A 288,358-nucleotide genomic window follows, 5' to 3' on the forward strand; every position below is an offset into this window, starting at 1 on the left:
CTGTGCTCGAGCATCATGATGCCCCACAGACACTCAGTACTATCTGCTGAGGGAATGTGCTGGGAGCACGCTAGCACTGCGAGGCAGCTGGTAGATGTAGATTTGGGGAGAAGCAGGTTGGTCCTTTTATGACCTTCCAGAAGAAGTGCCTTTCAGAAGTAATCTCTTGTGTATGATCTCCATTCTAAGCATTTATGTGCTGTTGTACTGACAGTTTTAGGGGGGCTGTCATAAATAAGCAGATTTGTCTATTCAAACTGCCTGTGTCTTTATTTGTGGACATAAATCATGAGTTTAAATTTCTGAAAGCCTCTTAGTCATTTTGACTTTGGCTGAGAAATAGACTTCAAAACCTGGCAGCTTTAGCAATGACTGAAGCATCTGAAGTGGAGAGATGATCTGCAAAATGACCTGTGTGATACTGAGATGGTTAATTTAGATTTTTCACATAAATTCAGTTTGAACCTTTCTGCCTTACGAAACCTCCTCTTGTATTGGCACTAATAACCACTGCCAGAGCAGTGGTGTTTTCTGTCTGCATTGTGACCACACCTGGGCCCTGCTCGAAAACTTTAATGGCTGACTTGCATCCTTGGTAATCTGATCCTGAAAAGGTGTGGAATGGTCATGGGCCTAAAAAAGCATGTTGACCATGCTGTCTGATCTGTAAACACAATTCCAGGTTGTTCCTCTCTGGCTCAGTATGCACAAGGGAGGTGCTGCGATCCCCAAAACGCAGCTCCGCAAGCTTGAGGGGTTGGGGTGGGGATGCAGCCAGGGCAGCCTTCCTCTTCTGGCTTTGTCCAAGGGCAGGGCTGTGAAGTTGTGAAGCATCACAAGACACTTGCACTCCGTGCTGATTTGTGCATTGAGATGTAAAGCATTGATTGTAAAATATCCCCCAGTGACTTGTGGTTTTGTTGGAGCAAAGTTTACTGGCACAGATGTTTTTAAGAAAAACTTGCTGGTATGCATTTAAATTTATTTAAGAAAGTTTATTTAACTTAAGACATCATCTTGAGTATTTTGTGCTGTGTAGCGGGCTGAATCTTCATCTCCTCAAGCTCCTGGGTGCATCACACTTGTTTAGAGCACTTCCACTCTTGCATGCTTTTCGGAACTGTCCTTGTTGGATTTTGGTGTGCCCCATCCATCTTTCTTGCCACTCTGCCTCTCGAGAGCCTCCCTGCATTATGGCAGGATAGCAGCAGTGTGAAATTTAGGCTTGCTTTTGAGTTTTGAGGTTGTCTCCAGGTCTTCTGGACAGGAATGCTTTTGCTCTGAAGCAGCACAGCGAGGTACAACATCAGTACTGGGAGCATTTCTGTAGCTCATTGCTTCACATATGCTTGCTTGTGTTTGGAAGGTTCTCTCTGTAGTCATAACCTTTGTTTTCTTTTTTTCTGACAGGGAAGATTAGGTTCTGCAGAACCAGATGACACTCAGGAAGGTTTCCTACTTGCTAGGTGTGGGCAGATGTGTGGATTTTTCACATCTTGTGTTCAAAAGAGATTTTTTTTTTTTAAATTATTATTGTTTCCTCTTTCCCCTTAGTCAAAATGAAACTTAACATTCAGATTTGTGGGGAAGGAAATAATAAACCCAACCTTTTCTACCTGGGAGCAGGCTGCTACTTCTGCCAGCTGGCCTCTTCGAGAGAGCCAGCAAAGTCATCAAGCCCGTCTTTTTTCGTCCACTGACACAGTGCACTGAGGCAGCTGGAGTTGCAGGCACACAGAAAAGCTGGTCTGAACTTCACGTGTGTGTGGTTTGGTGTGAGGCTGCTGTGATGCCGTTGTTGAATGGATCAGGTCACCGTGGGTAGGTGAAATGGTGACCTTCGGGAGCTGCAGGCAGAATCCTCGAGTTAAACAATAATATGGACGTTTTATGACCAAGTAAAGGTCAGAAATGCGAATGCTGCTGCTATTAGCTGACTCAGTCCTGCAAGAGGTGATGAGGAAAGTGGTACTATTAATACCAGAAGTAGGACACACATCATTTATAATTTATTAGTATATAGGAAAACACATTTAATGTCCTGCTGTGCAATAAATGTATCCACTACAGCATCACCAAAGAGCGATAAGATGCTCTGCTGTTTTTTAATTCACCTTTCATCTAGTTAAAGAAGTTGCTCTTGTTCTTTATTGTTTACTTAATCAAAAGCTTTATCTTGTGTGCTTGTATCTGCAGGGTTAGAAGAGTGAATAACGTGTAGGAGCCTGCTTTGAGGATTACTTATTTGCTGCCACAGCATATTTAAAGGTGCACCATGAACTTCATATGAGAAATTAGTGAAAACCGTTATTTCTGAAGCGTGAAAATACTACCTGTGGGCTGTCTGCAGCCTGAAGGAGCATGCTGGCAACCTTTGGGCTGGCTTGGTGGAGAGGCAGGGATGTTTTGGAGGTGGGCGTGGGAGCACTATGTCACCGCGATGTGTGGTTAATGTAACCAGACAGAGTTGTGGCATGATGGTGTTCGGGGGTCACGATGGTGAAAGATGCCATAATTCAACCTGATGTAACAGGGCAGCCTTGGCAGGAAGCCACTGTGTTTATAAGAAGTGAGGTAACCACAGCTGCCGGCAGCCCTGAGAGATTCCACCGTGGCTTTCGTTATGAATAGCAGGCACGGCTGCTGAAAACTCAGGTTTTAAAAAAAAGAAAAAAATTAAATTCCAGCGGGAGACACCGTGTGAAGGAGACTTGAGTTCTGTCTCCTAATAACAACAAAAGTTTCTGGTTGTACATCTCTCGCAGTTGTTGTAAGACAAAAAAAGGATCAAAGATCAAACAATTCCAAGCCATCAAATTTATTTATTTTTTAATATGAAGTTGATATAGAAGGGAAGTGTGGAAAGAAGAAGGCCACTTTTTTCTTCTGTTTCAGTAGAAGTTGAGACGAAGGGCTCCTTGCAGTCTTCTGCTTGCTTTGCTGGGTTAAAAGGTTTCTCCAATCAGTGATTTTGTTCTGTTGCAGAAATCAAATGGTTTTGTTTATGTTTCAAAATGCTTTCTGAAAATGATAGGCTGCATTTGCCTGACTCTGTTGAAATAATGACTCGTCTTAATCATTTCAGTGCTGCACAAATACATCTCACTTGCAGCCTGACATGGAGTTAAGATTGAAACTGGTAAAGTAACTCCCAAGTTTTGCATTAATTTTTATTTTGTGCAAGGAATGCATTTTTCTGTGTAAGGGAAATCCCTGGAAGTTACACACCTCAGTCAAGGTTGAGTCTATCCCAATGTGATGTGTTATTTTCTAGTTTAGGTAGATTCTATTTATGCATAAAGTCATAAGTGAAGTTCCCAGTCTTTGGCTATGATAACAAATGGGGCATATGAGCCAGGTTTTTTGGCTGGCTTGTTATTGTGAAATGAAGTGTCAGTCAGTTCTGCCTTCTCAACATTACTTATGTGAAAATGCTTTAAATTGCTAAAGATAAATTAAGAATTTTCAGCCAAGTTTTTCCACTGCAAATCTGTTTCTCTGCCCTAAAGGAGGCATGGATTTCACTTTTAACCTGCTATATTATTCCATGTATGAGGTGGTATTAATCAACTGTGAAAATAAGTTTTGTTTTCTTTATTGGCTTTTCATTCTGCAACCTGTTAATCTCTTTACTCTTTTTAGTTTCAGGTACCTTTATCTGGCGTATTACTGTGAATGCCTAAAAGGGTGCTGAACCTTTTTGGTACCAGGCTCAGTCCTGCTTGTCGTTTCTTCTGTGTAAATACCGACTTTTACAAGGTCTCTGCCATTTTGTAGCTCTGGGTCGGGTTTGCCTTGATCCTTGTGGGGCTGGGTACCAGGCTGCCAAAGCTCAGTGCCCTATGCTGCTTCTGCTTTGCTTGGGGCATTGCTCCTGGCTCTGCTTGCCTGTCTCGGGGAGTCAGAAAAAGGGCAGCGTGTCCGTGCTGCCCTTTGCCAACCTGCCGCGAGCTCAGCTGATGAATTGCATAAGCGCTGTGCATGAAATGAGGGCAGAAAATGAAAGGACGGGGGTGGGGGAGAGTGTGGGGTGAGTCGCTGCATGTTTGTAGTTTGGTTCTGACTTGGTGCTTCTTGGCATCCCCTGTGGGAGGGAAATTTGACCAAACTCAGCAGACAGTTAATTCTGAACTTGACTGATGTTATCTGCTTCCTCAGAGGTCAGGAAAGTGCAGACTTGAGCTTGTTTTGGTCACCGCTGGGGTTGAATTACAGGCATGGCATGTGGGTTAGGCAGATGATGGACTCCCCAGCTGGGGAGGGAGGAACAAAGAGCTTGAGTTGGGCTGATCTGCACCTCGGTTTGTGACTAACTATATTAGCTGCTTTTTATGACATAACTTGCGCAGCGTCTATGCATAATGCGGTTACGGGTGGTCTGGTTTCATGTTGACTTGGTTAAATGTTGCTTTCATACAATGTCTTGACGGGTTATGGAGGTGATGATGATAGTCCCCCCTCTTTTTATGTCTTTGTAGAGAATGCAGAATTCCCTTACATACTTTTTTTTTTTTTTTTTAACGTGGCTTTGTTTGGCATGTCGGGTAATAAATCTCTTGGGATCAACATGTTTAAGAACCCCTTTCTCTTCCTCTTTGATACCTTTGCTGTTGCCGTGAGAAAAATTACTTGAGCTGGAGTCCTTGTTACATTAAAAGACAGTTATTAGAGTTCTTAGCAATGTGATTTCATGGGGAGCTTTGGACTTTGGACTTTCTGAATTTGCCCAGACCTCTGTTTACTGTGGCGCACAGTACAAAGCCTTCGTGCCCAGCCATCTGATGAACTGAGTATTGTAATTTGTGTGCTAAGAAATGAATTTTGCAGCTGGATTGATTTGTCTCTTTTGCAGAGTTCAGTGAACAGTTTCTGGTTGCCTTCTTGTGTCTGTAAATTTACCAAACAGGAGAAGTGCCTAAAAACTGTGTGTGTGGTTTTTGTTGTGGTTTTTTTCCTTTCTTTTTTCTTTCCCCTCCCCTGTGATACAGATCTGAGGCTGCTGGGTTGGAAAACTTCAATATTGCAGAGCGATGCAAATATGTAGGGGGTTGTGATACCATTAAATCTATTACAACAAATTAGTCTCGTAATGTCTGTATGGAAGAATTAAAGTTCACAGTGCTGTTTTGCATTGACACCCACGCCTCCTAAAAGCCACAAGAGTCTTTTAGGTTTCTCGATTATGTGCTTCCCAGCCTTAAAGATGAGCTTTGAGAGAGCAATAGCACACGTAAAACGTAAAGGCTTTAAGACATCTCAAGTTGAATGCTTAACTTCTGAGAAGCCCAGCTGCCTCTGAAAATCCTGGCTGATGGTACAGGCTCTCTGATTATCTTGGTGGCCTCCTCTGGACCCCCTCCAACAGGTCCATGTCTTTCCTGTACTGAGGGCTGCAGAGACTCCAGCAGCTGGCAGAGTTGAGCCCAGAGGATTTGCAGTGGCCTGAGAGAGCCCTGTGAGGGAGATGGGGGTGCATTGGGGATTGGACCTCCTTTACCTTCCGTGCCTGTGTCTAACCCCCAGCACTAGGGCTTCGGTGGAGCATCTCCTCTGGGTGAAGAAGCCTGGGTTTGCCCTCTTGTTGCTGTAGCACAAGTCAAGCAAAGTTGAGTGCAAAGACCTGATGATGTTTGCTTGGATCAGCGGAGATGAGAAATGAACAGGCCTGGAGGACGAATTCATTTGAGAGACAAGGAGTGAGAAACAGGTGGTGGGGAGGGACAGGCAATGCCACGTGTCACAACGGTCTTGCACCCTGTCATGACTCTAGATGTCATATGTCAGGAAGGAAGAGGTTTGCAGGCCCTGTGTGCTGCTGCCCCGACCAAAGCAGGCGACAGCTTCATGTGAGAGCACCAAACAGCAGTTTTCAGAAGTAGCAGACACCCATGAGAGGTTTTTCTTTCCTCCTGAGCAAAATTTGTCAGGTTCCCTGATTAAACTTCTCTTTTCGCTGTTCCCACCTGCCTTCCCAGAGCTTCCTGTTTTATTATTTAGCTTCAAAAGGCATTTCGGGACTGTTTGAGTTTGGGCTCAGAGATCCAGAAATAAGAACAGACTGATAGACTAGAACAGGACTTGGTTTTTGGAAGACCGAAGTGACTTTTCCCACCTGCCCTGCTTCTGAAGAGCCCACATAGGGGCAAGAAAGGTACGATCCATTTGCCAAATCCAAGAGCAAGTGGTGGAAAGACAGACAGTAATACTCTGTAAAAGCTCTGGGATGTGAATGTAGTAATATGAGAAAGTTTTCCAGTGCAGATAACTGCATGAAATGTGATTTTTAGGGGGGGAAAGGTCTTTGAGGGCTTTTTGCTGGTTATGGTAGTGATGGAGAAAAGGAATTCAGTTCTGGACACAGTTTGCTTTTGGCCTCTTCCTGTGCTTCAAAATGGGGCAGAACGCTCTAATCTTCATCTTTTCCAAACCAAAAGCTGCTTCTCAGGCACAGCCCAAGCATGGAAAATCTGATGCTGAATGGCAGGAGCTTCCTTCTGCAAGCGACCGTGCGAGCATTGGTGTGGCAATGTTTGTGTGACCCCATGGTTAATACTGCCTGATTTAACACCCTGTCATGAATCATCTTTCCCACTTTTCCTTTTCGAGTGTCTTCTGCTCTGAAGGCAGGGAGATTAAACTTCATATTACTTGTTGACCACAAATATCTCCTTTCTAAGAGTTTGTATCTGTAGTAGGGTAACCAATTAACAGTTGTGTTATTTTTATATTACCTACATTGCCCAGAAGATGAAAAGCTGCCTAAATGACCCCCTCAGGCAGTGCTCGTGGTTGTTGTCAAACACGCTGTGGTTGTGTTTTCCTGTTTGGGGCTGGTTCCTGCTTCAATGTGTCAGGGTTTGCAGCAAGGGATGCCTCCAACCTTTTTGTTGCTTCACAGATCCCAAAGAGTGGGAATTTCAGACTCCTTCAGGAATGGCAAGAACAAGGGACAGGGGCAGAGCATTTGTTGTATAACGTGTTAAAAAAAAAAAAAGTTTAGAAGCTCTTAGCTATGCTTCCAGATGCTTGGGTTTTGATTGTCGTAAAATGCTAATGAAAAAATGGGGGGAACTGCTTTTATGGTGGGAGTTGCAATGAAAGTAGCATGTTCAGGACATTGCACCTTACAACCTTTAGAAAAGCATTGGAAAAGTTGGATGTCCAAGAGTACATTCGTTTTTCCTAACCTTTTAGAAAACTGAGGAGAATGCTCATAGTGTGTGGTGTGTTTATTTTCATACAGCAAGACATCTTCGATAAGATGGGCTTCATCTCCTCTTTTCTCCTCCTCCTCTTTGATTTTTTTCCTCAGTTTTTTGCTGCAGACCATCTAGTTTCTTAATGATGCTCAGACTTTTCTAGATCTTGCTCCTCCATTCCTTTTTCCTGAGGGCATTCTCAAATCATCATTGTTCTCATGACTAAGGATAAACAAATGTGCAGATGCATGTGGGGGACAAGAAGAAGAATGAAATAACCCCACATCCCCCAAACACTGCAGTGCACGTGTGGTTTTTCCCAGAAAGGATTTGAGAGAGACTAAGCTAGAGATGACAGATGTTAGTTATAACTGTTTCTTTACATCCTTTTGGAAGATGCTCAGATACTACTGAGCAAAGGACCTGAATTAATTCATTTTGTTTGAATATCCTCATACCTTTTACATTTTGCTTTCTTTATGGTTGGTGGACTTGACATTGTTTTATAACTGTGTGATGTTTTTCTTGCCTGGAGCAAACAATTTAAATATAAGTCATGTAAACCTTTTTGAGACTCATATTTTTTTTCTTGTCTAAGAATACACATGCAATAAAAAAAAAAGCACCACGATGCTCTGAGAGAGGCTCACACTGGTCTCTGCAGTTGTGAAACTCATTACAAAGTAATCGCCTAAAGTGTCTCTGCCCAAGATTTGGCTTCGTAGTGCCAAAGCATTTGCTGAATTTAGTTGGTACCTACTCTTTGTCAAGATAGTGGCATGTGTTTTGATTTCAAAGCAGGTCACCTTTCATCTGGAAGAAGTATGAAGCTGTATGTTTGATGCAGGACAAGAAGCTGGAAGGCTAGCAGTGTGTTCTTCCTTCTGTGGCAGTTTTTCTATAGGAAGCTACTGAGTCACTCGGCTCTTCTGCGCTTCACTGTGTGCTTTAGTCATTTGAAATGTTAATGCTCTGAAAATTGTTGGTTTGAAAATTAATTAAATTTGGAGATCATTGTGTGAAGGTGGTCTCATGCAGACTTTGTTTTTTATATATTAAAATATATAATATTATCTATAAATAATATACATCTTTAATGTCTTATATTTCTAAAAACTGTCTTAGCAATGAAGGGTACTATCCAGAAAAGAAGGATTTTTGATTTTTATAATTAAAAGACAACCTTATGAGAGCAGCTTATGACTTGCCCTTGTTATGTTTTACGTCTTGGCTTTTGAAATTCAACATATGTTAGTTGCAGTTCTTATTCTCAGCCATTATTGAGGGACACAATACAAATTTTAGGGCAGGGAGGTGATGAATACGAGCTATTCAGGCAGGAACAAGTCTGAAGTCTTGTTTTTAAAGCTTCTTGTGAATTATAAGTAATTTTAGTCAGAAGGTTACAAATGCTCTGTTTTGCTCTGTCTGTTGGACAAAATAAAACAAGTTAAAGAGCATCTTCAGACCATCAAGTTATAAGTTTCTGTAGGTAAGTTCATAAATCAATAACAAGAAAAAGTTTGCATTTAACAATAAATATTTGAGGTACATTCTGTGTATTGCTCCATGTATATTCCAGATATGTAGTGGAGGAGGTGAATGGAAAATAAAAAAGGAAATGCTTTAAAGATAGATGAGGAATAAAAGGAATATAGGATGTTGTCCTTTCAAGTAAGGTGATTTAATTGATAAATCTATAGGAAACCAGCGTATATCCGTGCTACAGCCATAAAGCAAATACTGTTATTTAAGTATTAATCTTGTAAGAGGGAAAAGTATCTTACATAGTGTAATCCGGTAATGTTTGTAGTACTATTTGATGCTTGTGCAAGGGCCACCTACCTGCAGTGACCTGACCTGGACTTTTCCTTTTGGGACAAATTCTTTTACCAAGCACACCTGCAGGATTGCCGTGAGATTTATGCTTGGTTCTAGAAGCCTCTTTGACACCTGGAAGGTGACTTAATTTCCTTCTTTAATTTTCCTACAGCCTACAAGCTGCACGCGTTGCCTTGTAGCGAATCCTGAACAGGTGATTACAGTTTTAGGTGTGTTTTATAATTTGTGCATCTGTTGATTCTGTCACAATCACTTGGTCTCCTTTTGCCAGTCTTATAAATGAGCTGTAGAATTGCATAATTGTGGGCTTACACCATAACGTGTGTGTTATTTGTGCCTATGGACCAAAGGGCCAGGGAAATACAACAAAAACAGTCATGAAGGGCTTAAAATAATTTGACTTAAGTCAAACTCCGAACAGTTAATGCTCGAAGGATACTGGAATAGGAATATATTATAGGTTTTCAAATGCATAAGCTTGTAACATGACTAGTTACCTTAAAATTCAGTTGCCTGTTACATGCAGATTACAATTATTTTTTGTGCTACATGTGGGGTTTTTTTTTCAGTGCAGAAGAGATTAATTGCCAAAGTGGATTAATGCTTTTCACATCTGCAAGTCTTAGTTCAGATAAAAAGTGAAATAAGCCAAATGTGTTCAGAGCGGACACGTGTGCACATCACAAATAGTGCCGCACAGGCCGGCCTGGTTTGGGAATTAAGAGCTCCTTTTTTTCATGGGAGAGATTCAGTGCTAAAATATTAGTATTTCACAAGCAGTGCAGATTTAGCTTAATTTTTAAAAAATTATTCAGATTAATCCCTGAATCATTTTTATTGGAAAACTTTCAGTCAAACTTAAAGAAAAAAAAATACAAAAATAATACTATGTTACAGTTTTCAAGTTTTATAGCTGTGGGGTTTGAAGGACTGGAGTCATCTGGCATTTTTCCAGCTGGTCCAGCTGTCTTTGGAGGAACTGAGTAGGTTGGCAAAGCGTGCTGTGGGCTCCTTTGTTAAATCCGTCACTGAGGGAGCGAGAGAAAGGGGCAGCAGCCGTGGTGAGGGCTTCTTTGTGTGAGGACTTTCCACCTTTTCATCCTGACCTCCCAAAAGTTTCTCTTCTTCCAGGGTTTTCCCTTTTTTTGTGCCAGGTTTTCTGAGGGCATTCAGGTGTGGCAAACCCTGGAGCTGTTACTCTGCTGCTTTCTCAGGAGCTGCCAGGGACCATGAGCTCCTGCCACATCTTCCTCGGATGTTGGTGCTGCTCTGAGATGGCCTTTTGCCAAAATGTGTGACATGGGCTTTGTCCTGAGGGCCTCAGGCTACCCGAGAGGCCTCTGAGCATCCTTTGGGAAGGCAAGAGCAGCCTCCTCATCATAGCATGGGAGAGAGAGGATTTCTGAGACTCAACCACCGGTGAGTGTGGGACAGCGGCTCCCAGGTGCTTATTTGATGTGGCTTAGTTGGAGGTATGGGTGAACAAATACAAAGATTAAAGCAAGCAGTGAGCTGCAGATGTGGACACTTCAGCAAACAACAGGCGAGAAAAATCAATTTTTCACAAATGAAAGAGGAGGAAAAAAATCAATAGGGAAAGGACTGTTATTTTCAATTTAAAGCCGGAGGAGTTGGGGTTTGATCTTTGAGTTCATGCTTTCCTGTTCTCATTCACATGTTGCATGGCACTGTTATTGGAGAACTGTGGACTGTGTCGTACAGAGATCATTAAATATAAATGGCTGAAAGAATGTGAAACGCTCCCCATCTGTATTTATTTATTTACTTGTCTTGTCTGCTTGCAGATACTTCTCCCTCTGTAGTTGACTCCTGTGAATGCTATTTCCCTGTATGGGAGTATTGGAGCACATCGAGCTTTCGCGGTGAAGTCCACCAGCCTTTTCCGTGTGCATGTTTTGACAATATTTAAAGCACAGGAATCAGACTGTAGTTATTGATCTGTGTTTGTTTCTTTTCGACAGACTGTGATTCCATCTGGCTACCTGATGGTGAGAGTGCCCCACAAAAACATGACCAATATTGTAAATAGGAATACGGAATTTGACTTTGCAGTACTGTATCTGCATGGGGTCTGGTAAATACGGTGTGGGGAGACCCAGGTGGCATACACAGGAACCTCTCGTCTTGGTGCAGCTTGCTGTAGTGGCAGGGCAGAGTGCCAGTTTTTCTTGCTAAAAATGAAAACAAAAGAGCCTTTTTGGCTGATTCCTGTTGCTAGATTCCACGTTGCCAAATACATGTCTACTAGCGTTAACTGTGTAAGAGCTGTGCCGCCTTGCAAATCTATTTGTGAGGAGACTAAGCCTCGTAGGTCGTGGATAAAACCGTGGATGCAAAGACTTTCCATATTAAACCTCTGCAGAAACGGGGAGCTTGCTTGCAAACAGGCACTTGCCAGGTCTTGGCTCTGTTGGCATCTCGGGAGAGCAAGTGGAAGTGATCATAAGAAAGGTACTGCCAAGTTCATGAGTGATCTACAAACCCACATGTCTTTATCGCTCTCTTCAATCTACAGTAACTACTCTTTTTTTTTTCAGTGTACTAGCTGAATTGGATGAACTTTTCTGCTGTGTTTGACTCCAGCTATGCCAGTACAAAAATTATGTTGGGAGATGCGCCTACACCCACTAAAGGCTGAGAAGTTCTGTGAAAGTGGATGGGAAGAAGTAGTAGTCTGTCCTGACTTGAATCAGTCATTATACCTCTTCCCATGCATAGAGTCCCCATCAAGGGCTTCGGGGTGCAGGAGATTGAGGACCAGATGCCTGCGAGGTTGGAGCTGCAGTGGGGGATGTGTGGGTACTGCCTTGTACTGAATCTGAGCTTCAGCTCCATTCGTAGGTGCCAGGTAACTCTCAGCTTCCACAAACTGAGCAGCTGTCCCTTCTAAACATTGGGAGATACGATGACTTTTTGGTTTTGGTTCTGATATTAGAAGGGTGTTGGGGTTATAAATAGGTAGTGGTGAAAAATCACTGGGATAGTCAGAAGCAAGCAGTTTGATCTGTAGTTTAAAGGATACTTCATTGCAAGAAGCTTTTTTTTTTTCTTTAAAAAAAAAGCTTTTAAATGAAAGCTGAGATAAGCAGTATCAGTGAAAGGACCTTAAAAAGGTTGCAGCAAGCAGTCATAAAGATAGGATGTGTATGGAAGTGATTGTAGATAATGTTTTACCTTGAACTGTCCATTTCTTTTTATATTCTTACAGTAAGGGCTTTTGATAACATTAAGTAGCTGAAAACCTATATTTCTTTTACCATCTCTACTTAAATATGTTCCTGTTTCCACTGGAAATCCATATCTTCAGAGGCTGCTAATTCTCAGCTGTAAAAACGTACTCTGAGCAGAAACTTAGCAGAGGGTATCTCAGCAAAAATAAGATCAAAGTCACTTCAGGTATAGATTAGCTGCTACATGTAGAAGACCAGTTAACAGGACTGCAGAAGTTACACTTTACTGTAAAGAAGTCTGCTATATAACAGAAATGGCATATTAGTTGGAAAAGAAGGCTAATGATCTATATATAACTAGAATTAAGGTGTTGCCCAGTAATAGTGGTGGCTTTGAATTACTTGGGAGGGACCATTTTTCTGAAATAAAGTGTCATCTTTAGAAACTGTGCCACAGTATTCCTAAATGGAGGTAGGAATGTGTGCTCCATTGGCTTAGCAACTGGGTCCAGGATGCTTCTCTCTTTTACTGGACCTGCAAGCAAATGTTGGAGGCTTCATTGTAATTTTATTTTCTTTTTGCCCCTATAAACAACACATAATATATCTTTTGTACTGCTTGACATGAGACACTGTGCAGTTAAAGATTCAAACACGGTCACTCCTGTGGAAGCAAAGTACTGAAGGTCATGACAGTGTGTCCTACCTCTTGTCTCTGACTGTCTGGTCTTTGTTAAAGTGCCCATTGGCATCACACCTGACAGTTAAATAGCACTCACGGGTTAATTTAATTTTCTTTTGAAGCATGTCTGTGATGTAAAGAGAAAGTATTGAGAAATAAAAATGCTCCTGTGGACTCTTTATCTCCTTTTTATGGAGAGTTTTCTTTATGTTTCGCTCACTGTTTCGGGAGTGTAATTACATTAAGGATTGATCCCACTGAAGTTTAATGAGAAAACGTATAGCTCTGTCAACAGTAGACGAGTCTTGAGACGATTCAGGAATTACAGGAAAAATGAAATGATTACAAGGCCATGGAACATGATCCTGCCAGCTCTTGCTGATGAATTCCTGACATCTCTCTATTTGATACATCAATCAAAAGTGTAAGTGTTGTCTTATGTTATTTAAAAATTCTGTGTTAAATTCATGCTGTTATTGAAGTGGAAAAGCTGGAAAGTGTTTCAGTTCTGCAGGAACAGTCAGCAGGTGGCATGTTGTCACGTTTGTCCACCAGATACAGTTTTGTGGAGGGAGCCTCAGGAAAACACTGCACCTTGCTGTGCCAGTAGCAATGGTCTCCATCTCTCCTCCTCCTTCCATTTATATTCCCTTCCGTATGCTGGTTCCAGTGCTGATTTGTCCTCTGGGCAAGCAGATCCAGTTCACTAATGTGGCTGAAAATTAATTGTTGTTAAAAGTAAATTGTAGTTTATGTCCATTTGGTGACCTTAGTTCTCCAAAGGTTTGAGGCAAACATTAGAAATAGAGATGCTGAACCTCCTATGAACCAAGAGTCAATGAGGTGAAGCCAGAGTGGGGAGGAAAGGGCTGTTGGCACCACACTTTTAGATGGGTTTGTCTGTTTTAGTTAACCACCGAGAAACGTGACTGTCTTCTCCTGGTAGAGTTGTTGTTCTGCTTTGCAGTTCAGGAAGCTGTGGCTGGGGTATGCAAAGGGTTTCCTAGGTGAAAAACATGAGTACAGTTGGGGAATGCTTGCACTGGGTCTGGATTATTCCTTAGAAGGACATTGCATTCCTGGATGTGCTTTGATTTTTAACTAGATAAAAAGAAATAGAGCATTAAGCGTGAATTAAGGAATGCAAGAAGAAAAGTAAATAATTAAACTTAATCTATATTTTTCTAAAGTACAGCTTTTATCTGTTAGGTACATCTCAGTCTATGTCACAATGTACAAACTCTTACTGTCACAATCACAAGCTATTTCTGGGTAAACTGCATGACAGCAGTGATTTTTAATATGGGACGTGATGCTTGGAGACAGTGAGTTAACCTGTGTTGGGCTCTGAAAGAACCCGTGCTCCCCACTTAAATGAGTGTCCCAGGCACCTTGCACAGTCGAGTCACATATTTGTGCGCGGAAAAAGTAAACACTAGGGTCTGTAGCAGTGCTAATATATTATTGTGAAGGATTAGCTACAAATTCACGGTATTAAAGATTTGAGCTAGACCGATGTGGTTTTTCCTGCCTCAGGATATCGTTGTACAGTGTAGTTGTAATCAAAAGTGTCATAAATTTGTGGGTTTTTCCTCTTGTTGTCAGTGAAAGCTAACACATAAAATTGTGCTTGCCGTACTTCTCTTAATAATTTTATGACTTGCCAGTATAATAATTAACATAAATCTTTTGTGTTTCCCACTTCAAAATCCATGAGGGTGAAACTGGCTTTGTATTTTACCAACAGTGTAACAGTGAATCTGGCTTGTTAGGCCTTCTTAGGCAACACGTATTTATCCTCCCTCCTCCCCTCCCTCCTCTGGAGAATGTGGGTTAAAAGTTAAAACATCTTACATTCTGTGACTTTTGAGAAAGGGGATGTTCTGTGTTTGTGGTTGGGAGGGTTCTTTTCCTCCCTCTTTTCCTCCCTCTTTTCCTCCCTCTTTTCCTCCCTCTTTTCCTCCCTCTTTTCCTCCCTCTTTTCCTCCCTCTTTTCCTCCCTCTTTTCCTCCCTCTTTTCCTCCCGAGCTGTTTATTCTCTTTAGCATGTGACTTTTTAATTTAAAAAAATAATACAGTTACCGTGCAAGGATGGTAATGGGACAGAGAGCTAGTTATCTGGTGTGAACTGTTGTTGTTCACTGTAGTTGTGGTGTGGTGGTTTGGTTTTTTGGGGTTTTGGTTGTTTTTTAATCCTGTGAGTACCCCTGCCAGTTGCTGGGCTGTTACTTGCTTTTCACAAAAACATTGAATGCGGAGTATCCCTGGTGTGATACAACACAGGAAGGAAGGTACGGGCGCTAACCCTTGGGCTTCTGCTGTGGGCACCTGGTGTAGCCCATGGAGGGCCGTGCTGGTGGCTCCCTCCACATATTTCCCAAGGGTAGATATGTCCTACAGCCCTAAACCAAGCATGGCCTTCATGATTTGTGGTTCAAATGCAGGCAGAATTTTCCACGTCTGCTTTGTGTTCCTTCCCTCTGCTGTTCTGTGAAGTCAGTTACACCACTGTGAAAAGATTATTACAGGTGTTGCTGAAAACCACTGTTTATAGTGTGGCGTTATTAAGTATTTTGGAACTGATACACAACCTGGACACTGTGTTATTTTTCTAGAAAGGAGAAACAATATGATCTGAGGTTGTAGCAGTTTTGAAGAGAAAAGGGAACTGAATGTGTCCTCTAAGTCCTCAATACTGAATGCAGTCTAACTTTAGCATCGAAGTATAATAATAATTGTGGATTCCATATGCAATTCTGCTGATGCAATCTGTGGAGTCCTGGGTGATTAATATCACGTATGCGTTCTGGTGCTTTATTCACAGATGATAGGAAACTACAGAAATCTGTTCCTCCTTCTGTTTCATCATGTGATTCACTTTCTTAGTTTGCACATAAAAATCTGAAACTTGACATTTCCTTTTGGGAATTATTTTATATCTCAGATGGATTGCAATGTGCTTACATAAACATACCATGTGTGCTTAGAAAAAAACCAAACCAATAAGCCTACAACAAAAAACAACCGAAAAAACAAGAACTGGTGGAATTATTACTTTGCGTTTCACTTTTTGGAAGTTTATGAAGTCTTTCTCAGAGCAGTTGATCCAAGCTACTGAAGTCCCCTAGTTGTAGCCTAATAATATGTGCTAGTGATGGCACTTGATTTGGTACTCAAGCAATGTGGGGCTTTCTGTTCAACCAAAAGCATATTGTCACTTCTCTGGTGTCTGTGTAAGCTGTGACTTAAGCTCTTGTTACACTAGTGGGTATCACATTGAAAGAATAGGATACTCATGACACAGGAACTGTGTTTTTAAAATAGTTTGTATTATGGGAAGGCTGGAATGTCCCTGAACAGTGACCATTAACAATGTGAACTATATCTTTGTGGTGTAGTGCTTAAGTATGAATCTGTTGAGTTTTTTAATATCTTCAAAATGCTGTGAACAAATGGGAGGTTTCAAGATGTGTTAACAAATACATAGAAATGCACAATATGTATTTTTACATACCTATATCATGTATGCATGTTCATGATTATGAGTTATGAAGAAAAATTGCATTTATTTTTGAACAGCTTAAAAGGAAAATAGGCTTTGGAGTTTTTTTTCCTTTCCATTTGTAAGAATGCTACAACTTATGTGAAGCTCTCTAGTTCAGATTTTTTTCCCTGAATTCTGGTCCATAAAATCTTGTGTCACTGGAGTGGGATCTTCCTATAGTCTCAAGGAACTGGGTTGCCCAAGTCTTAATGGCTGGAGAAACCAAATATACACAGGAGAATACTCAGAATGGTAGGCTGACATAGGGTGGAGAGGATCTCTGGAGATCATTCATTTGGTCCAGTTCCTGCTTAAACCAGGGCCAAATTCAAAGTCGATTCCAACTTCAAAGTTTGGTTGAGGTTGCTCCAAAGCTTGTGTGATCAAGTTTTGAACATGTCCGAGGATGGAGATTCTGTGACCTTTGTAGGCACTCTGTTGCAGTGTTTGCTCTTTATCATAAAAACCTTTTCCTCTTCTGATTTCCTTAATAGGAATTTCACTTGCTGCAGTTGTGTTGTTTGCCTTGTGCTGTTTCTGCACACCCCTAAGAGGAGTTGGGCTCTGTTGTCTTTGCGTCATATTTGGTGGTTGCAGGCAGCAGTAAGTTCCACCCCTGAAACCATCTCTTCTCCAGGCTGAACAGCCTCAGCACCCACAGCCTGTCCACAAGCACCATGTGCTCCAGCTCCTGACTGGCTTGGTGGCCTGTCCTGGACTCCCTGTGATGTGTTCCTGTCTGTCTTGTGCTGGGAAGCCCAGCACTGGACTTTGTACTCCAGATGTCTCACCAGTGCTGAGCAGACAGAAAGGACCCTCAGTTCAAGAAGGACAGGGAACTGCTGGAGAGAGTCCAGTGCAGGACAACAAAGATGATTAAGGGAGTGGAGCATCTCCCTTATGAGGAAAAGCTGAGGGAGCTGGGTCTCTTTAGCTTGGAGAAGAGGATACTGAGGGGTGACCTTATTAATGTTTACAGATATACAAAGGGTGAGCATCACAAGGATGGAGCCAGGATCTTCTCGGTGACAACCACTGGCAGGAAAAGGGGCAATGGGTACAAACTGGAACATAAGAGGTTCCACTTAAATATGAGAAGAAACTTCTTCTCAGTGGAGGTGACAGAGCACTGGAACAGGCTGCCCAGGGAGATTGTGGAGTCTTCTTCTCTGGAGACATTCAGAACCTTCCTGGACACATTCCTGTGTAACCTCATCTAGGTGTTCCTGCTCCAGCATGGGGATTGGACTAGATGATCTTTCGAGGTCCTTTCCAATCCCTAATATTCTGTGATTCTGTGACCGACCACCTCCTTCATCCTGCTGGTGATCTTCTTTCCTATCACAGCCCAGGATGCTGTTGGACTTCTTTGCCAGGAGGGACCATTTCTAGCTCATGGTCAACTTTTTGTCCACCGGGACCCCAGCTCCTTCTTTGCTTTCCAGCTGGTTGGTTCCCAGCATGTACTGGCACATGGAGTTATTCCTCCCCAAGTGCGGGACCTGCTGTTTGATTTTGCTGAATTTCATTATGTCCCTGCTGAACCATTTCTCCAACTTGCTGAGATCCCTCTGAATTGCAGCACTGCCCTTCAGTGCACTTGCTGCTTCCCCAAATTTTCTTACTTGCAAACCTGGGGAAGGTGCACTCTGTCCCACCATACTGGTTTTAATGAAACTGTAGTATTATATTGATACCTAGAAGCTGGCTACCAGTAGGACTTTGAGTAGCTGGTGAATGTATTTTGAGGCCAGTGGTCCAGCTGGTTTTCCACTTACTTTGTAGTCCAAAAGTTGGAGGTGAAGGACAATTTATCTGGTGTACATAATACATCATAGGGCTTTCATAGTAGTGATATTTCTGTCTTGTAAATCTTCCAGATTATTTTTTCAGCTATAGCCAGAAGAATGATTTCATTCTGGCACCCTTTGATTCCGTTGGTCTTAAGGGTTTTTCTTCAATCACTCTGTTTCGGTCAACCATCTGCAAGGTGTTCCCTTCAGCTCGTATTTTCCTAACTCCCCACAGACCTCCTTCCTCTGTATTTCACATACAGAATATCTGCATGTGGGCTGGTTATGAGGCGGTCCTTGCTTTTGAAGGTTGTGGTATTTTGCTTCCTTTTACCGATGCTTTGTCCTGTTCTCCTCTTGTTCAACCGTATTCTGAAACCTCTGTTTTGCCATTATCTCCTCTTCACTTTACTCTAGATAGCAATTTTAACCCTTTTTCTTCTAGACCTTGTATCTACTATCTTCTTTTCCTGCTTTTCTTTCTAAATACAAATAAGAATGAGAATTTCTGTCTTTGTCATGCCATCTCCTTGCACGTCTCCCCGGTGCACCGGTTGTGACTTTGGTGGCAGGGGCTTCCTGTCGGCGTGTGAAAGAAAAGCCGACGCTTGAGCTCGTTCACACAGGAAGGAATCGCTAAAAACATCAAAGCTGGGGCACTGGAGCATGTGTGAGCAAGCAAAAACTCACAGGTACACCTGTTTTAAAGCCAATAGAAGGGCACAGTCTCAAAATAGTTGTCAATTGCTGGACTCATCTGCTACTTCCCTGGAAAGAATCTGGTTAAAAAATATGAGACTTACATAGAGAAATTAAGAGAGCAAAATAAATGTAAAGGATAGTTTTCCGTTTGCTGTATTTTACAGAGTTGTTTATTCTTTTTAAAAAGACATACAGTGTATAACCCTACTTGTACTCTACTCTAGGGCTTGGTGATTTCAGTAAGCTAGATGGTCTTCACTATCATTAATACTCCTTCTTTTACATTTCTGAGAAGCAGAGAAAATGCAAATTTAGTAGGGTGAGTTGCAGTAAACATGTATTCATTTCCCTTCTCTACTTTTCAGTCTTTTTCAGTCTTGAAGCTTTTTTCTTCTGGTTCCCTTCCTGCTATTTCATTTGTGTTCCTGTTACTCTGCCCTTGTCTTTCACAAGTGAATATTGATGTTTTCCTATTGTGACTGTAGCGTATAAGGGAAGATAATTATAAATTACCAAATTGCTCCATATAGATGAATGCTTATGATAATGGTTTTATTAATATATTTTTAAATATCTTTTTTCAGACGGCGCATCTCCATGGCACAGTACAGGAGTGAAGCATTCTGTCTGACCATTATCACTTAGTGTGTATACAATAACCAGGATATTTATAGCTAAAACTATATTAACATTGTGTAATCATATCCTTATATATGTATGCATATGTAGTAGTAGTTTGCAAGGGTTTTTGTATGCAATTGAAAAAAATCCTGGTATTATCTGTGGTGATTCCTGGGTGTAACTAATCGGATGTAACCATATCCCAAGAGATCAGAAATACTTAGAAGTGTCTTAGAAGTGTCTGTATGAAGTACTAATACATTTTCTTTCTATGTGGTTGCCTTGAGGGTGTCTACATTTCCAAGTGTCCTTTTACTGTACTAAAAAGGTGGTTTTTTTAGTGATGAGAATAGTGCTACTTTGAGTGCGTTCCCTACTGTTCTTTATTAATATATAGTCTGTTTGATGAGGCAGATTTACATTTCGTCTTTACATACCTTGAGCTGAGATGCACTGAAATAAAAAATAAAATATGTGGACAAAATACTAACTTCTGTATTTCACTAGGGATCACAATCAATTAGATCAGCAGCTCCAGGGACCTTTGTAATGACCTAGATGTGCCAGCATTACAGAGTTCAGTGGTATCTGGAAACTTCATCTGACCAGGGTTAGCAACAGCCATGCAGCTTTCAGAAGCTGTGTTTTTACCCAGGGTAACGCAGACTTCTGCATGAAGAGACTGCCTTTGCCACTCATGTTTTTGCTTTCATGGACACAGATCATAAAGCTTGTGTACAAAATGAGTGTTTAAGAAATGAAGGATGTATTACTATTGTGTAGGTACCTTTTCTTTTGGCCATTTTAAAGACTAATGTATTATTTCATATCGTACGGAGGAATGAAAATGTATTTTTCTTAATGTTCCCTCGTGTTCTTGAAAGCTGAAACTTTGTGATAATAATTCCTATTGCTTTTAATCTTTAAAACATTTTGCAGATATCATCAGTGGTAGTTGATCTGCAAAATGTCCTTAAAAGGCATAGAATTTATTGGAATTAGTTGTGTTTTGTGGGAGGTTTAATCCTAATTTTCTACTGAAAAATGTGTATTTTATAGTAAATTAGAATTAATTTTAAAACTGCTACAGGCAGTTTTTCTTTGCAGGTCTAGTGATTCCGTTCTTAAAGCTTGTCTATAATGGATATAATGAAGACGTAACGATTTTTGAGGTAATCACAGTGGTGTGAATAGCTGGGAAGACTCTAGGTGAACTCTTGAGGTTTCCTCTATCCTGGTTTCTACAATTTATGTGAATTCTCTATTGATGGCTCTTCACATAGCAACAGAGAAAATGAAGCTGTGAAAGTAGGGGAGGGCCAGGCGGTGAGAATCTGAACTGGCACACCTCTAGCAGGAGTGAAGGAGAAGCACTGATGCTATCCTAGCTACGCCGCCACCTCCTCGCTAAGTTCTGTCGGTTTGGGAACAGCTTAGAAGATGCCATGGTTTGCTGGACCTCACTTCCAGGGTGATTGTAGCATTAGTTCAAGCTAATGATTGTTGGCTGCTTGAAGCTTATCTTATTTCAGTTTAGTGTAAATACGTCTCTTGTAGAGGAGATGTTTGTCTTGGTCTGTCTTGGAGGGCAGGAGGGGAGCATGATGTGAGCAAAGCAAGAGCGGAGGATGATGTGAACAGGAAGCCGAGTCCTGAAGAGGCAGCATGTCAGTGATCTCCTGCTGAGGTCCGTAGCAAGCCTTCTCCAGCACAGGGCCCTATCTTGCTTTTCAAGGACTACAGGAGACTTTTATGATCCCCTGTATGGAGGTTTGTGTTGCTTTGTCCTTACCACCTACCACTCCAACTCTGTAACAGAACTTAAGACAGCTACTTCTTATCTTCATTGCCTTTCTCAAGAGGAGAGGAGAGCATATTATGACTGTTATGTCTTTTATCTTGAAGACCTATTATTGAAGATTTAAAATGTGGCTACAAGGAAGATGAAGACTCCCTTTTTACAAGGAGTCACCTGGAAAAGATGAGGGGTAAATGGGTACAAGTTGCTCCTGGGGAGATCCCGATTGGACACAAGAGGGAAATTGTTCATGATGAGAACAATCAGCCATTGAAATAATCTCCCCTGGCAAGTGCTGGATTCTCCAACATTGGACACTTTTAAGATTTGGCTGGACAGGGTGCTGGGACATCTTGTCTAGACCATGCTTTTGGTTAGACCAGATGATCCTTGAGGTCCATTCCAACCTGGTGTTCTACAATTCTACTTTTCTGAACCCAGAAACATTACTTCTCTGAGAGCTCTGAGTACAAAACTGGCACTGCTGTTGCCATCACTGGCACAAGAGCAGCTTCTGTGAAACTCGTATATCCCTGATACAGCCTAGAGATGTTTATGTGTTTTGAATGCATTTACAGAATAGTAACAGCATGTTTGTGAGCATCATTCCTGGATATTAGTATAAACATGCTTTTGTATTTAGATAACAGCCATATTTCCTTATGGACTCTCTTCAAACCCTGATAAGGAATATAACATGGAAAAAACCTAACATTATTTCTTTCAGTATATGTTAAAAGGCATGTACTTTGTATTTGCAGGTTAAGCTGTTTCCAGTTAAGCTTGTGGCTTTTTAGTGAATTTGCTTGTTAGGAAGCCAGACCTCGCTGCTTTTTCATTTTGAAATGATGCTGGCTTGTTCTAATCCTTCTCCGCATGTCAAAGCCCTTTAAACCGCTGGCCGTGGTCCATGAGATTTTTCCGTACAAGAGGATAACTTACCATATTTGATACCCTGAAGATTAGGGGCATATCGAGATTTCCTGACTGCTTGACACTTGTACAGTAGCGTGCCTGCTGTGAGCAACAGGACATGAAAGTGGACGGGCGGATGAATCACTGGACCAATCTTGCATTATTGTCACTCGGTCAGTTGATCAGAGAACGAGAGATGAGGAAAGTGGGCATCCTCCATATGTTAGATTGCAGAATGCAGCTGGAAAAGCAAAATAATCTGTCTGTGATATATCAGCGAGACTAAGAGTAGAAGTGATGCAACTGGTGAAAATGGCCCTTCAGTGCAAGAAACCTTCCCCTGCTTTCCCTCCCCAGCTCTAAGCCTTCAGTTGGGTACCAAGACCTAATGGGCCATGGAGGAGTGATGATAGGCCTGTGCAATATAGCCCTGATTGGAGCAGGTTGGATTTTAATCCTTTAATATGCTTTATTTTTTTTTAATTTTTATTTTTAAAGTAACTCATGAAGGATCTAGAAGAGCCTGACCCAGTACATAGATATCATTCTCGCTCCATGGTTTTTTCTAGGACTAACCTCAAGACTGTAACACTTTTACCTTTTTTTTTTTTTTTTTTTAACTGTAAATGCACACTTCTGGGGGTTTTATTTTCAGTGGTTTGCTTATTATTGTCTATAAAACTTGGTCTATGTAAGCAAAATTTGATGCTTATTTTTATTGACTTATTGTGCTTTCTCCTGTGTGTATTAAAATTGGATTGGTTTCCTCCTTTCCCTCAAGAGACTGGCATTTGTTTTGTTTTCTAATCCTTAATTCATTGTCTTATAAGAATCAGCAAGCTATAACCTGCTTCATATTACAAGACTGAATTACAGTTAATTAAAAATAGATATTTATAATGGGCATTTTAACAGAATCTTAATTGTGATAACTCAACAGGGTGCAGCTCTGTAGGGGTTATCATTAGGATGATGACATTTGCCACTTGTGGGAGCGTTAGTTGTTTGCAGTATTCCTTACATTGATTACAAAGACTATTGCAGCTACCTCTGCTTTTAATGAAACCATTCTCAGAACAACTTAATATTGCAACATACAGTGATATTAGCTGCTTGCCTCTGGACTGCTGACAGTACTTTGTGTGTGATGGTGTTGTTAACTGGAGTTTGTTCCTGTAGTGATGCTTTTATAATTGCTTCGTCTTTGGTGACAAAACCTTTCCAATAGAAGAGCACCGTGTGAGATAGGTTCTGTTTTGGTGGCATCTTGGAGTAGGTTGCCCCAGCCACTGGTACTGCTTGCTGTGAACTCAGAATACTGAAAGCTCAATATATGGAGAACAGAGAATCATAGAATCATGAGAGTATTTGTATCTAGTCTATAAGTATCTGAAAGGAGGTTGTACCGTGGAGGGCGTTGGTCTCTTCTCCCAAGTAGCAAGTGACGGGACAAGAGGAAATGGCCTCAAGTTGTGCCAGTGGAGGCTGAGATTGGATATTAGTAAAACATTCTTCATGGAAAGGGTTGTCAGGCATTGGAACAGGCTGCCCAGGGAAAGTGGTGAAGTCACCATCCCTGGAGGTGTTTAGACAAGGTTCTTAGGGACATGGATTAGTGCTGGAGTTAGGTTAGGTTATGATTGGACTTGATGATCCTGAGGATCTCTTCTAACCAGAATGGTTCCATGAATAATAAGGGCAACAACTTAGAATATAGAATAAATAATTCTTTACATAAAAATAACCCCTTTGGAATGTTTCATAGGTAGTGGGGGATTGGACAGCAGGATGGAGTAAGAATCCATCTTTTTAACGGGAAGTAAGTGTCTCAGTGAAACTGAGAGGGTTGTTGATGGAACAGCACTGGTGGATGAGCTAAGGGAAGAGGATGAAACAAGAGCTGTGGTAAGAGGAGTGATGAGGTAGGTGGGCCAAGTCACAGAGGGGCGTTGGGTTCATGAACCCTTCATCACCTTATTTCAGGTTACAATTTTAAACTGTTTTGAAACAACTGAATGTAAGGCAGTGCAGCTTGAGACTGCTTGCTCCATGGGGTGAGAACAGGGTGGTCTGGTTAACAACCCGGCAGCCTTGAAGTTTGTGGCTGGAGTGCTTGGGTGCACACCAGTGACAACCGTGTTATGATGCTGACTCTCCTGCCAGAGGCCCACCTTGACAGCAAAGGAGATGGAAAGGGACATCCAGCTGTGGAGGGGGAGGATTTCCCTGCTTGGGTCAGGTGTCAGTGGGAGCAGGGTCTGGTGGCGGCTGTGTCTCAAAGGTGACCATAGAGATGGTGAACTGGAGAGAGGTGGGAGGACACTTGAGACCTGGACAAGTGCAACGTTTCCGTGTTGGGTAATATGGAGAGAAGAAGCGGTGTAACCTAAGTCAGGAGAAAGGGCTGTGGAAAACTCTGTGACACTGATGGTAGATGAGAGACAATTGCTTGAAATCGGTGTAATTTTAACAGCAAGAGCTGTGCTCACGCTCTTTTATTTAATCAGATTACAGGAATATTTTTCAATAGTTAATGCAGTTTAGGACCTTCCTCATAATTTCAAAATACCAGGTAGGTGTATTCCTGGCTTTAAACAGAGGATGGGTGTAGCCCGAGGTGCATCTTCAGCTAAGGCATTTCTGCTGCTGCCGCCAGTTGGCTTAACCACTTCTTTAAGCAGTCTAAGTCATGTAATGTGTCAGATCTTACGTGCAAATCAAAAGAGTAATTAAGGGAATAGAAAGAAAATAAATAAAAAAAGCTTTGATTGTCAAGGAGTTGCTGAACATGATCCTCAGGGAAGTAGTGAGTGTAGTTGTTCATGTCATTCATGTTCTTCTGAGTCAGGGTGGTTTGTAGGGATTACAGATGGTGGTGGTTGGCCAGGAATCGTTTCAGGTGTGTCTGAGGTAGAAGTCTTTGATCCTTGCCAGAGGCATACTTCATTCAAAATAGCATCAATACTGTCACATCTATGTTGTTTTTTTCTGTTACACCTGGAATATTCCCAAAAATATATGGTTCTCCTCAGTGGTAATCTCCTTTGGTATATTTGTCTTCTGTTGTTATTAAATTGTTTATTAATGCTGTTTATTGGTTCATTTGTTGTACTCTCCTCCCTGAAAGACAGGTACATACGATCAGCTGACTTGTAATGGGAATGGAGGGATTATGAATTGGGTTTGATTGGTTTTGCTGGGGTGACAGGGAGTATGGGACTAGCCAGCCTGGCCAAGCTGCAGGGGCTCCAGGGTGAAAATCCTTGGTCTTGGAAATGGTGTTTTCCTCCATGCAATACGGGTTTTTTTTCTTTGGAACATTTTCCTCTTAGTTTTAATAAACTAAGCAATGTGACTTCCTTGCCATCCTTAGTTTCTGATTTTTGTAATAATTTATTTTAATGGTGGTATCTGCGTAATGCATGGGGAGTGTACTTGTATTAATTTCTGTGTATCACTTTGGTACGCGGGGAGCTTAGTGTGGGTGGTTTTACCAATTCCTGCTTGACAGTAGTATTTAACCATCTCGGGTTACTTCTTTTTCTTTTTTCTCCAAGCTCTTTTAAAAATGAGTTGCCTTTTCAAGTCTGCCTAGCTCTATTGAAAACGACAGCTTTAAAAATCAAGAGATTTTGATCAGGAAAACAAAGCAATCCCCAAGACTTGTTTAAAAGACCAAAGCTCTTAAAACTTGGAGTACCCTTCACTTTGCAGGCAACTAAGTACCATTTTATTTAAAATACTTTTGGTATTTTGAATAAAAAGTTAAATAAAAAATAAAATGGTAAATAGATTAAATAAAAAAATTACTAAAGTGACTGCAGTGACTGTGACTCGGACCCTTGTGCTACCCTGACCTTAGTAGGGGACTGGAAAGTACAAACTACCTTTGGAAATCAGGTTTTTGCACTTAAATACGTAGACAGATTTGCAGGTGAATTCTTCCTTGGACTACTGAAAGAAATAGTATATTGAATTGCTCCCGAGCACCTCTCTACCCAAAAAAAGTCTAAGTGATGGGGGAAATACCAGATAGGAGAGAAGCAAATATATTTGTGTAAGTAATGATGGAAAAATAACCAGAGCAGCTATGTCTCCTGTCAAAAATATGAGAGTTATTAGAACAAGGAGAGAACCGACGAGGGCTAGAGAGGCTCATGGAATGTGACCAAGTGTGTATCAGGTAGATCTCCGAACATATGCGCCTTTTTCTAGGGTTAATCATGGCTTGTGCTGAGCATTACAGTGTGTGTGTAAGTTTGAAATTTTAGGAATGGAGAGTTTCCAGTGAAATTCTTCAAGTACAGCACTGGGGTAAATTTTACTCTTCTTGCTCATCCCAAAGACATCAAGAACATGGCTGTGTGTGCTCCAGTGACATGCTCTGCATTTCAAATTATTATTAAAAGATTTGTAGATACTGAATCTGGTAGTGGAGTCATTTTTTGCTGGCCAATGCACGATAGGAATATTGTATACAGGATTTTTCCCTGTTCTGAGATTTTCACCTACATTATGCTGAGAGATAATTATTAATAATAATGCTAGTCTGCACTTTCAAGAAGAGGCAGGCTAGGAGAAAAGACATTTAAAAATGATTAATGGAAGCACTCATGGTCAATTGATCAATTTTAGAGAGTATACCTTCCTATTAAAATAGACACTCATCACCCACAGTTGTAGGATGCCAGCCAAATAAACTCCTTAAACTGATTAATAGCATCACTGCTGTCATATAGTGGCCCCAATTTAGAGCCTAAATATGTACCCGTACCTCCACATATATAGATACCATGCTCTTTTCTTGAAAAAAGCATTTTATTGGTACATTTCTAATGGAAAGTGAAAGAAGGGGCCCAAATTATAATTAATGCAGTGATGAAATTTCTTGTGGGTTAAGCAAAAGCAGGAGTAGGAACTGAATATAACTATCTGCTGTATAGCATGGCACATTCAGCTGTTGGCTTTCTTTTTTCTTGGAAGCACAACTTTGAGCCTCGAAATGAGGATGTTTGTTTGTTTGGTGTATCTCGCACCTTTGGACTATGTTTGCTTGGACTATGTTTTCTTGGTCACAGAGCCTATTCTCCCTTAGTTGCTGCGGTAGTGCTAGCTAAAGGGGTAAATGTCATCTCATGCTTATTGCCACCTCTGTTTTGGAGGTGGCAAAGTAGGTTTATTTGAGTAGGTTTTGTGTGTGGTGGGTTGGTTTGTTTGTTTTTGGTTGTTTTTTTTCCTAACCTGTGCTGATGGCTGTGGTGAGGTGGGACTCCTCACACATTACTCAGCAAGTGCTTCTGAGGAGGTGACCATCTCCAGGCCGGGGCCTACGTCAGCCGTGGAGGCATCAACACCGCTTTTGCAACCCCTTCGGGCGATGTATAAAGCTTTCTCTGCTGCTTGTGGGAATTTTGTTCCTTCTTTTCAGACAAGTTTAGTGGGCACGGCTTATTCTGGTTTTGCTTATTCTTTAAGTGGTTTTGCTGTGAAACTTGGCACAGCCCTCTTGACACTGTGGTGAGGGGAAAGCTGTGTGGTATTTCGGCCGCAGTGGGATGATGGTTAGTGCCATTCTTTAATTTATTTACAACATCTTGCGTGGTGTAAAAGGAAAAAGACATGCCAGGGTTTATATAAGCTAGTACATATAAACAGTGTTACATTTTTTTCTTCCTGCTCTGATTTTTCCATTGTCCTGGTGTTCCCTCTGAGGGCAACTACAAGGAGACTATGAAATTTGGAAGCACGTATGAGTAATATTTGCTATTCAAGGCAGGATTCATCTGTTTCAGATGTTTGCGTTTCAGACTTTCTTGCAGGTTAAATCTCAGATATGCATGCTCTGTTACCAAGTAGTGAAGTACTCACTACAGCTGACTTGACTGAGAGCAGATTTTGGCACGAGTCTGCAGCAAATTTGTGCTCGTTCCTTTGGACTTGCAGCAAAAAGAGCCTTAGAGGTTCAGCCACCCTCCCTTGGATTAGGTGGTTGATTACCATCACCATGAGAAACATCAAATATATGAGCCACCTGGAAACTGATGTTCCACTGAGTGTCCTAAGGAAACTGGTGGCCTTGTCCATAAGCTCTGCCTGTTTCATTTATAGCTGTGTACAAGTGCAAGGATTCTTGGTTCTTCTGATGGTCTCTGGGGTTCAGCAGCCTCTTAACGGGAAATGAAGAAAATGCTTGTTCTACTTTTGAATGGATGAGAGTAGAAATGAAGATTATTTTGCAGCTTTGAAAGGAGAGTGTTAAGTACTGCTGCCCATACCGCCAGTAGAGTCGTCTTGATTCTGGACCCGTCATAAACCTAGTTTAAGTAAAGGTGTTAAACCAGAAGAAGTGGGGTGGGTTGATAGCATTTGGTGGTGCTAGTGCTTATTAGCAGGACAAAGGACGGACATGAAACCTGTGCAATTAGGTCTTTTTCTGTGCAGTCTTTATAGTCAGTCCAGTCCCTTGATGAAAGATCTGCTGGAGAGCTTGGTGTTTATCCCTTTCCCCATTGTGATGATGTGGAAGAATCACTGGCAAGTCTCTTCTCTCTTATCCTACTTGAGGCAAGAGCAGTTTTCATGTGGGATACCTTCCTTTTGGATTTCACACTTTGACTTCATTTTTAGTACACTTAATTACATTTGTTTTGTCTGAAGTGCAAACAAAATATAGAAGCACAACATAGATTATTCCAACCTAAAATGAGGAGTGACTAGTTTTTAAATATTACTGTTCTATAATTTCTTTCAGATGCTCATAAGCCCTTATGAGTAGAAATCTTGGGTTGTCATTATCTGGAGAGTAACAGCTACTGTTTTGCTAAACAAGGTCTGAAAATAAGGGGAAAAAGTCTGAAGATAAGGAGAAAAGATCACTTTTTTAAAATTCCAGTTCTTTATGTGTTCAGAAACGTATTTCACAACTTGGCTGAAAATCCTGTGTTGTTTTGATAATATATTAGAAAATATGGTTTCATCAGATTCTTTAAGGCATTTATTTACACAAAATATTTAACCAGTTCACCAGAAATTTGTGGCTGTGTGTATGTATGTTTTCATATTCATATATGTGTAGATATGGTGTTGTGTGTGTGTGTATATATATGTGTGTGTGTGTGTATAAAACTGTAGTTCTTGTAACAAGAAAAGGCCCACTAAGTCCTTTGACTTTGTGCACAGGCTGGTAGATAGAATTTTAACTCTAATGTGGAATTTGAGCTGTGTGTGAGGATAAGTTGGTGAACTACAGAGACTTTGCGCTGAGTGTGTGCACTGAGTAGCACGAACATTTCCTTCTGTCAGAGAAGCTGTCCAAAGTGATGTGTGACTGTGTTTATCAAAATTTTATTTTATTTATATCTAATGAAAAACAGTGTCATTCTATTTAAGCTAGAGTTGCGAAGGGAGTATCAAGGTTTCAGAGCTATCCATTCAAACAACTGAGACCATCAAAGGTAACCACTACTTTTAGAATAAAAAATCAAGGGGATGTAGTATTTTGCTGCGTTTTTCTCTGCTCCTTGGAATTTGTTGCGCTCTTCTTCGATTGTCCACTGATTATTACCTAAAACCAGACATTTGAAGACTCTGTTAGTTCTCCAGATTTTGACTACTAAACATTTTTTTACTTTACAATATAACAACATGTACACACGCTTCATAATTTCATTTGTCATACCAAAATTCTTTGTATACAGTGATACATTTGCAGTTGTTTGTTTGTTTGTTTGTTTTAAATGTGACTTAAAGACATCATCCTTCATAGAGTAATAATTATCAGAAATTATAAAATGTAGCCTATTTATTTATAATTATTTTTGTCAAACCATACCCTTAAGTTCTAGGGAAAATGAAAAGTTCTTGAAATTAAGTCCCAGGAGGTCTGGGACTTATCCTTGAAGCTGTTCTATTCAAAATAATTCATTAATGTCAAATAAAATAACTTGTAAAGTATATTGTTTATTCCTCTAAGCCTCTTCTGCAAGACTGTGTAATCACTCTTTAAAAGTTTAGTCTTTGAATAAAGCTTTTAAAGGGTTCAGGAGAGAGGCACGTGGCACACAGACTTCTTGCAAAGGTTGTATGTTCGGTTAATGTAATGAATCATTCGTCCACATCTGACTAGCTGCATGCTTGTTTTCTGTGGAAACCTGTTATCAGAGTATAATGATTTTGGGAAGAAACCCCAAACAACAGAGAAACAACACAACTTTGCTGTCAGGTGAACAAAATATGTACTTCCTCGTGTTGCCAAGAGCCCAATGGCATTGAGATCGTTCTGGTTCGGTGTAAAATTCTTGGAGGCACGGACCTGTGGGGCTCAGCTTGAAATCAGGGTAGATGTTTGGGGTGAGCTGCATCACCCACCCCCATCTCTGACTGCAGCCTCCTCAGCTCAGATACTCCAGGGACTGAGCTGGTGTCAGAGCTGCTGCCTCATACCTTGAATCACAATGTACTTCAGTGGGTACCTGCGTCTCTTCTTTCTCCATGCTAGATGTCATTCTTCGTGGGAGTCTGGATAAATATTTCAGTCTGTAGGAGTTCAGGAGAGCTAGGTATTGCCTAGCAACAGGCATCCCACTCTCTGCCTCCTGCTTCTCTTTACCTTTATTAAAATACCAGTGAAAGCCAGAAGTTGAAGAATTAAGTTAATTTTTGAAAATATTTTGAGCAGCTTAAGATACTTTTGTTATGACACTGCATCAGAGCAACAAAGATGTTTGGGGGGGGGGCTGGTGTCTTAAAGCAAGCAACTTGTGCTTGCCTTGTTTGAACAGAAATCACTATCAAAGACTAGCAAAAACTTTACTTGAGAACAGAATAAGCCTTCTGATCACAGGTGTTTAGTGAGTGAGAGAATGTGTAGCAAGTGCTCCTTTGGTCCTGAGGTCTATAAAATGTATAGCATAAACTAAATGCATGTGAAGTTGTATTACCCAGCTCATCGTATAGCTTGTGATGGCTGCTGATGGGACAGGTGCTTATGTTGGAATTTGGAGTGTTTTAACTTTTTACAGACTGCTTTGTGGCAAAGCGTTTTAGCTAGTTGCAGTCACAGTGGCACAGAACTCAGTTTACAATGATCCTTGGCACTAGGCCTGAGATGAGAAAGGTAGGCATCAAAGCACATTTTAGGAAGATTTTTCAGGCACACTTGGTGCGGAGCAATGCTGCACTGAATTTCAGCATTTCTTATCCCTTTTCTAAATGTTGAGGATTATTGCAAATCTTTAGCTTGTAGCTAAAGTCTGTTTTGTCTGTAGCTTCTGTGGAACATCTCCTTTGTCGAGTTGATGGATTTCTGTGTGGGAATCAGAAACACAGGAAAAAAAGGGCAAGTATGTGGCTACTATTAACATGAAGGTAGTCATCCTCGACACTGGCTTGTGGATAACCTGTGTTCTTTCAGCTCTGAACACTGCTGGAACCATGTTTTCAGTGTTGCCACCTTACCTGATCTTCAGAATGGCCTTCATGAGTTTGGGAGAATTTGCATTCCATCTTCAGGGAAGTCTGGTACGGCTGAGGGCCTTTGAAAGAGATTACAGAAGTGCAGATTTAATGGCTTCCAAGAAGAAAAGTGTATACTTTGACAGTACAATCAATGATGCAAGAAGGTGATTCAGAAATAGACTTATGCCCAAAGATGGGGAGTTCAGTTTATAGAGGAAAGTGTTAATAAATCTTGATTCAGCAAATTATTTAACTTTGTAACTGAGTTGGTCTTTTCCAAATGTGTGTTACTGTATCTATTCAAGTTTGAAAAGGGGGAAAATAGCATGAGGAATAATTTATATTAACAAGAATTCAATTTAAATTTTAGGAGTATGTAAAAGTGATACCAGTATGAACTTGTTTTTAATTAATTAACGTGGGTGTCTGTGTTCAAAAATATTCTATTTGTAGAGACATGGGCACCTCTACATATATAGAGGCCTCTGTTTGTCTAGAAACATTCTCACCATGATTGTCGCAAAACTCTTCTCATGTTCCTTACTCATGTCCATGATTCCTGCTCAGTTCCACCAGTGGCTGGGAATGCTGGCCAGGGTGGGTCAACCAGCACATTTATTCCGATTGAGTCAGGTTTTCAAAATGGACTAGGTGTTATAATTTCTGTTTGGTTCTGTCTTCCTGTAGTAGAAGGAATCTAATGTTTGGTGGCGTTCATAAGTTTTATAAACTCCTGGGGTCTGAAAGCACAGTTTCAAGATGATGATTAGTCTTTGGTTAGAAATGGACATAATTCTGTGTTTGCTGCTTAGATTTTTTCTTTTGGTTGAAACTGATAGTTTGTTAGGTGCTTCGCTCTATGAGAACCCTTTAGACATAGAGGTTTCAAACTGGGAATATTGTAGAGTTGACTCGTTGGGTAGATTTTCTTCTGGTATAAAAACCACTTGATAAAAATGGAAGATGCTTCTGTGTGGACTTCCATGTGTGCTTTCATATGTCTGACAGTAGAAACTGAGATTTTACAGTAAGCTGCTGAAAACCAAAGTCTAGAGCAGGTTTCACAGTGGTGGCACATGACAGAAGGGGTGCACTAGATCTGTAAGGACGGACGGTTCTATTTTACACATGCATTTCAAAGTCACTTCATCTGAAGCCGAAGCTTTTCAATTCTTCTGAAAATCAGGAAACACATTTGTGGAGTTACTAGTTAAACGCTGTTTTCAGATGAATGGTTTGCTCTTCATCTTCTTCCCAAAAGCAGCTGAAGATAGTCGCAATGAAGAGATGTGCAGCCTGTATGGGTGGCATTTTTGGCAAGTGTGTGTTGGCCATCAAAGTCGATGCTCTTAGTCACCCTTGCTGGCAGTTGGTGCTAGGGGATACCCCCTGTCCTACCCCTCAAACCACATGTATGTCAGTGAAGAGACCTTGTGGGACAGTGACACTGCCAGAGCTTGTGGTGTTGCCGCTTGTGCTTGGTGAAGAGGAGGACAAGTGGAAACCTTTCCATGGAGGAGAGCATTTCAGTCCTGCAAGGACATAGGTGATTCAGTGCTTGACAAATTGTGCAGACCTGAAGAGAATTAATGAGGCCCAACTATTTATTGTCAATAATGAAGTAGCTTTCTCATGAGGAGGACCGATGTATATGATTTAATGATGCAAAACCAGCTGCGGCTATGGCTGGTTGGGCAGTGGCCTGTTAGCATTTGTGAAACACAAACCCGTGTTTGATCTGTCACCATGGCCACGGTAACTTAATCGGCACCTCAGCATTCGTCTGTAACTTGAGGTTAAGTTGCATTGTAGGAGTATGTGTGTCTGTCTGCATGTAGGAAGGAGTAATGATGAGAGAACCTGGAGAACTGGAAACAATTACAGGTCAAACTGTCTTCTGACAGAGACCCCATGAAGCTTTGGAATACGTTATATTTAATTCTAAAGAACTTGATGACTAAGTTATTTCCTACTCAGGTTAGATAACCACGTATTGTAAATTCAGGATCTAAGAAAACCTTGTCTATTTGTCCCATTTTTGGACGTTAGTGTGGAGAAAGAGCAGCTGGAAACTCAAAGCTGATTCTTCAAGTGTGCAATCAAAACTAACAAAAAACCCCAACCAACCAAAAACACAAAACCAACCAACTAAGCAAACCACAAACAAACACACACCCCCCAAAAAAACAACCACGCAAACAATAAAACCTCCAAAACTGTTTCATATGAGACAGAAATTTTGAGATTAAACAACAGAAAGTAAAGAGAGTCTGCAAGATACATTAGAGATGAGGCAAACAGTCTACAGTAAGTAGCATGTTCTAAGTCTATGGTATTTAATGACACTTAGCGAAGTCAGTGCTTGTGATGATTTTTGCAACCTTCTATGATTCATATGAATATTTGGAGCTTACTTGTATTTCTAAGAAAATATGAAGGTTAATATAAAAAATAAGTGTGTGGTATTTAATCAGTATGGTAGTAGCACAGTATATTAATATTTACTAATTTTACATGCTTAAGGGAGCTTCATGTCTTGTTTTCAGTGTAGAAGTTCGCTTAGTGTTTGAGAGCCTGTTAGCCACCTTTTTGTATATGCAGCAGTGAAGAAATAGTGGGTTGTGGTTTAAAAGTGGGCAGGTGATGCTCTACTGCTATTTGAAGGATGACCTTAGTTTGAATGACATAAAAATAACAACAGATTGTTTATAACAGCTCTGACAGCAGATTCCAATTCTTGACTTCACACCATTTCTGTTATTAAGATAGACATATGTAAGTAGCATTTGTTTCCAGATATATGCACATATTCTGGCAAGAGGTTTAAGACATGCTGTCTGTTATTTAAATTTTGGACATCTGAAGATTTTTTCCCCAAGGCATTAAAAAAGTTAGACTACTGGATTTGTATATTAAATCTGAAGGAACCTCCCAAAAGTATAATACAGTATTTAAGTATCTAGATGCATTTTTCTTTTATGGATTCACATGGAAGCATAACTGAAATAATCACGTATCTGTAAGAATCTTTTCAATAAATACATATTCAAATTTTATAATGGTCTTGTGCCGTTATTTCCTGTGGCTGGAGTATTGACTGAGTTCACTAATTAATGTATTTTTGCTTTTAATGCATTATTGTTCAGATCTCACACAGTATTTCTGGGAAACACATTTTGAAGTACCAGTAAAGAATATTCACACTGTAACTGCTGGAAAGCTTACCTGTACAGCTGCAGGGTGCTGATATATAATGGGCCCTGAAGACTAATTAAAGCAGTTGGGATTTAGTGCACTCAAGTAGCAGCTCAGAAATTAAAGACACTGAGACTATTGACTAAAATCATTAGTTAGAGGAAACATAATGCTTTCCCCAATATACCGTTTGTTGTACTTAGCTAGTTTTATTTAAAGTGCTTACAAAACTTACTGTTCTTCTGACCTCTGTTTTACTATGGAGCAGAGATCTGTGGTTAGGTTTTTTATTTACGTATACAATAATATTTGAGAAATTAATGAACCTCTAAAAATACATCAATTAAATTATTTTCTCTTTTCTTTTTCAGGATTGAAGTGGATCTAGGGACGAATGGATGACTGAATATTCATATGAAGAGGAAAGCCATAAAAGTTGGTTGACATTTTTACAGCCATATGCATTACACATATTACTGCTATTATCAAAAATTTATATTGTGTTACAAAACATAATAGGTGAAATAACTAGTCTGAGCTTCATATTGTCTTTCAGGCAGGGGAATACAGGGTGTTTCAAAAAGCTGGACCAAATTTGAAGTGCTTAATGCTTTGAAATTGGGTCCAGCTTTTTGGAACACCCTGTACTACAGCCTAACACAGCTGTAGCTTAATGCAGCTGTTTCTGACCAAACGTGAATATTCAAAGGAAAAACTAGTAGTATGTTAAGGAAATAGTTAATTCCTTTCAAGCCAGGTGTTTGAATGGGCTGATGCATGGTGGTGTTCAGTATTCTTACGTGCAAGGATGAAGAGAGAATGAGAGAGGTGTTGTCTTCCATGACAGCTGCTGGCTGTGAAGCTTAATACATTGATGAGTGGAACTCAGATGCCACATTGACAAAGAAGTCAAATAGGATATGGTGTCTTTGAAAGTATCTTGGTGCTTTGTTTTCGTGTCATAGAGAGATGACTGTCTTGCAGCATGCATTTTCTGCACCAGTTAAAAAGGAAGAAGCTGTTAGTGGGCCTCTGTGCTTTACTGACTACTGTTATGCTTTCTAAGGTGATAAAATTCAGTAGGCCTTGACATCTGTCAGTCTGACGTGTTGGTAACTGTGAACTGTATGCTTTGGCTGGAGTGCTTTGTTAACCAGTTCCTATCAAGGATGTTTAAACAAAGCTGACTGTGCCTGTGGGTTTGCACTGGAGCAAATGAACTATAACGACAGGTTCAGAGTGTGATCCAGCGGGATGCTGTGCAGCAGCTCAGTCACATAAGGCATTCTGGCAACTCTGCTGGTTAAGGAGGGATATGTTATGTTGGAAAATCTCTTTCCTAGAGAGCATTCTTTAACCCTTGAATCCCAGGTAGGGGTGGGAACAATTGAAAAAACAGCAAAACCCTCAATTTTTTTCAAAACCACAGTGTCAGTTCAATACAAGACATGAGAGCCTGTAGCTCTGTTAATGTGAGCAAAGTAGTTCGGGATGACAAGGATTCTTATTTATCTCAGTGATAATTTGTTTTTTTCAGTCTTTCAGTGGTTCAGTAGTTTTACAGTTTATCAATAACTGACTTGGATACGGAAGAGTTTAGTGTCTTCGTGTGTGGTTTTGTTTGTTTGTTTGTTTTGTTTTTAATGTTTGCAACAGGTAGGAGACATGCTGATCTGTGTCCTTGCGTCTGGTCTACTAAAATAACAGCCAGTGAAATAATCTTAACTTCAGAAGCATCTGTAGAACATCTGCTTTATATACCGCAGGTCCCAGAAAACACCTCCAGCCTCCAGGAGCCAAATTTAAACCTTAATAGAGACACTGAGTGGTATTAGTGTCTCTGCAATAATGTACATAATTTCTCTATGGGATCAGCGTCTCATATGCCTAGATATGAACCAGCAGTTGTTGCCTGCTAAAACCAGCACACAGGGTCTTAAAGGAATTTCTCTTTGGTTTGATTGCTGACGTGTCAGTGGCTGCTGTCCATAGCGACGTCTGATAGCTCAGGATGGGCTCACATCATGGGCTCCAACCTCCTGGCTATGAATAGCAGAGTGAAAAACTGATACTTTGCATCTTCCAGAACTGCAGAGATAAAATCCTGTGTGTATGAACTTAGGGAGGCTCTTTACTGGCAGAAAGTGTGAGAGGGTGCGAAGACCAACCTAATTATCTGTAAGCTGTCTCTGGGTATCATTATGTTACAGTGGACTCCTCATACTATCTAGAAGACAACACAGAGCAGTACTACCATAGTGTGGTAATGCTTTGTTTTGAATTGAGGAGAACCTGGGCCAGACTAGAAGAACATCCTAAGTATTTGGCTTGGGAAGTGACACTAGGGCAGAAAATATTAAGCATTTGTCAGATCCTTGAGAGGGGCTGTTGTAACCAGAGCCTGTGCAGAAGAGGGAGGGCTTCCAGATCAGGCAAGCACAGAAGACTTGTGGCCTTGTTCCCAAGTTTCTTGGGAAAGACTTTAGTCATATGAGAGACACAGCACTGCTAGTTCTGTATCGCTGTTCATCTCTCTGCTTGTGCCGTTCTGGTTCAACGAAGAGTGATGGCAGAAGGAAGGAAGAAAAGGAGAAGAGGGTGACCTCTTGTCAAGCGTAGTTCCATTCTCTCACGCCCTTCAAATGACATCCCAGAGTACTTATGGGGAAGCCATGCAAGATGTGTGCAGATAAGGAAGGGGCCGCTGAATTATTTCATTACATGTTTTCGGTTTGGCAGTCTTTGCAAACACAGGGCTCTGAATCCAGCTCTTAATCTTTTATATTAGGAAAGTACCATGAGTAAATCATACTGCTGGACAAGAAAAAAATGTGGTTATGTGGAAGAATTCAAAGTCTGAGGCTAAAAATTCCTTTTCTGGGAAGACTGATTCCAGAAAGCTTGAGCAATAGAGGTGGAGAGGGCTCTTCTGTGCTTACTGCTGAGATTGGTTGATAAAGTTCTGGCTCCTATAGGAAAGAGATTGGATTTCACCCAGCGCCCTGCCTCAGCTGTTCACTTCATTGCTGCTTTGCTAACTAAGTTTTGAAAGCTTTATATTGCTAATGTAAGTGTGTTGGTATATCAGTGGGGGTGTAAACAACTTGGGTTGCAACATAAGTATGTTATATTGGTATGTTTTAGGTCTTTGGTCTGCCACAGACCATATAATAATATGTGTAAATGTGGTTTTCTATAAGTCACAGACATCTAAGCGTATATGCAACTAATCGAGGAGATATGGCCATAAATTTTTCTATCTCATAAAATGAGGTCAGGTGAATCTTTCCCAGAGTAATGAGAAATATGCAAATAAAACTGGTGGCACACATGTATATTGAATGCATGCAGCTTACGATGCTTCTCTGTTTTCCATAATAATGGCAACTGAATTCAGAGGTTTCAGTTCTCTGTTGAATCTGACATTTAAAGTTTACATTTTTCAGTCTGCCGTGATTGAATGCAGATGTCTGCAGAGAAGGGGTAGGAGCTGTTAAGGAAATTGGTAACTGACCGGGAGGAACTATAGCTCAAAAAGTCCTACGCAAAATAGAATACGCGGAGTACTTCAGTTGGAAGGGACCTACAATGATCATTTAGTCCAACTGCCTGACTAATTCAGGGCTGACCAAAAGTTAAAGCACATTATTAAGGGCATTGTGCAAATGCCTCTTAAAGACTGACAGGCTTGGAGCATCGACCACCTCTCTAGGAAGCCTGTTCCAATGTTTGACCACCCTCTTGGTAGGGAATTGGTTCCTGACATCCAGTATAAACCCCCCTGGTGCAGTTTTGAACCATTCCCATGCGCCTTAGCACTGGATACTAGGGTGAAGAGATCAAGACTTTAAACCAAAAGGAAGTGGGCTGAAAAGAGGTCAGAGACCAAAATTAAATGGGAGAAAGAAGAGACTGCTCAGATGGCAAAGAAGGTCTGGCGTGTACTTAACAAGCAGTCTTGGGTGCAGTCTCCCACTCACAAGGTAGCTTCACACACAGAAGTACTACCAGGCAGTTCATATGATCAGGCTTAATGATGTTCCAAGTTATTTAATGCTCAAAAAAAATGATAACACAGAGTTGTATTGAATTCATTGGTGGTAGGAGACGACTGCTTGTTTTCTAAAGAGGTCTATGTGGTGAGCCTGAGACATATAGCTGTCTCACAAATGTGGCCTGTGTGTCATCTCTTCAAAAAAAAATCTAAGAGCAAACTTTTTTCATTATTTTTAAGTCTGATCATCATATTCATGGTTTTTTTTTTTTAATGTGTGTTTGAGGGTTTCGAGGAAGTTTTATGGTTTTATTTGCATAGTCAGAATATTAGTTAGCATTGTGGTGAAATGTTTGGTTTTTGTTGTTAGCTGTCTCCTCTGTATCTCTTACAAACAAATGCAATTTTCCTAGAAAGAAAATGACTGCTCTTAAGTGATCTTTCACATCTAACATCATTCAGTGGATTCTTGCAGTATAATTATAACTAGAAATATCAACAGGATAAAATATATTAATCTCAAGGGACTTACTTTGCACTGGCCATCAATCCATCCTTTCTGTCATGTGCTTTTCAGTTTAGATTACTCTCAGGCAAAGAGGCTGTAGTTTGGTGTTTTGTCTCAATTCATTATGATTATAAATATCTTGAATAAAACAACGTAACATATAATTACTTAAAATGACTGATGGCCCCATTCAGCAAGGCAGGGAGACTGTGAAGTTCTTTTGGTTTCGTCTGTTGTCTAGCATTTATCAAGATGTGTCCCTTAACAGTCGATTGGTAGTTGATATTTAATGAATATTTCACAGTGTAAATAGATAACAGGCAGTTTGTTGTCTGGAGCCTAGTCATATTCATAGGATAGATCTGCTTTTACTCACTGTCACTGAAAAATGGGAAACTTATGCTGAAACTTGTAGAGTGAGAGGAGAACTTTTCCCTAAACTTTACATTAATAGAATCATAGAATAGTTTGAGTTGGAAGGGACTTTCAAAGGTCATCTGGTCCAACCCCCTGCCATGAGCAGGGACATCTTCAACTAGATGAGGTTGCTCAGAGCCCCATCCAGCCTGGCTGGGAATGTCTCCAGGGATGAGGCATCTACCACCTCTCTGGGCAACCTGGGCCAGTGTTTCACCACCCTCAGTGTAAAAAATTTCCTCCTCTTGTCTAGTCTGAATCTCTTCTCTTTTAGTTTAAAACCCTTACCCCTTGTCCTGTCACAACAGGCCCTGATAAAAAGTTTGTCCCGATATTTCTAGAGGTCCTTTTCTGAAAGGCTACAGTACTGAAAAGGCTACAGTAAGGTCTCTTCTCCCCTTTTTTTTTTTTTTTTTTTCCAGGAAAAGGAGGAGCAGCAGAGGTTTTCTTTCTATTTCTTGCAAAGATGGGCTGCTGTGTGTTGTGCTGTCTTGTGCTCCTGTCCTCTCTCATTGGATGTGGGCACGGCTGATGGGCTGGAGGGCTGTGCCTGGCCAGCAATGTCGCCCCACAGCATCGCCCCCCAGCATCGCTCACCACTGGCTCAGCCTTGATGAGAGCGGGGTGAAGTGGACTTAGAAGCAATCCCTGTAGCTTAAAAATTGCTAGAGGCATTTGCAACACTGATCTTTTCCAAGGAGAAAAAAGCATTTAAGGTGCCTGCAATGAATCCCTTCATCCTGTCATGTTTGCATTACGTAGGAGCTCATTCTTCTTCCCTTTGCCTTTGTTAAAATAATGTATGATTTCTGGGAAGACCTCGGCATTCCTATTAGGCTTTTCTTATGAACAGCAGTATGAAATTTGTTCTACACCACTTCTTTCTTCATTTCTGCTGGCCAGTTACTTTCATAGCCTACATGGCTTCTTGTTTATGGGTCCTGGGTCCTGGCTTCATTCCATTCATTTCCCAACTATTTTGGTATGTTTACACAGTCCCCATCAGCATCTGGCTTGGGGCGGGTCTCCAAAGCACACACATGTTTACACATACACAGAAAATCAGTTCATTTGGGTTGGGGACAAATCATATTTAGTGCTTGACTTGTGATCTGATTTGGTTTAAATCATGTTGGATTATGATTTTGAGGGTTTTGTCCTTTTATTTTCTTCCTGCCATTGTGGTTCAGAGGGTGGCATATATAGAGGATTGTAACCATTGCTTTTAAGTTTCATATATCAAAAATACAATATGTTTTAGAAGTGTTACTTTAGTGGTTGAAGATAGCTATGGTCTTCATGGACGTAGGCACAAGAGTAGGTTACACTTTCCCTGTCAAAGCTTCATCTGCTGCAAAAGCCTCAAGCTTTGCTTTAAAATCAATAAATAAAGAAACCTTTATATATAATAAATAAGGTTGTATTTTCAAGTAGCCAGCGCAGAGCTGCCTGAGAGGCTTTACTCAGAATTGGGAGAAATGTATCTGGCCCAGCAGCTGCTCAGCAACAGTGTGCAGGGTTTTCATCCTGGTGGCTGCACAGATTTCTGCTCTGCTTGGAGCTGCTGTGGGGTGTCTCAGGTGCATTGATTTTGCAGTAGTTCTTGAATGGAAATCCTATTTATTAACAGTCTTTTGGAACAGGAAGAATGGAGAATTACATATAAAAGGATGGCAGCAACCTTCATGTGAGGTTGTGTGTGGGGGAGTAAGGCGGCCCACGTTGCAGTGCAGCTCAAAGGAAAGTAATTAGTCTAGAACTGACAAAATGTGACAAAAATGTGGAATAATTAAAATACTGCAATTTTTTTCACAGTTCACATCATCAAAATTACTAAATATCATAGTAAGGCAAAGGTAGATCTTGGTGGTGTTGCCTGTGTTGCTCTTCCATGAAGTGATAGCTGGTAATGATGAGTCTGTGGTTAATAAATTGTGCAAGTAAAAGAAAGCTGTGTTTAAGAGCCTGCTTCAGCACCTAATGATATAACTCGGTGCAGTAGGGTGCCTGTTAAGCTACTTCTGAAAGTTAATGGATATCCCCTTAGAATTCTAATTAGTAAATGTGTTGGCATCTATCATTGCCCAGTGAGGCTGTGGATGCCCCGTCTCTGGAAGTGTTCAAGGGTAGGTTGAGTGGGGCTTTGAACAGCTTGGTCTAGTGGAAAGTGTCCTTGCCTGTGGCAGGGGGGTTGGAACTAGATGATCTTTAAGGTCCCTTCCAACCCATATCATTCTATGATTTGTATTACTGCTGTTGGTTGTAAGGCTTGGTGTGCAATTACATAATTTTAAAAATTATTTTAAGTCATACAGAACTTAAACTCTTATGATTAAAGTATTCCTGTGATTGTTGCTTTGGTTTTTGAGGGTGTGTGTTTCAAAATCCATTTGGGAGCAAAACCAAAAAGCTTCACCTTGGAAAGATTAGCCAGAGCTGAAAACAAAGTTAGCAAAAACTAGCCTGTGAGCATAAAACGACAAATTACTTGATAATGCAGGCACAGCCACCCTTAATTCCCATTTCTGGTGTTTTTTGAATGAGTGCCTGAGTCAGTGTTCCCATGGTGAGAGGGTGAGGAGATGTGCTGCCAGCAGATACCCCACTTCTCGGGAGTAATGCAAGCAGATGCTGGTACCTCTTGTAGTCTCCGACATGCATTAATTAAAATTATGGAATCAGTCTGAAGACCTAGGTCAGAAATTTTGACACAAGCATGTCCTCATTTCTGGCTGCAGCTGCATTTGCTAAATGCTCAGGACAGCCAAGCCTAAATGCAGGACCTGCCCCATCTGCCTCACTGAGTACCATCCACTTCAGGGAGCAAACTGTGGCCATGGTGCCAGCGATGCTGGGTCCCTGCCTGCCCACCAGCCAGGGTTTGCTCCCTCCATATCACACTGTGCTGGTTTTGTTAAAAACAAGTTTCTCTTTTAGTGAATTTGCCTGTCAGCTAAAGCCTCCATATTAGCTGCATTTTCCTGGAAAACCAGATACATGTTTTGGTAAACATAGCAATGGAATGTGAAGTTATTGATAAGAATGGATGGACATCTCGTGAGAGGGGCAGTGAGAAGCAGGTGACCAGGAAACTGACCAGCGAAGTATAACATCTCATTCACGTGAATACTTCATATAAAAGTGGGAGATCACGAGGATCTCATCCCTTTTCCTTATGTCCGACATTAGGAGAGGACCTTGTGAGTTGTCCCTGCGAGCTGAGGCCTAGTGACAGACTGAATCCAGCTCCGATTGACTGCAGAGTCCAATCCAGGACTTCGGGTGCCGGCTCTGCAGTTGCTGAGACTTTCAAGATTGGTTTTGTATATTTTGTATTATTTTCTCTGTTCTTATTGGTAGCATTAGTAAAACATTTTTAATTTTTCCAACTCTCTTCTCTCTGTCCTTCTTTCCCTCCTGGTTGCCTGTCTTTAGTAGGAAGGGGAGAAAGGAAGGAGCTGAAGGGGGAAGGTGGGGGGAGAGGAGGTTAACAATGCATCTGCCAGGGTTTTATTGTCACCCTGCAATCAAAAACCATGACACATACTTGCTGCAGGTGTGCTGCCGCCTTTTGGGGTTTGTGTGTCCTCCTGTACCTTTGCGATGCTCCTGTTCCTTGTTGTCAGAGATAATTGGACACCTGTCAATGTGGTGTTTCCATGACATGGAAATACCTGTTGCATGTTGTGGGCTCTGGCATGAGGCCATGAGCAGCGAACTGAAGGGACAAGCTTGGAGAGCTCAGTAGGACCAGTCTTAAGTGGTAGAAGTTTTTCCACACTATAACTAGAAAAGCCTGGAATGATCAGTCCCCCAAACCACAGGCTGGTTTGGTATTTTTTGGGAAGCTGTCTGGAGTGGACCAGACCACAGCGGGAAAGTGAGCTGAATCTGCTGCTGGTTCAGCTTAGATCAGGAAATGCTTCCGTGAATGTGCTGGCTTAGTGTGCTTCGGTTCACCGTGTAGTGTGGCCTCGGTCTGCACAAACTAGGTGGCTTTCGGAAGAACCCAAACCAGGTGGTGTTCTCCAAGAGCTTACCTAACATGCTTTGATTTCTCATGGGCTGTTGAAAGACATAGGCTGTGGTCATTTTCAGAAAAACTGAGAATATCCTTCCCTGTTGCACAGCACAGCTTGCTGAGGGAGACAGACTCGTGGTTCTGCTGGGTGAACGCTCAGGGACCTCCCAGTTGAGATCACATAATCTCCCACTTTGTTCAGTGGTGTTTTTGAGCCAGCTCCTTTGGTTCATCTTTCAGCTTTGATCCCCCTGGTGAAGACTAGTCATAACTGACAGGACAGAGTCCACAGGGAGCCAGATCTCAAAGGCCTGGATCTGTTCTTTTCAACTTCAGTCATTTTGCTGAAGGCTTCTTGTCTTCCATGAGTCAACAGACAGCACTTGGCATCTCCAAAGGGCAGTTCTTGCCGTGGGATTTCTGTATCTTCCGTGGAAGAACAGACATCTCCTCTGCCTGTAAACTACAGTGGTGCAGACCATCTCTGCTTTGCTGGACTCAATCTCCAGTCCCTAGGTTTTCAAATTATCCCTTGAGCATCCCTGCACTTGCAGCCCAACTTCTCTGCTCTGACATGTTCCTGTGGGAATGAAAGAGTAGTCACCAAGCTCATTTCAACTTGTATTCCTAGAGCACTTATAGAACAATTATACTAATTCTAATAATGACTAAATTTATACTACTGCAGAGGGGGAAGCACAAGGCATTTAATTTCAAAGCCGTTTGACAAGAACATTTTGATGTGTGTATTTCCAGAAGTACAACACAAGTTTCCAAAGTACCTAATGGGTAGAGAAATGTTTATATTCATACTCTCAGGTTTTTGGTTTTCAAGAAGCTGAATACTGTTCAGTTCTGCTGGGCATGACCCATCAAATAAGTTTAAACCACAGATTTACAGGGCTTACTACTTCTTATTTCTTAATGACCTGTTTCTGGTCATTAGTTATCAAGATCTGTTTGCATGGAAAAAAGTATATTTCTGCTGTGGGAGGTGTTAATTCTTAGTATCGTGAAGCAGCACAGTTTAACTGCATTTTAGAGTTAGTCTTTACTTCTCAATGAGAATGGAAAAAGCCGTGGTTCTTGGTCTGCGCGGCAGTGCTGATTAAGATACATTGAACCAGAAACTGAAATACTACATATGCTTTCCTGTTTTCCTACATGTCTGACAGTAAACATTTAGTGCTAGAAATAAATGCATTTGGAATTTAGTATTTTTGACATGCCGTGGAGAGAATAATGTCGAACTATGGCAATTTGTCACTTCTCATACGAAGGCGTAGAAGAACGTGTTAGAATTCAGCAGCTAGCACGTAAAGAGAAGGCAGTTATTTTAATGCTGATAGCCACCACTAACAGACTTGAATAATGATTCCGCTGAATACGGTATTTCATATATCCAAGGACATGTATCTAAAAGAGAAAATAAGCTCCTGGTATTAATGTAAACCTTGACCCGCTCTTACGCTTCCCACATGGTGCTTCATGTGTACTTAGTCATGGTGATTCATTCAGCTTTTCTTGTGCAGAGGTTTGGTGATGAGTCAGGAAAGGGCAAGATTTCTGCTTCGAGGCTGTCACCTTCGCTTGAACTTCGCTATTTACTTAGGGCTTTTTTGTTGTTTCAGTTCAGCTTGGTAGCAGTGATTGCTGCAGTCAGCTGTGATGGACATGTGGACATAGCTCAAGTGAAAACAAAAGCTTTGGCTTTCAAATATTAGAGGCAAACACATACTGAGTTTCCATGCTAATTTCTAAGTAATAGAGAAGTGCTCCAGTATTTGTATTAGCAAAAAAACCCTCAACCAGCCAACCAACCAAACAAAAAACGCCCCCTAAAAAACACAACAAAAAAGATGTTCTAGAAATAGTGAGATTCAAAACATTATTTTTTCCTTAGCTTTAATTTCCTGGTTTTGGAGGAGGTGATGCAACCCCCAAAACACAAACATTTTGAGTTAAGTCTGAGTTTTGTATGTGCTTGGGCTTTGGTGGTTATGAAGAGAGATGACAGTGAGAAAATCTCGTGCAAATTAAGTAGTAAGGAGTTTCCTTTTGTCTTAAGAAGATGAAAATTAACTTAGATGTGTAGCTCATCTTATTAAGTGCAGTGGAACTGAGATGATGTTTGCTGAACTACTCTTTGGAGATTTACATAATGGATGAGATACAGGAGCTCCAGGCGGCATGACAGTGGAGTTTATTTTATCGCAGAATGTAAAACAAGTGAATTGCCTTAATAATCTCTGCAGAAAGCAAGGATAATCTTTTTTTATATGCAGAAAGAGAGCCAGAGAGTTCGTAATACCCTGGCTATTTGTGCACAAGAAGCCAAACCTTTCTTTTGAATAATCTGGTTCCCTTTAGCTATCATACTGTCTTTTTCAGGACTTTCAAAGCTCTTCAGGAATGGCAAGCAACGTGCATCTCTCTGTGAAAGTATGGCTTTTATGCAGTAAAAATATACTATCTTCGGATAATTCATGGCTTGATAAAAGAGGCTCATAAGAGGCTGGGTAATTATCCTAACTGCTACATATTTAAATATATGGAAAGCATTTATAAACCAAGCTCACCTGCTATTTATTTCCATAGTGGTAATAATAGTAATTTCAGAAGTTTTAGAACCTTCATAATTTCAAAGTGGGTGTATGCTGGAAAGAAGTTTTAATATTAACACTAAGAGGTTTCAGGCTTTAATTTACTCAAAACCAGTACGCCCAGTTTAGTAGGAGTGGGTGTTTTTTTCTGCCTCATCTGATGTTATCTTTTCAGCATGGAAAACGGACAAAGAAACAATGGAAAAGTAGAATAGTTAAATGTAGATGGTAATAACAACACCTAACTCCTATAGTGTGCTTCTCCACTGTGTGTTTGGCTTCAAGCAGGAGTTTGACTATTACTTTACTCTGAATATAAATGTGCCATTACTCTTTGATCTGTAGCAACAGTTTGTTATGATCAAGGCTACTTACCACTTTTGCCTGAAGGAAAAGATTTACTGTTGGGCATAGCAGGTTTCCAAAAGAGTGAATGATGACCTTAGTTTCAGGTTTCCGTGAGCTATGTGCAGCTTAAGAATCCTTTTGTATTAACCTGATGTCAATTGCTACTTCTTTTAGAAAAGTCTGGCCAAGTAATTCATCATACAGTGGTGCACAGAAACATAGGCATTTATTTGCCTAATATGAAACCAGGTTATTGGAAGAAAGAGGTAATTAAAAGAATGTAGCATTCCATGAGCAGGGTTAGTTTCTGCTTTTGCTCATGAAAAAAAATTAAAATATTTCCAGTGACTTAGTAGTGATGGACAATATCTAGTCAATCTGCTAAATATACTGTCTTCCACTCTTAATTCTAGGATGCAGGCTGGGCTTAGCTCTACCTGATTTACTCTGGATACTGGGTAGTGATTATTATTTATCAGTTGATGTACAAAGTTAGATACTTCTTTTTACCAGTTTATTTTTCTGTCTGGGTTTCTAGTAAACCAGTTATTTTTGCCTGGTCATAAGTCAATGGCAGTAACAGTTACTGCAGTATGCAAGGGAGGACACCAAAGGAGTAACCTGCTTGCTTATATTTGCTGGGGTCGGGCTGCATTGCGGCCTGGTGGGATCAGAGACTGAGGAATGTTTTCTGAGGACAAACAGTTGTTTTCATCAGAAAGTGTTTTAAAACGCTGAAATTCTTCCACCGCAGTGGCTCAGAACTCTCCCATGTGGGAAACTTTAGAGTAAATAAATAAAAGATCACACCAGGCAAACATGATTTAAAGTGTCTGTAACTGTTCCCCAAACAGTGCTAAAATCCTAAATAAGATAAGAGCAAGGCAAGCGAGGGGAAAAGTTCACTTCAACTTCCAGACTTTCTAATGCACTATGTAGTGACGTAGCACCAGACCCCACGGACACAGAAGAAGATGCTGAAGAGTTGTGCTGTTCAAAGGAGCCCCCTAGTTAGGACAGTCCCTCATAGCCCGCTTCTCCACAGCTTACCCTACATTTGTCTTGGAGAGAAGTTCTTCATTTCTGATGCGAGCATAAGTGACCTCAAAGTGTTTGCCTATGTGCATATCTAGTAAGTCAGAAAAAAAGAAAAGGTGCTTTTCCATGTGTTGTTGAGATAACGTTGCATTTGCGAAGGAATATAAGTACTGGTTAGCATGGCAGTGGTTGTTTTGTTGAACTCTTGTTCATTTAATTGAAAATCCTGAAGCTTTCAGTTGGAAAATTTTACGAGTTATAGAAATATTAGGGGGAGAAAAGAGCAAGGCGTCTACTGCTTGCTGTGTTGCCGCAGTACCGACTTGTCTGCCTCCTCCACTTCTGAGATGGCAGCTTGAGCATCCTTGTTACAATTAAGCTGATGATCCCATATTCCTGCTAGTGAGGAGTGAGGCTGGGCATTTCCATCTTATATCAGCTTGGAAGATTGGAGCGCTGGGGGATGTTCCAGGTCCCATGTTCGAGCCAGCCAACATTTTACCCTGCATGGTCGCTTGTTACTCACCTCTTTGTAGGCCGTTCAACGTGATGAGCACCTGAAGAACCTAACTAGTGTGCACCTTGCAAAATTTCCACAAAAATCATCCAATCTAGGCATAAACTCTTACATCTGACCCTAGAACAGTTGTATCACAGCTGATGATGGTAAAAATGTGAAGGATTATTTGGTAATCTATTTTAAAAGGCGTGTGTTGCCTGAGTAGGGTTCTACAGGGCTTGGTAATTAGAGTCATAACAGTATTAACAGTGATCTCTTGAATTTAGTAGTTCCTCACAGTTGGTCAGCGGTATGACTTCTCTTTTTTTCTTCCCAGTTTTAATGTATTTGGGTTAATAATTCATTTTGTGTTTTGAAGTAATAAACAATCCATTGATCTTATTGAATATTCTTTCAGATTGAAAATAAATTCAGAGCTCTGCTGTTTTCCAGGCGAATGGCCGCTCACAGAGCCAAACAAAACCAAACCCCAAACCAAAACCCCCCACATGACTGTTTGAGACTATTTTTAATTTGGGAATAAATGATGATAGACTTTCACAGTTTTCACTTGAGTGGATAATTTATTATTCCTGGCATCAAACAGGTGATAGAATTAGTGCCTTTTTTCCTATAATACTTGGAATGGAGAGTTTATTAGTGTTTTTAGATGATATGAAGTAAACTTCCACGTTCATAAGGCATATACATGCACACAAAAGTCAGATGGAGGCTCTGTGTTGATTGTACTGAGCCAGGGGATAGACATCTGGAGAAATGGCACCAACAATGACATAGCCTGAGTGCATTTTATCACAAAACATGAATTGGGTACCTGACACAGATTATTTAAGATGAAGTCCTGTGAGGAGTGACTGTTAAAAAAAAGGTATATTTTCCTGAAAGAATTCTTGGACTCCCTTTTATTTCACATGTGAACTGGTCACTTGGCATGAGCTTTCAATGGGAAAAGCATTCTTGGGGATCATCTACACTAACTGAGGGAATTACTGCCCAGATTTGTGTCCAGCATCATTCAGTGTCTGAAAAGAGCTGCTCTTGAAACCCACTGTGACTGTGATTTTAGTAGTTAGAATATTTTAGTAATGATTATTGAATTTCAGCATCCAGGATGATGATGGAGGTAGTTTGTCACTTTATTAATGTTAGTGGTCCAGATCTCTTCAGAAAGATGCAGTACACATAACACGCTATGCCTGTGCAGAAATTGTTGCTTAAAAATGAGCAGCTTAACCCATCCAGTTCTTGTGGTGCAAAGTAAATCTAATAAAAGCATTTTATTCTATGTGAGGCATAGCTCGTGTGGACAGGAAATCGTTTTCATCATTTTACACAGTGTAACTAAGCCACGTGTTGGGAATAAATATGTGATTTATACAGGCACAATTTCTTATTATGTCCTAATGAGAAACATTAAATATATTAATATGACTTGGGGCTTGACACGCACTATAAAGGCTACGGATGATGCCAAACAGCCAATTATCTCAGTGCATTATTTCTTGAAAGCCTCGACATGGGTAAGGTCACTATACACTTTTAATGGGAGCTTGATGCTAGGTTATAAAAAGATAAAACAAATAACAATACTTTGTTAGATCTTCCTGCTGCGCAATGTATAATCAGGTGCGGTGACTTAAACAACACTAATGAGGATTTAAAGACCCTACAGGGGCACGTTTAGCAGTCACACACAGCTCTGTCAAACGCGTTTGCATAGGGCACCTCTGATGCAAGGTAGAGTTCAACAGCAGGTAGGAATGTATCGTTTTATTCTATAGCTTGGTGTAATATTTCTGTATATTTTAGTGAGAATAACAATGATTTGGGATATTCTGGTGCTTTGCCAGGCACTATCATTTGGCCGTGATTTCTACCATTCGTTAAATCAGCCAGGAGTAGTGGTTCACGTGAACAGAATGTATTGCCGCATCTTCAGCGATCGAGTAATGACTGAGGGAAACAAAGGAAGAGGGCTCTAAAGGTGTTGTTTGAAGTCCATGCTAAGCTACAATTGCCGTGTGCTGACCGTCTCATTTACCTCTGGAATAAATCCCAGGGAGTGAAATGCTGCAGAAGAATATGACAGTGGCCCACCTAGCTTAAGGTCCCTTTCTGGCAGTGATCCATACCAGGTACTCAGCAGAAGGATGTCAATTAATTCCTGAGTGTGAGTCTTGAAACTGGAATCCCATGGTTTAGAGATGATCTAACTTTCATGTTTTTGGCACGTATTATACTTAAAGAAAAGGCATAGAAAACAACCGTGTTTATATTCCTGTCAGAGCAAAGGACCATCTACCTTGTATGCCTTCTCTAACAACAGTCAATAACCGATGGATGTGTAGGGAAAGGTTGTAGCAAGGTTGTGTGTGAGCGATGGTATTGCCCTGGTACATCTTCCAAGTTTGCAAAAAATCTAGGGCACAAATACTTCCACAGCCAGAGGCTATATCTGTATTTTTGTGCTTGTTAGCTCTTGAGAAACAAATCTGTAGAAAAGTCCAATTCTTTTTGAACCAGTTTCCAAGTCATCAGACAAATGGACTTGTCTGGAGACCAGCCCTCTCTTAAGTGGAGAAGACATCGCTTCCAGTGCCAAACCCATAGATTCCAGTACAGAAAGGCAGCATATAGGAGGTGGAAGCAAAGGCAGGAAGACAGGCTGCAGAGGGTGAACACAGAAATACCGAGCAGGAGTACAGGGATGGTGTCAGGAAAGCCAAAGCTCAGCTGGGGTTCAGACTTGCAGGAAGTATCAAAGACAACAAGAGCTTCTATCACTGCCTTAGCAGTAAAAGGCTGGACAAGGAAAATGTGGGTCTGTGGCTGAATGGGGCCGGTGATTTATTGACGGTGAGCACGGGTAAGGCTGAGGGACTCACAGACTTACAGACAAGGTTCAGGAAGCGAAACCATCAGTCATGAATGAACAAAGATCAAAACCCAGACAAGCCCATGGGACCCACCTCCTTGCATGCACAGATGTTGGGACAGCTGGCTGATGTCCTTGTGGCACCCTTCTCTACCGTGCTTGAAAGGTGCTGGAGACCATGGGAGATCCCTGATGACTAGAAGAAAGCAAATGGTGCACTCTTCCTCAGATAAATCCAAAAGAGGGTGATCTGGGGCACTACAGACCACCAGTCAGCCTCCCTTTGGTCCATAGAAAAAAAATCATAGAGTGGGTCCTCTGGGAACAGACTTCTGGGCACCATGAAGGAGGAGAAGGTGACTGTGAACTGTCAGCATGCATGCCTGACCCATGTGGTTGCCATCTGCAGTGTAAAGTGGCTTGAATAGTAGGTGAGGGGAGAAAAGTGAACGCTGTTCACCTCAGCTTCTGCGAGGCTTTCAATCAGTGTCTCCAACAGTGTTCTTGTGTTTGAGCTCCACTTATTGTAGCCTGGTTGGTGCACAAAGACTGGCATGTGACTGGCACAAAGACTCAGGGCCTCTTGGTGAGTTTGTAGCCATGTGTGGTGGGAGAAGGAGAGACAATTCATTGAAAACAAAGAGAGATTGAGGCTGGGTGTCAGAAAACCATTTTTTACCCCCCCATGAAGGCTGTCTCCCAGCTAAATAGGTTGCCCAGAGAAGTTGTGCCATCTCTATCCTCGAGGTCGTTAAGACCTGACTGGACGTAACCCTGAGCCAACGTGGTCTGACCTCTGAGCTGCACCTGCTTTGAGGAGGAGGATGGACTGAAGACCACCTGAGGCACCTTCCCACCTGAATTATCCTGGGATCCTAAGAAAAAAAAACATTGGCTAGAGCATTCGTTGTTCCCTGAATTTTTCCAGGGTTATGTGGTGTTTCTTGCTGTAAAATGATATGTTATAAACAAATTACTCATTTTTCTTTCCCCTAGACACATACTCATATATTTCATTTATAATTGTAAATTTCATATATTTGCCCAGTTTGATTTGCTGTATGTAGCAAATTTGATATCTCTCAATTTTATAGACACTATAATGAAAGCTGAAACCATCTGTTAATGTAGTGCTATATGTGCTAGTCATATATCTCTTTTCCTGATGTTTCTCTGTCATATTTATGGCTATACTTATAGTTAGTTAAAATACACTTTACTATTGAAGTTATGCTTATTTTAATTATTGGCAGCAATTTTGTTCATGTGCACTACACTTGTTTTTCTAATGTGCTTGAGGAATTGCAGCTTCTCAGAATCTGTGGAAAATGTGTGTTGGCGACAATTTGAAACTTGTTAATTAGAAATTCTTAGCACTTAATTAGAGTTGCCTTTAAAGTGGACTCTAGTTCCACAGTAATTTATTGCTTGTAGAATCTAATTTGACAGTTTTGTACATAAGCATTTTGGTCATCCTGTCTTGGGTACCTCATGTGAGCAATCAGGTATTGGCTTCTATCTCAAAGTTGATGTGGGCACTCTGGGAGCAGTATGTTAGTTTAGACATTTTTTCTGCATATTTAGTGGATAGTTACAAGCTCTTATTTGTGGATAGAGGTGCTTTATAATTCACTCACTAAGTGAACAGAACTCAGAGTTCTCCCTTTTTCTGAAATGTACTGAGTGCTACTCGCCAGCTTTAATATTAATATTTTCTCAGGAGTTTGCAATGGAGCCTGTGGGGAACGGGAAACCTCAAATTGATGTTAAATAGAACAGAGACTGGGTTGCGACACGATGTTAAACATTTGCAGTTTTGGAGTTTCATCAGAGCACACACCCTTTCTTTTGAAATGTCAGAGTAAGCAGTTTGTTTGCTCCATGGCGAGAAGTGTATAAAGCCCCTAAGGTGCTGTGCAGAAGGGGCAGGGAAAGGTGATGGAGTAATGTTTAGCTTCTGGCAAACAGTCTGACTTCTTCATCTCAGCGTGCAATTGTTCAGCTTTATTTAATTATCGCTTTGTGATTTTGGCATGTGCATGAATCGAACGCTCTTTACAGGTAGATTTGCAATCACGGGCACTGGCAGGGCTGCTCTGATAGAGCTGCTGGGGTGAAGGTTGTGGTTCCACCTCTTCTGAGCAGCTGCAGTAGGGCCATTGAAAGAACATTTTTGGTTTCATCACTTATTGCCTATTGCATCTGTGACTCTGGATGTGAACTGTGGCAGATGGTTTTTGAGGTCCTGTGAGAACCGGCTCTGCTCCTTGCAGGTGCATCCTACCGTATCTGCTGTTGGAGGGTGCAGCTGCACACAAGCATCTTCTCCTTGTCCTCTCAAGGCTGTAGTAAATTTGCTCAGTCCCTGTGTCTGCCAGCGCAACAAGCTGAGCTGGAAAAAAGCAACTGACATCTGGGAACAGCGTATTCTCTTATGGGTGTCGCATACTGCTCTGTCTTCAGTAGTATATTAAAAAAGTTATTAAAATTGCTTGTGAACAAATTCAGACTGAAATAAAAATAAAGCTTTACTGAATTTCCTGAGTTTTAACATTTATATTTTTAACCTAAAATGGGAAAGCTGGCTTATCCTGGTTTTCTTTTAGTTCAGCTGTATCCATTTGAGCCTTCAGGTAAGTAAGAAACATTTCTGCTGCCTAAGAGCAATATCAGCTGTTGAACATTTCTGTGGCCCCGCTGTTAGGAGGAAGCTAGGCATGTTTAATGTCAGCATTACCTTATATTGCTCTTACTCAGAGGATGCATTTTGCAGTGTCTGTGATTTACAAGAAGTCAGTTTCTGATGATGACAATCGGTTTATCACTATATTTTACCCTAGAGGGGGGAACACAGAACCCAGAGGAGCAATGGTTGTGTCCCTGATTGAAGGGTTGGGGATGATCCTCTGGCCAGTTGTGCTCCAGCAGGATGTATAGTGGTGTCATAGCATGTTTGCTTTCTTTGAAACCCAGGATGGAAAGGGCCAGTATAATTTACAGAGGAAGTGGTTAAGTCCAGGCCCACAGAAGCTCTTGTGCAGTTGTTTCACCTCTGCATATGGGACTTCGTGGTGACAGAGCTGAAGGTGCCATCACCTTGTGGTGATGGTCTGTTTGGTCTGCAGGGAGTGACAGAGCCAAACAGACCCTATGAGGGTCTATGCCCTATGAGGACAGGCTGAGAGAGTTGGGGTTGTTCAGCCTGGAGAAGAGAGGGCTTCGGGGAGACATTATTGTGTCCTTTAAGTACCTAAAAGGAGATAAGAAAGATGGGGGCAGACTTTTTAGCAGGGCTGTTATGACAGGACAAAGGGTAATGGTTTTAACTAAAGTATGGGAGATTCAGGCTAGACATGAGGAAGAAATTTTTTACAGTGAGGGTGGTGAAACACTGGCCCAAGTTGCCCAGAGAGGTGGTAGATGGCCCATCCCTGGAGACATTCCAGGCCAGGCTGGATGGGGCTCTGAGCAACCTGATCTAGTTGAAGATGTCCCTGCTCATTGCAGGGGAGTTGGACTAGATGACCTTTGAAGGTCCCTTCCAACCCAGACTATTGTATGAGTTTACAATTCTATGACCCCATGTACTGTATCACGTCTCCTTGGAAAAGAACAGCTATGTTAGGCCATTTGGCTTGCCATGTGGCATCTCAGACAAAAATTTTGGACTAAACTGTGGCTGCTGCTACATGCTAAACGCTCCCTTTATTCTCCAGCATGCAGGACCCATGTTGTATTTGTCTTCATGGAAGCAGACTTTGCACATTGACAGGTGGGGGGAAAATGTGCCAACCAGCTCCCCGTGGTTTTAGCAGCTCATATTCCTACCAGATTAGGTAAGGGCAGAATTCAGAGTGAAATTTTGGTCACTGTGTGTTGGCTGGTAAGCTCCTGGGCAGTGCTTTTCAGTGCTTATTTGCTCTGCAAATGCAAACTAGTCACAATTTAGAAAATAGCAGATGCAGGAAAATTTTGTCATATGGCAGGATTATTCCCCTGACACTCTGTTGATGTCTTATACTCCTCCTAGCATTAGAAGTTACTTAAAAACATGTTGTGACCTGAGACTGACTTTTTGATTATATAAACTTTGATTTTGGTTTTTTGTAAGGTCAAAAGACAGGGGACCTCTTTGAATGAAAACCTGACCTGAAACTGTTCTCACTAGCTGTTGATGTATTTTATTCTTCTCAAGTTTGATAGTTAAGGTAACAACCCACCCAATAGTAAAGGTAACCTTTATGTAGTATATGCTTTAGTAAATTTGATCAATATAATATTTGTAGGACTATGAAAATTCTTTTATATTTCCCATTCCTTTTTTTTAGGGGGTGGGGAAGGGCAGATAGTGGTGTTTGTTTTTAATTTTAAGACTCATATTCTTCAAACACTTCTCCAGGCTGGATGACAGTTGACATAAGACAGCAGAAAACTACCTTGGAAATTGAGTAGTAGTTTTTTAAAACTATTTGATTTGTAACTGGTCAAACAAAAGTGTCAATCTAGGTCAATGACTAGGGGATTTTGAGAAAAAGTAAGGAATTTTCACTTGATGGCAGTCTTCACTACTTGTCTGTACTTTACAAACCCAAAGGAATCTATCAGGAGTTTATTTTACTATTATGCATTATGAAGTGTTATGGAAAGTTTTTTTAATTCTGGTGGAAAGAAAAATGCAGTGCAGTATGTGTCTCTCCTGAATGATGACTCTTTTTCAGTTTGGTTATTTTTTGGAGTGGGAGTGGTTTGTTAAGCTGGACTTCGTAAGATAAAGAAAATCCGCAAATGCTTAATGAATCCATTGGTGTTCACAAAAATCTTATCAAATATTCTGTGATTGTTCTATTAGAAGGAAAACAATGAAGCCATTAATGTTGGTCGAAATTAAATATATGCTCTGGTTTAATTAATGTTACTTGTAATGTTGCGTCTGAATTATATACTACAGGACTGATCAGTAATTCTTCGTGGAGACAGATGAAAGTGGCAGGAGAGCAGAGCTGATGTGAAGGGATTTTAAACAGTCTAAGCTGACAGTGTTGCCTGCTGAGTCTGACAAATAGCAAATTGGCCTCTGGTTGCCGATGTGCTTGACGCTCCTCTGTCACCTGGAAGCTGACCGCGTCTCTTTGGTTCTATTTATATTTGCTAAAACAAAATTAAACCCAAACAAACCAAAAAGGCTTTAGAAGTGAAACATGAGATCTTGGTTCTCTTCACTGAATATTGTCTGGACTTGAACTTCTTCCCTGGAGACAGATTTGTAAAAAATACATAGAAAATTAAAACATAGCTGCATCCTTAGGGACTTTGCTACTTAACAGCATTTGGAAACCTGCTGTCTGCAAAATTAGTATATTTTGTTTTCTAAGGGATCTAAGTACCAGAAAAGCAATTCAAGAAGCTTGTGTTGCGCGTGTATTGGTACCAGTGAGGTACAGCTGGACATGATCTGGTACATCAGATGAGGATCTCAGCAGGACAACAGGAGCTGAAGACCAACCATTGCACGTGCTCTGGCATCAACAGCATTGAGTCACAGTTGTTGGTGAGGTCTGGGCTGTGCCTGACATGTGCAGTTGTAGTAAGAAACCGCACTCACTGGCCTTCCTGGAAAGCTTAGAGCTTTGGGGACAGACTTTTTAGCAAGGTCTGTTAGGACAGGACAAGGGTAATGGTTTTAAACTAAAGGAGGGAAGATTCAGGCTAGGCCTGAGGAAGACATTTTTTACAATAAAGGTGGTGAAACAGTGGTTGCCTAGAGAGGTGGTAGATGCCCCATCCCTGGAGACATTCCAGGCCAGGCTGGACGGGGCTCTGAGCAACCTGATCTAGTTGAAGGTGTCCCTGCTCATTGCAGGGGGTTGGACTAGATGGCCTTTGAAGGTCCCTTCCAACACAAACTATTCTGTCATCCTGTGATTCTGTGATGCCTTTGTGATCACTGGATGCCATGCAGATGCATGTCCATGATATCTGTACTTAGACTGCCTTCCTCTCATGGCCTCCTATGACAGAAGGTGATAGATGGAATTTCATGAACTGCATTTGGGACCACCCTGAGCTCTGTTCAGGGCTAACAAACAGACCAGAGAGAGGTATGTAGAACAGCAAGAGATAACCATGTTGCTAACTTTAATTATTATGTGCTGAGCTGCTGTCCTAGCATATTTCTACAAGTCCATTTCTGTGGTGTTTTAAACTTTTGTGTTTTAGATAAGACATAAACCACAGTTTGTATTGTTTACATGGCCTACTGCAAACTCTATGTTCTCTTCTCACTAAAGGGATTTCCTTTTGAGTTGGAATGAACTTAAGTCAACCCTACCCAGTTTCACGTGAAAACAGTACGACATTTAAGGCTTCACTTTGTCTTTTTTCTTAAGAAATTGTTTCGATTTTCCTTGAAGCATCAATACATACAAATGATCATTTTATTTTCTGGTGAATTTGACTGGAAGTTCAAGTTCAGAGTAAAGTGCAGAACTACCAGAGTCTGCTTTCATTATGAACATTTCACACAGCTATATAGACATAATTACATGTGATGAAGATCTTATGGCAAGATATGGGCTGTTAACCCCGATTCTCTGGCAGAACTCCCAGTTGAGTGATGATCTTCTAGCCACATAAATTTACTTTTATTTTCTATCAGATAGTTGTTTCCTTCACTTTTTGAAATGAACTGCTCTTATATGTACTGTGGCAATATTAACTGGTATGCTTCACCCTAGAGATAACAACGCTTAAGTGACTAACAAATCTCATTGTATGCTATATAAAGGACTTATTTGGAAGTGAAGGTCTTCAGGAGGCCGAGGTAGTAGGCAATTGTGTAATTCTTTCCTGTGAGAATTTAGAAGACATTCTATCTCTGGAGATAGTTATGTTTGAGAAGGGATGGTAATGTTTGATTCGTCTGTTATCCCTTGAAACAAAGAGGGGAAAAAACATTTTCAAACTTTGGAAATCTTACCTAGTCATATTCTTAAAAGGATTTGTTGTATTTTCAAAAGCTTCGCTCTGAGTGGATTGCTTCAGATTTTTAGCCCTGAGGTATTATGCTGTCTGTTCCTCTGACTGATGAATAACTTCTCCGTAGTAATGTAAGTAATGAGAATACATTAAGGTATTCATGTTCAGAAAAATCAACAAGGTAATCTTATTGCTAGAGCATGTAAGTGATGCAGGCTACTTTGTGTTTAGTTCAGTGATGTTTTTAAGATACCAATATAAAAAACCAAACCTTTAAAAAAATGACATATTTCACTTTTTGTGTTTCTTAGCTATCAAGACTATTATTTTCACAAAAATTACTCAGAATCTTGGAACTATAAAATGAGAATATAATGAATTTAGAAATTGCTGCATGTACAGAAAAGTGTAAAATGACAAGAAGATGAAGCAAGGCAAAGCTGTAAGTCATGGCTTTGAGACAGGAAGACTGCGTAAGGGCTGTCTCAGCTCTTAGCTGTTCAAAAGTACTCTCCTTAAACCTGAAACTTTTTATGGAACTATAATGGTGAATTTGAGACTGCTTTTCCCCCAGCTGATGCTTTGTTTCTGAAAAAAAAAAAAAGTGTATCATGTTAGAAGCTGAGTTTGTGCCTTATAAATGATCTCCCAGTTTTTATCTTGACCCATGAGCTTTTCCATCTTATTTTCTTTCCCATCCTGTTGAGGAGGAGGAGTATGAGAGCGGCTGTGTGGGCAGCTGGCCAAGATCAAACTACCTGAGTTAGGAAGCACTGAAATGTCAGCTGAGCGTTTTTGGTGTCTCATGGAAAAGTTCAGAACCATCAGTGGCTTTGTCTTGCCAACGTGCAGCTCTTCATCGTTACTAAGTAAGCCTGTTGACTTTGTTAGTGACAGCAGTAACTAGCATCATGCTTCTTGCTTCTGTACATCTCTTGTGTTCGTGAGATGAACAAGAGAAGGAGACTGTCTTCCACAGGAATGTAAATGTTGATCAGTGCAGGAGATGTGAGATGGGGGTTCTGGGGGCTCTGATGCCTCAGCTCACAACTTTCTTCCTGGGGAAGCACGGAGTTGTTCTCGTCACTGTCTGGCCAAGTTTGGGACAGCATCATTTCATTTCTGATGCTTTAGTACTGAGCAGCTGGATGTGAAAATCTTGGACAATGGGAGACAACTGTGGTATGGGATAGGGATGTGCAGTTTCTGTCATCTTGTGCTTAGAAGAAATTATGGAGGGGGGTTATGAGTATCTTTAATGATGTCTCAGGACAGGAGGTTGGCTGTGGTAACAGCTCCGCTGTTGTTGTTAAAAGTTTGCAGCGTGATTCTTAGATGTATAGCTTGGCCAAATTAAAAACTTGGCTATAAAACCACAGCCTTTCTCATGGGCGGAGCCAAATTTCATAATAGTGTGGTTCATAATTAAACAAGCACTACAGGATGCTGTGAGGTTTTGTACCAGGATAAGATAGGAGTTTTTGTTTTATTTTCTCTTCCTTTACAGTATCCAAATATAATTTGATTAAACTTGCTGCAGAAAGTCGTCTGCATGAAGAAAGTGCCAGTTGTAGCGGTGCTGTACTGATAATGGAGGCCTTTTAGGAGGGGAGAGATTCCTTTTACTAGACTGATTGTCATAGTTTCTCAGAAGAGGAGCTTGTAACCCTGAAACCTTATCTATCTTCTCTACCAACTGCTTTAATAGCAGTTGCCCATATGGACCCAGGTATGATTTGTGTTTTTAATTAATCTTTCAAGGGAATAAATGTCCAAAAGTGATTAGTGAAAGGCTCCAATGGATGGCACCGAGGAAGAGAGGTTGATCTCTTTTAGGATGAGCTAGTTTATTGGTCCAGGAGAACAGATGTTTTAGTAAGGTTATGTAGTGTTTGGCTTGATTATATGCCCAGTTTAGGACACACATCTGCTATGTGTTTGACCTGGGTGGGTGACTGGAGGGAGTGGGTTGGGGTGGGAGGCAGAGAAATAGAGAAGGAAGGTCTGTCACACGAATTCAGGTCACCTTCAGCTGGGCAATGTTGGGAGCTGTAAGTTAGCTGCCACAGCCGATGAAGGTAGTTGAGCGAGCCGGGAGGGAACTGCGGCCTGAAAAACACATTAACTCAATCCATCATATCAGGAATCTCTGCTGGTGGGTCTCCTGAGGGTCATCAGTTAACGCAGGGCAGTGGAGCAGCCTGGCCTCGCTCAGGTGTGGATGCTCCATCTGCCTGGCCGACTGGAGAGGCTCCTGGGGGAACTCGATTCACATTCCCAGCCCCCGTGGGGATGAGTCAAGCCCCTTTGCCTTAGATGACTGCCCACCGTATGCAAACCTTGGCAGTTATGTCCCATTTGCTGGATGGCTTTGAACACACTGTAGTGCAAACGCTGGTTATTGCAGGAGAGCACAGTGTGGAAAAATAAGATTTCTGGGTGAATACTGGGCTAAACATGTCATCCATATGTATAGCATGCAGACTGGATCTATTCAGCTACTGCTAGTCAGTGGCCCCCCCAGGATGTGTCACACAGTGTCCTTCCAGTTACAAACACAGAGGAGATCAAATAGTTTGGAAAGAATCTACTTCTGTGATTATTACTGCTCTGAATTATAAATGACCCAACAGCCAGATCTATTCACTGCATGTACTCTTCAAGACCAACGCTCAAAAGGCAGAGCGCTGCTTTTAAGAAATATGATTTTAGAGAACAAAAAGGGAAGCGAGTACTATGAAAATTTAGTTAAATGTAAATGTGTTAAATGGTACATGAACTAGTCAGGTTTTCATGATTTATCAGTTTTAAACTTCAAAGGCTCTGGTTAGCTTGCATTTTTAAAACTAATGAGTTTATCGCAGCCAGTGGGGAAAAATGGTTCAAGTATATCAGCTGTAAATTGGTACAAAGCACTAAAAGGGACATTAGCCTCTAATCAGATTCTAACAGTTCATTAAACCTGCCGTTCCTCGGTGGCACTTTGTCTTCCCCCCTCCTCCTGCGCAAGCCAGCCTTGTCCCTTCGTTCAGGCGGGTAAGACCTCCTTGGGGACATGCAGCAATATCAGCTCATCCTTCTTTGTCTACAAGCTGAACAGCCTAAGGGATGCTTGGCGATGGTATATTCCTGATCTTGCTGTAAAACTCAACCGTGCCGCGTATAAATCAAGAAGGGAGAGGCACCTCTCTGCTTGCAGAACAGGAACTGGGGGGAGCAGGGATCGCAGAATCACAGAATGTCAGGGATTGGAAGTGACCTCAAAGATCATCTAGTCCAGTCCCCCTGCCAGAACAGGAACACCTAGATGAGGTTACACAGGAATGTGTCCAGGCAGGTTTTGAATGTCTCCAGAGAAGGAGACTCCACAACCCCCTGGGCAGCCTGTTCCAGTGTTCTGTTACCCTCACTGAGAAGAAGTCTCTTCTCATATTTAAGTGGAACTTCTTGTGTTCCAGCTTGTACCCATTCCCCCTTGCGCTACCATTGGCTGTCACCGAGAAGAGCCTGGCTCCATCCTCGTGACACTCACCCTTTGCATATTTCTAAACATGAATGAGGTCACCCCTCAGTCTCCTCTTTTCCAAGATAAAAAGACCCAGCTCCCTCAGCCTTTCCTCTTAAGGGAGATGCTCCACTCCCTTAATCATCTTTGTTGCCCTACGCTGGACCCTCTCCAGCAGTTCCCTGTCCTTCTGGAACTGAGGGGCCCAGAACTGGACACAATATTCCAGATGTGGTCTCACCAGGGCAGAGTAGAGGGGAAGGAGAACCTCTCTGGACCTACTAACCACCTCCCTTCTAATACACCCCAGGATGCCATTGGCCGTCCTGGCCACAAGGGCACAGTGCTGGCTCATGGTCATCCTGCTGTCCACCAGGACCCCCAGGTCCCTTTCCCCTACACTGCTCTCTAATAGGTCATTCCCCAACTTACACTGGAACCTGGGGTTGTTCCTGCCCAGGCTGGCTCCTTTTCTTGCTCCACCTCAAACCACATCCCAACCCCTGGAGCTCAGTGACATCTGGGGTCCAATTCTGATCAGTAAGCAGTGCACTGCCCTCGCTGGGAAGAGGGACGTAAAGCCTGAAATGGTTTCAGCCAGCTGTGTTGTGCTGTCAGAGCCCCTCCTGCTTTTTCCCCACTTCAAACACTGAATAAAGACTAAGGTGCACGAATAAATAAATTGCTGAGAAGATGAGAAGACATAGGAAGAGCTTTTTTTTTTTGTCTTTTTTTTTTTTTTTTTATTCTTCCTGTTGTGTCAAGCTTAAAATACAGTCGATACACAGCGATAGCATAGCATAGTGTCTCAACAGGTTGACTCGTCTTCCTTCACACGCGTTAATGTGGAAGCATTCTGCTCAAAATTACTTGTTTGATCTGAAATTTTGTAATTCAAGCATTTAGAGCTTTTTAGGAACTACCTGAATCTACTTTTTAAGGAAAAAAATAGAGATTGCATTTGCCGTTGTGTTTGCTTATCTGCTTTAACATCGAATTCTTGCCTGCCCTGTAATATCAAACAGCAGCTGTGTGTACAGTAACACAGGGGGTTCAAAGTGAGAGTGATGGGGATTTTAAGGAGGTCATTTGCTCTGCCTGTGGCATGGCCTTGGAGCATGGGTGTATCAGTTGCCTTTTTAGTGTAATTTATTTGAATTACAATAAAGTAAAGGAGTATGCAAAAATCAACAGTAGCTGTAACACTTAAATCCTTGAAAATGAGAGATGAGGTGCATTAGTTGGAAAAAATAAAAAGCTTGAAGTAGTTTAAGGTTTTAAAACATATTTTGGAAGCTCCATTAGGGCAGATCATTTTTCTTAAAATTTGCCTGAAGCAACTATGATAAGAAACAGGGTTATGAGCATATTCCTTGTGACTAACAGCACCACACAGCACTGAACACATCTGCTGCCTGTGAAACACAGGGAAAGCATTTTTTCCATTACAGTGCTGTTATTGAGGACTGTGAGGGAATGGTTAGAGCAGAGGTGAGTTTCAAATGTTGCCTTCCAGACGCAGCTGCAGATAAGTTGGTGGTTGTCAATGAGCCACTTATAAGTGATCCATGCTCTAGTTTTGCTATTTTAAAAACAGCTGCGGTGTCTTTGTATTTCTGTACCCGCTGACCAAGGTGTCTGGATTCGTAAGGTCAGATTCTATCTTGAGGGATAAAATGTCTTTTATTCTCTCCGTGTAGTCCAAATAACCAGCAGCTGAAGGGGCTGGCTTTCCAACACCAGCCTTGGGCCTTGGCTGGAATAGAAAATTGACTTGGGTTGCGGTCGTGTTGGAACTGAAGGCACAAGAGGTTGTTTCGCGTCTCCATCCCCCAGCAGCGGGATGAGACGTTCATAGCGAGGATGTTGATTCAGGGAAGCACAGTTCTGCAAATCTCTCTTCAGGTTGAAGCTCTCGGCATATACTGCCCATTACTACAAGGACATTTCATGTTTTTAACGTGCTTTTTTATTTCTTTTGTCTCAGGGGTGAGTACCTGGAGGTTTTTATTGACCAATGCTGATAACTTTACAGGATAATGAATGATATGAAGTCTGTGCAGTTGTTGTGTGTTAATTTATGGGGGAGGTGTGTGTACAGGCCTTCACTATAACTGCTCTGAATTCAAGCGTATGCTTTCTATAGGTAATACAGAAGTACAGATGTTTTGATTGAAATCAAATATGCCTAAGTATACTGCCAAAAATTTGAAGCTATTTGACATCACTGCTTTCCTTTCCAGTTCTAAAGCAAAGTATTTATATATGTGCACCTGCGTGTTTAATTTAAAATTAAAAAACAGTAATTGGGGATCATTTTTCCCTTGTTGCTTACAAAGATTTAGTTTGCTTTTAAGGATAACTGAAAGTATAACTTACTATTTTAAGAGAAGTAGCTGTTTAACTTGGTAGCTACTACTTGAAGTTGATATTACGTCTTCATTAACTTCATTTCCACTAGAAGAAACTTCAATATTATAGAACTAAATCAGTGAATGAAAGCAAGTGTTTCTCATTATTATTTTTTTTTATTAACCTTGTCCTTTTTTTTGCCTTAGGACATCAGCGCCTTTGAGAACAGAATGTTAATGCTTGATGGGATGCCGGCAGTCAGAGTCAAAACAGAGCTGCTGGAATCCGAGCAAGGGGTAAGCAGAGGTTTCTGTGCGGCCTCACTGCAGCATGCTGGTGGCCCTTCCCAAGCTCCACTGTGGTTTGCCGTCCCTCCTGTTCTATCAGCATTTTCTTTTTTACTTTTTTCTTCATTTCTACTGGTTTTGGAGCCTATTTTCTTGGGAGATGTACCAGTGAGCGTTTAGTCTCATCTGCTGGAAGCACGAAGCAAAACTCTGCAGAGGACTCATTGAAATTATCTGGGATAGCTGAGATAGTTGGTGTGACTTTGCGATTATAAAAGAAGGTGCAGTTTAAAAAACCAGGAAAGAATACTGGTTTATGGTAAAAAAAGCCCATGCTTGTTCTATTCCATTTCCTGTTTGTGCAAAACTGCTTACTTTCTGATGGAATATACTTGTTTATCATTATAATAAGAGGGCTGGAAGCTTCGGGTGGTTAAAGCTGCTATCAGGTCAACTGCTGAATACAGGACAGAGATCATGAGCAGGATTTTGAATTTTTTGCAGAACAAGTACTTGGCATTGGAGAGGTAGATTTTAGGAAAATGGAAGGCTGCATTTTTGGATACAAATATTTTCTTACATATGTGGTAATAATTACATCAGGGATTGTAGATTACTATGAGGGCATCTGTATTTAATGGATTTTGTGTTACCATGAATCTTTATTTCCCTGTGTGTATCTTCTGTTATCCCAAAGAATCCAAGCTGCCTCACTGCTTGGAAAACAGATGCCTTCAACAAGCAGAGAGCATAATAGAAGCAGCAACGCTGTTGCTGTGTTGGGATGGTTTTTGCCTCCTTCTGTTAATTGACTTTTTTTCTTCCTGCTATTTTCTCAATTATTTAATCGAGAATTTAAATGATATGGAAGAGAGGGAATTAACTTTCAGGATGACTTAATTCAAGAGACTTGCATGAAGATATCAGAATGTTTTTGAGGGTTTAAGTTTGAGAGGGAAAAAAAACTTGACATTTAATGGAGTTCTTGCTCATCTCTTTTCCTTCTTGAGAGCAAGCACCCTCAGAAAATATTCCAATACAGCATAGTTTGAGGTAACACGAAAGCTGGACTATTGTTATGGCCCATAATGATGAAAATACAGATCCATTAGAGGTAATTTTTTGTACCTTGTGGATGCTTTGTATTATGTCTTTGTATGTCATATAAACTTTTCTCTATATTATTCAGAAGACATATTTTATTGGTATTTGCCTTTGTCTAGTTTAAAATAAATTCTATGCATGATGCATATTACTGGGTCCTTTATGAAGAACACTTCTTTAGCGACGTGTGATTTGATTCTGGAAAACGTATTTGGTGTCTTAGGAACTGGGAGGAAATGAACAATTTATATAGTTTTTTAATTTCCTTAGGTGCTTTTTTAATGAAGTTTTACAGACTTCTGTGTAGGCTGAAAATGATGTCATCTCTTTTCCAGTGACTGAGCCATTGGACAAAGATCTCGTCTTGATTTGGGATTTTATACCCTTTGGTACTAATTAAGTGGTGTCTGGTCAGGAGTCTCTGGCACCTTTACGACTCTTCATTAGGGAACAATCAGTAAATACAAAATGAATTCTCCAGTTCACTAACGGAGGAGCTAGCCATTAGGATGGCATTTTTCCAGCAAACAGCTTAAACTCGAAAGAGAAAGGTGGTTGAAACAGATGTTTTAGCATGTGCTTCAGAGACTGTTTTGAATATGTAGATGTTGGTAGATATAACAGGGACAAAGGTTTGAAGGATGTGATTACTGAAGACAGCACATGGAGCTGTTTGGGAAGATGAATATCATAACTGGGAAGAATAGAGTGAGAACTAAAGTGTGATCCAAGTACTATGAATTTGAAATTGTGATGTTTGTTTGTATTATTATGATGCCTAAAGTCCCTAGCGTTGCACCTCCATTGCAACATATGGGTATGCAGGGAGATATGATTTCTGCTTGGAAAATTTGCAAACTCATACAGCATTTTGAGTCCTCTGAACGTAGCTGCCAGAGCCTCCTCACTTAAAATGCTGAACACTAAACAAGACCAGGCAAATTCTTCCAAAACCTGTAGAAAGACAGCTGAGTTTTGTGCTGTTCCTGCTTGGTATCTGCTATTTGGTCTGGGTTTCCTGCAAGGGCAAAAGTGAGACATGGTTTAAGGGTTATGAAAAGAAAGTTTCCTCTGTGTTTAGAGGATCCTGAAGGCTTTGTCAGTTGTGGAAGAATGAAACCACCAGAGTCTGGAGCACTGGTGGCCCTTGACCCAGGGTGGTGAGTGCTGGGCGATCAGAGCAGAGCACTGAGCTGCCATGCCTCACTAACGAGGCTTTGGAGGAGCTGGGATAACATCTGATCTTTTGTCTGAGAAGGGCTACGGGACCACTTTGAATTGTCTCCCATTTAAGTCTGAACCTGTATTTCAAATAAACATCTTACTGATCTTAAAACTGATCATGGTGAAGAGCCTCTCACAGCTATACTAGGAGTTACTTGTTGTGAAAGCGTGCACCTGATTTTTAATCTGAATTTATCTAGCTTAAGTTTCCAGCCCTGTCCAATGACAGCAGGCTCATGAGGAAACTTCCCTTCATGGTGCTGTGTGACGGTTTCATTTAGCCCTTTGGGGGCCAGGCGGTGCAACGGGTGGTGAAGGAAGAGGAGTTGCTTCCCAGGTTGCTGTTGTGGTGCCGAATGCTGCCACATGTGGTAGCTAAGCAGCTCCATCTTGGTGGACCCTCTGTGTTACTGCTGATGGATGTTTACAAGGCAACTGTTGCAAAGCTTTATTGAAATTAAGTTAATTGTGTGTTCCAAGATGTGTGCCTACATCTTTTTGGGCTACTGAATTCTTCCCTGCAGGACACATGAATGTGTCAGCCAGAAAAGGTGTTTTCTCAGTAGTTGTGCCTTGATTAGCTGTTGCTTGTGATGCGTGACCTCTGAGGTGGGATTCTCAGAAAAGACTTTTGCGTGGGGAGCATGGATATTGTTTCGCTTCCCCACTGTCCTGACTTATCAAGTGTTGGCCTGACATGAAAGCAACTGTTAGAGGTGAGTCTGGTTGCTCCCTGGGCAGCTGGAAGGGCAGCAAGCTAACACGGGGGGCAAATCCTGCTTGTGTGCTGGTGTGCCGTGTGGCCTTCGTGTTACCATGGCATCCTTTGTGTTACATGGTGTAGGTGAGGCAAATATGTGGAGATTTTTTCAGTAGTTGCTTGGTGCTAGCACTGAATTAGTAGCAAAGAGCAGGAGCTGGAAGGTACCTCTGTGATTCTGGGTTTGGCTCAAAGGCCACAAGAACCACAGAATCATAGAATACCAGGTTAGAAGGGACCTCAGAGATTATCAGCAAAAGCACGGTATAGATGAGATGGCCCAGCACCCTGTCTAGCCAAATCTTAAAACTGTCCAGTGTTGTGGAATCCACCACTTCCCTGGGGAGATTATTCCAATGGCTGATTGTTCTCATAGTGTAACGTTTCCCTTGTACCCATTACCCCTCCTCTTTCCCATGTGACTCCCTGTAAAAAGGGAGTCTCCATCTTCGTTGTAGCCACCCTTCAATACTGTAACATGGTGATGAGGTGTCCTCTAAGCCTTCTCTTCTCAAGGCTGAGTAAGGCCTGTTCTTTCCGCTTTTCCTCATGTGGCAGCTTCCCAGTCCTTTGATCTCCTTTATGGCCCTTCTCTGGACCCTCTCCAGCTTGTCCACAACTTTTTTGTACAGCAGGGACCAAAACTTAACACAGGATTACAGGTGTGACCTTACAAGCAGGATAATGAGCATAATGATTCAGCCTTTGCTGGTGATGCCCTTATTGATGCAGCCCAGCATCTTGGTGACCTTCTTTGCCACAGTAACACACTGGTCACTCATATTGAGCTTGTTGTGCACCAGGACCCCCAGGTCCCTTTTCACAGAGCTGCTCCCAGCTGGAGATGGGCTAAATACCTACATCCTTGCTTCAAATGGGAATTGTTGTAGTGTTATGTATACAATGCTGGTGTGGTTGATTACTTCAGCAGATGACATTACTATGTTGTCATGTCCGTTTTTACTCCAGGGTTTTAATTTATTTTGTAATTTGAGGAGTTTAATGATTAAACAGTATGTATTTATCCTGGGACTTTATTAAAAGCCTTTTTTAAAAAAATTCATGTGTCTCTCTACAGTTTGCAAATGAGTTACCCACCAACCTATTGACTCGAGCAGTAGAAAATACCACTGCTTAGTAACCTTAGTAGAATGAACACAGAGAGATCACTGCAGTAACTTGACAACATAGGAATATAAAGCTCAGAAAGAAGTAACTTTCCTCTTCCCTTTGCATCTACTCCACCAAAACAGAAACACAATAGGAAAGAAGAAAAAATACAAACAGCACCAGATTTTAACCCTGAATTGGTTCTTCACTTATCTTTTGTGGCATACGTCTGGTAAAATAGGCACCACCTGGCCACATGCATTTAATTCATCAGAAACTCATATTCTGTGCATTGCTCTGGGTAGCCTGGTCTTCACCTGGTGTTGCCTCTTAACTGCATGTGGTAGTAGTAGTAGAAGTCACTCACGATGTAGATGTAGCAGAGCAAATATTGCACAGAGATGAACATTTTCTGCTGTGTTTGGATACCAAGTCAGGCAATCAATCCATTGTATTCCCGTGTTGCTTTTGGTTTTCCTATTGGAGTCCTCGGTGTTTTTGCAGGAGAGGTTAAGTGGAACATAAGGTTCTTCTCTACCATCTGTGCATGACCTCCATGGTCTTTAACTTTCTTGTTAGGACATGTGGCCCATGCACCAGTTCCTTCCAGCCTGTGGTAATGCAGTAAAGACAAACCTGGGTTTAAAATACATTGAATTCAAGCTAGGTGATTGTGGGAGAATGGGGTATAGGCAGCCCTTAAGGGAGATATGCCTTATGAGATACAGGTTACTGGGCAAATTTGGAGCAAAGAAATATTTACAAGGGAAATGGATTTTCTCGTGGCTTTAGAAAAAGTTAAAACAGTTCTGCATAGTTTTATCATCACCAATTTAGAATAGTTTAATGATTTTTAGAAGGCCATCATCATTAACAAGAACAGATGCTTATTTTTTCCAGTGAACTACTGTCCTTAATTTCTCACAGGAGATTTAATGCAGACTATTGTTTGAGGCTTCAAGAAGACACAGTGCTGCTTTAATGACTTTATCACAAATGAAAAAAAGACATTACATAAAAGATATCGCATTGCCCTTTAACAAGGCTTCGTTATTATCTCCCCTACTGTGGAACAGGAGCTAGCATTGCTAATAAATTGGTAGAATTACTTTAGAATTGTGAATTTGCTTATCATATAATATCCTCCAGTGACCTACAGCTTTAGATCTTCTTGTCTGCAGTAAAAATCTTTGTGTCAGTAACCAGCTTCAGAGAAGGATTTAAAGAAGTCCTTCTCCGTGTAGGTGTACTTCAGCAGGAAAAAAAGTATTCGTTCTTTGGCTGTGCCAAAAGCTGTTTTGAAAAGTAATATTCATCACTGTAGAACTGTACAGAGGCTGGATTAATTTAAATGGTATTATAGACTGGGCGGTGGATTTGTTAGCTAATGAGTACTTTTAAGAAGTTAGGATGGGTAGTGCTGGGTGACTTCAGTGCGAGGTCTGATAAGTCTTGCTGGTCATGGTGGGATGTGGTCCGGTTTCTGAAAGCCAGTAAATATGTCTGACTTAAACACATGAAGTTACACTTTATGAAGTTTTTACAGAGTCAGGGTACAAGCTTTTTGTTAAAATGAGGTGTGAATGTGAAACTTATGTCCCACAATTAATCTTCAGATATGGAGAATAAGGAACCTCTAATTTTCATCAGTGTTTTTGTTTCCAGATTGGCAGTCTCATCCATTCCTGTGCCTGTATTTTGTCCCCTGAAATAATAATTTGAAGATTATGTATTTGATTCTGAATTCACCTCCTAATTCTGCTTGATTTCTCTCCATTCCCATGCCTTATGATGCCGAATTATGAAAAGAATTACTAAAATGAGAAAACCCTTTAACAAGCTGATATTGTTCTCTTTGTCTTTCAATTCCAACCAAATTATCTTGTCGTCTCATGTCTGAAGAATGTCATCCGTGCTGATGTTACTATATATATATAAATATGTTCTACCTCGGCCTGGGTAACAATGATAGAAATATGCTTTATTTTCAGAGATTTCAAAAAATACCTGTTGAAATTCAGTTGAGAATAGTCTCAGTAGCACAGCTTGCTCCTAGACTATATGGGGAACTGTTTTATGTTGATTCGTTTAGCTTATGTAAATTGTTTGTATTATAAGAAAGAGTACTTGTAGTATTTGCTGTTTCCATTTATGAATCTCTGCTTCGCTCAATTTTTTTTTCTGAATTACTTGATGTTTAGCACGACTGATTTGGGAATACAAACAGAATATGGACAATGCACATGTGTTGATCTCTTCTGCAAAGAAACTAGCCCTTTGTACTTTCTGTTAGCCTATCTTGCAATAGATGATACTTACGGAGTGTTATTGAGGTGTTAAAACACAATTGATACAATTCATGGTTGCTTTACAGTGTCATAAATATATGACATTCTTTAGAAAGAGATTGTTAAGGTTTAAAGCAAGGCAACAATAAACTGTGGTGGATGCTCTCTGTTACCCCTTTGCCGTCCCCCCCCACCCTCTCCTTAGATAGGAAAAACTGCTAAGACTGATAAGGAGGAAGGAAGAGAGGCTTAGACTTGCAAGACTGGAAAAAGTTTTAAAGGCTTTACTAATGCTATTAATAAATACAGAAAATATACAAAATATACAAAACCAGTCTTGAATGCCCGATATGGAGTTGGCGTCACTCCAGCTGCGGCAGAGCTGGGAGCTGGCATGGCTCCAGCAGCTGCAGGGCAGGCACACAGAAGTCATGGGTGGGACTTCACAGCAAACTGGAGACTGAATTCAGGATTGCAGGGTCTCAGGCCTTGAATCACAGGCACAGGTGGCAGGGTCCTCCTTAGATACTGGCCATGGTTGAAGAGAACGAGACCCGCATGATCTCCATCTTATATAGTGTGTATGACATGGATGGGATGGAATACTCGGTTGATTTTAGTTGCCTGTTCTGTCCACCCCTCCTTGCAAACGCGCCCCTTTCATTTACAGGATGTGTGGAATTTTACCAGTCTTCTTGGCTGTCATAGCAATAAATCTAAACATGGAACTTCTTCTGCATTCCATTGGTCGCTCTTACCAGTTTCAGAGCACAATGTTCAACAAACATGTAGCTAAATTCAGGGAAGTGCGGTTACGGAGAAGAACTTAGCTGAAAGGAAAACTCACTAAAAGAGAACTGGTCTTGTTTTTAACAAAACCAAGACAGAGATCAAGATGTGATCCCAAAGATCAGTGAGGACGTAATCTACAGGACATGGCGCAATGCCACGTGAGACGTACCTAAGGAGATAAAGCTTCAGCAGTGCTTGGGGAATGCGCTTGCAACCCAGAAGGGTGCAAAATATCCAAGAAGGGTGCACCAGAGGTGTATCAGTTAGATTAATTAAGCCAAGTGAAGCACTACAAGCTGATAAATAGTCTGGGTGCTGTTTCATGTTGAGTGGAAGCTCGCATGAAGAATACAGGGTAGCCATCTCCTACAGCTTTGCTCTCAGCCTGGCATTCCTTCTGGATCCATTGCCAGTGACTGAACAAGGGAGAGTTGGGTCAACCGATCATTGATTTAAGAAAGCCCAGTCCAACAGAGGAAAAGGGAATGGCTGTGTACATCCTGCAGTCACTCTGGTAGGAAATCATGGATGTCTTCTGCCTGGGAAGGCTGGGAAGAAAATAGTGGGTGCTGCTTTTGGCAAAGGCCTGTGGTTACAGCTGGTTAACTGTACCTGAAACTATATCCTGAGATACCTTTACTGCTTCTGAGACCCAAACTACCTACTTTGGGCATGTCTCTGCACTGCTGCCTTGCCGAATACTGATTATTTACAGCATTGCACATGTTCCTTACTCCCCTTAAAGCCAGCCCTGATACAGAATAGGGAACTAAGAGGTTTTTGCACCATGGTTGTAGGAGTGGTTTATTTATTTGGGATTTTTTTTCCCCAGGGATCAGACAGAAAAGTGCAATAGAAAGGTAAGAGATGTAAGACTAATAGGAAATGATAGCTTAATCAGCCCAGTCAGCACGCTTGCTGTCACACTTGCCAGGCAGTCTGTTTGCCAATTTAACTGAGTTTACGGATAGAAAATGCAGGTGAGGCTGTAAGATGTATGATGCTGTCTGAAATTCTCACTAAGGGAAGGATCCCAGATCCTCTGAGACATAATTTGCTGATGGCTGTCTGCCGTTGCTTTCCTTTTCCAGGCAGTTGTGTTGGCTCTTGTAGAGCATTGCAGGGAAATGTCCTCCTTATTTTGTCTTCCCTTGTCTGTTCTGTGTGAGGTAGGAACAGGAAGATTTTCATTGGTGGGTGAGGTCTTCACTGGGCTAAGCACTATACAAAGATTGGATATTAGGAAAAAATTCTTCATGGAAAGGGTTGTCAGGCATTGGAACAGGCTGCCCAGGGAAGCAGTGGAGTCATTATCCCTGGAGATGTTTAAAAGTTGTTTAGACGAGGTTCTTAGGGACATGGTTTAGTGCTGGAGTTAGGTTATGGTTGGACTCGATGATCTTGAGAGTCTCCCCCAACCAGAATGATTCTGTGATTCTATTATTCTGTTCTGAAGAAATGGTGGTCCCTGGATACCTTGATTTAATTAATCAGAAGTTGTGTTTAGATACTATTTTAGTGGGTATCTTTGGATAATAATGGTCATGCCCATTAGGATGGTAGAAGAAAGTCTAAAAGGAGTGAAGCTGAGAAAGACATTTTATCCACACAGCTTGTGTTTAGCTAACATTGCTGTGCTAGAAAAGGGTTTTCCATATCTGTAATAGTAGAGGTGCAGAGAGAAGTTTATTTGACTTACTAGAAAATTTAGATTATATGAGGATGTATTTGTAGAGGAGAAGGATAATATTTTTATCTGCAAGACTGGAAAGACTTTCAAAGAGAATGTGTGATGTTACCCTGAAATTAGCATAACTTAATATTGTTACAGTTCCATAGTAAAATCATAGTTATGCAATATATCATATGTTAAATACATGACTTGATAACAGCTTTGTGTGCTTTTATAGACTGAAAAAAATAGCATTGGCTTTGGGAGAAGGAAAGTCAACCTTTTGATTTGAGCATAGTACTGAAGTGTGGCATGTGGTTGTAGTTCGGTTGCCTTCTGTCCCCAGTCAATTATTTTGTGAGCTCACCTTGAAGCCAGTCTGCTTTTTTGATAATACATGACCTCTCAACTTGCTCTGCTGCCAGAGCTTATGATGAGAGTCTCGTGGAAGATTTATTCAGCTGAGAAACTCTAGTCATAAAGAAAAACAAGCATGGCACATACAAGCCGCATATCTGTTGGTTACTCCGAATACCTAAATCCACATTTTGGGTTGAAAATTGTTGGTTTATAAGAGATGTGAAAGATCAACGTTTCCTTTACTGCAATAAAAAAATAGTAAAATGTAAAAAATGTTAAAAAAATGTAAAAAAAAAAAAGTAAGAAAAATTTCCAGCCTTCCAGATACCTACACTTATATCATTCCCCTTGATAATTCCAGTTCCAGTGTCTCTGTGTGTGTTCCATGTTATATTTCTTTTGGGAATCCAATATCCACAGCTTAACTGCAATTTTGATCTAGTTTGCAATGCTAATTGGGGAACTATTGAGTTACGGATTTTCGCTCTTTGTGTCCTGCCAGGAAGGTATTAACGTGATAGTCACGGGAGTGCAGAGCTCATACCTCAGCTGGTGTCGAGCACTGTAGTCTAGGGTCCTGTTGCACTTCTTCATTGAAAGTAATAACAGGTCTCCATTGTTCCATGTAGCACTGCAGTGCATTTCTAAGATAAAGGTGAGTTTTGGACTTCATGCAAAACATTTATTGGCATGTAAAAAGCTGTTACTCACCTGATCTGGTCACTTGCCTGGTGGGGCATCTGAATCTTAACACAAGTTCCAGCTGCAGTGGAATTCAGTAGGCTCCAAGTGAACATGGCCTCTCTGTTCCTATGGGGAAACCATTGAAGGTGAGCTGGGTAATCCCGCTTTTATTAACAAGAACGCTACCTTGAATTACCTCACATTCACCTCTGTGTGTAATTGTGTATGTAGCTGGGTGGTACTGACCTGCTTCTGCATGGTTCAGAGTTCCTTATTTATAATAATTTCCATTGAAATGTCGCAGTGAAATAAATGTGAGCCACAAAATCTTTAAATCGTTTTGTTGGGGCAAAAATTAATCATTAAGTTTTATCTTGTTCTATTCACTGGTGAATTTAATTATTTTTTTAAAATGCTAATTAGACACTAGTCACTTTTTTATGATGATGGGTATCTTGATCAACAGGGCACGTTGGTGTGAGAGAAATGGAAGTCTCTGGGCTCTCATTCTTTCTGTTTGTTTTACAGAATCAGAGAGTGGTTGGGGTTGGAAGGGACCTCTGGAGATCATCTAGTCCAACCCACCTGCTAAAGCAGATTCACCCAGAGCAGATCACACAGGAATGTGTCCAGGCAGGTTTTGAATGTCTCCAGAGAAGGAGACTCCACAGTCTCTCTGGGCAGCCTGTTCCAGTGCTCTGGCACCCTCATAGTATAGAAGTTTCTCCTCATGTTTAGGTGGAACCTCCTGTGCTTCAGCTGGTGTCTGTTGCCCCTCATCCTGTCGTTGGGCACCACTGAAAGGAGTCTGGTCCCATCCTCTTGACATCCACCCTTGAGATATTTATAAGCATTGATAAGATCCCCTCTCAGCATTCTCTTCTCCAGGCTGAACACACCCAGCTCTCTCAGTCTCTCTTCATAAGAAAGATCCTCAGGTTGAGGTGAAATCTTTCAATATTCCCAGTTCTCACTTGGATAACCGCTATGCTTGCTTTCTTTAAGGACACTGAGATACTTGAGATGGAGAAGTACTGTGTAAGTGTGCATGGTCATTTTTATTATACACTGGCTACCTTAAGAAAAATAAGCATAAGCCATTATAACTCAATACTTTACAGTATCATAGAACACTTCAGCAGTGTGAGACAAATGCCACTATGTTAGCATAGTACCAAAATTATTTTAATCTTTGTTGTTTGTTATGAGAAGGGATTACTTCTAGTTTTCACTAGTTTGTTGATGTTCTTTTAACTCTTATTTTCTATTTGAGTTTGCCTTATAAATAGTCTTTTTAATGTATATTTTACTCTTGTTCTGTATCCTGCTGGGAAGTACTGAAAGAGCTGTATATTTTTAAGCATTATTGGCTCTTTTCCTTATTTCTCCCTGCGGAGATGAACCCTTACATAAATTACTTTAAGGATCCTATTTTTTTTTTTTTTTATTCTACTTTTTCACCCTTCTCCCCCCACATTTTGTTTCACACTAGGAGAATGAGTATTTAATAAACTGTTAATTGGGGATATCTGCTTTCACAGATGTCCTTTTACATATGTTGTTATTGCTTGATTGCGTCGCTTAAGCACACCAGAAAATCCTAAGAACCACAGGCAAAAAAGCCAACAGCATTGAAAGGTGCTTTTCACCCTCCCCTGCCTGCACAGGTCTCTGCCCATACTTGCTGCTGCCCAAGGATGGAGCCCTGACAGATGAGGACAGTGAGGCCCATGGCAGCTCCACCTGGGCCACCCTTGGGATGGAGCTCCAGCCCATTGGGGTGGGCAGGGAGCGAGGGGTTGGTGGAGGAGCTGGCTCTGGAACCCTCAGAGTAGTTTCTCCTCATGTTTAAATGGAACCTCCTATGCGGGAGAGGCACTGGGGATGCAATGGAGGGAACACAGCAGGTCTTCCCAAGTGAGGCTTGTTCATGGAAACGCAGGTGTCAGATGCCTCCGTTTCCATTGTTCCTTGGGAGGATGTCAGGCACGTGGACGTCACCTGCATCCCATCTCCTTACGCTGCTGCAGTGGTCTGCAGTGCCCCAGACCACCCTTCTGGAATTTTCTGAAGAGGAGTGCACCATTTGCTTTCTTCTAGTCAGCAGGGATCCTCCCATGGTCTCCAGCACCTTTTAAGCACGGTAGAGAAGGGTGCTGCAGGGGCAGTTCACAGTCTCAACATCTGTGCATGCAGGCAGGTGGGTCCGGTCCCATGGGCTTGTTTGAGTCAAGTCTTCTCAGGTAATCCTTGGGATTTGGACCTCATTCATGACTGGTGGTTCTTCACCTTGAGCCCTGTCTCTAAGCATGAAGGCTGTGCTGATGAAAGCTGATGCAAAGAAGGCAATGGAGTACCTTGGCCTTACCAGTGTTCGTTGTCAGTAACTCACCCACCTAATTTGTACACCAAACCACATTTTCCTTGTCTAGCCTGTTGCTGCTGAGATAGTGGTGGAAGCTCTTCTTGTTGCCTTTGATATTCCCTGTAAGTCTGAACTACAGCTAAGCTTTGGTTTTCCTGACACCACCCCTGTGTGCCTGTTTGATATTTCTGCATTCACACTTCATAGCCCATCCCTGCTTGCTCCTTGTGCTATACTGTCTTTTTGCACTTGAGCTCCGTCATGTGTTCCACATTCGCCAAACTGGTCTCCTCATACTTCTTGCTCTTCTGAGTAGAGGGATGCACTTTGTTAGAGTCTTGCACTTTGTTAGCCTTAAAGATCTTACAGTTTTCCTGTGCTCTTTGGCCCTTTTAGAGCTACCTCCCATGGGATCCCACGTGGTTCCCTGAAAACTTCTGCTTTCCTATAGTAGAGGGTCTAGATCAGGGCTTTCAAACTCATATTCACCGGGGGCCACATCAGGTTCACGGTTGCCTTCAAAGGGCTGAATCTAATTTTAGGACTGTGTAAATGTAGGAGTTTGACACCCTTTTTATACATCAGTCTGGACTAGGTCTTTGTTACCATCTTTTTATCCTCACTTTCCTCAGGGTCTCAAAACTCTGTTACTTCAGGGTTATTACACCAAAGCTACCACAGACAACCACAGCTCCAGCCTGTTCTTCCTTTCACAGAATCACAGAATGTTAGGGACTAGAAGGGACCTTGAAAGATGATCTAGTCCAATCCCCCTGCCAGAGCAGGAACACCAAGATGAGGTTACACAGGAGTATGTCCAGAGCGGTTTTGAATGTCTCCAGAGAAGGAGACTCCAACAGTAGTGGTCATTCTGGTTTTGTCCATATGAGACTGTATGAGAACACCAGAGCATCCACCATGGACCAGATAAGAGGTTCTTATTCATACAGTAGCAGCTTGTACCATGTGTCCATGGGAAGTGCAAACAAAAACCAAACATACTACTTCTTGTAGGCTCTCCAGTGCCTGCCAGTGTACAGACTGGGGACCAGGTGAACAGAGACTGACCTTTAGTGTTTTGAGCTTTATGGAGATTTTTCTCCTCATCAGAGGTTGTGATGCTGGTTTTGACCTGTAAAACATTTCACCTGCCTACTGCCATCCTGAGACTACTATAAGAGCTTAAGATTTAATGATATAGATGGCAGTGGCAAAGAAAGCATTTCCTGTGATACGCTCTTGATTTGTTTTCCCTTTAGTCATAGGAGAACAGAGTGGTGGATTTTTAGGGAGTCTGTACGATGAGGTTTCTGGGGAGGGCAGAGTTATGGCCTTGAGCCTGAAGGAATGTCAGGAAGATGTGCCAGGGGAGGTTTAGATTGGACAGTAGGAAAAGGTGAGGTGGTCGCAGCTCCAAGCCTGACAATGTTCAAGAAGAGACTGGACAACACCCTCAGACACAAAGTGTGAACTGTGGGGTTGTCACATGCAGGGACAGGAGTTGGACTCGATGATCCTTGTGGGTCCCTTCCAACTCAGAACATTCTGTGATTCTGTGATCGTGACATGGAAACAATTTTATGTTTGACTATTGGGTATTGTGGAATAATGCTGTCTAATAACTTCATGGGACTATAAACCTTGTGTTTAATAGATTACTTAGGGCTTGTGTGCCAATATGTCGTTGTATTGTTGAATAAAAAACAGATGAAGTACTAATGTCATTAATGTCTTTCAACCAAAAAAAAAAAACCCTGTGGAAGCAGTAGTGGTCTATGCTGTGGTTTTCATGGCAGAACATTGGTTTGGGAAGCTCCTGCCCACTGTTAACTCTTCTGTGGTTGTGCCAGTTCAGACATTTGCAGGGATGTGCTCTAAATCAGAAAAAGAGGGGAAAAAAAATCGAAAACACCTTAAAGAGTTTTTATCTCTAAATTCAGGTTGTTTCACAGATCCAGCTTAGAGTGTCAGTATAAACTGATTTAAGTGTTAGATCTGCAACATGCATGGTTCTGTATGGTCTGCAAGTTAAAACACGCTGTGCAAATGTGGCACAGAAAATATTGTTGATTTCCATGATAGAAAGCTTTGAAAATAGCCCATAGAAACAGAGTAGAAGCCAAAACTATTCTGGTTGGCTTCTGACTTTTATTCGTTTTTACAGAAAAAAAAAAAACAAAACTAAAAAAATACAGAGTAGAAAGGTAAGTATTACTTACCTCTTCTCTTGAAAAACAATTCATAGTATGGCTCACTGAAGCTTAAATTTGTTTCCTTTGTTGCTATATTTGTTAGTTTTCATGAATGGATTTAGACTGAATGAGTTGTCTGGAACATGAAATACACTTAATTTTTTTCCTGAATAACCATTCAGAGTATTGATGGGATAAAGTGGCAATTTAAGACAGCTGTTAGCATAAAATAAATACACATGTTGTTAGTATTGAATATACAAGCATTAATTTATTCCTGGTTTAGAATTCCATAAATGCTTCTAGCCTACCCAAGAGGACTTGAGCTTCATCCCACTTTCACTGCCTAGATTGGGACCTTACTGTTGTCAGAAAAGGATCAAATATTTATGAAAGGCTGAACAATAAAATAGCTGGCTTATCTAGAAATAGGGTAGCTTGACATGGATTATGGAGAAGCACATAAACTGATATTTGCAAGTTCCTATCTGCAAACCCCAAGTTAAAAAGAAACAAACGGTGCTCAAAATAAAGTAAATCCAAGTCACATACTCAAAGTATCTGGTCCACAGCGGGAGGCATGTTGTAGGGTTTTTCTTGAAAGGTATTGAATATTCAGCATCCAGCAGAGAATGTAAATATCTGCTTAATTTTTCAGAACAGAAGGAGTTCTGTTACTTACTCATGGCACCGACTTGGGAGCAGAGTAGCATGCAGGAAACTTAAATATATAAAAACTGCTACAATGATCCTTAGAGTCATTGAGGTGTATAAAAGTCCTTAAAATAAATGGAAGAATTCCATTAAATTTCCTGTCTCTTTAAGGCCAAATAAAATATTACGTGTCTCATCCAACTGAAATGGTTCTATGGTTCTGTGATATTATACTTGTTCTTAATTTTGTTTTAACTCTACTATCAAACTAATACATTTCTAATCCATCCTATAACAAGAGATTAGTTGTGAAAAAGTGAATTTTAGATATTGTTCGTGGGCTAATTTTATTCACATCAAATGGAGGGGTGTTGCAAAATGTGTACGAGACAGTGTGCATTGTTGGTTGTATACCCTGATTTTTTAGTATGTACCTTCATTCTTTTTGAATACTTTATAGAACATAAAATCTCTAAAAAGATAGATGTTTTTTCTTGTGGTCCAGGAGCTATGCTCTGTTGAAAAGTTTTGCATGTAGTATCAGTAGATGGATATGCTTTACTCATTTTGAAAGGGTATATATATATATATATATATATTTTATTTTATTTTTTTTTTTCCTTTTCTTGAACAGTCCTTCTTTTCATGTAAAAGACACATGACATAGGTCAGTAACTTGAGCCTTGTGTGCTCAGGAGTTGCTCTTTCCATCAAGCGTGTGTTCCTGACCAGCAGCTCTGTTCTGCAGAGGGCGTTAGCCAGAGAACAAGATGACTGTGGATGCCAGATACAGTTTAATGAAAAGCCCATGTGAAGGAGCGGGATATGAATGGTGATGGCATGGCGGGGTGAAGATGGACCGGTGATGCTCGTGGTCCTCAGGAGCTGGAAGAAGGCGTAGGATTGGAAACTCAGGGGGGGAATGGGTTGCCATGCCAACCAAGTAATTTCTCTAACAGGAGGAAGCTGGTAACAAATAACTGCTGAGTGGAGGGTTTTAAGAGGAAAAATACGCCCTGTGAAAAATGAGAAGGTTACATTTTTGATAAATCAACCTTCGCCATCCCCATATGAAGTTCTGTGCTGGGCATCTTTGTTGCAGCTTCCTGACTCCCAGTGCCCACCCCCGATCTGGGCAGTGCCGACCCACCCTGTGGTGATGGGGGCCAGTGCCGAGCCCCCAGCCCCAGGCTGACCCCAGCGCCACGCAGGTCATTCCTCAAGCATCTACAAAAGTCAGGTGAGGGTTTCACAAGCCTGTCTTCCTTCATAACTATTTTGAGTCTTCCCTTTAAACCACTGCACGTTTAATTTTGTCTTCCCTATCTCTTTTAACATAATGAGAACTTCTAACACTGGCATTTCTTACAAATATTTATCTCTAAGCCCTCATTAGCCAGGTGTCTGGAAGGTGGACGTGTGCTGTTTGCTGTTGATTGGTAGCTCTGTGGAACTTGACTTTAAAAAGAGAGGGAAAAAATAAAGTCAGTGAAGCTTTATCTGAAATGCTGAATTTTTGTCTTGCTCATGCATTGAGGAGGAATTAGCAGTGCAAGGCGTCGCTTTACCTCCAGTGTTCGACTTGGATCATTAGATGTGTTCAGAGCAGTACTGTTACCCTTGGGGTTTGTGCACTTAGGGTATGAGCTGCCTCCGGGATGTGAAGCAGTTCAATGGTGTTAATCTGGAGGATCCCTGGATAAATCATCCTCTGCTGAGTTCTGTGCTGTTGCATCCAGGCTGCTGCTGGGCCCCAGCATGGCCAGCTCCCATGTTCACCATGCCCATGTCCTTGTCCACATGGCTTGTGCTCCTCCTCTGCCTTCTCCCGACTTCCCTGTTACTTCTCTTGCAGACACACAAACCTCAGGGCAGCAGCGAACAAGAGGCTGTCTGTGCTAACCTGTCTGTACTGATATTTTAAACTAAAAATTCTGCTTTTTCTGGCAGGGTAAGGCATCACTTTAGCAAACCGGCCAAACACAAGAGTGTGGTGGCTTCTCTAGACTTGTGCTACCAGAAGGGCAAGATGAGTGTTCACCAGTCTTAACAAGATCTAACGCTCCTTGTAGTAATAATTTTACCATTAGATGTAGTGGAGGTTAGGTCAGGCTTTGGAAGAGGTTGTCCTGTTCCTTTGCTCTTCTCATCCCCTCCCTTCCCCAACTCCTCAACTGCTGTCCCTGAGATGGTGTTGGTACCTGCGGGATCACTTGGTGAGCTGGTTCAGCTTGACACTCTGGCATAAAAATAACATGGAGGAAAAAAAAAAGGCAATAATTTTGGCTTTCTGAGGAGCCAAGCAAATGCCAAAGCAGATTTGAAGCAAAAGAGGTGTGCATGGAAGTGGAAGACTGGCAATAAATGCTTGATAGGCTAACTCGTGAGTCATGCTTATAGTCATGCCACATGGATGAAACATGGTTTGGGCTTCACCATGCAGCTTGCAGGTGCTAAATGACAGAACAGGGCAGGTGTCTTGACTCCAGCAAAGGACAGCTAAGTGACATTACGTGAAATAGCAGAGCCACACGACAGCACAGCCTGCGCTTGTTAGGATGATACAGAGACTTCCTTGCAACCCTGTTTTTCTCACAGACTCTGCCACTGGGTTCTTTGTTTCTGTTTTTCAAGCTGTTTTTTCTGAGCATGAGGGATTGCACATGCAAAAGAACCTGGAGAACTGTGTCTGAGGGTCACCTTTTATAGACCCTCTGTGTCACCTGTGCTGTTTCTGGGAATAGGGTACATCAACCTTTGAGGCACACAAGGACTTGGCAGGATCAAGGCCGTTCTTTATGAGGGCGATGTATCTACATGTTAGAAATCTTGGGAGCGTGTCATGAAGAAAAAAAAAATCAGCAGTGCCACAGATCTGTTAAGATTTATTGCATCATTACCCTGCATGAAACAGTAAGATTGTCCTGGCATGACTGAGCAAAAGCAATGATGTGAGGGTATCATCATTTATTTTGATGCCCTACTGATTATACCCAGACATATCTGAAAGCCAAGGCATCTTCAGCAGGGAGGTCTGTTGTTTCACATAGTTTTGAAGACAGTAATTTCAATGAGGAAAGCTTGATCTACATAATGTTTCCTTCTTCAGTATATTCTACAGAAGGGATGTGTTAGTTAGTGAGACTCTGTAAGTGGGAATGGTTTTTCCTCCTGGCTTCTATTTACACCTGTAAAACCTGACAGAAAAGCCCCTGAACAAATGACTTGCAAGTTTACACTGAAGAAACATGAAGACCTGTCCCTTTCCTTATAGACCTGGAGGAAAAACAAACTCCACACAATATATTCCTTCTCTTCCAAGTTACTGCTGACTGCAGGAACAACAGGAGACTGCACAGCTCAAGAGATATCCTATGACATAATTGTTTGGTCTACAGGCATAGGATTTTATTATTATTATTATTAATGATTAATAATACAGTATTAGTATGTTCTTAATATGTATCCCAAGAAAGGAAATTGAAATGAAAAAGCTCCCCATTTTTTTATATGAGGAGCTTTGTCATCTGGAAGTGATACACCAAACATGAAATTACGATGTTTTAACTTGGATAGAGCCTGGTGCCAGTGGAGTGGCTTAAAAGTGATGGTCATTGGCTAATATCAAGAGGCGGTTGATCAGATCAGCTTTTAAAAATCAGTGATCAATATAGATAATACAGTTATTGGTTGGACATCGTTACTGTTTCATACTGCATAGAGGCTGTGAAGCATTTGCAGCATCCAGAGTTTTCAGTGTGCATAAGACTGAGACTGTTCCCCTTATGTGCTTCTTATTCTTGGTATTTCGTTTATCTGTAGCATGTTGGTGTGTTTCTATAGACATTTCTTAAAATCCACTTACCAACTTGCTTTAAGCCAGGGTGTCAAACACATTTTAACTGGGGGTCACAGCAGCCTTGCAATTGCCTTCAAAGGGCCGAATGTAATTTTAGGTAGGACTGTATAAATGTAGGAGTAGTTACACTTATACAGTCCTATAATTACATTCGGCCCTTTGAAGGCAAACGTGAGGCTGATGTGGTCCTGGTGAAAATTAGTTTGACATCCCTGCTGTAGACAAAAAGTGTCTAAACTGAAACCTTCAACCCCCCCCCCCCCCCTTCATATGAGATACAGATAAATGTATTCATTATGGTCCAGCCGCAGTTAAAGGCTCGGTCTATTTTTGAATTCAGAGTGTGTCTCCTCCCAGGTAAATCATGTAGTTCACTGCTACCCCCCACTTCAAACCTGACCTTGAAGAAATAAAAGAACTTCTCATCATTCTTATAAGCTCAGAGGGGAAAGAAAAAATAAGGTTGGGCTTTGCTGGACCAAGGAAAGCACTCTAGTCACGAATGCCCCAAACATCTTAATCTGGTCAGTTTTTAGCTGGAGAACCTTATCTCAGTTCAGCTGTCAGGGAAGAATGTATGGAGGAGAGTTTATCTGGGCTAACCAGCCTGTAAGTCAGTAAAGAATTCATAGATGGAAAACAACTGCTTCAGTTGTGCCCTGATAAGAGCAAGAACCTTTTGCAAAATACAGGTATTTGGTTTGTTGCTCTTTTGGGTGAGAGTGAGATGAATGCTGCACTAGATGATATTCAAATGAACTTTGCGTCTCTAATAGGAAAAATTACCATTGTGTGTAATATGTAAGGTCTTGTCTTTACCATGTTATACTGATCCCCATGTCATGTTTCCTCAGTCTTAAAATAAAAACATGCTCAAAATGTAACCATTAACCCTGCATATTTCACTGTGGTTCTTAAATCCAACTACAGTTCTTGTCTCTTAATATTTCAGCCCCAGCATAAATGTGGTGTAGATCTGTCACCCCTGATTGATACCTTGGCTAACTTCATTGGCAGGGTATCGGATAGCCTCATTGGGAGGTGCTGGGACAAGTGGTGAGACTGAGGGAGTACCTTGGTCTCCAAAATTATTCTTGCTGTGTGTACCTGCTGAATCCTCAGCCACTGGAAAAGCTTCACCTTCAGCTTGTGGAAGCTGAGTGGTATGAGCCCTACCCTGGCACTGCAAGAAGCTCAGGGTAACTGGGGAGAGGGTATCTTATTTATGCTTATAAATATCTCAGTGATGGGTGTCAGAAGGATGGGACCAGACTCCTTTCAGTGGTGACCAGTGATGGGATGAGGGACAACGGGCACAGACTGAAGCACAGGAGGTTCCATCTGGATATGAGAAGAAACTTCTTTACTTTGAGGGTGCCAGAGCACTGGAACAGGCTGCCCAGAGAGGCTGCGGAGTCTCCTTTGGACACATTCAAAACCCGCCTGGGCACATTCCTGTATGATCTACATGAACCTGCTTTAGTAGGTGGGTTGGACTAGATGATCTCCAGAGGTCCCTTCCAACCCCAACCATTCTGTGATTCTGTGAAAATACAAACCTCTGTTGAAGGAAGAAACTGTTTCTTCATCTCATACTTCATTTATCAAACTGTCTCTTTCATGGTTTTGTTATTGGGAACATGAAAACGTAGATGCTTCACAACCTATTTATTAGATTTGTATCCAAACGGCATCCGACTGTGTACGTGGCATGGCATTTTGAGCAGTGATAACTACAAGGGACCTAAGCCTGACACTTAACAAAAAAAAACCAAACAAAAAACAAACCAGAAGCTTCATTATGTGAGCATGTGGTGGAACATACTGTGCCTTAAAGCAGTTTATGGTTTTGATCTGGTTGCCTGGAGTGAGGTGGTGGCAGTATCAGGCTGTTTGTTTCAGAACCACTGTACCCACCATGCTGAATCAAGCCAGAAGCCCAGTCGGCCACACACTCCAGCAGCGTCTCCCACAGGTGACGAAAACAGGGAGGATGAAAAAGGTTTGTGTTGTGCGATCCTTCCTTGGACATAATTTCGATCAGTCAGCAGTTTTTAGGTGATTTTAAGCCTGTTGCTATACATGGACCATTGTGCTTGATAGCCACTAATTAACTCTTCCCAATGAAACTGTTTGGTCCGTCTTTAACTCGCTTATGCTTTTGCTCTGCAGAACACCTGTGGCAATGTGTTGGTAACTATAGATGTTACAGGAAAGACTACTTATTTTTATTTTATAACTGTTGGCTGCTGATTGCACTTATGTTGTAAGGAACGTTGTCCATGTCAGTCAGGTTTTTGGTGTTTATCAAAGGACTTCAGTCATAATTTTCCAAAACCAAAGTCTATTATCTGCTTTATCTGTCCTTGAGTGTTCATTTTTTTCATATCATCCTTGTAGCCTTTTTTATATTTTTTTTGCAGTGCTAAGGTAGCGTTTTAAATAACAGATGCAGAATTCTTGTTCAGTCAGGTATTTAAATATTAAATAACAGTGTCTGAGCTAATAATCCATTGTCTCTAGGACAGACAAGACAAAGTATTCTCTGGCCCCCTGTTTTTTTCCCCGCTCAACAGAATGGGTACATGGATGACCAGCACAGGTTAAGGTGTCAAATATGCCTCTGAAGCTAGAGGAGGTGAGGCCCATGGGGGGAACCAGGGCTACGTGGTGCACATTGGATTTGTTCACTTGTGCGGTGGCATTTTCCGTTTTGCTCCCTCCCTGCGTATTCCTCATGTGTGCTAACATGCCCAAACACAGCTGAGCTGATGTTCTCAGGCAAGTGTTCACTGTACCTTCAACATCTCCTGAGACATGCGCTGTCATCCATTATAGATGTAAGGTACAGATTTACAATGGGTTTTCATGTGTTAGGTTGTGGTTAGCTTAAAGCAAAAATGTTACCTAACCTCTGCCCAAAACAGATTATTTAATCAAAGTCCTCTGCGTAAGAGAAGTTAATTCTTGAAAGGCAGGAGGTCTTTACCATGTTGCCCATGACTGTCTTCCGTGCAGCATTTAAAGGAATGTGTTACACATCTTATTCCATCATTTGTCATCTTCTTTAAGGAAATGTCTTGTTTCCCAGGAGAACTACTGTAACATAACCCATTACCACCAGAACAGCCACATTTACATGTGCGACCAGTTTACAGGACATCATTGTGTATGCACAGTAAGGGTTAGTTTTCCCATATGCATTACAAGTTACTACCTTGTCACTCAGCGTTGCAAGTTCGTTCCACAAGTCTTTGTAGACAGAGATCTGATATAATGAAGAATAGTCTTGAAATGTGACTTAAAAAATGGAAGTGCTATATGTTAAGTGTTCTTTAAAGGCTCAAGAATAGCGCATATTAAATAATGTGACCTTTCATGGCAATCTCTTGATTTAATTAGCATCGGTCTTCTCACTTACGCAACTGCTGTATGTCAAGTGGCAAATTGTTTCTCGGCACTGGGCTGCTGAGAGCGAAGCCCTCTTGCCTAGGCAACAGTTCTCTCTGCACATCATGCTTTGGCTGCTACTTACTTCCACTTTTTCATTGATTTGGGTTTTGATTAAATTGAAAGTATATTTAAAAAAAATATATATATTTTCTATGTCTACTTTGAAATGTAAAAAAATCTCAGGAATCACAGGATTATGTGTTTTATATATTGGAAGTGCTAGTGGGATTATTGATTATTTCTTTAAATAGGTATGTGGTTCTTGGCAAATACATTATTTGCAAAGCCAGTTACTCTACCAGAGATCATTTTCTGTCCTGCTAAATGCTGCTAGATTGTTTGTCAGTATCTCATTGTTCTTTATTGGAACCCTGTTGAACTTAGATCTGTAGAGATCTTCATTTTTCTCCTTTAATTAAAGAATAATACTACTTTTTCTGTCCTGCATATTGTGCCTGCTGTTCATCAGGGATCATTTGTATGTAATGAAGCTTAAGTTAAGCCCTGTGATTAACTTCCTGCTTTTATTCAGCTGCTTGTCTTTAACTTCTTCAGCTTCTGAAGTAGAGCGGGGAGGATACTCAGTGCCCATCTCCATTATCCTCCTTTTCTTCAGCCCATAGTCTATCACTAGTGTTATTGCCCCATCTGGTTTGGGTCCCTTCAGCTTGGTGGGTGTGTTTTTCACATCCATGGAGCCTCACCCCTGTGGTACTTTTGTGTGGAGGAGGATTTCTAGAGAGGAAGGTTGACAGGACAAACAGCACGGATCTCCTGCACCCTGCCAGGAGCAGAAGTGGAACTCAAGGAGGCGCAGGGTCCTCTCAGCTTCACCCAGCGCTGGGGCCTGGCTGCTGGATCTGTATGGGGGATTCAGTAAACCTTGAACTTGGATTGTGTCTTCCAGGATATGAATGAGAAAACTCTAATATGACTTAAAGTGGCTGAGCAGCATCTTCCAAATGAAACAGCATCGAGCAATTGTTGGTAACAGTGGAATAGCAAGTACGACTTCTTTTCTCACTTGTTGATGGCCATTTATCACAAGTGCTGCACAAATGGAGAACTTCGCACAAGTGATAGCGTGTGACTGTGTAAAATAAACACATGGGAAAACACCTTATAGGGACAGTGGTGCAACAAGTCATCCATGCATAGTCCTGCTGATCCTGGTGGGATTACTGATAGAAATCTCCACTCAACGCGAGTTAGTTGTACAGGGCTCCGACCACTCGGGCAGATGTCGATGTCCTTACCCCTCTGCATCGCCCTCAGACCCTCGCAAGCTGGGGAGGCAGGATTGATGCATCTTGGTGACACCAAGGTTTGGTGTCAGTTTGCACTAACCTTGGGATAGTTCTGTAGTGCAAATGCTGCCTTAGAATGTCCAACGTGATGAGTCGGTTCCTTACCTGTAGCGCTGCCTGCTTCCTACCGATGGTAGCTGGGCTGCTTGTTGTTATTCTGTGAAGATTTTCATCCTGCACCTGTGTTCTCAAGTATTTCCAATTATATAGTTTGCATAAAGCTATATCCCTATGCTTAATACAAGAGTAATTTTGTAATTTTGTTTCTGTGGGGTTTTTTTTCTGTTTGGTTTTGGTTTTTTGTTTGGTTTTTGTTTGGTTTTTGTTTGGTTTTTGTTTGGTTTTTGTTGTTGTTGGAGCGAGCAACATCAAACAGGAACAAAATAAAGATTGAAAGAAATACGTAAAGAAGAAGAAGGAAAGTTCAGTTTTAGGTGTTTTAAATTGTCAACTAAACTTAAAGTTATTTCTGAGGAATAATCACAGATTTGCTGGGGTCCCTGGGAGGATTTCTGTGGACTTTTGTTTGAGGCAGAAGTGCAAAAATAGATCCTAAATCACTGATCACACTCTGGACAGTCTGATAAAAATATGTGTATATTTTTCCATTTTTCAGTTACAGGGTATTAGAAAAATACTTTTATAGAAAATAATTTTGTTATGATTTGCTTTATCTGAGCAACTCCACTAACAGCCTTTTCACTAGCAGATGCAATTCATACTAGGTAAGCACCAGCAGCCTTAGCTTTATATTTCTTGGCATTCTCTTCATATCTATTTTTTGTGGGTTTCAAATTATGTCATTTGGTTCCTGCTTTAAGACATGGCCTGTACTTCTTTGGACAGCAATCTTAATAATCGTCTTCAAAAGTCTATCATCAAATAGTTGTTGAAAGAATTTAGTGTCGCAATTCAAGCCAGTAGGGAAAACTCTTCTGATTGATTTTCTGTTTAAAAGTTATTGACAGTATGAAATATCATCAGAGTAAGGAACATTTTCAATTATGTCCTATTTAATTTTAGAGAAGCAGTCAAAATGTCATAGTTAATTATGAAAAATCTAATTTTCAAGCTTGGATCCCTCACCCTTCTCAGGACCAATGATTCATATCTTAGCAGAGGCTAATTTTGTTCTTCATCTATATGAAATAAGTAAATTGAATACCACGCACTTGGCTGTGTGGGTGTGTTTTGGATGAGATCTTAAAAACTGAGATCCTGTTTATTCTGTGTGGGTGTTGAAGATCTCACTGTTATGCTCTTTGCTGTTTGCAAGATGCTTAATACCTTCTACCCTTTTAGGTGACTACATTTCAGCAGTGTTATTTGTACATAGTTGCAAATTGTTTTAGGGTCCTTCAAAGCAAAAGGTCCTCTATGTAAGAGCGACTTGTACACATTTGTTGTGCCTGTCATGGCAGCATCCAAGGTCCAAGTCATTCATTGTTGTTGTTTATTGCATTCATGATTATTGCCACATTAATCAGGTAGACTCAAAAAGTAATCATCTATTGAATATTCTGAGCTGGCACAGCCTAAGTTTCATCCGAACTTTTGCAATGATATGATAAAAAATTTAGGTGTGAACTGCGCATTTGCCTTCGAAAAGTGCCGTAGTGGTTGTGGGGCTCGGTTCCTTGCTGGGAACACTGTCCCCCCAGCTGCTGGTGGAAGCTGAAAATATTTAGCACCTTGTGGAATAAAATCCCTGCAACATCAGGCAAATATTCAATTTGTTTGGAAGTCTGGGAATTTACCCCTTACTGTAGCATTTCTGACTCGTTGTTTCAAATCCCTCAAAGTCAGATGTAATATCATTTGTAATAATCCAATTGAGGTGAGTTAGTACATAATTTGTACTAATATCCAAAGAAAAGCATAATAATAGGTTAATATGGAGGTAATGCATGGAGCTCAAGACAGCTTGGCCTGAAGATATTTCCATGGCAACAGAAGAGTCCCTACAGATGTCTTCCTTCTAAACTTGATGCTGTTTTTTAAAGGCTGTCTGTAGTACAATCTGTAATTATCATTAGGTAAAGAAAGGTTGCAAGTGTGGGTGGACGGCTTGGCTGATGCTCTCTGACTGATTTGTTTAGTGCAGCTTTGAAACACAGTTACAAAAGAATGCTAAAAACCTGACATCATTTAGCAGTTTCTCTCTGCAGGTGAGCTGAGACTTAATTTGAGACTGTTGGCTATTAAGAGTGAAGTATCTGAACGACAGTATGGGGCGGGGGGGGGGGGAATAGGGAGAAATGTTTTCAAACTCTTTCAGCATGATGATTATTAAAGATAAAAGAACATCAAAAGCATGCTGGACAAATGAAAAAATGCTGAGCTGCAGATAGTAAGGGAGGTAATGCACAATAAAATAAGGTTTTGTAAATAGCATAAAGCTTCCGTAAGTAGAGGGAGACAAAGGAAATGGTAAGACTGTTACCTAAAGGAGAAGATGAGAAAATAATGGATGACAGAAGAAGCTGGAATACGGATCGACCTTTCTTGCTTCTGTCTTTATGAAGAAGGTTAATTGGGATCAGCCGCTTAGGATGGTTGAAGCTAACAGCCAAGGTATAGGAACACAGAGCAGAAAAAGAAAAGAACAGGTGTGTTCAGGTTTCTAGGCTTAGGATGGAATTTATTCTGGTCCACCCAAGAAACTAATTTAAGTAGCTTAAAATCCATGAGCAGTTACCATCTAAAACCAGTAAAGGGCAGGTGAGATCCCATAGGAGGGCAGGCACAGAGAGCATATGTTCTTAAAATGGAAAAAGAAGGATGATTTTGGAATTGCAGAGTGGCCAACTGAATTTGGTACCATGAAAGAGACTCAGATGCATAACTCATCAAAAGCAAGTGGACGTGAATAAATGAAGGCTGGAAGTTATAAGATAATTTTGCAATAAAACAAATAGATTTTATGTCTCCTAGTTACAGTGCTAAGGACAAAAACAAGTGTAATAATGGAATCTAGTGAGTGTGTGAAATGGATTTTATGAAATGATTGCTTGAGATAGTGACCTGGTGACCCTGAAGCTTAGCTGGGTTTGGACATCAGTCCAAATGTTCCTTCTCGACTTTAGTAAGGCTTTAGTTAGAGCGATATAAGACATTTCAGAAACAATCTGGAGATTTGCAGTGTGTGTATCATTATTAGTACGTGGATGACTTGAAACATACAGAAACGTGCTATATGGATGACTGCAAACACACAGAGTAATTGATGATGGTATGCTGTCTGACAGAGAGATATATCTAGGGGGATTATCAGTCTGTAGATGGTTGGATGCAGCTGGACAGAACCACAGGATCACTGAGTGGCTGAGGCAGGCAGGCACCTCTGGAGACCATCTGGCCCAACCCCCTGGTCAAGTAGGACCACCCAGAGCAGGTTGTTCACAACTCTATCCAGTCTGTGTTTGTGTATCTCAAAGGATGGAGGCTCAGTAACCTCTCTGGGCAACTTGTTCCCGTGTTTGACCATCCTCACAGTACACAAGTTTTGATGTTACGTTTAAATTGTATTTTCTGTATTTCAGCCTGTGCTATTGCTTCTTGCCTGTTCACTGGGTCTGGCTCCATCTTCTCCACTCCTTCCCATCAAGTATTTATTATATACATTGATAAGATCCCCCCGATCCCTCTCTTCTTGTGGTTAAACTAAGCCTGTAGACTTCAAGTTGGACTGCAAGCACTATAGAAGACCGGATTAAAATCAGAAAAGTGGAGGTGAGATATAGAATAAGAAAGAGGAAGATCAATACGGAAAAGTGACAAATAACTTTAGAATGGAAATACAAGTTCATAAATGCATAGCATGAAATAACTATAGAAGCAGCATTGATGGATAAACATTTGCTCAGACTAGAAAGGAGAAAAAAGGCTAGCATTCAAATTTTTATTTATAGGCTGCACAATAAACATTTGTTCTTCGTATTCTCTGAGGCTATGATGAGAAGGTTTAGTTTTCCAAGGAAAAAAATGTGTAACTTTACTGATAGCTAAGCACTCTAACAGGCTGGTTCCCAAGGTTGTAAAACCCTAGTTCTTAAAAGTTTTAACAATAAATTGAACAAACCTTTCTAAATCTGTCTGGTTCAGTTTTTAGGACAACAAAATTAATTAGTTTCTACCTTAATATCATGTGCAGCCTTACATTTCTCTGCCGCTGTGATCTTCTACAAAGGGTTTTTTCTTTGTTGCGGGGGACGGGGCATCCTTTTAATATGTTTTAGAATGCAGTCTGTCATCATTACCACAGGATATGTTTCTTTAATGTTTTGCCTGGTGCTCAGTTAAGAACAGAAGCAAATACGAAAACCTGAATCAGGTGGCAGAATTAGGGTGATCTGTAGCATGTGTGTCGCTGATTAGGAGCCAACTCTTTCATTACCAGAGGAAAAAATTAGCAGCAGTCCATTTTACAGTGTTAATAAATTGTGCTTTCATGAGTTTTGCTCACTTGTTTGCCTGGAACTGACGTTTTAAATTGTAGCTCAGTCAGAAGATGTTAGTTGATATTCATGGTAAGGTTCATGTCTGCATTTGAAATGTAGTTATGTCAGCAGCTAAGTAAACAGCAAGTAAGAAAGGAGGAGAAATGTAGCAAATAGATTTGTGAAATAATTTTTTGATAATATCTTGCATGAATAATATGGTACAGCGCTCTTCTGTTAATATTAGTAGTGAGGGATTTTGCATATTACTGTGTGGTAAATGATTTCAGCTGAAACGGGAATGAGAATATATGGGCCCAATAATAGAAAATCTGGTAAAATGAGAGGGATGTCTCTGTGTACCTCGAGATGACAGTAAATCAACCTTTGATTTATTGCTGTCCTGTCTCTGCAGAACTTTGCCAATCCCTAACCAATGTCTGAAACTTGAAAATATTGAAAAGCAGTGTTCACTCTTTCTACAGTATTTTATGTAATTCAAAATGACACAGAAGAGAGAATCTGCATATAGTTGAGCAAAAAAGCACCATTAAAAAACAAACACACACACACACACACTTTTGCTTGCCCCCCACCCCCACTTTGTTTTTTGGTCATCATTTCAGTGTCTCCTGGAGAAGACCTTTTATTCTTTATAAAGTTAATCCCTAATTGTAACAGGGTTAGTGCCTGTGGGAAGTAGAGGAAGGCAGTGGCCTTACAAACAGTTGAGGATTTTCATTTACTCTTTGAAACCCGAGCATGTTCTTTCACTTGTTTTGTGGGAGCCTTACAACTATTTTGTGCTTACCCATAGCTTGCCATAACTACAGGATTCCTGGTGGATTGGGGGCCTGTTCTATTTGCATTAGACAGTGATGGTTGCTCAGGTCTAGAAGCGAGAAGAGAGAGCCTGAAGTACTTGTTCAAGGCTAGGCAGTCTCCACATTGAATGACAAGCTGAGATACTTAATTTTTAAGCATATCTCATTCTGAATACACTTTTTTAATGCTGTAAGGGCTGAGTCATCTGCTAGTTTTTCACAGAATTAAAAAAAAAAAAAAAAAGCTTATAAATGTATCTGTAAAGCTCTTCATTATAAACTAGATGGAGAAGGAGGGAGGCACCTGCCTTGGTCTCTACGCTTTATAGAGTAAATGACAGATGCTGCTATAATCCCTGGCATGTCTAGGTGAGGTAACGTGTGACCATACAGCCCTACCTCCCTTAGCTGTGTTCACGATGAGAGTTTAGGTTTGTATTATATTGTGATATAGAAAATTCTGTCACAAGCCAGAAACCCATTCTTGTAGGAGCTGGTCCTGTTTCCAACCCACCCTACGCCCTGGAAAAAAAAAAGTCGTTTTTCCTGTAGACTAATCAGTGCAAAACCATGTGAGTATATTAGAACATGTTGGGTTTTGTTTATTTTCCAAGTATTCTTCAGCAGAAGAATGGCTGAATCCATGTTTATTTAAACTCTCGGTACCTTCCCACTGTCAAATGGAGGAGGGTGCAGGAAAGCTTTTCTGAAGGATTGTGATGTCTTGAAGTTGTCCATGACCAAAGCAAGGCATTTGAACATAATACTTGGTTACTCACTTGTACTTCATGGGTGTTAGAGAAACACTTGTGTTTTCATGCCCTGTTGGTAGGTAAGAGGTCTGTCCCAGTCATAATTATAGTCAGAGAAAGGGGCAGTGATATATTTGGTGTGCTTGGTAATGTCGACATGGAGTTTGCATTTTCAGCTCTGTGGGAGTTAGGAACATGTAGCAGTGTTGCTGTTGGAGTTGCGCTGGTGTAAACTGGGGAGCCTGGGACGTGTCTGTGGACACTTAAATATTTTCTTAAATAGTCTTTGGAAACAAAAATACTGTGAAAGGCATCCTGTTTCACCAAACTCTGCTATTGTGTTTTAGATGCTTAAAGCAATGTGGTCACTGCTTGCAACTCAAAAAAAAGTAGGTTTTTTTTTGAAGTGCTGAGTCCTGCCCTTGCTGTTGTGCACCCTGCACTGGCTGTGCATGCACAGAGCGGAGATGCTGCTTGGCATGTGCCTCTTCTCTGGGTCACTTAAGGTAACTGCTGGGCTTCAAGTGTTACAAAGAAAATGAGCTTCACACACTCACATTTAAAAGCTTAGATGATTTCACAGTCCATTGGAGACTAGCCTGATTTTAAGGTATTTTCCTCCAGCAGTCATGGTAATATTTTTCTGAACAGTGTCAAGCTGCAAGATAGCTGTTACCTGAAAGAACTGTGTTTATTACTGCTGGAAAGTAGTAGTGAAAAGGACTTTGAAAGGAAAATACAGGCTTAGTCTGCAAAGGATCAGAGTTGAAAGTGCCTACACAGTGATAGTGTTCTGGAAAAAATGCAATTTTTAAAGAGACGCAGGGAAATAACACATCAGCGGGCTTTGCTGTACTATGTGAGTCTGAGTTGACTATTTAGTTGTTGCAAGGGTCCCGACTTTACAAAGAATGAGGTCCAAGTGTCAAACTCAGATATATCCATTTGCAGGATTGCAGCTGTACTTTTCAGTATTTTCCTAATACCTTCCATTAGGCAGCATTTGTTTTTCACTTACAAAGACCCCTATAAGCTTGCAATGCTATATCAGGGAGGAGAAAAAAAGGTGGGGAGGGAGCCCTGAAAGAACGAATCTGAGGAACACATCATGCCACTGCTTTCTTTTTGAAAGAAACTCTGCTTGCTGCTATATACAGGAAAGATGTCTGATTTGGAGGTGGGGATTTTTGTTTGCTTGGTTTTTAATATACCCTTTTTAAAAAAGGTTTTTTTTTCCAAACTTTTCTATATTCTTGGGCATACTGTTACGGGAACACTTTCCTTCCCCTTTTTCTATACAGTGGCTTTGACACAGAAAAGTTGTGAGACTCGGTTGGATCCTCTCATGAGGACTCAGAGCATATCTGGAGATGTTTGCTGTTGACTCTTCTTCAGCATTTACATGGTATACTTTCTGACTTAAAGATGGAAATTTATAACCTTTGTACTCTGATCATGACTACAGATGAACGTTTGATTATGTATGAAAAAAATCCATCAAGAATGTCCTCCAATTTTTGTAAAGTTTTCTGTTTCGGACTTATAGTTCTTTTTTCCTGGCTGTGACTGTAGCTGAGATCAGAATAAAACCCTGTTGCACACAGAGTGTTGGTAGTGATTAAAAACAGCTCCTAATTTAAAAAATTGGCTTCTCCGTGGCAGAGACATTCCGGTATCAAATTTAATCTCCCTCCTGCTGTTCCAGTGGTCGGGCTAGCATGTCTGGGAAGAAAGTCAAAGTAAGTTTTGGAAAACATTGTATAACAACATAAATCAGTAATTCTGGAACAGAAGGTATTTTTGGGGGTGAAGAGCTGCCGAGAAGAAGATGCTTTTATGATGGTTTTCTTAAGTATGGAGTGCAGATTAAAAGCGTGGAAAGGCTGTGCCCTGTGGTCTCCGTGGGTGGCAGGAGATAATGTTTAGTGTGTGGGAACGGCCTTCAGGGACATGGTCTTTATAATGCTATCTGATTTAAAACTAAAAATAAGACTAGACGCAGCCCTCTAAGATATCTTGTAATACTGTGCCATCAAGTCTACTGTCAGAGCCGCATGATGATGTTTGATAGGAAAGGATTTAGCTGCTCTTGCAACTGGTAATGCCATATCTGTTACTTATCTCAGGTTCTCGTTCTTTGATCTTTGTGTCCCCAAATGCTTTTCTGTGGCATCTCCTGTGAGTGCAGCTCCCAGCCCCCTGTAACTGCAAACCAGAAGAAAATGGCTGTAATTCCTACTGCTTTTACCTGGTTCTGCAATGATGTTCTCTCCAGAAACTTCATTCTATTTCCTCAAAGCAAGTATTTCAGTTACTTCTGGAACTTCTTCACTTGGCTTTTAATACCAAGTTGGATAGCGTAGAAGAAATATTAAGCCAGTAAAAACAGGCTGTGTCAGGAAAGGAGATAAATATATAGATATATATATATCTCAGACCAAGTTCTGTATGAATAATGGAAAATAAAGACCACGCTTCTTTCAGAAGAACTTCTAGATGGTTACATTGAAGTGACTGACGGTTCACTAGAGAGCTGATGGTGGTTGCAGTGCTCCTCAGGCTTTTGCTGAGGGATGTGTCCTGTTGGACAAATACATGTACGTGGGCTGACTCCTAGGAGGAAAAGTATGAACCTGCATTAATTACTGACACAGTCTCTTTGAAGAATACTGGAATACCCAAAGGAGGAAACTGATGTAAAATTCATGCTGGAGTTTTCTTAAAATGGATCCTTTCCTAATAAGACTGTAAATTCAGTGGATTATGGATGTCCTGCATGGGGGAGGCACATGGCTGTCGCACAGAGAGGATACAGCAAAGGTGAGGGGATGTCTGTATCCCTTATAAGCAATTCTATGATTCTGTGAACAGGAATAGTTAATTCATGGTATAAACTGCCCTTGAACCCTTGTCTATGTTTGGTAATTTTTAGGAATGGTTTAGATTTATAGTCTTGAACTTGCACATTGTAAAAAGAATTATTAATGAAATTTGCAAGTATGAAAAGCTTTTGTGAACCTAGTTGCTTTATTTCTAAGAGCTCTTTACCTCTTTAGCTGCAGTGATTTCAATGTCTGTCTGAAGATTAAACTTCTTTACTTTTTCTGGGGGATAAATCAATGGCAGGATCAAAACACTGGAAAGCGGGATCAGGAAATGTTTGACCTGTTTTAAAGATTGGGACTGAACAAAGCTTCTTAGATTTCTTCTGTTTGCATACATTTTTCCCATTCTTTTTTGTGTACCTTTTAATTTTGATCTTTTTCCTTGTTACCGGGCTTTCTTGTGCCTTGAGTACAAACTTATCTCGGCAAGTTGGGAACTCAGATATATAGGACATATACACCTGAATTTTTTCCCTGGAAATGCAAGCAATTGGTAACCTTGGAAGATTTGTCTTAAAGTGGACCTCATTTCAGCACAGGAGCTCTGCAGAAATATGTTATGTTTTGTTTCCAGGTCTTTCAAGCCTTTGAGGAGTCCTGGCAGTGCTGTGCCTTTGAGGTTAGCTGTGTCTGAGATGAGATCATATTTGGGGAAATCTGAAGAATAGGTTTGGTTTGGGGGACAGACTGTTTGAGCCGGCTACAGTTTTTCTGAATTTTAAATGAGCCTTGAATTCTCTCTGGGTCACACCCGTAGGTTCTGGCAAAGGCTGTTTTGCTCAAGTCCGTTTACCCCCAATGCAAAACACATGCAAAAGGTTTCCTGAGAAGTATGTGCCTCTGACTCTTTCGCTACCCAGTAATTTATACTGCAGCAGTTGGGAGACTGGAGCAGAATAACCTTCCCTGGTTAACTGACGGAGAAGAAAGAAATGGAAGGAACCATTATTTTCCTGTCAGCTTTTCCCTGAAACAAAGAGGTGCGGAATTATGCATGCTGAGGAGTGTCTTTGGTCCTTTGATTAACAGCAGAGGCCCAATTTCGCCATCAAAGCGTTGTTAATTATAAACCCTGTTGAAAAGGCTGCCTTGAATGCTGTAGAAATGATATTACAGGGGCATGTCTGTCTTTGCTTAGGTGATCTGCAGGCATTTTGTGGGATCGTTCTATTAAATTCATCAGAAATACACTGATAGGACAGGAGAAAACTGGAAATATCTGGTATTTATTTCAGTTTAACTGCAGGAGAAGGCATTGGATCAGTGAAGAACTCAGATAGCTGGTCGTGGCTTGAGTCTGAGAAAGCTTCTTGCTTTGCCACCTTAGCAAAGCCCGATGTTCTCCCCGTGCAGCTGGTGACATAATGTGTCTCACAAGGTCTTCCTCAAATAAAAGACATCCGTCTTGGTTATTTTATGAGTCTGCTGATTGAAGAGGTTTTATTGTAATTACTATGACTAAAAGGCTACAGCAGAAGATGGAAATGTTAATTTACAATCTGCTTGCTGACCAAGTGTCATGTGATAATGGACTGGGACAGACTGCGGTTTGCAAATGGACCCGGATTTTTGGAGCCGCTAATTTGAAGTGGCAGATAAAGTACCAGAGTGTGTGTTTCAAAAGGGAGGCCCTTGAATCACCAGCTACAGTGTGGCAGTGGTTGTTTGACAGGTTGGTTGAGAAATGATCACCTTTGGTTTTACGTATACGTGGTAAAGGAGGAAAGTAGCAAAAAGATGGACAGAGCTTGAAGATAAATCTGTTTGTAGCAAGCAGATGGTGCTTCAGGCCCACCACAGCACCTAGGTTCCCAATTTCCATTTAAAGGGGATTTAGGTACCTAACTGGATATGTAGAACAGGTCTTTAATTCTATCAGTCTCTTAAGTCACAGAAGCAGTAATTCATTTAAAGAAAAAAAAAAATACATTTCCAGCCATAGCATTGGCCCTGCTCTCTTTTCTGAGGCTTTATATAATTCAGGATGAGAGCTGTCAGGCACCCTCACTCAGAAATGGTGCCAAAGGATTTGAAGGAGTTTTGTAGATGTGCGCTCAGGTGTTTGAAACAATACTAGTGATGGTAGCCTGATAGCATTTCAAAAGGGTTTTAATGTTTTCATGAATATTTTGAAATAAAATATTCCATAGCAGAGGGATAATCCTTTCTGAAATACCCCATCTTGGTCTATCACAAAACAATTTGCAAATTTCGGTGCTTTATGTATCCTACTGAAATCTGCTATAGAGATAAATATATATACAACGCTACTGAGTCTTGTTACAGGCTCCTAATTGATCACTATACAGAAACTTTAATTCTTACTGTCTCGAACTAACAAGTAACAAAGAGAATATTGATTCTTTTAAGTTCTTATTTTGGAAAGTGATATTATGTTACTGAGCATATAGCTTGCTTTGTGGAACATCTGCCTGTATTTGTATTGTGGCTTTGAAGTAAAGATTTTCTATTAGTCGCTCTAGAAACCCTGATGTATCCCATAGCACTACACAGAACTTAGTTTTTTGAAAAATTTACTACTGTTGTGTGTGATCATTGAAAAAAATAAGAACAGAGCTTAAATAAATGTAGATTCATTACAACTGACAAACAGGTTTTTAGGTAGACATCGTTGCTTTACAGGGTGATGTGTTGCTCTGATATCCTCTAAATTGTACATGAATTGCAAATGATCGATTAGAATTGTGCTCCAGAGGTGACAGTGGAAATGAGGAGCAGAAATTGTGTTGTGGCTTTAAGTCTGTTTTATGCACGAAAGGTTTGCAGGTTGGAAGCAACAAGTGTGTGTGCAGTGTATAATGTATTAGGCGTCTGTTTATGGGCAATAGTCACTGCAACATACTGTATATACACTACAAAAATATGAATTGCTGAATGTCATGAGTGGGTATTTAATTTCTAAAGAAGATAAAAAAAATAGGAAGCCAGAGTGGAAGGAGACATTTTAGTACTTGGTCCTAAGGAGCAGATTCATAAGCACTACTTGAGATCTAATGGAATTAGAGCTGATTTCATGAGAATTCGCTCTTTTCTCCTTTGATCTTTGAAGGGATGATATTAGGGTTGTGCTGGTGTAAAACCAAGTGTCATAAGCAGAAATGAGCTGGAAATTATCAAACTAAAATGTTCATTAGAACATTGGGAGGAACCTTAAGAAAAGAAAGAGAAAAAGAGATACTCAAGTGAAGTGAATGTCTTATGCTGATTTTTCAGCTGTTCTGCAGCTGAGTAGAAACTCAGTGCAAAGAATAGCCCCGGTCTCAAAAAATGTATGCCTTTATAAAATCTGCCTTTATATGAATAGATTCACAAACATATACTGTATAACTATATAGATATAGAATTATATATCTGAATATTTTAATTTCCATTTTATACTTTTTCTGTGTATCTGTGTTTAAATAATTATTATGATTCCACTGTTCTTGATGGATTCCAAAATGAATGGATTCGATGTGGCTATTAATATAGACAGATGCATTCTCATTCTTGAGCTTACATAAAAGACTTGTCACTTGTTGATGACAATGTAAAGGCTGAATGAAAAGAAGGGAATAACTTAGTACTGTAGGCAGTGCTAAGACAGGTGTTTGCATTATGAGATGCCTGTTTTGGGCTGGCAAAAGGAAATTTTCTACTAAGTCTGTTGAGGATTCTGAATTCCACTAAAGTTAATACTAAAGCAAAAGCACTGGTCTCACCCTTTCATTGTCCTGAAGAGTGTGCGATGTATTCGTCGACTTTGTCAGATCTCTTCATGTTGAGACAAAATTTCAATGGATTTGTTACCATTTTATTGGGATGTCACTTGCGATAGAGCTGATATGCCACAGAGAGTAGTTGCTGACCTAGATGTAACCATACCATGACCGTGAGTGCAGCTGTGCTGGAAATCTGCATGCAAGAGACGGGGGAAAAGTACCAGAAACTCTATCAGACCTTGAACTAGCCCCAAATTCTGAATGAGAAACAAGGGGAGGAAGGCACATAAATCTTGACAACCCACAGGCACCATTAAAGAGCACTTGCACCGCAGCGCCAAATAAAGCTGCTTCACCTCGCTGTCATCTTGGTGGGCTTTGAAGGTATCTGGGGTGAAATTTCTAGCCCATGACAACATCGGGTGGGTCTCCTGGGCCTGGTCCCAGGTTGCCTGTGGTGTGGCTGCCAAGGGCTTCGTGGAGAGCTGGTTTTCACAGATGTGTTTCAACAGGGTACATCAAAATGTTGTTTGGTCATTTTTTTCTGATTTTTCCAGTTTTTCTGAGTTCATTCAAGATTTTGTCAGAACTTGAATGTGATTGTTGTGGTGTCACATCAGTTTAAAGGCAGCGAGCTGCAAGTGGGTGGCTCCACCTTTCACCCTGGCCACTGTCATTGACACCTTGACTTCACGAATCTTCAGTCTTGCGATTGTTGGAGACTACAGTGGATTCCCTGACAGTCTTGTTTTCACTGTCTCTGAAAGGAAAGGTTGATCTTCATTGACTATGAACAAGCTCTTGGAGATCTCCAGACTAGTAGTTCTGTGTTCCCAGGGCTCAGTGTGTGGCTGGCAAGTGATGGTGAGCAGAGTTGCATGTAGCCACCTTTGACCATCAGGTTTTCTGCTTTGTCCAAAGCAGTCTTCTGACATGGCTCTCCTGAGAGTGCTGTTCGTTGTTCTCCCACCAGCCCCATCCAGAAATGAGCTTTTCTGTGCAGTGAATGTACCAGCACCCTGTGGCTGGGATAAAAGCAGTGATTCATCACCCAAAAATAAGTGCTGTGCTGATTGTAGCTGCCAAATATTCAGTCATCCGTTTCCTCCCCGTTCAGCATTTACCACTTCTCTAACTGTGGTGTGAGCAGATGGTGGGTGGATAGGGTTAACCATTAATGAAGTTAGTCATTGCCGGAGCACAGTGGTGGGTCTTGTAGCTGCTCAAGGCTTTAGGGACACGTGAGGCCAGGTCTGCAGCCCTCACATTAATGCCTGTTCTTATATTGGTAATAATCTTGGTAGTTTAAGCAGGCGAAAAGCTATAGCTCATAGTTCTTGAGCCTCAGTTGAGTTTAGTTTCTGTTAATGGAAAATAAAATTTGGTTTTCACATTTGAAATCTACTCTGTCAGAAACTGTTATTTGATAAGATGAACCTATTTAGTACATCGAACTTGGTCACAGGCACTCATGGCACTTAGTAACCACACAGGTGTTGTGTTTGTTATCTTTCCATTTGTTTTATATGTATAGTAATAGCATCTAAACCACAAATTATATCAAGTTACATTGTGACTTCTGTAATACAAGTTCAGATTAAATGTCTTAATTTTCAGTATTTTTATGATGCACCATAAAACAGCAAAGACAGCAATTCACGTGTGCCGTATTCATTCTTTCTAATCTCCAATGTGTCGTTCATGTTCCTGTTCAAAAATGACTCTGTCACGAACGCAAACAATGAATCTTACTCCATTTAATCGAAGTCATTCATTACTATGTAGATATTTTCATTGTGTTTGTCACTTTAGGATTTTGTGTTGAGCATAAATTGAACTACTTGACTGGTTTCTGGTAATAAATACCCTTAATACCTATGATTGCCTTGGTTGTCCTAAAGATATTAATACCATTCCTGGGAAAACCAAGCTGAAGTTCAAATGCAGTGTTCTGGACATCCTCTACTGCCTCCTAAAAGCCTGAGAATGGTGCCTCATTGAAAGAAAAAGAAGAAGAATATTTCTGGGCCATCCTATAGCTAACTCTCTTTTAGTTTAGATGATTAACTTAATCTTATTTCTGCTCCCTGCTCTGCTCTTTTTATTTTTTTCTTCAGCCATATTCTGACCATGGGTACCTTTGGCCAAAGGTTAATCTGAACAAAGCAAAGAGGATATAGGAAGATCGAGGAAATCAGAGTTTCTGAACAAGACTGTGCCTAGCATTAAGCCAGTTTGCTTCCCTTTTTCGTTACCCATTTTGCAGCTCAGGGCCTACATTTAGGAATTGGAAAGGACTGAGTATACAACTCCCAACCTGAGATCTTGACGTTGTATGTTGTAATTATGGCAAGAGTGGAAAATTCTCCAGTGATGTGTTTTGTCACTTCAGTTGACCTGGAGTCAGAGTGTGTGTGGAGGCTGTAGGTGGGACCTGGTTAATCGGGGGGAAGTTTTCTTACTGGAAGCCTCGGTGGGGCTGATCTTGTCCTTTGGGGTAGAGCAGCCCAGGAGCTCTGTGGCCTCTCTTGGCTCTACTGACCACAGCCAAAGATGAGATTCCTATAGCTCATATAACAATATTTGCATTGTAGACATCCAAATGCAGGAGCAGGGAATGTTATCCATACCTGCAACCTGCTTGTGGCATACCTTTGTGATTGCAGGTCTCAGTGCTTTCTTTATGGTATTCAAAATACTCACTCTTCAAATATTCATAGAGGCCTACTTAAGTCTAACGCATGTTTTGTTGTTATATTTTCATAATAAAAACTTTTTGACAGTTACGCTCCTTTCTGCATCAGTAAATTCTTTGGATTTTATTCTGTGTAGCATATATTGGTTCATTGGCTTCAGCTATAATGTTTTATCTAGTTTATTTGGTGGTTAACTTAAACTGAATTGGAAACCAACTCTCAAGACTCACAGCAAGGTTTCAAGAGGCATGTTGACCCATGGGTACCATAAATAGAATAATATTTGATAACTAAGCAGCTCTCAAATTTCATAAGCTACTCATCTGTTAATGAAGGGAGTTTGTCTAGATTAATTCATCAATAGCAGTAACGTATCAGAAATACCATTTTGCGATATTTTAAACAGATCATATATTCTGGGTTTTAAGCCATTGTGTTCTAGTTTGGGGGAATTTTTATTGCCTTATGTCCTGTTATTTGAGGAAAGAAGGTTCAGTGCTAGATGTTGTTTTGGGATCAACTTGCCCAGTGATATTCTCCCTCTTTATACACGTACACAGTGTACAGGAGAAATGCAAGACACTGGGAATTTAAAGCAGGGGGGCTTGATTTTTCTAATTTTCTTTCTTAGATCGTCTAGTAGTAACTTAGATGAACCAAATGAGTTAATCTATTCAAGTTTCTCTCTGTTTCATATGAATTTTTTTTACTTTTTATTTTCTTCTTCCTTAATTTTTACAGCTGTGTCCTGACCAAAAATGTATGTAAAAGGGAAATGTGTGGTATACTTCTTTCTATGTATATACCAAGGATTTGTCCTTTCTGCCAAACCTGAAAAATTGAAGGCAAGACTCAAAAGCATCTGCTCCCTAGGAGGATTTTACTGCTTTTTTTGAGAAGAGTTGGTCTCGTTCTTTTACTGGATGAAGCTAATCTGTAAGGGGGCTACAATGATGATCGGGGGCCTAGAGCATCTTTCTTCAGAGGGGAGACTGAGGGAGCTGGGTCACTTCAGCCTGGAGAAGAGAAGGCTGAGAGGAGATCTCGTCAATCTTTATAAATATCTCAAGGGTGGGTGACAAGAGGATGGAACCAGACTCCTTTCAGTGGTGCCCAACAATGGGAGGAGGGCAATGGGCACAGACTGAAGCACAGGAGGTTCCATCTGAATATGAAGAAAAACATCACTTTGAGGGTTCCAGAGCGCTGGAACAGGCTGCCCAGAGAGGTTGTGGAGTCTCCTCTGGACACATTCAAAAACCACCTGGACACATTCCTGTGTGATCTGCTCTGGGTGAACCTGCTTTAGCAGGTGGGTTGGACTAGATGATCTCCAGAGGTCCCTTCCAACCCCAACCATCCTGCGATTCTGTGAATACTGGAAAAAAATGCTGTGCATCATTCACAGCCTTTCAAGCAGGAGCGGTTTATTCAACTCAACATGAACTTAACGATGCCTGAAGCAGGGCACGGTCTGCAAATTCTGGCCCAAACAAATGTTCTTTCTCTTTTGAGATGCTGAGTATGAATAAATAACCTGAGATTTCCCTCCACAGATTTTCACATTCAGTCATTTTTTTGACAGCCAGCTGGCACTACTATTTTAATGAACAGCCCTGTTGGGATCTATTTTTAATAGTCCAAGTAGATCAACTGGTAAGCTGGCTCTTGTCGCCATTTGGAAAGCTGTTCCCTCAGAAGACAAGTTATTAGTAGGTTCACCAGCAGCCCTGGTCACTCCAAGGAATGTCTCCATCCCACTGGAGGGACTGGTGTCTGGGCTGATCCAGTGGCTGAGGTTACGCTGAACACATAATACTTCACAAAACGAAATAAGCAAGTTTTAGAGGTTGATACTTCCACAAATAAAACAAAACTAGATTTTAGCAAGAAAATTCTGCTGCCTTTAATTTACAGGTGTATCTTTACTGACTTTATTTTATTCCTCCACACAGCACATCTGCTGAAGTTAGTCTTTGAACTGATACAGCTGCCTTTGTAAAGTCCAAATGATGACCTTTCAGTATGATTATTAACTTACTTTAGATTCAATAAAATTGCAATGTCTGTGACAGGCAGTAAAATGTAACTGTTATTTTTCTTCCATATAAGAACTCCTCAGTTTTTAGAAGGGAGTAAAGGGGGAAAAAATGGTGGTAAAGCTTGTCATTACATTCCAGGATAATAAAGCAATAAAGCTATCAGTTATATCCTATGCAGGCACTAGATTAGTTAGTAGTTGAATATAAATTGCTGTCTAAGCTGTAGAGTCATTTGGTTTGAAGTTAAACAGATTCCTCAGAAATGCTTAGTGCACTTGAGGAATAGGCCCTTGTATATCAAAGTTCTTGTTATTGTATAATATGATGAAGTACCTCATCTGTCTGGGAAGACCACCTGGGTTTATATTAACTGGGAGTCATTCTATTAAAAGCTTGTAGTGGGATTATAAGCAGTCTTTTCACAGTACTATTGTCATGTTAAATGATGTCCGTGTCAGCTAGTCGCTGGGACACCTAGTCATAGGCAAGTGTGAATCTCACTTTTCTCCTGATTCTCTCTACACAGCAAAATAAATGGGCATTTCACCTGATCCGTTCCTGAAATGGAACATCAATAAGGATTTCAGTGCCAGAATTCAAAACTGAAATCCTTTAATCTTCTGCTTGACCACAAAAATTTGAAGGAATGTAATATATATATATTTCAGATTACATATTACATTTCTTAAGGTCTAAAATCTTGTTTATGTGTATGTTGTCCTTTTAAAAGGCAGAGCAGCTCTTGTGGTTTACCAGGTGCAGTTATGAGGCTGTTCTGAGATGGGATCCTTCTGATACGTCTTTTTTGAACTGGTCTTCTTTACAGTTTTTTTGAGATTTACAGGACAGGAGAGAGAGAGAATATTTTGATGGTGGTTTACTTGATAGGCAAATTTTAAACAGTGTTGTTCTCAACTGGATTTTTCTCTTACCGGGATGTGTATTACTGAACAGGTAATTCATGACATCTTGATTCTGTGAGAGACTGATGCTATTAGCATCAAATTCCTGCTTCATGCTACTCGCAGTCTACTGACACGCCACCTTTGACACGCAGGTCAGCAAACAGCTGTGCTAGAGGAAGATGGACTCAAACCATCTTACATACTGCCTACAAAATACCTTTCATTGATTTCATCCAGTGATTATCTGAAGCAACACAGGACTAGAACTCAAAACGCCCTCCTCAATGTCTCCTTGTTGAGGAAGAGTCATACAAAGGTCCGTGTGGGAGTCTGGTCTGCCAGATGCATCCTCCTTGATTTTCAGGAGGGACTTCAGGTCTGTAGAAGGGGACTTCAGTTCTGGAGTCTGGTGGGAGGTGGTGAGGTTGCTGAGGAGCTTAATTCAGCACCAGCAGAACAGGGATGATGTGCTGCTTTGAGGGACCACTTCCCTGCTAGTAAAGTTAGGTATGTTTCTTTTTAGTATGATGGGGATTATTTGTCTGTGGAATTTTTTTTCTTATAAAGTGAATCCAAAGTTCTTAGATCTTTGTTGGTCATGATGGCATAAGAAACCTTCCTTGTCATAAGAATTTTACATAGCTGCTCATTTTCATAGCTGTTTCAAGCTTTCTTTGGAAAACTGGCCTGTTCAGTTGGAGATGGAAGTCATAGGCCTGTTGTTCTTTGCTGGTGTAGCAGTTACTGTGAAGGTTGTTGCTTGGGAAGTACACACAAGCTCTTCGCCCTGGCCGGCATATCTGTGAAGATGAACAGTATCTGGCGAACTTGTTCCTGTGTAATGGATTGCACATTATGGACTAGACAAGCTGTTGAAGCAGCAAAAATGGTATTGCAGAAGGGTGTTAGATACGCCATCAAGAGAGTGATTTTCATTTATATTGTCACCATGAAATGATCTCTGAGCAGAGAACATCTCTGCTATGAGGACAGGCTGAGAGAATTGGGGTTGTTCAGCCTGGAGAAGAGAAGGCTCCAGGATGACCTTATTGCAGCCTTTCAATACCTGAAAAGGGCCTGTAAGAAAGATGGAGAAAGACATTTTACCAAGACTGGTAGTGACAGCCAAGGGGCAGTGGTTTTAAACTGAGAGATGGTAGGTTTTGGTTGGGTATAAATAAGAAGTTCTTTACAATGAGGGTGGTGAGGCACTGAAACAGGTTGCCCAGAAAAGTTGTGGATGCCCCATCACTGAAAGTGTTCAAGGCCAGGTTGGATCAACCTTTGAGCAACCTGGTCTAGTGGAAGGTGTCCCTGCCCATGGCAGGGGGGTTGGAACTAGATGATTTTTTTAAGATCCCTTCCAACCCAAACTGTTTGGTGATCCATTCACGTGTAGAGATGAAAGGCACCAGAAGTGGTGAGTGTGCTGACATTTAGGTGGGGGTACCTGAGCTAATCAGAGCAATTGCAGTGTGACTCTGCCCCAGGTTGCACCACAGAGGATCCATGGTCCTGTCTGCTAGGGTGTTGCTCTGTGTGAGATAGTGTCTTCTGTATTGCTTGACTGCAAAAGTCTTGAATTATTGACGCAAACTTGTGAGATGCCAAACCCTTTATGAAACAGCTGCACTTCACAACTTTCAGTTTTCTCATGTTAGATTTTCATGGCTGTAACATGCAATTACGTATAGATTAAAGCTAGAGATACTCTTCAATTCAGTGGGAAAAAACTCCCTAAACTTAAGTGTGAATTCTCCTATTTAATTTGTAATATATTAAGAGTTGTCAGTACTAATTAGTGCTATAAAATAGCTTAAACATAAGACTCACGTGTCAACAAGAGTAATAGCGTCTGTGTCTCAGGAGAAGCAGAAGCTTGAGTATGTCTTCTTGAAGATTTATTTGGTGTGCTCAATTTCATTTGGTTGTGCACAGTAACAGCATTTGGTTGAGAAACAGAATGATTCCATTACCTCATGCACCCCTCCCCAAATAAATTAGCATCTATGTTTTGTATGTAACTTGAATCTTCTGAATCAGAGCAGCAAAGCAGCACATGTGCAGGGATCAACCCTTGCATCTTAAACTGTGGTGCTCCTTGAACAGAAAGTCTTCTGGAAATGCTCAATAGCTTTGGATCCTCCATGTAAGTTTTCGTTGTTGAATAGAATCATAGAATAGTTTTGGTTGGAAAAGACCTTTAAGATCATCAGGTCCAATGATTAACCTAACTCTGTGAGTACACCTCTAAACCACGTCCCTAAGAAGAGCTAAATACAAGTGTTTCAGCACTCAGCGGGCAGATGTTGTTGGAAGTCAGTTTTGTATTGGAACCTCTCCAATGAGGGACTGTAACTTCTAAAGATGGTTATGTTCAGGAAAAACTTATTTGTGCAACAATTTTAGCATTGCACATTTTAAATAACTACAGGAAATGAGCTACTCCTATGCTCCCACTGTGGACATGGGTTGTACAGCACTTGGTGTTTTTCCTTCATGACTGAGTAGCTGAATTACTGGCCTTAAAGTGAGTAGGGTGAATCCGTGTGTCTGTGTTTGCATGGATAATGGAACAATAAAGTCTCAATCGATGGAGACGTGGACTGGAGGACCCTCTTTTCTTGGATTCTAACAATAATTTTGGTTCAAATGTGGGGAGTGATTTCAGCTGTGGAGTTCTCATATGCAGGGGCAGGAGTTGGGCTCGATGGTCCTTGTGGGTCCCTTCCAACTCAGAACATTCTATGATTCTATTATAATGATATGGTAAAAAAGTCAGCTCCATAACCACTACCAGGTGTCATGTCCTGTCGCATCTGATGTGGTTTTGTGTGACAGTGCTTAACCCAACTGTTGTGATGTTACACAACATCACGCACTGTGTTTATTTTTGTATTAAAAATGAAATAAAGCATTACAGAACCTTTTTGCCAACATAAAGCAAAACAATAACTTTTTTTTCTTCTGCCTCCTGTGCTTGCAGGAGGCGCTTGAGTGCATGTTTTGCTGAGGTTTGCATAGGTGGCAAATTCCACCTCTGCCAGCATTGTCACCTTGTGCCCTCAGAGGTGTGCTGGCGTACCCCAGCCCCTGCCATCGCCACCCCGTGAAGGTGCCAGAGCCTGTCCCCCAGCTCCCTGTCACCTTCTGTACTCTAGGAGGTCTCAGATGCCTGGGTGTCTGAATTGAGCCAAGTCATTTGGGCTGAGTGAAAGAGCCAAGGGTAAATCTTGTACAAAATGTTGTTTTGTTAAAAAGGGAAAGGAGTAGATTGGAGGGAGAGAAAGGGGATTTAGGTCAACCAAAAACTTTTGGGAATTGATGTTGGATTCACTAGGTTGTTATAATCAGTAAAGAAATAACAAAAAGACCAGAAAATAACTGACATTTGACTGCCTTAATATTAAATGGGTCGATGTGCATCTTTAACAGTGGTTCATTTTAACATTTACTACTTTTTCCTTTTTTTTTCCTCGCTCTCTTTTTTTAATCAGAAATTTCTAGAGTTGAAAATAGTTGAAACTATTGAAAATAAAATAAAACTTCAATGTAGTGAAAAATAATTAATGGACCAAAATAAAAGGGTTCCTTTCTCCTTTTCAGCTTCTTGCATTTTTTCTCTGGACAAGTGGGAGACATAGTTTATGCCTTGTTGCCCCTGTAACCATGGGGAGCATATAAGAAGTTTCCATTAAATTAAAATATGTATCTCTTAAGGGGACTCAAGAGAATTGTTTTACCTACAGTTTAGCTTCAGGTGTCTAATCTGCTATTTTATATGTATTACTTGTTGTCAAAACCCAGCAGTTTTGTCTCTAACAGAATTTAATTTTAGGAACTCTCGTATATTCCAAAGTTGATATAAGCTTAGGAAATGAAAAGTTATTAAGCTGCCGTTATGAACACCTTATTTGAAAACTGATGTTTCCTCTCTTTAAAAACAATTAGTTCTCTGGAACAAACTGAAAGTGTTGTCATCCATAACTAATAACAGAGTGATCATATAAGTTTTGGTTTACTCTGTTCTGAGAAAAGCAATTGAATACCCAGTTTCTTGTTCTATGTAATAAAAATGATTGTGATGTTATTATATATTAAAAAAAACAATCAGTTTGAGTTTGTTTTAGTTTGGTTGCTGAGGTAATTTTTTTTTTAAGATTAAATGTTTAAAGAAATAAGAATATGATTGTGTACAATTATCTCAGGTTTCAGATGCGATAAGTTCAAATAATGAGAGTTGTTACAGATACACACTGCAGGCTTTACTTCAGAGCATGAAAATTATTCTGAATAATGATAGATTTTGTTCTATGCTATTTATATTCAGTACCCTTAAAAACTGGGAAAAATAAAATAATATAAATGGAGCTTTGTGGTTAGAATGCATTTAACTTTTTGCTGACAATTATGTTGTTTTAGCTCTGCTGTTGTAACTCTAAACATTGTAGTACTGGAAGAACTCTTGAGATTCTCCCCCTACATTTTACATTGTGTGCAGTGGAAGTAGTCTCTATTATCCCTATCTAAAGGAGATTTCTGATGATTACTCAGTTTACTGTTATTCATAAGTGGTTATTATTGCCTTAGGATAAGAACTGAAACAAGAATGTCTTCTTCACGCTCAACTCCAGAGTGTTGCATTAGATGGTCTGTACCTGAGTGTTTGTCTGCTGGTCCATGTATGGTGCCAGTAGGTTTTCCATCTCGTAATCTGTATCCTATCGTATTTGGCCTTTAATTGTATTTTTTATAATATATATGAAGACTCAGACAAAAGGTGCACAGAGAGGGTTAGGTTTTTATTCTTGGTCTTCTCTTCTGCAGCAGTAAGTACTGTGATATACTAGGTCAGTGGGTTGAATCAAAATCCATTCCAGAGGCATTAAAAACCAATTTTCCAAATACACATATTCATAGTTTATGTAAGACCACATTCACTTTTGGGAAAAACAAGTCAGAAATAACCATCCCAATCCTCCTTTCCCAAAAGCTGTGTAAAAAGAACATTAGTAAGCCTGAAAAATGAAGCAATCTGCCTCTGGGCACTGTTGGGAAGAGGACTGTCTGCGCCAACTGTGATCAGACCCTGTAGTGGGCAACGACTGCAACACGCACTTCGTGTCTCCATTGTTTGTGGACGGGTGTTGCGGAGGGACGGGATGTCTCACCAGCGGGTTTTGGGCATATGTGCTGACAGCAGAGGAATGGTGAACCTCGGCGGCTTCAGGTCCCATGCCAGGCACTGGCAGGACATTTTGATTTATTTGGCACAGACTCTGTTGCCTGGTCACTCTGAACTTGACCTGTCTTCTCTCCTCTGCGCTGGGACACTCCTCCTTGCATCCAGCCTTCCCAGCCTACCCCACCATGCAAGGAGGTGGGCACCATTTCCTTCCCACCCTCATCTTCATCTCATAGTCCTCCCAGTCACACATGAGGTGACATGAGGTGACCTAATGGCTTGCTTAGCATTTAAAATGCCTAATTTCCTTAATTCCCAGACTCACCTTGTGTGACCCCTTGGAGCCCTGGTCTCTTTGTGAATGGTCTCTCAGCCTTCCCAGCAAGGACTCGGTATCAGTTCCCTCTCTCAGACAGTGCCAGACACAATCTCTGCATTTTTTGATCTGTAGGGCCTTTTTTCCAGCCACTGTTACTCTTCTCCTCCCCAGTCTGTCTCTTTTTCCTTCTTTGAGGCCAGCTGATGTCCTCCTTGGTGCTGCCCAGGGGAAGGGTGGCAGTGGGAGCAGGAGGTGCTCAAGGGGGTTAGAGGTGAGATTGTTGCACTCTGTTTAACAAGCCTGGGGTAGAGCCACCCGTGCTCAGAGGATGAGAGGTTTTGGCAATACAGATTCAAGCCATGTGCCCTCAATGCCAGCAAACAGTACAGGACATGTTTGTTTTACTAGAACAGACAGCCAGTTCTGGGATAGGTGTTCCTGGAAGTCTGTTCAAAGAACAGACACTGGAAAGTGCTCTTTTTAGTAAAAATTTACTTATACTTTTTCTCTCTGAAGTGAACTTTTTTTTTTCCCTCCTCCCGGAACTACTGAAAGGCTTAATTTGAGTCAGACATAACTATAGTTAGTTCTACTAGATGTATTTATTTTAGTAAATTGTGTCAAAACTGCAGTGCAATCTCAACTGAGAGACCAGAAGAACAAAATGAACTTAAAACTTCAGCTTGAAAGACAGTAAACAGAAGAAGGAGGTTCTTTTACTAAAATTAATCCTTCTGGTGGCAATTAAGATGTAACAAGACATGTAGAGAGACATAGAAACTCAGTTGCAGTGTGTGGATAGCATCTTAGATGTAGTTTCAGGCGCAGTGTCTTCACCACCACCATCACTCCTGATACATTTATTGAAGACCTGGAGGATTGTTGACACCTCATGTGTAACATTGCAGTAGTTCGTGAGTATCATCTTCATACCACAGAGGACATGTGAGCAAGATTGAGTAATAAGGAAAAATTAAAAATAAATAATTGCCTGATCTTTTATGCCTTTTATGTGTAAACTGTTCTTATGGGGTTTGGAGAGTCCTCTTGCAGTGTCTGGCACTGGTTGCCCAAGAAGGAATGACTTGGAAGTGCACGACCAGTTTGTGAGCGCTGAGCTCTAAGTCTGGTGGGGACATGGCTGAACTTTGCCTGGAGTTGGGCAACAGCTTCTAGACAGTCGAAGTGTATAAATGAAACCTTCATGCGTTATTTGTCATAGTCCTTTTTTTTGCTGATACATTTATGGTTATTCTGTGATGATGTAGGAAATATTTACCAAATCTTTGCATCAGAATTTTAACTTGTGGATCTTTGCCAAATTGTTGGCTACGTGTTCTTCTTCAGGCATTCATTGTTTTTCAGTGCAAGTTGGTTTGTGTGAAAATAGGTAGTTGCGGAAAGTTGCTGATGTATTCCGCCTCAGGCTAAGTGGCTAGTCTAGACTGACAAAACCGAATTCATTAAAAAAATCCCAATGTATGTCTAGTACGATTTTTCTTATTATTTTCTAGTGCAAACATTAGACTTACATTTGCTAACTCAAGTTTTTGAATAAACTAAATGGAAAGAATCTGATTTAAAATTGGACTAGAGAAAACAACTAAGTGAAATAAAAAAAGGGAAACATGAGGGGAAAACTTAGGAGGAGAGCCATTAGGTGGATGCGTGAAATCCTTGTTGTCTAGGATTTTATAAACTAACTTGTTTTAAATCTCCAAAATAATTCTGAATTGGGTGCAAGAAGGTATTTTCTCATGGTATTTTACCTGCTCTTTAACAATTATTTACGGATCTGCCACTAGTTTAGAAATTATTCTCAAATCTAAAATAGATTAATACAAGGAATACAAATATACTACCAGTACTCTGTATGTTTAAGCAAGTAATATTGCAAGCAGTGTCTCACAATGCTGTTGTTCCACACCTTTATCTTGAGTTATGTGATAGCACTGGGTATAAATTAGTTTATTTCAACAGGTTTTTCCTTTGCTAGAGCACTCTAGCAACACTGCTCAAAAATAAATAATACATCTGTTCTGAATGGCTAGTTTTCCGAATGTGTTAACAATTTAGGGATGAAGGGGGTAGGTTTTGTTACTTCTCAAAAAAATCATGGCAGGCCTACATGGAGTTTGAGATGCTGAGTGTTTGGCCTCATGTTCAAGAAATGTAGTAGATAATACAGGGGTTGATTAGTTTATTGGGCTGTAGAAGTCTGTTATCACTTGTTCTTCTGTGCCACTCGAGAATCTCATGGGTAAACCTGTCATTTATGGGACAGGAGAGTTTAATGCCAAATAACCTTAATGATTACTCTGTCTTTGTAAATGTAGTATTTAAAAACAAGTCATTTCACACTAGATTTATTGGCATTCATTGTTAAACATGTTTAAAAAGTAATGCTGTTTGCATAGGGATCTGCTTTCATTTTGAACCTTATATCCCTGGTGCCAGTTTGAGCTGTTGCTAAAGGTTGTAGCACATGGTGGTACTTTGTTGTTGAAGTACTTGTGGAATAACACTGTAGTGTGACTGTTCAGGAGAAGGTAAAAGATAATTTTTACAGCCTTGGAGCTTGAATTTTACTTTTTTATGTATGAAGGTTTAGTTTGAATTTGACCTCCCCAGCTCTTAGTTACTTCTGTTTTATTTTGACACATCTTCTATAAGTTCTGCACGCTGAGAAATATTCTGCTAACAAAGGCCACCTGTGCCTCATAACACGTGCTCAGTTTCTTTTGCCTCTTCAAACTCACAAAGAGAATAGAAATTTTATTTTTAGGCCTTGAGGGTTGGAAACATCCGCTTTGAAATCAAACATCCAAGTGTTATGCAGAGATAATGATACATTAAGTGAATCACGAATACTTTAAAGTGGGTATCTCTCAATCTCTCCTGTTGAATGATTTCCAATTTGTTTAAATGCCTTTTCAATAAACCTCCTTTGTTTTAATAATTCCTGGACTCTACCCTCTGTCTTGCTCGGTGCCAACTGGTGCATTTTAGAAAAGCTTCAGTGGGACTTGTTTTAAGAGAGCCTTACTCAACCTTACCTAGGAGCGCTGCCTCTTGAGCATCTCTCTTCTTCCTTGAAACACAAGTTTAACTCTGACTCTGGAAAACTGATAGTAAGACACTTATTAATTTACACTTCCAGAAAAAAAAAAAAAAAAACACAGCAGAAAGATCCAGCTGTCTTGCATTTTGTTCTCTTCTTCAGCGTGACCTCCTGCATTTGTCCAGTGAGCCTAAGCTGAGCAGTTCTGCCAGGCTGGGAAAACCTGCAGCAGCAGCCTGCAGCAAAGAGGCACAAATGCCTGTTTACTTGGTGCTTTTGCATTTGAAAGCAAATTTTTAAGTATTTTGCTTAGTTTTAGTGTTTGGCTTTCTGCATTTTTACCCTTCTGGTTTTATGCTCCCATCATGAACAGATTAATAATGACAGCCACATCTCAAAGTGAGTATAGTTGTCTTGGATGTGTCTTCAGGAGGATAGCAGCATGTTTGAAGTAGAAGTTGTTTAGTTCACTTTTTTGCAGCTTGTATTACTTCTCTCTTTTCATAGAGTATTTTGTTGCTTTGGTTGAAGTGGAGATTTTCAGGAGGAAGCAGGTGAATGTTGTGCATGTAATTTCTCATGATCAGAAGGTGTATTCAAAAACACCTCTATCTGTAATATTAAAGTAATTTCACTCCTAGATTAGCAAGGTAAGCTAAAAAAAGTCTCTGAGTAAAGGGCTGGGTACTTGGACCAGGGCACTTTTAAGTCCCGAAGCTGCCACTTGGCCACGCTACCCCTGTGCCAACCTTTCATGTTCTGCAAGTGCCTGGTCGGGGAGTGACAGGGCAAAACCCATACAGGCAGATGTGCTTCATGGCGGGCACCTGCAGAATTGCAGTTTTGAGAAGGTGAGCTTTCAACCCTTATCTACAGAACAGATTAGGAAAGTACGCTGCTTTAATTACAAAAACCAAATTGTATACCAAAGATAAACACACCATATCCTAAACTAGATCCACCTGCGCGCCTTTCTAATGGCATTAGTGTTGTGAGCACCTACGTGTACTACGCAGAAGCAAAATCACTTCTGCTAGAGGAAGTCATTTTTGTCATTTCAAACCTAGCATGTGTTTCTTTTACTGTGAAGGGTTAGAAAATCTGTAACCTGCGGAATATTCCTGGTTATTTAGATTCCACCCTCCAAGCGTGATGATCAGAGCTGAAAGATGCTGCAGCTGCACCCAGTTCTGCCCTACCTGCCCAGAAGAGTGATGCCTGCACCATCAAGCCCTCTGTGTTTTGTTGTGATAGTGCCAATGGCATGTTTAAAGTTATGAGTAGCTTGTCAAAAGGAGTATGATTTTTCTCATCTCACTCTCCTTTAACTCTGACAAAACAAAATCATCCTGCCTGAAATTTCTCCTGCTAGAGCAGAATGAGGTGGGCCAGCACGACGACAACCAAGAAGGGGGTTTGTGTGTTTTGACTGGAGAGTTAAAAGTTTAGCAATTTATTTTTTAACTTCCTGTCCTCAAAGCCAGCTTATTTTATAAGTGCTAAATTTAGGCTGTTCGGTTTCCGTCATCAAGGACAGCTCTTTTGGTATGCTTTCTTACAAATTGTTTGACCTTGGGAGAATGCTGCCAGAAAGGAAGAACACTTTAAAAGCTGGCAACTGATTGTTGAAGGCTTGTAAACTGTTGTACAGGAGCAACAAAACTCCACAAAGGCATAAAGACTCATTGAAGCTTAGTACCCTGTGAAGTTGATGAACCTCAAGGCATCAGGTTGAGTTGCTGAAAGCAAAATTTTCTTTCCTTTTTCACTGGTTTTTACCTAAGCTGTGTGGAAACTATGAGCTCTTCACAGCTTGGTTATAGATGGGAGACAATGCTGGTTCACAGAGAAGATTGTCATAAGTAGAATAAGAGAGTGGAAAGGGGCTATTGCAAAATTAACCCCGAAGTAAGTGAAGAGGTGGTGGACCTCAGGAGGCTGGAAGGAAGATGAAGTACAACTGTGTAGGAGAGGACGGCCATCCGGCAGATAACACATCATCAGCCGTAACTTCGCCATGCTCAGGGTCTTGTTGCTGGCTATTTGTTTTTCCACAATGGCTGGGGAAACGGGCAGTAAGGAATGCTTTTTTACACAGCCAAAAAAAGCTTTGTGAATAGGGAAATCACGTGTTACGTTCCTGGAGGCGTTTATTAATGGCAAGCTAATGAAACAGAGCACTGCAGAGAATCCTGGTGTACAGCTTTAAAGGACAGGCACAAAAAACGCGAGCCAAGAACACTGACTAGTTGAGGCTGCAGCTTTATTTAAAAGCCTTTTCTAGCAGGGAGCCATCCCAACCTCCCTTCCAGTTCTGTCTCAGCCTGGATTTGAGCGGACGGTGAACGGCACAAGGGTGTGACGGCGGTGTTGCAGAGAGAGGCGTTGCTGAGGTTCATCTCCGAGTCCCAGCTGGAGACAGGGCTGGAGCTGCGGGCAGGAGCAGTGAGATGCGGGAAGCCGCGTGGGGCTGTACCCCCTCGTGCTGTGTTTCCATGGTCTGGGCTGGCGTCCAAGGCAGCCCGCTGGGTTACAGGGACCTCAGGCTGCTGAACCCTTTCTAACCCACCAAGTGCTCTGGAAGCTGCCAAACCCCCAACAACAGTGTTTAGACCCCAAATGAAGTTTGCAAAACCAGCACAAGGTACTTGAGGAAAACCTGTTTCAGACGCCCAAACTAGCAACCGGCAGAGCCCCCAGCACCACAAGAAGCCCAGTTCACTAGATGAGGATGGATGGGCAGGAATAGAGAGACAGAAGAGAGAAAAAAAAAACACACAGCCATTTGTTTTTCATCCAGTTGACTTTATGAGCTGGCAGAATGGCTGAAGGTACACTTCTCAGTATCCTAGGCATAGTGTTGCAATGAACTCAATTAGAAAAGATGTGGTTCTGTTAAAGAAAACTAACGGCAGTGCCCATTGTCTAGGGAAATAAACAGTTAAATCTCAGTTAAATAATGTTCTGAGGAGATGCTAAGAAATTGCATGCTGAGAATTCAGCCATCCCTTTTGGCTTCATTCCTACTCTTTGTCATGGAGTTCCTAATTCTGGAATTATCGTCATTGGGAAAAGTTTGCTTATACCATCTTTAAAAAAAAAAAATAATGATAATTTAATGTTCAAAGTTTTGATCCAAATGCAGTTCAAATAGAGCTTGGACAGCTTAGATAAAATCTGAGATCTTGGAGAAACATCTGTACCACTTGTAGATAACTGTAGGGGAGTGTGAGTTGTTGGGGTAGATACATTTGTTCACCACCACCAGAACAAAATGTAATGCTTGTTTCCAACTTTTATTTTAAGTACAGGATGTACAAACCTGTTTTGATAAGAATCCTACTGCCTTTGTAATGTCGATTGATATCGGTCACGGCCTGAATTTACCAAAGAAAAGGCATTCTTAGTCTTAGAATTTTGGCAGGGAAGGGAGGTCATCAAAGGACACACCAGTTCTCATCCTGTTTGGAGAAATTAATGAAGGGATTGTAAAGGTTTCAAGTACAGTTTCCTTACTAAAGACTGAAATAGTAATATCAACTGTATTATCATAGTACATCAAGCAGCTCTGGACAAGAAGGTACATACTGAAAGGTATGTGCAATGTAGGGAATGTGCATCAGAAAAGTAAATGCAGAAGATCTGTTAAAAGAGAAAGTGATTTGTATGGTAGACTACAGTTATATGATAGGTTATTCCTTTTTTTTTTCCCCCAAAAAAAATTGGTGTAATTACTGTAGTAAAACAGAGGCCTCTTCTTAGCACAGTCTAGAAAAATCTCAAAGTCTGTAGTGATAAATGACCTACGCACTTTGTCTCAAAGACGATTGCCTCCACAGTAAAAGTACTTTGTGTGGCATCAGAAACATCAGAGTTTGGGGTCCTTCCTTACTCTTCCTGTGAAGGACCTGATGCTGCTTCTTGCAAGGGCAGGTGGGACTTTGGGGCAGACTGCACTCAGTTTGGTGACAAACTGCTTCCAAGGTCCATGTGGATCCCTTGTGTCCAGTCTGAGAATCACGCATTTAAGGTAGAGGACGATGCCTTTGGCCATATGAAGATTTGGGTGTACCCTGTGCAGGGTGTTCCTTGCCACCTTGCCTTCACTCTACCACTGGTCTGCTTACTTAAGCAGAACAAGTCTGTTTGCCCATTGCATATATGACTTGTCAAGATTCTACAGGTGAGCTGTTTGTGCCACATATGTTTATGGTTTTGTCTTTATCATGGCACATATGGTATGCCTAATGAAGAATTTGTTACTGGCAATAGCCAGGATAAGGTGTTTCAGAGGAAGGAAGGTATCAGGAATCAGCACTGGGCAATTACAGGTGGTTTCTCCTCCTTGAAGAAGAAATTTCATAACCCTGTCACTTGTAGCTGGTTATATGCTTTGAAAAGTGACCTGTTATTCACTCCATGTTCTTTTTTAGCAGGAGAACTTTGCATTGTTTTTATAAAGAGATTTTTTGCCTTTTGTTATTTGTATTACAGCAGAACAGCAGGGTCCAGGGGCCGGATGAATTGGAGTCTCTTTGTTTTAAGTTGATTTGTGTGTGAATAGAGGAAGAGACTCACTGTTCCAGAGACCTTCTTGCTTTCAAATGGAGGGAAATGTCAGATCCAAGAACCAGGCTAAATCAGCTGAATAGACGGGGTCTACACCAAGGCGGGGATAATATCCACTTTGGCTGTTATTATTACAATTTTTAATATTAGTGTTTCTATTTTTCTTTTGCAATAGAACTCCATTCTGTGATGAGATTTGGCTCTGACTCAAAACCAGGAGAGTTCTCCATGAAAATATTTAACATAGTTGATTATAAGAATCCCAAAATGCATTCATAGCTTGTTTGTTAACTCATTTGGAGTAGACAAACTAAAGTATTTGCGGCTTAAATATTTCCGACTAAATATTTTTAGATACTTAGTCAATACTATAATCTAGAGATCAACAGAATGCATTTAGAGCTGCTTAGGTGCCATAAAAAGATTGCTTATTAGATCTGTGTATGGAATAATTGCTTTGGGTCAAGTGAGGTTTGAAGTAGCTTGGCAAATGCTTTTTTATCGAGGTTGGTTTTCCGTAGTACAGCACATAAGGGTGTGTATGTGCCGGTAGAGAAGCTCTATTGCGGTGCGGAGCCATGGAGATGCTTAGCTGAGGAGCTGAGAGCTGTGCTTTGTCTTACTGCCAGGTTATCGATGGGCATTTCCTTCCTTGCTCTGCCTATTGAAAATTACTTGAAAAAACATTTTTAAAGAGTGGTTATTAATGAGGCGCTGTCAAAAAGGAAAGATGTATCAAATGAGCTTCTCCAGGGATCTATCTTTTGCCTAGCATTATTCAAAAATTCTATTAACCTCTTTGATGATGGAAATATTAAAATTAAAACAGCAGATGGCACCAGTCTAGAAAAAATTTAAACCAACCAGCTTTGAAAGAGTTGGTCTAAAGCATAAAATCGTTTTGTGATGTCAGGAAAATTGTTCTTAATTAATATGGAAAAAAAATAAAATAACAATGGGAAAGGGTATCTAATGCGCTAATTCAGAATAATGAGTCGCTGTAGCAATTGCTGCCTGTAACAGGACAACTGTACAAACGTGGGGCTCTGCACTGACCCATAAGTTCATTATCAGTAACGACACAAGAACGTACAAAGTCATACACTGAACTGAAGGACTGTTTAGCTTCAGGCATTGCTTTCTGAAAAGTGGTGTGGACAAAACTACAAAGATCTCTGCAAAGGATAAACAAGAGTGCTTGGGCTTCTTTTGAAGGTGACATACGACAGAAAGGAGCAGCAAGGTCTGCCTGGTCTAGAGAAGTGTAGACAAGGAGGGAGAAATTAGTCTTCAAGCCTGCAGAAAGCTGCTTGAAAATTGGTGGGGACCAGTTTTTCTTCAAGTCCATTGGTGATCACACAAGAGAGTAGTGCTGTAGCTTTAGGTTAGATGTTAGGAAGAAATGTCCTGTGACTATAAATAGTGGTTAATTCTGGACATCTTAAAGTTGTTGCCGCTTAAGACTTTGAATCGTGCAAAGAAACCGGGTGGTTTTGTACAGCTAATCTGCCATCTTCAAAGAAATTGAAGTAGAACTATTTTTTAATGGTCTGTTCAAACTGAACATGTCAGAGCTTTCTAGCATGATTTGTCATTTTAGAAACAGGATCAAATCCTGTGGCTTTCAAGACCAAGCTGTGTGATGTGTGTTTTGGCAGCTAGGTGTGCAAGTCATCTTTAGCCACTCATGTAACTATGTCCCTTTGTCCTTCCTCAACAGTCTCCAAACGTCCACAACTACCCAGATATGGAAGCTGTACCCTTGTTACTAAACAACATGAAGGCAGACCCCGTGGAAGACTCATTATCCGCAGACCATTTCCAAACACAGACTGAACCAGTGGACTTGTCAATAAACAAAGCCAGGTCATCCCCTACAGCAGCTTCATCTTCACCGGTTTCCATGACAGCATCAGCCTCCTCCCCTTCTTCTACTTCTACTTCTTCTTCTTCTAGTCGACCAGCTTCATCACCCACAGTAATAACATCGGTATCCTCAGCAGCATCTGTACCATCAGTATTAACTCCAGGTCCTCTTGTGGCCTCTGCATCTGGTGTTGGAGGCCAGCAGTTTTTGCACATTATCCATCCAGTACCACCTTCAAGCCCCATGAACTTACAGTCCAACAAAATGAGTCACGTGCACCGTATCCCCGTGGTGGTACAGTCGGTACCTGTTGTCTACACAGCTGTGAGATCGCCTGGGAATATGAACAACACTATAGTAGTACCACTCCTGGAGGATGGGAGAAGCCACGTCAAAGGTAAGGTGGAACCAGTTTTGTGCATTTTGAGGCATCTCTAAAACTGCTCTTGTATGAGGAAAAATGTAACAAAGTTATAAAACCCTTAGCTTACAATCTTAGAGGGTAATTTGCTGAAAAGACACATAATTTATACTATCTGGAGGAACTTCTAAAAGTCTTATCCCAGGTGCTTTTTAAAATAAATAAATATTTTTAAAATTACTGAGGTCAGCAGTGGTGGTAGATGCTCAGGCAACTCGTGGCCAGTTTTGTCCTGAGAGGAGTAAATCGTCCCCAGAAGCTGAAGAAAAAGGACAAAGGAATAATGACAATACATAAAACATCATAGATGAACATGGAAAACTCAGCAGGTGATACAGATTTGGCAAGAGAAGGAATGTCAGAGGGGTTGTTTCCATTTGAAGCGAAAGCAATCATTGGGCTGTAGGAACGTGAGAAGGAAAGGGTTTTGGACCAAAGAGTGGTAGCAAAAGCAGGAAAGGTTTTATTAAGCTCAAGGGAGTGCCAGTGCAGTACTTTGAATTAGGTTTCTTCTTCCAGATTAAACAGCAGAAGTGAAGGAAGCCACACAGAGTGTGTATGTTGGGAATGAGTTTTGCAGGCACAAGACCCAAGAGGCACACAGAGGTGTGAAGGGAGGAAGAAAGCACGTGCCAGAAAGACAGACTCTTGGAGAGGTGTCCAAAGAACACAGAAAGGAGAGCTGCAGAGAAAGGAAAAATGAGAACATAACAGTTACTGAGGGAGCAAAAAACTTGTTAGAGATGGTGACATGACGGGTGGAGGAAGAAAAGAGAAAACAGATGTGCCCAGATGCTTGGAAAAGTGTAGCTTTACAAAGAAGGCATTAGTGACAGAGATGGGAACGTGAGGAAAGGAATGAGAGAGACTCATTTCAAGGTTCATTGTGTGTGAGTGAATAAAATATGGCTAACTCTCCTCTGAAATTAGGTATTGCTTTAGGTGGGAAGGGAGAGTACTGACAGATAACCATACTTTAGGACTTGTGAGACTACAGGACATTTTGAAACACATCTTATAACATCTCTTGCGTACCTGATTGTATAATCAACAGGTTTCTACAATTAAAAGACCTTTTTTCTTCAACTCTCATGTCTGGTTTCGATATACTGATGACTGTATCCTACAGAACTACTGTGATGGGTCATTCCAATGTTTAGTACCATCCTGTTGTCCATAAATCTTTGGTTCTCCTCCTGTTCCTCAGTACACAAGTGTGGACCATGCCCTCTCAACAGGCTTTGACGTACAAAATGAGCTCACAGCTCATCTGGATTTTGCTTTAAGCCTCAAAATGACTGTTTAAGAAGTTTTATCACACTTTGTACAGTGACTTAATTTTAGGACTTTGTGCTGTTATGTCAAATAACGATGAATGAAAGCAGAACTTTTCACCATGTTGTCTGGGGAAAAAAAGAAAAAGGAAAGTTTTCATCTGTATTTTGATTTTGGAGCTTTGAGCTGCACCTGACCTTGAGCTCATCCAGAATTTTTCGCATTTGTTTTCTTTTCAGAGGTGCTAGTTGGCTCTGGTAGTGGCCTCCTCTATAGGAAGCACCTCTTGATCTTGTAAAACTGGAACTTTGCTACCCCAGTTTCGTCAACAAAATTCCAGAATTTAATGTTCTATTGGGGTTTCAGCCCATGAGCTTGGGGCCTCCTGAGCTGCCTTGACAATATTGCCTTTGTTTTATTATTGGCAGACATCATTAACCAGCCCTGCAGCACCTATTAATGTACAGCTAAAGAAAAAGAAGGGATTAAGCATTCTTTATTTTTTTTTTCACGTCAGTTGGACCCATTTTGCTATCACTAATTCTTTTGTTACAAATGTTCAGGTTAATTTGAATAAATACAGTGAAAGAAGAATGGGCAACAATCCACACTCGATAGTCATCTTTTGTCAGCTTTTGCTGGAGCACGGTTTTCTTTCTTTAGTGTAAAACAATATAAATAATAAAATGCAATGATGTTGCATAAATTAACTTCAGTGCTGAACACAATAAATAACTGTACACAGATGCTAACAGGTCACTGCTGTCAGACTGAATTGGTTGCAGATCCTCTACCAGCTGAAGGAGAAATGCAGGTTTGGAATCATCTGGAGTCACAACTTTAAGCTTTTACATGAATGTTGATCATGTTCAGAAACAAAAAAATACACAGGCTGAAACAAAGTCGATTCACGGATAACATCAACAGTATTTATCCCATAATCTCTGTATTCCTTTCTGATTTTTGCCTAAATCAGAGACCATGTTGGTGATCCAGGTATGTGCTTGGGAAGCACTTAAAGTGATATTTTACATTAGCTTGTATCTAAGTCCTATTCACTCAGAAGAGACTTACGCAATGTCCTGAAACAGAGATACTTTCAATGCTAAAATTAATGAAAATTACATCAGACTTAAGTTCAGACCTCTCCTGTTTTTCTAGGTACAGGTACTTAGGGGAAAAATCCAAGAAAGAGGATCTAGAGAAATATTTTTACGTTTTATTTGCAGTTTTGCTTTCCTCATGCTGAATTTTTCTCTTCTTTCCAGGTTTGACGAGAACCATTCCATTTTTAGTTTTTTTGCAAAACCTTCAAAGGCCACCACCATCCCTCTAATGCTGCCTCTAGGTGTTTCGTTCAGGTGGCTTTCTGCTTCCCCTGGTGCTTCGCAGGATCCATAGAGTCCACTTTCCTTTCTATCAGATAAAACTCTCCTCCTGGCAGCTGTTTTTCTTGGCAGCGCAAGCCAGTACTCCTTTCTTCATGTTCTGTTTGAATTGTGTCTTCCCTCCAGCACAAGAAATCACTAACTCCTCTTCTGTTTCCCCTTATTTTTCTGTTTTTCCATTTTTTCTAGTTCTTCCCATCTTGCTGGCTGTTCCTTGAGTTCCTGTGGCTTTGCTTCATCTCTTCCTCCTTATCTGTTAATATTTCTAACCCGTACTGTCATCTTGTTCTCTGTGGCGTCATTCATCCTGGTTTTCCCCATCACATCTTCCTTCAGGAGAGTTGCAGATCTCCGTTTCTGCCTCCCAATATGCTCATTTCTACTCTCTGTCCTGCCCTCTGTCTCCTATTTTTTTACTTGCAAGGTGTCCCCGTTAAATCAAATCCTTTGTGTAGCATTGAAAACTTGCATTGAAAATTTGCACAGGGTTAATTTTTGTATATTTGAGCTGCCGGCAGCATCCCATCAGGTCCTATACCACGTGCTGCACCACAACGGGGGCAACAGGAGCCAGGGGTATCACAGTACAGAAGCACCGTTCTGTCAGACTGATGCTTTTTGCAGGATAAAAATCCTTCAGTTCACCTAATGTAAATCAAAATCACAATTGAAGCATTTTAAGGGATTTATTAACAACACATAATTAGAAGGTAATCAATGGAGGGTATGTTCTGTACTGGTGATACAAGACTAGCCATTTCACAGAATCACAGAGTGGCTGTGGTTGGAAGGGACCTCTGGAGATCATCTAATCCAACCCACCTGCTAAAGCAGGTTCACCCAGAACAGATCACACAGGAATGTGTCCAGGCAGGTTTTGAATGTCTCCAGAGAAGGAGACTCCACAGTCTCTCTGGGCAGCCTGTTCCAGTGCTCTGGCACTCTCAAAGTAGTTTCTCCTCATGTTTAGATGGAACCTCCTGTGCTTCAGTCTGTGCCTGTTTCCCCTCACCCCATCGTTGGGCACCACTGAAAGTAGTCTGGTCCCATCCTCTCGACATCCGCCCTTGAGATATTTATAAAGATTAATGAGATCTCCTCTCAGCCTTCTCTTCTCCAGGCTGAACAGACCCAGCTCTCTCAGTCTCTCTTCATAAGAAAGGTGCTCTAGGCCCGTGATCATCTCTGTAGCCCACCGCTGGACATCCAGCATTTACAAAAAGTTACCAAATCCCTGTGAATTTCTAACACTGTTCTGCAATCCCACAGCACTCCCATATGTGCACACACACACCCCTCATTACACACAGATTCCCCTGCTGACCGTGGAGATTCTCGTCCTGACATCCCCCTGGTGGACCCGCTGCGGAGGAGGCACCCCAGGGTGACCCCCAAGCCGGGGAGTCTTTGTGTGCTTCACCCACACCACCAGCCCAGCTGTGGAAGTTGCCTCCCACAACCTAATCTTTGCGTTATTTCATATTCACAATGCATAGTAATGTGTGGGGGCACGGAGGGGGCGGGAGCCAGGCACAGGTCCCTGTGGGTCTGGGCTGGCCCCTCTGCCACCTTCTACAATGTGGCAAAGAGACAAAGCTCATGTCCTTCAGTGGTCACCACTGCTGGCTTGTCGTCCAAAGCCTTAAAAAGTGCTTGGAGATTTTCTGCTGCGTGGACTGTGTTCTGAGCACTAGACATTATTATACATTGAAGTATAATATAGCATTATAATCCTATGAAAAACGCTTTCCTTGCCTTTTTCTCCTCCCTATTCAGCAATGGTGAGGATTGCTAAAAGGTGTAATTAGAGGCACAGCAGGTAGCAGCACCTATAGATAAGGTTGCCTGATGATTTTCTTAAAACCCTGCCTTCAGTTGCTTAAAGTCTGTCTACGTGTTAACCATTTAGTGTAACGTTTTCCATGCCTCAAGTCTGCTTCAGGCTACTTCTTTTTTCTTTTTTTTTGATTCCTTTTTGAGTAAAGTTTCAAGAAAAAAAAAATCTATTCCACTCCTCCTGAGTGTGGAGAAAAAAAATGTAGCATTTTTCATGTTGAAAAATTTATTCCAGTTTTTTTTTGGTGAAAAACTCTAGAACCGCTGTGGCTTTGTGCCATGAACCTCAAGTTTGGTTTGGACCATTGTCGTTTTTCTTTTTGTCTTTATAAGTACTTGGGGAAACCAAGCCAAGTTTGCAAATCTGAGTAGAAGTATGAGTCCCCTGAAAGGGTAAAGTAAAAAAATATTGTGTCTAAGAGGGAAAGAAGAGTTTGGAAGGGTCAGGGCAGTGGGGAGAGGGGCAGGATGGAAGGGAGGAAGGGGAAAGGAGAGGTGGTGAGATGGCTATGGAGTGTGAACATGTTCAAGAGGAAAAATGGGAATGAGTTGGAAACAGAGGAAAGAGGAAGAAGCAAAAGAAGGGTAGAAAAGAGATCTAGGCAGGTAGGCAGGATGAAGGGGAACAAGGAGAGGCTCAGACAGACAGGAGTGAAAGGGCCCAACAAGGCACCAACACGTTCCCCCACAAACTCTGGTCCTATTAGCCTGAGTCTTTCCACTGATTTGCTTTTAGAAAATATCCATGAATACTAATGGCAAAGCATGTCTCTCTAGCAGCAGGTTTTGCCAAAATATCCATAAAAATTGTTTTCTGTAGTTCAAAAGAGTTATTCCATTCATTGAAGATTCTTTTAGAAGCTCCCTCATGATGATGATGCACCAAGCACCAACTTTGATATTTATGTTTTTGGGGGGTTCTCACTCTTAAGGGTTTTAAAGTTTTCAGAAGATACAACCAGTTGCCAAATCCAGTGTTCGGAACGCTATAAATTTGCCAGCTGAACTTCATCCACTTCCCTTGTACATAAACATCCGTAATGACACTGAGGTGGACTATTTTTATGTTACCACATCTGTGTATAGACCTAGATTGTGTCCTTTTCACAGTTTACACGTGCCATATTCCTCACCATGGATATATTAACAAGTAGCAAATGCAATACCTTCTGCTACAAATTTTTCTGTGATGTAAAGCAGGTAATACCAGTACATTACATTATCTATTCCCTTTTGTTTTTTGTTGGTTTTTTTTTAAAGTACAGCCTGTTATTTCTGCCCTCCGTAAAGTTTATTCCACAAAAGTAAACACAATTTGTAGTACAAAGTTAGAAATTTAGAGAACCGTTCCATATGTTTAAATGTCAGATTATATGGTCTGTTTGTATAAATCATGCTATGGAAGAGACTCTTAATTAAAACCAGTAGTGTTGCCTTTTTTATTTCATATGAAGTGATTATCCTTTCTACATTTTAGTAGATGGTTATTTTGGATTTGAATTGCATTGAGGTGGAGAGTTCTTACTTCTAGCCCTCATTTTTTTTGTTGTTATACACAAAAATGTTTTTGCAGCTGTACATATTTCAACCTGTCCACCTCCACCCTCCTGCCCCCCAAAACGTGGAATCTCTCTCCTCCTCTTTGCTTGGTCAATCTGGAAGAAGTATTGGCAGTGCTTGGAAAGGAGAAGCAGGTTGGCAATGGGTATCTGGACGCAGGCAAAGGAGATGCTTGTGTTGAGGGTGGGACCCATCTTCCTGGAGATGATGGTGCGTATATTTAAGGACTATAGTAAACAGTAATTCTCACCAGAATAGAGAGTTAAAACACAAGTTACAAGATACGCTGTGGTACTTGGAATTGAGAAGGAAGTTGCTTGAAGGCAAAGCAGCTTGGGTTGACTGTGGGAAGTCCCCATAAACTGGAATCTCCAGAAAAGTTGTATTTCTGGTGACTTCACTAGTGACATGCTTAGGTTTTTACACTGTGGAAGCACATGCTCTTTTAAGATGTGTCAGCAGTGGATTTAACAACATGTATGTTTTTAACTAGGAGCAGGTTTGGGGTTGGGAATGGGGTAAATGTGTATTGCAACTTTATTTGTGACACCCAGCATGAGGAGGATGAGGAAGTCCATTTCCATGTATTCTAAGTCTCTGCACCTTTTGGAAGATGTTAGTTCCTTGTCTTTCATGCCCAAAATGCCTCTGGTCCTTCAGCTCTGTACTCTCACCAGGGCTGAGCTTTAATCTAGTCGCTTTTAGCCCACAATTTTGGATCCAGCAGAAACAGATGCGTAACACTCATCATTTATTTTATCCCCCACCTTGGGTTTTATTGTGCCTTGGACCAACCTGCTGGAAACTTGCTGGTGTCTAAAATCTCTCCAGATTGTTGCAATGTCTAAGTTGCAGTCTGCTGTTGTTTTGTAGTGGCTCTGCCATATTTTAGTTAATATTAAATATATTCTGTCCTTATTGTTTTCCCCATCTACTTTTGTTGATAGAGGATTTGTGTATTGCATGCTTAGGGAGGTCTAAATTTCAGTAGTCTCAGTAGTTTGGTGTATTGGGGTTTTTTGTGTGCGTGTAGATGAGATCTTGTGGCATGCAAAGAGCTAAGAAAGAGAAAAGTCCTTTGCTTACAAAAAAGGTGTTATATGTTTAAGTATACAACCCAATGACAGAGATGCTTAAATATGTGCATATATTACATCCGTGCAATCACTCTCACCTCTGTGTTTCTCCACATAGCTATTTTACAGGTTTATGGCAGATTATTTGACTGGTGAAATGATTTTTAGATATTGCCTTTGATTGGATCATAGCAATTAATATTCTCTGGTAGATTAGTTACAGTGTGCGTTCAGTGCCAGTTCCTGTTCCCTGTGAACCACAGATATGCTGAGGGCAGTTAACTGTTCTAGCCATATAGTCCCATAAAATCTCAATAAAATCTGAAAACTGTGGAGTATGGGTAATCTTGCTATAAATCGTAATAAAAATTACCCCTGTAGACTCTATATTCTGACCATTAGGTTCATGGATTCTGCTCCTTTGTACATAAAGTTTTATGAAATAAATCGACCAATTCTGCTGCCCCGGCCAGACATCAAGCTGTTTTGATTGAAAATCTGATAGATGTTCTCAAGAGTGTTTTCCATTGTGTAAAACACTTATAATGAACTTTAAATAGGAAAAAAATGCTGCATATGCGGTTCATATAGTATGAACCAGCTTAGAAGGAGAAAATAATGAATACCGTCATTGCCGTGTATTTGTTGGGTCAATAAAGCCAGGATTTGGTTTCCTAAAACTCATTAAACAAACCTGAGTATAACTAACACTTAATTTCTGAGGGCATCATTTCAATCAGCTCCTGTACATCTGCACCTGGAAGTGTTGCTTCTACTGTTAGAAACACACAGCAGTGTTTGTGACATTCTCCTTTGACGTTCTCCTGCATAACTGTTGGCAGGTTATTGGTTTTAGTGATGGTGACTGGTTTTAGTGTCTCCCCCTGTGAATTACTTCTCTTCCAGATTTGACCACAGGGTCCATGAGGCCAAAGATCATTTTCTTAAGTGTTGCTACTGGGAACAGAGATGTTTCTTTGGCTTTAAGGGAACCGTGGCAGGTGGGAAGAGAGCGGGAGGACATGGGGTGGTTGTATTTGCAATATAGCTGCCTGAAGACAGGAGGTGAGAGGCTCTTCCCTCTCCTCCCAGTGTCACCCAGCCCCTGATGTCCAGGGCTCTGAGAGGGGAAGGGGGCTGATGGAAATGTAATTCCGTGGGAAATTATTATTATTATTATTATTATTATTATTATTATTATTATTGTTATTGTTGTTGTTGTTGTTGTTGTTGTTGTTGTTGTTGCTATTATGTTCAAACTACTTCTTTTGTGGTGTTTCTGACTCTGGCAGATTAATAGTGCTACAGCATGAGTGCCATATAATTTTCTTAACTATATTTTCCAATGAAGATGATTAAGGGAGTGGAGCATCTCCCTTATGAGGAAAGGTTGAGGGAGCTGGGTCTCTAGCTTGGAGAAGACTGAAGGGTGACCTCATTCATGTTTATGAATATGTAAAGGGTGAGTGTCACAAGGATGGAGCCAGGTTCTTTTCGGTGACAACCAATGATAGGACAAGGGGTAATGGGATCAAACTGGAACACAAGAGGTTCCATTTAAATTTGAGAAATAATTTCTTCTCAGTGAGGGTAACAGAGCACTGGAACAGGCTGCCCAGGGTGGTTGTGGAGTCTCCTACTCTGGACACATTCCTGTGTAACTTCATCTAGGTGTTCCTGCTCTGGCAGAGGGACTGGACTAGATGATCTTTTGAGGCCCCTTCTAATCCCTCACATTCTGTGATTCTTTGTGATTCTGTGATGCCATCCTTCTAGGAGTCTGGCAGCAAATGTTGCCTTGTTACTTCAGTTCTTCCAGCTCTGCAGACACACGGACATGCCTGTGTGTACAGCAGTGCTGATGAGATTCTTGTAAGGGGAGTTTTTGGGGTCTGGGGGGTAGCATTTGGTTTTCCATTCCTAATGGAGGTTAGTGCAAAGTGACTTTTGCTTACAGTTAATATTTTAGCTGCTGTATGCCAGCGTGCACTAGAAGCAGCTGGAAAGGAGTTCCTAAGAAAGACATTTGGCAATAGCAAACATTCTTTTTCTGTCTTATTTGAGGTACCTTACATTTCTGCATCATTTAAACTCACATCGCCATAAAAACCTGTGGCTATGTTTGCAAGAGCAAACACGTCACCCGGGTGTGGATCAGAACTAGCAGGACCAGAGGGGCTTCCCCCATCCAGGCTGATGTCCCACCTCGCACAGGCCCTGGTGTTACGCTCCACGCTGTGGGCTGGTGTCACCCTGCTCGTGGGTGGGTGTTGGGTCCGTTTGGAGACCCCATCATGAGACACCATTTTGATTAGCAGGTTGAATACCTAGTCATCCTTCAGAGAAAGCAGAGTGGGGAGTTTGATGTCCGAAGCAACAGGAAACGGACTCTGAGTATGGAAATCCTTTCTAAAAGCAGAAATAGATTTTTAATTATTTTAAGAGAACAACTAAGCGTACTTCAGGATGTATAATGTTGTGGTATATCAGCAGGCCTACATGTATATATGCTCATGAAGTTATTAGCAGAGAAGTTAACTTAAAGCAGAAAAGGAGGTTTTAAGATAAAATGAGCCAGTAGCTTCAGTTTTGCGGAAAGCTGAAATTTTCTCTGTTTTCATGCCAAGCAGCATCATCTCATAATAAATCATTTCAGCATTACTTAATGCTACATGGCTTAGCTATAAAGAAAGACAAAATTCCTGATGATTACTTAGTTTTCTCCTGCTTTTAAATATTTCGTTCATCTTTAACCCAAGGGGCTCAGATTTGCCTTTAAATCAAAGATAGCATGTAGATGTGAAACTACTTCTACTGGGTCTTCATGAGCCTCCTGGTGGGATGACTTTTCATCCCTTTCACTGGCATGAAATTTGACTGGATTAAAAAAAAAATCAGGTCGTGGTAAGTGGTGACAGCAGTATGTTAGTGTATGGCCTTTTTCACCCATGAGATGGCCCAGGTTCAGGCCACTTACTACAAACATCCAGTTGCAAGATTTTTGGCAGCGCTTGGCCTCACATGATCGGGTCAGAGCGCTTGGGTGGTGTATCCTTAAATAATAGCTGGAAAGAAGGAAAGTGATCAGGACATATTTGTGTGGAGCCCGAATATTAGAGATGTGGGGTAGCATTTACCCAGTAGCCCAGTAACACCGCCACGTGTGTGAGAAGTGAGAGGAGAAATGCCTGGCTCTCGTCTGCCTGTAGAGAATCATAGAATGCCCTGAGTTGGAAGGGACCCACAAGGAGCATGGAGTCCAACTCCTGTCCCTGCATGTGACAACCCCACAGTTCACACCATGTGTCTGAGGGTGTTGTCCAGTCTCTTCTTGAACACTGTCAGGCTTGGGGCCGTGACACCTCCCTGGGGAGCCTGTTCCAGTGCTCCATCACCCTCTGGGAGAAGAACCTTTTCCTAATGTCCAACCTAAACCTCCTGGGCACATCTTCCTGACATTCCCTCGGGTTGGTCACCAGAGAAGAGAGATCAGCACCGGCTCCTCCTCCTCCCCTGGTGAGGAAGCTGTAGCCACCATGAGGTCTCCCTTCAGTCTCCTCTTCTCCAGGCTGAACAGACCAAGTGACTTTACTCTCTCCTCATACGGCTTCCCCTCCAAAGCCTTCACCAACTTCATAGCCCTCTTCTGGACACTCTCCAGTAGTTTTATATCTTTTTTATAGTGTGATGACCAGTGATTTAAAGAGAGACTTAAATCTGCGATCCCCACTTCCCAAGAAATGCCTCAGTACAGACAGGAGCACAAGTTTAGAGACTGGAGAAGGATAAAAATATTCTGACGGCATGGCCCTGTGCTCAGGTTATTCCCATGGGCAGATGGAGGCTGTGTCCTGTCTCAAAGGGTTCGTCTGCCCTTAGCAGCCGGCAGGCTCGGTCATTCCTGGAGATTTTGCTTCCATGGCATGGCTAATCCTGTATCATGTCAAAAATGATGCAGCTGTGTGCCAGAAAGCACAGATTCAATCAGTGCTCATTAAAAAGTTGCTATACAAGTTTAAATCTGTTTCAGCATTTTAGAAGGGGCAGTTGTGCCCTGAGAAACAGGATCAGCTATTGTCTGGCCCTCATAACCAGCATCAGTTTTAAAGCCAAGAAACTGTTCAGTTTGATAGAAATAGCAGCAAGCTTATATCTGATCCAGATCGGATTTTTTCCTACTGGCACTTGACAGCTGGCAGATACAGTATTAATGATGATAGACCACATTCTGGAGTATTTACAGGCTGGTATGTGAGACTCATTTGCACATCTTACCTTAGAACAAGTGCAGAGAGTGAATTCACTTGTGCCACCCAAAGGGATAGTGCTTTTTGGTACAGTTTGGCAAAGGCGCCATTGAGGAATGATTGCATATGTGTACATGCATCAAGAGCAATTCCCTAGACTGTCTTTAGCAAAAAGGATCATTGTTTCTTGAGGCTAACAAAGACAGAAGGCGACATGGCCGCTTGCAGCCTTCAGCACTTGCAGACGTTCTTGAATAACTCCCCTGGCTCACCAGTCTTTTCAGCATGGGGTGCCCACAGCTTGGTTCTGTAGCTCCTGTGCACTCTTTCAGTGACACCTTTCTCCCACTAAAGCAGTTTCTAATTCGTTTCTTTTTGCTTGCTTTGCCTGAGCCTCATTCACACTTCACAAAGCTACCGGATCACTCTGTTGGACAAGTCTTGCCTTTCAAGAGGAGTGGCAAGGGCAAGAAAACCAGCTCATTTTTAAGACCTGAGCTTTATTAATGTAATGTGTCTGCTTGTGATAGGGAAGACTTGTATTCAGTGACCCAGCCGGGTCTCTTCTGGACCATGGTCCTAAGTTCAAGGCAAAGCTTGTTCATCAGAGCAAAGTACAGCACAAAGGGAGGTTAAAATGCACTGGCATGTTCTCTGGGCTCTCCTCCACCTCGCTTGCCAACTGCGTTCCATTACTCATTGTCCTCCACCTTTTTTATCTAAGTTGCTAAATTATCTCTTGACTTCATCTCTTCGTTCTTTCCAGTTTGATGCTCATTAGGCCAATAATTACTCTTAATTCAGTGTTTATGAACTGCTGCTGGTATTTTATAAACCTTAGTGCCAGCAGTTCAACGGTTGTTCTTAGGAGTCCAAGAGAAAGTCAAAGCTGTTGACATAAGTAGGAGTCATAAACTGCAGATGTATAAAAATCCTGTACTGCAGTTTGCACACTGTAGTGAGTGGTGAGGAGGAGATATCTTTTGGGCTTTTGGCCAGTCGGTTATTGACATGGCTCATTTTGGGGGAAGAGAATAGCTTTAAAGGCTGTTTTTCCCTGCAGCAGCTGCAGCCATGCTGGTGAGGAAACAGGGCGGTGTTCACCAGCTGGCAGCGGCCAAGTTCAGCCTCTGGGTTAGTCACCTTGGCTCCCCGACACCTTGGTCTACAAGGTGAGAAGAAGTCACAAATGGAGAGGGTGACAAACAAGGGTGTATATGTGGATCAACTTTAAAAAAGAAAGGAATAAACCCTAGATCATTATCTAATTTAATTCATAGAATGTCCCGAGTAGGAAGGGACCCACAAGGATCATCAAGTCCAGCTTCTGTCCCTGCACGTGACAACCCCACAGTTCACACCGTGTGTCTGCGGGTGTTGTCCAGCCTGTTCTTGAACACTGTCAGGCTTGAGGCCGTGACACCTCCCTGGGGAGCCTGTTCCAGTGCTCCACCACCCTCTGGGTGAAGAACCTTTTCCTAATGTCCAGCCTAAACCTCCCCTGGCACATCTTCCGGCTGTTCCCTCAGTCTCTGTTACCATCTTTAGCTAGTTTCACTGCAAAAAGATGACAAAAATGTCTTTTAATTGCCTCTGAATTTGCCTGCTGATGCATTTCCATTCCTCACCTTTTATTGTCACCCTGCTCAAGCACCGCACGATGTGCTCAAACAGCGTCCGGTGGGGAAGAATGTGCCCAGTGGGCCATATTATCCCTAGGTGCAAAAATACAACCCCATTGGCAACTTCATGGCTGTGTTACAAGTACACAAGAGTAGGATTTACCTCATGGAGCAGAGACAAAAGTTAATTGAAAGTTTTCATCCTAGCACATTCCTCTGGTAATCTGAAAACACCACCAAGTATCACAGGAGTCTCAATAATAACTTAAGAGCTGGCAATCTGCAATAATAATGAAACAGCATGTCTTACAAGGAACAAAAGTACATAAGATTTTTCATATACATTTACACAATCTCTCTGTGTATTCACATTCAAATAATTAAAATCTGTATATAATAACTGTATTACAGATTAAATCATGTAACAACTTTCATGATTTCAAGTTAGGCTTGAGTTTAAACATTAAAAAAGTTTCTGAGCTAGCTACTTCAAACTTTTGCTGTAGTGTAAGTTAGATTAAGCTACCGTTAATACAAAATATTGCATATATATTTTTTTTGTTACAATTTTCATTTTATTTACCAACATCAACTTTCACAAAAGCATCATGTATAGCAGCATTTAAATATTGGGCAGATACATATAACTTCTTGTAATGCGATTCACTTTAAGAAAAACTGAAGAAGTAATAAAAAATAATAATAATCTCATACTTGAAGTTGCTTTTAAGAAGGAACATTAGGAAACAAGACATCCTCAGAAACAGCATTTCTTTCCGAATTGTTTTCTAGGGCTAAATCAGCTAACTAGATGGTTCAGTTGCTCTTAAATCAAATATTAGATTATCGCTAGTGCTCAGGTATGCATTGAATGCCATCATGTGTAAGTTGTGATTTTAAACAGCACAGTCAGAATGGTGCTCATTCTGCCTAAAACAATTAAGAGTTTTAAATGATTTCTGAGTTGCTGTACATTTGTCTCATGCAGGACATTGTTCATTGTCAACAGTCTTTGCTTTGATAAGCAAAAGATGTTTTCTTTACCATACATGAAGAAATAGTAAGCAGTCCAAATGTAGCCAGCATTACTGAGGCACCTAGACCGTGCTAGCAGAAAGTTAATAGAAGTCACACTGTGAATCTGTAAATGCACTGTCCTTCCTGAAGGGGTTGTTGCATCAGCTTACTAAACTTATTTTAATAGTATTTTCATTATGAAGTTCTTTAACATTAAGAAAATGCAGTTGAAAGGGTAGTTATAATCACTCGCTGTTCTTTTACTCAGAGGTGGTTCATAGCTAAGACATAAATTAAAATTTAAGACCAACTTTCCCTCAAGTCATCACTCATTTGGGGAGTGCTTTCTTTTCGAGAGCCCAGCTGTCCATCTGTGCTGCGTTTGTCTGCACAGCTCCGTGGTGTCTGCGGCCCATCCATTCTCCAGTGTAACTTAGTCACTTTTTCTAGAGTCAGATAGCTCAGTAACATGAGAAACATGGAAAAAAGGGAAATGTAACTGTGGGTTTGGGAGCTGCTGTCTAGCTGTAGGCCTGCTGAACTGTTCATGATCTCTAAAGGGAGCCTGTGATGCCTGTTGTCCAGGGCTGTGGGCAGCCAGACCTGAATAGGAATGACAGGTACCTTTCTTGAAAAGCACATTGTGAGACCCAGAAGGTGTCTTGTCCCTGGCACGGTGTTACAGGAGAGCCCAAGCTAACAAACTGCAACGTTTGGCTCTTCAAATAAATAATCTTGGATTCCCCTATTTCACCTGGCCAACCAAAATAAACACATTCTTTAAACAAATCATTTTGCCTGCCTTCTCCCTTCCTGCTCCTCCCTTACAGGGTTGGGCATCTCTCCAGTTTTACTCTCTACTCCAGCTGCTTTCGGTGTCTCTCAGCACTTACTAACCCTACGTGGTATTTCATGGGTGAGGAGGAATGTCTCTTTCTCTACCTCACCTCCCAAGTTTGTGTCTGTCCCCTGACACAAGCAACCCCCAGTTCCCCTCAGAACTATCTCAGCTCACACTTGTGCCTCATAGTCCCCCCGACACCCATCTTGGTTTCCTTCCCTTGCCCACACTCAGGTTGTACTTGCTTCCCTTTGGAAGACAGCAGCCAGGATAAGAGGGAAGGCAGATAGCTTCCTTTCCTTTTTTCCTTTTTCCATTTCCCTCTCTTTTTGACACCAAACGTAACTTGGCCAGATGCCCACCCACCCACTGTCACACTCTTTCTCCTCAGTGGGACAGTGGGGAGAAAATGAGGTGGAAGAGCTCATGGGTCACCAGTTACTGTCATGGGCAAACCAGACTTGACTTGGTGAAACTTAATTTATTGCCAAATAAAAATAGATTAGGTTGGTAAGTACCAACCTCCTGCCCCCTTTTTCCCAAGCTCAACTTCACTCCTTCCTTTAGGGGGATGGGGGCTGGGGTCAGTTCATAACAGCTCCTCTCTTCTGCTCCTTCTTCCTCATATTGTTCCTCTGCTCCACTGTGGTCTCTCCAGGTAAAGGGGAATCTGCTCCACCATGGAGCAGCACCTCCTCCCCTCCTTTTCCTCTCACCTTCATGTCTGCAAGGCTGTTTCTCACACTTTCTTCCTCGCTCTGCCCATGTGGCTTTTTTTTTTACAATTTTTTGAATACATTTTCCCCAAGGGGTTCAGCCATGCCCTGTGGTGGCTGGTTTGGAACTGGCTGTGTCCAGCACGAGGCAGCCAGCACATTGCCATAGAGTATGGACAGTGTAAGCTGTGAATGGACAAAACAATCCTGCAGCTCCTGATCTGCAGCTCTTTGTAAGACCTGAGACCCTGTGACTTTTCAGAAAGTCTGCCTTAAGCCTGCCTGACATCAGTCACCAGAAGGTTAGTTGCCTGTGTGAAGTTAGATGCAGCAGCTTTGCCATGTGTGATGTGGAGGGAAGGCTCCTTCACAGGTTGACACTGGTGTTGAACTGGATCACAAATCAGTACAACTGGGGAGTTTCTGACACCTAACTTTTAGTTAACCGGAGTGACATGGGTCCCAGCCTGACATCTCATGATGGACAGTCAAAATCAAAGCTCACTCCTGAAATTGTGGAGTACTGTTGTCCAGTTCTGGGCTCCCCAGTTTAATAAGGACAAGGAATTACTGGAGTGGGTCCAGCAGCAGGCTACAAAGATGATTAGGGGTCTGGAGCATCTTCCTTATGAGGAGAGACTCAGAGAGCTGGGTCTGTTTAGCCTAGAGAGGATCTTTTCAATGCTTATAAATATCTCAAGGGTGGGTGTCAAGAGGATGGGAGCAGACTCTTTTCAGTGATGCCCAACAATAGGATGAGGGGCAATGGGCACAGACTGAGGCACAGGAGGGTCCATCTAAACATGAGGAGAAACTTCTTTACTCTGAGGGTGCCAGAGCACTGGAACAGGCTGCCCAGAGAGGCTGTGGAGTCTCCTTCTCTGGAGACATTCAAAACCTGCCTGGACACATTCCTGTGTGATCTGCTCTGGATGAACCTGCTTTAGCATGTGGGCTGGACTAGATGATCTCCAGAGGTCCCTTCTAACTCCAACCACTCTGTGATTCTGTGAAATTACTGTAAAATTTACTCTCGAGTGTGTTGCAAAGTGGACATAGCCCTTCCTCTTTGCTTTCTGAAGATAGCCAGGATAAGTAACTTCAGGGTAAACTGATTTTTTGTTGACTATTACATATGCAGTTTTATTTCAGGTGTGCCGAGGGTGCTGGCGTGGCCTGAGTGCGTGGCTGGGAGTGCCTGTGCCGTGCTGTGGCACTACCTGGTGCATCTGTCTATCTGTCACCCGATTTGGGGAACTCAGCACAAGCAGTGCCATCCATCCCGAGCGAGCTGATGTGTTGTGCACCCTGATGTTGTTCTGGGATGAGATTAATTTCAGCACGCTCATATTAATCTATTATATGTCTCTTTCCAGCACAAATGGACCCCCGAGGCCTATCTCCCAGACAAATTAAAAGTGACAGTGATGATGATGACCTGCCAAATGTGACCTTAGATAGCGTTAATGAAACTGGATCTACAGCGCTCTCCATAGCCAGAGCAGTACAAGAGTAAGTATCACGTTCTCAGAGCGGGACGAGTGTTGCCAAGGTGCTTGGGGCTGATGGGGGCACTGGCCCTCGTCTGTACCACAGGGATGACCCCCATCTGCGAGCTGGTGTACCTGCCAGCATCTCTTGTGTGTAGCATTGTTCTCTGTAGGAGGAGATGGCTGTGTATCTCACTCTGCTTCTCTTTCCCTTTCTTTCTTTCCGCCCTCATTATTAGGTAAAGTGTCAAATTGAAATTGTTTCTTCTCCTGTGTTTACTTGTGGAGCTTGCAGAATTTTTTGTATCCTCTCCAAAGGGAGACCAGGTCAGACTTTCACTCAAAAACTATGAAAATTCTTGATGGAAAGCAGCATCAAGAAGTTCATTCTAGTTTCTGGCAAACAGGAGCTGCCTGCATTCCTCCTGAAGGACGTTGTCGTTGAAAGGAAATTAACAAGGGGCTTTCAGCAGTTTTTCCATTGCTATTATTTTTCTGTGTATTTTTACTCACTGGATGCACAAACAAATTCTTGTGAACGGACAAATAAGTTCTTAATTTAATAACTGTACTGCTTGTTTAGAAAAAAAAACAAAAAAAAAACAATTTATCATGAGCATTAGCAATTCTGTAGATGCATGAGCTTGCTCAGTCACTATAGCAGCTGGAAAGGAACCAACTGTGAGGTAAATAAGTATTAATATCCCCATTTTATAGGTGAGGAAAATGAGGTTATGCGTAAAGGTCACCCTGTACATCTGAAGCAGAGCTGGAAATAGAACTAGAGCCTCCAGGCACTGAAGCCTGTGCTACACCCACAAAACACATCTCTGTAGCTGAGAGGTTCAAAATATGGACATTCTGGACATTGTTAAATAGGAAGGAATATAATAAAGGCCGTTAGACGTTGTTATTATATGATTTTTTTATAGATGCATTTTAAGTGTCTTAATGTGCTATCTAACAGTACTTAACGTTTTGCTTTGTTATCCTGACTATCATTAGCCATAAGTGCTGATGTTTCTAAGCCATATTTGGGGAGGAGGTAACTTTTTTGCATTTTCACCAGACATCTGCTAATTCGTCTTATAGTCAAGCACAGTAACTGTCATCCTCAAACCTATATTCCCCTTAAGGAGAGAGGGAGGTCTCTATGAGCAAGGCTGGGAATTGGCTCTGCCTGTAATTAGCATGTTGCCCTTCTTAGAGTGATAAAGGAAGGGAAGTTTTTCTTCACCAGTGACACTATTACTTGATAGGCAGGCCTCACACATATTTTGAATTCACTAGTTAAAGCAACAGGCCCTGAAGTGCTAGATATTTTTTTCTCAGTTTATAGCACACATAATAAGCCAGCAAAATAAAACAACCCATCATGATTTTGCACTAAATAGTTCTGTCTAATTAATGGAAAGAGGAAGCACAGAGTGCTAGAAAATACTTCTAATATATGCCTGATAAGTGGATACTGTTCTCTACAATTGATATTGCTTGAACACTTGCAGAATTGGTCAAACCATGAAAAGCTTTTTTAGCTTTTCCACAATGTGTTCCGCAGTTTGTGAAGGTAAATGTGTTGAATATTACTTGGCTGGCTCTAGAGCTTAAGAATTAAATTAAGAAATTTAATAATATAACATAAACTCATCCTTGTTATGGGTTTTGTTTAAACAGTAATCTGTTAGTTTATTTCAAAAGCCCCATTAGGCGAATCTAATTTGACTGTGATCTGCAATGTGTCTTCTTTATTCATTCTCAGTCACAGACACCACACATACAGCTGCTGAGCTGAAAAGAGACATTAGCACATTATACCAACTCCACTCAATCTATTTCTTTCTTGGTCTATAATATAGTGCCTTAGAGGTGTGCTCTATTCTTCATTTAGCTATGTAACCATGTACCTTAGTATTTAACATTTAGCAAAGCAGTCTACTGATGATAAAAGCCCGCATTCTACGTACCCTTGTTGGAGAGAGGAAAGTGCCTTTGAAGCCTTCCAAAGGGAGACGCTGTGTGCTCAATTTCAGTGTCTAAACTTAGCAGACAGGAATTTCCTCTGAGGATATGGAAAGGCACCTACTGTTCTGGTGAATAACCAGGCAGCGCGGGGGCATGCAGAGAAAGGCTGCTTCAGTAGGCAGTAAAGCGTAGGTCTAAGCTAAGTGCCGAAGTGAGGTAGGCTGGACCTCGGAGTCTAGAAGGCTGTGCCACAGAGTGTGTTCTTTCTTAAGTGAGCTTGTAATCTCTTTCTTGTAAATAGTTAAACAGTTGGCAATAAAAAATAACTTCTTGCTGAGAGAGACTCATCTCTTCTTGCGGAATACTGGCTGGGACCTCCAAAGGGATGGCAGCATCCTTTTCTTCAGTGCCAGACTGCTGTTGTGCATCTTGTCTTTGTTAAATGAAATACCAAGCCTAGTTTGTGGATGCTGGTGTCAGGTGGGAGACAACAGTTGACGATTTTTCTGATTACTTTTCAGACACATTTTAAATTATCCTACATAAGAGTTATAAATACCTATATGTATGTATATATTTGCCTATTGCTGCCTATTCTCCAGGAGCAGAAAGGGATTTCAAATACCCTGTGGTAGCTATTAGCTTTGGGTTGGTCCTGTGCAGCCCCTCATACCATGCGCAGGTCTGTAGGGGATTCCCTTGGTGAGGCTCCTGACTTTCCCTGCGTGTTGTCTGTGGGGCTCTGTCCTGCCTGGTTAGACATCTGCAACATAGGCATCTGCATCCAAGCGAGTTGTCTCACCTCCCTGCATATGGGCTGCATAGCAGCTGGCATGTCCAGGTGGTAATTCTTTTGACCTATTCTAACTGTCTAATTTAGGTAGAGGGCGAGTCAAGCCCACGAACGCCCGTTCCTCTGCATTGACTGCAGGCGGTGCAGACAGCTGCCCAGGACACACGTGTCAGCACTGCAGATCTCTGCTGTGAGGTGAGGCTTCAGCAATCCACAGCACCTGGCTGGGGAGTCAGCGTGCCAGAAGCTGGGAGGGACAGGACAGCACTGAATGCGCCAGCATCTCCCCTTGGGTCTAAATCTGCCAGGTGTGCCCAGGTGGCCAAAAAGGCCAACAGCATCCTGGCTTGTATCAGGAATAGTGTGTGCAGGGCTAGAGGAGTGGTTGCGCCACTGTACTCGGTGCTGGTGAGGCCCCACCTTGAATACTGTGTTCAGTTTTGGGCCCCTCATCATAAGAAGGACATTGAAATACTGGAGAGAGTGCAGAGGAGGCGATGAAGCTGGTGAGGGGCCTGGGGCACAAGTGTAATGAGGAGCTGCTGAGGGAACTGGGGCTGTTTAGCCTGGAGAAAAGGAGGCTGAGGGGAGACTTTATCGCTGTCTACAACTAATGACAAGGTTTTAACCACAAGCTGAAGGAAATCAACTAGTCAGTGACTGAGGAGGAACTGGTGTTTTAATACATCCATTTCTAAACTCATTGTCTTGGAAATTACCCTTTTGTCGCTGGGTCACAGGACAGTTTGAAATGCCTGTACGAAAGCTTTGCTTTTCATGTCCTCTAAGACTAGAAGGCATCTCATTGTGTTGCTGCTTTGTGTCAGGTACATTATAGTCTTAGGAAAAAAACCTCTTACCAGTAAAAATTGTGACAATCAGACAGAGCGAGCCACATGTTTCACATTAGTTCTCATTTATTTAAACAAAATGTAATTTGCTTGCATATTTGTAAAATAACCAAGTATGACTATTTTTTTTCTTAAGGAAATTGGCCTTCTTGCTGCTAGCTGTATATTGGCTGGGCTTCCAGACTTCTCAGTGGTTCTTTGGAATGATGTCATAGTCCTTCTTCAGTTCAGCAAACCCAATCAATAATGTAAAGTTATAGATAAACAAAGTCATTATTTCAAGCAGGGTACTTTGGTGAAACTTCTTTATGTGACAGTTATGCTTTATGGTGGTTACAATACCTTACCAAAATATGGGCTAAGAATAATATATTAATCTCAAATAATATGCTCTGACTGATAATAAATATTGCAGCAATATGTAGATTTCAGTGGGCTTTGCATTGTAAGCAGCATTTCATCCTTTTTGTAGCGTGTTTTACAAACTCATTTTGACATGTAGCTCTGTAGCAAAGAGCAGATTTGCCTCTATGTGCCTGACACCGCTGACGCTTATTACACAGCAAGAACAGCATCATATATCCAGGGTCAAATCTCAGATACGCTCTAGAAATCTTTATGAAGCCAAGGGAAGTGAAGGCATCAGTCAAGCCCTAGAAGGCCAGAAAAACTTTTTAAGGGCCCTTTTTGGAGGCAGGGTGCTGTTTCCTCATCCTGACAGCCCTTCCATCCCTGGGCAGCGCTGCTGCAGCGGGGCTCAAGAGCCATCTCCATTGTACACAGTAATGCAAATCCTGAGCAGGGCATTCACCTCCTCCTTCCCCTGCACACTCGTGCAGTAAAATGCATTATTTTACAGCATGCAGCTCTCTCTCCCTGAACATGCACAATCTAATATCTCCCATGTGCAGAAGCGGGAGAGACAGAGGATGATTTTTAGCACGAACTTCTGATCAGTGTATTGGTAATGATCCAAAGATACAGAAATTCCTCTTTCTTTATCTAGACTTTTTTCACTGTAGAGGTTGTAGGCGGAGGGAATCCCCGTGATCAAAGCATTTTTTCTTTCAAATATTGTCAAGGAAAAGATGGACTGTGCATATGAACTGATGACACTTAAGGTAGCTTCTTATTTTTCTGGGGTAATGAAGAGAGAGAAAATTCTGAGAGGAGGTCCTGAACACTAGTAGTTACAGCTGCAGTTAATTCATAGAAATGTGATTTGTCATTCGGATGTGACTGTGGTGACCTTTAGCGTGAACTCTTCCTGGGGCTGAGCTGGCTGCTGCTGAGTGTTTTTATGAAAATGAGATTAGGGGCTGTGACCCTTCCCCACAATCTCTTTGGCGACCTTATGTGATTGATACATTGATGCTAATGTGGTCATCTTACTTTATTTTTAAATTTTGCTGGGTTTTACTATTGCAATACAGTGGAAGATAGTTTTGGATATTGTACTAGTAAAAAGGAAATTCCACAGCAGAGAGACAGCATAGCCACTATATCAGTGTACTCTTAAATTGATATGTGTTTTTCAAATCTGAATTACATTTCTTTTTTTTCTCCCTGTTCTTCTTTAATATGAATCAACTTCTGTGGTTGATTTCCATCTCTTTTGAGGTGTATAACTGTTCCCATCAGCCATTCTTCTTCTAGACTGATACTGTCTGTTTTCCTGCTTCAGCTGCAGTCGTTACTACCATTGTGATATTCATTATAGGGAACTTTCACCTCAGATTTTTCCTCTAGTTACAGACAAAATAGTTTGTCCTGAAGAAACATAAGCAAAGGATTTTTTGGCAGTACTCATGTGAGCTTTGCATCTCTCTCCTCTGGTACATCCACCCCTCATGAGCAAATGCTCGTTTTAAAACTGGCACACAATTGGATGGTGATTTTACAGATGGAGAACGGACTAGTGCTGGTCCAGAATTTTTCAGTAAAGCATTTTCTTCACTGGAGAATGCTAATTTGTCCAAAGCAAAATCATGGGGATACATCAGTTTCAGTTTTACTCTTCTCATGAAGATTTCCCAAGTCTGGGCTGCATGTTTCCATTGCAGTAGAGCTTTAGAGCAGCAGATCGCACGGTTGCTGCAGCACTCTTGTGGTAAAATTGAACCCCACACTCAGAAAGCAGAACTGTCCTGTTATGTGGTGACACTTCTCCTCAGCCTCCTCCAGAGTCCGTCTGCAAACTGAACTGATTTATTTAACGTTAATAGAGAGGGAGGGGTGAATGCCGATATATAAGTGAAAGACACTGGTGATGTAGAGCCCTGTAAGATGGATGAAAGACACTGGTGATGTAGAGCCCTGTAAGATGGATGATCATCTGTATTATGTTTGATGTCCCCACTGTGTCATTATGTCAGGGGTGTTTCTGTTCTAGTTTTGGTTTGCGTCTTGAGGCAGAAAAGGTTTCTGCAGTGAGAAGTGTTGCTGGGGCGGATGTTGGCTGATGACCCAAGGGCGTCTTTGAGCTGGCAGAGGTTTGTTGTGTCTCACCTGTCTTGGGGAACCTCTGGGCAGCACTGGACTGTCCAGTTTGGACTTATCCTTATAGAAAAGGTTAGTCTCTCACAATTTAATCTATCTAAAAGTTAGGCTCAAGTATTTTGTCTTTCTTCAGTGGAGAGATGTGCGTACTTCTAGGTCCAGTCATCTCATCAGTTGGATCGTCTACCTTTTGGAGATGCCTGCCTTCCCTAATGGTTATAAAGGAGCCTGGATGAATGGCTTAGGAGGATTGATAAACTTAACATTGCTGAAGTTGTACAGGAGGAATCCCCCACTATGTGATTTTTTGTAAAGCCATGCTGGAAGTCTGTGACTCGAGAAGAAACTGAACCAGTACATCAGAACTTTGGACTGCTGCAATGACTAGAGGTGTGATTTCTCCTACCTACATGCAGCTCAGACAACTCACTAAAGAAATACTGACTTCTCCTGCAGTGTATTTATATGGCAGTTGACAAACTTTTTTTCTAGTAGAATTTCAGTTCTCTAAATGCTCTGTATATAAAATGAACGTGCCTAAAGCTGCACTAAGGACTTCTCTTGCAAGAGCTTGAAAGCCCGATATATCTTTGGCAATTGCTCTGTACACACTAACTATGAGCCTTTGCTATCTGTAATCCAAATGGACCTATACTATTCTAAAAGGGTTATTTTTTTTTTAATTATGTGTGCTATTTTACAAAAAAAAAAAAAGTTCAATAACTTGACAGTTGGTCAGTACAATCTAAGGATGCCACTGTGTGTGTACACAGAGATTCCAGGATTTTTGGCGTGGAAATTTGCCAGTATATATCCCAGAGCCTTTTGCCAGGATAACAGATTTGCCATCACCCAGCAGTCATTAGGAATAAGGGCCAGGTGGATGGTAACAGTAAATCAAACAGAGCCTGCTTTGAAAGGACGATATTGCTTAAATGACAGTTTGTTAGGAGATAGGGGTATTGTCAAATTGTTCCCCGAAGAAAGCTAATTTGAAAATAAAAGCGCTTTTAGCTTGGTCTACACAAAATTATGTTTTCCTGTCTCCCCTGTAACGGTAAGTTATCGTGACTGTTGAATCTAGAGCAAGGAAACATTGCCATTAGGGTGTCTGTTCGCTTCTTTTGAATCACTTTGAAGTGCTAGACATTGCTCGTCACTGTGTATTGTACCATACCATTGCTAGGAGTAATATTTTCCTTTTAAGAGAAGTATTTAATTAAGTGCATAATAAGGTGGAAGAACCAAAGAATCCCGGTTCTGTTCATGTCCAGAGGAGTTTTACCATTAACTTCATTGGGTCTAATGATTAACCCTGAAACTGTAACCGAAGTCTGGTTGCTAAAAAGAAGAAAAAAAGTAACTCAACACTTAGGCTCTTTTGGGGGCCATCACAGTACAGCAAGAAAAGTATTTGTAACATGTGTGAGTTCATAGATACACTTCTGTGTGCCTCTTTTGTTACCTTTACAAGCGAAATTTCAAAGATTTTGCCTCCCAGCTTCAGTTCAGTGTCCATATTGAATTGTCTCATATCATTTTCTTCTCAAAAATAGATTAAATCTGTTAATTAATTTAAATTTTAGTCTAAGAAGTGCCAATCATTTCAAGGTAGTTATCAAACTTTGCCATTATTGGGATTTTACATTATTAAACATGTTTACACAAATGTGCTTTGGAATAAAATGCCTCAAAACAATAGAGTATGATTACAATTCATATAGCACTTTTTATCTTTGGAGTGCTTTGCAAACATTAACTAATTAAATCATACAGGTCTCCTGTGTGTTCAAATATTGTAATTATCCACAGGTTAGTGACTTGCTCAAGGCCATGCAGCAAAGCAGAGGGCGAGCTGGGATCAGGAATGTTTGCCTTCTAGTCCTGTGTTTAATCCTCTACAATGTGCTGCTCCAGAGTGAAGCTTTAGTCACCAGTGGTTAGAGATGTGAAATGCATTTTACCGATAGGGAGGCAGGCATCGTGTAATTGCTTGAAGAGCATGACACCGAAGCATGAATTATAAATAGCATTATGCATTACTGCAGTTTGTACACCTATTTGGCATCTGTTTCCCCTGTGATTCGTTATTCAGCTTTTTCTGGTTTTTTTTTTCTTCTCTTTCTAAATCAGCACAGAAAGCAGAGGCAGAGCTGTGTGCATTAAGAAATTCAGAGCTGTAGCAAATACTCATCAGTGCTGATTAGGTAGCAGAAAACCGCCAGAAAAAGCCACAATAAAACTAACTCAGCTAACTGCTACCTTGACTTACTGATAAGAAAAAGAAAGAGCATTGTCCTCTGCTGTCACTTGAGCCAAAATTACTTCTTTTTTCATTATCTTGATCAGATAAGTTTTTATCTTTCTGTTTCCATAAGGCAGTTCCTGTGATTTTGAGACAGACAAACATGCAGCCCAATTAAATCTCAATAGCAGTGCTTATACTGATTTATGGAAAAATGTTTAGATCAATGCATGCAAAAACACACAAACAAAGTTGTTTAGGTCACAGGTATGCAAGCTGCATGCAAAAGAGGGCACTATAAAGAGGGGAACGCTGTTTAGCAAGGCATAATTGACTGAGCATGTGAATACAGGGATCTAAAGAAAAAAAAATACACACTTCTTTTTTCTGCCGTTTTCCTTTTGTCCTGCACAATGGGAAAAGATGGTGCTGGCTTTCCCCCTTTATTAGTTCAGTCCTCTTTGACTAGTAGTGACTCCCCTGCAACCTCATTTCTCACAGCGAGTTCTTTTTAGGCTGGAGATAAATTCCTAGATGGTGGGTTTGGAAGAGCTTTTATTTTGTGCTGTGCCCGTGTGCCAAGGCAGCGTCCTTCTCCATGTGTGTGTGACTGAGGACATGAGTGTTACTATTTTGGACACATCAAGAAAGGGATAATTGGAGCTTAAAGCCACCACATATATGAAGTTACTGTAGCCAAAATGGACTGAAGGCTGAAACAAGGAGTAAAGCAAAGCAATGGCTGAGATAACAGCAGCTAATCCTGAGGTGTGACAACAGTAATGGTAGTCACAGGTTTCAGAGTCGAGCTGAGCACCTTCATCATTATAGCCATGGCAAACAAATATGTGTCAAGAATGAAGGTTTGGATCATGGTTTTGTTTAGTTACCTTTCTGGGTATGTACTAAATCGTGGTTCAGGGAAATATGAAAATGGAGGCAGTCATTTTCATAGCGCAGATAAGGTTCCAGCCCCAGAGGCAAGGCTTGGGCATTTCTCCTCAGAGTTTCTGGATCAGAGCAGCCACAGCTGTTTACCTTTCAGGCCAAAAAGAGAGGAGCATAGTAAGTTTTAGGTGTCTGGGAGGTTGATTGGAGGGTGTCTGGGAGTGTTTCACATCAGTTCCTGGATACTGTAGGTTCTAACCGGAGTTTTAGTCATCTGCTAAATTTCCTGTCACAAAAATTCATCGTGGAAATACTTATCATGCTCACCAAGTGTATTTTGCCTGCCCTGTTGCTTAGTTGTTTTGGAGCGGCCTTTGTGAAAAGAAGTGTACAAAATGTAGAGTCATGACTTCTAGGTAATGTATTGTGTTTTGTGTCAGCTGTAGGAATAAATATGTTTCCAATAAGACACAGAGGTATTTATAAAATAATTCACATAGGAGAGAATAGTCAATGTTGTCGTTTCTTGTTGCCATTTTTCCAGTGCATATTGATTTCAGTTCAGGGCTAATGGGGTAGCAGGGATTTTGTCCCGGTGCCCTTTGTCTGATGCAGCTGTGAAATAAAACCTGTACCTAGTGATACCATGGGACAGGTACCTGAGATATGTTTCTGAAGAAGGAAGAGACTCTACACAGAGAGTGGAAAAAGAAGGTGAAAATAAAGAGTATCAGGCTGTGATAGAGCTAATCACTTAGAAAATTATTTACATCGTTTTGTCACCTTGATAGTAGATTTCTGTCATTATCAGAAATACAACATTTTAACAAATGGCAAAATCAAACAAACAGGAAAGACGACCAATATTTACTGTGTACTTGAAGCAAGGAAATGTGAGAGGTTTGAAAGATGCAGTGCAAAATCTTGGAAGAAATTAGATTATTTACAGATTTCCAAGGACGAATGGCAAGTGTAATTATGTAAATCAAGAGAAGTTGCCTTGAAAATTTCCTTTTCACTTTCAACAATTACAATGCCAAGCTGACCACTTTAATTGAGCATTATAAAGGATCCAAAAAGTTTCCAGTGCAAATGCATTCAGCTGCTGGTGTGCTAGAACATTTTTGTGATTCATATTGTTATTCTAATATTTTTGCTAGTTTCTTGGGCGTTGGTCTCAGACTAATTTCATGGTACATTTGAGACCTAAGCCACAGAGAGAAGGACTGAAGGGGGCTATTCATGGAGTTGGCTTTCTACAGTTGTTTTTTTCTCCTAACATGGTGGAACTGTTTCCAAAAGCCAGCTGTATGATGCTTCTTGTTTGAGCACAGGCAGTAGATCAGAATTCATCTGTGAAAAGGAGCATTCCATGTAGTCCATATCCCAACATAGGAGTTTATACAGCTATTACATCGTATATTTGTGTTGTTCGGTATTCCAAATAATATTCTAGAAGATTATCTGTTTTCCGTGGGGCCTCAGTTTTAAGTAAGAAGTGTTAAAGGTTGGGTTTTTCAGTGATGTATTGGGAATAATATTACTTAAGCGGCAGAATTCTGGGAGCAGAGGCTCACTCCAGCCTCTGTTACCTCTGCGTGCAGTGTCTGCCTGCTCTAGATTCTCGTTAATGTTTTTCCTCTTGGTCACTGATTATTTTTTAATAAGAAAATATGATCCACCATGATCCAAAATTGCCACTAAGTGACACCTGGGCCCTTAAGCTTTGACTCTTCTCCCATGCAAACTAATGGCAGAGCTCCTAATGACTTGCTTAGCATTCGTTGGGACCTCTACAGAGCAATTTCAATTTAAGAAGGAGTTTTAGGCAAATGGGAAAATTCTAAAGTCCCTTCCACACTGAGGCCATGTGCTTACTTTGCAGTAAGTGTTCCTCAAGCTTGTCTAAGTCCCCTGCAATTCTTTGGGGTAACTTAAAATTCCTAATTGTCTGTGTTCAATTTCCAGAGAGAGCATGTGGGGCTGTGCCAGGTCAGCTGTTAACCCTTTTCGTTTTTTCAACTCCAGGTATGAAGCATTTTATTGTGTACTATATAATGTTCTGTTTTATTGACAAAGTCTAGTAGCAGTGCTTTTCGGCTTTCTTTCCCTCTTTATGTCACGTCTGGGGGATATGTGGGGCTGAGTAAAGTCCGAGGTTGATTTTTGCTATTGTTTGTTATATTTGGGGGCTGGGAGGGTGGTGCTGTATATCACAGTGGAGCTGCATTTTTTTTTCCAAATCCCAATGACTAAAATATGAGAACAGAAAGAAAATGACCTCTCTGATGCTTGATAATGCAGTTTAAAATGTTCAACACAGTCTACTGAAATTGAGTAGTAGTGTGAATCAACATAGCTCACATTATAATGGGTCATTGCCAGTTACCGTGAATCAGTTGACAAGCAAAGGTATAAAATGTAGGAAGAGAAGGTCTTTGCAAACGTCTCCTTGCTTTTTCTCCAAACAGGCCAAAATTTTAAAACCTCAGTGTGCGATGTGCCTGGGTGATGCGCGGCTTTAGAGTGTGGAATACCAACAGTGATAGGGTTCCTGTCTTTCTTGGATTCATTACTGTTGTTTTATTGGCTTTTAATACAGTGTGCAATGGAATGTCCACTCTCAGTGTGCTTGTTTGTTTGTTTGTCCTCTTCCCTTCTTTTGTTTGTTTTGTGGGCCCCTAAAAAGGCTCCTCTGGAGTCGTGGTCATCGTGTGACTAGTGTAAACCCATCAGCTCAGTGCTTTATCTGCTCTTAGTAGTCTGTGGGCCCTCTGTCTCTGGACTACAGAAGGAAAAACAACTTCACACATTCAGTATAAGGAAATAAGTTGCAGAATAAATGTAATTCTTCACATTTATAAGCAGAGCTAAGCTTCATAATAAAATTAAGAAGACAGCGTGTTTAAGAGCAATTACACTTTCAAATTGCTAATGAGTAGTCAAATGCAGAAATCGTTCCTCAAATCTACTCCTATCTCCAAATTGCAGTTAATTGCATTACAACCGGTATATTTATATTAAAAATTTGCTGCGTGTTATTACTCAAACATTTTCAAAGTAGCAGCAGCAGCAGCAGCAGCAGCTTCTCAGTTAAAGCCAATACAAAGCTTGTAAGGTTTTCTTGGGTATGAAATCGCGATGATACATTTATTTTTCTAAAATCCTTTGAATTTCCTTTGATCTGATTGAAATTATGAGTGCAACCTCAAAAGAGGTTCTAAAGAGCCTACTAGGCTCCCAAAATGTTGTGTGTCTAAAATAAATTTGTATTTCAGATACCATTTTGAATGCGGGCTCCTTTAGCCAAAATTAGCAATAATATTCTCTATAACCACCAATTATATTAGCTTCTATTCTACAGGAAGCATTTTCAAGAAGGAGGCTTATATTGTCAATTTTTTGCTCTTTTTTGGTGTTGTCAGTATTTTGCTCAAAAAATTACTTATGAGTTTACAAGTAGAGGTTACACATACCATAACAATGAATATGAGATCCTATTAATGAGGTCCCCTGAACAACATGCATAGTGAGGTGGAGATGGCATAAGTAATTTCTTGTACCACTTCTAAACCTCTGAAAGTTTGTTGGCTCTGACTGGAGTGAGGTGAGACTGGAATGTAGTATTTTGGTGAGCCAACTAGCTGCTAATAAAACCAGAAACTTGGAAGAGATATATAGGGTCTTCTCTGTCTTTCTAAAGGACCAAATGGTTCAAGAAAGTCACATCTGTCAAACTTCATTTGGGCTGTGTGGATCTGTAGAGTGAAAGGTGGAAATGAGACCAATGAGATGAGTATTTAAGTCAGCGTATCATTTGAAAGTATGAAGTCTTATGGTGCACTTAAAACTGCTTACGCAGTTAGGAGTGTTCATCACAGCTGGTCTTGCTTCTTGAGAGTATGCAAGTTTAGGAAGAGTAACTGCAGTTTGCAGTTAGGGAGAGTAACTGCTTGTCAGAAGTGGATTCTGCTACGATTAAATACAGCTATGTGAGTGTATGTATTTTACTGGAATGAAATTTCACACATGCCTAGTTTGGGGTTTTTTTTTCAGTTTTGTATTACTAAATGTTATTTTTACACTAACTTCATGAAATTGATTCTTCCTTAAAATTACACTCAAAATTATGGTATACTCATTATGAAAGTACAGAAACATTCTTAGATATTTGATTTGATTGGCAGGGGTACAGAATGGATCACAAAGTCCTGAAGCAGTATCTATTTTTTTGTAGCACTTTCCCCCTTTTTTGGTTTGGTTTGTGGAATCTCTTAAAGGCTGTAAGTTTTGCTCAAAACCGATCCCACATAAATGTTCTGCATCCACTGAGGTCCATGGATGGCCACAGGGTGTTGCTCCAGTTCATACATGTGTAACTGTTCTTTTCCTGTAAATTGCTGAGCATTTTTTCCATACTGCCTTCCTTGATCCAGAAGTGCCCTGATCCACCATTTCACTGGTGACAAGGTGACGTTATGTGGGAGTTCCAGACGTTGGCAGACGCAATGTGCCTCTTCACCTTTGGTGTCTTGTGAACGGTACTGCTTTTGCTCTTGTATAATTTCACAGAATCACAGAATGTTGGAGATTGGAAGGGACCTCAAAAGATCATCTAGTCCAATCCCCCTGCCGGAGCAGGAACACACAGATGAGGTTACACAGGAAGGTGTCCAGGCGGGTTTTGAATGTCTCCAGAGAAGGAGACTCCACAACCCCCCTGGGCAGCCTGTTCCAGTGTTCTGTTACCCTCACTGAGAAGAAGTTTCTTCTCAAATTTAAGTGGAACCTCCTGTGTTCCAGTTTGTACCTACTGCCCCTTGTCCTACCGTTGGTTGTCACCGAGAAGAGCCTGGCTCCATCCTCGTGACACTCACCCTTTACATATTTATAAACATGAATGAGTTCAACCCTCAGTCTCCTCTTCTCCAAGATAAAAAGACCCAGCTCCCTCAGCCTTTCCTCATAAGGGAGATGTTCCACTCCCTTAATCATCTTTGTTGTCCTGCGCTGGACCCTCCAACTTACATTGGAACCTGTGGTTGTTCCTGCCCAGATGCAAGACTCTGCACTTGCCCTTGTTATATTTCATTATAATTTTTCTCCACCCAACTCTCCAGCCTGTCCAGGTCCCGTTCTTCTTTTTAACACCTCATTCCATAGGCTCAGCAAGATGGGAAGTGTTTGGCAGCTGGAAGACCCAGATGCCAAATTCTGGAATATAGCTTTTCTGCATTGGCCTATGGGTTCATGGCTGGCTTCTTGGCTAGCTGGCTGGCTGGCAGCTGTAGCCCTGCCTCTGGGGCTGTGTTGGGGTCAAGCTGCTCTGGAGCAGGATGACTTTCCTGATCTGAATTACCCCACCAGACACCATTTTCATCTGAGTTTGGTTAGACTCTCCGCTGTTCAAAGACAAACATTTGCACCGTTCTGTTTTATTCCCACCATTTGTAAGACCGACTCGAAGCAGTGGTTAGTTCTCATTTGTCGCCAGTTCAAAAAGGAAATAAGCATTGCAGAGTACGTTGTTTCACTTGTTAGGATTCCTGTTCATTCAGTAGGAATGTAGGGCCCACATCTGTACTTGCAATTCATCTCTGGAACCAAATTGTAACTACAGAGCACAGGCTCTAAAAAAGTTGTACTTCTTACATCTAAAATTCGATTGCTTTCACCCATGAATGGATATAGGCACAGTCAAAACAGAAAAATATACACATTTAGGGAGAATATGGATCATTTTTAAAAAAGAAAGATAAAGAATAGTGATGATTATGATAAATAGGACATTACTGCTAATAATTAAGAGCACTGCCAGAAGAAAATGCTTGATCTTCTCTTTGCTTGATTTGGAACGTCCTCATTACATACTTTACTTTTACCTCAGGTTTTTGTTTTGCTTTTCATAAATGAGGTAATGAAAAATTAATGCATCTAGGATAGCCAAAGCATTTGAAGTTATTCCCTAATCTATGCTTTTTTCTCCATGCAGCTCAGTGCATAAACATTATTTTCAGTGGGAAAAACTGCAAAATCAGGAGGTCACTAAGACTTCGGATGCTTACAGTAAAATACAGATTAGTCATACCTACTACGAAATTCTCATTCCCTCACTCAGCTGTAGTGAGAGTATGTTATGCTCCACTGGAGGCAGTGGTATCTTTATTACCCACTCACAAAACTTTTTTAACGCTTGAGCAAATAGCACTTGGACACAAACTTCCACCTGTACGTTAAGGTTAAGCTTTGCTCGGGAATCTGACCTCTGAGGAAAAGCATCTAAATTCCCCATTATATTATAATGACTGGAGGGAGTTGCACATCTCAGGAGCAAGCAAAAAAGAAGACCCTGCCCATCTAGTTTAGGTGTGTGCTCATCTTTGCTGACAGCCTACAGAATGTGCTTCTATGGGAATACAGCCCAGTTACATTAGGTAAGTCATTATGGACTATATAGGGGACTATATAGGTAACCAGTAGCAACTAAAAGCATCTGTTTCACTTCAAGGTAGTCCACATAGCGCTTTCTAGGTTATAACAGAGCAGAGATGATTATTTGGAGAAACAAGCTGGCAGCAGCAACAGCAATATTCCCACTTTTTAGAGAAGAGCTTCATTAAGTAGCTTATCAATGAAGTAGGAGACCTGAGTCTTGGGCTCTCAGCACAAGCATCACAGAGTTGTTCTAGTTGTTGGGATCCTTGGCACAGGCCTAATCACATGAGGTACTTGGGGAACAGTGGGGTCTATCATCTTCTTTCTTGCTGAATGTGGGCTATTGTATACACAGGAGCACAGGAGTCACGGGATGGGAAGGCAAGTGGGTAAGAAGAGCCTGAATCCTGTCTGAGCATGGGCAGGAGCAGGATGTACACTCAGTTTCCTGGAGCAACATTAGGCCAGAAACAGACCTGGATACTGAAACAGAGCTTTCAGCATTCCCCTCTTGGAGCAGAATGTACGGGTTTCTGTTAGGGAGCCAGGATCCCCTTTTCTACCCAGCCTTTCAGCCTCATGGTTCTTGCATTCCTGATGTCAGAGTAGCCTTGCTTCCATGGGTGCTCATGCAGGAGACCCCAAGCTCTTATAGCCAGGTTATTCCTGGGATGAGGGAGACACGGAATCAACCCTTCTGCCTGAGAAGGAGCTGCAACCAAAGTCCCTCCTTCCCAGGGCAGATTACTTGACCATAAAGCTGCAGTACAACAAGCTGCCAGTGCCACCACCATCAGAACTCTGCCTGCCTTTTGTGAACTTCTGCACAACACGTAGGCAAAGTTCAGGGCAGTGCCTGTGGGTGGAAAATGGGCACCTGCCAGAAACAGCGTGTGCGAGCATATTTCTTGTGCTGGGTGCCTGAAGAAGCTCCAAACAGTGAAGGACTGGATGGGTTTAGGGACATGCCGGGTAGGACTCTTCATGGGACAGTAGGTGGGAATACAGTTGTGGACCTGGGAAGGTTTTTGAGTGCCCACCTCCCAAATCAGTGTTTCAGCATGCCAATTTCCACACTTCTCCATGTGTTTCACTTTCCAAACTGTATTTTCTTCTTTCAAATGAACAAGCTTTCAGTGCTTTTTAATGTAGTAGAATTAAAGATGTTATTCCATTATCCAGAGTATTCCTTTTTCCCTGTTTACCTGTTCCCACCCTTCTGCCTATTGAAGGATGGATCTGACCTTAATTTTTACATCCCAGCCACAATTCTTGCTCCACTAAAGGTATTCTTGTCTCTTTCTGTATCCCAGTGGCTTTGGAAATCATATGTAACATAGAACAAAGGTAGAGCAAATTCTCTTTTTTATTTTTTTTGTCTTAAAAAAGCAACTCTGATTGTTGTCCCTTATGAATTCTTTTGAAGCAGAGAAACAATGTGTGCTGTTAAAAAAGGAAAATAAACAATTGCAAATATGTTTTTCCCTTCCCTTGAATCTCCAGTACATTCTGCAACCCAGTTACTGTAATTGTTTTTAAATTCTTTTAAACATGCATACTGTCAAGAGGTTGTGGTACAACAAGTATAAGTATTTCTCACAAGGCCAATGTGACCACAAAGGATGGAAAAAGACAACATAGCAAACAGAAAATCCCATGTCTTGTTTATCATCTTTTTTTTGTCTTAATGGCAAATACTTGGAGAGAGAATCTGTTTACATCAATGAAAGACTAGCTTAGGTTTTGCTGGTTCCCAAGGCAAAAGGAAGGCATAGTTTCCAACTTGCAAGCTATTCACTGTGTGTGTGATGATCTTAAGTCATTTGTGGATATGTATGTTGCATTTTGACGTGATTAAATGTTTTAAGTCTATTGATTTCGTGCTGGGGATTAATGATGCTGAATGAAATAACAGCGAAGAATAAAACATGTTTACATGCCTGATTAAAATACCTTTAAAAAGAGCCTGAGTACCTATTATTGGATAGGAATGAGATAAGAACCGCCTAGGACCACTCATGCATTCTGCATTGAAAGGAAAATGAATTAATTCCTTTAGGCATAGAAAGAAGAAGAGCAAAAATTTGTTAAGGATAGACTGTACCTTTCTGAATGCACAACTCCTGTGTTTGACTCATTATTTTGGAAGAGGAGATTAAAGAGGTTTCATTATCGGTTGCTGCAGATCTGTTTTACTGAATCAATCAAAGCATGATGCTTAGCTGCTTGGGATTAATGAGATGATCTTTTAACTGGAGAACTTAGTGGTGACAGCATGTTAATAAAGGACAAGACCCAAAGATACTCAGTGCAACTGTGGACATGACATACAGTAAAGATGGTGTTTGCTGCTTTGAATTTGCATAATACTTTTAGATCTCTTTGCCCGAGCATATTAACTCAAAAAAATCTTATCTTAAAATGTTCGTTGTGCTAATTGGTTTGTATCTGCTCTCTGCAAATGTCTCTAATGCCTTTCTAGATTCATGGGTCATATCTGGATTTGCAGTTAGGTGCCACGTTCTCCTCGGCAAGATAATAGTAGATGAAGATGGAACAGACCTATTTGGTCATTAAATCCATCTTGTTGAAAGCACGATATAGCCTCTTCCAATAGTATTAAACTGTTAGTACCCTTGATGTTAGCCAGAATGCCAGGGAGAGAATTTATTTGTGTTGTGTCTGTGGAGAGGGATGCTTTAATGATCAAGCTAGCATGTGAAATACTTAATGCACGTGAAATGCTCCCTGTTGAGCTAGGGAGAAGTTTAAACATGCAACCTAATCCAGCTGAGTAAATATCTGAGGAGACCAGCTCGTGCACACATTTGTTTTTTCTCTGCTGATGCTCTGCTCCAGATGAGCGTACGTGAGATGAAATCAGCAGTCTGATACCCGCTACAAGCCGTTTGTCTCAGAAGGGATTGAATGATTATCCTGGGTTTGGGGCAGCGGAGGTGGGGGTTGACAATGTAAGGTTATTTATGGGTTTTTTTCCCCCCACTTCCACCACTTCATACAAGACCTGGAGCCCTTAGTTACAGAACAAAGTGTCTGAGCAGTAACAGAGCTTGTGCAAACCCAAGAGAAGAGTAATGACTGTTCCTCGACAAGCTTCCTGCCTCGGTGCAGGTGCAGGAATCAGGAGGGCCTGAATAATTCATAAGGTGCAAATTAGCCCCAGCTTGCTCTCACTGCTCAAGAATTTTGCTTCTGCTTACCTACCTAGTTGCTAAAAAGAACAGAAATAAAGGAAGCATAGGAAGGCAAGGCAGAGAGCATTATAGCTTGAAGGCCAAAGTCACAGAGACTGCTGAACACTGGTTGTGTTTGAAGGCTCAGTTCTTACTGAGGAGTTGAACTGGGCACTGATTATTCATTAAGTGTTTTCTCAGGAAGAAGTAAACTCTGGTGACCCTTTCCATTGCTCTCAGGGGAAAAAACTTCCTTTTAAGAATTAGGTTTTTCCTGCTTTTATTGTTATTGTTTCTAAAAATTGTTGATTAAAGAAAAACCTTAAAATCTCATTTAAAGCTTATTAAGCTATTTTAGAGAGTGTGCATTTATGGTGTCGCTGGGCTCAAGGGTCCAGAGAAATCTGATGAGAAATTCTGGATGTTAGGTTAGTTACTGCTTTTAGTAAATGTGGGTTCCAAAAGCCTGTATGAGACTGGCCATGTCTGGAAATGTGTTGTGTAATTAGCTTGTATTTTTATAATTTAAAAGGCAGCATTCATGTGTTTTAAATACTGCTAGTGATGGTTACCTTTTCTGTTGGGTTTCTTAGCTGCCTTTCTGCCCAGAATAATGAAATGAGAGGCAAGCAGTGCTGAACCCTTCTGCTGCACAACATTGCAGCTCACCCAAATATCAAGGAAAAGGTTTTGCTGAGCGCAGTTTTAATGGAAAAAGGGAATTCCCAACACAGATCTGCAAACAGCCTGTCTGGCAAAAGCAGGTTGTTTCTGCCACATACCTGAATATCCCTTTGACATCCCCCACGTGGGAGATGGAATCATCTGACATCCCCATCAGGAACAGGAACAAGGTAGGTAGTTCTCCCTATTGGCAGGTGTTCCTATGGAGAAAAATTCTCTTAAATGTTTTCGCTCTGCTGAATATGGAGAAGAATAGTAGGAAAAAAAAAAATAAAAAGATGCTTTTTAGTAGTTTGGTGGGTTTTTTTGTTTGGTTTTTTTAATGTATACCCCTTCTTTGTGCAGCCCCTTCTACCCCACCCCCTCTTGTCTCCCGCGGGCAGCAGCGAGGTCACGTTGCCATCATCTGTTTCTGTATTTCCCTCATTTGGGTGGCTGGAAGAGGAGCTGGCTCTCATTTCTAGCTGATTCTGTCATTTCCGCTAGGCCCCAGGCTTGGGCGAGCGCCAAGACCAACAGGTGATCCTTGTAGCTGCAAAACAGCAGGAAGGAGGCTGTGTGTGGAGGAGACAGTGCACCAGAGGGGCTGCCTGGCCCCGCTCCATCTTTCTGTATAATTAACGCCCCCCCTCTCCCCAACCCCCCATACCGAGCAGAAAATCTGTGCCGAACAGCTCAGCTGGCGCAGCCATCATGGGGAAAATGTGAATAAAGAGTCCTGGAAGGATATGGGCCGTGCGAACGCAGAGGTGTCTTAGAGAGAAACCGTGGTTGGGCCTTTGTAGGAACAGGGGCAAAATTGTATTAGCCGCTGAAAAGTAATGAGCACGCTGTCAACCCTTGCAGGAAAATAAGCATTTCAATGAATTTCAGTGCTATATTCATGGGCTTTCTTGTTCATATAGGAACTAGTTTGGAATGAGGTGATAATTCAGATAAGCTTTTCTCTACAAGAAGTAGCTTGCAAAGTCACGTGGAAATTATTTCGACAGGGGGTTTGTTCTGGTCAGGAAGGGCTGTCTCGAGCCATAGAGCTGGGAGCAGCCAGTTCAGGCTGTGCAGGCTCTGCAGCCCCTGGGTGTGACTTTACAGGGGTAATTTTTAGAACACATGAAAAACTTCCAGGAATCCTCAAGACAGCCTCAAAGATTTTTTTTTCATATTTATTTTTTTTCAGAGGAAACTCCTAAAGGATTTTTCTTTTTTAATGAAAACAAAGTTATATTTAGGAGATGACAGTGGCTTAACAAAACCAATTCCAAAACATATCTCCAAGGCTTAGGTTAACTCCTTGGCATATAGCATAATGCGAGATAATGTGTCCCTGGAAACCCTAACTGCATGTTTGTATTTGTGAGGCAGGCTGATGTTTTAAGATAGGCACTTGGTAGCCTTAATCCTCTAGAAAACAGATGATATCTCAGGTTCTTTCTGCTTGGTACATATGGGAGCCAAATTGCTTCTCCTGCCTGTGGAGTCAGTGCTCAGCAGTTTGAAAACTGAAGGTTGTATATAGACAAGGTATAAATTTTCTGTATACGCTTCTGTAGGGAGCACATCTGCGCAGCAAGGGTAGGCTGCCCACAGGGATGAACTGGGAACCTCGACCAGCTCCGCTGGTGACAATGAGGTATTGCAGCAAGTCTGCACAAAAACCGCTCACACTGCCTGAACGTTCTGCTGTATGCAGACCAGAAACACAAACAGTAGTAAGAGTAAACTCGGTTATGAAACATCAACATATTTATCAATGCTTCTAGCAGCTAGCCCTCTGCAGTCTTTTTTAACTCAGACAGCAATCTAGGATTTTGTTTCTCCGTGCATTGTTCTGCAGTTTGACAACCATCTGAAAGGGGGGGGAAGTGTCCTGGCAGGGACACGTTATATCTCAGGGGTATGTCATGTGTGTAGAAACTGAAAGGCTATCCAAGACCTGAACTGCAGCAGATTGTTGCGAATACACACTTTACTTCCCTTGGACGCGTCACCCCATGCTAAATGGTGCTCAAATGGGCACTATCATCTCAGTGTTTTTTCCCTTGTGCCCCTTCCCTTCTCAGTGCTGGTTTACTGCCTTTGCCCTCTTCCAAAACCTCTGGTGTCTGAGGCTATCAGCAGGGACTGAGGTGTTTCCATTAAAACATTCTGATTTTTTCTCTTTGCTCCTCTGCCTTGAGTGACTGTACTAATCCCTGCATTTGCAGTGTGTCCTGGACAAACATGAATAGCCCCTCTGTCAGGCTTTGCTGTCCCTCTTGTTTCCCCTTGGGTTAAGGGGCTAGTGGGAACAGTTTCTTTCTCAGACACCCACCGCTGGCTCCAGTGACCTCTGTAACCCCCCCAGGCATGGCAGGATGGAGCAGAAGCTTTTGTCTGCAGACTGGTCAGGGTGAGCTCAATGACTCAGTTTCATCAGTAGGCAGCAGCGCCAGCTGAGGAGGCTGAAGAGCAAGCAAGGAAAACCTCCCACCTGCATTTCACTCAGTGCAGCCCAGCCCCAGTAAAAGCCCTCCAAAGAGTACTGCAGGCAGGAGAAAAGCGGCCTTTGGTGGCCCCCGGGAAGTCAAGTTTTCCAGTGCATTTGGCCGGCAGCCTGGAGCAGATCCATTCCTGATGCCAGCCCCGTGGAGCACCGCCCCTCGTGGTTCTCCCTCCCGCTGCAGCACATACCTTACTATTATTAATAGTCAGAGGCGCCAACAGTGTGCTTTGTTCTGGACGGTATGCCGTTGCCCAAGGAGCAGGGAATTGTGTGGCAATTGTTTTTGTGATGGTAGATGAATTTGGTAATGAGAACTCTATTAATAGTTTTTTTTCTGGTCTTTTTTTTCTAATGTACCTTCCTCTCTCCTGCCTCCCCCCCAGGCTGTCCCCAATGCACTCAGCAGGTGAAGGAATCATAGAATTAATCATAGAATGTCCTGAGTTGGAAGGGACGCACAAGGGTCATCGAGTCCAACTCCTGTCCCTGTATATGACAACCCCACAGTTCATACCATGTGTCTGAGGATGTTGTCCAGTCTCTTCTTGAACACTGTCAGGCTTGGGGCTGGGGAGCCTGTTCCAGTGCTCCACCACCCTCTGGGTGAAGAACCTTTTCCTAATGTCCAACCTAAGCCTCCCCTGGCACATCTTCCTGACATTCCCTCAGGTTCTGTCATTGGTCACTAAGGAGAAGAGTTCGCTGCCTGCCCTTTGTCCCCTTGTGAGGAAGCTGTAGCCACCATGAGGTCTCCTCTCAGTCTCCTGACTGTAATCCCTCTGGCAGAGGAGACAGAAGTACTGCTGGGACACGGAGGTACGTGGGAGCAGCAGGTTTATGTGGCATCATAGCACTTCAGTGGGAGCAGATCAGCCAGAGAGACCTAAAATTCATATCAAGAGTGAGAAAGAGAAACAAGTCGGTCGCAAGTTCTCCTTATGTATGCTGCAAGTGTGCAGAGTCCCACGATGCGGTTTGTTGGTGCATGGTGTAAGGAAGAGAGCTGCTCTTGTCCATTTGGCCTGGTGCAACTTGGCCCAAAGTCATAGACTATCATGCCGTCACTGAAAGCTTCAAAATCTGTGGCTGCTGTTTGTTCAACCAAAAATCCTTAATAGTCATATTTACTTTGGAACTGACAAAACTTTCAAATGTACCTGCTTTCAGGTGGCAAAACCTAAACACAAAAAGGTGTAGATTAGCATGTGAGCAAATGGCACTTTTGGAAAAAACAGTGGATTTGGAAAGCGTGCTAACACAATGTCCAGTCTTGGGGATTCTGCTTCACTCAGTGTGGAGTAAGAAGAATAAGCAGCACATACCGAACCTCATGTCTCCCAGATCACTAACTGTTTAATGTTATTCCTGTAACCTGTATACTTCCTCCTGTTACACCACCTCCTCCTGTTATTCCACCCTGTGTAGTTCTACTGTTTCACTGAGTATTAGCTCACCGTGGCACATAGTTTGTCTTTTTAACTACTTTGCAAAGTACGTAGTGCTCTTTTGGGTGCCATAGAAGTAATAATAATAATAATTTGCTAGGTGTACTATGTCAAGTTGTTCTTATATTGTTTGTTGTGCAGACACAAAGTAAGGGTGACTGCTGAATGCTGATAACACAGCTGTAAGGTAAACCTCTAACACAGGAAGGGGAGTGGTCTGGTTTATTGATGAATACACTCAGAAACAATGTCTGCCTTCCAGTCTATCTGTGCTTTTTTAGGAGAGCGCATTTTACTTGGATGCAGCATCACCAAAGGTCAATAATAATCACGTCTAAATTGCTTGCAACGCAAAGGTAATGAAATGCTCTCATTACACCGGTCATTATTTTCATTGTTAATTCAATGTTGTTTAACTTTTCACTGGTTTCTCCGTTACGAATGTGGCAGTGAAACAGCCACATCTGCTGCTGGTGCTTGAAAAGTGCAAAAAGGCACCACAAAGAAAATTGATTGACTGCAGTTGACCATATTAGGGGGAGACCTTGCTTGAACCGGCAGTAACTGGAGGGAAGTGTAAACTGGCCTTAATTCTCCAGCAGACCTCTGAATATTAAGGATGTGCACAGCAGTTGTGAGGAGGCATTCAAAGTCTGGTCATGTTCGGGATTACATCCCCTCGGCTTTCTTGGTTTTGCTGTGGTCGTTTGCAGCCCAGGGGAATTCTCTGGCTTTTGGACTCAATGTTAGATATGTAATTGGGTGGAGAATTAATGTAAACTTAAAATAATTCAGTTTCACAGTCATTATACTCCTTAGCTTTAAATTATTTAGCTTTGTGTCTCTGGTATCTCCCAAAAGCCCTTCCATTACCAGTCGTCTCACTCTCTTTATTAGCTTATATTTTTCCCTAAAAGCAAGGCCTCATGTACAGTGTAATTATCCAGCAGCACCGATTAACTGCATAATTCTCTTTTCTGTAAAACTGCTGTGTAAATTACTTTTCCTTTCACAAAAATGACTCGTCAGGCAATTTTGTGGAAGGTTTTGTGTTGGTTTGGGCTTTATTTTATTTATTTATATTTTTTTTTAGGTTCCACTTTCCCAGCCACCCTCTCCATCACTGTGTCATGGTAATAGCATTAAACACTGTTGTGTGTTGTGATCTTGGTGCAAGGACTAAGCCGTGCAATGATTTCAGTAGAGAAAATTAAAGTGGTTTCCATGGTATTGTTACTTCTACCACCAGACCTGATGAGCAAAGTTGCTAAGATATCCTGCTGTTAGAGTAGGGATGCTTTAAGAGAAAATTGTCTTAAAAACAAGATCAAGGAGACTTATTTGGTTGAGGTAGTTGTTGAAATCTGCTCCATCTCTCAAACAGCCTTTCATACTGCCTGTTGCTGCTTCCAGTCTGCTTCAGTCACCTCAGCACCTTACACATCCTATTATTTTTTGCTGCTTCTCTTTCTCCATTTGCCTTGGCAATGGCTCCTCACCATTCTTCCATTCTCTCACACCAAGACCAAGAAACCCACCCAGCACCTTCCCACGCCCTTAGGTATTTTTCATGCTCCCTACACCTGTATCCTGGGCCAAATGAGACGACTCGATGACATATCCTTGTGGGACTGTAAAATACTCCTGAATAGTAGATGGTACTTCGCTCATTAGCTTGTCATCTGGATTCATCCTGAACAAAACAATGACCAGTGTACAGTGAAGAGCCTTGTTTGACTGATGGAGAGCCTGGATGTTGCAAATCGAACCTTTTCCTTTCTTATGAGGGTAATTCCTTGGGTCTGCCATTTTTAAAGCCATTGTTTGTTACAGGTTCCGTGTATTTGTGAATGCCCCAAGCAACATGCAGTTTGGAGGTCATCTTTGTCCTGCTGGCAAAAGAACCACCCTACTTACTCCTCTGATATGGAGTCCTTCGCTGAAGCTGGCAATTGGTTTCCAAAGGGCATGTTTCTCTTGCCTATGCATAGAAATAAGTGATCCAAGTCTAAAATCATTCCTACTGAGTCAATCCAAGCAGACCCAATAACCTGGCTAGTGTTTACCAAAAGAGCAGAAAAACTAAGTTGGTATAGAGTGATTCTTCCTCTGGAATATCCACATCCCCTCTCTCCACCCATCTTCTACTTTATATGTTTAAAAAGAAACACAGTAGTTTATGCACCTTCAGCTTCTGAGGCTATTTCTTGACCTTAATGTTTAATATCCATATATGGCCCTGCCCTTTATGAACTTGTCTAATCCTCCTTTGAGCCCTTTTATTCTCTTGGCCTCTGCAGTATGCAGTGGCAATGAGTTCCAAGTATGTGTTACATGAAAAAAAAAATGGTTCTTCCCTCTGCTCAGTTTAAGCCTCCAGTTCTTAGAAAAAATAGTGGATAATCACTTCCTATCGTTACATTCTTGGCCATGGAGTGCTGTGCTATCTCCCCTCGGTTATCTCACAAATTTGGCATTCCCAGGGTAATGTGGTTGTGGGCCAGCTGTCAAACATGGGGCTGAAATAATTTTCACAGGGAGAGTTTTCACTCTGTGCTCTATTTTTGAGACCAAATTAATCCTAGATCTGCCATCGTTTGAATCTGTTACTAAGATCAGGCTAAACTAAAGAAACACGCTTTCCGTGAACTATTCTATCACTCTTTACATTCAGAACATTACTACAAATCATTTGTTGTGGCACAAATAGTTGCAAAGCATAAAACTGCTGAAATGCCAGTCATTTAGCTGCTCTCACCATTTGCTTCTAATGAGTCGGTAGCTTGTTCAACCCTCTGTTTTTTAAGTGTGACAAAAATGATGCTTGTTGCTGTTCCGCGGCTTGAGCTGTTGGCATATCCCTCATTTCTGCTGTGCCAGGAAGAACTAGGATTACTGTAACAACCGTTCTAATTACTTCCAAATTTTTCTCTCTAGCTTGTGTATCTGGAGCTAATTTGTTGTCTTTTTGCATTGTTTTATGTTTTTTTTTCATTTAATCCCATGCACCTGTGCTTTTAGATTGTGTGTCCTTTCACTAATGTTCTGTGAGTTACAGCAATGAGCTAATTAAGTATCTTACGATTTAAGAAAAATGATTTAATGTGTCTAAAAATGCAAATGTATATTTTGCATTATGTATTTTCCTGAGTTTTAGACTTTAACCAGTGGTGTTAAAAATGATCTTGATACAGTTATTTCCCTGATTCTTCTGGTCGCAGTGACCTTAACAACCAGTATTTTTGTTGACACATGGCTTGGCAAATAAAGACTGAAATAGTAAATGCACTATCCTCTTTGATGTGTTTCATAACCGTTTTCCATGAGGCATTTGCGATGCTGGTTTTAAATGTTTAATTATACTCAAAGTCATTAGAAATCTATCACATATGTCTGACTTTGAAGGGAGCGAAGTAACCCCTTCAATACACTCCTGTCCCCATCCCCAATTCCACTGCAACATTGTGACTGATAATATTTTCTCCTATTAATTAGTTTTATTATCACAGCGTAGCAATCACTGTCTTCAAATCTCCATAGACCTTTGACTAGAGTGGCTGTCGATACAGAGGATAGATTTTTGTGGGACATTAAGAGACATTATTTTTGCGAACACCATAAACCGTGCGTTTCCCCCTACCGTGTTTCAGCACACCTCTGTATGGCAGAAGGGATTTGCATCAGTCTGTGTACTAAAGAGTTGCTCTACATTAGCAGTCCCTTCCTTACAATTTGGAGAAAAAGACACAAACATGTTGCTTTGCAGAAAGGATCTGCTTAATTGTAACAGAGGTAGGGCTGTAAACCACACTAAGTCATGAAGGTCACGGCTTCTGTGAAAACTTTCTCTATTAATAGTCTATAAGTATTTTGTTTCTGCCAAGCTAGTGCTTAGAACCAAATTAGTCCCTCATTACAAGTCGGATACATTAAAGTCAAGGGTGTATCAGCATGCCCTGTGTTGCCTCCAGACATCCTCTGTGGTCCCTCGCTCAGACTGCATTTTCAGAAATGTACAGATATGGTAAATATGAGTAGACAAATGACTAAGCAGTTTCTTGGGCAATCAAATTATGTGTAAAACAAATGAGCCTTTTTTTCTTTCCTTTTTCTCCACCTCTGAATACATTTTGCAAATCACCGGCTCTTTTATCAGCTGTGTGGAAAACGTAGAATCATAGAATACCAGGTTGGAAAGGACCACAAGGATCATCTGGTCCAACCTTTCTTGGCAACAGCACAGTCTAGACAAGATGGCCCAAAACTCTGTCCAGTCAAATCTTAAAAGTGTCCAATGTTGGGGAATCCAGCACTTCCCTGGGGAGATTATTCCAATGACTGATTGTTCTTACGGTGAAACATTTCCCTCTTGTGTCTAATTGGAATCTCCTCCTCTTTTCCATGTGACTTCTTGTAAAAAGGGAGTCTCCATCTTCTTTGTAGCCACCCCTACAATACTGTAACATGGTGATGAAGTCTCTCCTAAGCCTTCTTTTCTCAAAGCTTAACAAGCCCAGTTCTCTGAGCCTTTCCTTATACAGCAGCTTCCCACTCCTTTGATCGCCTTCATGGCCCTTCTCTGGACCCTCTCCAGCCTGTCCACAACTTTTTTGAAGAACAGTGATCAAAAGTATTACAGGTGTGGCCTGACAAGCGCAAAGTAGAGCAGGATAATGACTTATTTGTCCTTGCTGGTGATGCCCTTGTTGAAATAGCCCAGCATCCCATTGGCCTTCTTTGCCACAGCAACACACTGGTCAGTCATATTGAGCTTATTGTCCACCAGGACCCGCAGGTCCCTTTCCACAGAGCTGCTCCCAGCTGGGTAGATCCCAGCCTGTGCTGCACTCCTGTATTACGTTTTCTCAGGTGCAAGACCTTACACTTGTCCTTGTCAAACTTCACAAGGTTCTTGTTAGCCCACTCATAGAGTCATAGAATCATGGAATGTCCTGAGTTGGAAGGGACCCATAAGGATCATCGAGTCTGATTCCTGTCCCTGCATGTGACAACCCCACAGTTCACAGCGTGTGTCTGAGGGTGTTGTCCAGTCTCTTCTTGAACACTGTCAGGCTTGGGGCCGTGACACCTCCCTGGGGAGCCTGTTCCAGTGCTCCACCACCCTCGGGGGGAAGAACCTTTTCCTAATGTCCAACCTAAGCCTCCCCTGGCACATCTTCCTGACATTCCCTTGGGTTCTGCCATTGGTCACTAAAGAGAAGAGTTGGGCGCGTGCCCCTCCTCCTCCCCTTGTGAGGAAGCTGTAGCCACCATGAGGTCTCCTCTAGGTGGGACAAACCAAGTGACTTTAGCTGCTCCTCATATGGCTTCTCCTTAAAATTCTTAACCAACTTTGTGGCCCTCTTCTGGACACTCTGCAGTAGCTTTATATCCTTTTTATCCTGTGGTGCCCAGAACTGCACACGGTGCTCCAGGTGAGGCTGCACCAGAGCAGAGCGGGACAATCACCTTCCTCTCCTGGCAGGCGACGCTGTGCTTGATGCACCCCAGGACACAGTTGCTAAAGCAGTCAAGCACTAAGAAGGACGCTCATCCAGCTTAAAAAGCTATGTTTCTCAGTGCTACCTGTTGCCTTCAGCGTGACAGCAAAACATATTACCATGGATAAATAAATATATATTCAGTGTTTCTCTTGGTATGACTCCTTTCACCACTAAAGTAGATAGGCAGAGTTTATTCTGTGTTTAATGGAAAGAGGTGGACATCTCCATCCCATTTTTAAACATGTATGTCTAAGATACACAAGGTGAATTATCCCAAGAATTGCCAGTTTCTCTGTGTGTCTGTCGTCATACTGTTTAACTAAGTTAGAACAGATGAAGAGCTTCCTTCTCTGGAGACATTCAAAATCCATCTGGACTCCTTCCTGTGTAGCCTCGTCTGGGTGTTCCTGCTCCGACAGGAGGATTGGACTAGATGATCTTTCAAGGTCCCTTTCAATCCCAACCATTCTGTGATTCTGTGAAGAGTTTTGAAGAGAACACAAAAAACGTAGAGGAGGTGTAGGGTAAAAATACCACCCTGGAGAAAAACCTCCTGTGAAAATTAGTGAGTTCTAATCCTAAATGCAGTAAAGTGAGCATCCAGTGAAAGCCAGGAAAGTGGAGTTCGAAGGACGAGTTATCTGGAATCACATATACTTTTACATACAGTAAGTGTGTGGGACCATGACTCAGGATTTCTTAGTGACCGTATACCAGCCCTGTTATCTTACATTTCTTATGCCCTGACTTTTAAGGATGCCCTAATCACACATCTTTTCCATTCTAGGAAATACCTATTGTAAAAAAAAAAAAATAAAAAGGGGGGGGCAGTTAATTACTCTTTATGTTACTACTTCATCTGAAAGATGGTAGTAACATTGTCCATGAGCCTTACATTTCTTAAAGTGACGATTGTTCGCATGTCATTTCTGCTTCGTAATTGTGTTAGACCCAAATGTAACTATTTGATCCTATTAGTGCAAGTGCACTTATGCAAGCAACCCTTTCCACCTTCAGGGAACATCTTTAATTTCCATGGAGTCCCATGTGGACAGAGGTTCAGCCATCTGGATCCAATTGCAGGATTTAATGTTTAGATCCACCAATTTCAGTTTTTTACCCTAAAGCACACCGCAAAACACAGAACTACGTAAGTCAGTGTTGGGTAGTTGGGTCTTTCTCCTTAAAAAAACATAGGGATAGTGTTAGTGCAGTCTTCTAGAAGACACTTTATGTCTGGGATGTTTCAGCTGTGGTGTGACAATGAAATTAAGTTTTGGTGTGTATGTGGGTGGAAGTTTTTATTTGTTGACTTAGCACGTGAGTCCTTTAGCGTTGACATGACTTGGTGGCATTAGTTGCTTTTCCAAAAGTAGCAGGGATAACTTGATTGCACAGATGAATAGGCAAATTACATGGACAGAGTCCAGTCCCCTTTCCTCGCTATGGGTTTTGGCCACTTCTCCTGTGCAAGTACTGATGTTCAGCCGAGTGTCAGTGAATCATAGCAAGGAGGGCAGTGACACATGTCAGCTGTCTAACGTGCTTCTCCACAGGGTTAGAGGCACTGATGGCTTGGGACGGAGGTGGGAGAAAGCAAAACTGCTGCCTTCATTAGATGCCTGTGGTTACATCATTTCAAGTGTGTGGTAGAACAGCACTGTGAGAAATGTCATGTAATGATAATGTAATTAGTACTGGTCCTCAAGTAAGAGTCTAGTAACAGGCCTGCTCTGTATCCAGACTTCTTAAAGTTGTCTGATCTTGCAGTAGAGTGAGGCAGAGATTAATTCAGAAGTTAAACTTGATATTTGGGGGGTTTTACATGTTTATATGTGTCTACGGTACTTTATGTCAGTCTGCTAGTCTTAAATATTTGTTTCTCAGAGTCCTTGTTTCTCTTGTTTCTGTGCTTCTCACAGAAAAGTGCATTACCTGTCCACAACTGGAGAAGGGTGAGGATGAAGATACCTATTGGAGTTTCATGTGTTTTTAGAGCCTTTATGCCTCACAGGTCCATGCTTCTTAACTTCAGCTTCACCCACCTTAGGGTATTTGGGGCCACAAAATGGGATGTACGGGACTGAACTGTGTGTTTCTCACACAGAAAAAAGAAGTCCATGAGTTGTGAAGATAGCACAAGTACAGCCCTAGGATACAAAGCTAGGATGTTGATGTGCTAAAGCACCTCATTAAGCACCCCTCAGCAGTAACCATTCCAAAAGGCAGTTTCCTGAGTGGTCTCCGATATCCTGATGTGTGCAGTAGAATCAGAGCATGACAACATGTGTGTGTGGGAATCCTCAAAATAATGACAGTAAATGTGAGCTTAAAGTCTAATAGCGTGGTTTTGTAGACACATCTATGAGAAACTGCATAGAAGGGACTGATCCAGATGCACTGGAATTGATTGCCCAAATAAAACTGCTTGTGTGCTTGAGAGCTCACAGAACCAGCCTTGAACTGCAACAGTTTACAGATGTTAAGGAATTATGCATACATGGACTTCTAGAAATCTCTGTGTAAGGTATTTCTGTGCTTCCATTTGATTCATGTGAGTGCCAGAGATGTGATCCTGTAAGAGAGCATGGGAGGACCAGACGCTTTCAGTGGTGCCCAACGATAGGATGAGGGGCAATGGGCACAGACTGAATCACAGGGGGTTCTTTCTAAACATGAGGAGAAATTTCTTTACTCTGAGGGTTCCAGAGCACAGGAACAGGCTGCCCAGAGAGGCTGTGGAGTCTCCTTCTCTGGAGACACTCAGAACCCACCTGCACACATTGCTGTGCCATCTGCTCTGGGTGAACCTGCTTTAGCAGGTGGGTTGGACTAGATGATCTCCAGAGGTCCCTTCCAACCCCAAACACTCGGTGATTCGGTGATTCTGTTTATTCTGTGTGAGTTGGAGGAGGTGCAGTACCCACATAATACCCATTGTGGGGGAAGACACTAGCAACAGAGTGGGGGAAGGACATATATATAGAAAAATACAGAGGCTTGCCAAGGCGGATGTCTGAGTGGCAAAACTAAATGCAAATACTAGAAGAGAAAAAGGAAAGGAGTTCAGACAAGGTGTTTTAGCTTGAGCAGTAGTTTTCTTTATGTGTTAAGTTTTATAACACATAAAGTAGCCCCGGCTCATCTAATCAACTCCACCAGCATAGTGTCAGTATACTATGCCCAAAGAGAGAGATTTGTAAAATTGTTCAGTGCTTTAAAGCCATATTCTTTAGGTAGACTTTTTTCTGGGTTCACAGTCATTTATGAAATGGCACCTTTTTGTTCCGTTTCTTCTGTGTCTCATTCTTTTCTCTGTCCTTTGCCCCCTGCCTTTCAATCAGAGGGGCTGTCGTTAGGCAAAAAGCAGCACTATTTTTCTAACATTTCTCCAGGTGACTGATAGGGGAAGGAGGAGGAGAAAAAAAATCTTCCTTTCTTTTTTTCCCACTTCAGGCCTCAATTATTCCGTACGCTTTGAGCAACCTTGTAGCTTAACTGAAGGAATGGCCTGATTTCTTGTAGCGAAAATGCCTTCCAGTCATCTTCCGCAAACTGTGCAGCTTGGAGCACTCAAGTCTTTATTTTGGGGGAAGACAAGGAAGTATAGAATTATTTAGAGGGTTAAGGAACAAAGACAAGGAAACTAAGGAAGGAGAAAACTGAAAACTGAAGGAGGCTGGTGCCACCTAGAGTCAGGACTTGACATTGGTTGCGTTTTTCAAGAGTGGCTTTCCATTAATGTATATGTGAAAACAATAGTAAAGGAAACCCCCTCAGAGCAATAGAATTGCTTTCTTTTCATTTCAGTGGGAACAATAGGAACTTCTAAAATTCTTTTGGATTTTCAGTAAGTACTTTTTTATGTACAGCTAATCTAGGTATATTAATTCTGATTCAAATTTTCTAATCCCATATAAAAAATCAGAAATAACATAGACAATGCTAAAAGGAAGACAATTTACAAGTAAATACACATTTAGAGGAGGCAACGAGAAGTTGCAACCAAACTGAATACAGATAACTGAGACTGAAAACATTCTCTTCAGTGTTGTACTCAATATGATGCAATTTTCATTTATAACTATGATACTGCTAAAATGTGCTGTAATAATAAGCAGCAAAGTAAGTTTTACTTTTTTCATCTTTTAAAAATTATTGGCTTTATAACATAATGTTGTTAAATTCCAAACTTCACCAGATGATCAACTCATAAAGGGGTTTTGAACTTCCTTCAAAATACTTGGAACACAAGCTGTAACGTGGGGATCAACCTGAAAAAAGTATGTATTTAGAAGCTAAGCAAGCTGGTTAGAAGCTAAGCTTTCTCTCAGGAGAGAAGCAGAGAAAACAGATTACTTAGTTTTCATGAGTTCAAACCCTGGAGAGATTTAGAAGGGCAGCAAACTACTTAGTGAATAAAAATGGTACCTTTCTAAGATAGCTTCCAAACATCAACATGTTAGTCTAACATCCCACTTTGGTTTTAGACTTTACAAAATAATTCCATTTTTGGAGTGACATGGCCTCTCCTTAACTTCTCAACCGGTTTAAAATTTGACCTGAATTTTAAACGCTTCTCTGCCATTTCCTAGCCATATTCCTGCAAGTAGTTGCATTGAAAACAAATTGGATTTAGAAGAGCGTGTGTAAAGATGCTGTCAGTACTGTGGCCTGTATTAGAAAATGTTAACTGACAAGCACCTTTCTGTTTGGTTTTGCTTGATTTTAAAAGTCTGCTTAATATTTTACAAGTTTATTTCATTCTTCCTTGCAAAGGCCTGTGGAGTATCCTGGGAGTACAGATGGAAAAGCAGCTTTTGTGTAGAAGAGCACAGAGGGACTATTCCCACTGCAGTGTCACGGGGCTTTTTTCATCTCCTTCGTCTCCATCTCTCAGATGTTTCTCCTGCTCCAGCCTTGTGTAACACTGTACCAGGAAGTTAGCCCCCAGACCAGGTCATAGCATATGGGGAGGACTGGGAGCAGGGCAGGTGGGTGAAGAAAATCCAGTGCAGAGTTGATTTCAGTAAGGCTGTGACTCTTGACTTACAAAGAACAAATGAGAACTGCTTGTTTGTTTGTTTTACAGTTATTTTCCCCTTCTAATTACGATTAGAAATCGGAATCAGTGACCTCAGTCTGGACAACTTGAGGGTTTGTAGTACCTTGAACTAGGACACTGACAGACACCTTTTGTCCTGTGTCACATTTGGTACCCTCACTTGCCTGGTCCTCCTTTGCTGCTCCCTCTACCCCTGATTGTCCAGTTTCGCAAGGGAAGACCCAGCAATGGGTGCTTCTGGGAGCAGAACTTCTTGCACAAGTCCAGCTTCTTCTCTCCTGGCAAGGCAGCAGCACCGCACTGAAGTCTGACTTTGCAGGAGCAAGAAAACAGTGTTGATGAGAAACCTCCGATCTCCTGGCTCTGGGGCAAGCAGAAGTGCCTGCTCTGGCATTTCCATTAGGACTGCGGAGCCTCTGCGTGAAGCAGCACATCCCATCCAGTTCCTGACGGTGTTAGAAATCCTGTTGCATGTTTGAAGGAGTCAAGTTATGGCAGAAAGGATAACAGACTGTCTCAACTTGAATTTATGCAGATGTCCCATGTATGGCTTGCAGGGTGGTGGAATGGCCTCATTCTCCTCAGTGGGTTGCAAATGGGGGCAGGAAAAGGAGGACAACCATCATAAAATGTCCTGAGTTGGAAAGGACCCACAAGGATCATCAAGTCCAACTCCTGTCCCTGCATGTGACAACCCCACAGTTCACACCCTGTGTCTGAGGGTGTTGTCCAGCCTGTTCTTGAACACTGTCAGGCTTGGGGCTGTGACACCTCCCTGGGGAGCCTGTTCCAGTGCTGCACCACCCTCTGGGTGAAGAACCTTTTCCTAATGTCCAACCTAAGCCTCGCCTGGCACACCTCCCTGACATTCCCATTAGGTGATGTGGAGCAGGACGGGCCTCAACGTGGCATACACAAACTCAAAATATTGTGCCCTAGTATTTGCTGCTGGGTATGCTTTCAGAGTAGATAGTTGTTGCTATTGCAGCATCCTTATGTCGTTTTACCAGTGGCACATCCTACCTCCAGAGCCTTGGTATAACTGCTAATCAGCAAAAACATTTTGAGTAAGTTTATGTGTTGCCATTCTCTATGTAAAAGACTATGTTTCAATTAGCCTTCTTTTCACTTGTGTCACTTGATAGGATTTTATTTTTCAGCTATTCAGATTTTGATCTCTTGTTTTCAGTCAATTAAATATGTAAACATGCTTTGTGTTTGCAAACCTCCTTGTAGCTACATATATAGAGACATCTGTGTCTATATGTGCACCACTCCCTAATGTAAAATTGGAGAGTGCTCTTTGTCCATTTCGTTGGCTCTGGCAGCATTTCTATGACCTCTGAACAGAAAGGAATATGATTCTGTTGTCATGGAAGTTCAGCTTAGGATCAAACATTTCGCACACTTTGATAAGTCTGCTCAGCCACTTTTTAAAAAGAAGGCTGCCAAAAAGCGCTTTATAGTTTTACTATTCCTTTTTGTTCTCAGTTCTTTGAATTATCCTATTCCAAGTCTTGAAAATAACTTCACATTCGTTAGTAGTTTTGTCTTTTTCCATTTGCTCCCAGGATGCTCTTGTCTTGTTATTGCAGGCTAGACACAACTATTAAGAAGACGTTAAATTCACAAAGTACGTGAACTCTTTTTTCCTTCATCTCATTGAACTCCTTGATCTCTGTATTTAATTCTGAGGTCTAAAATGAAACCCTGGCAGCATGTCTTTCTCCCTACCTCGCTCAATTCTCCACAGCTCTGAAAGGAGAATGAGACTTACAGGAGATTACTCATACTATTTTTCTTCATAGTTGCTATGATTAAGAAGATTCGCCAAAAACTTTTTGAGGATTTTGGGGGGAATTAAAATTCTCTGCTTGCTGGCCTAACATGATTACCTCCTCCAGTTCCCTCTTCCCTCTCCTTAACAGAGTTTTAAATTAACACAATATTTCTGTTTACTTTCTTGGTTGGGCATATAAGCATGTCAGAATTTATGAGCAGGATCTGGTTTTTTTTAAAAAAAAATAGTAGATTAGTTCACTTATATTCTCTTGACAGATTTATGGGACTGGGCATTTAGTCATTAATAAATGTATTGTATTTTTAAAGCAGAGTTTCCCATGAAAAAATGTGGAAGGGAAGAATATTCTGCACAGGAGCTGTTTACCTGTTTTTTAGATTTCTACATGCTTGCTTTGTTCTTTATTCTGGCAATTTCATCCACCCTCATTTACAATGGCTTTTGGTATGTGGCATCTGCACAGCATAATGTCACTAGATTAAACATATAGGTCTCATCCTGCAATACTGTTGTCGTGCTGCTTTGCTGAGAACATGGAATTATTTCAGGAACTGTCCTGTGTTCAGTACGTTTACAAGTCCGAACAAGACCTGAGAAGAGCAGCACTGCTTAGATTGCTGGAGGGGATAACTAAGAGGACAGCGTAAAGGAGTTAGATGTGTATGGCTTGGCTAAGCAGCAGTTCAGGAGAGTAGGAGTGTAGCATCGTGTCTTGGAAGTATAGAGAAGATGGAAGAAGAAAGAACCAAATAACACTGTGCATGAAAGTATTAGGAAAAAGCAGCAGCAGATTAATTTCATCTGCTTAACCCTCAGTTTAAAAACTTTCTGCCAGCACCTTTCCTTTGCATCAAAATGCTATCTAAGGGGAAAAAAAAAAAAACAACCCAACCTTTAGAATATTTAAATGAAGAAAAAAAAAAGGCACTAGGATCTTTTATGGCTGGGAACCAGAAGAAAGTATGATAGTGGGCTCTCAGTTTCTTGGGTGTTAAATTCAGGGGAATCTCCCAGTCCTGCTGTAAGGAGTAGTTTGTGTGGCTGCTGCTTCTTCGGATGGTTTATGTTATCCTACCTCCCCCTTTCTGCTGTCAACGTGTCCTGTAGGACCTTTGCTGTTACTGGTGATGTCCCCATGCAGTTGCCTCCAGGAGAGAGGATGAGGTGTCAAGTGAAGCATATGTAATTCAAAATTTTGCTGTGTTGCGATTTGTCTTGTCTGCGCAGGGAAGAAGAGTGTGACCCATGGGGTCTGCATGCCTCCTTGTACTCCCATCATGTTAATCCATATTTCTGTATCAGTTATCATGCTGATAGTCTGGGCAGTGTTGTGGCCCTAAACCCAGGCAGAGCTGCAAAGGAAGTAGGGAGGGATGGGTGAAATCATGGCTCCATGGAAATCAGTAAGAGCTGCCAGCCAGTGTGACCAGAACTTCCCCCAGAGATAGTGGCATGTTAGTGGAGTTATCTTCTTGTAAGTTGGCTCTTCTGCATTTACTCATTTGAGCCATCAGAGATTGTACTCTTTTAAAATAATATTTTTCCCCCAGATATTTACTCAACAACTGTTCACCAAGATGCTCTGTTAGATTTTGGCTAGCTCTAGTAAAAAAATATTTACATTACCGCGTCTCCATTTAAATAGGCACTACTGTCCTTGAAATGTCAAATATAATATGACATGTCAATTACTGTATGTCAAGCACATGATGTATTTTCAGCCCCTGTTGATTTAGATGGGTTTTGACGTGTGCTTGACGTGTTCTAATGGTGCTTCTTCAGTTCAGTGAATGTCTTGAAAACAACGTTGAATGGCACATAAATCACAGCACCACCTTTCGCAGGGAAGTTTGCTGGAACATGAAGGAGCAGCTTCGCTTTCCTGCAAGCGTTTGGTCAATAATGGCTCTCTTGTCCCACAACTGGGAGCCTGCAGTTTCTGGCAGGTCTGCCAGCAGGGCAGGAGCAGTCTGATCGCAAACCTGTTTTACTAAAGGATTTTTTTAATCATTACTTTAGAAAAAGGAAACCTAATATTTTTTCACAAGATCTTTTATAAATCCCATAGCAGTGTTTGGCTCGCATTGTGCATGGTGATGTGTGTGTGATACGGAAACATGCAGCAGGACCATAGGCCTGGTCACCATATAGCATTAGTAGGGATTTCTTCCTAACCATCGTCACCTAAAATACCTACATAGAATAAGGATGAAACACTCACTCCAAACGTTGTTGCAAATAGTAAGTAGCATTTACTGACTGCTAACAGGGTGAGAAATGAGATTATGTTTTACTCTATTATACTATATACTTTCAGAGTCTCTTAGTTCTGTTTAGTACTAATGTTTACTTTTCTGCCTCGAAAATGTACATTTTCATATAAGTGTGGTTCAGCCACTTCCCGAAAAGACAATAACACCTATAAAGGTTGTGAGAGGCAGAAGGACAGAAGGGGGAAGGGTGATACCTCCATACTTTAAAACTGAGAACTAAGTCACACAAAGAATAAGGGATGGGACTGAGAATACCTGGGAAATCAGTTGCAGCACTCTGGAGCCCCAGCCCATTTTATCCTCCTTTCCTGATCTTCACTGCTGTTTGAGTGTAACATATCAGTTTAATGAGAAGCTGTGCATTTAATTAAGGTGCACTTTCAAATGGTATTGTTGAGTACGATGGTCTCTGAAGTAATGTGAGACTTCATAATAGCATCATCTTTCAAAATAGCTTTTAAATCCAGTGCTTTCAGATGGGTAGAGTTGGGCTTCAGCCCTTCAGAAGGTAAAGCTCACCCATGGCACATGTATGTAAACCACGTCTCTGCTCTTTGAACTCCAGAGACTGAAATGAAAGCAGCTTGTCACAAAAATAGATGAATACAGGGCCATTTTTCTGTTGTTGCTCAATTTTTTGTCACAGAAATGAGAAAGATAGTAGGATTTAACACTCTGGTGTTAAATAGAGGGCAGTGCAGTACGTGCTACTGGTTTAGCTGATATTCTGTACTTTCACATACCGTATCTCTGCCTCTTGCAGAAGAGGTTTGTCAGACTCTTAGTATGAAAAGTTGCAAGAGGTCTGCCTGCTGGGCCACCGGCTGCTGAAAAGGTTAAAGATGTTTGGAAAACGACTGTAATTTACTGAACATGAAACACATTGAGATTCTGACTTCTCATTTTTATAGACCATAGCAAGCACAAAAAGTAACTGGCCTGCAAGCGCAGCCTTTCAAGGCTGCCTCACACTGACACAGAATCACAGAATCACAGCATCACAGAATGTCAGGGATTGGAAGGGACCTCGAAAGAGCAGCTTTGCTCTGTGGCTGCTGTGGGGCGAGCAGTGGGTTCGCGTCCCTGCCCCAATCCTCCACCCACATCCTGCGTGTCAGGAGCAGGGCTTGGTCGGGCCACAGGTGGCTTCTACATCACATTTCATTAACGTTTTTACTATTAAAAAATCCATTATGTCAGTAGTCTAGACTTCTCTACCTCCATTTCTGTAACAAGCTGAGTTGTGTTTAAGTGGCCATATGTGTGACTTAAGTGAGAAATGGATTTTGTGGCTGCTGTTGCAGCGAATATGAAACTCAGAATGGACCCAAGCAGGTGTGCTTGGGAATGGGAAATTCCAAAGATGGTTCAGGGATGTAATTGAAGTGAATGGCTTCCTTACAGCAATATTTCTGAAAAAAAAGAAAAAAGGGTATGGGCACACAAGTTGGGTTTTGTGTGTCCAACTTGTGATCCTGTGTCTAATTCGATTTCAGTCTGTGATGACAGTTCTACTCCCTCTGTCCCTCCCGTATGGGATAAAGGAATACAAGAGGGGCAAAGAAACGAGAACAGCGGCGGGAAGGAAGAACCCTCTTCTCCCTTCCCCCACCCTAAAATGTGTTTCCTCACCTCTGGGTGGGTGTCACGAGGTGCCTGGAGCACCGCCCTGCACCTCCCAGGGTGTCTGCCCAAAGCAGTGGTGGTTTCACAGTGCCCATGGGACCCAGGACCTCATTCCCAGGGCAACATGTCTGGCTTGTCTTCTTCAGGGAGTCACTTGCGATGGTCACGGTTGTCTCGTCTGACTTGGTGCCAAATGCCGCTCTGATGTCTCCTTCCAGTTGCCTATCGCTTTTTCTCGTTTGCTGTAGTTACAGCAATACCATTTTGTCATGCTGGGAGTTTTGGGTTTGGATTTTTTTTTCTGTGCCTCTTCCAAATGAACAATTGTGACAGCAAAATGCTTTGGTAATTATCCCTTTTTACTCCATGTGAAGGCTCCAAATGTTTTAGGAAATTATGGGGGGTTTTTTTATCTTTAAAGTTCTGGTATGTTCCATCCCATTTAACAAAACAAAACAACATATGTGCAGGGTTGAGTTTTGCTAGATTTTAACAGACTCTGATTCGTCTAGTAAAAGCTTGAGTGTAAGCACGCCGCTTGTTCTTAATTACTATATTGGCAGTACTAGTTGGTGCTTTATTTGATGACTGATACTGTTTGTAAGATCTCAGATAATAAACAAGCAGAAATTTTAATACATTAGGAAGGGAAAAATATCCAGAAGTGGGCATGGGGATTTTTCAATCTTTTTTTTTTTTTTTTTTCCAGAAAGGAGATTTTAAAAGTAGAACTAAAGAAGTCCTGGTGTGAGTTTAAGTTATTAAGCAAAACATCTTGTTGGTGAAGATTTGGGAGACTGGTGCTTTCAGAAAAGCAATAGAAATTCCAGAGACCAATTAGCTGGATCCTGAGTCAGTACAACTGGCTTTTGGCTGATCCATGCAGGAAACCTGTGGCAGAGCAAGGGGCTGCTGGGTCCTAGACTGATGCTCCTGACGGCACATTTAAGGCCCTTGAAATTCAGAGCACTCTATTCTATCCACTCAGATCTGTTGACCTGCCTTCAGGACTTAAAAACTCTGCTTGGCAGAGCACTAATGAGCAACGTGCATAAATTAGCGAGGAAAATGGAGTGGCCTGTTATTACCATCCCTTGATTCTCAGTGTTGTAGGAGGTGCAGTCAGGAGGGATGCGCCTGCTTCGGAGAGAGCAGCCAGACAGATCCGCTTCACTTCTTTGCAGGGTTTCCTTTGCAATCTGAATGTGCTTCCAAGTGTGAAAATAAATGGTAGTGATGGTAGCGTAAAAAAATAAATACATCAAGTAATAACAAGGCTGTAGAACTTTTCTTTAGCACTAAATAGGACAAGGAGTATCATGCGGATGAAGGAGGTCCAGTATGCGTTTCTAAGGTGTCTGTAAGAACTCCCACTGGTGACTGGGGGATGTTTTTCCGTGGGTGGAAACCAAGTTCCTTCCCCCCTCCCTGAGTAATTTTTGAATAAAAGGAAAAAGTGTGGTAATCTGAAAACAGTGGCTATTTAACCCCCTGTGAAAAAGTGTTCAGTTAACGACAATACTATATGACTATGAATTCTCTTCTTGCTTTCTTTGGCAGCATTGTTTCTAGATACTTATCTAAATAATTCTTGTTGGATGAAGCTAAATAAAATTTACTTCATAAAGCCTGCAAACATGAGGTTTTGTCTGTTGCTAGTCTTTAGGGAAGTGCTGGGTCAAAACTTTTGACAGTTGCTTGTTCAACCTTGTATATTTTTATCCTTCTCTGAGGAAAATGTTTGATGTCTGTTGGAAATAGCAGAATAATTTCTCTCAAATAACTGAATACTTGATGTCCCAAAGGGAGACATACGCCCTTTAGCCACTGGGAAAACATTTCTTATCAGGAGAATGCATTGTGTTGCATTTCAAAAAACCTGAAGAGGCAACTTCATTTAGATCTTGCCCAATTTAAATCCCCACATAAGAACTTTCCTATACATTCACATACAGAGGAATGGTTAATATAACCAACTGATGTTGCCTTAGGGGGCTGGAACAGGCATAGGGTGAAATCTTGACCCTTTGTTTTGGTGGCAAAATGTCCTCAGGATTTTTTGTTCTTGCCTTTCTGAAGAATAATATTGCCATCCTAAAGGGGTGTGTAGTTTTCCCTGACTGGGAAATAACCACACTGAGGTCCGCTGAGTTGATAAGTGGAGGAGCGTGAGGGCAAACCCACCCACCTCAACCCAGTGAAGCTGCTTGGCCACCAGCCTAGTCAATGCCCTTGAAAAAGTGTCATGGGGTACTCTGTGTGCAAGTGGAACAATTTCTAATGTGACGAGCAGATCTGTTAAAGATGTTTTTCATTAGATTTCTTAGTACAAAAGGTACTTTCTGGCTATAGGCAGTCTGCCTACCACAGAAATGTTGCTCTTAGTCAAACCTTGCCCTCCCCATGGCCATCTGAGGTTGTAAATACAGCACTGTCTTGGTGAGAAAGTGTTAAGGGGACCAACCCATGAAAATGACAATACTCTGGTTTCCTCTTTCTGTTGGGAAACCGTATGCCTGACTCCACTGAAGACAATGGCAGTTTTGCTGGACTTTTCTGAGGCCTGCTGCTCGCTGGATATCTTTCTGACCCCTGACCTAGTGCAGCGATAAACAAGGAGTTGCTGAAATTTGCCTATTTGGTGTGTGTGAGAAGTAGGTAGGTGCTTTATTGCCTCATTAATTACAAGTGGAAGGCCTGTGCCTACCCACAGTTACTCAGAGTGCAGACTGAGCATTCCCTGGGTGGAAATCGGATTGATTTGAATGATGGAGAGAAGAAAAGGAATGGTTGCCCACATGGTCCAACCTATCTGTGCAAGGCCAGTAAAAAGATATGGTAACTCTTCCAGGAAGGCAGTCATGGGTTCCTCTTTCTTTGAAATTATATGGCTAGGTGATTTCTACAACTTTTGGGGACACCTTCTCTCCCGGTGTGCAGATGGAGCCACTAGAAATCTTTCAGGTACTAGCAAGCACGGTGAAACTGCAGCCATACATTTCTGCCTGTATAAAATCTCAGTGACAACACCTGGCCCTGTGATGCTCTAGAGTGACAGTTCCCAGCTGGGGAGGAGGCAGCAAGTCTGGGGGAAGACAAGCAAAATAAAGGGCAGGAAGAGAAATTAAACGGCAGTCCTCGGGAAATGAGGCCGAGGAATTGGAGCCAATGAAGCCCAGAAATTTACTTAGTTTTCAGGTGAGGCTATTATATATTATAAACAGGCATGGAAAAGCACCAAGGCAGGGAGAGTTAGTGGGGGTTCTTCATATTACAGTAGTGTATTAGTACTCCGTTCATTGCTTTGAACCACAGTGCGCTTCTCTTGCTTTTCAAGCACAAACCAGCAAATAAGATGTAGCAAGGATCTTGTAATCTAAATGAAGAGGTACCTCATTGGCATGCATGGCTGTAAAGCTGGGTACAAGTTAGCGTATTGAATAAAAAAGCTAGCTTATTGTATAACATAAATACATCAGGATTCCTGATTGTTAACAAAAATGTGTGGTAACACAATCTTTATGGCCTCTGGAGTGTATTAACAATTTTGATTTATAGAGTACTTTCTCATATTCTTTTATAAAAACTTCCTTTCAATGGGAGAGGAAGCTTTGGAAGAGAAACAAACAAGCAAGCAAGCAAGCAAGCAAACAAAAAACCCCATAAATCTCAAACTTCATTGATTAGAAAGGAGTTTTAGAAAAAGAATCCCTGATCCCTGAAGTATCATCTTGTGCTTGGTAATTTTTTTGTCCCTCAGGGAATTAAATTATTTAGCTCTTTTTTTCTTATCCAGATCAAATAGTTACGATACTTATTTTCTCTGCAATATATGTATTCTTTGCAATTTATGTTCTTAGTGACAGAGTCACTATAGAGGTATGTGGGGCATATGAAATTGTTTTTTGAGATGACATTCTGTTGGGGGTGGCTGTTTACATATATAAGCACCAAAGTGTACACTTCAGTGTGGTCAACTATTTAGTAGTTACCAAAATCTGTTTGATGACAGAGTATGACAGATGACTTCCCATAATTACATTACACATAGGTATCCAGGGTAATAAAATATTTAACATATTGATAATAAGCCTTCTGAACAAGAAGGAATAAAAGGTCATTCACATAAGCTTCAGTCCCGGTGGACACAATGTCCTCATTTGATGTCACTGACCTGGCAAGACATTACGTGACCATTTTGTCAGCTGAGGATACAGGAGAGAAAGAGTTTTTAATCAGCACTTTGGTGATCAGTTCCGCATTTGTTAGTGTGACCAACAAGAGGAGGTGGATGCACAGGCGAGAATCTTCATTGTACAGATGTTGGGACTGACTACTGTGCTGTGCAGGTGTGAGAAATCAGAATTAGAGGTGTAAGAAAAAAGTGAAATCTGAAGAGCAAGTTGAAATTGCAGGGAGTCCTGCACTAGAAAGTGGGGCATTTCTACAAGTAACCAGAACAAAAGTGAAAGACATGAATATGTGCATATTCATCTAATTTCCATGCTGGAAAATTCAGCTCAGCCCGTGTCTCCAACAGAGTAGTCTCTATTTCACTTTTTAAATTTTCTCTGCTGAGGAGAGTACCAGTATTGCTGTAGCTTGTTTGTATATGTGTTGCCAGAAAAACATGACATATGAATCAGTAAGGAACAGAAAAGGTAAAAAGCAGGGCCCTGTGCTCTCAAAGCTGAGTTGGAGGTGCTCAGTTACCCAGTTTTCTGCTCTGTGTAGAAAGGCACAAAAAAGAAAGAACAGACTCAGCATTGATGCAGCCTCCGTCTGGAAGGAGTGTTAGGACGGCTGGTGCCTTAGAGATCCCATGAATGATCACGGCTGTTCTGCCAGCTTGGAAAGGAGGGGATGAAATAAGATGCTCTTTCTCTGCCAGACCAGGTTTAGCTCCCAGACTTGAATTCGCATGCATCAAACACGTTTGACACACAGGATTTCAGGAACTATTCCTGCTTCCAGGAGGAGGTACAATGCTTTCTCTTCAGATACAAAGAACAGACCTTTTGCTCATGTGTTTTATTCCACGTGCAAGTTCATTGTGAAGATACATTTTCCCCACTGTCTGAGGTTCCCTTATTTTCATGAATTTCCATTTCAACCCAGAAGAACATTAGGCTAAAGCAAAGTAAGCTGATTTCTTTTTAAAAGAAAGAAATTCAGGCTTGCATTAGCTCATGGTCACTCAGTTATCTTTCATTATAATGTATATTTATAAATACAAACATTTATGTAGGAACTATTTAGAAAAAAAGAGCATCCATTAGAAACTCCCTTTAGAACATGAGTGTGGCTGAGCACTGGAACATGTTGCCGAGAGATATGCGCTTTTTTCTGTCTTTGAGCATTTTCAGACTTTAGTGGGGCAAGGCCATGAACAATCTGATCTATATCCCTGAAGTTAACCCTTCCGAGTAGAAAGGTGATAGGTCCAGCTTAGCTGAGTTTTTGTATTACTCTTTATTCCATGGTAGTGTGGCGTCTTCACCAAAGGAGATGTTAACATGAGCTTCAGCATCCAGAGCAATCTTTGCTCCATGTTCAGCCGTCCTGAGGATCTGGAATTGTCGATGATGCAACCGTGCATCTTCTGTATGCTGCACATGTTAGGAAAAAATATCTCCTGAGCAGATTTAAACAACTACCGTCATTTGTCACCTCAAAATCTATGGCAAAACCCAAGGCCAAGTGTCTCACCTAAGGTGAGTCCATCTATCCAAACCAAGGGAAAGACAGTGATGAAACGGAATCATGTTTAAAATTACTGTAAGTATTTTGTCTATATGTAAAACATTATAGCCTTACTGTCAAATGTTTCTAAAACCTTTAGGGGTAGAAACCATCTCTGTATGTCCTGCCGTGTTAGGAGAAATTTAGAAATTCATCTTCGTTAAGCAGCAGCCCAGTAATTCGGTGGGGGTGTCACTGATCTGGCAGCTGCTGTTGCCCATGCTTGGCTGTAGCTGGATGTAGTTGTGCAGGAGTAAGTTTGTGTCTGCTTAGAGCAGGGGTGTCAAACTCATTTTCACTGGGGGCCACATCAGCTTCGCAGTTGCCTTCAAAGGGCCGAATGTAATTTTGGGACTGTATAAATGTAGGAATAGTTACACTTATACAGTCCTAAAATTACATTCAGCCCTTTGAATGCAACCATGAGGCTGATGTGGCACCCTGTGAAAATGAGTTTGACACCCCTGGCTTAGAGGCTGCCCCAGGGTCTGGTTCTTGCAGCAGGATCTGCAGGTGGTGTACATGGTCATATGGCTGTGAACTTTCCCAAAAGCAGGAGTAAACATTTTGATTATTTAGACAATGCTTATATACAAGTCAGTTAACGTGTAATTCCTTTTCTCTTTCACCCAATAACTCTCTAGGGTACAAATTTTTTAGTTAATGGTAAGGGTAAAATAGATGGAAAGTTTTGGTGTGTTTTTTTGGTTTTTGGGTTTTTTTTAGTGGCATTTTGGAGTTCATCATTGTCTTGATTTATAGGTTTTCTCTATCAGAAGGGTGCTTTGCTTTCCCAGTCCTCCAGTCATCAGATCTCGGGGACATGCTGGTGCAAGTGGTAGATACTTTCTGTCCCAGGTTCCTTTCCTTAGAAATCCAGCACAGAGGAACGGTGTGAAAAAGGAGAACGTGATACGTGCTTGGATCCCAGCCCACTGTGGAGCTGGGATACAGCCCAAGGAGCTGGAAGGTGCTCCCAGATCCCACAGCACAAACATGGATCAGACAACTGTCTTACTCTCATATCTCAGCTTAACACAGCTCATAATGGAGGTGATGGATCATTTTGGTAAGGCATGACATAGTTGACATCAGTGCTTTTCTTAGTAGACACCGAAGTTCTTTCCCTCTGCCAGAAGCTTGTTCCACATGTAGTCGTGCTTTCGATTCCACCACAGCCAGAAGCGGTCACTGAGGACAGGGCATGACAGGGCAAACTTGCTGTGCTCCTTCTCGTGCTGCGCCCAGAGGGATTTCCAGCCACCTCCAGCTCAGGCACCTTCTCAACCAAATATATTCATATCACCTCTTATCTGTGTTTTGTTTACTCATGTGATTTTCCCATTTAAAGTGTACACTGTTTGTGTGTGCTGCCAAATTCCTCCTTTCTTGACAAAAAGTGTAATTTCCAGTATCGCATCACCTATAAGTACACTGATTGAAGTAACTACTGCTAATAACACAGTACATGTTTTCCTTTTATGATCGTCTTAAGTACTGCTTGATATGTCTTAATGTCTAACATTCCTAAGGCAGATGTTTGCCTTTCATGAAACATTAATTAGAATCTAAAAATCAAAGAGGAGAAAAAATACATATGTATATATGCATGTGCATCTGTTTGTCTGTGAACAGGAGATGGTAGAAACTTTGTATTAGAGAAAAGCAGCAAGTAGATATTTGAGGGCAAGTTTTTATCAGGAGGTTAGACTGATATTTAAGCATATTAAAGCAAAAAATCTACTATGTTTTTATATAGTGTGATTTGGGCATCTCACTAGCAGGTGAAGTTTTATAAACCCTAATGAAAAATAATCCGTATCATATTATTTCACAGTTTAATATGTAGTGTTATAAGGATACTTTCACCAATATCCTGAGTGGGAAGGTAACGTTACACAATCTATCAGAAAATTGCGTTATGTGAAAAGCTACTACAAAATAAAGAAATTGAGAGCTGGAAACTGGGAAATGCGATTCAATCTCCCTTTTCAAAAAACATGTGGAATACCCGCAACGTGCCTTTTAGCATCTGAAACTTGAAAGTCTTAGCAGAAAGAGGATAGTTTATCTGCAGTGAGATTAGCTCCCCGAATTAGCACTGTGCACGTGTTCTGTCAGTGCAGAAACATGCCAGAGAAGCCACGCAAAGGTGTTGGCACCGCAGTCATCTCTGCTTCCCACTGTCCTGGCTGGGCAGCAGCTCCCTGGGCTGCCTGCAGTCCCTGCTGCCCTGTGTCACCTGCTCCTGCAGGTGACACAGGACCAACAGAAGGCCATACAGAGGGATCTGAACCAGCTGGATCGCTGGGCCAATTGTATGATGTTCAACAAGGCCGAGTGCCGGGTCCTGCACTTGGGTCACAACAGCCCCAGGCAGCGCTACAGGATCAGGGAAGAGTGTCTGGAAAGCTGCCTGGCAGAGAGGGATCTGGGGGGTGTTGATTGACAGCCGGCTGAACATGAGCCAGCAGTGTGCCCAGGTGGCCAAGAAGGCCAACAGCATCCTGGCTTTTATCAGGAATAGTGTGGCCAGCAGGACTAGAGAAGTGATTGTGCCACTATACTTGGTGCTGGTGAGGCCCCACCTTGGATCCTGTGTTCAGTTTTGGGCCCCTCATCATAAGAAGGACATTGAAATACTGCAGAGAGTGCAGTGGAGCTGACAAAGCTGGCAATGGGTCTGGAGCACAGGTTTTATGAGGAGCAGCTGAGGGAACTGGGGCTGTTCAGCCTTAAAAGGAGGCTGATGGGAGACCTTATCGCTGTCTGCAACTACCTGAAAGGAGATGGTAACAGAGAGGGTGTTGGTATCTTCTCCCAAGTAGCAAGTGATAGGACAAGAGGAAATGGCCCAAAGTTTCACCAGGGGAAGTTTAGATTGGAGATTAGGAAAAAATTCTTCACAGAAAGGGTTGTGAGGCATTGGAACAGGCTGCCCAGGGCAGTGGTGGAGTCACCATCCCTGGAGGTGTTTAAAAGGCATTTAGACGAGGTTCTTAGGGACGTAGTTTAGTGCTGGAGTTACGTTAGGTTGTGGTTGGACCTGAGGATCTCTTCCAACTGAAATGATTCTATGATTCTATGGCACCTGCCTTGGGCTTGCGTGACCCTGCTGCTCTGTGTGCTCAGGGGGTCCTGTCCCACCCATGGATCCAGAGGCCAAGATTTTCAAGACTTGAACTACACCCATAATTACTCACGTGAGAGCTCTAGTTTCTGTAAATGCTAAGCGGCCAAAACCCATCATGTTTCCTTCTGCAGCCCAGGTTCCTTTTGAATGCCAAGCGAATGCTAGCGGTCCAAGGATTTTCATCAACTGCTTATTACCATCTGAATGAAGATATGTTATATTCTTGTTTTCTGCTATTATTTAATTGGCCTGCACTTTTAGTTACTGCAACTGAAAGGCTGCCTAGAAGCTTTGCATGTCTCATAAAGTAATAATTCACATTGCTAAATTTATACACTGCTTGTGTGTTTGAATATTGTATATTTATAACTTTTTTCCTTTAAAAACTGAGGAAAAACTGTTAATATCTGCATGTTCAAAATTGGCCTAAGGTTGAGATATGAATGTCTGTTTGTTGGTTCTGTTCTGTATTACCAAGGCACATTGCCTGAGTATTTTGCATAGTAATAACTCCCAATCTTTTTTCTTGGCCTGTCTGTTTATGTGGTTTTGTGTGTGTTATATGCAAAAGTATCACAAGAAGAAAGTTGCTGGATTTTCCAGTTGTTCCTTGTGTTGATTGCTTCTGTCCATGTTCTGAACCTCTTCATGTAAGTTCTGAATTTCCACAGAAGTTGTAGTATTGGTGGTGATCATAGGCAGTTGCCACTGGAGGTGGTGATGATGGTCCCCTGACCCTTGGCCACGGGTTCCCATCCTCTCCCATGTGTCAGTCCAGGCACTTGGCAAACTCCACTCTTCAGGGAATTCAATCAGTGATAGCAAGCAAGCTGCTCAGGTGTTTTCTTTTCCAGAAATGACTTATTGTTATTGTGGGTCCCTGCACTGGCTTGCCAGAGGAGCAGGCAAGTGCCAGTGCCAACACACGGGAAAGCAACTGGAGCAGGACTGTCCTGGTACGCCAGCTGAGCCAAATCACATCTTTCAACAGCCCAGAGCCTGGGAATCTCAAGAGGACCACGGTTCGCGTTATGCCCATCTTTTGGGGCACGCTCTGACCTGCCAAGCCCCTCATCTGGGCTGACTGCCTGCTGCATGAGGCCAAGCCAGACCTAGTTCTCCTTCTCATGGTGGCCAGAATGGAGGGGACACAGCTGATATGTGGCTGGGTCTCAGCTCAAAGGGAAGCTAGCATTATTTTTTTGGCAGCCATGGACTATTGTTAAGATGCAGTCATAAGTCTTTCATTTAACTACAGGGCCTCTCAATTTGAGGAGAAACTTCTTTACTCTGAGGGTGCCAGAGCACTGGAACAGGCTGCCCAGAGAGGTTGTGGAGTCTCCTTCTCTGGAGACATTCAAAACCCACCTGGACATGTTCCTGTGTGATCTGCTCTGGATGAACCTGCTTTAATAGGTGAGTTGGACTAGACGATCTCCAGAGGTCCCTTCCAACCCCAGCCACTCTGTGATTCTGTAATACAGTCTGAATGCTGTATAGGGGGAAGTTATGGTGGAGTGAGGTTGAAATTTGGGCACAAGCTAGTCTATACCTATTGACTCTGGGTCAGTCAGTGTGTTTTCTGTGAGGTCTTCTGTGAGGCAGGCAAGAGACATCGCCAAAGAGCCTGAGCTCATAGCAGGGGGGACAAGGAAGAGTAAAGGTGACAACCACAAGCATGAAAACGCAACCCTGGGACACTGTTTGGGTGTGTACGGCAAACAGCAAAGTGGCAGCTCACTGCACATCACTGGCTCCGTGCTGGCCCTATCAGCCAGCCCTTGCCCAGCTTGCTTGCCGGGCCATAGGCAGTGCTGGGAAGCTCGTACTTTGGTGGTCGAAGGTGACTGCATATTTGCCATGGGGTGAGATCAGGGGAGTGGGCTGTTTGTGGGGAGCAGCGACTTGTCACCGCGTGGTATCTTGTCGGTGTGCAGCAGCACTGAACACAGCTCACAGCTTTAATAAACATACTGTGGTCCCGTGGCAGGTCTGCTCTGTATCGCTCAGAAAACTGGATCAGTATAAAAAGACCCGGTATGTGTTTTTTTAACAGCGTTACCGCATACGCCAAGGGCCTTTCCCAGTCTGTGTGTAGAATGGAGGCAAAACACCTAGGGGGCCATGGGCAGTGTTCCTAGAAAGGAAAAATAATCCTACATTACCAGAGTTGTTACAGTCTCTGTCTCGTGCAGTGCAGATCATGTTCAACAGAACTTGATGGCCATCTACTGGCAAAGCCCCTATCTGTGTTTTACCTTGCAGACTTTTTTTGCCTCAGAGACAGGAACCTGGCCATGTGTGAGTTGCAGAGATGCACGTTTTCACTTCTAGCTGGAAATAACACAGCTGAAGTTTTGTAAATCATCCTGAAGGTTCCCATTGATTTCATTCATTTCACCCTATGAGCAGTACTGACTGCAGGTGTTGCAGCTGCTTATGGATTCAACCAGCAGTCTCCCAGGATTTCTGCTAGTGTAATAGTTTCTATGCTGCTATAGAGAATACACTGGAAATAAAACAACAAATTAATAAATGTCGAGCTGACAGGTCAGAATCCAGTTTTCTTCTTTGTTAATTTATCTTTCAGACTTAATCTCTCAGCAGTAATTTGATACATCCTGCAGTTTGCCTGGGCTGTTACCTATGGTGTCAGTCCTATTGCTAAACCCTACCTGGAGCTGTAAAGGCTGCCTGACATCTTGGCCATCAACAAGAGATTGTGAGGGGCAGTTGCAGTCAGGAGAGGCTGCTAAGATATGCTGAATTTTTTTAATTTTTGTGGGTTTTAAAAAAATCTATTTTACATGATTTTAAAACACATTGTAAACAAAAAGAGAAAAGCTCAGTTAAAAAACAAAACAAAACAAACCCCAACCAAACAAAAAAAACCCCAAAAAACCCCCAACCTGTGAGTTCCCCTGTCATGTCCATTCTCAAAGTCTTTGTACAATGTGGTGCCATCAAACAGTAGTTTCTGGAGCCCTGTGCTGACCAGAGCCACCTGGTAGAACACCCATGGCCTTTAAAAGGCACAAAACACAGGTTTGAGGACTTTTTTAATGTCTCTCTGTGTGGTTGGTGTGGTATTTTGTAGAATTTGCTTCAAAAAGAGGAGAGTGTCCCTTTACTGCTGCAGGACCAGGGGAAAGAACCAAATCACCTGGAAGTTCCTGGAAGAGGGACTAACCTCAGGAAGTTCAAAAAAGCGCCTTGTGCTCTTTTTAGAGCTTCCTGTGATATCTCCATTTACAAAAATCACACAGCTTTTATAAGGCCGAAATAAGGCTGGTGGTATGAGGTGGGATCTGATCAGAGCAGTTCCCAGCAGTGAGGTCGTTTTCTTGTACGTGACAAACAGCTTTTTACAAGGGGTTGATCCTGCTCAAGGTTTGTTTTATCTCGGGGCTGGAAATTGCGGCAGCACTATAAGCTTGATCCTCCTCTCGTTTAAACGAGCTGTACTATCCAGGATCTGAACATCCTGTTACAAAATAGGCTTGTAAATCACATAGAGCAAAAATGATACACAAATATTTATTTTTAAAAAGATAAAGTTTTCCTGATTTGAGCACTGGATTTTGTACCTTCAGTACTGAACTTTAGGATTTGGTTGCCATATTTGCTTTTTATTTTAGCTAGTGAGATGTTTAAAAAACAACCAAAGGAGTAGCAAGACTGTTGGCGGTGAATCATTTAAGCCAAGATTTTTATTTGCCTTGAGATGCAGATGCTCCAATGCAATTCATAAGCCATTTCTGTGATGGCTAAACATATCCGTATTGCTGTCACATAGTTAAAGTGCTGATGTGTCTTACTCTCCTGGGGACTACTTTTTGCTAGTTAATGTTGATCTTATGGCTTTCTGTCCATTTCTTCCTCTATTTCAGAAATAGCCTGCATGCCCGTTTACACACATTGTATTATAAGCAAAAATAATTAATCTGGAAAATCTCTGCCTGAAGGTGGAATACGAATATATATCAAATGTTAAGAAAAAAAGAGGGCTGTCAGAAAGAGAGTGCTCCATTTTATTTTGTTTTAATGGTACTTTAAATTAGGTTTGAACTGTAAAAATATTTAAACAAAAAGAAAAATGCACAATTGAACAACCATGAATTCAAGGCTGAAAGATTCATAATGCAGTGAATTGGAACATCAGTGAAATCACATGCTAATGGTTCGAGATCCTTTATGCGAAGTTTTAACCTGATATAAATAGTCCTCAGCAAATTCCAGCAATCTCTAAAAGTCAAGTTTGTGCCAGAACAGCCACAGCTGTGACAGCAGGGGCTATTGTAAGAGAAGGCTGGAGATTGGTATTGACACAGGAGCTTCACAGCAGATGCATCAACGTCAGTGCTGCTTTCAAATGCCTTTCTTACTACCTTAGCTTCCCCAAAGGTTCTTGCTTACTACTTTTCCTGATCAGATCCAGTTTCTTTTCCTCCGGTCTATTTTCATTTGACAGTTACAAATTCTTTCAGGAGAACTGGGAACTTGAATTGTAAGCATTTAGAAGAGCTGGCTGACAACTCTCATTTACCTTGAATGTCAGTAAACCCAGGAATGTGGGGGAAGCCCCAGAAACCTGATTAAAGCCAATGTTGTTCCCATACTTAGAGTAGCTAAACCGGCTTCTATAACTGTAGATGAACATGACTGCTGTGCAGTGTAACCATAATGGGTTTGATAAGCAGATCAATTACTAATGATGTATAGCTGAATAAATATAATTAATGGAAGTTGATGAGGGTTTGGATCTTGGCATACCAGGTCGATAATAGTTTATGACCCAGGTTTATCTAACTAAGGCAAGTTGCTTGTTGTAGCAGGCTTTCTTCGAGTATTAGACTTGGTACGCACTGTGTTTAGAAACTAAAGCAACATGACATTTTTGTTTTAATTGCTTAAAATTGGGATAACAGATAGGCCTTAGAACGTTGCTGTAAATTGAGTATCTCTGATGAGCACTCGCGTTTCTGTGGGGATTGTTTGCTGGCCTTGTGCCAATAAACTTTTTATGTATCAGTGGTCTGAAAGGAAATTTATTGACTTGCAGGTGATAAATTGAGAATTGTTAAGTAAGGAATTGGAAAAATTGCTGCTGCCAGGTGTTATGGATCTCTTAGCAATCTGCATGCAAGCAAACAGCGGGTGTTTGGCCGAATGCGAGGATCCATAGTCCAGATCTGGGTACTGGAAACGCTTTTTCATAAAAGGTTTCAGGATTGTTATCTATCTAAATTTGTCAAAGAGAAGCCTATGTATAAAATGGAGTCTATATATAACATTGTTTGGAAAGCAGGGTTCAGTGAGCTTATATCTGAACACATGTGATATAGAGATAAAGCTCAGATGAAGTCAGGCTATTACATTATTGGAGCAGCATTTAAGGATTGTGGTGTTTTCTCTGGCAATAAGCACTTCTGAATCAAGACTTGCATTATTTCATACCACTAAATACGCTGTAGTTCAAGCACAAATTGTTTCAGTGGACTATGTTGTAGAAGAGGAAATATTTAATTAATTTGTTAGGGTAACTTCCGTCACAGTGATATATTACAGCTGATCTTTTGGGGCCCAGAGTATACACCATGATCTTGCTTCATTTTTTTTTGCTTCTGTTCTGTTTTCTAGTTCAATTTCACCATTCAGTATTGAGAGCACAAGGCGTCAGAGAAGGTCCGAGTCTCCAGACTCCAGGAAGCGGCGCATCCATCGGTGCGACTTCGAGGGATGCAACAAGGTGTACACAAAAAGTTCCCACCTGAAGGCTCACCGGAGGACGCACACAGGTAAGACTTTGCTGGCACTGTGTCTACGGTTAAGACAAACACGTTCCTTTCTGCCTGATTTAGGACGTATTGAACTCGTCATCCTACACTAAGAGCTAAAGGCCAACACCTGGATAACAGAAATGTCTACGGGTGCATCAGCATTGGCATCCTGGTGCAGATCAAGAGTGCGCTTTTGAATTGAACTTCCCTGTCATCCCCATTTTGCAGCACAAGAGCAGTGTCAGCACAAACCAGGCTCTTTTCAGATGAAACTAAATGGAAAAGTGGCCTCCATGAACACACCTACTGTGGTTCAATGAGCAATGGGTCATCTTTGCTCGGGACCAACCAGAGCTAGTCCAAAGAAAACCCTCAAGAAGAGCATAAAATGGGGACATGGATCTTCAGCACCATTTTTTTTCGCTCTACAGACCTCCTCCTTTTGAGCTACTACGTGCTTTTACAGGTGTAGCCTTTGAATGCTAGGTGCTGCTAAATGCTTGAAGTTCAAATGCTCAGTGTTTCTTTCTGGAGGCTTTTAAAGGCACCTGCCACGTACTACAGAGGGAAATCAGTCGCTTTATGAGAGCAAGTTACACTAGGTCCCTATAACAGAGGTGCAAGGGAGGTCCCAGTCAGTGATGATAATAGGTAACATTTAATCAACTCCTGGTTTTCTTATTAACTTTACAGGCTATTACTAGTCTACATGACAGGCACATAAGGGTCATTGAAGCAGTCACAGAATCACAGAATGTTAGGGATTGGAAGGGACCTCGAAAGATCATCTAGTCCAATCCTCCTGCTGGAGATGAGGTTTCACAGGAATGTGTCCAGGTGGGTTTTGAATGTCTCCAGAGAAGGAGACTCCACAACCTCCCTGGGCAGCCTGTTCCAGTGCTCTGCCACCCTCACTGAGAAGAAGTTTCCTCTCATATTTAAGTGGAACCTCTTGTGTTCCTGCTTGTACCCATTGCCCCTTGTCCTATCATTGGTTGTCACTGAGAAGAGCCTGGCTCCATCCTCATGACATTCACCCTTTATGTATTTGTAAACATTAATAAGGTCACCCCTCAGTCTCCTCTTCTCCAAGCTAAAGAGACCCAGCTCCCTCAGCCTTTCCTCATACGGGAGATGCTCCACTCCCTTAATCATCTTTGTTGCCCTGCTCTGGACCCTTTCCAGCAGTTCCCTGTCCTTCTGGAACTGAGGGGCCCAGAACTGGACACAATACTCCAGATGTGATCTCACCAGGGCAGAGTAGAGGGGAAGGAGAACGTCTCTCGACCTACTAACCACCCCCCTTGTAATACACCCCAGGATGCCATTGGCCTTCCTGGCCACAAGGGCCCAGTGCTGGCTCATGGTCATCCTGTTGTCCACCAGGACCCCCAGGTCCCTTTCCCCTACGCTGCTCTCTAATAAGTCATTCCCCAATTTATACTGGAACCTGAGGTTGTTCCTGCCCAGATGCAGGACTCTACACTTGCCCTTGTTATATTTCATTACATTTTTCTCTGCCCAACTCTTCAGCCTGTCCAGGTCTCGCTGGATGGCAGCACAGCCTTATGGCATGTCAGCCACTCCTCCCAGCTTCGTCTCATCAGCAAACTTGCTGACAGTGCACTCTATTCCCTCATCCAAGTCGTTGATGAATATATTGAATAGTACAGGTCCCAGTACTGACCCCTGAGGCACTCCACTCGATACAGGCCTCCAACTAGAATCTGCCTCATTGACCGTGACTCTCTGGCTTCTTCCCTTCAGCCGGTTCACAGTCCACCTCACTACCTGATCGTCCAGACCACACTTCCTCAGTTTAGCTGCAAGGATGCTGTGGGAGACTGTGTCACATGCTTTACTGAAATTAAGATAGACCACATCCACCACTTTGCCATCATTCATCCACCTCGTTATGTCCTCATAAAAGGCTACGAGGTTGGTCAAGCATGAATTCCTCTTGGTGAAGCCATGCTGACTGCCTCTAATGGCCCTCTTATCCTTGATATGCCTTGAGATGGCATCAAGGATAAGTTGTTTCCTCACCTTTCCAGGGATGGAGGTGAGGCTGACCAGTCTATAATTACCCGGGCCCTCCTTCTTGCCCTTTTTGAAGACTGGAGTGACATTTGCTTTCCTCCAATCCTCGGGCACTTCTCCCATTTCCCAGGACTTGGCAAAGATGATGGAGAGTGGCCTAGCAATGACTTCAGCCAGCTCCCTCAGCACCTGTGGGTGCATCCCATCTGGACCCATGGATTTATGGATGTCCTAATTGCCTAATTGCTCCCTAACCCAGTCCTCATCAACTGAGGCAAACTCCTCCATTGTCCTGCCTTCCTCTGGGGCCTCAGCAGTACAGGCCTCCCCAGGACAGCTTCCGGCAGAGCAGACAGAGACAAAGGCGGCATTTAGTAACTCTACCTTCTCTGTATCTTCTGCCACCAGGACACCCACCTCATTCATCAGTGGGCCTACATTGCCTCTGGTGTTAGTCTTATCTGCCACATATTTGAACAAGCTCTTTCTGTTGTCCTTGACCCTTCTTGCCAGGTTTAATTTTAAGGAGGCCTTAGCTTTCCTAGTTGCCTCTCTACACCCTCTGACAACAGCCTTATATTCTTCCCAAGTGGCCAGCCCCTCCTTCCGTGATCTATAAACTCTCCTCTTCCACTTGAGCTTGCCCAGCATTTCCCTGTTTAATCCCGCAGGTCTCCTGGCTCCCTTCCTTGACTTCCTACGTGTTAGAATGCTCTGATCTTGAGCTTGATAGAAGCAGTCCCTGAACACTAACCAACTATCTTGGGCCCCTTTACCTTCAAGCAGCCTTGCTCATGGGATTTCTCCTAGCAATTGCTTGAAAAGGCCAAAGTTGGGCCTACTGAAGTCCAGGGTTGTGATTCTGCTTGGTGTTCCTGCCACATGAGATCCTGAACTCCACCATCTCATGGTCGCTGCAACCAAGGCAGCCCTCAACCTTTACCGCTTCAACCAGACCCTCCTTGTTAGTGAGGATGAGATCCAGCAATGCACCTCTTCTAGTCAGCTCCTCTGCCCTCTGCATCAGAAAATTATCGTCAATGCACTGGAGGAAGCTCCTGGACTGTGGCTGTCTGCCTTCCAGCAAGCATCAGGGTAGTTAAAATCCCCCATGACAACCAGGGCCTGTGACTGTGAGGCTGCTCTCAGCTGTCTGTAGAGGCCTCATCAACTTCCTCACCCTGATATTGTGTCCTATAATAGACACCCACAACAGTATCACTATGATGTGTAGTTGTAATTTTATGGTGGATAAACTCAGGAGTGGCAATTTGAAGTCATCAAGAACAATTTAAAAGAGGATTGCTTGGATGGCTAGAAAGGCAGTGGACGGAACGCTCTCAGTTTCAGTACTGTTCCTTACTCTGCTGCTTATTTGCTTAAATTAAATTTATTGATCTCTCTGCTTTTAATGTACTTCAGCATTCTTGTAACTCCTTGGAGAAAAGATGGTGTTTATCCAGCATGTAGCACAATGTTGTTCTTTGCTGAGGATCTGCTGGCACTTTCTGTAGTGTGATGTACTCTAAAGAGTATGAAATATTTTTTAAAAATATTAAGTGATGGCTCCTCTATTTCAAATGAGGCCACGTCTCCATCACTCTTTCCAATATGTCTTTTGGTTGGTTGGACTTTTGTTGACAGGAATACTGAACAAGGCTCCATCCTAGTATCCCCTGCTAAACCAATTTCTGTAAGGTAAGCGTCCCTTCCTTGAACAGCAGAAATGTTCTGGTGATCTGGGAATTTCATTACATTTCCCTCCAGGCCAGGTATTCTAGTTTCTTCATATCTTCCCATTAATGCGTGTGCTTTCTCCTTTGTCTTAATTTATCATGTCTTTTCTTAATTGTTTTTTTCTTCTTCCTTGTTCTTTCCCATCTTCAGTGTAGTCTTTCATCCCTAGCCTTCCAGTATATTTTATATACCATTTCCCTTTCACCTTGTTCTCTGTCATTCATGTTTTGCTTCTTTTGTCCCCATCTAACACTGCTCTGTCCCTTTCCTTCTCCTTTCCATGATTTCTAAGTCGTTTCCCTGTTCTTGCCTGTATCACCCTTTGAGCATTAGCTGTCTGTGGCAGATGAGAAGGCAGAGAGCCCAGCAGAAGCATGAAACCAGCAGACTTTTTGGTTTGAACCCACAATACCACTTACGTGCTTGTGCCACAGAGGTCGCTCTTTTCTAGCCTGCCAGCCCAGGAGTGTAAGCGAGCACTGTGTAAGGAGCTGAGTTACAAAACCAGATGTGAACAACCTCAGAAATGTCACACCCAAGTTAGCTCAGAAATACAGATGGCTCTTCTCTGCTGTGACATTTTAAATCACTAAGCATCACATTTGTCATGAGTCTGTAAATCATTAGTGATCTCATGGCTTGTGGGTAACGCACACAGGTCAGCCTTAGATAGTCTGCACTGCTGAATGTCTCACTGTGCACTTAGGGTGCTCAAACCGGAGCACTGAAGGCATGAAAGGATGTTGGTAATTAGGGCTTTTGCAGCTGTAACTCTCCAGCAGCATGCAGGGAGTTTCTGTACCTGCTGTAATCATAGGATCCATCTCCTCAGCCTCGGTTCCCTGGCAGCTGGGTGTCTGGGCTGCACTATCTGTCTGGGATCTCTGGGTAGTCAGAGAAGAGGGATTGGCACCTCTGGGGCACATTATTCCCTCTCCAGGTAGACACAGGGACTGGCTTGCAAAGGTGCTTCTCTCTTTCACTGCTGACTACAGAGTCAGCCCGGATACCTCCCTGTGAGCTGGCTGAAATGAATCCCCACCCCAAAGGCAGCTGCCTGGAATATTTTGCCGTCATGTTGGATGCTGGTTTATTCCTTCAGGGAGAAAAGAAAGATAATATAAAATCAGAAACCTTCATTAAATGGTCACCTGTTACCTGGTTTATGTTGTCATGTTTTCACAGCTGCTGCAGTGTAAGAAGTGTAGTCTAGAGAGAAGGTGAGCACTGAACTTAGCCAATGGATCCAGTGAGAAAATCTGTATTGTGCTGTTAAAATTAAATGTGTTTTACAGAACTCTTCTCAGGTCTTGGTAAGAAGCTGGTATATAGATGTAGCATTGGCCATGAGCATACTCCATGTAATAATCTCATCTTTCTTACATTTTTTATCTTGGCCTTTACTTTTGCTTCAGGCAAAAGAAGTTAATTATTCACATATGACCCACAGTAATTAGTGTGCTGTGTTGGATAAGTATAAATGAAGTATGACAGCTAGGCACGCAAGGGTGAGCAAGTTTCAGTAGGAAACTTTCTGAGAAAAGATCACAGAAACTCAGCATTGCATAATCTGGGCTTTTTTTTTTTAGACCAGTTGATCTTGCTGACAGTCATTTAGCTAAGCGGGATGTGTTTGAGAGCTATATATATAGTTTTTTCATTGACTATATATGCATAGCCACTAGAACATTCTCAGTTGTTTGGATATAGGAGGAAAAACAATGCGATATATTGACAGGATGAACAACTTAGTTGGTTGGAAGGTATGCTTCTTTTAAATGTAATTAAAAAAGGAAACAAAATATTGCAGACAGTAACAGTTACATTTAATTATCTTTGAGTAGCTCCTAGGTTTTTAAAGTATACTATCATCTAGCTCCCCAGTACTTCTCACCAATATCCTCAAAACTGGATGAACTGGTGTGGGCATGACATCCACTGGAGGGCGAGCTTGAATCACACATCGCCTCTCCAGCCAGAAAAACTGCAGGTGAAACCTGGAATCCTCAGAGCATTTTGTAAATCACAAGCACTGGTATTAAATTTCTCTTTCTAGTATCAGCTGCTTCTTGTTGTTTTGCCAAATTGTCAAATGGAGCTATCAGGAGGTATCGGGTGTGATGGAGAGCCTGCGAGGCTCGCGGGCAATCCCGCAGCTCAGGTTTATCAACTCTTTCCGCAAGGAGAAACTGTGAGAAATTGGCTCACTCGGACTTGTGTTGAGTTAGTTTCTGCTTCAGTGAACTTAAAGAAAATTACTGATGTGTGACTCTACAAATAAATGATCTTTCCAAATAGACAAGCCAGCAGCCCTGGGTTGCATTCTCAACCTGCGTGTGTCTGCGCTGCGCTGGGGGAAGGTGCCCGTGTCAGCCCCGAGAGCGGGGAGAGCTGCAACTCGCCTGCTTCAGTTTGCTGCTTTTACCTTGAAGGTGGAAACAGAAGCAGCGGTCGTGTTATGTTATGTTATGATACTTAATGGCTATTTCAGGCCTTTTAGGTGGTACTAAATTTGCCATCGACACTTCCAGTAGGACAGCTGAACATTGCAGACTAAGTGGTACTTGTTCTTTCCACTGGGTTTTTTTTTCCCCATCAAAATTTCACTCTAAAAGTATTCAAATTTATCATAATGAATTGCTGTTTCCTTTTCTGCTAGCCCTCGTTTGTGAAAGATCTACAGACTGTTCTCTCTGAAGGGAGGTGATGAAAATTTTACGTACTTTATATAAAACAAAGAGTCAAATCATGCCCTCTGTTGGGAAGGTTGATACTGGTTGTGAAAACTAGACTTAAATAACCGGTCAGTGAAGCTGGTGAAACTGGAAATTGTGGGTCTGTGAAAAATGTAAAATGCATTAAATAATTTCATTATTTTGGCATAAAGCAGGCAGATATTTTCATGCCATAAAACTGAGGACATGCATCTTGACCTCCTCTCTGGTTCGCTGGACGTTTCTGAAATGTCAGCGGAAAGCTACAAAGTAATTAAAAATGTTTGCAATTTCCCTGCAAAATTTCCCTTGACTTGTCATTATTTTTCAGTCATCTGTAACTATAATGAAAATAGGTTTGTAAGCTAGATATGGTAAAGGTAGCAGAACAAAGCCTTTTAGTCACGGCGTTTATCAGGTCAAATACAAGGCAATAAACTCTGGGCTGAAATAATACCTTTCATTATAGCCTCAATCAGCATGATAGTTGTGGATAAAGGGTGTGTATGGAAAGATGACAGGACAGGGGAGTCAGTTCTAGGGAGAGAGAAGAGGGAAAACAAGAGCAAACATCCAGGACCCTTTGGGCTACTCGTCGTAACAGTGCAAGAGACATTAGAAAAGGAAAACACCTTTTGGATAGATGACAATGATTGTACGAAAAGCACACGAGCCCTTTTTTGTTCATTCTGGTTTCAGTTGCCTTGTTAATGCGTTAAATAATGAAAAGCAGGATTACCAGAAGATGGCGGGTTGTGGCTGCCCACAGAGACACCGTGGGGCAGTGGCTGCTGGCAGTGGTTGACGTCCCAGGGCACACGTGTCACACGCACCTGGTCACGGACAAATTGTCCCACTGACCAACCGTGGGCCTGAAAACCACTTTCGTTTTTCATCCACAGGCTACTCAGATCCTAGTGTGCAATGTTGTGTTTCAACCTGAACCATGGGCCTGCTGGTACCAAAGCTAACCTTTGCATATCATGACCCAGTTTTCATAGACGTCATCTGTCTCTTCTTAAATAGGGAGAGCATGTAAATTTGAGGCGTTATGTAAATTGAAGAGGCAAATTACGCTGTCTGTTAGGTGGCCTGGTAAAGAAAAAAGAGACTTGAAACATGTATAATGGAGAGAACATGTGGAGGAGATTTAAAGCTCTTCTGTTTTTTCTAAGTATGCAGAGTACACTGGGTGGTGTGAATGTGTCCCAAAGTGGTGACTGGCATGGGGACTGTGACCTGAGAAATCTAACCAACCACATAGTCATTTAAAGGGAGATTTTGTTTGTCTTGGATTTCACATCTAAAATTGCCCGCAGCTAAATCTAGATGTAGCTCATTGTGGCTACCCTCCTACCGTATGGAGAAGCCCAAGGAATTTAAAACATTGTGTGAATCATCCTGAAGAAGTCAATAAAGAAAGAAGATGCTTGCTTAAAGCTTATGTGGGACGTCATTTTACAGCGTCTGATATGGAAGAGATTGCTCTCTCTGACCTCTATAGGGTTTTATTGTAAAAGTAATCAGCATTGTGTATTTCTGTGCGACCTTATTTCAGTCAATAGTTACTGATTCCTGCAGGAACGTGGCAGAGTGACTTTCTGAGGTCAATGTCAGCAGAAACATGGGACTTTCCAGTTGGACTGAAGTGGGAATGGATTTAGTCTGTGAGCAAAGGGCATCGTATAGCCACAGCCGTGGCTTTGCTCCCACCTCCGAGGGGTGGAGGAGGGCAGGGGCTGTAACCAGAACACCTTTGGGGGTGCTCAGATTCTGGGCTGCGGCTGCTGCTTTTCACCTCGGAGCCCCAACCAGCACCGGGTCTGAATTGCCCTTCTCAGTGCTGCTGAGCAGGCTGAATAGCCTCCAGGCCAAATGGATTTTTTTTAGTGTTTGGAGCTTTGTCCTTGATCAACGCCTGTATCATTCCTGAGAGATGAGAGCAAATACCTTTGCCACAGATGTAATCAAGCCTATTTGTCAGTGTCAGGGGGTCTTCAGCGGCGTTACGTGGAGACAGTAAACATCTCAGAAATGTGGTTTTGTACCTGAGAAAATGACAGCATTTCCTCCCCAGGATGTTCCTTTATACCTGGGTTGAGGCACCACCCTAGAAAACAGAGGGCTAGTGAGTACACGGGTGTTTTATGTAGTCTGTACTTTTTCAGACATTGCATTCTTCTCACTCACTGTTGCTCCATATATTATTTTAATATGAAAGGGCCCCTGTCATTAGTCTTTGTTCACATTTTCCTTTGAGCAATTTCATAGCAAGCTTAAGAAGTCAGAGGTACCAAAAAAGTTATTTTTGCTCTGTAGGTTTTAAAAAGCTATTCATTACCTGTTGTTTTCTTAAGGTCTGTTCAATGTCTTTTGCTAGCTATAAGTTCCAGAGAGATATTTACAGGTTTGTAATCCCTTCATTGGACAAACATTGGGAGGAAGCAGCATATTTTAAATAGTCCTTCTGAATTTGACTTGAACTGTGTAGATTTTTGGCCTGCTTTAGAATTAACACCTCTTTGTCACCTGCCCTCCAGATTCGCTCTTCATAAGCCCAGCTTCTTTTTTTCTCATGTCCTATGTGCTCCATAGGCCCTTGTCCCAGAGCTCTCCCTCCTCCATGTAAATCTGACGGGTGTAAAAAGCTGCAACAGCAGGTTCACATGCTGTTCAGAAACTGGGAATTAAGACAAACAACCCCAACTGAAAAATTAATCTGCTTTAAATAAAATAGGAGGTTCTGTTTGTATTGGGTGATGCTTTTATTTTTTAAGAAATAGTTTATTTTAGTGTTTAAAATTTACTGCCAGTTTCAATAAACAGCAGAGCTTTCCAATGTGGAAACCAGTAGATTTCATGGAAGTCTTCACTTCTAGCTTTTCTGCTCTTTATTCATGCAGCTTCTATTTAGAAGATAAACAGATTATTTAATAAATGGGGCTGCTGGAGCCTGAGCCTGTTCCCATTGATGTGACTGGGTTCAGATCCCAGGACAGAAATATATTTAAAAGCAGATGTCTGCTGGTTCAGTGTGTACCAGAGTGTAAAGCTGGACTCACCAATGCCACCGCAACCCAGTCAGGTGATGGGAACCTCTGGATGTTTTGAGATGGTTGTCTGAGTCCAGCTACTTACGGGCAGGTGTCCATACCGCAAGGAGCTTGTACATCCAGTTCTCTTCCAATAGCCGCTCTGTGGAAAGTTAAATGATTTCATTTCTGGCACATTTCGCGAGCTCTGAATTCACCTTACACGCGGGGAGTCGTTCCTCTGCATTGTAGGTCTGATGCTGTGCCGATATGGAAGAGCGCCCACTTGGTTATTCCAAGGCACTTTGATGGGAAAGCAAAGTGTAATTGCCTCTGTGATTGCTCTCAGTCTCTAGGTTATGAAAAATATTTGCAACAGTGCCCCTTGACTTCATAAATATGGGGTGCATATGTGTTTTGTCTGTGTGTGGCACGAGGGAATAATGATGATTTCATTATGCAGAACAAAATTTTCTCTAAGTAAACCATTTAGTACTTAATACTCTACCTCCAAAGAACTGTAGTTCATCTGAGGTCTCAGGCATGATTGTGGTCTACCATGTGTAGCCCTGCAGTGGCATGAAGGCGAAAAAGACCTTTCTACTCCCATTACCCCCCCAGAATGCTTTCCCAGATGTTGCACCCAGACCTGGAGAAATAAATACGCACTCCTGGGTTTCCAAGGATGTTAACTCTTGCAGCCTCCTCCATCCGCAACAGAGGGAACGGGGCAGCAGCTTGCTACTGAAATGTCCATTACCGGGGATAACCCGTGTATTTCAGGAAGCACATCTGGAGTTGCTCATGCCCATCCTGTCCTTTCCAGGGCAGCCTTTGATCAGAAACATGGTTTTTGAGAGCAGAGCATGCTCAAAATTACAAGTAAGTTTCACAAAAGCCTTTTTTTCATGTTATATTCAGGTAGAGGCAGAGCCTGAAAACTAGTATTTTCAGTTTTTATTTTTTGCAAATAAGTACTTAGAAAACTGAGGAAATGTTACAGAACTTCTCGTTTCCTGGGAAAGGAAAACTGTCAGATGGCTCTTATGTAGAACTGGAGCTTACTTTCTGCACTTCAGTGTTTTCTCCACATAGAATATGAAATTTTGTGGTGTCTTGGTCACATTAATGATCTTTTCCCGGTTTCTTTACCCCATCAAGTGTATGTTTGTCAGTTAATATTTTTCTTTAGTACCGTATGTATTTATTCTGTATTTTATGGTGATTAAAAAAAAAAGGTATCTCTTCATTTGGGAAATGTAACTCCATTCACAACTCATTTACTCAAATGGGAGTTGGGTTTTTTACTGCTCTGTTTCTGTGAGCAGCCCAGCCCACCAGGTTCTCGTCCTCTGCTTAAGCCTGACTTCTAGCACAGTGCAAACAGTGTTTGTTTGCTTATTTCTTTGGGGGTTTCTTTGTTGTTTTGTTTTATACAAGTAGTAGAATGTTTAACTTTTATCCTGAGAAACATCAATATTACTCTTGGTAAATGTGGTGGAGCAATCCCTGGAGCATCCAGGAGGAGTGACGGTGGCAGGATCAGAGGCAGATGGAAAGGGAAGTGTCACTTCTTTGACGTTTCTCCTGCAGTTATGGACCACAATGAAGGGAAGGTGTTCTGTTTGGGGAGGCCAGACTGAAACCCAGGCCTGCAGCACCCAGGTAAAGAGAGTTGGTGTGCCCATCTGCTGGCACCCTCTGTGCAGCTGGTTGCTGATGGTAACGCGGATCTGTTACATCACCTTTCCCAAATACTTTTGTGAGACGAGGCTGCCGTAAGAGGAAAAATCTCAGCCTTCCCCATGGCACTGCAAATTCGATAATCCCATATGTTTGCTGTGGCAGGAGGGAAGAAGAAAACTTCATGCCATCTTCTACTGCATATGTAGTCCCATACATTTGCTGTGGCTGCAGGGAAGGAGAAAACTTCATGCCATCTTCTGCCCCATATATATTTTTTAAAATGATATATTAACTGTATATACACTTAACATATACTTAAATATTTATATGTGTACAATGTCATGCAGGAAAAATTTATCAGGAAGGGTGATAAAATATTATTTATCATCTACTCTTGGGATTTTGTCCAGCTTCTGGATTCAGGTGCAGAGGATGAGCCATTTTACATTTCCCAAAATTGTATTTGTTCTGTTTTTACAGGAGTTATATTTATTGTTCTACATCAACAATGCCCTTGGCAATGTACATATCCCAGAGCGTTAATTCATTTGTGTCTCACATAGTACCAGGTTTGTCCCATAGCAAGGCAAAGTCTTTGTGCAGAAGCCCAAAAGAGAAAATGAGGAAGAAAAGTTTCTTTGATTCCCCCTGTTCATTTCCCTCCTGTGTGTGTCATGACATAACACAGCTGAGACGGATGTAATGGATTTGCCTTCTCAAATTACAGAGAATTGAATTTTGTGAGTCTGGTCAAAAAGGCTTTTTTGCTGAGATTTGTGTTAAAATCGCGGTGAGCTGAGGCAGCTGCATACCTGGTGGGGCATGTGGGACAATATGAAAGAGAGCAAAGAGAAAAGGTTGCTGAAGACAACAGTGGTCGCAAGACCGCTGGCTTTGCAGCAGGAGTGGGAGAAAGGTCCGGGATGGCAACCAGGACCCAAGCTCAGCAGTGCAGTGAAATGAGAAGTTAGTTGTGTGTTGCCATGTGGGAAAAGGACTCGTGCCTGAATTATCTGGAAGTGGAGCTTGTAAATAACCGGTTCAAGAAGAGCTGCCCAAAGGGTGATGAAGTTCTGCTTCTTGTTTTAGATTGTAGGTTGTCACTGTATTTTTGAATTGAATAAATGGTTTTGTTCCCAGTTTTCACATTAAGAAACCATGCCCCTGGAATAAAAAACCTGAATTTCAAGACGTGTTACAGTCAGCACAGTATGTTCCTGTTCTGCCTATAGAAATTATTTTCCCAGACTTTCTAAACTGATAAGAAACTTTAATCTCTTCCCAGAAAGATATTTTATTTACGTATTTTAACAGTATTGAAATGCAAAAGTCAAATTCAGTGTGGTCATCAAAGACATATGGTGAATCGGTAACTTGGAAACAGAGATCCCAAATGACCTTCTGAAAGACATCTAAATAATTGAATTGGACTTTCACATCAAAATGACTGAAAATATTTCAAACTTCTAAAGAGATGAAACCAAGATCTTGCAGTTTCATTACAGAGAGGTGTTCCCAATATGTCAGTCATAACATTGCTGTGCATTTTCTCTGCAGTTTTGGGAAGGCTCACTGGATGCTCACTGGGTTGCTTTTCCTACCTGCAGAATGGACACAATATTTGTTCCACAGTGCCATTATGAAGACAGACTTTTAAGAAGTATTGGAAGAAAAAAAAAGAGCTTTATAAGGCACTTGGAAGTTGGAAAGTGCTTTATAAGTACTCTGGTATTTTTTCATTAAAAATTATAAAAATATCACACCAAATCTAAGAGTTATTTTTCACTTTCCCCTGTGTCTAAAAGCGAAGCTGCCCTCTTTCTCTGGGAGTGCCTGAGGCTGCTCATTATCAGATAGTGGTTTTGCTGTAAAAAGATAATTTTCTGCCTGAAGTTGCTTATTTTTAGTAGAAATGCAAAATCTAATTAGCCATCATTTGTGGTTTCCAATTTATGATCCTTTCCAGAGTCCCGTCAGTGTAGGCGCACTGTGACCGTCCCGTATGTTACAGAACAATTCTGGTGTTTACATGGGAGCTGAAACCAGACGACATAAATCTACACCTTGTATGATAATATCCTGTAGCAGAAAGCAAACCGGGAGCCACCAGGAGATGTCCTCAACCCTGCAAAGCTGCAGATCTGTTGACTTTGACTAGAACATTTAACATCATCAGACAGAGGCAGAGGCATGCTTGCTGGATTATTTCTTTTTGTTTTTCAACTTACTATAGGCTAAACCCTTAGGGCCTCACTCTGGTTTTGTGTGGGGAATACTCCTCCAAGAGTAATGGCAATAGAAACTGTGTATAAAGATGTGGCTGTAGATAACAGGGCTGGGCAAGTGCCACCTGTTACACCATAAAAATTTGGCTCAAAACAATTCTATTTCATCAGTGGAGTGAGGGATGGCATCTCCCCTGTGCTCCCACCCTCCCAATTTGGAAACTATAAATGATATTTCATTTCCAAGTGATTTTCTAGCCTTGTCCTTCTCAAAAGTGGAATATCAGCATGTGACTCTTTCCCAGGGTGATGAAAGCTTAAATACAGAAAAATCTGGCCCATACCCCTGAGCAGTCCCTTAATATGTATTTTCTAGTTGATTCTTATTTGGAATAAAAATGTGACCAGTATTTTAAAATGTTGAGCACTGTTGCAGGAAGGGGCCGCAGAGAAGTGATGTAGTAACTCGAATTCATGGTAAGAATTACATGTGCAGAAAAATTAGGAAGACGGGAATCTCTGGAGAGGACACAAATGAGAAGGGACGTAATACCAGGGGAAGAGGTGAGTTTATGTCAGAGAAAGAAATTGGTTTAGAACTTGATCACTGGGATGTTTTCTGTCCAGGTAGGAGATGGTGTTACCTCATCATTACTTAATGACATGGTTGCCAAGAGCCTGCTAAACTCATGAATAAATGAAGCTTAAATAACACACAAATGAAAGGAACTGCAAGTGCGCGGGGAGTACACACACCATCTGCAATTGCCGTAAATAAAGTTTCTTGCCTAGGGAACATTAGCCCGGCTGTTTCCTGGAGCTCCGGAGCAGTTTGCCTGCTGGCAGAATAACCCGTAACTATTTACATGGTGGTTTTGTGGTGCCTGTCTTTGAAGCATCTGGCATCAGATGCCACGATACCAGCTAGTTGATGGGCAGAGGATAACTGGCAAGGGACGTACCATGAGGGAAATTCTGCCCAGGGTAGAACAGACCCCAGTCCCTTCATGTGTTCCATGGCCTGGTCTCCTGCCGGCACACACATAGGGGTTGTTTGGTTTTTTTTAAGGAATATGTGAATGTCATCAGGTAAAAGTTTTGAAAGAGATTTATTTCCTTGGGTGAATAATCTTTTAGATGTTAGAGTGTATGAATAAGGGTACGGGAAGAGAGATGTTGGGCTGTGGGAAGGGTTGGAAAATTTTGGAAGGATTGGCTTGACAGTGGTCATTGTTCAGCATTATTAATTCATTATTTGCTTGAGTTTAAGGAGATTTAATGAGTAGCTGTTGTAACTATGTTCTTAAGTGCTTAAGTGAGAGGACTCATAGTAGGGTAGGAAAAACAGTATGTTAAAAGTAATTAAACTAATTTCGATTGTGCCATCTAGAGTACAAAAGGCAAAGTTTTGGAGGGCTCTTAGAAATAGATGTTTTGTTAATAGAAGATTAAAAAAAATACCAGTTCCATTTGAGATTTGAGTCATACCTCTAAAACTTCATAACTGACTTCTACAAACAATAGAAAATACTAATTTTCTGCAAGGAACTGTCTAGAAGAACTTTTTCATGCTCCAGGGTCCTCCTTTGGTCCGTATAAATGCATGCCATGGCATACTGTTCACTGTTCATACTGTCCATGTATTGTGAGACAGGGCTGTGGAATAGCATCAGAATACAATTTTTCTGTGCTTTAGGATCTTTTTGTCAGTTTTCAGGACAAAACAATAGAGCTCTCAAAGACAAGTGCGAAAGTAGAGGGTCAGCTCCCATGAATACATTCACAGCTTCAGGCATTTACTGTTAAATGGGTAACTTCTGTAAGTCTAAAGCCTTAAAGATTCTGAAAACTGAACTAACGGGGTTTTGTCTTTTTCCAGTTTTCTTCTTCTCCTCATGCAGATTGCTGCAGGTTCTTACTCTCTTTCTGCAGCTCTTTTGACTCCCGTTGTCTAAAAGCCATGCACTGTTTCATCTTCTTATTCATTCCCGTGTTTCCACCATCCTGGGCAAGACTCACCTGCTCTTAGAGCTGAGGGAGAATTCGAGTGTCGGGGTGCGTGACAGTAACTCTGCACCCTTGCTCCCATGGCTGCCGAGCCATCGAAGGAGCTGAAACCTGCCCACGCTTTGAACCTGAGAGTTTCTTAGATACTTAAACTCAAGGGCTCACAAAGAGGCAGAAGTACCTGAGTCAAAATGGTTGAGTATTTGACTTCACTGCAATCCAGTCTTGAAATGGCAATGTATAAATACATATATATATGTATGCACTAGGGCTAGTTTCTTCCAATTAACAAACTAGTTTTGTCCACCTCCTCACTCACCCTTTTCTGGGTTGCTGAGGTCCAGCCGCTCCGTGTTGATTATACCGAGAATTTCACCTGTGAGTGCTCAAGTTGATCAGCCAAAGCTGGTGTGTGCTATCTTGACACCAGATGCCCATCCACTAGCAGTTCTGCTCTGGCTGGTCCTTTCTCCATCCTTTGAACTCCTGCATCTTCTGCCTTTTACAAACTCAGTGGTCAGTCTTCATGTCTGGGATGTTAATAAAAGGTTCAGAGTTAGTATAGTATTGCCTATGAAGAACATTTTTTTCTAGCACTTCTCCATCCACAGATAATGGAGGTGTTTAATAGAAAATTGATATTTTTATTCTTCCCCTAAAAATTAGGTTTGCGTAAAATTTTGTTGATTATTCTTAATGAAAGATCGTGCCTTTCACACTTCACAGTGGCTTTTTTAAGGTGCATATGAGTGAATGTCTTCAGAGTAATGCTGCTTTGCCTGTTTTTTTCCATCTTATGGCTATACACGTGTAATTAATTGAAAATAATGAAAGGTCTTCTTAAATTGAGCTTGTAAGAGCAATTTTTTTTTTCCTTGTAAATAGCTTGAGAGGAATGTGGTTGGTCCTGTCTTGTTCGTGTAGCTCTATAGGGACTGGGTTAGCAGGACTCAGTGAGGAGGGAGTCTGGAAGCAACACCTCGGAGCTCCAGCTGAGTGACCTGCGCTCATGTCCTTCCATCAGCTCACTCGCTTTTTACCCAAAGTGCTACTGTTTAAATGGACGAACAAACTATTTCTGATGTTTCTCTTTCACCAACCATCCCTCCCTGCACTGGTTCTCCATTTGTATTCTGCCAAGGGAAAGAAGATCTGGGATTTGTGTAGCAAAGAGCCCATTGCAGGGGAAGGATATTGGGGCAGAGAGAGACTTTGAATTTCAGATGCTTTTAAATAAGGATCCAGAGCTTAGGAAATACCTCCTCATTTTGCTCTGGAAGTCTCTGTGGTCAAATAAACCGATTGAGGAAGTATCCAGAGTCTAATCAAAAAGAGACTTTTTAAAGTACATTGAGGATGGACAGGGCAAGTGTTCCACTTGGAAACTCCTGATGCGATGTGACGAGACCATTAGGATGGACTTCCCAGGTCGAATGGGGAGGCTGCTGTATTATAGCACCAACTGTTTGTGGCAAGGGCACATGTGTAAGACAGTTTGGTGTTGAATCTGGACACATTTTGTTGCATTTTGTCATTGGCAAGAGCGTACAACCCGCTGCCATGTAGCTCGTGCCCATCCAGCTCACGGCAGCTACTGGATTCCAGGCGCCCAATGCTCTGGCCACCCAGGGGCAATGCACGCTACTTGGTGCTTTGTGCTTGGCTGAGGACTGTAAAATCATCTAGGCTAAGTTGCTGCTGGTGCAGCCGTGGGCTGTGGTCACCTCAGAGCCTGGATTGCTGGGTTCTTCTCACCGCAACTGTTCCCCACCCCGGTCTGACATCAAAACTGCAGCAGAGCCCAGATGGTGCACAGAAGGTACCAACCCAAGGAGCTCAGATGTTGTTGACAGCCCTGCTGACATGCCTGTACAGCATCCCATTTCCTTACGGAGGCACCCGTGGCTGTTTCAGCTGGACTTCTCAGGGCTGTTTGAACTTTGTGATGATATTCTTACTCTGGAATTTTCTTTTGAAACTGAGGGCTCTCAGCAAAGCATTTATTGACTCGCAAAGAGACGCACGGAGGGAGGTGCTGCCTACGACAATGCAAGTGTTGTGTCACTGGTTCGATCAATTGAAATAGCTCCTTGCAAGCTGCCTGTGATTCAGAAGAGATAATAAATAACTCAGGAATGACTGTGCCTGACGAAGGAAATAGTTGTTGCAGGGATGCTCTTGTGTTGTCCTGGTGGTGATTAGCTGTTTTCCAAAGGGGAACATTTTTGACACACCAAAGAGGGATACATACGGACCTCACACAGTTTCCCTCAGTTTGGGGGCATGCTCAACTCTGGGATCAAAGCAACTGCCAAGAGCATTTAACATGTAGATATTGAGGGCGGGTGATAGAAATCACAGTTACCTGTAACCTACAAACATGACAAAAAATGGGGGTTTATAACATTTTGCTTTATGAAAGCACAAAATGCAATTTTGCTGTAATATTCTTTTCCTCTGACGTGATACGACACAGAATGTGGGGCACGCCTCATACTTACCTTTAAATAATAAGCAGAGGGTGGGAAAAATCTGCACTCAAAAATCTGTACTCATCCCCAGTCTGATCTTACTGAAGTAAATGGGTATTTATCAACAGCGTTGTGCAAGTATCGCAGTATCACAGTATGTTTGGGATTGGAAGGGGCCTCAAAGTCTCGTGGCTGCGTACATTTAAAAATTTTACACTGTTCCTGGTAACATCTTAAACGCAAAATTAATTTTACTGAAAGTAAGTGCAATAAATAAAGAGGATTTTTGCAGATGGAATTTTTTATGTTGGATTGGGAAATCGTAGTTCATTTTTACCAGCTTGCTAAGAAATGTCCTGCAGTGTTGTTTACACAAATAATAAGAAACCTTCATAAACTTCATAAAAATTATTGAACGTCTGTGGCAGCCTGTGATAAATTGCCAAAATATTGGCTAATCTGGCCATTTTGGGAGAAAGTGTAGCCTGACAAGATGAGGGTAGCAAACTCATATGGTAATCATGGGAATAATTACACAGCCCTTTGTCCTGATGTTAATCCCCGCATCACCCCTGCGAGGTAGGATCTATATTGTTGCCTTAATCCTGTTGATTTTCTTAGTCATGTGAATGCCACAGGAATGATAAATCTCAAGGCCTTTTCCTTACATTCAGCAGATTCGGCACCTCGTAATTGTGTAATTTGGCCTAAAGCAACCCCTGGGCGGTGGGTGTTGATGGGAAGCGTGCGGGGTGGGGGGGGTTGTGGGGATTAAGAGCAGCAAGGGGAAAATCACCACCTGTTTTTCCTCCTTCCCCCCTCCCCTCTTTCTTTTGTCTCCCCCAGGAGAAAAGCCGTACAAATGTACCTGGGAAGGCTGCACCTGGAAGTTTGCTCGTTCCGACGAACTGACGAGGCATTACCGCAAGCACACGGGAGTGAAGCCGTTCAAGTGTGCAGACTGTGACCGCAGCTTCTCCCGCTCAGATCACTTGGCGCTCCACCGCCGCAGGCACATGCTGGTTTGAGAAACGCTACCTGTTCCAGCCGAATTTAAGAGCTGGGTCTCTTAACTACCTGGAGTGGATTCAGCAGGGCTGAGTCCCCCCCACCCCCTCTACAGTGTTAACAGGCAGGGCTTTCCCTGATGTCCGTAACAAAAAATAATAACAGGAATTTAAAGAAAAGAAAAAGCAGGAAAAGAAGTGCCACTCTTCTCCTCGCCATCTGAAGTTAACCCTGTCTGCCCCTCAGCATGGCTACCCCCTGAAAATGTCACCACAATCACCTGGGAAATAGCAGCCGAAATGCTACAGGAATGGGCATTATTTTACATGCTGCATCCTTTGACAAAAAATGTTTATAGCTTGTATGTTTTCTCAGCTGTCGAACATTTTGTTCCTGAAAAATCACTGCTGATTGGAGGATTAGATACCACAAACCGATGATGATGATGATGATGATGAGAGCAAGACCACTAAACCTTTATTATCCCGTCTTTTCCCCTTGTTTTGAATACCATCTGGCCGGTGTCAGCGTTGTGCCCGAGCTGTGCTACAGACAAGCTGCGTGTGAGTAGGCAAGAAGATTCTGCTGGAGAGGTCCCGCTGTCGGAGCTGAAGGGTCGCTTGAGCAGACTTTTGCAATAACAATAGTGGCATTTTAATATTATACCACAATTTGCCATTATGCCCTAGAGGACACCAGCCATTTAACCTTTTATCTCTTTTTTTTTTCCTTTCTTTTCTTTTATTGTTGTTGTTGAAGTCTGTAAAATAAACAAGGGGCAGCAGCATTTCTGCTGAAAGTACAATATTAAGTATCTGTATTTTACCATGGGCTTATTTAGGACCATTTTCTGATTTATATAGAAACAGCTCATCTAAAAACTACTACCCTATTCTCAACATACAGTTTTCTTTCATGTAGGTATTCTCTTCCCCACAACCATTATTTGAACACAAGGAAACATCTTAAAATCACTGGTACCATGGTTAGTGGTGTAGCCATTCGTGAAATGGAATTCAATGTACCAACAAAACGAAACAGAGAAGAAACGGCTGTATCTCTTGCAGAGAAAAAGCAATAATGAGTAAATTGGCTCTCAAGACAATAGTTTACCCCACGCCAACAGTCAGGAGGGCTATGCAGAGGTAGGCACGTAAGATCATTTAAGTTAATCTTTCTGATGGTTTCACTGACCTGCTAGGTAGCACAATTAAGTACTTTCATTTCCTTCAACATAATACTTATGTCTGGAAAGCAAGGAAGATAAAGGACAGAACTGATCGTTGAGGACTCAGTGGGCGAACCATAAGTTGGAAAGAGAAATGTTTCTGTGGCAGTGCTCTGCAAGACATTAGGTTTCTCCTTGGGAGTTAGGGAATAACAAGATTTTGCCAGCTGTCTAGTATCGTATAAATGGCCCTTTATATGGGTACCAGTGGCTGTCTCTGCTGGGATTTTCAATCCAAGCCTTTTCATATTAAATAAAAGGAAATTCTTGATCATTCCCATACAGCCCTGTAATTGTGAACCAATTTGTATTAATTGAGTTACGTAAGAAAGAGAGAAACTTTTAGTCATCAGTTGTTCATGCAAATGGAATAGCATTTTTCTGTTTTCTTTCCTTACGAGGATCTGCCTATTCAGCTAAATTTGACAAAGAGGAGGCTTGGCAAGATTTTTCAAGTGTTGAGATTTTTATAGCTTAGAGATGAAAGATGTATACATAAAGGTCTTTTGCAATGCATTTAATTATGAGTATTTGGTTCCAGGAATCGCACATATTAAACTTGTGATACCACTTGTTCATTTTTAAATGTTTGACCAGTCTGAATTAATCTCTGATTCCTGAAGTAACCATAGTAATGTTGGGGGATTCTGAAATTTAGGTAATCTTTAAGAAAAAACAGCACAGACTACCCGTACAGATACTGAAAGCAATTACAGTTAATTGAGGATTAGTGTGACTGGGATAACACTTTATAACAGCATTCCAGGCCCTAGACTTTGATTGTCTTTAAAGACATTCTTAATATTCCGCAGTACCAAATATCTTATCAGGTCTCTGAAAGAAGAACTTCAATGCCGGTGAAGCTCAGGCTTCCCTCTGCAGAGAAACCCAAGATTAATCATTTGCAGCCATTGTGGGAAGATGATTGCCTCTATCAATTCGCATTGACCGTGTCGGTAATCAGCTTCCACCAAAATCAGGAATGTTTTGGTACCCAGCTCCAAATCAGGAATGAAGCAGAGGCACCGGGTGTTCGTGAAGAGGCTGCGATGGATCAGGGCTTCTGGACGGGCCATGAGGCACCACAGGGCAGCAGAACTGGGCCTTTCCCAGCAGCGTCGCTGCTGTTGGTTTAAAAAACTGGTTGTCGGTCATGGATTACGTCCCATGTCTGTCTTTTCTGTGCTTCAATATCATCCCCTTAAATGGATCTGTTGTTCTCAGCGTTTAGGGAAAGAAGTCAGGTCAGGTAGAAGTCAATTGATAAAACTATTTTCCTGCCCAAGAACATTTTACCGACTAATTACTTGAATAGCAGTAATTTAGTTGAAGAACCGATGTCATACAGAATTCCTTTCAGACTCTGATGATTTTCTCCCACAGAAAATCAAGCTTGTTTGACCAGAAACTCGCACGGTCATTCTGTTAGCATACAAGAGGAGCAGTGAGAGAGATCATCTCTGATGTTATTCACAAAGGCAGAGTATAACTGGGAGAGACCAGTGTCCTCTTTAGGCTTCCCCTGTAGTCAGTGAAGAGAGAAAAAACTCTGAGAGAAACTGAGAAGCCTTAAATTTCAGCATTCAGCTCTGAACTGCCCTAAGGAGGGGCATGTGTATCAGAGACCCTGGGGAGGCTCATCTCCCGAGGCTGGTCTGTGTGAATCCCTTGTCTTTCAGCTGGTTGCCCACTATTTGATGTGTAGCAAACACTGCAGCAGAAAGAGGGCCTGCTTTTATTCAAGAAACCCCAGAGTGACATAGAATCAAAGCAGCGCTCACGCCAAGGCGCACTGGCACAGAGCATGTCAGTGATAGCAGAATGAAACCAAAAGGTAAAGGGGTGTACACTAAATTTTCTTATTTCACAGGAAGTGTATCCTCAGCCTTTCCAGCATCCATACAAGGGCTTTTTTGTGATGCTGTTACCTCTGGACAACTTACATCTCTAGCAGCAGTCCGCCACTGGTTTTCAAGCTACCCAGTATGGTTCTTGGCGAGTTTCTTATTCATAGAATCGTAGAATGGTTTGGGTTGAAAAGGACTTTAAAGATCACCTAGTTCCAATCCCCTGGGCAGGGACACCTTCCACTAGATCAGGTTGCTCAAAGCCCCATCCAGCCTGGCCTTGAACACTTCCAGGGATGGGGCATCCACAACTTCTCTGGGCAGCCTGTTCCAGTGCCTCAGCACCCTCACTGTGAAGAATTTCTTCCTCATATCTAATCTAAATCTACACTCCTTCAGTTTAAAGCCATTACGCCTTGTCTTATCACTACGTGTCCTTGTCAAAAGTTCCACTCCAGCTGTCTTGTAGGTCCACTTTAGGTACTGGATGGCTGCTAAAAGGTCTTCCTGGAGCCTTCTCCAGGCTGACAATCCCAACTCTCTCAGCCTGTCTTCACAGGAGAGGTGTTCCAGCCCTCTGATCATCCTTGTGGCCTCCTCTGGATTCGCTTCCAACAGGTCCATGTCACTCGTCTGTTGGGGGTTCCAGAGCTGGAAAAAGAACCCCGTGTGGGATCTCACAAGAGTGGAGTAGAGGGGCAGAATCACCTCCCTCGACCTGCTGGTCACGCTCCTTTTTGCACCAGCATTTGCAGGCTTTGACCCAAAATACTCTGTGAGGTTGTTTTCTGGTTTGTTTTCCCCTTCAGAAGTATTTTAAGAGAAGTTACTGTGTGTGAGGGGGGTATTTGGATTTGGAGCTGATGCCCTGCAGATTCTCAGGGTGTCCTTCCCTCAGTGTCTGTGTTTCAAACCCACCAAACTTTTGTGCTTATGCAAAGACCAAGAGCAATTGCTCCAGGGTGGTTTCCTCAAAAATCCTGGTATCCCACCACAGATCTGTGACATTTCCTAACTGTGGCAAGGGTCATATGTAGCATGCAGAAATATCAGATCTCATTCTTGACACGACACAGTAGGTCCATCTTAATTGAGCAATTGGGAGAGGCAAATAGTCAGCATCCCATTCTTTCAGAAAGACAGAGATATTATGCTTCTAAGTGTGAGTAAAGCATGGGTAATATCCACTGTGCCCGTTACAGCTTACAAAGCAAGCTATGCCACAAGGTGTTAGATTTCATGTTTTCAAAAGGATTCAATGGATTTGTCAGGAAATCTCAGTAGCCAGCATTATAGGAAAACATAAAGAGCAAACAGCTTTGATACAGAACTTTTTAAATTGTAAATTGTCATCGTTTTTTGAGCGTTTGTTTTATTCAACACTGTAAAATTGGCTCATTGCAACAGCAGTTTATACTTGGGGATGAAGATGCAGTATTCCTTACTCTCTATCATGCTTACACAATTAATTAAATAGATTTAGACTGACCTGTATATATGATCATTTGCTGAAGTAATGTATAACAAAATTAACAGTGTTGAAAATTACATCAGTGATGTTGACGTCTGGGGTAAACTCGCAGTGCAGAGCATAGATAAATAGCTGGACAACCTTTCTCCCCTCTAATGATGGGAATAACACTGATCATAAGTTTCATTTTCCATTAGCCACATTGAAAATGTATTCTAGTTGCCATTTATAAATTTATCTTCTGATAATAAATGCTGTTTAATGGAACAAATCTCTTTCTCCTTTATTGAAGGTGGGTACCTCTAAATCAGAGTAAGTTTCCCTATTAATATCCTGCTTATTTTTTACTTTGAATTTTGGTTTGGAAAGGTCAGTGTGTGAAACTGCATCTTCCACAGCAGACAAGTCTTGAGATTGTTCGGTAAATCCACGCTGGTCCCGTATGCTCATCCCTACACTCGTGCATATAAACCCCAGCATTTCCATGTTCCTCCACCCATGTGCAGGTAATAAACATGTTTACTTAAAAAAAAATAATAATAAAAGGAAGAATTGAAAATAAACACTGTAAAAGAAAAAGCTACCTTCTTAAGTAACTAGCTCATGTTATTATTCCTTTGTGATCTATAACTGGAGAAGTGCATGAAGAAATTTAAAGATATTGTTATAATTTCACAGTTGTACTGTAGCATAACAGTTGCTGTGTAATGTGTGCTTATGAAGTCACACCCACTGGTACGTTGGAGAGCCTTAAATTCTGATCGGTTTCTGCAGTAAATCAGGTTTTAATACAAAAAATATAAGGATACTGCATCTTTGTAAATCAAAATACCTTGAAAATATTCTACTAATAGCAGTTTAAATATTCTGTAACATACGTAATAGTGGAAAAGTACTTTCAAATTCAAAAGTTTACATGGGGTGTGCATAGGTTCAATGAAGTACATTTTTTAAAATGTACTTTCATCAGGAAAACTGGTAAGATAATGCCTTGCAAAGCTTAAACACAAAACGTAAGAAGAATATGGTTCTGTTTTGTCAGAGCATGTTTTCTCTGCAAAATGGAGTGGCCACTTCTTTCCTGTTTCGCAGATGGCGTGTGATATAGCAAAGTCATACTGAGTCCTTCAGTGTCGAATAAGTCAACACTCAGAATGTCTTTGACTGAATAAAGGAAAAAAAAACAATCGAAATGAAAACCATGTGAAAGGTTTGGGGGTTTTTGTGTGGGTTGGTTCTTTCTTTTCTTTCTGGCATTTTACAGTGAAGTGCAGATACAGTAACAGCAAACTCTCATTTGGTTTTATTTCTCCTTGTATTTCCTTGACCATGATGCATCTTTAATAAAGGTTGCAGAGCTGAAACAGGCAGCTGCTCTTTGCTGATTCCAGGGGAGTTTAGTCTTCTAGGTGCAGTAGCATGGCAGCAAAATCAATTGTAGCAGGACAGTTGTGACATGTAAAATGCACACATACTTCAGCAAGATAGCCTAAAAATTTTTTTAAAAGATGAAACAGAAACTGAAAGTGCCTGTAATTAGAACTGATGGGATGTTCCTATACTTTTACACAGCAATAACTTGCAGAAATCTGTTAACAGTAAGGTGAAAATGAAATTTTACTCGGAGAACAATAATGCAGCACAGAAATAAACACAAAGTGCCATTTGTATTTTCACATGTTGAGATGTTGTGTTAGAGGTTTTAGTTATTTTCTCAGATAACATCTGTCATATACTTGTAAGAAAAAATTGAACCTTAGTTTACAAATTGCTCATATCCATATTGATTCTCAGTAGGTATGAATGGAGCTCATTGTCAAACTGTTTTAGGGCATTTCTTCCTAATTTATGTCTGATGTTCTGATGTATCTAGGGTATTCTCTAGTGAAATAATCCCAAAACCAGCAATAAGCCCAATGGAGCTTTTTTAAGGTATATGGTAGAATGAGGTTTCTCTTAAAAAATCCTCTACATCGAACTCTGGAAACTCAGAGTTCACCTTATGTCTCCTTCCTATTTGTCATGTAATGCTCATAGTATTTAAAATCATCTTAGAACTGGTTGACTTCAGGAGTGGACTAAATATATCACTTACTTTTCTTTCTTTTGGGGACAAATGAGTGAAAAATTGGGGACTGTCAGTCTAGAGAGTATTTGAATAGCAAACGAGAAGTTGATATTCCTAAAATGGAGTAAGGATAATTTTATATTGAGGGGCCTAAATATTTGTATCAATAGACTTAATTGATATTACAAGAAACTGGTCAGCTGTGACTCTTCCACTCTTTTTTTGTTTTCTCAGTTATTTTTTCTTTATTCTGGTAGGTTTCTGAAACAAAACAAAAAAAAATGAACTGCTGCTAATGGATTCTTAAAATAGCAGTGTAATGCCATCCCTCATGCTGCTTCTGTTTCTAAAAAACGAATGTATTTGAGATCAAAATGTAACTGGTTGTCCTAGTACTTTTACCATGGCAGATTGCTTTCCATCCTCTAAATGTGTACCTGTCCTGGATCCAGGCAGAGTTTTGGTTCTTAAAACTTGCACACTTTTGCCAAGACTTGTGCTGCCAGCAGTGGGTGGTTTCTGGAGTGGGAGGATGGGCATTGGGATTTAATGCACTGAGGTAGGATTGGGTGTGCGTGAAGATGCTCATGTACAGAAGAAAGTGCAGGTGCAAAAGAATTTTTAAAAAAGCACATGGATTTGCATGTAAAAACTAGATGTTTATGCACGTCAGTTAATCATGTGGCAAGACTGCTAGTTTAATAAGATCGTATTTTTAAATATTAGCCACTGGTGGAAATAATCCCATCAGAACATGCGTGTACTTGCTCTGTCATACTGAGCTTAATCTCCAGATATTAAGCACATTAAAAAAACACAACTCGTGCTGGGGATTTTAGGAGGGCACCAGGCAACATTTCATCAGAAGGACACAGGAAATATTCGTTCCTTACCTGGCACCTGGGCTGTGGTTGGTGAAGAGGGTTTGGTTCTTTGTTCTACATGGAGGCACCTTTAGAAACCTGCAATGTCGGGAGGATTGGCTGACGCCAGCCACACATCTGTTAGTTCTTTGGTAGGAAAAGGCACCTTGTCTTCACCATGCCAAAAATGCCATGTATGCATCTTATATTTTTCATTTTGAAAAGCCCACAGTTTATTTCTTTCCTCATCATCCTATACATCACTTCCTTGATAGTGTAAGTTCCCTGCTGAACACCCACATAGTGTGTTCTCTTGACCCGCTCGCTGTCTGTCCCTAAAAAGTTGTGTCTCCCATTTGCACTTGCAATAGAAAATACACAGAGGTAGTAACAAATTACTGAAGTTTCATGCACCATCAGCCTTAAGACCTTCAACCCACACACAGAGACACACACATTCATACGCTCAAGTGAAAGAGAGACTTGGACACCGCTATCAACATGTGAGGTCAAAAATAGTATTAAATTGGAAAGTTCTTTCAGCTGTGTTTAGGAAGAAACAACAATGAAAAATACCGTTCTTGGCCAAGTCACTTATGGATGAAGCAAATTCCCCTATGGCATTGGTTGAACAAAATCCTAAGGATGGGGTTGCATTTGGCCCCAAGTCATGCCTTCCTTGTTATCGTTGTATGTACCCATGAGTGTTCATTTGATCCTCCTGTGTAAAAATACAAAAACATCCCTTAGTTTACAAAGTGATTTATTTGGGATTGAAGCTTCACAGCAATGGAATTAGTATGTACGGCACCTCAATCTTTTTCCTAGATAAGATGCAAAAGGGAGGGTCATTATCGGTAACCCCATAGAGATAATAGTGTCAATAGAGGTCCTACAGTTAAAAGGAATAAAAATACCAGTGCTAGCAAGCAAACATATTAGTTTCTTAAGTCTTTCTTTTGCCTTCTTTTCAAAAGCTTTTAAATGCAAAAATTACTTTTCTTCAAAAAAAACAAAAGTAATCATCTGAAGATCTAATTTCCCAATAGTTTCCTCTGCATTTATATACTATGTAGTGCTTAGGCAACACCTATGTTATAAGTTTATTAATATTATGTAAGTGTTGTTCTTGTATTTATGTATAGTGTATGTATTGTAAATATACTCAGAGCTTTTTTTCCTCTTACTGTAAAATGGTGATTTTTGCCCTATGATAATGTAAAGGGAGTCCCCTAATGAAATTCTGTCAGAGGATGATTATTCCAGTCTATTCTCAAAGATTTAAATGAACAAGTGTTATCGTTTTTAATGGTGTCTCAGACATATTTTGTTGGTGCATTGCTTTTCTGTATTCAACTTTCCTATGAATTGAGCTGTGAATTGAAATAGAGTTTAAACCTTTAAATGTATGCATTTGTATAATTATCTGAATGGAGGCATGAAGGTTAAATAAAGCATTTTGTATGGAACAAAACCCCTAATTATTACTGTGGATGACTCAGACCTTCTGGAATACCCAGTTATTAACTTTTTTTAAATTAAACCTTTGTTAAAAAAATCTTTTCTATAAACATATAGTGATTTTTTTAATGGAATGTTTTCTTAAGAAATGGATTTTACTCGCTTTTCTGATTTTTTAAAAGCCATCATACAGAGTAGACATTCTTTCTCCTTTGACAGTGTTTGTGCATCTGTGGCAAAGCTGGAACAAATAAAATAGCGCTCGGCAGTACAAACAGAAATGTCCTGGGATGATATAAAAATATTTTGCGTTACTATATAATCTGAGTTCCCGAAGTACTTTAAAATGGAATTACGTGTCTGTCTGCTTTCTCTCACCTTTCCCTGGGAAAGCTGGCACAGTTAATGTATATCCTGCATAAGGTACCTGTGCGTCCCAGAGGGGCTGTGGCGTAAAGCGAGAGCTGCTGAAGGAGGTGGCGGTGCGCTGGAAGCATCAGCTTCCTACCAGTTTGAAGGGGGTTGGCATTTGTGGTTGTCCCTGGGGACATTCTGAGGCCTGCGGGCTTCTCCATTGTGTCTGACCATTCTGCAGAACATAAAGTTTGAGTAGGTCTAGAGGACAACGGTGGATATTGAGCCAGAGACTTGGAGCTGCACTTTGTCCCTAGTAGTGACATTTCTCCTTAAATGTGAATTTTCCCTTTCTGTTGCATTTCCATCCACTTGCTCTTAACTGATATGATCATTTATCTAACAAAAAACATAGTGTTACATGGTTACAGGCAGAGAAACAAGTAAACAAAGTGATTTGATTTGGGGACCTCTGAGCCTTATCAACCGAGGTGTCTGAACCAAAGCTGTGCTAGGTCAGATCTTGAATCTCTCAAAACTGCTGATGAATTTAAAACTCAAGATAGTTCTACTGGCCCTTCCAAGGCACTTTTGCTTTCCACACAATAAGCCGTTTGTTCTTCCTCAGTGTCCTGCGTATGTTTAATATGATTTTTTTCTCCCAACAGTGCCATAAGTATAAAACACATCACTGCCTGTTTAGTCTGACTTCTCCAGCGAACGCCCACATTGTCCACTGCCCTGACCCATGGCCTGTTCCTGAAAAGTTATTTCTTCCACTTGCACAAACAACAGCTCAGTTGTCATCTAATCCCTCTCCCCACCTTTTTTTTTTTCCCCCTTTGTTACTGAACGGTTTGGAGAGAAAAGTCAGCCTGTGGTGTTCCATACAGGCTACGGGGCACATCTGCCTCTCTGTGAGTGTGACACGGAGCAGCCGCTCGTCACAACCTTCATGCATGTCAAGTTGCTGGGTCAGATAAGCACGGCGCCCTCTCTACGTGCAGGAACAATCGCATTGGCATCGTCCTTGAACCTGGGGATCTCTGGCAGGGCAGACTTTCACCCCTGTGTTTACGGCGCAATTCCACCTCGCCAGCCTGTAATAGGGAAGCACAGCTGTACAGGAGGTTTGGCTGAAAGATCTGCTTGCTGTGCTCCGGCGTGCTGCACCATGACCCCACGGTGTGAGGTTTTGGTTGGGAGTCGAAAGGGCAAGGCTAGGGGAGCCAGATTTTGGTGGTCGCTGAGTGTGTGTCTTTTCCAAAGAAGAACAAGCCCTGTGGTTCAGACTGCTCCTGGACATAATCGATCTCATCAGTAATGCCTGTGGTGCACACTGTGGAAACATGTCCCTTATGAGCCCTCAAATCCTTGCAAATCAGGAAAATTTATACCGTTTTAATAGACAAAGAACCAGAGGCAATCGACCAAAGCTGGAGTGACTCAATAGTTGAGCAAGAAATGACATAATCACAGAACAGTTGCAGTTGGACTGGACCTCTGGAGGTCATCTGTTCTAACTCTCCTTCTCAAGCAGGATCACCTAGGGCCCGTTGTCCAGGACCATGTCCAGATGTTTGTTTTCCAATATCTCCAAGGACGGAGACTCCACAACCTCTCTGGGTAACCTGTGCCAGGGCTCAGTCACCCTCACAGTAAAAAATGTTCCCTGATGTTCAGAACAGTACCTCACCATTTCAGGTCCCTACTCTCTTGCTTTAGCCATTAGGCAGAGTGATCTCCCTTATTAAGGTTTTGACCCAGCCTGTAATTGGCCACGTTTGTTGGGTATTTTTACCCATGGGTATTTTCCCTGAGAGGCCTCGAATAGCAGCAGTAGCCACTACCCTTCCTGTTGAAGCATACTAACGAAGGCATTTACTGCCTCGCATATTTGTCTTAGCAAAAATATATAGCCCATAATAACTAGGGCTGCCACTTAACAGAGGAATGAATAACTAGATTTAGCCAGTAAGCTCAAACATGTCAATATATTTTATCCTTCATGTTTTTATTCATATCTTTGCACAGCCTTGCTCACAGGTGTACTGTGCCCTTTCCTGGTTATCTTTCTCATTCGCTAGGGATATTGTTCTATAAAATCTCCTTGTAAAATATTTCAAATAAATTATTTTTTTTCTTTTTTTTTTCTGGGGTGACTTCTCTATGCCTGTATATTTGGATCCACACAGAATATTAACAGACAGAAACTAACAATAAAGTCCAGAAATGACTACAAAAGCAAACAGTGAAACCAAGTTGCTTGCAAAGCTCTATAAATCTCTGCTGAGCTCAGGTTGCTGTTTAATCTTTATATACAGGTACGTCTCAAGGTTATCTGCTCCTGAGGGGTTCACTGGAGGCTTTTGTGATTTGTCATCTGCCCAGCTCCTTATCAGTCAAAGGTATTTCCCCTTGTAACATTTATTATGGGCTCCCCTCTGCGTTTCTTACTGATACGATGCCATGAAGAGGCTCTGGTATGCAGTCTGAAGGAGTTATTATATTTCACTCTCCTGTGATCAACGGGATCATGAATGTGACACGTGGCATGATGTACGTAGCACCGCTGAAGGCTGGAAGCCGTCACTGGGTACTGAATGAAAAAAAAAAAGGAAACCCGCAGATCTGGAAAGGAGTTTTCTGACTCTGTCCAGCTGTCTCTGTCTGGAAACGGTGTGTAGTTAAATATGTTCATTAAATGTATCATGTATTAGAACTACAAAGATGATCAGGGGCCTAGAGCATCTTTCTTATGAGAAAGACTGAGAGAGCTGGGTCTGTTCAGCCTGGAGAAGAGAAGGCTGAGAGGAGATCTTATCAATGCTTATAAATATCTCAAGGGTGGGTGTCAGGAGGATGGGACCAGGCTCTTTTCAGTGGTTCCCAACAATAGCATGAGGGGCAATGGACACGGACTGAAGCACTGGAGCGTCCACTTAAATATGAGGAGAAACTTCTTTGAGGGTGCCAGAGCACTGGAACAGGCTGCCCAGAGAGACTGTGGAGTCTCCTTCTCTGGAGACATTCAAAACCCACCTGGACACATTCCTGTGTGATCTGCTCTGGGTGACCCTGCTTTAGCAGGTGAGTTGGACTAGATGATCTCCAGAGGTCCCCTGTGATTCTGTGATTCTGTACATAGAAACTACTGCAAATAGCATAAATAAAATATCTGTTGTAGCATCTTCACTAACACTCTGGCTCTGATTTTGAGACCGAAAAATCTCAACCCTTTCCCCTAGCACAAGCGTGGCCACCCTGGCCTGCCGTTTCATTTCAGCAGAAGCTGATCCAGCTCTGGTTGATACGACCACACGTCACCGCGTCTGAGGAACCAGCAGACTCAGGAAAGGAGCACGCCAAAATTGCTTCATCGCCGGGATGGCACGGAGCCCATCTCTGTGTGGCCAAGGCTGGGACGGCAGGGGATTGCCTGGGAATCAGCTTCCTTTAAAGCCTCCAGAGCCTGGTGGAAATGTGTCGGAGACACCAAAAGAGAGGACTGGCTGCTGCGGGAAGCAGGATGCAACTGCTCTCCAGCTATTGCTTTATCCAGCAGATAAAACTGCTTTAATTCCTCATTTATTCTTAAATACCAGCTGTGTCTACATTGACGTCAGAGGTCTGACTGGTAGCACGTATAGGCATGCAAGCACATATCTGTATCTGCTTAGTACATGCATAAGTATATATGGAGAGAGACAAACACATACATGCACTATATGTATATATGGATGTATGTTCTGACTAGCTCCTTCTAAAGGTAGTTGGGGCACCTCCACAAATCCATGCCTGTGGGCACCAGGAGCATTACTAGGAATATCTTAGGAGCCAGGTGTCCATGTAACTATGCAAAAGCTGCTTAGGACTTTTGAAGGTTTTTGTTTTAAGATGTGAGAACTGACAGGCCAAGGGGAGGAAACAAATGCTCGGACTGCTTCTAAGCTTGTCCCTCACACCTGAGCGGGTGCTTCAAGGGGTGCCTCAAAGCCCCATGTGCCCCCCAGACCTGACCTGTTCTCATCTCCCCCACATGAGTTCAGCCCAGGCCTGGACTGCAAAGTGCATCTGGTAGGGAACAGTCTGGTGCCCCCAAAGAGGGGCCCAAGGTCCCCGGGGCAGCCTGGGGTCCTGCTGGGGAAGATGCAGAGCCCCGGGGGACAGCAAGGACACGAAGGAGAGGTTGTAGCCATGGCTGCACCAGGGGACTCGTCTCACGGCCAGGCTGGTAGATGGGTTGCAGGTAAGTGACATGAGTGGGAAACCAGGGGCTGCTCCTCGAGTGGGAGCCTGGCAGCTTTGCCTCCTCGCTCCCCTTGCAAACAGAGGTTTGATACATCCCTGCATCTGTGGGGGAGTCGCATCGTGGGGGAAGGAGCTTTGTGGAACTCGAAAACGTGGAATTAGCTGAAATGAAACTGATCTCTGTACGGACAAATTGGTTACATGGCTGTTTCACTCGGCTGGTAAAGTATGCCATCTGCTTCTGAGGCATTTCACAAAAAATTTAGAAAGGCTGGTAGAGGGTTTTTGCAGAGCTTTAAGGTTTTGATGATTCATTTACTTACAAATAATCATTTATACCATCTGGGGTTTTTCAGTGTAACTGAGAGTAAACTCTGAGCTTCCCAGGACTCTACAAATGTGCCAAGAAGGGAAGACTGCAAAGCTTTTAGAGTAAATAAAACAAAGGCAGAAAAGCAGCCTGTTGCGATGAGGGGGGTGGGGAGGAGAACATGGGGACGGGTCTCTTTTCCTTCCTCAGCCTTGCTTTGTTTCCCGTTTTGTCTTGACATTTACAATCAAAGCCTCAGCACCTTTGCTTTAGTTATAATAACTTTGCTGTAGTTATTATATGAGCCTCCACAGATGCACACACAACCCAAGTTTCTAGCCTCAGGCACTGACCACTCCCCAGACAAGACGCTTGTTCCTCCACCACGGTACGTGTGATTCTGCAAGTTTCATTTATCACAAAGCAGTAGTACAGACACAAGAAAAGTACAGCAGGAGCCAGGGGCTCAAGGCAAGGTTTGGCACAGAGCACATCAGCAGCAGAAAAGGCTTATTCCTTGAGATTTCATCACTAACAACATCTGGGAAGATGAATGTAACTCGGTCACGGTTACTGCAAATGAAAATAAATTAATAACCTGCCAAGTGTGGGACAGAAGTGCTACTTTCATGTTGTTTTTTTTTTTTGTGGCAAAACTAATGTGGCCCTTTGGGACTGTCAGCTTTAGTTTAATTCACATGGATGGCCTGGTATCCATAAACTTTAAGGAGGTTTCAGGGCTCAAAGTGTTTTCCTTGATTATCCTAGCAGGAAGTAGGGATCGCACTGCCAGCAATTTGGAGCTTCAATTCAGCTGCAAGCAGCAGTGAAGAGAAATCAGTTCACTGCCTGTAATTCTTGGGAGGGGTGGTGATACCCCATAGATAGATACAGACACTTAGCAAGGACAGAGTGAAAAGTGCCACCTTGCTGTAGGAGGCAGGAAGGGCTTAATAAATATATAGAATCATAGAATTGTAAAATCACAGGATAGTTTGGGATGAAAGGGACCTTCAAAGGCAATCAAGTCCAACCCCCTGCAATGAGCAGGGACATCTTCAACCAGATCAGGTTGCTCAGAGCCCCGTCCAGCCTGGCCTGGAATGTCTCCAGGGATGGGGCATCTACCACCTCTCTGGGCAACCTGGGCCAGTGTTTTACCACCATATGAAAATGTTTGGTTTTTTGTTAGTTTGTTTGCCTATTTTTTCCTCTTCATTATTTCTTTTATATTTCTAATTTGGTCTGCTGCTGATATATTGAAAGACTGTCTCTGTGGCTGAGTACGGCAGCGCTGGGGTGCAGCCCCTGGTCCCAAAGGCATGGGGTGATGACTGACCCATGTCCACACCTCTTGGTGCCAGCCCCTATTAAAGGCTGGACATGTCCATGCTGCATAACATACAAAGCAATTTTGGGCACTGTATGGGTGTATCCCTGTGCCACAGATTATTTTCTCTATGTTTTTCAGCATTCAGATGGCAGAAATAGTGAGCAAGAGTGGCAGGAGGTAGCACAGACAGAAACCGTAGCACTGTGGCGTGCTCTCAACGTGAATCTTCCCTAAAACGTGGATCACTGATTCCTGTTCCTAGACAACTCCAGGGAGCCCCTGTCACTTGTGTCACTTGTCCCAAATCTGCCTCAAAATCTGATGTTTTTCTTCCAGAGTTAATTTATATAAAGTAGCAGATTTGGAGCCTTTTGGCTCACTTCACAACAAAGCCAAAGACCATCAAACGCATCTTGTTTCCCTCGTGCATCGTGTCTAAGATGTGTCTTATCTTTGGAGTACACGTACTATGCTGACTGCAGTGTCATCTGCGTGGGACACCTGAAGCTTAACTGAAGTTCACGAAGGATGTGGATGTGAAGTATTTAATAATGCTCATATAATCTGTTTAGCAATGATGATAACAATATTGTTAGCTGGAGTCTGAGCTGATGCTTTTGTATGTGGGAGGAGCACAGGATGCAGAACTCTGGGTTTCTCAGCATCCTTTTGCAAACAGCTGCATTACTCACAAAAAGCACCACCAGATGATATGAGTCACCGATTCCTACTTGGGGAGTCAAGTCTCACACCACATTTCTTAGTCCAAATCTACAGGTTTTTTGGCCTTTGTGCAGGTCCTGTGTTACAGAGATATATCTGGATCTATCAGAGTTTGTTGCCTTTAATTCCTACCTAGCAGAGGGTGGTGGGGCTGGAGAGAGAAGAACAAGGTAATGGCAATAAGAAATGGTGTTAAGAAACCTGTAGCATGAACCGAGGACTAAGACAGAAGTGGGATATGAAGTCAGGAGAAGGGATGAAATGACACAGGGCAGCCCTAGGGCTGAGATGAGGGTGAAACATGATTATACAGTGATCCTAGGGGTCAGGGTTAGGGGCAAAGAGGACAGTGTCAGCACTAAGATTTGAAAATAACCTAGGAAACACAGAATCAGATGGTGCCAAACATAACCATTTATACATTCACTACATCCTTATCTGTACATCTTACAAAAAGGTTTTTAGAAATGTCTTTGCAAGCTTTGTAACAGTTTTTGATGCTGGTATATTTCTCCTCTTTTGAAATATCGTTCCCTACCCCCAAGATTAGAATTAACAGTACAGAAAGACGTTTCAAAAACTTGGACAATCTTATCTGAAGTGTTAATTGTATCAGATTTATCCCCAGCTTTATTAAAGACAAGGCATCTTCTATCCCATACGAAAATATAGGTCTTCCCATTCTTCTCTACTATAAAAACAGTATTTCTAATCCTAGTGGGCAACACCGTGAACCATGGACCTAAAATTTTAAATCAACATCAAGTGAAGTGAATGCTTCAGGAGTGATATTTATTTATTTTTATGACCAGTGTTTAAAGTTTCTTAAGAGACTGGAAGTTGAGCTAACTCTTGAAAAGCCTGTGTGAAATAACTTTAGGTCCACAAGGAAAGTTTTCTGATTTAAAATTGTGTTCTACTCCAGTTTTAACTGAAACCATGAATTTTAGACATTTCTAGTGAACTTTAAGGAAGACCCTCTTCATCTTTGAGGAGATACTGAGTTTTTCTTGTTTCCATTGCTAAGAGAAAATGGTGATAGTTGTCAAGAGTGTGTATTCACTAAGGAGCTGCCAGCGATCCATAGGGGCCAAATAATTGATAGCCATTAGGGATGCGAAGAGCTTCGTGGGTGCACTAAGTAGGTATTGGAGTGTCTTGGCTGGGTAAGTGGAGCTCAGCGAACCAGCACATTTTCAAATGAAACTCTCTTGTGGTGAAAAAGGGTTGACCCATACTCATCTTAATATGAACGAATAGATTACACAGTACATGACTGGCAAACTAACAATAATTAGATTCAGCCCAATTGTACCACTTTCTGTTCTTCTCCTGGTCATCCTCTCTGCATAAGGGACAAAGATGCCACAGATTGAACCTGCAAGACTGAGAAGTGTATGTATCATGGATTTATCCTGTGTTTCCTCACAGAGGTACAGCTTCACATTTTAAATGTGCAACATCAACAAAGCTTGCAACAAAAGGAGAAGCGGTGGCCCCAGTGCTTGACTGTAGCACGAGCTTGAACTCTGCTGGACTCACCACGAGTGCTTAACCACAACACCAGTGATATATCAGCAGTTTATGAACTGGAAAACAAAGCCATTAAGTTCTTTTGGGGCTGTGTTTCTCACAACAAAAGAAGGTCTGAAGAAAGGGAGTTAGAAAAATGTGTTTTACACTAGAGTCCCATTAGCTCCATTGGTCAGAGAAACTGCTTTGCACCCTCCACCTGCAGTATTGTGTGTGAGGGATTTATTTTATGCTCTGTTCATCACAACAAACAGACCTCCCGAGTAGCAATGTGCGTTCTTATATAAAAGATAATTTGGGGGCTCTGAAGACTTGAAACTCAAATTTGGTCATAATTATTAGAAGGTCACCTAGGAATTCTGGAGCAGTTTGTTTATCCTGATTCCAGTCTGCTAGTTCCAAGAAAATACACTTAATTCAATCCAGGTGACTGTCCATTAAATATAATCTTGTCTTAATTGGTGCCACCTTGACCTCTACTTGTGAAGTCTGTTTTGTGGTTTACAAGTCTAGCTTTAAGTGCTCAAACACACATTTTTCCATCTGATTCCCCATGATTTCATTATGACAACAACACACTTCATACCAGGCACTCCATGAGCATATGAAATGCAGAGAAGGTTCAGTAAGAAGACTGTGTCCGAGCGGGATGTTGGTTGATCCCTCAGACTGCCGGCTGTGATGGGCTTTCTTACTCATGCTCAGCTTAGTTATTACAACCTTTAAGATGTCCAAGATCAAGAGATCAGTGAGTGATTCAGAGGCACTGCTCCCTGGGGCTGCCAGACCCTGGCTGCTTCTACAGCCCAAGGACAGTAATGTCAACATTAATTAGCCCAGTTAGTCCAACGGGTGCATATGGTGTAACTACTACATGTCATTGAAAAGTCCAGGTTTAGTGGAGAGCAGAAACTGAGCTGACCTTTGCTTATGGGTCTGGAGCATCTTTCTGATGAGGAAAGACTGAGAGAGCTGGATCTGTACAGCCTGGAGTTGAGAAGGCTGAGAGGGCACCTTATTTATGCTTATAAATATCTAAAGGGTGGGTGTCAAGAGGATGGGACCAGACTCTTTTCAGTGGTGCCCAGCGATAAGATGAGGGGCAATGGGCACAGACTGGAGCACAGGAGGTTCCATCTGAACATGAGGAGAAACTTCTTTACTTTGGGGGTGCCAGAGCATTGGAACAGACTGCCCAGAGAGGCTGTGGAGTCTCCTTCTCTGGAGACATTCAAAACCTGCCTGGACACATTCCTGTGCAATCTTTTCTAGATGAACCTGCAGGGAGGTTGGCCTAGATGATCTCCAGAGGTCCCTCCGAACCCAACCACCCTGTGATTCTGTGATTCTGCAATGCTGTGTCTTTAAAGCCACTCACTCTCCCCAACAGAGAGGTTCAAATGTCCAGTTTATGTGACTACTGAGTACTCTCTATGTGCCACATGAGTTTCAGCTTATCGTCCCCATTGGTGTGCTTTCCTCCTTGAGGTAACCCTCTGTGGCAGCCCTATAGCAGGCTTGAATTCACCCCAGCAGGGCTGTTTCAAGAAGGCCTCAGCCTCTGTTAATTATTTGACAGTTTATCACTGCTCTAATGAGAGGAGTAAGAGGAAGGTTGAGGTGGTCCTACAAAGTGGTGGACCAAGGAACATTAAGAACCACAGTTAAAAGCAGTGCATCAGATGCCCTCCTCTTGGCATCAGGGCTTTTAATCTGATCTGGCATTTCAAGATGATGAAAAGATTGTGCTGAATTTCCATTTCTGACAGTGGCAGAGAAACAGAAGCTCCTTTATTTCTCCAGAAGCCGCAGTTTCCATTCTGGGAAGGAATACACAAGTTAAGTAGTCCATATCACAGGCAATAGCCAACAGGGAGCTTGAAACGTTTAATCAGTTGCTGGTGTTAAGGGATTTTCTGTGAAATGTAGTAAAAGAAAAAAAAAAGACTTAACCACTGATGGTATTAAATCTTGTCTCTAATGCTGGCTGCTGCTTCAGAGGGCTTGAAAAGCCAAAGTTCTGAGTTATGTACCAAACGCAGGCCACCAATTCATCTGGCAACATTTACAAATGTCATATCAATGCTTTGCCAGAGAAGAACAAAGTAGAACACTGACAGGTCCCAGTAAGCTGGGAATAGATAGAAATTGGATGGAAATTCACGTAGAGTGCTTAAAACAGGTACAATCTGGATTGAGCTGTAGATCGATGTCTCAGGTACTTTACACAATCAGGAGTTTTGAAAGCTTTCAGGTAAATTAGGTGAAAATCAGTACTATTAATAAAACTGCACCATATGGCATAAGGAAGCCAAGCACTGCTTGACAAAATGCACAAGCATATTCATTGTCAAGATAATGTAAAGTGTACTTTATATGTAGCGTTTGAATAGCATCTCCATTTTGCGCAGCAGAAGGCAGATCTTTTGGCTTTCTTTCAAAGTCATAGTTTCTGGGGTCACATGGCATCATGAGACACGGCTCCCATTTGAGCTGGGGGCAGGAAATGGGGTGTTCTTGGGGCTGCAGTGAGAATTTTTGAATTGAAATGGTTCAAGAACAGAGAGCGCAAATAGAAAGAACAGATTTCTACAGCATTATTTTTTTAAGTCAAGGTCATAGTTTGAAACCTAACATCAAGGTTTTTACAATTATATTGATAACGCTACCTGACACCTTGGACTAACCTGAGTAATTAGTATCCTAATGTACTTCCTTACAGAAAAGATTTTCATATGGTTGCCCAAGAGCAACATGCCACTCTTGAAGCAAAATCTGGGCACTTCATCTCCCAGTTGTGTTGTAGGATTCAGCATGTGCCACTTAAGGTACCTGGGTGGGATCTTATTAGAGCAAAAAGAGACCTGAGTGTCAGGGATGGGTGGGGAGAAACGTGAGACCTGTTACATCTACCTAAACACAGATTAAGAGAGATTGGTCCTGGAACAAAGATCTACTGAGCAACAGTGGTGCAAGGAGGCAGCATAGGGGACCCTTTTTTTTAGGGTATGTTTAAAGGCCAACCAGTGTTTTATGAATGCATGCTGTGACTTAAAGTTCCTTTTGGAAAGCCTAGGCAGGATGAAGGGATGATCAGCAGAGTGAAGGGATGGATCAGCATTGGCATACACCACGTTTAACAAGACATGGCCAAACCTCCTCTGTTGCTTGCAGATTGTGCCAGTCTGGTATTTTGGTGTGCTACACAAAGAGACACCCAGAAACTTATCTGTACCAATGGGTCTCTCTACAAACTAGGCTTCAGTCCTGTCATGGCTTTCTCTGTTGGTTTGGGAGAAATAGGTCACGATTTCACCTGAGAGTGCCCCCAAACTTTGCCCCCAAAGCCCACGTGGACATGCTGACCTCACTGGGTTGCAGCTACGGAGTGTGGCAGCAGTACTCATTCATGATCTGGGGCTGGAAGAGCCCAGGCCTGACTCCCCACTTGGATAAAGGACAGGGATGAAGCTCATACAGGCAACTACTTTCATATGGTCCTATTTTGTGCTGGGTCCAATCCAGTCATGTCCCAGTGCCACGATGATCCCCAAGCTACTCCAGAACTGCTCCACCTAAGCTGAAATAATTAAGAAACTATTGCCAGATACCTCAAATACGTATTTTTTTTTCTTTTTATATTCAGCTGACCATGGTTTTCAAAGCGCATCATAGGCACAGAAAAGCTTTATTATGTAGGTGCATTGTTCCCCGTTCAACAGATGTATTTCCAAAGGAGTTGCAGTTCACCCGGCTGATGTTTTCTTTCACAGTAGCTTTGGCTTCCATGGTACCATGCCAAGAAAGACATCTTTATTCGTGCCCTTAGCTATCAGTGGTGTCAGCAAATTACTGGCAACAGCATGTATTAGTGTCTTCATGTGAGTGAGGATTTATGATGTCACCACTAAATCCATCAGGGACATTACATCCTTATAATTCATAGCTGCCTCTTGAACACATGAAAGGAATGGCGATGTGCCAGCCAACAAAGAATAATTGTGTTACTTACCTCAGCCATGATAATTTGCTTAAATAATAAAAATACGCTGGTGCAACAAGGAAAAATTAATGCGCTGATAAATACAAAGGAGAAAAACAGGGAAGTACTGAGCAGTATATTAAACACCCATCTTTTTGGCAGCAGCACCATTTTCAATTTCTGCTATTTTAAGCTGATTGAAACTTTGATCAATATTTACACTTCATTCAGTCAAGAGGGACATGGCGGTATTATTTAAATTTTATTTCATAACTAGAAGGATGGCAGTACTGTGTGGCAGGAAAGAAATTGTATGGGCAAAAAGTTGAAGTCATTCCATAATTTTTAGTATAAAATTGATGGATTATGCCTGAGAAAGGATATTAAGTGTGTATTCCAGAAGCCTAATTTCATCTGGGAAGGAAGCTGAGCTCACTGATGAAAGGAACTGCTAAAAACAGGCCCCCAGTGTGGATTTCTGGATTCTTCACTGCTCGTGTCAGGCTCATGTTTTCTTGGAGCTTTTTCTCAATGAGAAAAGATTCACAAATATGGAAATAGCAGTGCTGATCAGAAAATGAGGTTACTTTTCCCATGAACATATTATTATCATAATTATTAGTACTATTGTCATCATCCTCATCGCTACTATGAGGACCATTGCAAAAGCAGAGTTTTGTTTCAAAACTGCTCAGTGTTGACTGGAACGTATCATCTTCTCTATGGAAAAGGTATCAAGGTGCCTGGTGGGAACTGGAACCAGAGTGTTTCTGTGAGCTGAACTGGAGAATGTCACTCATGCAGCGCTGTTTCTTTCTTGTCTCATGGGCCTCCTGGTTTTTGCGGATGATGGGAGATGTAGGCCAAGCAACACACTTGGCTCACAGAGGACAATTAGGGAATAAACACATTTCTGTGGGATATTGAAGTAGTCATTTTGAGGTCTACACACTGAGGATTTTTAATTTGGAATTTATCCATTATTGAATCAAAGAGCTTTGCTTTTTAACACACACACACACACACACACCAAAAAAAAAGCCTTTTCCCCTCTTTCTCTACTCTCTACCCTGAAAACTCTTTAAAAAAACCTTTTCATTGAAAGTCATCCTCAACCAAACACTTTCAGTCAATTCAAATGAATGTGTTTTTAGTAAAAGAGACTTTGGTGAAGCAAACTGAAAAGGAGGAGTATGTACCAAAGACATTTGCCATATTAACCTATGCTTAATTTATTAAATGCTAGAAAGGACTCTGTGGTCAAATAGCTTTGCTTTTCAAAACATCACACTTTAACTCAGGGGGACGTGGGAGAGAAGCAGAAAGGAAGGGGAAGCATGGTGTAAGAAATCATCTATACAAGCTACAAAGGCTGCCAGACAAAATATTACTCGTCTGTTAAATTATACAGTGTGATACGGAAACACTGGCATTCTTCTTTAGTTTCTGAAAGGCAACAAAAGAGAAAAATACTGACAAAGAAAATGAACCTCAAAAGCCAAAGTCAGGGATGATGTTCTCCACTCCACAGTAATCCCCGGTTTACACCAGCTCTCAGTTTGGTCCCCAGTGCCAAGGGACGGTAAACTCCAGTGATTTCACCACCGGTACCCCGCAGCCCATGAATCAGAGATATTGTGTTACTGCCAGGAAAGAGGAACCTGTTGAAAGAGATGTGCTCTGTAACTGTGGCAGTCATCAAGAGGGTTGCAAATTCTAACCACATTAGTGAGTAAAGCAAAGCAAAGCAAACTGTCACCATGTAAAGGAGAAAAATCCAGAGGGAGGCAAACTGCTGCAGCGATGATATTTCTGTGATTATGTGAGACTGGAGAACAGTGCGTACCTTGTTACACAACTTATGAAGGCAGTTATAATTTGTGCTCCTTACACTTTGGAAGATGTTTACTGGCGTAGATCATGTCATTAATGGTAAGAAAAGTTGTCTTTACTTACTGTACTAAGGTTAATGTGAAGCTGGCCCAGACTTTTCTAGTTTCTCATCCAAAACTTGTGAAGTGCAGTCTCTCCCACAACTTCTATTAACCAGCCAGAAGTATTGGTACAATTACAATACGCCATGGGTTACCTGGAACACCTGAGTCACTTTGTATTCTACTTAGCTCTAATTCTTTTAGTGTTCAGTCTGAATGTTATCGTGTTACAATGGGATTTATTGCTATAAATATTTTTCTTATGACTCTTTCCCAGTGCTTGTTTGACAGTGATAAAAACCAAACTGACATACGTCCATTGTGTGGTAATGCACTTAATCCATGCCTTGTCTCTTGAGTTTTATAATCTGTAGGCTGCATTGCATAAAGGAATTGCGTTTACAGTACTTCAGTCTTGATAAAGCAAACATTTGTGGATTAAGGGTGCATTTCCACACTGATACACGTTGGCACACCTACTTCTAATTTCCATTGTATAAGCCAAGAGAGAATTCTGCTTGGTAAGAGCATGTAGGTGTATTGATGCAGGTGCACTGCATCTCAAGGTTACCTGAGGCCATCAGAAAGTCAAATCTGCTCTTGACCGGCTGGGAGGCCATAAGGTCGGTGCAATGGGAGACTTTCCTTTGGAGCATTTTAGTAATATATGTGTTCAGGCATGTCCGGTGTGTTCATAAACTGTCATCATGCCATGAGAAGGTGCACATGATGAGGTCAGGCCAGGTAGACCTAGACAGACTTTTTGCAGGTTGCAAATGACCTCAGGTGGACAAGAGGTGGGATTGCGTATTCACAGCTACAGATGCAGCTGTAACATGCCTTGGCCAAAGAATGTTCAACACATGTACATACGTTAACTGGGAGATAGAGGGAGAAAAATTTGTGGCACCTTTGTTTACAAAAAAATGATCTGTAGAATTGAAACTAAATAAGTCTTGCTCTACAAGCATGAGCCTAAAGACACAGAACACATTCACTCAAGCAGCTGAAGAAAATACCATACCAAGGAATCACATCCATTGTGGGCCAGTGCTTTGAAGTGCTGAGGTATGACATATTACTCATTTGACTGACTGTGTCAAAATGTACATGTTTATTAATAACTCTCCCCAAAAATGCGGCTTGTGTCAATCAGTCTGTCCTTAAGATGGTGTCAGATTCAAACCTGTCATGATTCAGATATGGTCAGAAATGTAAATGATTTCTGTATATGAAAGTAAAATCTCTGAAGGCCCATGCATCAACACTGCTGCATCCAACTGAGCTCTCCCATTTGTGTGCACATTGTGAATCTTGAAATAAACACAGCCTACAGCCTCTCCTGTGTCCCAAAGGTAGCACTAATGCACTCTTCAGCTGTGAGGCTTGCAGGAAGCCCCACAATTTATGTATGACATAAAACACATTTATGGTCTTTAAAAGGTCCGCTTAAGCAATAAATTAAAAAAAAACCCCAGCAACTTCCTCATAACCTACTGTGAGTAAAGAGGGTGGAGCCCATTTAAAAGGTGGAGGTGCTTTTGAGAGCCTTTCAGCAACCTGTTCTGGAATCATCCAGAGGCAAGATCAAACCTGTTGATTTACAGGCCGAACGGTTTGTACCTGTGACACGTGTTGCAAGTGGGAGATCATTGCAGCAAAGCAGCTGTGATCTCACGGTTGCTGACTACATGTAGATCTCATCACTGTCATCCTAGTCTTGTATAGATCAAATGGGCTGCCCACTCTGTATGGGGCTATGAGTCAAGGGGACTGAAAAGCTTCTGTGTAAAATCGGGTGATGAGAGAATGTCACACTTCATCTCTAGAAGAATTATCATGTGGTGGCCACCACATGAGCCAGGTACTACACCATGAGGACTGTCTTCTCCGTGACTCCAATGCTCTTTGAGAGAGCTGCAGTGACAGGGATAGAAAAAAGTCTGGGTGTGGTGTTGTAGAGGACAGATAATTGCTACTTAAGTAGTTTTTCCTGCTGTCAGAAATGCACCTAAACCTGAGCTTCCCCATGTTCCGCAAGGGACTGAAGACCCACCTTTTTGTTCAGGTTTTTAGCCAACTTCCCTCTGTGATAAAAATAACTACTAGGGAATGCAAAGTTCTTGGCAGTTTTGTAGCAAACTGACAAAAGTTTCTACTTGTTTTTCTTTTCAAGCTGAAGTGCTTCAGGAGTTCGTGAGATGTTTGTTTCTCAAATCAGGGAATGGCACTTCTTTTTAATGGAATGTTTGTGATTACCTCAGATACTTGGAATAAAGAAATAAATAAATAGAAAAAACATATAAACAAACAAGTAAATGATTAGAATTGAAGAAGAAGGAGTGATGCCACCCTTTGTGTTGAGGAATGCCATTGATGCCCCAGACTGCTTTCACCACCGTGATGGCCCTCTGCCAGTTGCTTCTTCAACATAGCTATACCACTGATCCTGCGGCAAGTCTAAGACTCTCTGAGGGCTTTCCCATATCAGCCTGATATAGGTCCTAAACACAGATAAATTGGTTGCACTATTTTCTTACAAGAACTTGGTTATCAGTCGGTCAAAATGGTGACACTGGTGTCTGCCCAGGACTAACACTTTGCTCAACAAGAATTAGTATGTGGAGGGAAGGAAAGAAAAGAACATATTTTTGAGTTTTCCTCATTTTAGCAAAACGACAAACTCTGGAGAGAGGTTTATATGCATGTTCCCACACATCCACACATGTTTGGTTTATGTAGACAGCATGTTGTAATCAGCATCTCTTATACTCCTCCTCCCCCACTCTTTCTCTGCAAAGTGACCAGAGGAGTATCTGCATTTCTAATTCTTCAGTATCCGGTTTCATTCACAAAAGTATCACTTCTTTCATGCAAGGAGGCTGGTTTGAGGATACTTATGCAGCCTGTTTGCACTGGGCTGGATGTTTGGCACACTGTTAGTTTCAACTTTGGCAATAAAATCCTCCTTTGGATAAAGGGTTGCAGCTCACAATGACCAGAACTACAGTTGCACCTCCGTATTAAAAGGCCCCTCTTTCTTGGTAACCTTCCAAATAACTTAAAATGAGGTATATTTTTCTTTATGAGAGTGACTCTATATTGTATGAAAGTAATCTCCTTGAGATCTTTTCCAATATCTGCTTGATTATAATGTTCTATTTAAACAAACTAGCAAGCCTGTCAGAAATGGTACTTACGCAGGGCAAGAGGCTTTTGACCTTCTGTGTAATTATTCCCAGCTCACCCTTGGAAGTCTGCATTACTTGGAACTGAATTTGTGGTATTGTGTGGTGCAAAAAGGAACTGAATTCTATCCATTAGTAAATTTGAACTGGAACACACAGTAAATGTCAAGACTCTTAATTGCGCTTTCTATAATGGCTTCCAAGCTTACTAAGGAACAATCAAAAGCTATTAGTTATGGCTAGGTAAACATTTTAAGGATATTTTTCTGCCAGAAGACTTTTTACTTCTATTTGATGAGTCCTTATACATGACTTAATGTAAAGTTATGAAAGAGTAGATGTGTTTGTGATAAAATTATTGTAGGGACTTTTATGAGAACGTACAGGCCTAAATACTCATTATTTCAAAGTTTTAACTGTAAAGCTTTCTTCCTTGATCTGTATTACAGCAAAGTCTTTTTTATGCTAAAAGGTCTGAGATGTATTCTTATCAGTCTACCTCCTTCGACAGAATTTCTCCTGTTAGGCGTTACCTCTTCCTTGCTCAGCAGTATGAAGTAGACCATGGAAGTTACCTTCCTTTTTACGTGAAATCAGTGACAGAGATTCTGCTGTAATTTTTTATTTTTCCTAGAGTAACTTAACTTCTTTTTTTTTTTTTTTTCCCAAAGCTATACAGCAGTCTTGCAAAACACCTGGTCAGGAAAAACATAATGAGAATCTCTTCCTCTGGAAATCTCTTAGCCAACATTTGACTGAAATCTAGGCAGAGGGCAAAGACTGTAGCTGCTTGCAACAGCTCCTCAAAAGCCAGTGTTATCTGACCGACAGTAACACATCGTTATCCAACACTGAGAATCTGTTCAAAGACAAAGATAAGTAGTTGGCTGCTGCAGCAAGATTGGTTAAGATACAGTGCTTCTGTAGCCAGCAGCACAAAAGGGAACAATGTGTTTAGCATCAGATCTAGGTCAGATCTCATCTCACATAACCACACACGCATTTAAGTTGCACAGAGTGGAAGCAGCTTTCAGCAGGAGAAAGACTTGAATTAAGTCCAGAGCAAGACTTCGAATCTTATCAGTGAAGCCCCAGTTCTGCCACCTTTACCCACAGTCTCACTTAGAAAAAAGTGCATATGGCATTTCAGGTAACTTCTGAACTCTGATATATAGCAATAAGCAGCAGGAAAAAAACAAAACAAAACTCAAAAAACCTGAAGTAAGTAACTCATGAGGCACTGGTAAGTGACTTAATAAGTCACTTGCTGACAAGTAAATAAATAGCTTGAAAGTCATTGATCACTGTTACATCTGAACACCAAAGTACAGGGTTAGACAGTGAAAAATTGATTTATAGTCCCTGTGCTTAGTGTGCCCTGTGTCTCTGGTGACATTGAAACATCCAAAAGGAGACACAAGGTGAAGGGAAGTATGTGGAATTTAGGCTGTCTTAATATAGGCTCAAGTGCTTTAAAGTCCATCATCCTAAAAATCTCTTCATTCACTGTTCTTAACAACAGCTGCTTCTTATTGTCCTGATTTTCTTAAAAAACAAGTTTCTCTTTTAGTGAATTTGCCTGTCAGCTAAAGCTTTCATATTAGCTGCATTTTCATGGAAAACCAGATACATGTTTTGGTAAACATAGCAATGGAATGTGAGGTTATTGATAAGAATGGATGGACATCTTGCGAGAGGGGTGACGAGAAACAGGTGACCAAGAAACTGACCAACGGAGTATAACATTCCATTCACGTGAATACCTCATATAAAAGTGGGAGATCACGAGGATCCCTTTCCTTTTTCCCTTCTGCTTATGTCCGACATTAGGAGAGGACCTTGCGAGTCGTCCCTGCGAACTGGGGCCTATTGACAGACTGAATCCAGCTCCGGTTGGCTGCAGAGTCCAATCCAGGACTTTGGTTGCCGGCTCTGCAGTTGCTGAGACTTTCAAGATTGGTTTTGTATATTTTGTATTATTTTCTCTGTTCTTACTAGTAGCATTAGTAAAACATTTTTAATTTTTCCAACTCTCTTCTCTCTGTCCTCCTGTTCCTCCTGATCACCTGTCCTTAGTGGGAAGGGGAGAGAAGGAGGGGCTGAAGGGGAAAAGCAGGGGGAAGGGGGGTTAACAATACATCTGCCGGGGTTTTATTGTCACCCCGCAATCAAAACCCTCGACACTTATTAACCATGAAAGGAATTTATGCTAATTTACCTTTAGAAAAATTATGCAGATCTTAGAAGATAAGTGTAAAATTATTAAGACCTAGCTGTTTGCAACCGGCTCATTTTTTTTTCCCAAAATGGAAGCATCTGTTAAAGTTGTACAATTCATCTGCAGAGGGACTGCAAAATTAGAGACATTGTTGATAGTGCCTATGTGTGAGGGCAAGGATGCTCTTAAGAATGTAGTGAAAGAGAAAATAGAAACTTTCTGGGAAGAAATCCAGAAAGCAAGTACTTCACAAGCTGTTTTCAAAAAGATTACCCAGCCTAAAATGTCAAAAGCAGTTGACAGTCAACAAGAAACTTATTTTTTCATATTTTGGTTTTTTATATAGTCTCAAATAATAATAATGTCATAACAAACTGGAATGTGTACTCAAGAGGAAGTCATTGCAAGAAATATTCATTAACGTGTTACCAGTGCACATCATCATACAGTTTCTTCACAAAATCATTTCAGGTTGTGGGTTTATTGGTATGAAGATGTAGACTTAAAGTAGAGAGGAGGAAGGGCAAAAGATAACCATAGTAAAGGAAAAGGGATAACTGACTTTATGGCACTAGAAAAATGAGAAGACAGAGATAAACAGAAGCAGAGTGAGATGATGCCAGTGATGACCTATTTCTCTTTCCAGAGAGCAACATTGCCCCATTAATTCTTCTGCCAGTACCCTATCTACATGCAATCAAACTGTCCCAGTGCTATGCAACACAGCCTGCTTACCTCTCATGAGCAGGTGCTGCATTAGAGTGGGACTCATCTGCCCTGCCTTAAGAATTTGTGCTGCTTCAGGCACCCAGATGCTTGTCGTTGGGTCATCTCATGCCCATACTACCACCACTTTCCTGGCTTTACATCCAGTAGGTGACTAAATTCAGGTGCTTGAAAATCCTCACACATCCATGGCAGTGTTTGCAGCACACACATCCATGACAAGGTATGTCCCTAAGACACCGTAAAGCCTATTTCTAACTGGAAGCCATCGTACTACTGATGGGCAAAAGGGGTCAAACTGGCAGCCTGAAAACAAAGCAGCAGGACAGTGTGAAAAGGATCAAGGCCACACAGGGTCTCCCTGACCTTTAGGCAGCTGGGGAGGAGTGAGATAGGAGATCTACTGAGAGCAGGATCCTTTTTGGGGTCCTTGAGTCTTCATGAATGTGGACTAGTCAGGTGGGACTGGTGGGAAAATAGGGTGGCGTTAGCTTTAGGACAGTTTCTGGTCTAACACAGATTTAATATGGGCCAGGAATCCTTCTCAATAGGCAGCTGGGGGCTGCTATCCTGCTTTGGAGATTGAATTGAGCAGTGTAGACAAGAAGTCTCCCATGCCAGTTGGCATTAGTGCCAGAAAATGGTTTCAGGTTTTTTTAGTGTACTAATTTGCCACTAGGTAGTAGGGTAACTCCTCTGTTCTTGCGGCTTCATAGGCCTTCAGCACTATGTTCATACAAAAGTTTTTTAAGAACTTGAAGCAGTTAGTATTTTATCCCACTTTATTTAAATCTAGGGACCTACTAAGGACTGGATGTCAGTGATTTAGGACATATTAAGACATTTATAAGAGGTCTTACATAGCTATGAAGGGAGACGACAGAGCTGAGAGGTTTCGTTTTCTTTTCCTGTGCAATTTGGAATTAAACTCATTAGCTGCTTGTGGTGGACTGAGAGCTGTTCACAGCTATCCACATGCTGGGTGAGGTACAACTTGTCAGCAAGTTGTTGTGGGAAGGAGAAGTGATAAGACATTTAAGTCTCAATTCATTTATCTAAATGCAGGTATTTAGTATAATCAGAGACGTCCTAGAACATCATACCTGGCCTCAGCTACCTCTCCATGAGGACAAGGGTCACCCACAGGTCAGGCTTCAGAGCTGCCAATTCCATGTGGCCTCTCTACTTGCTATGTTTATAGAGTACTGACTTGAATCTTACAAGAGTCTTTACCTGGAGTAGCCAGAAGGTCTACCATCCCAACTGAGAAAGCTACTGAGGATGAAGACCTTGGCACCTAGATGGTTGATAGTGGGTGTATGGAAGAATTACCTCCCGCAGGCAACTGTTCTGCATCTAAGTGCAAGCATCTAGCTGGGCAAGATGTCTACATGTACTTTGGATGCCATAGCTTAGGGCAGACAAATTGCCGTGAAGGAGTCTAATAAATTGCTTTGTCACAAGAACAACCAAAGCAGTAATATGCTCACATTCAGTGGAGGCAATAAAGTTCTGTGGAAACCAGCCAGTATGATTTAGCATCGGCTTTAGAAGTTCCTTAATGTTACATGCTAATGGTGCAATTGCACGTTTGGAAGGCCTTTACAGGGAAGAGCAATCAGTCTGTCTTGGAAAGAGGCTGGAAACAAACAGATTTATAAACGACTCACTGAAGAACTCGAAAACGGCCGGACTAAACAGCCCTTGTGGCCATCTACTCTCCTTCCCAGTGCAAGTGTAGGAGGGTAGATCAGGCAGACATTGATATTTCCTTCAGAGTTTAAAAGCCTGGGCCAAGGCTTCTCACTGTTTTTTTCTATGCCACTATCTAAAATTAGTTTAGAGGGCTCTCAGAAAGTCCATATTTAACTTCACGTACACAGAGTCTTCAGCACAGCAGCGGGTTGACAACAAGGACGTGCAGTGGTGCTTGAGGCAAGGATTTCCTTGGGCAGAGCGCTTGAGCATCCAGAGTCACCGAAATGTCACTGGGAAATTGCTGTGGTCCCTGTGAACAGACTTCTACTGGCTGCTGGAGAGGCGAGAAAAACTTTCCTCTCATAAAAACCACCGGTCTGGTAATTAAAGGTGGCATTTCCACAAGTCCTCACCAAAGCTCACACTGCTTTCATGAGAGCCAGCTGGAGCTTTATCACTGACATCTGTAAGATCAGTGTCAGTCCAGCTCTCTCTAAACTGTATTAAAGTAACTGTGTAGCATTATATGGCAAACACAGAAGATCTTCAAATGTGTAATTTTTTTTCCCTGTGAACAGCTGGAATTAGTTGAGCACTGTGTCAGTGGTTTTGAATTCACTCTACTACCTGGGTGAGTTTATAAATAAGAGTAGAAGCTATAAAAACAAATAGGTCCTATTCACATACACAGGGCAATCCCAGAGGATACTGCTAAATGAAACAAAGAGCTAAATAATTTTAAAAGCCGGATTCTTTTTATTTGGGCATAAGAGGATAAACAAGGTGGAGAATGTATTGTGCTGATTCTCAAAATTGCATCACAGGAGCAGTAATCAGCCTTTTAATTACTTTATTCTGTAGTCAGCTTAGATCAAGATCAGCTTCTCTGTTTGTTTTATTTGAATACTATTATTTTTATTTTTAGTATTTTTGTTTGGTTGGCTTTGTTTTGTGGGGAGAGGACATTGCGTGACTGGGCAGGTACTGGAACGCAGAGGAGATCTTAAGAATTTGGCAGGTGAAAGCTGAATGGCTGTTGGAAGTTAGACGTATGTGCCTCCCCCTCAGTGTTTCTGAAATAAAGAGATTTGCAGTGTACATATTTTTGACAGGACAACAAAAAATAAGACCTGAATAAATGAAACTGTGACTTGTTTCCACCTGCAAAGAGGGCCTCCTCAGACTGAGCAAACTGGAAGTGACTCATAATCACAGTCAAGGAATAATGAGGTTCTTATAAGAATTGACTATCTACTCATCAGGGATCTGGACTTGACAGCCCAGACCTGCATTCCTAAAATAGGTTTTATAAGCCGATGTCAAGAGTGTGAAAATAGGAAAAAGAGAACCACCTGAAAGATATTTTAGCGTAGGCTTCCTCTTTGTCCCCATTAACTAATTCCACCTTGCAGTCTGGTGGCAGCATTCAACAGATCAGAAAACTCTGCTGTCTGCCTCCTTTTCCTAAGGAGGTCATTTAACTGGAAGACCAGGTTCCCCTACCAGGGACATACTTAGCATCCCATTCATGTAGGTGACGTTGATTCAGTTCCACAAATTAAAAGAACACAGAAGTCTAGGATAGGAGTGGTATGAACTTTCAGTGCATCAGATCCAAAAGCCAAGCAAACAAAAACCTCAACGCTTGCTCAGCCTAACCTCATTGAGCTCACTAGACTTGCTGAACTGATTAGTTGTTCGACCTGAGAGTTGCCTTAGTGCCTGCACGCCTGAGCATGCCCCAAAATGCTGGCCTGAGTAGTTTTGGGGCTTAATTGCTGTCTACAACATGCTGAGATTCAGAGTTTAACAGGGCAGAATGGCCTGATCCAGAGGTTTCAAAGGGCTCTGCCACTTCCAAATCCGAGCTGTGTGGTGCTGACAGGAGGCACTCATGTTTACACCTCCTAGATGAGCATTTACAGGTCTGGGGGAATGAATCCTACACCCTGGTGCCTACAACTGAAGCATTCAAGACCTACACTTGGAAGCATCATCTAAGATGTCATCTGGGTCTGTCCCATCGTTCCACTATAAATTAATTGTTTTATTTACAATAGAAATATGCATATAGAAAATGTAAATTTTAAGCAGCTGGAACATACTGGCAATTTGTTCAGACATCTGCAAGCAAATGAAACAAAAGTCAAGACTTATTTTCTGCTTGATTGAAATAAGTTAGCTGTACTATATGGAGATGTCCCATTTTGCAACACTGTATGCAAAACGCTCTTTCTTATATAGGGCTTCTGGCTGGAGAACAAGTGCAACAGGAAAAACAGCAATGTAAACAATTCCATTTAACTGCATTTATCTGGGCAAACACACAGAAAAGCCTGGACAAGCTTTGGCTCTCAGAGAGATTCTCAAGCTGAGGGCCAGAGTGCCAAGATTTCTTCACTCTTACACTGAAAATGTTCTTGCTATGCAGAAAAAAAGTTGAAAACTTGCATGCAAATATTGAAGATTAATTTGTACTTAACACTACAATCCTCTGTTGGCAAAGAGAGAATGAACTGGGTGATGTAATAACCATTTTCCAACTCAAAGTTCTACTAGGCTGTGTATTTTCTTTGATAATTATTGTGATTTCTTTTAACGACTTGAAGGGTGCCTTAAGCTTTGGCGGAGAATTGTCTTTTGTTAACAGCAGTATTATTAATTATAATAATTGCAATTAATGTTTTTTCCTATAGTATATTTTTCTGTTCCTCCATGAAATTTCCAGCGATTTTTATTTTAAACTTGGTAATTGCTCAAGACTGTGTATTTTCCCATCTTCCAATGAAGAACTGAATGGGCAGTAGCATACAAAATGCAGTGTGTCTACTACTTGGAAAGTTGATTTTTTGGTTTGTTTTCAAAATCGTGTTCCAAATCAGATTTAAGTTCAATTTCAGATATTTTGAAATTTCCGGGAAACTGCGAATGCCAGGAGAATGATTAAATAAATATATACTAACCAACTAGTTAAATGAAAATCCGTTGAGAAGTTTAGCATTTTGATTACTGTACTTTTTCTTCCTCATTGGATCAAGTATGGACAAAGGTAGAAGTGTTGGTAAAGCCTCCTTAAATAGGTCAGATACAGCTTTAGTGGCTGAGTCTTGTTATACTGAGCTAAAGAATGAAAGAATACCGTTCTGATACCAGCCAAACAATCTCAAGTTTCTGCGATAACAAATAGGTGAGAGAGCAGGAAGGGCTGCTGTAAATATTGTGGTAGATAGGTGTTGTCAAATGTAAGCACCCCAAATCTAGCGGCAGTACAACTTTCTTGGTACAGCTCTGGTAGTATCATTTAGAGCTTTTGATTGTGGATAGATATTTGCCATGCTATTAAACATGAAGTCCAAGTTTTATAACTCCCTCCTGTTTTATCATGTGAAATAGAGGGATGCAGAAACTGTGTCATGATTCTGCATTTACCTTATGGGTAATCATAAAAACCACAAATTAACAGAGCAATAATTATTCTGTTTCGCTACTGAACAGTATTTAGTGGAACTTACACCTTATATGCCTGATATGCAGAGATATTTAACACAACTCAGAAAAACATAGAAAAGATACCATTCTAAGGGTAAAGTATTCTGATCTGAGACAATAGGTTAAAAGACAAGAAAAAGGTGTTTGTGAAAGGAGCAATCTGTATGTTGGATAGGATAGCTGTTTGCAAGTAATGAAGGTGAGACTCGTGGATGAAAATAGGTTGTGTGTCCTCAAGAGCTGTTTTTCTTCTGTATTTGAAAAGATGCTGCAAGTTATGTCCATTACATAGCATGTCATGGATGGAATAGAGAAGTTACCATCTGTGACTGCAGAGGACGGAAGGCAACAGCTGCTGGAGATCTCACATCTAAAAGTTGTAAGGAAATTAGCCAAGATCTTCGAACAAAGCTTGGAAAACTGAAGGAATTCCTGACGATTTAAAAACTCTTGGTACTGAAATGATGAAGGGAATGACACAGGTAGCTATCAGAGAATTATCCTGACCATGTTGGTTAAAAAAATACAGTGCCAGGGGTTTTGGGCTGCAGAACAAAGAGTTAGAAACTGTAATTATTTTGGTTGGAAGGCAGGTTTTGTTTGTTGTTCTTTTGTTCTGAAGCTGGCAGACAGTGGTAACTATACTGATGTCACATACTTGGATTTCTTCAAGGCATTTGACTTCCTATCAATTACGTTTTGACCAAGAAACGTGAATTATATAAAATTAACGCAGCATAACACACAATAAGTGTGTCATAAAGTGGCTCCTGGAGAGATCTCAAGCAGTTGTTACAAAGGAAGAGCAGATCTGTTTCCAGCACTGACTCTTAAGCTGGCAGTGTTCAATATTTTCATTAACAACATCAATAACCATAAAATGTGTTTTCAGGCAGGGTTCTTAGGCAACGCTAAGTTTGTTGGGTTAAAAAATATAGAAGGGAACACAATACAGACAGCATGAACATGGGTTGTCTGCTTGAACAGCCACAATCCCATAAAGGTGTTTCTGTACAGATATGCACAAGACTTCTAGAACCAAACACAAAGAAACAGTTCCTTCCACAGGATGGTGGGCTTCACCCTGGATACACTCTGCCTCGTGTTAGACCCTTAACAGAGCCTTACTGTCCTGGATACTTTCCACAGTCAGTGGGGAGGGACAGGCATCTCCTGCAGCTCTTTCCAAATACTGTCTAGTTCTGACCAGTGTTTCTTAACTCTTTGATCGTAAGTCTTTTATAAAACTTTGATTATGTAGCATTTTAGTCTTATACTACCAACTTAGATGCAGTTGGAGGGTTGTAGTTGTGAGGCATAAAGTTATATGAGATATGTGCAGTTCTGGGCCCCACAATTTAAGATGATTGTGAAGGTACTCAAATGCCTCCAGAGGAGGACAAAATGCCTCCAGAGGAATGCAACAAAGCTGGTGAAGGGACTGGAAGGCATGTCCTGTGAGCAGGAACTTGGGCTGTCTAGTTTGGAGAAGAGGAGGCTGAGGGAGAATCTCATTGCTCTCTACAGCTTCCTGAGGAGGGCACGTGGGGAGGGATATGCTGATCTCTTCTCCCTGGCATCCAGTGATGGGGCACATGTGAATTGATCGAAGTTGCCCTAGGAGAGGTTTATACTGGACATTAGGAAGCATTTATTTATTAAGAGGGTGGTCAAATGCTGGAACAGTTTTCCTAGAGAGGTGATTGGTGCCCCAAGCATTTGGACAACGTTCTTAATAATATGCTTTAAGTTTGGTTAACCCTGAAGTCGTCAGGTAGTGGGACTAAATGAGCATTGTAAGTCCCTTCCAACTGAAGTAGTCTTCTCTTCTCTTCTCTTCTCTTCTATTCTATTCTATTCTATTCTATTCTATTCTATTCTATTCTATTCTATTCTATTCTATTCTATTCTATTCTATTCTATCCTATCCTATCCTATCCTATCCTATCCTATCCTATCCTATCCTATCCTTTTCTATTTCTATTTCTATTTCTATTTCTATTTCTATTTCTATTTCTATTCTAATGTTGAGCTAAATGCCTAGTTTCCTGTTTTCACCAAGGCTCATAAAGGAGAGAGAAAAATACCCCAAACAGTTCATAGATCTTAACACTCTTCTTAAATTGTGGTGTCCAGAACTGCACACAATACTCAAGACGAGGCTGCATCAGTGCTAAATTCAACAGGATGGCCACCTCTTTTTGACTGTCAGATTATCCTGTGTTTGATGCATCCCAGAATGTGGTTCAGCCTCTCAGATGACAGGGCCAACTGCTGACTCCTGTTGAGCTTTCCACCAACCAGCACCCCAGATCCCTTTCTGCAGGGCTGCTATCCAGTCACTCCTCTCCCAGTTTATTCTCGTGTTCCTGGCATTACTTTGTCCTAAGTGCAGTCAGAATTTGGATTTGTTAAATTTATTCTCATTAATCATAGCCCAATACTCCAATCTATCTAGATGCCTCCGCAGGGCATCTTGTCCCTCAGGAGAGTCAACAACATTTCACATGTGGTGGGGAGTTACATGCTTGTTAACTTCCACATTTCGACAAAGACTTGTAGTATGTCTCATATGTCACATTTTCAGTAGGTTGCTGGGGAGGATTTCCTAATCCTTGAGTTCAATGTCCAGATATATTTGTTTGCTTATGTACTTTTCCCTCCCTCTGAATCACTGCACATTTGTCCCAGCTAGAGGAGGGGCTACACATCAGTGTTGTCAGGGGAAGCAGACGCAAACTTAGTCTCTCCTGCTTGCATGCTCAGGAGTCGACTGATCACCAGTTTTGAGCCAGTGCAGCATCAGTGGGGCTTTCCTGTTCTGCACCTGTGGCATTTATAACCCTGCATGCACTGTTTTTATTTTTTTTGTCCCTCATTTAGGGTAGGGCATAAGGTTTTTACTAAAGGACCTTGAACAAAAAAAAGAACAAAATTGTGAACAAATTAATACCATCATCTGCTGTGTTGTCTGACAACCACTTCCAATTAAAAATATTTCATAACCAACAAATTATGATGAATTGCAGTGCACGGCTGCAGTCTGACTCTAATATAGGCCTGTTTTGTTATGATGCCTCAGCCAGGCAAAACTGTATAAAGAACAGAGATCCACAGGTGGTGGTGGAATTAAGTGAATTAATTCATGTTGTAATTTAGAGGGCAAAATCTGGAGTCCTCTGAATGTCACTTTACTAAGCGTATACTGTCATCATGAGTGATTTTTGGCTCATCAGTGTTTTGTGAGGTAGTGTTCTACCTAATGGTTACACATGAGCAATCATGATAAAGGAAAACACTTAATATGTCATCTTACGTTGCCTACAACCTATGGCTGAACATTAGCTCATCTCATCCAATCTGATGAACCTGGGACTCCGATATACTATTGGAATGATCTTGAGTAAGTGTTTTGGAAGCCTCAAAAGAACTGCTCTCTGAACTAATGTTGTACTCCGAATTCTCTCCTTCTGGGCATCCATTGCATTGTCCAAACCTGGTACACTTTAACTGTTACTAACAAGTGGAACAGATCTTAAATAGAGGAAAGTGTTTGCACAAAGTGAAGATCAAGAGGATTAATAAAAGTCTCCCCTAGCTACCACAAACCCTTTACTTCAGTTTACATAATACTGGGCAAGAATCTGGCAGCAGTGAAAAGGCCAGCAAGGCCAGCTCTGTTTGACTGAATTTATGAAGTAATTTATTTGTTTGTTTGTTTATTTTAAATCTGGGCTTAGGGTGTGAAAGCATGCAGCTCTCCTGAAGCCAGCTGAGCTCCTGCAGGCTGCATCAGCAGAGGAGCTGGTCAAAGGACAATAGCGATGGTCCTTCCAAGAGACACCAGCTGCTGCTCAGGTAAGAAGTTCCTTTGCTGTGATATGCTCTGAGTGTGACAGTGAAGCAGGGACAGGCGTTGTGTCAAAGCTGGCATGTTCCATACAAGTGCAGAACATCTTTCTGTAATAGTAGCTTGTTAAGTTTTATTTTTCACAAACTGTATAAACACATTTCAATTGCATCATTTTTCTTTAATTATTTATTAATTGATTCATGTCCACCTGCTGAACTATTTTGCCTGGTATTGACATCAGGATAACACATCTATAATTATCCAAGTCACTCCAATTACCCTTTTGAAGTGTTGGCAGAATGCTTGGGTGGGTGGGGGAGAGTGTTATTAATTCTGTTCCTGTTAAAATGTGGTAGATGTTTCAGATCGCTCCTCAAGTTTTCATTTTACTACTCTACTGTTCAAGAAAACTATGTCTGTAAATTAAGAAAGACCATTTGTTAAGTTTCTTAATGACTGATATGGTAGAAAACATTTCATCCTCAGAAGGTGGTATGATGAAATAATGGAAGAAGAGGATTTAATAACTTATTCTGTTATTTCATGCATTATGAATAAGTAAGATGTTCAGACACTTCTATAAGGTATAAATGTTCCAAATCTACTTGAAAGCCAGAGATCTTGAAAATTTACTTTCCCTCTATTTTTGTTCTGTATTCTCAGTGGCTATCCAAGGTGTGGGGATATCAGCAGTCCAAAAGACAACATGTCAGCATTAGATGTTGAGTGAGGTTGTACCAGGAATACTCTGGAGTGATGGTAGATCATCACAGGGCATTTTTAGAAAGTGTTAAAATTAATTTGTATTTCAACTTCAAGTTTTCCAAAATGCCCAGGCTATAGCTACAACACTTGATATCTCTTACATAGCATTACCAGTCATTAGCAAATGTCACCTGTCACGTTTTCCAGTTCCCACACTACAACGTGCATTTCTGCTTCTTGATGACTGTGAATTACCCTGTTCGATCATGATCTGTTGAGACAGCTGGTGGGAACATCCAAGGATGTCAATTATTTCCAGTGTTTGGCAGATGGACAAGACCTTTTCCAGAAGACCTTTCTGACAGACTCTTACTGAAGCTGTCATATCCCACACCTGACCCTCTCATCCTTACTGCATTTGCTTCTGTTAGAGGACTTTGCTGTGTATTTTCATAATTACTTTCTACAACTTATCACATAACTCATATTCTTAGCGATGAACTGTGAAATGTAACAGATGGGATTGCAAAACCCCGAAATACTAGGAAGCAGACATTTTCCATGGTTGCTATATAATCATGCAGGGATGTTAGTGACATGTGAAATTGCTTTAGACTTGCAAATCTTTCAAGAACACCTGCAAAAGGGGTGCTGATTTTTTGTTTAAGAAGTAACATGAATCTCTGCAACTGTTACCCTTATTAGGCTGTAAATTCAACCATTTGATTTTAAAAAATGACCTTAGGGAGAACTAACTACCAGAAAACTTCTCAGCCATGTAAAATACAAACTTGAAACAAAAAATATCTAAAAAGTCACTAATAGTTCTGCTTTGGTTTTCACACCCAGTGAAAAGAAACAATCAAGTCTTACAACTCTTGATTATTATACTTGTGCTTGCAGAGGTGTAAGTTTTGTACCTTTCCTTTGGTCATGTCCCAGTGATGATGTGTGACTAATATCACAGAACTGTCGTCTCTTTGAAAAGCCTTGAGGTCACCCCAAACTCTGCTTTGCACCAAATACTATTGGTGTGCACAGCATCTATCCTGCATTTAACCATATGTGAGATATTCTAGGCATCAAGAGTATATTAATTTGAGACTAATTTTGAAAACTCATTAGAATAATATCCAATTCTTGTTTTTAAAAGGTATGTTTACCTGAGGCTCCTGGCCAAATTCCAGTCCCACTAATTACGTTTTACTGAAATAAATTATCACCTGCAGTTTTTCTTGGACAGAGTACATTCTTTTGTTTCTTGCTCCATTCTGGTTTGGGGCATTAGTCCTTGCTATATTTCACCGATAGGTATATGCAGAGAAATACAGACCAGGATGCTTCAGTCCTTGGTCACATCAGGGTGGGATATTCAGGCTGTTCTGTAGGTAAGCAGGCAGAACAGGTCCCCTGAGGACTGACTCTGGCCACTGTGACTGCTGTATTCAGCAGGTTAAGGCCCCAGCGCCAGACCATATCCTGCTCAGCAGAGTCTTGGGCATATATCATTTCTGCTTAGGACCTGGTCCCGATGATTCTGATGTGTGGAATCTGTTCTATCCACATGTTTCCTCCTGTTAACTAACTGTAATTAATCACACAAATGAAGTTACACCTGGCTTATAAATAGGGGCTTCCATGTTTCAAAAGTGACTTCAGATGCATTTTTTGTGCTTCCAGCTTTTAGTGTAAGAAGTGTAAAGATCATGCTTCTTCAGCAAAACTTTAATCCCTCTTAGAAGTAGTTGGTTCTGATTTTTTCCATTGCAGAAAACAGTTTTTATTATGATTTCTGAAGACCAGATCTAAGCATGTATTTAATTTCATTTACAAATTCCCAAACACTATAAAACTGTAGAAAATTCATAAGAAAAATATTTATATTCAAATAGTGGCTGTATAACACAAATATTTTGTCACCATTAGCATTCCATGACAGTTTAAAAATGAAAAAGCATACAATATATTTATTTCCAAAGTGCTGAATATACTCCTTTTCAAAATATTTTCAAAGACATTATAATTATTAGGATGAATCATGGAATTTCTTTGCCTTTTGGGTTAGCCAGAACCACTATATTTCTTCTCTCTTGCTTATAACAGTAATGAAATTTTTGGCTGTTCTCCAGAAGCGTTCATTAGCCTGAAGAGAGAACAGTGAACAGGATAGCAGAAAACTGGTATTTTGGAGTATTTCTGCTTGAGGGGTTGTTAAGCACCATCATTCAGCTTATGGCCAGATATGACTGTGAGCCAGCCCAGAAGCTCTGCAGGTGTCTCAGCATAGCTCTGGGCATCATCTCATTTACCTTATACTAACTATGACCCAGAGTCATGCTAAAATGGCTCCTATAATGTGGAAACTTGGAGGATGTTTCTCATCAGTTTAGAGCAGATTACAGCCATTCTTGCTGCACCTTACCTGGAGAGAAACCCTTCCTGACCTCCAATGGACACAGGGAGCTTGTACTAATTTCTCCCAAAGCGCCTCTTTTGCCATAACTTTCAAATGCCATGATAATATACAAACACTTGCACCAAAGTGGTCATAAACTAGAGTTTGGCACACAGACTAGGTGTCAGGGCTTTGCTGCTGCCCTCCTGGTGGTCCTGGACAAGCTATGCTTCATTTTGTGCCTTCATTTCTTTGGTTTGGCTTTTAGGCTAATTAAACTTTGTTCTCATCTCTGAGTTCTAGTCTTCTGTGAACAATTCATATAGTGTGGTGATGAGTGCCAGGAAGTCCTTGGACAGCCAACCCTGGAACACTTCCCTCTCCCACCCTTATGCCCACGAAGGAGATTCTTTCTCTCTGTGCCACAGCCACGTCTTTGCTCCCTCCAATGAGCATGATTGATTGTTGCCCAAAACAAACCCAAACCACCTGTGGAGGACTGGTTATTTTCCATAATCTGCAGCCCAATGGTCAGAATCTAGTTACAGTTAAAGGTAGGATAAAAGCATACTAAACTCTATTTAGGTTAGGTCATTACTGCCCAAACAGTGGTTTGATCCAAGATGAAAGTTCAGCTTACCTGCTTTTCACAACTGCTTAACACTGTATGTGTTTAACTTTGCTAGATTCCTTCCTAATTAACCTGAAAGGTCCTCAGGCATTTAGGTTTAGCCACCCTGATGTGGTCAGGATCATCTGTTCCTGGTGAATTACTTCTACCTGTAGGTAAAGAGACACCTGAATGCTGTTGGCATTCCCTGGAAAAGTCCCCAGACTCACGGTAAAACCTGCAGTCAGTGTCACTAGTAAGGGTCATTCTTGCTGTTTTGTATAAAAGTCATTCCAAGATGTCTTCCTCCTCTTTACAAGGAGAGGGAGAGTTCAGTTTTAAGCATTAAAGAGGCTTTAGGTTTGTCAAGTTCCCTAAGCTTGCAGACAACATACTTGCTGAGCCCAGTATCTGCTTTTCCACTTCTGCACTGAAACCAGGCCACTGCAAAATCAGGCATCCAGGATTCTTGGAGCTGTGAACCCAGTTATGTCAGAGCCTAATTCTAGTCTAGAGGCTCAGCTGAAGCTGCTAGAAATTTGTTCTTGATTTTTTAGGAGTTATTGTTCCTTTGCAAGAAAGACTTTGTTCTTCATCCAATATCTTAAATGACAAGCCCACACATCCGAGGGACTTTGAGTGGAACTCCATCTCTGCAGCACATATGTTGTTTTCAGACATACAGAAAGCCATTCTTACCATATGTGTCTGCACAGGCACTTGGAGCAGGGGTATTAGGGTTCACCACAAGTGATGTTGTCACTGTTCTGGTGCTGATGGCATCATCCTCTTCCTTCCTGGAGTTTTAGGAACAAACCACTGCAGCAAGAAACTCTCAATTAATAAAGAAGGAAGAGAAGCTGTGAAGGATACAAGTACCTGAGTAATAAATTTTGGGCAACTCTCAGTTATCTGCACATGTTTTATCCAGATTGAGGATTATGTGGCTTAGGACCACAGGGTCATATAAGATGATTCAAGGTCAAATCTGCTTTAGTAGCTCAGTATTGGCAATTCCTGAACATGAATATGCTGCTGCGTAGGGACAGCTCATATTCAGAAGCATCATAGCCACTACAGTGTGTCCTACAGTCCAAACTAACAAAACCTGCTGAACATGTACTAATTTGGGATAGAACCAGTTCAGCTGCCCCTGCTTCATATCCTTGGGATCCAAACAGGTACAAAATATGATGCATGCTACACAACCACCTCAGACCTAGCAGGGTTCATTAGCCTTGCATGACCTGAGTTACCTCTGTATACTCACATTGTTCTGTTGCCAATGTAAGAATCTCTATAGGTCCTCAGGGTGCTAGAAAACATGGATACAGAGACACGAGGGAGGTGCTCCAGAAGCTCTCTCAGATTGTGCTAGTGCTTTGGCTTTTGCATGTATATTCTGATGAACCTAAGCCAACTGAGTTTGGCTGGACATTAGTACCATATATTCAATAACCCAGGCACTGCATTATCCAAATTCTTCTATCATCCTCAGTAGCCCAGATAATGAGGAGCTGCTGGTGCAATTCTTATAAAATCACGTTTGAGATAATCTTCAGATTGATGTTCCTGCTGCTGTTATATATCATGTTGAAAATACAAACCATAACTTAAAGAGCAACTGTTCCCAAAACAGGCTAAGACTTGCAGCCTCACACCAGAGGGAGCCATTTGTGGAGGGTCTTTGTTTGGAGCATGCCCCGACTTTGGATCTCTGACAGCAAAAAAGATTACCCCCAGTCCTCCAAGTCATTTAAAGGCAGATTGAAAAATAAAATCTTAATTTGCACAGTCTCACAGCTGGAAAGCTCTCAACTAACTTCTTCGGGGTAATTTTCTTTCTTTCTTTCTCTTTCTTTCTTTCTTTCTTTCTTCCTTTCTTTCTTTCCCTTCCTTCTTTCCTTCCTTCCTTCCTTCCTTCCTTCCTTCCTTCCTTCCTTCCTTCCTTCCTTCCTTCTTCTTCTTTCTTCTTTCTTCTTTTCATCCACATTTCTTTGAAGTGTCTTACATAAAAGTGTTATTACATATTTTGGGAACTGTTACTGTCCCTGTGCATTTTCTTCCAATGTAACTATAAATTTCTACCCAAATATGCTCAGAAGCTGTTCACTGTCAGAACATGAAATCGTCTAGTAGATAAGCACACATAAAGGTGGTTATTTCCATTGAGAAATCAAAGGCACAAAACAAATTAACAACATTCTTTGCCTTTTAAACATAGGCAGCTATATGGGTGGCAAGATAGGCTGTTTTGCTTTTTAAAGCATATTTCCTTAAGTATGAGCTTGAGTTTAATTGTCCCCAATGTGAATTTGCATCTGACTATTGATGTTCTTGTCTGGGTTTTTTTGTTAGAGTTTACTCATTAAACTCCATCTCACACCTCAAATTCTGATAGATCGTTAGTTTAACTGCCTGAAAGCTAGGCAGGTAGCATAAAGTAGGTCATTTACCTACCTTGAAAGCCCATAGGGGAAGAGAAGCAGCTCTCGATGGTCATCATCCTGTGCCTTGAATATGTGATATACCATATCATTCTTCCAATGGAGAGAATTGAAAGCCCTGACTTGGTGGCTACAGCAAGAATGCTTGGATGAGGTGCATGACTTTTAGATGGCTAAAACTGATTGTGTTAAATCATGTCTGAAAAGCACAGGTGATATCTGACAGAGACTAGGTTTACACTACCAAGTAATTAATCACAACAGGAGAGGATCGATGCTTCACAGTAAAAGCCTTACAACCATACGTGCTTGAGACTACCTTAAGGCTATAGGACTACCTAAGTCCTATAGACTGAACATCCCCACAAATCCTGTGGTTCAAAGCTGTGTGAAGAGCCAGTTGTTGGTTTTAACCTTTATGTCCCCAATTAGGAACAGCGAGCATTCGTGTGCAGCTGGAGCAGAGCTTTTCATTTAGTTTCCTTTGGAAGAAATGTAGTTTATCTTCCCCCAAAACTGCCTTGCAATTGAACCAACACACGGGATGCTTGAGGAACTGGGCTACCACTCCAATCCAAAATGCTTGAGTACAGCCTCAGTTTTTTATTAATGTCTGCTAACAGGGGCTGCTGTTGCTCATTAAACCTCAGTGAATCAATGAAACTCAGCAGAGGCTGAAAAGTTCCCATGGGCAGATCCCTGGCCCAGCTACAAATCCTTATAAACATATTGATAGGAGTTTTATACCAAACTAGGTCCTTATGCAAGATTGTGATCTAAAAGAGAACTTACTAGCAAATCACAGGACAAGAAATAAACCAAACAAGTTAAGCAGACAAGGTAAGGACACGCCAAAATCTCATTTTATCTCTTTTAATTTATTTTTCATTACTAATTTCCTATGTATTCATTTATATTTAAAAAGCAATTTCCACAATCATTTATTAAACCCAGATATTGATAAAATACAACTTAGATAGTTTTTCTATGCAGCAATTCAAAATATATTTTCTCTTCTCATGCATTATACTATCATACCTCTAATCCTTCTGCCTCAAGAGTTTTGATTTATTTTTTTTTTGAACCATAGTTAAAAAAATAAAAAAAAGAAAGAATTCACCTCATTGAAAATAAAAAGATGAGAACTTTTGAGGCTGATTCATCTGCCTGAGCTCTGGATTTCCTTTTACACACAACATAGTTCAATTCAAGATCAGGATTTCAATGAGTGGTAGTTGCAGTTACCATCTGTTATTAGACTTTCTTATGCACACCTGGTCCATGTGATGAGTTGCTTTTTAGTCATTGTCTATATTACATGAATAAAGTAGTCCTGCAGTTACTTTAACTTGGGATACCAGTAGGTAACAGACTGAATAAAAAGGGTAAGAACTACATGAATCAAATACTGAGAAGGCTGTGGATAAATATTTGCCTCCTGCCAGCAGCAAAAGATTCCAGCTGGGAGGAGCTCAGGGTGATACAGTAGAGGTAAGACCAATATATAAAGGAAAGTCAATAGAAAATTTTATTAGGCCAAATTTGCTAGTGGTTTGGAACAGACTACACTAGTAGAATAATTGGGGAATGCACGCTGAATAATATTCAATGAGCTTTTGGATCATGCTCTGCTTTTCAAACTGAGCTGCTAGGAAAATTTAAAGATCAGTGATTTAATTGAAAGTATTCAATGCAAGATTGAGAAGATAAGGTGGGGAAACACTGATCCAGGCTAGCTCCAGGCAAAGCTGGTGAAATCTCTGAAAGTGTTCTAAACAAGCTATATGTACCTCTTCACATAGTGTGTGTAAAAAAACATTGCCTAGTTTCCCTTAGTGATACAGGTACTTTTCCAGATATTGATTATGTAGCCATAAAAGATTTCCTCAGTTAATTTCGGATTTCAAAATGCATTTTTGAGGAACATTCAAAAAATGTAGAGTTTCGGTGACCCTGCACTGAAATAATGTACCGCTATGTTGTCACAGGAAAGTGGAAGATTTAGAAAATTTATATTTTGTTTTGCATACTGGTAGGCTATTTTTGCAAAATATCCACAGGGCTGATTACCTAATTATTAAATTAATATTATATAAAGTCAGACAGAACATATCAGTACATAACTGAACTGTAGCCAGTATTTTCAAACATGTTTTCAACTGGTCTAAGGCATGTGCAATACGCAAGTGTATCATCTCTGTTTACACCACTGAGCCCAGACCGTTGTATTCTTCAGCAGTTCTGAGTCACCAGGCACAAAACTCTCTTATTCCCCCTGCAGAACTGTGCTCCAGACTATCAGACACATCCCAGGAGTTGAAATACGTGAAATAAGTGAAAGTTCTGCTGAGTGATTGGTCTGATAACAGCAAGGAATGTTTTAAGAAGAAAAAGCTCATAGCTGGAATTGCAATCATTGCAGTTACTGTGAGTGAGTCTTAAAGTAGATAGACTGAACTTTAATCAATCAGTATGTTTTTCCAGATGGCCATAAGTATGTGTTTTATAATCTGTGTTTTATGGAGTGTTTGTTTCTTAACTCCTGAGGTAAGAGTAAATTAAGACATAACCCTGAAATCAGTTTAAAGAATACCACAAATGCGAAGCTCTGTTTTTCTTTCTGATACATAAATAAGATATCGGTGAGAGACAGTGATAGCCTGCTTTTCTCTGTTTCTCTCACAGGGACATGGATGGGTGCCCGTGAATACCATGTTGCCAGCACCTTCATTCCTTATTCATAAGCAAAAAAGCCACGAGGCTCTCAGGTCTAAAGTTAATCAGCATTGGTTCAGACTTCTGCCTTTATGTGCTTGATGTTAGACAAGGAAACCAACAATTGTCAGAGCACTGGTAGAGGCCTTGGACTCCAGGGATCTCTGCTGGTCCTTGGTCTACCACTAACCCCACTTTTAGTAGATCCTACCTGCACCATGGGTGGTTTTCTCTGATCTGTAGTTCCCACTCAGTCAATCTAGGACTTCCTTCAAGATCCCACAAATCCTCATCCCTTGGAAGCAAGCTTGTCTAGAGAAGAACTGGGCACCTAGCTTCACTTTCCCCTGGGGCAGAGTGCTTCCACGCAGTTCTTCAGTCTCTAAATCTTTGATGATGCTGAGTTGGCCACAGAGCCTCTCTGGTAGCCCAGTCTGCCTTTCTGGTCCCCACACAGCAGACTGCTCCAGAGGGTGGGTCTCAGCTGCAGACTCCAGGATCAGACCCTGGCAGCTGGAGCAGGTGATCAGCAGCCCAGACCCTGCAAAATGGAATCATAGAATAGTTTGGTTTGGAAGGGACCTTCAAAGGTCATCTAGTCGACCGCCCCTGACATAAGCAGGGACATTTTTGACTTGATCAGTTTGCTCAGAGCCCTGTCCAGACTGGCCTGGAATATCTTCAAGGATGGAACATCTTGAGGGAGCCTCAATTGTATAACGTCAGTATTAGCAGGGGGATCAGAAATGCTCTAATTCCTATAGTAATTTGCAGTTGTGTAACGCAGCGAATGAGCTTTACTCTAGCACGTGCTCTGGAGCGGGAAGGAAGCACTTGGGGAAATGAGACACAATACACTGTGGCTTGGATGGAGGTGGTAGGTTAAATGGGATTATAAAATAACAGAAGTATCAGTCGTGCTAGTAGCAGAGGGTACCAGAAAATACCACCTCTCCTTCTCTTTGGGAAAAATAGACAGAGTAAATATCCACCACAAAGGTGCAAGGCAGCGAGAAGATTCAGAGGGCTAAGAATATGGCATCTGAGGATTACAAAGCCTTCAAACTCCCTTTTTACAAGCTTGAGCCTTTCAATATTGCTACCACTAAGTGCCTTATCCTCAATGGCTCTCCAACAAAATTAGTATACTGCTTAACATTTTATTATTCAGTATCTCAGTAAATTGAGTGATTTCCTTTATGCCCCACTTGCTGTGGGAAGCATTAGAGTCAAAATGAGGGGAGCAAGGAAAATAATACAAAGGAAAGCTTAAAAAGAAGCATATTTTCCAATACAAATTTAGAACATCTAGCAGAGTGCCCTTCAGAAAAACTTCTAAGTCAAACAAACTCACAGTGGAAAGAAAAAGAAAGAAACTAGCTTATTCTTAGTGTGTTGGGAGCTCTTTTAGGGACATTTTAGGTAAGGAACATATGCCTCCACTGGATATGATATAGACCTTGGTTTGAGTCATCTTCTGGAAATCCCTCCCTCTCCACTGGCTGTACAGAGAGGGTAAGACAGGTCTGCTCCTAACACAGGCTTTTGTTTAGGGACCTAGAGTAAGGTGGGATGAATGTGCAGCTGGATGATGATGTGTTCGCCCGGGTGAACCCTATGTAATTTGCCTCTGAGGACTATAAACCAGAAAGCAGAGCAGCAGGTCAAGACGTAGCTGCAACTGTGGCTACAGCTCTCCAGGGAGCTCTTTATGTTTCTCTCATTTGGCAATACATATGTGGGAACAACTTACTTCCCTTCCCCAACTGCAGTTCTACCTTTTGATTTTGTTTTCTTCAAAGAGCAATCAAAAAATATTCCTTCAGGACAGGTCTGTGCCACAAGCACCACTGGAGGTGGAAAAATAAGATCTACATGAAATTTAAAATCTGATTTGCAAACAGCCTACTAGACATATATTTAAAACTCAGCTCATTGGATTATTGCAAAATATGTCCTTGGAGCTTCAAATGTATGCACTGAAAGGCTCGGTGTTGGGGTTTTTTTTTGAGATTTCTAAGTGTATAAAACATTAAGTTACATACTGGGCTGCCGATACACAAAACCTACATATACAGTAGTCAGGATGGAAACATCCTTGTAACACTCAGTATGAGTGGTACTGTTTCTTTTCCCTAAGCCATTATAGAAAATCTTCGGGAGTGAGTGAATTCCTCCTCAGACCACCACATTCTGGAAAACAGTATTTGAGAAACTGAAAGACCATGAATGGAAACAAGAATTGTTTGCTGTACTTAATGCCCTGCACCGTGTGGCCTCTTGTATGCATATGTGGAAGAGTATTTGTATGCACAGAAATAGCAACACAAGGAGTCTTGGCAGTGCTCTTAAAGGTTTTTTAAACATATATACATACACACATATATTTGTTTCTTGCTTCTTTAAATTGCTACCAAGTTGAACTAGGAATGACTTTTTCCCACTTTCCTTCTTCTCAACTCTTTCTGGGTATATTATTACCTCATCTGGCTTATTATTGTACCTTGTGTTCTTTTCCATCTTCATTACAGTTCTGTAAAAAGCTTTTGGGCTTATTGTTAATTTTCTCTCTCTCTTCCCCCCACAGTCTTAATTGTATATCTCTGAAAATGTGTTTCTGAGGTTTTTGCTTTGGCTGGGAACACAGTAGTTATATTTATGGGTCTACCATCAGTTTGCTACAGTTTAAGTGATTTTCTGCTTTTTGCTTGTTATGTTTTTGCCTGGGCTTGATATACTTTATGAGTTTTTCTGCGATATTGGCTTGTATATCTGGCATAGATAATATTTTGCCTTTCTGCTAATATCCTATCAGAGACCCAAAGAGTAATAATTTTGTCTTCCTGTGTAATGCTGGGAGATTATTTTTTTAAATGAGCTGGAAAGCTTTATTAGTTTACCAGAAATGAAAGCTTGTAATGAATCCACATGGAATTCTTTAATCATATCTTTGCTATTTTATAACTGTACCTTCAAGTGGAATGTGTTTATATTTGCTGAGGAAAAAAAAAAAGTTCTCTTGTTTAGCATTTCAGCATTATGCAGGAATTTTCAGTGCATGGGGTTGCTCATCATTTTTTTGAGAGTACAAAGAGTACTCAGAAGGGAGAGAGGAGAAAGGTGGGAGGTGCTATTCCAGCCTGAGAAAGGTGAAATAGTTGCTTCTCTTTGCCATCAGAGATTAAATTTCTGGCAAGCTGGCTTGTGCGTTGTCACGTAGAGCTGGATTCTGGTACTACGAGTCACACAAACAGCTTAATTTTGTACTGAGGGTTTTGGTGAATACTTCTGGTTTATTAAACTTTCTCTCCATGGCGGTGTTCCAAGAGAACTTTTAGACTAAGAAGGTTAGTAGATATCCACACTTTTTGAGGATGTTTTGACATGCACAGCATTTCAAACAAATGAACATAACAGAAAACCTCACTTATCCAATGTTTGTTTGCACCTGAGATATTTTATTAAGTCAAATGTGAACTGAGCCCAGCCACATTTAGAATGGCAGCCTCAAGCTGCCACCTCAGACTTATCTGAGGATATTCCAGGATGCTCTGAGTGGTATGTACAAGGCCATAAGGTCTGCTGGGTGAATCTGCTCTCTATAGGTTTCCCCTATGAGCCCCAGATGGGCTGCAGATGCTCTCAGAGCAGGATGTTTGTCACTTACTGCCATGCTGCTTCTTCTGCGTGCCCTCCATTGAAGCTTACTGACTGCATAGTCTTCACTAGAGGCAAGTGTTTTTGAAGACTATGCAGATACTTAATGCAGGATGAAGAAAGAAATGTCTTTCAGCATTTCTAGTAAAAGCAGCTTAAAATGGAACAATAAATGCTGAGTAGAAAGGTCCTCTGGGGGGTCCAGGGAATTTCAGTTCTAAATGTTAGACGTCATTTTTTAAGTACTGGATCCTAACTGATGGCAGATCCTGGTTACAGGAAGGTGAGAAAAGGGCCTGGAGTTTTTCAGCTGATAGTTGTCTTTCATAACAAAGCATTAAAGACTTAGCAAAAGATCTAGAGGCTGTCTGGTTAAAAAAATCTAGGATAAACAACCTACATTCTGCCACTTTCTGATATGCAGAAGAGGTTCCCCTTCTCCCACATTACTTTTAGCTGTCCTTACAATTGCTTAACACAGGGAGTAGTGTTAGAGCATCATATTGTTATGAATTTCTTGCTTGCTGTCACAAATTAGATATATTTATTTTTGAAAGCCTCATAAGACCTTCTTTTAAGAGTCTTACTGATTTCCAGATTGCCTGGATTGCTTTCTTAGTTTATGGAGATAAAAATCTCTCTAGGATCTTTTAAAGATTTCCATGTCCCTTGATTATGTCAACTCTCTTTTCCCCAGTTGTTATATAGCACTCTTATAACTGCCTTTTGATTATTCTGAAATATTTTCTTCCTTCTTAAGGTAGTCATACCTACATTGCTTCTTTCTACAATTTAAATAGGATGCTTCTGCTGTCATTCTCTTTGTTTCTGAAAAACAGTTATAAAAAATCAGAAATTGAGCTTTAAAAAAAAAAATAAGAAAGAAAAAATAAAACAAACAAACAAAAATGAAAAGACAGTTAAAACCAAAGCAGGATGCAATCAGAAAAAGAAGGGGTAGCTCCCTGCAAACTCTTATGTATTCCTCTGTTTACTCACTCTTCAGAAATCTTGCCAGGAAGGCTCAATGTAGAGGGCGTGCAAGTGGTAGTAAAGGGAAAAAAGGGAGGGAAGTGTTACACCAAAGCAACGGATACATTGTGGAGAGCAAGCCAAGTGCCAAAGGCAGCCCTGCACCTGAACGGTGGCCAGAAGATGATGCCTACAGTTGGCCAAGGTTTTGATGTTCTGTGGTTTTGCTTCTGGTGGAGAACAAAAATGAGAGCTCTGGTGTTGGCATGTTTTTGTGTGTGTGGGAGGAAACAAACAACAAACAGAACCATCAGAGAGCAGCCGCAGCATGAGCGAGGGCATCTTACGATAGAGTTGACCTGAGAGGTTCTGCTCCACTCTGAGCACAGCAAAGACTTCAAGCCTAAAGCCCGGCCAAGAGCCGCAAGCTTTTGCAGCCTGGCTTTCTCCTCATGCTCCTGAATATTCACCTCTTCCTACAAGCTACACAGATACAGCAGGAGGCAATGTCCAAGATCTTACTTTAGGTAAGGCTTCTAATAGCAATGTGGTTGATCTGGATTTAAGCTTTCACCTCCCTCAAAAAGGTACGGAAAGCCTTTAATTTGGGTTCTGTCACATTTCCACATCACCAGGACAGGGAGGGTCCTTCCTGTGTCTACCTAAAGCCTGAGTAATGGTGCTGAAAACAGGGTTTGACAGAGGGAAAATGTTTCAACCAGCTCAACTGGGCTCCTAATTTGGTCTAATACATACCCTGGGGTCTATTCTGCGTGTATTAAATACATATGTAAATGTCTTTGCATTTTTTGACTTACATGTCACATTGCACAAGCTGTCTCGAGAAAAAAAAAAAAAAGGGAGATGTAAGCACTTAGTAGGAGCTGCTGACACGCTTCAGAATTCCAAATAAAGTGTTTCTTCAGAGAAGTGTGACAAATGTGACTTCTGCCCTCCGCAGTGTCACGACGCTTGGTCAGAGACAGTTTCGAAGGACCTTGATTTTCAATAAGGGATTTTAGCACCAAGATCTTTTATGATAATGACTTGAACAACTTGAAGCAGTTAAAAATCTCTGTCTGTATTTTAAAATTTAAATCAGTAGTTTATTTTTTGATGTCTCTTGATATTCAAAGTGAGATCTTCATTTAATCTGCTTACAGGAGATTGATGGTACATTAACATAACATCTAAAACTTGCTCACATTTTTAGACCAACCTCCCCATGGACATGTTTTTTGACTCATACTGAAAGATTTCATTTATCATGTCATTTGAGATACCAAGCTATTTGCACCACTCTAGTCAGGGGGAATTGGGTGTCTTAGTATATATGACATGTCACGTCTGAGCCTTTTCCATCTGGAAAAAAAAAGTGTTAGAAGATACTGGAATAAAACGAAGCTTCATTTTTCAGTGGAAATTTTAAAAATACTATAACTTTTAAAAGGTAGAACTTCTACTGCTCTTATCACACATTGAAAGGAGAAGAGAGACCGGTCAAACCATAACACTGTGTGGGAAAGAGAAGGAATTGTCTGATAATTTTCGGAGGTTCATCCAGACCACACTAAGAACTTGTTGTTCCCCAGGGTATCAGCCATTTCCTTATATATTTTAATACTTGACTAAAAATGAAGAAATGAACACGTGCTGGAGGGATGCAAACACTAGACTACGAAAATGAGGGAAATCCAAGGTGAGACTGATGGCCATGCACAAAGTCCTGTTTTAAGACCCGTACCCTCACATTAAGCTACTGTCCTTCTGGAAATGTAGATGCACTCAGAGAAAGAATAGTGCTCACCTGTTATTTTTTCTTCACTCTTCACATGCAAAGCATTTTTATTTCCGTTACCACTTTCACTTCATTTTTATTTCCATTGCAAAATAGGTATTGAAGACAGTGGAATGAACTGTCCTTTGCAGATGCCAATGTATTTCTGTGGTGTCTGTCCACCCTTATAGTCTAGAAAAATCCTGAAAGCTCACTTCTCTGTGTCAACACAACAGAGAGAAAGAGAAAAGGGAGTCAAGGGTTGAGGCATCAGTTTTCTTCCAAAGCTAGATGACACTTGACTTTCACACCTAACTTTTCCTTCTTCCTCAGCATTCCTGGCTGTATTTGTTCCTACTCAGTTGTCCTTTGTGGTACTAACATTTTCCCCAGACTTCTTTCCTCTTCACACAGCCCCAGGCCACTTCTGTGTTGTGCTCACTGAAGTCCAATGTCCCAACATCCATCTTCTCCAGAACCAACCTTTTCCTACTTTTCTCCAATAATCCCCTATGAGAAAAGAGGATCTCTTTAATATGAATAAAAAACTAGGACTCCACCTTGCCCCCTCCACCTAGGCAGGCCTTATGCTTAACTCAAAGACAAGGGAAGGCAGGTAGGAGCATGAAGCAAACCTAGGAAGAAGCTCCTGACTGGCCACATGTAATCAGCCCTTCAGCTGCCATCTTCTCATCCACCAAACTAGCTTTTTCTGCCTCACTTTCCCATCCTCTGCCAGGACGGGAGGGATTAATGCCACACCTTGTGAGCTATGGTCTCAAACTGATCTCTGTCCTCTTCTCACTGTTCTCTTCCCTTCCTATCAGAGGGAGAAAATAGGTGGAGGTTGTTAACCTCTAAAAGTCTGTCAGAAAGCCAGAAAGGGATGTGCTTCCTTTGCCTGCAGCCTTGTCTTAGGTGACATCCACAACAGAGAAGGGGTATCCAAGGGTTTTACTTGGTCCATTAAAGAGATAAAGAAGTGTGGGGTGGAAAAGAGCAAGAGTTCCCAAATCTGTCCACAAATTCCCATCTCTCAAACAGAAAAAAGGTATTTGGAGGGCTGCCACAGGCTTAGCTGTTCATGCTTCAGAAAAGCCAGCAATCTGACTTGAAAGACATTTTTGCCATGAAATGAAGTCTGATTTCTGTACATGAGTTTGATATTATAAGCAGCTATGACAGTAACATCCATCGCAAGAGTGTAGTTTCTCTGTACTGCCACAATCCTGCTCTACTTTTCCTATACAAGCAATCACTAATCTGTGGGTATATACACCTGCAAAGTGCTATCTCTTCTTCAGTGAGGCTCAGCACGTCTTGGGGATGGAGTAGAAGGACACATATCAGTGGAGTCATGTCTGTACAACTAATGGCTCCAAATCAAACCCTGGCCATGTGCCAGGGCTTGGTTCCTCTGTGCGATGCTTTGTGCTGGTTCCAAAGAGTAAATTGTCTTGGGACGAGCTAACTGAACCAAAACTAGGGAGAAAGCTGCTCTTGTGAGGGGTCTGGATCATCATGAGAACCATGCTAGTGCTCAGTCTCTGGCCTCCTTGTTTTTGGCAGTGTCTACTGGCCATGAAATCTCAGTCCTGCTCAGAGTCATTTGTATAAGACCCATTTGGCCCAGAGGGGATCACAGGCAGTGTATTCCAGAGAGTTTAGTACACCACCATCCCAAAACCATCTTCCCAGTGACAGGGACTCTGCAGAATAAAATCCCATACTGCTTTACAATTCTACAGAAGTTTTCAGTCTGTTAATCAACATATTTTTTCACAGATTTCTCGTCAAATGCACCTCTAATGGTTCTGCACATATTTGTTGCTTCATAATTGTGGGTTTCCATAAAGCTTAATGTCCCCTCTCTAATTTTTCAGCTGAAATATGTGCAGAAGATTTGACATGGGTGGGGCTGGTAATTTTATAAACTCAGCCTCTAATTTGCACACAGGAATCTGTGAGGTAAGCAGTGTCTATTAAAAAAAGGCACCATGAGCATCTACTGTTCTTTTAAAAATTGTTCTGTACATTTGTAGCTATGATACTGCCATCACAAAAGTCTCCTTTCCCAGTAATTTTAGATAGATTTTGATGTGTTTCAAATAGACAAAGGAGATGTTTTGTCATTAAAAAACATAAAAGCAAAAAAGCTCAAAGACATTCAAAGGAAACATAACCTTGGAGTTTACTGTAGAGTGGGTTCCAAGTTTACCTTAGGTTGGGTGATTAATGAATTTGTTTGCTTTTTTGCTCTATCTATGAAAAAAAAGGTGAAATGTTTACTGCTCATAATAACTAGGTACAGTCAGTCAAAAAGAGATATTTCTTGATCAGAAGGTTTTTATCACAGAATTATAGAATCATAGAATAGTTTGTGTTGGAAGGGACCTTAAAGGTCATCTAGTTCCAACTCCCCTGCCATAGGCAGGAACACCTTCCACTAGACCAGGCTGCCCAAACCGCCATCCAGCCTGACCTTGAACACTTCCAGGGATGGGGCATCCACAACTTACTCGGTCAGCTTGTTCCAGTGCCTCACCACTCTCAGGGTGAAGAATTTATTCTTTATACCGGATCTAAGTCTACCCTCTTTCAGTTTTAAGCCTTTACCCCTTGCCTTATCACTACATGGCCTTGTAAAAAGTCCCTCTTCAGTTGTCCTGTAGGGCCCCTTTAAGTACTGGAAGGCTAGTTTAAGGTCTCCCCAGAGCTTTCTCTTCTCCAGGCTGAACAGCCCCAACTGTCTCAGCCTGTCTTCGTAGGACAAGTGTTCCATTCCTCTGATCGCCTTTGTGTCCCTTCTCTGGACTTACTCCAACAGATCCATGTCCTTCTTATGTGATGAAAGAAGGTAAATTTCCAATATGCGAAACAATTATTTTCCTTACTTTTGATTTTTCTTATTTTTATTGAAATTTACTCTTATTAGATGCCTTAAGACATATATTTCTTATTCATAATTATAAAAGCTGATTGTTTGTTGTACTTCTTCTTAAAAGTGCATTTTAAGATATTTACAAATGTCAACAAACTCTGAAGTGGTACTGAGTGATTGTACGTTTGATAGGAAATCTAAAATTGTCAAAGTAGAGACTGTATTTAAGAACCTGAATATATTAGCGAAATGTATTACGGACACCTCATGCATTTAGGAAGGCCAGAAAAACCAAGTCCCAAGGTACAGTATTTGAAACGTCCTCCCATACAACAGAGAGTACAGAAAAATAACTGCAAATTCCTAGAGAAAACTGCGGGGTTTACAAGGCAGGTGTCTAAAATTCTGAAATATTTAGTGTCTGGTAAGCTGAAGGAAAAAGTAGTGGAAAGGTTATTACACATACAAGACTACCTGCAAGAATATAAAAAGTGCAATACTGATAAAGATCTGGTCACCTCTGATAGATCCCTAAGCGGAGGAAATAGAATGGGATAGAATAGAATGGGATAGAATAGAATAGAATAGAATAGAATAGAATAGAATAGAATAGAATAGAATAGAATAGAATAGAATAGAATAGAATAGAATAGAATAGAATGGGATAGAATGGGATAGAATGGGATAGAATAGAATAGAATAGAATAGAATAGAATAGAATAGAATAGAATAGAATAGAATCGAATCGAATCGAATCGAATCATTTCAGTTGGAAGAGACCCTCAGGATCATTGAGTCCAACCGTAACCTAACCTAACTCCAGCACTAAACCATGTCCCTAAGAACCTCATCTGCTTGTCTTTTAAACATCTCCAGGGATGGTGACTCCACCACTTCCCTGGGCAGCCTGTTCCACTGCCTGACAACTCTTTCCATGGAGATTTTTTTCCTAATATCCAATCTGAACCTCCCCTGGTACAACTTGAGGCTGTTTCCTCTTGTCCTATCACTTGCTACTTGGGAAGAGACCAACACCCTCCATGCTACAACCTCCTTTCAGGTAGTTGTAGACAGCGATAAGGTCTCCCCTCAGCCTCCTTTTCTCCAGGATAAACAGCCTCAGTTCCCTCAGCCACTCCTCGTCAGACTCGTGCTCCAGGCTATCTGAAGACGCCTTTCTTCAGTGCTAGGAATGGCAAATAATGGAACAAGCCAAAAGTATACTCTGTAATTAAAAAAAAAAAAAACAACACCTGAAGTGCCACTAGGTCTACAGAAAAGAAGAGACCTGGAAAAGTGAGACTGTGGTAGGAATGACTGCTGTCATTTGCCTTCTGCTTAATGGACTTGGTGAGAAAGGAGGGAGGAGGGTCAGGTTTAATAGTGCTTTTATCTGAACCCACAGGCCATGCCTTACACAGAGTATAATGAAACTTTAATATCACAGGACACCTATCTAGTAGGTGATATCTTGGAACTATAAGTACTGTTTCTCACCCCATCAAAACTGAGCAGGTATTTTTCTAGCTATAACATACCATCAAAATCTAAAGTAACTTGGTAAATTGTAAAATTTACTACAGATACATATGAATTTCTCACACAGCTCATACAGTAAATGGTAGCACAGTACCTTTAAGAGCATTTCAAATGCAGATTCAGAACCATGTAAAGAATATAAATAGTTCCTGCTTATAGGGCATGGTTCTGAATAACCAATCCTCCACTCCCTCTACTGTCTCACTGCTGAAAAGGGACATCTCACACCACAAACCCATCATAATTTCAAGCCCCCAACCATATATTTTAGTAGATATTACATGAAGTGAGGAAAAATTAATCTTTCTAACAATTTTATTTTCTGCACAGGAATTAGGAAAAATGTCCCTGAAACCAAGGTGTGATTATTTGTCCTGTTTCACAAACTATAAGTAAATCTTAAGCAATAGGCATCTCCTTTTTGTTTCTATAAGCCTTGCATTGAGTAATGCTTAGTATTCTATCGGATCCCATCAGCAGACATGACATGATGTACTGTACTGTACGTGTCAGATGTATTTAATTTGCCACGCATTCTGTGGGTGGCTGAAGAAGAAGCACATTCCAGGACCTTGAAAATCCTTCTTGTTCTGCAGAAAGAGAGGCCTTTTTTTTCAGATATCTTATAGTATTTACCCTGAAGGACAAGAAGAATTTTAAAGGGACCTGCCAGTAAATTAGCCAGATGCTCAGAAGGCAAAAAAATATAACAGCTCCACCCATTGCTTGAATGATAATGTTACCTCATGAGATATATAGAACAGGTTAATTTTTTTTGGAAAGTAGTTGCATTGGCACAGTGAAGAGGCACATGCACGTTCTAGTCGTTACACTTTTGCTTGCAAAATACCATATAATTCTATAGTTGAAGCTTCACATTCAGCTTAATCCACAGTACCTTTTTTTAGCTACAGAATCAGCTGCCTTGGTCACGCAAGGTCAGCACTATAAGTAGCTCCAATGAACTCTGGAATGTATTTTCCAGTAACAACATCTGGCTATTGAAAACTCCACTGACAGCTGCATTGGTGACTGTGAGAGGCTATCTTCAGGTCAAACTGCTGTAGGGCTGGCTGAGCCCTCCTTTTCACCAATGAGATTTACTTTTTCCATCCCTTCCCCTTTGAATCTGGATGATATCAAGTTTTCAACCTTTCCTCGGACTTATGAAAAACACACTCATTATGTTAAGCTATGAACTGATGTAAGAATATAGTTGAGCAATAATATAGTTGAGCTCGAACAGTTGAATTTAGTTGCACTCACAAAAAATAGTTTTTGTACGCTTTCTCTTGCAAAAGTAAGTCCAATAGTCAGATCTATAGCATCTTATGAATCAGGCAAAGCAGCTTGCCCTGCTATCCCACCAGCAGATCCTGTGGTAATGCTGCCTCTGAAAATTATGGCCTTTTCCTAATTTCTCAGTCTTCCAGGAAGAAATACATTAGTGCCTTATGAAGTAAGGTTTGGCCTCACTATGTATGTCCCCAGAACACAGGGAGATGTGAAGCCACATCTTCTCTGAGCTTACCATATTCTTCCTATAACCTGCTACCGTTTATTTGTGATAAGATAGCTTGTGTATGTTGCCTTTGCTCTTCTCCCCACAGCTGTCACAGCAGAAGAGGATCCAAGCAGAGTAGTCAAGCCAGCCTCACTCCAAGGCACAGCTGAAGACAGGGTATGACAATAAAGTCTCTGAAGTGTCCTCAAAGCAACCGACTGCTTAATGGTTGGCTTGGTTGGTTGGTGGTGTTTGTCTGTTTGTTTTGTCTGCAAACCCAGTTGAATTCCACTGGTTCCAGCTGTCCCTCACTTCAAAAGATTCAGTCAATTTATTTAACCTGCCATAAGCTGCTGAGTTTTACTAAGCCCAAGCCACAAACAATAAAGCTAATGTAAAAGGTGGGAAGCTGTAAGTAAAGATGTGTAGGTAGATAGTGCCTGCACACTTCAGCTGTTTTCTCAAAAGTGGAGATGCAACTGGGACACCAGCTGACATGTATAGAGAGTTGAAGCAAATCTGAAATGGTTATTTCTCTGGGATGCTTAAAATGAGAATCCTGTTCATAGAGTCATAAAATCATTTTGTTGGAAAAGACCCTCAGGATCATTGAGTCCAACCGTTAACCATGGAAAGATGTCAGTCCTTTCCTAAGAACTGGATTTTCTTTGACAAAGTCAACCAAGAAAGAGATTTCACATCTTTCTGTTTATTTGGTTGTGTTTATTTCTAAATTTCTGTTTAATTGCTTGAGGTAACCATCTCATTGGAGATGATTTCCAGAGAATGCAAACCAAGCTGGCAGGTACATAATAAAAGCTCTTTCCGATGGAAATTAGGAAAGATTACTGGAAATGTTAACGCCTGTGTTTCTAGGAGAGACTGAAACTTAGACAACTTTTTTCCAGTTGGCTTTAAGGTATGATTAAATTGTTTTGCATAGCTGGGAACTGCAGCAAGACTGTTTCTTGTGAATACTTTACTAGGAAATTGTTTTAGCTAGAACATTATTTTTGAAAATGTTCATTTGCCGTTAATTCTGGAAATGCTCACGCCCAGCCCTCAGTGGGTTTTAGTGTTTGCAAAGGGCTCAACACAAGTCCTTCTGAAAATAATGGGAAAAAATGAGTAGTGGAAAAGTCTCTAAATATAATCAAGTGTATCCTTCTCTGCTTGCTCAGAGAACTTAACTGCCACAAAACTTGAATGAACCACAGCCAAGAGGTACAACAGATAAAATCCTGTCCTATCTGAAATCAATGACAGCTTTGCCTTTGACTATAACAACATAAAGGTATCAGCTAAAAGGCAGAAATGATACCAACGACGTAGCCTTTACTTTCTTCCTTTTATTCTTCCATACTTCTGTTATCCTTCCCAAAACTAATGTGCATTGCAAATTAGATTTCAACTCTGAATAATAATAATAATTAGCAAGGTCTAATTATAATCTTACTTTATATTTATTATTGATTTTGTGCAACCTTGATATACAGAGAGATTAAAATTGGATCATTCCAACCAAGTTGGATAGTGTACTGTTGAAATCAGTGGGAGCAAGGCCTGTCCATAATCCAAAGCCTATTGAAGGAAACGGGAATCTTTTAATTTGTTTGAAGTGTTTTCATTCCAGATTCTCATTGAGGACTAAATGGAAACGTTTTTCCCTGTTTCAGAATTAACATTAAAACCCTATCTGGGTAAAAGTTTGCTTTCTCCTCCCTTTAAACTCAAAAAGTCTTTAAAAAAAAAGAGTTGCAGTTTAATATTTCCAATGATAATCTCTTCCATAGAAACAAAAATAGTTGTGTTGTATAAATGACCTTAGGTTATTAAGGAAAGATGACTGCAAATGAAAAAAAAAAAAAATCCATTTGCAATACTGAACGTAGGCAGCGTTTTTATCTGGCAAAAACATTTTGTATGCTACTATATTGGCTTTGAACTTATTTCCCATGGGAGTAGATGTTGCTCAAGAAAACAGGTGTTTCAGTATAATACCCGGAGGGCATTATTTAAGTATGTTTAATATTATTTGTTTAAGGAATCTGCTGAAGACGTCTTGCACTTTGTTTTGACACAGTTCAGCAGAAGATATTTATTGGTATTTAAATAGACCATGGTTTCTAATTGTAAATGCCCATGACTGCAACATAAATCTGTTCTGACCTGCTAACAATTTAAAATTGTACCAAGACATCATGTTTTCCAAGCTTCAGTTTTTGTATACACCATGTCTCAAAACTCTGAAAACAAAGGCATTAACCCTTTGGTTGATCCTGTCTGGAACATCAGACTGAGGTAGCTGCAGTCACATTGGCCAGTGTTCTACTGCTGATTTCCAACAGCTTTGCCCACCCTGTGTAAGGTGCTCACAGTCTTGCCCTTGATGGATCAGGTTCTTGTTATCTAATTCCAACATCTCAAAGTCAGACAGAAGTCTGAAATAATCTCCATAGTGTCCTTAGAGACCAAAAAAAAGAGGACATTTTCAAAGGGAGATTCATCATAGAATCATAGAATGTCCTGAGTTGGAAGGGACCCACAAGCATCATTTAGTCCAACTCCTGTCCCTGTATATGACAACCCCAAAATTAACACCATGTGTCTGAAGATGCTGTCCAAACACTTCTTGAACACTGTCAGGCTTGGGGCTGTGACACCTCCCTGGGAAGCCTGTTCCAATGCTCCACCACCCTCTGGGTGAAGAACCTTTTCCTAATATCCAACCTAAACCTCCCCTGGAATATCTTCCTGACATTCCTTTGCGTTCTGTCATTGATCACCAGAGAGAAGAGATCAGTGCCTGCTCCTCCTCCTCCCCTGGTGAGGAAGCTGTAGCCACCATGAGGTCTCCCCTCAGTCTCCTACAGGCTGAACAGACCAAGTGACTTTAGCTGCTCCTCATGTGGCTTCCCCTCTAAACACTTCAGCAGCTCCATAGCCCTCTTCTGGACACTCTCCAGTAGCTTTATATCCTTTTTATCCTGTGGTGCCCAGAACTGCACACAGTGCTCCAGGTGAGGCTGCACCAGTGCAGAGCAGAGCAGGACAATCACCTCCCTTGCCTGGCTGGCAATGCTGTGCTTCATGCACCCCACCTTTTCTTCCGAGGCAATGAATTGCCACTTGAGCTGCCCACCTCTTCATTGCTGACAGAGAGAACCTCTGCACCTAGCAGGCTTTCCACAGCCAGCTTTTACATGAGTAGTGTCAGGGGAGTTAATCCCATGGCCATGAGTAATGATTTATGGAGCATGCCTGCACAGGTGGGTACAGACAGCCCTGAGTTCATCCTGTCCACACTCGTGCTCTGTCAGCTTGCTATGATGAAAGGCAGAATGAGCTCTGGTCTGCCTGCATCTGCCCTTGGAAGAAGAAGTGTAAGTGGCCAATTGCTGTTTTCAGCTGCACCCATGCACATTTGCTGAGGTCACCCCTGGAAAAAAAAAATCATTAGGAAAAGATAACTGGATGATGTCAGACAATGTATTCTTTCTGACCCCAAGTGTGAAAAGAAGAAATGGAGAAGAGAGGAACTGTGTCCCAGGAGATATAGTTAATAAATATGTGAGACTAGGTTTTCTTTTTAAAGGCCATTAGGCTCTAATTGCTCTGAAAGAAGCCAAGTTCCATAAAATCAGTTTCTGCACAGTAGCAAGCGCTGTCCTTCCCATGCATAGACCACTCTGCTCTGGGTGTAGAGCAGATTCGGAGGTGTCTAGGACGTGAGTTAAAATACTTATTTTTGAAACTCTCTTCATCTTCTCTGAGTGCTTGAGTTCTATTTTTATGGTGAAAGTAAGCACAGTAACAGATGAGTGCTACTTTTTAAATGGCATACTTGATACCCTTTAACAAATTAAGCATATTTAAGTGTCTGGTAGTGAAATTTGCAATTAAAAATGCAGAAAATATTTTTTTGTTTGTGCTTAAACATATGGTTTTAAAGCTGGTATGTATGCATTTTTAAAATGTTGCGTTTTGCTTCAGAGTATATTTTTTTTCTTTTTTCCACTGAAGATTAGGTGAAGATTAATCAGTTCTGGAGGCAGATCTCTTCTCATTAGCCTGTCTACTGTTAGACTTTTGGGTGTTCTGAAAGAGAAAATCATTCACTAGGTTAAGCAAATCTTGACAACAGTATACCTACTCACCTACTTCTCCCAGTGTGTGCTGTCACTTAATTGGATGGATAACACTAATGAAGGCTCAGATGCATAAAGTATCTATCTGTTAGGTCATCTGTTGTAAAAATAGGAATATAAAAGTTGATTCTAAGGTATTCATTGATAAATACAACTTTTTATTTTAAATATGCACACTGAAACAATACATTTTTGACATAGACATGTCACTCAAGACCTACAGTGCCGTGTGACACTTCCAATGGGGGCTATGAGTGGAATTCCTCCAGGAGAAATGGCCCAGTGTGTAGCTGCTACGTACTGCTTGTTTTATAACAACACTCAGCTGAGGCAGAACCCCATTTTAAGCATACAGGGAATAAGGCATAATCATCACAATCTGTGTGACTTGAGAAAGGAGGTAGACAAGCCACAGAAGCATGGAGGAAGCAGTCCAAATGCAGAACCTCTCTGCTGTAACTCCAGTCCTCCAGAATACTTCCCAGGTCTCACTGCATTGCTTTTTGGACTGCTATCAAATTTAGGATCATGGGCATCTATGCTGTTATGAAGCATCAGCTTGGTTTCTTGGGTAGAGAAGCCAGTTTGAGATCTTATTGTTTTTCTGGAGCCAGAAGACTATTGCTGATGTTTTACTCATGTATGTTTAGACAAGTAATACAGCAAGACAGAGTCTCAATGAACAAAAACTCCCAAAATGAAAACTTACTTTTTAAAAAAATGACCTTATTTTAGTTTTTCCAACTTGTTCTTTACATACATATTTTTGGAGTGTTTGGATCTTGGTATCACATCTGTCTGTCTTTCTCTTTTCTTTACATATCTGCAGATTTATGTACCTGTGCCTAGGACAGACCTCACTGTAGTATGTATACAGAAATCAATATATGATTAATCTTGTCCAAGATGAGTTCTTTTCAGTCATTCTTTTCTTCTGCTATGTCAATCTTCTTGTGTCATCATCAGACAGAGATGTCAGTATAATAGGTGGTCCTCTTTATCTAGTTTACATATCAGACTTGCTTCTAATTTTAGGTTCTTTGTGAACTTATTCTATAAAAGTAGGTGCTTATAAAATCAAAAGAAAAATGTAGGCACTTTCAAAGTAATCTAATTAATGCCTTTGAAGTTTTAGGTATCTAAGTTACGGACCTATTTTCCTTCATTTACTATACAGAGAACTTTGGTTCTTACTGTAATGCTTCCTTAGATCCCTAAAAATCAGGTGCCTAAGCTAGGCAGAGGCAATCTCTATTAGTGGAATTCATGTGACCTGTGCTTAAATATCTGCAGCATAAATATCTGCATTTGAACTAGTTATATTCTTAAACATCTGACCTTTTTCAGAAATCTTCCCCAAGAAACTGAGAATACATGATAGGAGTGTCTATTTCTTTTCACTGATTGTAACGAAGGATGATTATCTCAGAAACAGGTGGCAACAGAGTGAGAACAATGAAATTTGGAAAGATTAATCCTATTGTTTGCAATTGTTGTCTCTATGGGAAAGATGTCAGAAAAAGGTGGAGGGTCCATAAATTAAGAATCATCCCTGATTCATGCTGAATGTGACTTCTTGTGAGAGACATTATGTAACAAAAAAAAATACAGCTTAAGAGGTACTAAAATATTTGGAATATACATGCCAAATGCAGCAAATCTTTTGAGCCAAAAACTACTGCAGGATCCTCGTGATTTCCACCTGCATTCATATCCTTGCTAGTTACAGCTGTCTTGTTAGTTTTTCTTATTTTTATTCTTCACTGCGTCTTTATCTTATGCTTATCTGAAAGAATCTGTTTTTTAAAAATAAGGAAAATGAATATCCTCAGCTTCTTCAGTTCTAATAGAAGATAAAGGTACTCCAAGTCAATTCAGGATCTTACCAGGTAAAGTTCACACAGAGAACAAGAGGCACTTTGCCTCTTTTTCGTAAACCTCAACAAATACTTTAAAATAAGAAAGGAGATCCTCAGCTTCATGTGACTTCACATTCTGCATTATGAATTAACATTACTGTGTATGAAGACTATGTGAAGAGCAGATGACAACATCGTATACAGTTCCTTGTTATCATGGACAAATGGACTATTGAATGCCTTTCATAAACTGATCAAAGCCATTTTAAAATGGCTAGGTTTCTTCCTTTCACCACTTTTCTTGTAAGACTCACAACACTATTTCGTAGAATCATAGAATGGTTTGTGTTGGAAAGGACCTTAAAGATCATCTATTTCCAACCCTTCTGCCATGGACAGAGACACCTTCCAATAGATCAGGTTGCTCAAAGCCCACACAGCCTGGCCTTGAACATTCCAGGGAGGGGGCAAATGTTTCTTAGAATCCTTCTTTTACTTTCTACCCTGAACTGTATGTGTTACTAATTTTCAACTATCTGTTCTACTCCAACATGATATTTCAGCTTAAAATAGTCCTTTTGTCTTCTTACGTTTATTCCCTGATTTAAAAGAGAGACCAGCCATTTCTTCTATCAGCCTCCAGTTTGCCTAGTTAAGAAACCAAAGACCAGTTCTACACTGGGGGACTTAGCACAGTGAGACCACACAGATTTTTGGTCTTTCGACTCAAGAGGGGAAATCACAATCCTACGTGACACATTTAAATCCTTCATCCAAGGATATGGTACAGCCCAGAGCTTATGAATGGAATTCACTCACAAGAACCAACATGCCGACACCTAAACTAACCCCATAGGAAATGCCAGAGAGACGAATGTGTCTGAGATTCTCGCCATGGCCTCTACCATGATACTGATGTTCCTAGGGTTTTTGTTGTTGTTGTTTTTCCTACTTGAAATACCTGGTCTGATGCGTTGTAAGAATAACAAGCTAACCTGTTGTCTCCAGAGATTCTAGTTCCTGGTTTAATACAGAATCCAGCCAGGGTATACTGGAGCATTTATGCATTTAGCAGAAGTTCAGACTTGAAACAGCAAATATGAATTGATGTGACTGGTAGAGCTATCCCTGAAAGTGCTCACAGTGGTTGTGGATTATTGTGGGATATCCTGGCATATCAGTATGGTCTAAAACCTACAACTTTAAATAATAAATAAAAATACACAAAAATTAACTAAGTGAGCTAACACCATCAATATGCCATTATTTTTACAGTATTGCACTATTACATTTAGTTAATTAGGAAAAAGAATTTACAATATCTTTATTTAAAAAATGAAAGTAGGCAGAAGTATGATCTGCAGAAATTTTATGTTGCCAAAGCATCAGAGCTCATTAAGACAGAAAGCATACAAAACCAAAACAGGCCAAAAGTGACATAAATAATTAATAGACATTCTGTTATTAGAAAAGTTCAGTGTCATACAGACAAGGTGTTCTCAAAAAGTTCTTTTGTTAATCTATTATTATACCCCAGTAAATCTTTCAGCTTCTCCTAAATCTTTCAGTCTGTCTTTGTCACATTTCTATAGGCTACTAAGAGACTATAGCTAGCTTTTTGCACAAAATATGAAGGATGTTGTCATCCCAATTTTGAAACTCCATGAAATCATAATTGCAATCATAAGAACAAACATAACCTTGTTATTAAGCAAATAACTAGTTAAAGCTTCCCTGAAATATTCTCCACCCATCAGTGTAGGATATATCAAGTTTTTCACATTCTCTGTCAGATTTATTTGGTTGTCTGTTCAGTGACTGATGCAATTAAAAGTCTCGGTGTAAGTATTACATTTATGACAGAAAAAACCCTTATTTGTGGACTTCACTCATTCATCACTGTTTTAAAGACACTTTTTGGAGTTTGGGTTGCATAGCAACATTCCATTCAAACATCCCCATCAGCAAATTTGCTATAGTTGCCAGAAATGTATCATTCAACAGGTGATGGTGGCAGTTAGATTGGGTATTCTGATGAAATAATTTTGCTGCAGTGAGCTAAACTCTCATGCACACACAAATACAAAATTTAAGACCTTAAATTACTGGCAAATTAATATGACCTTTGTCATTAATGTTGTTTAATAATTGTTTCATTAAAAAGAATTTTTTTTTTCTCATCACAAAGATCCATTTTGTGTCTGTGAATGTTGGTAATGTTGGTATGGATCAGTAGAGACTGCATTTGTCTGAGTTAAAATAAATGCATAAGAATGTTGAAAGTAGAATGAATCCCTCAATAATTAGCCAAAATATTCTTCTTCTGAAATCCATGTACAAGCAGGGTCAATTTACCCCATCTCTCTTCAGGGCGTCAACTCAGTATATGAGTCTAGTAATTCCTAGAATCTTAGATTCTCTATGTTAGACCACCATGCTTTCAGCTACCTCCCTAGAAGAGCGCAAGATCTTTGGATCCTGTCTAATATCAGGCCAACACAGAATTTTTGGACCATCTAGGATATTATGGGTGAAATTTGATGCCTATATTTAGGCAACTGGCTTGAGCTGCCATATTCTTAAATTGTCTTTTGGGGTGAGATTTATGTGCCAGCATGATGTCTACGCTTGAGCAAAGTCTCTAACCTTTGAAAGTAATGTGATCTCTAATCAGTATAGTGAATAGAGTATGGAATATTCAGCTGACCAAATGTAGATGTCTGCTGGAGAGAGAGTTAGATAGCCTCCAGATTTTATTTGCTCTACTAGGAGTCAGATCAGCTGCATAAATGTAGAAATTTGGTTCCATCTAAGCTGTTCTAGGACATTCTGACTAGCCTCCAGGTGGTGTATGATTTTATGCCCGTGTCATAAGTTCAAAGATGTATGAGGCTTTTGTCAGATATTTTATTTATTTTATTTTCAGCTAGTCAATGAATTAATAAGGCACACTTACAAAAGAACCCATAATCTAGCACAGAACTGTCTTTTGGTGTATGTTTTGCAAAGAAAAACGAAAGACACTGGGAATTCACATTTCAAGAGCTTTCTTCTGCGTGGGCTAAACAATACAAAATGGATAGTTTTGTTTCATGACTGTGTGAGACTGTCATTTAAGGCACAGTCTGAATGGGTATGGAGCAGCTGTTCTTTAGTTCTCTGGAGTTTAGAGTCTGATAAATTCAGTAAATCAAGAGTTCCAACTAAGTTAGGAAAAGGCTTCTGTATTCGCTGTTTTTGTGAAGTTCAGCAGATCCTAATATGGTATTATGTACCCAATGTATAAGGAGATGCAGAGACAAACCCTGATTTAAGATGATGGTTTCATGGACTTTGGTCTGTTTCTCTTAAAAAAATTAGAAGTTCTTAACTCATCCTGGGGTGTATTAGAAGGGGGGTGGTTAGTAGGTCAAAAGGGGTTCTTCTCCTCCCCCTCTACTCTGCCCTGGTGAGACCACACTTGGAATATTGTGTCCAGTTCTGGGCCCTTCGGTTTGAGAAGGACAGGGAACTGCTGGAGAGAGTTCAGCACAGGGCAACAAAGATGATTAAGGGAGTGGAGCATCTCCCTTATGAGGAAAGGCTGAGAGAGCTGGGTCTCTTTAGCTTGGAGAAGAGGAGACTGAGGGGTGACCTCATTAATGTTTATAAATATGTAAAGGGTGAATGTTGTGAGGACGGAGTCAGGCTCTTCTCGGTGACAACCAATGATAGGGCAAGGGGCAATGGATAAAAACTGGAACACAGGAGGTTCCACTTAAATATAAGAAACTTCTTCACAGTGAGGGTGCCAGAACACTGGAACAGGCTGCCCAGTGGGGTTGTGGAGTCTCCTTCTCTGGAGACATTCAAAACCCACCTGGACACATTCCTGTGTAACCTCATCTAGGTGTTCCTCCTCCAGCTGGGGGATTGGACTAGATGGTCTTTTGAGGTCCCTTTCAAACCCTAACATTCTGTGATTCTGTGATTATTTGTAACCCTGTAAGAATCAATCTATGGTTAACAATGTGGTACAATTTAAAGAGCTTCTTATATTCTTTAATCAAAAATAGAGAGACAATGGTAATACACAACTCTTCTGTTGAACATCAGCTGTCACTTTGAATTTTAGAGATACTGGGAGCTTGGACAGGTCAGGAACTAAATGCTGTGTATCTACAGTCACATCTCCCAATCCTTTGGCTTCCTTAGTATACAGACTTTTAAAGTTGCCCCTTTGTTTTGTCCTATAGACCTGAAGCCTTTCCTACCTATTCTTCAGGTCTAATCTGAAAGTGAAAGTGGAATTAGTGAGAAGACTTCTCTGTACTTTGCTGTGTCTTAGACTAGCACCAGTCACTCCATCTTCATCCAGATACATTGGACCTCTAAAGCTTGTCACTGCCCCTCTTGCACTAATAAGTGGGAGTTGCAACTATTCTGTGTATACACACAGGTCTTTGCCCTTCAAAGATAAGCTGACTGTTTTGCATTCTGATTTGGTTTTGCAGCTACACTGAGCTGTCTGTCCAACGTAAAGTCCTTCCTTCATATGTAACAATAGTATTTATTACAGAATCACAGAATCGACTAGGTTGGAAAAGAGATCATCAAGTCCAACCCTTAGTCCAACTCCAGTCCATTTACTAGATCATGGCACTAAGTGCCAAGTCCAGTATCAGTTTAAAAACCTCCAGGGACGGCGAGTCCACCACCTCCCTGGGCAGGCCATTCCAATGCCTGACCTCTCTCTCTGTAAAGAATTTCTTTCTAATATCCAGCCTAAATTTCCCCTGGCAGAGTTTAAGCCCATGCTCCCTTGTCCTATTGCTGACTGCCTGGGAGAAGAGACCAATCCCCACCTGGCTATAACTTCCCTTCAGGTAGTTACAGAGAGTGATGAGGTCACCTCTAAGCCTCCTCTTCTCCAGACTAAACAACCCCAGCTCCCTCAGCCTCTCCCCACAGGTCTTGTGTTCAAGTCCCTTCACCAGTCTTGTTGCTCTTCTCTGGACCCGCTCCAGCACTTCAATGTCTTTCCTGAACTGAGGGGCCCAGAACTGAATACAATGCTCCAGGTGTGGCCTCACCAATGCAGAGTACAGGGGAAGGATCACTTCCCTTGTCCTGCTGACCACGCTATTTTTGATACAGGACAGGATACCATTGGCCTTCTTAGGTGCAAAAGCTCTCTGGAATCCTTGCACTGGAACCCTTGTAGTGCAGCACCTGAAAGGTAAGTAGACACAAATTATGCAGATACATCCATTGCCATGAAATCATGCTTGGTGGAGAGTAGCTACCTGGACAATGTACTAATGGAGGGAAAGTGTCTGTCCTTCTGGCAGAACAGTATGTTGACTGTTAATAAAATATGTGAAAACCATTGCAAGGACCTTAGGTTATATAATCCTGAAGGTTAGATTCTTCCCAAAAAAAAAGGTTCTGAAGAGATTCAGATGCTAATTACAGCAAGTGTGACTTTTTAGACCACTGAAAGAACTTCCTCCTTGAACACTTTTTAAAGTACATGTAATATTTGTACTTAAAAAACAGGAGAGGAGCTTCTAGACAAATTCTCCTGCCCATGCCATCTTCTCCAATGCTTCTAAATTGTACTTGTGGGAGCTATGGAGGAACATGGGTGACACTATTTTTCCTCCAACAGAGTGGGAACTATCTCAGATTCTTTAGTAGTAGAGTCGTCCAGCATTGACAGGAATCACCCAAACACAAAATGTCAGAGCCAGGATGCACCATCCGTACTCTTCTCTAGCAGCAGATGCAGTATTTAAGGGGAATTCACAGGTTGGACTGCAAAAACCACTAGTTCTAGGCACTATTTTAATACAGCTTTGTACACCAGTAGATGAGCAGAAAGGGAACTTTAGGCCCCAAAACATCATCCGTTGGATTAAGTGAGAACCAACTGGTCTTAAGTTCTATGTATAATCTGCCGAAAACATAGAAATGGGCTTAGTTAGATGCCTATATTCACATAGGCACATAAGCATATCTGGACAGGCTTTTTAATTAATAGCTATTTAATTTGCAAAGACTGTTACCATTATTAAAGACACATTAACACCATTGGATAAACTAGTTAATCTCCTTTTATAAACTGCCAACATGTAGTGACATTTTCTGTTTGGTTTTGTTTTGTTTTGTTTCTTTTTTTATTAGTTTCATCACGGTGAAGTGCTGGTTCTGCTGTATAATTCAACCCTTTTTACTGACTCACAAAGGGTGGAGTAAAACGACAAAGTCTTTTGGTCCTTCAGTTAGAACTTCATAATACTGAGTGATTATACATTTATCTGTTTATTAACATAAGCACTATGTGAACTCTTGATCTATAATTACCATTGTAAAACTAACTTTAAAGAATAACAGAACCACCCTGACATGTAAAGAGATAGAGAACATGCTGGATCTGTGGATAAACAAATAAACCTCTAGCCTGTCATTTAGAAGTGTCTGTGGAGAACCCCAACTATCATGTCATGAAGACTAGAATCTTGGCCAGAGGTCAACATCTCTGTGTAGCAGGTAGTACAACAAAGCCAAAGAGGTATTGAATAATAATTGTGTGCCAAGATACAGGAGTACCTATCTCCTGTACGGGGCGGAGAGGAATGGGGTCACCTGTGCCTACTCCTATGCTCATTCATAAAAATGAAAAACTTTAGTTAAACCAGTAAAACCTGGTCAGTTGCATTAATAATCCACCTTGCTTTATTTTCTGGGGAAAAAAAAAACCAAACAAAAAAACAACAAACAAACAGCATGTTTCGTGTGTTTTTGATACACCTGTCATTTATGGAGGAGTCAAAGGTTTAGTGAAAGAGCTCATGGGAGTCCGTGCTATGTGACTAAGCCCCAAGAACTGCAAGAAAACCCCCAAAGTTTCTCTACACAACTTTTCTCAGATTTAAGGAAGAGTTCTTATTTTGTGTAGGACTGAAACAAGACTTTCACAGTTAATAAATGAAAAATGAGAAAGCCCTGCTTCCAAGGAGGTTGGTTGCTATATCACTTAGCTTTGGAATACTTTCCTGTTCCTGCCGTTTCACATGTCTCTGGTAAGCAACCTTACCACCATGCTCAGTATTTATGATGAACCTTCTCTAATCACCCCTTATGCAATTGTTAGTAGTAAACTTATGTTAGCACCTAGATATTAATTGGAGAAGAAATCTTAATGAGGGACTTACTCATCTGTGGTAGTTGTACTATGCATTGTACAAAAACTATTATAATATTGTATCTTATTTTTCTCACTGGAACCAAGAAGATTGGTAATCTCAATTACAGCAGTTTAGAGAGGGAAAGAAGAGAACGAGGAAGAACAAAATTCAGATTTTATATTGTCATATTCTAATTTTTGGCAAGGAAAATCTACCATAAAAATTTCTCAGAGACTTAGGAACAAACCTTGTATTTCAATGAGACAGATTTTTAAACGCAGCTAGACAGCTAAAGACTTAGATAGAGTCATCAGGGGACCTTTTTAAAGCATTGAGCAGCCAGCAGAAAATAATTATTGAAATCAATAAGAGTTTGTTCTGGAAATAATGCATTGTTTAGAAATGAGCCAGAGCTGGGGTGTCTAAGTTCACAGAGTTTTTTCATTGTTTGTGTTCTGACTGATGAGCACAGTATAGAAACAAGCTCCAGTGACTTGTGCCCAACCATTTTCAAGGTGCAATCCTCATACCTAGTGTTATTGTTTTCCTATACCCTGTTTTTAAATTATGCCAGAGAAATTGAAACAGCCTAATTGGGGAATAATGAAAGACTTCTTCTGTCAGAATAGTTGCTAGCTTGGCACTAAGATACTATTTTGGGAGGTCATAGCGAATTAAATACCAACTGTGAGACCCAGATCTGGGTCTTTCTAAGTGGTCAGGTAATTTAGCCACTGTGCTATGAACTGGAACTGCAAGATATTCTGGCCTTCTCAGACTTCTTAGTCTTCTTTTTTCCTTATGCATGGTGCTTGATTTTGTGGAAAGGCCTTGTGAACTGAATCCACGAGGTGTGATAAGTGGGGAAGGATTTAAGTCATCCTAGCTTTCATTGTCTGTATCTAGATGCAAGCTGGCTATCTAAATTTCTAACAGGGAACAATTTAGTGGAGTTTTGGAAATAATTCAGCCGACTAGATGTAGGTGTCTTCTGGAGAGTGACCTGGACTGACTAAGTGCCAGATGACTTCAGCAAGATTGTAGAATCACTTGTGTAGATTCCTACACTGTACATACTCTATTTTAAGCCACGTGCTTTGAAAAGCCCAGTACTGTTTTGTCTCAATGACATAACAGCCATTCTGCATTCAGAAAATCTAAGGTGTTTCTGAGTGTGTAATACTTTGAATACCTAGGCCTACCTTCAGTCAAAAGACACAAACACCATCAGAGGACAGCTTAATACTGGGGCCAGCCAAATCACCCTCCAGAGACATGTGTCTCCTTTGACTAGGAGGAAGGTTATGGTGAATAAACACCTAACTTAAGTAGCATGAAAACAGCCTTTAAAGCCTGGAGATCCTCTGTTGACAAACTCTTCTAACGTCTGGGTACCTTTGGCTCAAGTGATCTCTGTTTGCGCCTCTGTGTTGCCGTGTATACACAGTATGTATGCATGTGTACAGGTATAAAATACAAATATGCTGTGGATGAATCTATTGGCTTCAGAAAGCAGAACTATCTACAAAAGCAAAAGTTATGATCTGAATTAAATAGTTTTAAAAAATATACATAGTGGGACCAAAATGTCAGTTCTAGTTGTTCTCATTAGTGAATATGAAAGCCTAGGTTTATTGACACGATGTGCCAATTGTGAAAGGGATATTACCTGTGATTTGGAAGAAAGTGTATTCCATGGTCACAACCATTTACATTAATAAACATCAACTCTAACACCTGTTTGATTTCTAAATTCTCTGTTATCCAGTCTTCCAGGATGAACTTTAGCCCATTTAGCCCAATATCTTAGGCCAGCAAGCAAACTCAAGAACCTCATATAGTCACCACAGAAACAGAGGTAAGCAGTCTAAATTTTTCAAAACTGTAACAATACAAAAGAAACCTTTAATGAGGAGGTCAAAACTTCTAACAGCACCAGCTCAAAGAGGACACTGTGGGTAAGCCTACATAGTAATTAAGAGCAGTCTTGAAAAGCCAGGATCTGAGATCCATCCATTTATATTATTCCCTCAAGGACTGACTGAACTGGCCCTGCCTGAATCTCTCATGTGAAGGAACTTGGGTGAGAGGAGAGAGAAGTCAGTGTGCCAGCCATGGGGAGGCATGCTTGCCCTGGCAGATCTGCAGGGTCGTGGTTTGTCCAAGCCTCAGGCTACTACTGAATGCCTGCAAAATGGACAGAAGATGAGTTGGGTTTTCAGAGTGACTGTTTGGAAATAGACACCTTGCTGTAAACAAATTTAAAGAAGTTCCTTGGAAGACTTTAAAACCAGGTTTGAGATGTAATATTAGGATCTCAACATTGCTATCTTACATGGCAAGTCACACATTATTTGATGTTTCATTAGAATCCAGGTTCCTGAGACAAATGGTTGTCTAGAGATCTCAGTTGTTGGGGGTTTTTTTAATAAGAATTTAAGTCTGAGCAAGACACATTGGCTTTTCTGTATAGAGTAGATGTAGAGAAAGAGACACCTCCAGAAGGTGATTCATCTCATCCTAAGATAAGCATCTAAGATAGGTCATACAATTTGCTTCTGGTGGTGTTTCTTTTCTCCTGCAATAACTATAAAAGAAGCATTGGCTGACTAGCTCACACGTAGATGTCCGATTTTCAGACATCTGGAAGCCATCTGAAGGCAGTGTTTGAGAGCCCCAATAATAAGGCCAGTTAGCCTGGGCTTCCCATTGTGTTAATGAGATGCACATGGCTTTTGGCTTTCTTAGAGACTGGGCAGAGCTAACTCAGTGCCTGTATGGATACACCCTGTGAGAGGTTATCTGAGGGAATTCCCTGAAGAGAGAATTTTTTATTCGACCTGCAGCAAATCTTGAGCAATTGTGGCAAAAATGCTGTAAAGCACTGGGGAGAAGTGGAGAATACATGAAGAAAACTAGAAAGGTAGCTCCCAAGGAACGGAATTTCTTTATCTGCCCTGACCTCAGCATGGGGAATAGCCACAGGCAACAGGAATTCCTCCATACATCTACTACCCTGAAAAATGTGAAACCAATGACAATGAGATATATGCAACTTCCAGGCACATTTAACCTAGGGGGTCAAGTGGTCACAGCAGGTATCCTTCATCACACCAGTTTTTACAACATGCGTAACTGGCCACTTCAGTTCTTCTACTTTAGTTTATG

The 288,358-nt window shown here is 41.3% G+C and overlaps 1 protein-coding gene across 3 annotated transcripts; it reads left to right on the forward strand.

Annotated features, from left to right (window-relative positions):
• Positions 1–64,309: 64,309 nt before the first annotated feature.
• On the forward strand, positions 64,310–212,498 carry KLF12 (KLF transcription factor 12; the record flags this gene model as incomplete). Of its 3 annotated transcripts, XM_080358963.1 has the most annotated exons (7): positions 64,310–64,390; positions 121,325–121,868; positions 138,847–138,982; positions 150,167–150,226; positions 162,720–162,755; positions 193,223–193,380; positions 212,121–212,498. In XM_080358963.1, the coding sequence occupies 7 exons, from the start codon at positions 64,325–64,327 to the stop codon at positions 212,300–212,302; spliced, it is 1,182 nt and encodes a 393-aa protein (XP_080215089.1). In that variant the 3' UTR covers positions 212,303–212,498. The 3 variants fall into 3 exon arrangements, with proteins under 3 accessions (XP_080215089.1, XP_080215090.1, XP_080215088.1); XM_080358964.1 differs by lacking the exons at positions 150,167–150,226; positions 162,720–162,755; XM_080358962.1 differs by lacking the exons at positions 150,167–150,226; positions 162,720–162,755 and having other exon boundaries at positions 64,325–64,390; positions 193,172–193,380.
• Between the last annotated feature and the right edge of the window lie 75,860 nt (positions 212,499–288,358).

This window comes from Nesoenas mayeri (assembly GCF_963082525.1).
Source record: "Nesoenas mayeri genome assembly, chromosome: 1".
NCBI classification, from domain to species: domain Eukaryota; kingdom Metazoa; phylum Chordata; class Aves; order Columbiformes; family Columbidae; genus Nesoenas; species Nesoenas mayeri.